The sequence below is a fragment of the Staurois parvus genome, unplaced genomic scaffold (genome assembly GCF_062004578.1).
Source record: "Staurois parvus isolate SC_StPar_1 unplaced genomic scaffold, SC_StPar_1.0 ptg000015l, whole genome shotgun sequence".
NCBI classification, from domain to species: Eukaryota; Metazoa; Chordata; class Amphibia; order Anura; family Ranidae; genus Staurois; species Staurois parvus.
In genome coordinates this window covers 2,636,955-2,925,312 of record NW_028317811.1, presented here as the reverse complement: position 1 = coordinate 2,925,312, position 288,358 = coordinate 2,636,955, and the positions used below count along the sequence as shown (strand labels likewise).

Here is a 288,358-nt window from a genome sequence, read left to right as displayed (position 1 = left end):
GGGCTTTTCGCGCCGCTCACAGGGCTAAGTCACAGGGATAAGGATTCCCCTATCTGTGGAATCCTTCTCTCCACCACTAAGCCCGATGGGCGGGATGAAACATGTCAGAGGCATGGCCTGGATAGAGTTCAGGCTGAGAATGCTCTTGCTTCCTACACAAGTATTTTTTGTGATGTGCGGCTTTCAGGACTTTCTTTCTTTCCTTAATGTTGCATTTCAAGGTCATCTTTAATTCTAAGGATGTGTGCCCAGAACTTTCCCCTTCTCTTGTACAGGGAAAAAAAAAAAAAAGTACAGCAGGCCAGTTGGATTACAGCAGTCCCAATGCGCCAATCATGGTGTATCGCACACAATGACAGTTCAATAACGTCTACTGGATGCAGCACGGTGCGAGGAGGTAGCTTGTCCCGCATTGTGCTACACTAAAAAAAAAAGATACTGCAAGCTGTACTTTTTTTTTAGCACATACCACCACAACATGGTGGTGTAAAATGCCAGGTAGGAGGCAAGGCATTTTGCCTTGCCTTGCAGTAGGACTGCGCAGGAACAGCAGACCCAACACAGTTCTACTTCACCCGATGTGACTATGTCCTAAAGGGATTCATTTATTACAGATTAATGGAGGCTGCCATTGCTTAACTCTCTTCTTGAAAACAGCTGTCATTCTAAAATTTTGATTTTAGGGCTGTTAGAGCCACTGACGCAAAACAAGTATAGAGATAAGTAGTTCTGACACTTTGTTGACACTAATTTACAACATGTTTGTCTGGGACGTACTATAGTTTAAACTCAGTCCACATTTACAGAAAGACCAACAATGGCAGCACCTATTCTTCTTTCATAATGCAGTTCACTTTAAACCCTGGATATCCACTTAAAGGTAAAGTTCACCTATGGAATGTGTTACATGTTCCACCCATTTTTAGGGTGGAACATGTAAAATGTTCCAGCTGCTCAGCGATCCGCTGCCTCTGTGTGAGAGCAGTACGGGGAGAAGTTCCCTGAACCAGCTGTGACTTTTTGAAAAAAGAACGCAGCAGTATCATTTATTCACAGAGTTCTGTGAGCAGGAAACTACAACTACCAACAGACTTTGCGGCTGTCGGCTTTAAGTTCTCAATGAACTACTACGGCGCTGTTGAGTTCATTGCTTCTTCCTGTCAGCGTGAAACTGCCTTCCCATAAGATGTACAGGCAGACAGCTTAGACTGACAGTCTGTAGGAGTCCTGCATGGCACCAGCGATCTGCTGATCGCTGGTGCTATACTTTCCAGTCTCTTAAAAAAATAAATAGTAAATGCACATTTTTATCTACGTGCAATAAAATATGTGCATTTTTTTTTTTTTTTTTTTTTTTAAAAGTAAACTTATTCTTTAAATTAAAATATAATTCTATATTATTTGACTGCTTATATTTGTCTAATATTGGGAAGAAAAGTCTCTAGACATCACAAAATTTCAGAAATGTCTGATATGGGTTAGTTCAATATGTACCTTTCTTCTTAGTTGGAGAGTCTGTTTTTAAGGAAGGCTTCATATCTGACACAATATCAGCAGTCTCCTGGGGGAGGAGGTCTTCTGGTGCAGAAGGAGAGGTCGGGGTGGTTTCATCAGTTGTTAACTGGTCTGGATCTATCTGAACACTGATGGAGTGAGGTCGTGGCTCTGGTTTAAGAACTGTGCAAACAGAGTCCTCAGTGGATGAATCCTCAGTTGTGCCCGACAAGGCCTCAGAACTGATCACCCTAAAGTGCGTGTTCTCAGAAGGAGTAATTGTGGCTGTCCGTAAGTGCTCTATTCTTTCCTTTTTGCAAGCCTTAAAAGATATACATTTTGTTAGAAATCAAAGCATTGCTGTCAAAGAAACAGGTGGCTATGAAATTACTAGATGCAACCCATGCAAGTTAAATGGTATGGATGAAATAATTTACACTGTATTGTGCTCAGGCAGCTGCTGCACCTGTGGCTGCCTGAATACATGAACAGTGACTGCATCTGACTGGAAACAGTCACGGTTCAACTAATATTTTTCCATCCAGCTCAGACAGTTTTTAATAGACTTTTGTGAGATAGGTGGTTGAGACAAGACACACATAGCTTGCATTTTGGCCGATTAGGCAGGAAATGGTCAAAATTCAGCCTGGGAACGGTTACCTTAAAGTGGTTGTAAACCTTTACATATAAGTCAGTGAAGTGACTAACCTCAGGTGATACACAAAAATGAAACAAATCCTCCTATACAAGTTTTACCTGTTTATTTGCAGCTCTCTCTCTTCTACATCCATTCAAAGTCCAGAATTTATACAGCTAATCTGAGCTTTCAAAAAAAAGTAGGAGGGGCTGCACTGCAGAGCTCACTGAGGACAGCTCTGAGAGCAGGAAGGAAGGAAGGAAGGAACAATACCCCATCCTTCACACAGGAACATAGCTGAGGCTGTCAATAATAGGCTGTGTGCTGGAGCTCCTTCCCCTGTCACCTTTTTTCTCTTGGTGTCTGGAAAACTTGTCAGAAATGACTCATGCTAATAACAGAGTAATGAAGCAGCAGACAGAAATTACACTTAGTGCTCTCGATTGAGACCAGTACACACTATAGAGGGATATGCAGCGTTCATATTTCACGTCTGGAGTGTACAACCACTTCAATTAAGGCCTCTGAATTACCTCACCATTCTTAATGAGAGTGCATGACAAAGGGCTAAATGGCCTTTATTGCAGTTTAAGAGATTGAGAGAGTAAACAAATGTTTGGCACTAAAGTAGTGTAGGCATGCAAGACGTGTAATATCTGTCCATTATTAAAGTCATACAATGTCCTTATCTACCACTATGAAGCTTGTAAAGACAACATGCTGTACCTTGGCAGACTCTGGAAAGCCTCCCCACGTCCACTCCATCTGAGGTTCTGTTCTGAGCATATTCTCTGAAGATTTAACTTCTAGCTCTGAATCACTCTTTGGACCCATAGACTGCGAAAAACCACTGAGAACAAAGTAAAGCAATGTTTCTCAATCAAGAACACTTAGCGTACGTTCACCCTAGAAAATAATTCTGCATATTCTGAATAATAGCCTGTTCTTGGTCTAATGCACGTTTCAAATTGTTCTCTTTAATAAGCTAGTAAAACGGCTTTGTGTAGAATCATTTGAATTTGCACTCTGAGTTCAGATGTATAGCTTTTGAAACATCTAATAGGTCTGGTAGTCCGTGGAGGCAAGAAACAAATGCTGATGCATTTTCCATTTTTTGGTTGACAATGGAAACAGTTTCCCAAAGTGCTTAGTGACTGATAAGCAGTTTTCCTGAACTCTACTAGTGAGTTCTACTTCAGTTAATAAATAGGAGGCAATACATTACATAAAGATTAAAAAACATTCAAATCATTATTATTAGATGTAAACAAACTACAATAATGCACTCATACAGTCTTGCAAAGTCCAGAAAAAAACATCTGAATATAACTTTCATCTGTCTGCAGCAAGCTGAAATACAATTGCTCACTCTTGGTTGCTGCACTTTGAATAGATGTGGCGCTACCTACCTAAATATACTTGTGCATGAAGAATGAATTGAATTAGGCTAGCATACAGTAAGCAGTATGGCCTTCTTTGCCATCTGATCAAAGTCCTGCTGGGAGTCTGATGGTTTGAATCTCTGAACTCTACAATCTGGTGGTTGGATGCCCCCAACATCATCAATACAGGGGATATACAACAGCCATACAATCTACAAAAGTGGTAAAGCTGCCCTCTGGGGAAAGCAAAAAACCTCCCTTGCAGAAGCGCTGTCAACCCCAATGCAAATAAATGCTCTTTTACATTTAGCTGGCTGCAAAAAGCAGTCTTACTTACCCAATCCTTTGCTCACTCAGGCTGCAAGAGTGGTCCTCACAGCCTCTTCTCCCGTGTGCTCTGGTGGTCGGATGCCCCTGCTGTCATTTAGTCCAATGTGGGGGCTCAACATCCTGCACTGGATGCGAGGACATGGAGGGACAGGGATGCGCTGTTTGCTGAGGCAGTGAAGGTTCACGTAGTTAAAGGATAAGTTCACCTTTTGTAACACGGTACACCAATATTTAGGGCATAGGAGATACCTGTGTTGTGAGTTAGTGGGGAATCTTCTACCTTCGCCAGCTGTCACAATTAAAGAAAAAAAAACAAACTACTATGGTGCTGTTGAGCACTGTGGTAGCTCATTGATTCTTCCTGTCAGTGTAAAACTGCCTGCCTGTATGATGTACAAGCAGGCAGATTACACTGACAGTCTGCAGGAGACCTGCATGGCACCAGGGATCTGCTGATTACCGGTGCAATGCTTTACAGGCACCTAAAACAACAGTAAATGCACATTTTTTTATTTCTTGTTAGATGGTGAACTTTGATCCTTTAAAACTACTTAACCCAGTCCTTTTGACGTAAATAAGCATTTAATCCTTGCAGTGGGGGGGGGGGGGGCAGCTCCACTGCAGGGGAGCATTTTTACTTTTCTCAGAGTTGCGCTTAAAGAAACAATTACTGATAAATTACAGGTACTGCCAATAAGACAGGCGAATTCCTGGGCATTTAGTTTACATGGTCATAACCAAAAAATAAGACAAGTTCACAACATTCACATCAGTGCGTACAAAGAAGACAGGTGAATTTGTAAATGCTTTAACACCATCCTTCATAAAACACTATGAGAAACATCACAAGAATGCAGAGCTGGCTGCCCAGTATACAAAGCAGTTGAAAGCTGTGGAGCTCTATACCTGTCTTGTGGAGACCAGTCTCCGTCAGACAAGGCGTAGTGATCAGATGAGTGGCAGATAAACTGTTCTCTATATTCCTCCTCTTTAGATGATCTGTTGAAAGATTGAACATACAAAAATCTATTAGTGTTACAAATACAACGATCCACACATTTAAAAATAAAACCTTCATGGACTACTGATGTATAGAAGTTCAGACTGTAGCATTCACAGTCATATAAGTCACTGAGTTGCAATACTTCATCACAAAAAGTGAATACAGCATTTATATTTACATTCTATTATCAACTATACAAGATTCTTACCAGGCTGAAACCCTTTTCTCATACTGTGAATTAGGATTTATTAAACAAAATAGTGAAAGCAAATTAGACATCTCAGGTTCAACTAACCAGTATTCACAAGAATCATTTCTTACACCGTATAAAAGGTTTATGGTTTGCTACAAGAACGCATGTTCACATATTGTAATAGAGGAGGACTTTCTTATTACCAGCATACAGAATTCAGTCAGCAACACCTTGTGTCGATTAAAGCATACTGTTAATGTTGTATTCTACTGTCAGTTTGTAAAAACATACACTTTTACATTGAATTGAAGTGACGGCCTCAGGTGATACCCAGCATTAAAACACATCCTCCTAAATACGTTGTATCTGAATCTGCAGTCTTCCCTTCTCTACATTTGTTCAAAGTTCAGAATGTATAAAGCTTGTCTGAGCTTTCAGAAAGCAGGGGGCAGAGAGCTGAAGTTACACACTGCAGAGCTCAGTTAGGAGAGCTCTGATACCTGATTGGAGGGAAGGAGACACCCCCACCCCCTCCACAGCACACAGGAAGAGCTTAGGCTGTCAATCACAGGCTGTGTGCTGGAACTCCCTCCAGTGTCAGCTTTTTTCTCTTGGTGTCAAGGAACCTTGTCAGAAGTGACAAACACTGATAGCCGAGGAATGAAGCAGCGGACAGAAATGACACTTCGTGTTCTGGATAGAGACAAGTACACACTATAGAGGGATATGATTTGTTCATATATTATGTCTGAGGGTTACAACCACTTTAAGAATGTATAGCATAGCTTTCAGCACAGCTACTCATTTGTCAGGGTACCAGGTATAATTCTGGGATTCTCCTTTTGGCCTCACATCCATCCACTGTCCAAATCTTTCCATCATCAACTCCATAATGGGCAGCACAGTGGCTAAATGGTTAGCACTTCCGCCTGGCAGTACTAGGGTCGTTGGTTCAAATCCCAGCCACGGGACCACCTGCCTGGAGTTTGAATGTTCTCCCTGTGCCTGCGTGGGTTTCCTCCGGGTACTCCGGTTTCCTCCCACACTCCAAAGACAGGTAGGTTAATTGGATCCTGTCTAAATTGGTCCTAGTATGTGTATGTATGAATGTTAGGGACTATAGATTGTACACTCCTTGAGGGTTAGGGACTGATGTGAATGTACAATATATATGTGAAGCACTGCGCAAATTGACGGCGCTATATAAGTACCTATAATAAATAAGAACTCTAAAATATGCCCCTTGTTAATCAACACCACAAAACTCCCAACTCACTCATCTGATGCCTTGACTACTGCAAGTCCCTTCTCGTTAGCCTACCTCTACATATGCTATGGACAACAATTTTTTTCAAAAGTTTTGCTTCCTGAAAAACTTTTGGTGCTTATGATAGACCCCTTCAAACTGAGGACAAATATAATTTCAAAATGACTGCATCATATAGGAATCTTGAAAAACATGAAATTAACTTTTAATGACCAAAATGTATTTAAAAGTGTAAGGTTTCTGGCATGACGCACGATCTTGAAGGTGTTCTAATGAGGATTTTTGTTTGTACTCCGTAGTGTCCGCTGCATCTCACTGCAATGTTCAACAACAGCTGGCCAGCATTGAGAAATTCCCATTGACCTGATAAGCTGTTTCCATTGTGACAATGTTCTAATAAAAACTTTCACCATGATAGTTGCTGACTGCACCTACATTTTTGGGATGAAGTCCAAGTGTTTATGCAGAAAATGAATCTTCAGTTGCACTTCATGGTCCTGCATGCTGTAAGAAGTTGGTCAGCCAGCTAAATGTTGTTTGGAGTTCTGCGGGTGCCAAGGAAATTCTCAACAACATCTTTGATTGCTTTCCAAGTGAGTTTCTCTGGCCCTACTGACAGATGGTCAAACCGCTTGTCAATGAGGATGTATCTGATCTGTTGACCAATAAACATGCCTTAACCTTGGCACCAGCTATTCTTGGAAACCTCTGTTATAAATAACAAAAACCTTCACTTTCCTTGTTCATAACTGTCACCATATTTTTCATCAGTCCAAGTTGTAAGAAAAAATATTTTTGTCAGGTAAACAAGTGGTTCAAGTGTCATGTTTTTCTGTCCTGGAACCAAATTCTTCCAGTGGTCATTTCTTTTTAATGTAATGCAACTTTCTTGCATGGCTGTCCTATTTGCACATGTAACAACAGTACTTGGCATAACCGAGCTGCATCTCAAGCAGCAGAACTACTACTTTTCGATCTCCACGGATATTCCAGCTGTACTTGGTGTACTGGATGTGCTTCAACAACAGTTCTATGTTTTTGTATGTTTTTTTCATGTGTGCAGCACAGCCAACGTGTACTGCAAATAAAAACAGAAGATTTCCACAAAACAATGCGTGATAGGTTAAATTACAGGTTATTTTCACGATTACCAGCCAAAAATCAGTAAAATATACCAAAGGTTTTCGAAAAGCAAAATATTGGTGTAGTGCAACACACTGAATTAAATTCAAAATACTAACATAATAACAAAGCCATCCACAACTCTGCCCTGAGCTACATCACCAAACATCTCAAAATATCACCCAAACCATGCTTTTCACTCCTTACACTCTTAGCTCCCTTGTGACTTCCCATCAGGCTCACCTCCAGAGCCTCTCCTACCCTCTGTAACTCTTTACCCCAATCCATCTGGTTATCTCCTACTCTCCACGCCTTTAGACAGTCCCTGAAAACTCAACTAGAGATGAGCGAAGAAATGAAAAATTCGATTCGACTGATTCGGCGAATTCGTGGACAATATTCGATTCGAGTCGAATAAATTCGCTGTGAATTTAACTTAAAAAAGGGTGTTTCTAGGCTTCAGAGAGACTTAATATTAGTGCAGAACACTGTACCTTTAATGTAAATGCCCTTGGAGTCTGCTGGGGAAGAGAAATAATACTGTCTGTCAGTATGACATGCAGATGAGTGCCGTCGATCTTAGAATCACTGCACACTTCACTCCTTTGGCCAGTCACGGGGCCAAAACCAGTGTTTGGAGCCACAGTGTGGCGGTGGAGGCAGCAGCAATGGGAGGCCATACAGCAACCTATGACAAAATGGAAACCAGCAGGAGCGTGAGGAGACCTGAAAGTGGCACATGGCAGAGTGGGAGCAATGGGAGGCGGTACAGGGACCCAGGTCACACTGTGGGCCCAGCAGCAGCGTGACCAGGCGGTACGGGGGCCCATGGCCGATATGGGGCTTGGTGGCACCTATGGAAGGCCTGTAATCTGCCAGCAACCTATGACAAAATGGACAACCGCAGGAGTGTGAGGAGATTTCAAAGTGGCACATGGCAGAGTGGAAGCAATGGGAGGCCGTACAGGGACCCAGGTCACACTGTGGGACCAGCATCAGCGTGAACAGGCGGTACGGGGGCCCATGGCCGATTTGACCTCATTCATCCCATAGTCCTGCCGACTCACGAATAGCGTGGCCTCCTCAAAGGGCCTGAGCAAGCGCAGGTGTCACACATGAGCTGACAATGGCTGACATCTAAGTTACACAGGGAGTACCTTTATCCGCTTTTAACATCAGGAAATCTGTGATGGCCTTTAGCTGTTCGTAAAGGCGGTCTAACATATGTAGGGTTGAATTACACCTTGTTGCAACGTCACAGCATGAGGAGTCGGTACGGGGGCCCATGGCAGATTACATGTCTGGCAGCAGCAATGGGAGGCCCGTAATCTGCCAGCACCCTATGTCAAAAAATTTAACACACCAGCAGTGTGAAGAGACCTGAAAGTGGCACATGGCAGAGTGTGGCGATGGAGACAGCAGCAATGGGAGGCCGTACAGGGACCCATGACAGACTCTAGACTTGGCAGCAGCATGAGGAGGCGGTATATAGGGGCCCATGGCAGATTAGGGGCCTGGCAGCAGCTATGTGAGGCCCGTAATCTGCCTGCACCCTATGTCAAAAAATTTAACACACCAGCAGTGTGAAGAGACCTGAAAGTGGCACATGGCAGCAGAGTGTGGCGATGGAGACAGCAGCAATGGGAGGCCGTACAGGGACCCATGAGAGACTCTGGACTTGGCAGCAGCATGAGGAGGCGGTATATAGGGGCCCATGGCAGATTAGGGGCCTGGCAGCAGCTATGTGAGGCCCGTAATCTGCCTGCACCCTATGTCAAAAAATTTAACACACCAGCAGTGTGAAGAGACCTGAAAGTGGCACATGGCAGCAGAGTGTGGCGATGGAGACAGCAGCAATGGGAGGCCGTACAGGGACCCATGACAGACTCTAGACTTGGCAGCAGCATGAGGAGGCGGTATATAGGGGCCCATGGCAGATTAGGGGCCTGGCAGCAGCTATGTGAGGCCCGTAATCTGCCTGCACCCTATGTCAAAAAATTTAACACACCAGCAGTGTGAAGAGACCTGAAAGTGGCACATGGCAGCAGAGTGTGGCGATGGAGACAGCAGCAATGGGAGGCCGTACAGGGACCCATGACAGACTCTAGACTTGGCAGCAGCATGAGGAGGCGGTATATAGGGGCCCATGGCAGATTAGGGGCCTGGCAGCAGCTATGTGAGGCCCGTAATCTGCCTGCACCCTATGTCAAAAAATTTAACACACCAGCAGTGTGAAGAGACCTGAAAGTGGCACATGGCAGCAGAGTGTGGCGATGGAGACAGCAGCAATGGGAGGCCGTACAGGGACCCATGACAGACTCTAGACTTGGCAGCAGCATGAGGAGGCGGTATATAGGGGCCCATGGCAGATTAGGGGCCTGGCAGCAGCTATGTGAGGCCCGTAATCTGCCTGCACCCTATGTCAAAAAATTTAACACACCAGCAGTGTGAAGAGACCTGAAAGTGGCACATGGCAGCAGAGTGTGGCGATGGAGACAGCAGCAATGGGAGGCCGTACAGGGACCCATGACAGACTCTAGACTTGGCAGCAGCATGAGGAGGCGGTATATAGGGGCCCATGGCAGATTAGGGGCCTGGCAGCAGCTATGTGAGGCCCGTAATCTGCCTGCACCCTATGTCAAAAAATTTAACACACCAGCAGTGTGAAGAGACCTGAAAGTGGCACATGGCAGCAGAGTGTGGCGATGGAGACAGCAGCAATGGGAGGCCGTACAGGGACCCATGAGAGACTCTGGACTTGGCAGCAGCATGAGGAGGCGGTATATAGGGGCCCATGGCAGATTAGGGGCCTGGCAGCAGCTATGTGAGGCCCGTAATCTGCCTGCACCCTATGTCAAAAAATTTAACACACCAGCAGTGTGAAGAGACCTGAAAGTGGCACATGGCAGCAGAGTGTGGCGATGGAGACAGCAGCAATGGGAGGCCGTACAGGGACCCATGAGAGACTCTAGACTTGGCAGCAGCATGAGGAGGCGGTATATAGGGGCCCATGGCAGATTAGGGGCCTGGCAGCAGCTATGTGAGGCCCGTAATCTGCCTGCACCCTATGTCAAAAAATTTAACACACCAGCAGTGTGAAGAGACCTGAAAGTGGCACATGGCAGCAGAGTGTGGCGATGGAGACAGCAGCAATGGGAGGCCGTACAGGGACCCATGAGAGACTCTGGACTTGGCAGCAGCATGAGGAGGCGGTATATAGGGGCCCATGGCAGATTAGGGGCCTGGCAGCAGCTATGTGAGGCCCGTAATCTGCCTGCACCCTATGTCAAAAAATTTAACACACCAGCAGTGTGAAGAGACCTGAAAGTGGCACATGGCAGAGTGTGGCGATGGAGACAGCAGCAATGGGAGGCCGTACAGGGACCCATGACAGACTCTAGACTTGGCAGCAGCATGAGGAGGCGGTATATAGGGGCCCATGGCAGATTAGGGGCCTGGCAGCAGCTATGTGAGGCCCGTAATCTGCCTGCACCCTATGTCAAAAAATTAAACACACCAGCAGTGTGAAGAGACCTGAAAGTGGCACATGGCAGAGTGTGGCGATGGAGACAGCAGCAATGGGAGGCCGTACAGGGACCCATGAGAGACTCTGGACTTGGCAGCAGCATGAGGAGGCGGTATATAGGGGCCCATGGCAGATTAGGGGCCTGGCAGCAGCTATGTGAGGCCCGTAATCTGCCTGCACCCTATGTCAAAAAATTTAACACACCAGCAGTGTGAAGAGACCTGAAAGTGGCACATGGCAGCAGAGTGTGGCGATGGAGACAGCAGCAATGGGAGGCCGTACAGGGACCCATGACAGACTCTAGACTTGGCAGCAGCATGAGGAGGCGGTATATAGGGGCCCATGGCAGATTAGGGGCCTGGCAGCAGCTATGTGAGGCCCGTAATCTGCCTGCACCCTATGTCAAAAAATTTAACACACCAGCAGTGTGAAGAGACCTGAAAGTGGCACATGGCAGCAGAGTGTGGCGATGGAGACAGCAGCAATGGGAGGCCGTACAGGGACCCATGACAGACTCTAGACTTGGCAGCAGCATGAGGAGGCGGTATATAGGGGCCCATGGCAGATTAGGGGCCTGGCAGCAGCTATGTGAGGCCCGTAATCTGCCTGCACCCTATGTCAAAAAATTTAACACACCAGCAGTGTGAAGAGACCTGAAAGTGGCACATGGCAGCAGAGTGTGGCGATGGAGACAGCAGCAATGGGAGGCCGTACAGGGACCCATGACAGACTCTAGACTTGGCAGCAGCATGAGGAGGCGGTATATAGGGGCCCATGGCAGATTAGGGGCCTGGCAGCAGCTATGTGAGGCCCGTAATCTGCCTGCACCCTATGTCAAAAAATTTAACACACCAGCAGTGTGAAGAGACCTGAAAGTGGCACATGGCAGCAGAGTGTGGCGATGGAGACAGCAGCAATGGGAGGCCGTACAGGGACCCATGAGAGACTCTGGACTTGGCAGCAGCATGAGGAGGCGGTATATAGGGGCCCATGGCAGATTAGGGGCCTGGCAGCAGCTATGTGAGGCCCGTAATCTGCCTGCACCCTATGTCAAAAAATTTAACACACCAGCAGTGTGAAGAGACCTGAAAGTGGCACATGGCAGCAGAGTGTGGCGATGGAGACAGCAGCAATGGGAGGCCGTACAGGGACCCATGAGAGACTCTAGACTTGGCAGCAGCATGAGGAGGCGGTATATAGGGGCCCATGGCAGATTAGGGGCCTGGCAGCAGCTATGTGAGGCCCGTAATCTGCCTGCACCCTATGTCAAAAAATTTAACACACCAGCAGTGTGAAGAGACCTGAAAGTGGCACATGGCAGCAGAGTGTGGCGATGGAGACAGCAGCAATGGGAGGCCGTACAGGGACCCATGAGAGACTCTGGACTTGGCAGCAGCATGAGGAGGCGGTATATAGGGGCCCATGGCAGATTAGGGGCCTGGCAGCAGCTATGTGAGGCCCGTAATCTGCCTGCACCCTATGTCAAAAAATTTAACACACCAGCAGTGTGAAGAGACCTGAAAGTGGCACATGGCAGAGTGTGGCGATGGAGACAGCAGCAATGGGAGGCCGTACAGGGACCCATGACAGACTCTAGACTTGGCAGCAGCATGAGGAGGCGGTATATAGGGGCCCATGGCAGATTAGGGGCCTGGCAGCAGCTATGTGAGGCCCGTAATCTGCCTGCACCCTATGTCAAAAAATTAAACACACCAGCAGTGTGAAGAGACCTGAAAGTGGCACATGGCAGAGTGTGGCGATGGAGACAGCAGCAATGGGAGGCCGTACAGGGACCCATGAGAGACTCTGGACTTGGCAGCAGCATGAGGAGGCGGTATATAGGGGCCCATGGCAGATTAGGGGCCTGGCAGCAGCTATGTGAGGCCCGTAATCTGCCTGCACCCTATGTCAAAAAATTTAACACACCAGCAGTGTGAAGAGACCTGAAAGTGGCACATGGCAGCAGAGTGTGGCGATGGAGACAGCAGCAATGGGAGGCCGTACAGGGACCCATGACAGACTCTAGACTTGGCAGCAGCATGAGGAGGCGGTATATAGGGGCCCATGGCAGATTAGGGGCCTGGCAGCAGCTATGTGAGGCCCGTAATCTGCCTGCACCCTATGTCAAAAAATTTAACACACCAGCAGTGTGAAGAGACCTGAAAGTGGCACATGGCAGCAGAGTGTGGCGATGGAGACAGCAGCAATGGGAGGCCGTACAGGGACCCATGACAGACTCTAGACTTGGCAGCAGCATGAGGAGGCGGTATATAGGGGCCCATGGCAGATTAGGGGCCTGGCAGCAGCTATGTGAGGCCCGTAATCTGCCTGCACCCTATGTCAAAAAATTTAACACACCAGCAGTGTGAAGAGACCTGAAAGTGGCACATGGCAGCAGAGTGTGGCGATGGAGACAGCAGCAATGGGAGGCCGTACAGGGACCCATGACAGACTCTAGACTTGGCAGCAGCATGAGGAGGCGGTATATAGGGGCCCATGGCAGATTAGGGGCCTGGCAGCAGCTATGTGAGGCCCGTAATCTGCCTGCACCCTATGTCAAAAAATTTAACACACCAGCAGTGTGAAGAGACCTGAAAGTGGCACATGGCAGCAGAGTGTGGCGATGGAGACAGCAGCAATGGGAGGCCGTACAGGGACCCATGACAGACTCTAGACTTGGCAGCAGCATGAGGAGGCGGTATATAGGGGCCCATGGCAGATTAGGGGCCTGGCAGCAGCTATGTGAGGCCCGTAATCTGCCTGCACCCTATGTCAAAAAATTTAACACACCAGCAGTGTGAAGAGACCTGAAAGTGGCACATGGCAGCAGAGTGTGGCGATGGAGACAGCAGCAATGGGAGGCCGTACAGGGACCCATGAGAGACTCTGGACTTGGCAGCAGCATGAGGAGGCGGTATATAGGGGCCCATGGCAGATTAGGGGCCTGGCAGCAGCTATGTGAGGCCCGTAATCTGCCTGCACCCTATGTCAAAAAATTTAACACACCAGCAGTGTGAAGAGACCTGAAAGTGGCACATGGCAGCAGAGTGTGGCGATGGAGACAGCAGCAATGGGAGGCCGTACAGGGACCCATGAGAGACTCTAGACTTGGCAGCAGCATGAGGAGGCGGTATATAGGGGCCCATGGCAGATTAGGGGCCTGGCAGCAGCTATGTGAGGCCCGTAATCTGCCTGCACCCTATGTCAAAAAATTTAACACACCAGCAGTGTGAAGAGACCTGAAAGTGGCACATGGCAGCAGAGTGTGGCGATGGAGACAGCAGCAATGGGAGGCCGTACAGGGACCCATGAGAGACTCTGGACTTGGCAGCAGCATGAGGAGGCGGTATATAGGGGCCCATGGCAGATTAGGGGCCTGGCAGCAGCTATGTGAGGCCCGTAATCTGCCTGCACCCTATGTCAAAAAATTTAACACACCAGCAGTGTGAAGAGACCTGAAAGTGGCACATGGCAGAGTGTGGCGATGGAGACAGCAGCAATGGGAGGCCGTACAGGGACCCATGACAGACTCTAGACTTGGCAGCAGCATGAGGAGGCGGTATATAGGGGCCCATGGCAGATTAGGGGCCTGGCAGCAGCTATGTGAGGCCCGTAATCTGCCTGCACCCTATGTCAAAAAATTAAACACACCAGCAGTGTGAAGAGACCTGAAAGTGGCACATGGCAGAGTGTGGCGATGGAGACAGCAGCAATGGGAGGCCGTACAGGGACCCATGAGAGACTCTAGACTTGGCAGCAGCATGAGGAGGCGGTATATAGGGGCCCATGGCAGATTAGGGGCCTGGCAGCAGCTATGTGAGGCCCGTAATCTGCCTGCACCCTATGTCAAAAAATTAAACACACCAGCAGTGTGAAGAGACCTGAAAGTGGCACATGGCAGCAGAGTGTGGCGATGGAGACAGCAGCAATGGGAGGCCGTACAGGGACCCATGAGAGACTCTAGACTTGGCAGCAGCATGAGGAGGCGGTATATAGGGGCCCATGGCAGATTAGGGGCCTGGCAGCAGCTATGTGAGGCCCGTAATCTGCCTGCACCCTATGTCAAAAAATTTAACACACCAGCAGTGTGAAGAGACCTGAAAGTGGCACATGGCAGCAGAGTGTGGCGATGGAGACAGCAGCAATGGGAGGCCGTACAGGGACCCATGAGAGACTCTGGACTTGGCAGCAGCATGAGGAGGCGGTATATAGGGGCCCATGGCAGATTAGGGGCCTGGCAGCAGCTATGTGAGGCCCGTAATCTGCCTGCACCCTATGTCAAAAAATTTAACACACCAGCAGTGTGAAGAGACCTGAAAGTGGCACATGGCAGCAGAGTGTGGCGATGGAGACAGCAGCAATGGGAGGCCGTACAGGGACCCATGACAGACTCTAGACTTGGCAGCAGCATGAGGAGGCGGTATATAGGGGCCCATGGCAGATTAGGGGCCTGGCAGCAGCTATGTGAGGCCCGTAATCTGCCTGCACCCTATGTCAAAAAATTTAACACACCAGCAGTGTGAAGAGACCTGAAAGTGGCACATGGCAGCAGAGTGTGGCGATGGAGACAGCAGCAATGGGAGGCCGTACAGGGACCCATGACAGACTCTAGACTTGGCAGCAGCATGAGGAGGCGGTATATAGGGGCCCATGGCAGATTAGGGGCCTGGCAGCAGCTATGTGAGGCCCGTAATCTGCCTGCACCCTATGTCAAAAAATTAAACACACCAGCAGTGTGAAGAGACCTGAAAGTGGCACATGGCAGCAGAGTGTGGCGATGGAGACAGCAGCAATGGGAGGCCGTACAGGGACCCATGAGAGACTCTGGACTTGGCAGCAGCATGAGGAGGCGGTATATAGGGGCCCATGGCAGATTAGGGGCCTGGCAGCAGCTATGTGAGGCCCGTAATCTGCCTGCACCCTATGTCAAAAAATTTAACACACCAGCAGTGTGAAGAGACCTGAAAGTGGCACATGGCAGCAGAGTGTGGCGATGGAGACAGCAGCAATGGGAGGCCGTACAGGGACCCATGAGAGACTCTAGACTTGGCAGCAGCATGAGGAGGCGGTATATAGGGGCCCATGGCAGATTAGGGGCCTGGCAGCAGCTATGTGAGGCCCATAATCTGCCTGCACCCTATGTCAAAAAATTTAACACACCAGCAGTGTGAAGAGACCTGAAAGTGGCACATGGCAGCAGAGTGTGGCGATGGAGACAGCAGCAATGGGAGGCCGTACAGGGACCCATGAGAGACTCTGGACTTGGCAGCAGCATGAGGAGGCGGTATATAGGGGCCCATGGCAGATTAGGGGCCTGGCAGCAGCTATGTGAGGCCCGTAATCTGCCTGCACCCTATGTCAAAAAATTTAACACACCAGCAGTGTGAAGAGACCTGAAAGTGGCACATGGCAGAGTGTGGCGATGGAGACAGCAGCAATGGGAGGCCGTACAGGGACCCATGACAGACTCTAGACTTGGCAGCAGCATGAGGAGGCGGTATATAGGGGCCCATGGCAGATTAGGGGCCTGGCAGCAGCTATGTGAGGCCCGTAATCTGCCTGCACCCTATGTCAAAAAATTTAACACACCAGCAGTGTGAAGAGACCTGAAAGTGGCACATGGCAGCAGAGTGTGGCGATGGAGACAGCAGCAATGGGAGGCCGTACAGGGACCCATGACAGACTCTAGACTTGGCAGCAGCATGAGGAGGCGGTATATAGGGGCCCATGGCAGATTAGGGGCCTGGCAGCAGCTATGTGAGGCCCGTAATCTGCCTGCACCCTATGTCAAAAAATTAAACACACCAGCAGTGTGAAGAGACCTGAAAGTGGCACATGGCAGCAGAGTGTGGCGATGGAGACAGCAGCAATGGGAGGCCGTACAGGGACCCATGACAGACTCTAGACTTGGCAGCAGCATGAGGAGGCGGTATATAGGGGCCCATGGCAGATTAGGGGCCTGGCAGCAGCTATGTGAGGCCCGTAATCTGCCTGCACCCTATGTCAAAAAATTTAACACACCAGCAGTGTGAAGAGACCTGAAAGTGGCACATGGCAGCAGAGTGTGGCGATGGAGACAGCAGCAATGGGAGGCCGTACAGGGACCCATGACAGACTCTAGACTTGGCAGCAGCATGAGGAGGCGGTATATAGGGGCCCATGGCAGATTAGGGGCCTGGCAGCAGCTATGTGAGGCCCGTAATCTGCCTGCACCCTATGTCAAAAAATTTAACACACCAGCAGTGTGAAGAGACCTGAAAGTGGCACATGGCAGCAGAGTGTGGCGATGGAGACAGCAGCAATGGGAGGCCGTACAGGGACCCATGACAGACTCTAGACTTGGCAGCAGCATGAGGAGGCGGTATATAGGGGCCCATGGCAGATTAGGGGCCTGGCAGCAGCTATGTGAGGCCCGTAATCTGCCTGCACCCTATGTCAAAAAATTTAACACACCAGCAGTGTGAAGAGACCTGAAAGTGGCACATGGCAGCAGAGTGTGGCGATGGAGACAGCAGCAATGGGAGGCCGTACAGGGACCCATGAGAGACTCTGGACTTGGCAGCAGCATGAGGAGGCGGTATATAGGGGCCCATGGCAGATTAGGGGCCTGGCAGCAGCTATGTGAGGCCTGTAATCTGCCTGCACCCTATGTCAAAAAATTTAACACACCAGCAGTGTGAAGAGACCTGAAAGTGGCACATGGCAGCAGAGTGTGGCGATGGAGACAGCAGCAATGGGAGGCCGTACAGGGACCCATGAGAGACTCTAGACTTGGCAGCAGCATGAGGAGGCGGTATATAGGGGCCCATGGCAGATTAGGGGCCTGGCAGCAGCTATGTGAGGCCCGTAATCTGCCTGCACCCTATGTCAAAAAATTTAACACACCAGCAGTGTGAAGAGACCTGAAAGTGGCACATGGCAGCAGAGTGTGGCGATGGAGACAGCAGCAATGGGAGGCCGTACAGGGACCCATGAGAGACTCTGGACTTGGCAGCAGCATGAGGAGGCGGTATATAGGGGCCCATGGCAGATTAGGGGCCTGGCAGCAGCTATGTGAGGCCCGTAATCTGCCTGCACCCTATGTCAAAAAATTTAACACACCAGCAGTGTGAAGAGACCTGAAAGTGGCACATGGCAGAGTGTGGCGATGGAGACAGCAGCAATGGGAGGCCGTACAGGGACCCATGACAGACTCTAGACTTGGCAGCAGCATGAGGAGGCGGTATATAGGGGCCCATGGCAGATTAGGGGCCTGGCAGCAGCTATGTGAGGCCCGTAATCTGCCTGCACCCTATGTCAAAAAATTAAACACACCAGCAGTGTGAAGAGACCTGAAAGTGGCACATGGCAGAGTGTGGCGATGGAGACAGCAGCAATGGGAGGCCGTACAGGGACCCATGAGAGACTCTAGACTTGGCAGCAGCATGAGGAGGCGGTATATAGGGGCCCATGGCAGATTAGGGGCCTGGCAGCAGCTATGTGAGGCCCGTAATCTGCCTGCACCCTATGTCAAAAAATTAAACACACCAGCAGTGTGAAGAGACCTGAAAGTGGCACATGGCAGCAGAGTGTGGCGATGGAGACAGCAGCAATGGGAGGCCGTACAGGGACCCATGAGAGACTCTGGACTTGGCAGCAGCATGAGGAGGCGGTATATAGGGGCCCATGGCAGATTAGGGGCCTGGCAGCAGCTATGTGAGGCCCGTAATCTGCCTGCACCCTATGTCAAAAAATTTAACACACCAGCAGTGTGAAGAGACCTGAAAGTGGCACATGGCAGCAGAGTGTGGCGATGGAGACAGCAGCAATGGGAGGCCGTACAGGGACCCATGAGAGACTCTAGACTTGGCAGCAGCATGAGGAGGCGGTATATAGGGGCCCATGGCAGATTAGGGGCCTGGCAGCAGCTATGTGAGGCCCGTAATCTGCCTGCACCCTATGTCAAAAAATTTAACACACCAGCAGTGTGAAGAGACCTGAAAGTGGCACATGGCAGCAGAGTGTGGCGATGGAGACAGCAGCAATGGGAGGCCGTACAGGGACCCATGAGAGACTCTGGACCTGGCAGCAGCATGAGGAAGCGGTATATAGGGGCCTATGGCAGATTAGGGGCCTGGCAGCAGCTATAGGAGGCCCATAATCTGCCAGCACCCTATGTCAAAAAATTCAACACACCAGCAGTGTGTGAGGAGACCTCAAAGTGGCACATGTTTGAGGCATGATTCATGGCGGATTTAGTCAGTTGTGTCAGGAACTGGTGGTTTGAAATCCAGACTAATCCACGCCTGATTCATTTTCACAAACGTGAGTCTCTCCACACTTTGGGTGGACAGTCGTGTCCTCCGCGGAGTTACAATACCTCCTGCCGCACTAAACACGCGCTCCGATGCCACGCTACTGGCCGGGCATGACAGCCTTTCAAGGGCAAATTCAGCTAGTTGGGGCCAAAGGTCAAGTTTCGTTGCCCAGTAGTCAAGGGGATTGTCTACCTCGGTTGGCAGGGTGCTGTCCAAGTAGGCCCAAGCCTGTTGTTTGAGCTCCTGCTCCAGGTCCACCTGATGCTGCTGCTGCTGCTGCGGCTGGTTAGTAGTTTCCTCACTGCGCTGGTGAAGAAAGCTACTCATCATCGACTGCAGACTGAGGCAGCCACTGCTGGTGGAGCTGCCACTGCTCCTACCACCCCACCCCTCCCCTGCTGCCATGCCAGCGGAACGCGAGCGCACAGGGCCCACAGTGTCTGAGGATGGACGTTGGCGCACAAAGGCAGAGACCAACTGACTACATAGGTGGTTTTTATAGTACGTAATTTTGGCCTCCCTCTCAGCAGGTGTGAAAAAGGCCACCATTTTGGACCGGTAGCGAGGGTCCAACAAGGTGGACAGCCAAAAGTCATCCCTCTGTCTGATGGTTATTATTCGGCTGTCGCTACGCAAGCAACCGAGCATGCTATGGGCCATTTGTGCCAAGGAATGCGAGGGACTCCCTGCCTCCATCTCCACAGCATACTGCCACGGTGCGTCTGGGTCCTCTGTCTCCTCCTCCTCCTCCTCTACCAGATGCTCCTGCTCCTCCACTCCTGTCCGCTGAGTGGAAAAACCACCCATTTCACTCAATAATTCCTGAGCACAAATGTCCTCCTCTACCTCCTCCTCTTCTTCCTGTCCTGCCCCCACAGGGGTCATGTGGCGTTGACATCTGTGCGCCACGTCTACCGCACCCTGACCAGCCATTGTTAACAGCATTTGTTCCAGGACGTGCAACAGAGGAATGACGTCGTTCATCCCATAGTCCTGCCGACTCACGAATAGCGTGGCCTCCTCAAAGGGCCTGAGCAAGCGGCAGGTGTCACGCATGAGCTGCCAATGGCTGACATCTAAGTTACACAGGGGAGTACCTTTATCCGCTTGTAACATCAGGAAATCGGTGATGGCCTTTCGCTGCTCGTAAAGGCGGTCTAACATGTGTAGGGTTGAATTCCACCTTGTTGCAACGTCGCAGATCAGGCGATGCTGTGGAATTCCGTTCTGCCGCTGCAGCTCAATGAGGGTGTTCTTTGCGGTGTAGGAATGGCTGAAATGCATGCACAGTTTACGTGACATTTTAAGGATGTCTTGCAGTGGGATGGTGGATTTTAGGAACCGCTTGACAACCAGATTGAACACGTGAGCCATGCATGGCGCATGGCACAACCTTCCTTGACGCAGAGCAGACACCATGTTCTTTCCGTTGTCAGTCAACATGGTTCCGATTTTTAGTTTGCGCGGAGACAGCCATCTGTCGATTTCTCTGTTCATTACACTCAGCAGTTCCTCCCCTGTGTGACTACGTTCGCCAAGGCATACCAGGTGCAGCACAGCGTGACACCGTTGCGCCCTGCACATGTGATATGCCGGTCGGGTAATGGGACTTGGCACGGGGGTGGCGGCTGAGGACACGGCGGAAAAAGAGGTGGTAGAGGCGGACATGCTTGCTGGACCAAGGACGTGCAAACGTGGAGGCAAAAGCGTCGTGACCTGTCCAAGTTGCTGGTGCGGCTGTGCCGGCACCACGTTCACCCAGTGGGCCGTAAATGACATGTACTGTCCCTGACCGTAGTTACAGCTCCACACGTCGGCGCTGCCGTGCACTTTGGCAGAGACCGACATGCTCAAAGACTGGCCCACCATCTCTTCTACATGTGAATGCAGGGCTGGCACTGCCTTTTGGGCAAAGAAATGACGGCTTGGCACTCTCCACCGCGGCGCGGCACAAGCCATCATTTCTCGGAAAGGTGCTGAGTCCACCAGTTGGAAAGGGAGGGACTGCAGCACCAGCAACTTGGACAGGAGGACGTTCAGCTTTTGCACCGTCGGGTGCGTGCTCGCAAACTGTTGTCTCTTGGATACGGATTCCAAGAAAGACTGTTGACGGAATCCGAGAAGAGGAGTAGCAGGAGAAGGAGCATCTGAACGAGCGGAAGATGCCAATGAGCGACAACTCCCCTCAGCAGAGGTGTTGGAGCCTTGACTGGCTGATAGAGGGCGATTGACGACGTCGGGTGACGGAGCAAGTAACGGAGCGGGTGATGGAGCGGGGGCTGGGGCAGGCAGAACCGCCGTATGTTTATCACGGTTTTCCCAGGCCACCGAATGGTGACGCTGCATATGCTGACGCAACGCTGTAGTCCCAACATGGGCCCCCTGGCCACGCTTGCATTTCTGGCCACATAGTCGACATACGGCTACGTTTACTTCCTCGGGCGGCTTGAGGAAAAATTGCCACACCACCGAGTAGGAAACTTTGCCCCCGCTACTCTTCACTGGCTGACTGCTACTTCCTCCGTGCGCACCGGCACCACTACTGGCCGTGGTGGTAGGCTGCAGTGGAGCTGGTGCTCTACTCCGTGGACGTTTGGCTCCACTGACACTGATGCGACCCTGCTGCTGTCTCCTGGGCAACCCACCGACTGTTTTGCTCGCTGCCAAGCTGCCACCCTCTTCTCCTGATGATGCGGAAGAAATTGCCTGATGACGACGAGGCTGCCAAGTGCGATCAACCTCCTCATCATCAAGTAGGGTCTCCGCCTCACTACTAGCCCCCTCGGCTGCGTCTGGGTCAGGAGACAGACCTGTCTCTAGACCGGCTACCGAGCCACTCTCCTCGCCAGTACTTGTTCGCTTGGCTGCTGAAAAGGCCGATGTCTCCCCCCGTTCCTGACCGCCCTCTGTTAGCTCTTCCTCACTGTACAGTGGGGCTGAGCCCACAGCATGCGATACTTCGCTTGGTGAGGGAACAGCAAAGGACAGGGGCAGGTAGAGGACACGTGATTTCAGTGGGCTTGGTCCCGGGCCATGCCAACTAACGGTTGTGTCTGACGTACCCACCGACCGTTGGCTGTAGGTGTCAGAGGTGACCTGGGAAGAGGAAGACGACCGAGCCAACCAATCAATGACGGCAGGGTTGTCGGTGGAGACACGACCGCTGGATGACACCGGGAGCACTGGCCTCTGGCTGCGAATACTGCTGCCTCGACCCCTTCCTCTGCTGCCACGTCTGCTCGCTCCTAAAACATTGCCTCCTCTGCATGTTGTCTGACATACTATTTAATTCAACGATTAGGTGTCCCTGAGTAACAATTCTCTGGCACTCAGTAACAATTCTGTCTGTCCCTGAGTAACAATTCTCTGGCACTCAGTAACAATTCTGTGTCTGTGCGAGTAACAATTCTGTGTCTGTGCAAGTAACAATTTTGTGTCTGTGCGAGTAACAATTCTCTGGCACTCAGTAACAATTCTGTCTGTCCCTGAGTAACAATTCTCTGGCACTCAGTAACAATTCTGTCTGTCCCTGAGTAACAATTCTCTGGCACTCAGTAACAATTCTGTCTGTCCCTGAGTAACAATTCTCTGGCACTCAGTAACAATTCTGTCTGTCCCTGAGTATGAATTCTGTGGCCCTGAGTAACAATTCTGTGTCTGTGCGAGTAACAATTCTGTGTCTGTGCAAGTAACAATTTTGTGTCTGTGCGAGTAACAATTCTCTGGCACTCAGTAACAATTCTGTCTGTCCCTGAGTAACAATTCTCTGGCACTCAGTAACAATTCTGTCTGTCCCTGAGTATGAATTCTGTGGCCCTGAGTAACAATTTTGTGTCTGTGCGAGTAACAATTCTCTGGCACTCAGTAACAATTCTGTGTCTGTCCCTGAGTAACAATTCTCTGGCACTCAGTAACAATTCTGTCTGTCCCTGAGTAACAATTCTCTGGCACTCAGTAACAATTCTGTCTGTCCCTGAGTAACAATTCTCTGGCACTCAGTAACAATTCTGTCTGTCCCTGAGTAACAATTCTCTGGCACTCAGTAACAATTCTGTCTGTCCCTGAGTAACAATTCTCTGGCACTCAGTAACAATTCTGTCTGTCCCTGAGTATGAATTCTGTGGCCCTGAGTAACAATTCTGTGTCTGTGCGAGTAACAATTCTGTGTCTGTGCAAGTAACAATTTTGTGTCTGTGCGAGTAACAATTCTCTGGCACTCAGTAACAATTCTGTCTGTCCCTGAGTATGAATTCTGTGGCCCTGAGTAACAATTTTGTGTCTGTGCGAGTAACAATTCTCTGGCACTCAGTAACAATTCTGTGTCTGTCCCTGAGTAACAATTCTCTGGCACTCAGTAACAATTCTGTCTGTCCCTGAGTAACAATTCTCTGGCACTCAGTAACAATTCTGTCTGTCCCTGAGTAACAATTCTCTGGCACTCAGTAACAATTCTGTCTGTCCCTGAGTATGAATTCTGTGGCCCTGAGTAACAATTCTGTGTCTGTGCGAGTAACAATTCTGTGTCTGTGCAAGTAACAATTTTGTGTCTGTGCGAGTAACAATTCTCTGGCACTCAGTAACAATTCTGTCTGTCCCTGAGTAACAATTCTCTGGCACTCAGTAACAATTCTGTCTGTCCCTGAGTAACAATTCTCTGGCACTCAGTAACAATTCTGTCTGTCCCTGAGTAACAATTCTCTGGCACTCAGTAACAATTCTGTCTGTCCCTGAGTAACAATTCTCTGGCACTCAGTAACAATTCTGTCTGTCCCTGAGTAACAATTCTCTGGCACTCAGTAACAATTCTGTGTCTGTGCGAGTAACAATTCTGTGTCTGTGCAAGTAACAATTTTGTGTCTGTGCGAGTAACAATTCTCTGGCACTCAGTAACAATTCTGTCTGTCCCTGAGTAACAATTCTCTGGCACTCAGTAACAATTCTGTCTGTCCCTGAGTAACAATTCTCTGGCACTCAGTAACAATTCTGTCTATCCCTGAGTATGAATTCTGTGGCCCTGAGTAACAATTCTGTGTCTGTGCGAGTAACAATTCTGTGTCTGTGCAAGTAACAATTTTGTGTCTGTGCGAGTAACAATTCTCTGGCACTCAGTAACAATTCTGTCTGTCCCTGAGTAACAATTCTCTGGCACTCAGTAACAATTCTGTCTGTCCCTGAGTAACAATTCTCTGGCACTCAGTAACAATTCTGTCTGTCCCTGAGTAACAATTCTCTGGCACTCAGTAACAATTCTGTCTGTCCCTGAGTAACAATTCTCTGGCACTCAGTAACAATTCTGTCTGTCCCTGAGTATGAATTCTGTGGCCCTGAGTAACAATTCTGTGTCTGTGCGAGTAACAATTCTGTGTCTGTGCAAGTAACAATTTTGTGTCTGTGCGAGTAACAATTCTCTGGCACTCAGTAACAATTCTGTCTGTCCCTGAGTAACAATTCTCTGGCACTCAGTAACAATTCTGTCTGTCCCTGAGTATGAATTCTGTGGCCCTGAGTAACAATTCTGTGTCTGTGCGAGTAACAATTCTGTGTCTGTGCAAGTAACAATTTTGTGTCTGTGCGAGTAACAATTCTCTGGCACTCAGTAACAATTCTGTCTGTCCCTGAGTAACAATTCTCTGGCACTCAGTAACAATTCTGTCTGTCCCTGAGTAACAATTCTCTGGCACTCAGTAACAATTCTGTCTGTCCCTGAGTAACAATTCTCTGGCACTCAGTAACAATTCTGTCTGTCCCTGAGTAACAATTCTCTGGCACTCAGTAACAATTCTGTCTGTCCCTGAGTAACAATTCTCTGGCACTCAGTAACAATTCTGTCTGTCCCTGAGTAACAATTCTGTCTGTCCCTGAGAATGAATTCTGTGGCCCTGAGTAAGAATTCTCTGGCACTCAGTAACAATTCTGTCTGTCCCTGAGTAACAATTCTCTGGCACTCAGTAACAATTCTGTCTGTCCCTGAGTAAAAATTCTGTGGCCCTAATAACGTTTCTGTGGCCCTAAGTAACAATTCTCTGGCACTGAGTAACAATTCTGTCTGTCCCTGAGTATGAATTCTGTGGCCCTAACTAGCGTTTCTTTGTCCCTAAATAACGATTCTGTGGCCCTCATTAACAAGTCTGTGTCCCTGAGTAATGGTTCTCTGTCCCTAAGTAACTTCTCTCTGTCCCCAATTCTCGTTTCTGTGGCCCTAACTCTGTCCCTGTCCCTAGTACAGAGCGGTCTGCCTCTGTTCAATGACTGCAGGCAAATGAAGATTTCCAAAATGGCCGCTATATATACCTCGACCATTACACAGTGCTGGCTGGCTGGCTGCTGATTGGCTGATGCGATCACATGTCGTTGAGGAATGCATTATGGGGCAGCGCGCCTTGTCTGCGCGCCTTCCCCGACATCCCCGCTCCGTCGCCGCACATGTCAGCCGCCATTTTCGGAAAAATTTCGATTCGCGCGTCCGAATTAGGCTGTTTTTCGGATTCGGCACGAATCGAAATTTTTCCGATATTCGACTCGAATTCCACTTCGGATACTTCGATTCGCTCATCTCTAAACTCAACTTTTCAGATAAGCCTAAGTATTAGAATGTAAGCTCTTTTCAGAAGAACCCTCCTTATCCTCTTGTATTGAATTGTATTGTAACTATACTGTCTCCATTTTATAAACTGCTGTACAAACTGTTGGTGCAAAATATTTAATAGAAAAAACATAATTTGTTGGAGAAATGCTGACTACACAAGACCTCTCCTATTTCACATGGTTTGGCTTTTTAACTAAGTGCTTATCGAAAACCATGGCCTAATTTACTACAATTTAAAGTAAAGTAAACCCGACTTTTCTCAGTAGTGTTCTCAAAGGTAGAACAGATTGATTATGACAATATAACATACATAACAGCAGAGATAATTCCTGTCTATTGGGGGCTCAATTGCAGTCTATGGTGAATTATAGTCAATTCTTTAAAGGAGTTTCTGAAAAATGCAACACAACACATCTCAACATATATCAAAGCCAAACAATAACATGTATACTGGTATGAGCCATGGACAATTTAAAAGTGAGGACACCAATTGGTCAAAATACAGTTTCTTTTTGTTCACACAGTTTATTAAAGAAGATTTTTTTTTGTTTAATTAGAGTAGCTTGCTATATAACCTTCTACATGACTGTTAACTCATAGGAAAATGATTACAACTCTGGGTCTTTGCATTCCCTTCAATTCAAATTCCATCTTCTTTCCTTGAATTCCCAGACTAACTAGTCTACATTAATTCAAAGTCCTACGAATGTATAATATATAACAGATCAGCTAAAATATTTCACATTCATCATGGGATTTGTATATGAAAACTTGAAAAAACAGGAACCATTTCAAAGTATTATTTTGCAATATCTAGTCTGTCATATCACTTTATTACTAGGCAATTTAATCTATTGTGAAAGAAGTTGCAAATAAAGGAGTGGAACATGCCCCGGGCAATAGAATCTGTTTATTGTTTTCAGAAATGGTATTTAACCCAAAGACAAAATGTGGTATATTTCAGATTTACAACACACTGGGGTAGATTTACTAAAGCCAAATAGACAGTTGCTGCAGAGATTAGAAATAAGGGGGACATTCGCTGACTTCCATCATCCAATCATGTGCAAGCAAAAATGCTATTTCTTCTTTTTTTTTTTTTATTTCCTTGCACGTGATTCTTTGCAAAGTCAAGCTTTACCCCATTTACTAAGCTCTGGAGCAACTTTGCAAAGTGCACAGTCTATTTGCCTTTAGTAAATCACCCCCATTTATTATCAAAACGTCACCCTGACCATATTCTATAATCATCCTATAAAGCAACAGATCTCAAATGTATATGGCTCAAGGGACACTTTAACATGTTTCTGCCCGGCCTATAGCAGATTGACGGGTGGGTGGGACACTCGCCATTGTGACTGGGCATCATATGACATCCTGTCAAAACGGACATAGCCGATGACATATCACTACACCGGCCCGTTGTCAATTTCATGTGACCTATGTCAGGGCTTGAAAACGCTGCTCGCCCGCTCGTCAAATGCGAGGAGAAATTCCTCTGTGGCGAGCAAAGATGAAGCATAGAGCGACTGCACCTGCGCTCCAAGCCTCATTATGAAGCAGAGTTCCGGTTTACAACTTCCGGTTTCCGGCTCCGCTGAGAGGAGACACCCTCTCCACCGCCGCGGGGGACTCGGAGGGACTAGGAGTAAGTACTATATACAACATGTACTATCACTATAATGGAGTACAGGGGAGCTGGGATATAGATTACTCAGTAATGTATATCCCAGCTCCCCTGTACGCCATTATAGTGATATGACATGTATACAGTAATGTATATCCCATCTCCCCTGTACTCCATTATAGTGATATGACATGTATACAGTAATGTATATCCCATCTCCCCTGTACTCCATTATAGTGATATGACATGTATACAGTAATGTATATCCCAGCTCCCCTGTACTCCATTATAGTGATGACATGTATGCAGTAATGATTACTGTATACATGTCATATCACTATAATGGAGTACAGGGAAGCTGGGATATACATTACTGTGTAAAGTTTTATATTTTGGACTCTTTATTCTAAAGAAAAATGTAATTTCATAAGCTTTAAGGGAGCGGGGTTGGGGGCGGGGTGGAGTTTGGGGCGGACCTCGGCAAGGTTTGTGGGGTAACTGGTGGAGAGTAAGTTTTGTGACCGGCTAGTAGGTCTGGACTCGAAGTGCTGAAAAATAAAATAGTAAAAAAAAAATAGAAACATTTGAAAAAAAAAGTAAATAAAATTCTACAATTATTATTTCACCAAAGAAATGTAGCAGAACACATTTTGACCTAAATTTATGAATAAATGTTATTTATTTGAAAAATTTTATAACACAAATGAAAAAAAAAAATGTGTTTTTTTTTTTTCAAACGTTTCAGGTGTTTTTTGTTTTATTTAGCAAATAATAAAAAACTCATTGGTGATTAAATACCACCAAAAAAAAGTTCTATTTGTGTAAAAAAAATGATCAAAATATCATATGGGTACAGTGTTGCATGACCGCACAATTGTCATTCAAAGTGCGACAGCCCTGAAAGGTGAAAATTGGCCTGGGCAGGAATTGGGTATAAGTGCCTGGTATTGTAATGGTTAAACAAAGTCATGGGTACCCTTGTGCAGCTATGTTCACCACCACTATGCACTCACCAGAAAGCTACTGGATAGCAGCAAAAATTGATGGTCACTGTTCACAATCCTGGGCTGGAGATCCTCCTTTTCTTAAAATGGGGTGCCTCGGGACTGTTCATAATTTTAAAGGGTGCCTCGGGACTGTCCATAATTTTAAAGGGTGCCTCGAGACTGTCCATAATTTTAAAGGGTGCCTCGAGACTGTCCATAATTTTAAAGGGTGCCTCGAGACTGTCCATAAATTTAAAGGGTGCCTCGGGACTGTCCATAATTTTAACAGGTGCCTTGATTGAAAAAGGGTTGAGAAACACTGCCTTAGCCAATAAAGGGATATCACTTTAAACTTTAATCTCTAAACTGTTGACATACATTTACAATAAAGCCTTCTTTTTGCAAATGTCTCCATCTAGTGGTTGGAAACAGCACTGTACCCATCCACAACTAACCTCTCACTAGGCCTCCAGGGTGTGCCTCTTTGGAGAGAAAAATAATGCGGAAACAATGAGCTCCGCTCACAAACACCACATGACATGACAGCGTTTTCGAATTACAGAAAAAAACTGTAGGTTTGATAAATTCTGGTGGTTTTTGAAACTTGATTAATTCTGTGTCTGGTTTCAAGGAAGCCTGTGTTGAGAGAAATCTGCAGGTTGCCATTGTGGACACCCTTCTGAAAAGAATAAGGGCCCGTTCACACTACAGCACAGCACGGGAAACCTGCAATCTGTGCGGGTTTCCCACTCAGCATTCAAAACGCACTGCCCTTGTGAGCTCCAGCGGGTGTCAGTGCACTGTTAACAACTCCCAAACACAGATCACAAGTGAAGTGCGTTTGCCCACATCGGATCGCATGATACAAAAAGTACCATGCGATCCGGTTGCAGTACATGTCCAAAAGTAGTGCATGCACTACTTTTGATGTGGTGCGATTTCAGCCTATTCAAAATGAATGGGTTGAAATCGCACCGCACAGAGTCGAGTGTAAAATCGCACCGAACATGCAGCGTGTTCCTGTGCGAATTCTTGTGTGAGTGACTGTCTATGGCCTCATATGGAGCAAATGGGCACCTGGTGCACTCGGGATAGCCCTCCATCTGTAATCTTTTCTTAGGCGAGAGTGACAAATCCCAGCTGTCCAAAGCCTCCTGGGATACTCACATCACGGATCCCAGGAAGTTTAGGTACAATCTAGAACACACTGCACATGCTCCACGATGTGTCATCAGGTGGCTGGCTGCAAGAACCTACAGGAGACAACAGCTCACAATGATGTATGGAAAGAAGATGCTGCCACCGGACCTGGAGTGCAGCGGCACCATGGCGGCTTACAGCAAGACAAGTTCCTCTTTAATTCAGAAATTACTGTAACTTTCAATGCACTTAACTTTCAGGCAACAAGTATTTTCCAAAAAAAGTTCAGCAGTGGCAGTCTCCATATTTTCTTGGTGTTAGTTTCTTTAATGTTTCTCCCTAAAGGCAGGCCACAGAAAAAGATGCAGTATATGTATATCTCCTCTCCAGTGTGGCTGCAAAGCCAAGGCCTGTTGTGATCCTCCTGACCTAGCTCACAAGGAGATCTGATGGCCTGCAGACAGTTTGTTTTCTTTTCTATACATCGATCAACATATTCTCACAAAGATTTTCCAACAAGCTAGAAATCAGTATGTGACCAGAAATGTTTTAACACAGTGTGACGGGCTTGGTGTTCCTAAACGGTCGACTCTTTCATTGACTGATGCTTACAAGAAATCTCTTTATTTGAAAGTAATATGCTAGGCAAAACCCAATCCTCAGAGTGCAATGCTTAGCAAAATAGCCACCAAATATAAATCAACTATGTAAAGACATTTTCAAGAGTACATACACGCTTTGGAACATAAAAAACACCAAAATAACACCAATGTATAACTAAAGCCAAAAGGTTTTATTTAGTATTGACTAGGGAAGAGAAGGATACAAATCCTTGTCAGGTTTTTGATATTCTTTCATTGGGGAGATTTTATTTTACTTCTTACCCCTTAGACACAACAGCAAATAAGAGGAAACCTCTCCAAAGTGAGGTAAGCTGGCCATACATGTAGCACATTTCAGCCCATTCCTGAGGAACCACCCAACAGTTGACCTGTGGGTGGCCTGGTCGGTGTCCTACTGGCCGGAATGCTTTGATATGAGAATCATGGGAGGTGGATGGAAAATTGTCAGATGTACAGTTGCTGCATCCAGTCAGATGCTTCCACTATTTGGGTATTCTGACAACCACAGGTGTTGGCTGTCAGACTACGATAGCCAGCAAGGGAGATCCTTCCACCATACAGGCTGGAGGAATCGAGTGATTTCTCTTGTTCAGCTTGCAGGGCTGAAAGAACTTTGTGGAAGGAGATGAACAGAAGTTTTTGTGCTGTGGGAGTCTATGGATACTCTTGCAACTGTAACCAAGCATTATAGAAAGCTTTGCCTTGCCCTCTTGGTACACTATCCAAATGTAGAAAATTAGGTCCTTCTTTAGTTCCCTTTGAAATGGTTCTTTATGTTATCTTCTCTTTTTATACAGCTGGTGTCAACTATTCAGCAATTTTCTTATTGACATTTCATGGGAATGAGCCCCACTGTTATTTATTGCTGTATACCCATTTATTGCTTGTCACATTTACTAGAATGTAACTCATGCAATCTCTCTCTTTCCCTGTCTTATTTTTTGTCTCTTAGTCTCTGTCTCAAAATAGCGTGGGCGTTCAGTTCATTATTCCAGGAAAAGAGAACAGAGCTCCTTATCCATACTCTTGAAAATGCAACATGCCAAATGTATCACACTTGCATAATTATTCTGAAAATTGGGCCATTCTGAAACAAAGTAGATTTTAAAAATAATTTCATGCTAAGCAAAAATAAGAGGTAAGGTGTGAAACTCTTGTATGATAAAAGATATGTCAAAGTCTTCATGAACTGTCTGATAAACTTTCTTGACAGACTAAGAAAAATATCAAAGTGGAACTCTGCCAAGCAGTAGCCCTATTAATGGCAACATAAATCATCATGCTCATTTGAGAAAGAAAAAAACATTACTGTAGATGAAATATTAAGTCTTCTCCTCAATCCCCTGTTCTTTGTATTTCATACATTGTGCGATAATACCCCATACTTGGAGTTCCTTCAAATGCACTGACTGCTACTGGAAGGACACACATCTACTAAGTCCATGGCAATAAAAGGATTAATTGTTATATTGTTCAAATATTCTTAAAGTAAGCCTGCTTTGAATGAAGCCTGGGAGCTGCCGCTGACCGCCTTGTAAAAATGTTAATTACCTGCTTCTTATACTAACCCGCTGGCTTCTGTACTGTCTAATTCACTGACTCGGAAAACGTATGCAGATCAGGAGATTCAGAGAAAAAGGAAGAAGCCTTCTTCTGCAGACTTGCTCTATTTTAGTATCTCAAAAGTACTAAAGAAGACTTGTAAGCATGACAGCAAGGCAACGAGGATTTTCAGATGTCAGCAATGGCAGGTTCCATATTTGTCTCATGGTAGGATTTCTTTAATTCGGCAACATTGTGAGAGGAATGTTTGTCACACCTTTCACAGTAATATAAAGAGTAACGAAGACTGCAGAAACTGAGCCAATTAGGAATTATTTCAATTAGCTCATCTAAACAGGTATGCTAAGGGTGCCCTCATGTGGATAAACTATTAATTGCGCAGGGCCCTCGATCCCCTCATGTTTTGCATTGTATTGGTATTGTTCTGTCACGTTCTGTCCCCCTTTGTAATGTACAGCGCTGAGCGAACTATTGGCGTTTTATAAATACTGTATAATAATAATAATAATTGCAAACAACTCAAACAGACCAATTTAAAGTGGTAAGATCAAGCCATTTCTGGCACTTTTTGCTTACATGTAACGTGTATTTTTTGCTAGAAAATGTCTTACAACCCCCAAACAATATTTTTTTTTAAAGCAGAGGCTCTAGAGAATAAATTGGTGGGTTTTGCAATTTGTTTTTAATGTCAAATGGAATTGTCTCAGCAATTTTTTAAATGCAATTTTCTGGTAAAAAAATGACATTTTTTGTAAAATATAAAAGATGTTACGTCGAGTAAACAGATACCAAACCCGTGCAACAGCAACAAATGAAGCAAATTTTATTATCCATAGGCGACGCATAAAAAACCTTTACAGGTTACCACTGTAGACTTACAGGGGAGGCCTAGTGCTAGAATTACTGTCCATGATCTGACATTCGCGGTGATTACGCATACAGTTAGGTCCATATATTTGGATACAGGCACAATTTTAGTTTTTTTTCAGGTATTTATCAAAAAGAGAGGTATAGCCTTGAAACGCGTCAGCCATTAAGAGGTCTACAGTCCCCCACAGACATCTTCCAGGGAGATTGGACCATGCTCTATTTCTAGTGACATGCTTTTGATGTTATTCTTTTGTGAGTATAATATTTTTTGCCGATTGCCTCTCGGGATCAGGAAGGAATTTTTTTTACCCTGCAGGAGAAAATTGGATCGTGCTTTGCTGGATGTTTTTTGCATTCCTCTGGATCAACTGTGGGTGTAGGATTAGAACCTTTTTTTTTTTTTTTTTTTTTTTTATGGTTGAACTGGATGGTCTTTTTTTCAGCCAGACTATATAAAAAAAAATAATTTCTATTTTAAAAAGGTAGTGCACTAGGCTCGTGCACCCTCTTTTTGTTTCTTTGTATGCAGTTCTTTTGAATTTCCCTGATCTGCTGAGGGCAGTAAGGCTCACATTCCTTAAATACTCCATGTGGGGCTACAGACATTGTCCAGCGTACGCGTTTAGGCATCCGGTTGCTTTTTTCTTCTTACATGCAAGCCCCACATCTCCATCACAGTAAGGTCCAGGTAAGACAGCACCAAGGATCAGTAGTTTCCAGAAAACTGCAAGATGAATTCTCTTGGATTCACAGAATACATAAACCCTTGAAGAAAAAATAGCTTGTTATCCTGGGGAGAAAAACATCAAATTCTCCTGGAATGCTAGCAAGAAACTAAAGCATGCATGTGAGTGGGAGGGGTTATACCTGGCTGGCTAACAGCATTTTTGTTTGCCAGTGTCGATTTCTTTTGAAGGCAGTATACCGTAGTTGTCTGGGAATTCCTTCTTTTTTTTGTAATTCCTTTATATTCATATGACAGTGACTACAGACAATGATCATTCACAAGTGGGTACTCGGGTAATACAAATATATATGAGCAAGGCAAAAACAGGCAGCAGATAAGGGGTATATCAACACCGGATTGTTAGGTATCCATATGACAGGAATATGGGATCCATATCAAGTTATGTGGGCACCTAACAGCAAACCACAACCAATGAAACCAGGACAGCATACTCTGCTTTAGCTTGTAATGTCAGTGGCTCTATGGACACAATAGAGTTAGGGCATGGCAAACAAAGTCAACATCAGGGAGTTCCCAAGAGGGAAAGGGGAAGGGGAAGGGTTGGTAGCAAGGGAGAAAAAAAGAAGGAAGAGGAAGGGAAAGGGGGGAAGTGGGAGAAGGGTAACAGAGTTGTCCCTCTCCCGCACAGGATACAGCAGAGCAGGCTTTACTGGGAACCGGACAGCTCATTGAGATACAAATCAGTGTACACAAAATAGTTCCATGGTCTCCATATTTCGATGCAGGACTCCTCCATGTTTGCTGACTGAGATCACAGCTCGCCAAAATGGCTGGATTCCCACGCACAACCAGCAAATACAGTTCATTGTTCCCCCTCTGCATCGCAGCACCAGCAAGTATCTGGGATACGTGGGAAGATACGGTGGAGTAGGGACCCTGTACCATCTGGTAAGCATTTTGTAACTAGATTCCTGAAACCTCATTGCTATAGAAGACTTTTAGCAAAATGAAGCATTTTCTTCCTCTGGCTAGGGGTGAAACTCATACCAAGATCAGATTCCCATTTTGCAAGAAAGGGAGGTATGTAATCTTCACCAAGGTGTGTTAGCGTGTCAGAGTAAGAAAGGGAATGGCGTACTGGATCCCCCGCACGACATATCGATTAGAATCCAGTTAGCGACCAAAAGATACTCGGAGAGAGAGAAAGCTGACGAAGGAAGTGGCGCAACTGAAGTCCACCCCAGAAACCCAGGGGAGGGGTCAGCCAGGCGAGTGATATCAGTGGCAATCAACCGCCCTTCTGATCGTAGAAAATCAGACAACCTTGAACTTGGGAGGCGATGAAATTACCCCTTTTGGAGTTCGGGAATAAATTCTGGGTTGCCCACGAATGGAATCATAGGTGAGAGGCGGAGAGACCGCAGTATTGTGAAATGTCACTTTTGCAACTCGGAGAGTGCTGCCGAGGGTGGGATGTGTACACAATTCCTTAGGTAGTAGGGATGCAATCCAGGGCCAACTCGTTGAGGTACTCTGGGAGTCCTCCATCTCCATAGAGACCCAAAGTTTTACATTTCCATAACAATGCCAGTTAATTATCCTGGTAATGTGCACTGCCTTGCTAGTAAGTGTGAATATCTGGAAGGGCCAACCCTCCAAAGGATATAGGCAAGGAAAGACTGTGTAGTTTCTGGTGTGATCTCTTATGGGACCAGACAAAGACCTGGAAAAAAGATTGCAAGCAAATGGGGACAGCTTTAGACAAGTAAAGAATCCGGGGAAGTATGGCCATTTTAATGGGATTGCAGTAACCGAGCGAAGTCAGCATCTAGGAGTGCAAATGCAGTAAATCTTCTTTAAGCTTAATAAGAAGAGTTTCAATATTTTCTGAGTAAAGCTTGGCTGGGTCTGGGGTGATGTTGGTCCCTAGGTACCTGATCGCATCATGCGCCCATTTGAAGGGGAAGAAAGGCTGTAAGCTGCAAACAATTTCTGGGTCTGTAGAGACGTTTAGCGCAGAAGACTTGCCCAAGTTAATTTTAAAATGTGACAGCTCCCTATATTCCTTCAGGGATCGGAGGAGGTTCGGTAAAGAAATGAGCTGATCCATAACAAAGAAAATCAAATCGTCGGCAAAAGCTGCCACCTTATGCGTCCCAGAGAACTTCTGATAACCTGCTATTGGGGTTCACACGTACTTTGCATAAGAGAGGATCCAGCGTGAGAATGAATATGAGAGGTGAGAGGGGGCACCCCTGTCTCATCCCATTCGAGATTGGGAAGAAATCGGATCTGGTCTCATTGACTTTTACAGCAGCAGAAGGTGAAGAATCTACCAAAGCATCGAGGGCCCAAAGGCCTATGTGCTTCATGGGCTCCCGAATAAAGAACCAATGGACCCTATCAAATGCTTTTTTCATGTCCATTGACAGCAATATGAGTGGGGTCTTTGAGATCCTGGCGGCGTGAATCAGATTAAGGATGCGGATCGTGTTGTCACGCGGCTCGCGTAAAGGGACAAAGCCTGATTGATCTTTGTGTATCTGACAGGGTCTCAGAATTCCTTCTGATCCTGTGTCCCTAATGATTGATAAAGAAAAGTGTCATTCTTTCAATGGTAGTGAGGTGTACATGTTCGAAAAGGTGTGAAAGAGGCCATCCACAACATTCTGGACATCCACCCCTTCGCAGGGGAAGGAAACCTTTGACACCATCTGTCATCTTCATATAATGTGGTTTTAAAATCTCTACCTGGTGAAATGACAACCGTTCACAATTTTGATCATGTAGCTTAAAAAATGAACACCTATCCCAGACTGGCCTACCTATCCTTGGCACCATGGTGATTGGATTATGTAATTGGAACTGGCCAGTCTCAAACTTTCAGACCTCCCTTCATATTTTTGAACAATCAACATTTGCATTGATACATTCCATAATGATTGGTTTAAAGTGACTGAGTTACCTTGTGTGGCTATAAACGCTGGCGTATGAAGAAGCTACTTGGATTATGATGAGCAGTAAATGTCTTCAACAGTACAAGTCCAGCTGAATGTGATCAGATACTGCCAGCTATACCATTACCTGGATAAATAAGAACCTTCACAGACACAACTGTGGTACGTTACCTTGGTGGATGAACTGGACTCTCCTCATCAGAGCTGATTTCAATTTCAAATATTTCCTCAGCTCCAGTGGTAAGGGGAACATCCTCCTTCTTGTCATGTTTAACTCTCCTTCTTTTCCTCTTCTTCTTTTTCACAGACCCTGTGCTAATGTTCTCAGGCTCTGTGGTGTGAGACAATGGAGAAGTTTCTTCATCTTCCCCTGAGTTTGGCAAATGGCTATGGACATTCATAAAAAAATGGTCATCTGTAGGTATAGGTGAGGTAGCCAGGTATGCAGGAACCTGTTCCTAAATGCAAAACAGAATAGAAAAACATGAAAAAGGTAAAACTACATACTACTAGCATTGTGGCCTTAATCTTACTTAAACTGCTGACCAATGCTTGCATAGGAATGACACAATTGCTATATGGGGTGTCTTCAGACACCATACTCTTAGCAAGATATTCTTCTATCTAATGACAGTTCACACTTTTAGACCACATTCACACCCATTCATTGTGCCAAAGCAAATATTGTAGCATCTTTCATTTTAAATGGCACTCAAAAGTACTAGAGGAGCGCATCTCTAACACCCCTACTTTTGCAGCACATCACATTACAACATGTAATGCTGCACCATGCATTGGCTGGGTTACGTCTGCTAAACTAGAGCAGGTGCATTTTCTTTTTTGCTATGGTGCATTGGCAGCCCATTCAAATAAGCAGGCAGCCCTAACACTACGCACGTTAACACAATACACCAGATAGCTCAGATGTGAATTGGGCCTTAAAAAAAAAAAAAGCCTGATTCTGAATCCCATGTAAAGCGATAAAGAAGTGATCTCCCCATTAAGTAGCCAGGGTGCCAAAGGGCATGAGACATACCCCACCTTTATTGCCAATACTTTAAATGTCCATATAACGATGGAGTGCAGAGAAAATTGCACATAAGTTGGGGTTATACAATACTTGGAAAATATTTTCAGTCTAAAAATGCAAATTTAACCCCATGAAAAAAAAAACAAAAAAAACAAAAAAAACACATCACTAGCCTAATTTTATGGTTTATAGTAACCTCTTCTTTTCTGACAAACTTTCATTTGGAAAATAGTAATATTTGCACAGCATACCATTTTAACCAGGACAGGACATGCACCACCAAGCACATACATTTCTCTTTCCCCACAAATACATTTATGAATTTAAAATTAAAGTTCCAACTCATGGTGGCAGAATTCTTATTAGAGCTGGACCCCAAAGTGTTTCATACATGAGGTGAGTTGACGCAAAATTAGATGTCCATAGTCCCACGGGGGTGTAAGAGATAAAAAGGGCACGATGGGAGGGGGAGGGAGAGAGGGAAAAGGGGGACAAGGGCCACTTGGTGGATCCAGTAGAAAGACCATAGAGGACCACAAAACGGTTAATACCTCAAAGCAGCCTCCAAGTAGAGCAGAAGCAAATCTCCAATGTCACTTGTAAAAAAGGAATAAAGAAGGTGCCACTGAGTGCAGACTGTTAATACTTTAATTGTAAACAATAGTGTAAATGAACACTCAGATTGTGAAGGATAAAATAAGACACATCTGTAGTCCAATGCAATGGAATCCAGGAGTGGTTAGCATTTTCTGCAGGTGATTGGCGTCCAGTTCCTAGGTCCAGAGGCCGGCTGTCAGAAGATGAGACCGAAAACCACTGTGTACCTGCGTTCCACATACATACATAACGTTTTTTCGGTCCCATCTCCAGACCTAAGAATTGGACGGCAATCACCTGCAGCAAATGCCAACCACTCCCGGATGCCATTGCATTGGACTACAGATGTGCCTTATTTTATCCTTCACAATGTGAGTGTTCATTTACACTATTGTTAACAATTAAAGAGTTAACAGTCTGCACTCAGTGACGCCCCTCAAAGTCTTTCACCCTCTTTGTGTATGAGCTGGTGAACAATTTCATCAAAATAGAATCTTCATGACTGGATTTTAAGGATTTAAGACTGCTAAAACCTCATACCAGCAGCATACAACCATCACAAATGAACTAATGCTTAATGAGGACCCTAAGTAAGCTGGCAGCTTTGGCCTTCCCTTATTCCTTTAATTCAACCTGACAAAGGATTGCAATAGGTACACTGAAAGCACCTAATTTGCACTGTCTGCTCTGTCCTGCCCCATCAGACACCAACTGCCTACAACTGCATGCATCCTCCCTTGTGAACTGGCGGACAAATGTACAGCTTTGACCAACTTGGCTATCATCCTGGTTTACTGCAGGAGCATTACAAGTTGTAGCCTGGCCACCTGGACATCCTTCAGATCCCTGCATAGCCTGCCTTTTGAAAGAAAAAAAAAAACCTAGCTCTGCGCTCAATCTAGCAGCATGAAATATCTCATGTTTGAATTTATAGGATTAAAGAATGATGAAAAGAGAGGTCATGTATAAAAAGAAGAAAAGGAAAAGAAAGTAAAAGGAAAGAGGGGAAGGAGGTAAGGAGAAGAAAAAAAGTGAAAAAGAGGAAAAGGGAAAAGATGAGAAACGGAAGATAGGAAGTTAGTGTAGAAGAGAGGGAGATCTTGAGATTAATAGAGGAAGGGAAGGAACTGGGAAAAATAGGGGTAGAAATTGGGTGGGTGGGTATGATTAGGACTGGGTAGGGGGATCTTGGGTGCAATGTGAAAAGAGGGATTGTTTTGTGGAATGATGTGATCATCGAATTTTGTAATATTGAAACTAATAAAAAATGTTTTAAAAAGTGCAAAAAAAAAGTGCAAAAAAAAAAAAAAAAAAAAAGACATTAGCATAAGACAATGTCAAACTACCATAGATAATTCAATAAGAAAGTGTAGTAATCGTCAATACAATCAGATAGGTATATGACACTGTACTATTAAGTCTGCCAAAGCATCTGTTGAATTTGCTCAAGAATAAAATAGTAAAATATAGTAACCAAAAAAAAAAATTAAAGTTTCCTTTTATCATATTTGCGTGAACCCCTTAGTACATACAGCAGGCTTTCACACAGTTGCAAGGGAAGAAAATTTTTCACACTTACACCTTCTTCTTCTGTTTCTTGTACAAAAAATGCTTCACCATTATCACCAAGCTTCATGTGCAAATCCACAGGTTCTCCATTGATTTCTATGTCAATCTACCATACAAAAGAAAATAGCATTCAACGTTTTGCAACCAAACAAACTGCTACAATAGGTAAATTATTTAGCTACTCAAGAAGGAGAACAAGAAAAAATTAAGCACCTCTTGACCAAAAACCTTTTTTTTCTTAATTTTGGTTAGAAAACAAGCAGTTTTTAAAAACCCGGTGACAAGATCTAGGTCTGTACCTGTGATCTCTGTGGTGTCTGGCTGTAGCTCCGTCTGATCTCTTAACCACTTGAGTTCCAGAAGGTTTTACCCCTTCATGAAAAATTATTAGGAGACCGAATAGACCCCCTAGAACAGAGGTTTAAAAAGAGAACCAACTGCGGCGTAGCAAAGTTAAACCACTTTATTGAGATCAATATAGGTAATAAGGCCAGATGGCCAACAATCCTCCATTCACCATTAAAGTAAGGTAAGATAACTTTATCTCCTTAAAACCCAAGCCCGGGCATGCTCATACACTCACAAATGCTATATGTGATCACTCAGTCTATTTAGAGCATAAATTGGTGGGTCAATAATCTCCAGAGTCACAGTCAATGGGTGGTGTCAATTAGCACTGTAGCTAGCTATAGCTGGCCACCCAATCAACAGACACACAGTGGTGATTTTAATGACTGGTATTGATACTGTTGATTATGTTAATGTTCACCCATTGGGCCTACTCTCCAGAATCCAGTCATTAAAATCGTTTACGTTTGATACATCACCTTTGTTAATGCCATTTATGTCTACTTCCAGTTCTGAACTTAATGTGACATTGAATAGATGGCTTATCTGTATTCTGTACCCAGTTTATGAACAAGGAAAGTTCTGGGAGAGACAAGAATCTGTCTGTCACCACCCCCGGCCATTACAATTGGCTGAATGGGATGAAAGTCCCTTTAAGAGGCCAGGGGTGCGTACGTCCTGACGAAGCTGACGGTCACATGGGTGAAACGTGTTGATGTAGGCAGCGTCAGCCAGTCCTGGGCCACGCCCCCACCAGCAGTGATGTTCGTACCTGCCCAACGTGGTGATGTTTGTACCTGCCCAACGTGGTGATGTTTGTACCTGCCCAACGTGGTGACGTTTGTACCTGCCCAACGTGGTGATGTTTGTACCTGCCCAACGTGGTGATGTTTGTACCTGCCCAATGTGGTGATGTTTGTACCTGCCCAATGTGGTGATGTTTGTACCTGCCCAATGTGGATGGAGGATACCCCCATGTACCTTCTATTCAATGACCATTGATCTCCGCATTAAGGTTTATCAACAAAAGGACTTTCCATCTGACTTAGCTGGTATTTGGAGCCCACGAAACTTCGGCTTGGTCCAGAAAGATACTTTGTTTCAACTCTGCTACATCCCCTGAGTGGAGGTCTGGATATTACTGAGGAGAGCAACAACAGTGTGTGGAGTGGTGAGAGCCTGTGGGCACATTTCATGTGGCGGTTACCGCCATCTGTGCTACAATTCAATATTATCTTAGACCGTATGGTCATTGGCCTCATCCACCACAAGGGCTGTACCAATCTATACCCTTTGCACAAACTTCAACTAGCTTTTTGCTGTTTCCACTACTGTGTCTGCCCCTCATGTCTGTTCACATAAATTGCAGGCATCTCTTGGATACACCTGAGCTACCTCATTAGCTCACCTACTGCACAATACACTCAGGCAGTGAGCTCCACAATCCTGCCCTTATCTCAGTTTATAATCTTACCCTCTACAGGGGTACCCCACTTTTTCAGAGGTTACTCCTCTGGACTTGGACTTCCTATATTGCCTAATGGTTCCAGCATGGTTTTATCTTTACCCAGATGTGATTTACATGCCTTAATATATGATACTGTTGATTATGTTGATGTTCACCCATTGGGCCTACTCTCCAGAATCAGTCATTAAAATCACCACTGTGTGCCTGTTGATTGGGTGGCCAGCTATAGAAAGCTACAGTGCTAATTGGCACTCATTGACTGACTCTGGAGATTATTGACCCAGCAATTTATGCTCTAAATAGACGGAGTGATCACATATAGTGTTTGTGAGTGCATGGGCGTGGCCCGGGCTTGAGTTTTAAGGAGATAACCTTATTTTAACGGTGAATGGAAGATTGTCGGCCATCTGGCCTCATTCCCTATATTGATCTCAATAAAGTGGTTTAACTTTGCTACGCCGCAGTTGGTTCTCTTTTTAAACCTCTGTTCTAGGGGGTCTATTGGGTCTCCTAATAATTTTTGGAGGACCCCACCCTACTCATTATTGGCAAGTCGGTGACCTAGCTTCGAATCTTGAGGTCTGTTTCCCCCTTTGGGGTGAGGTATTTTCCTGTATTAGTTTTTAATCAATTAATTTAACCCCTTCATGGTCAGGCCATTTTTTTGCTTTTCAGCACTGTGCTACTTTAACTGGAAAATGCGCGGTCATGTAACACTGTACCGAAATGAAATGTATATTATTTTTTTCACACAAATAGAGCATTCTTTTGATGGTATTTGATCACCAATTGTTTTTTTTTTAAATTTTTCTTATTATATGAATGAAAAAAAGACCAAGAAAAAAATATATATATTTTATGCTGTTACAAAACAAACAAGCAAACATTTCTTTATAAATTTAGGCCAAAATGTATTCTGCTATATGTCTTTGGTAAAAATAAAGTGTATATTGATTGGTTCGTGTAAAAGCATTGCATTCATTGATAAAATGCAAAGCATTCACCGAATGGTGATTGTGTGGAGCAGCAGAGGACCCAAAAGCTAGTGGAGATCACTGGAGTAGCAGTGGGCCTTAAGTTTCCATGCACACTGAGTGTTTTGATAACTTTGGTAATGTTAGCTGTGTAAAGTCACGTTAAAAACATCAGTTTTTCAGCTTTTTTTTAGCGTTTTTGCATTAGAGTTTAGCCGCGTTTGTGTTTAACAGTTTTTTACCCAAAAAATACAAAATATTTTGGTCAAAAAACATCCAAAAACGCCGGTTTACCACGTTTTGCACATTTTTCAGCGTTAGAGCGTTTTTACAGCTAAAAAATTCCTCTAGAAACCCACTAGTCCTGGGTTGTTTTCCTAGTCAAAAACCATCCCTGCCAAAAAACATTGATTACAGTCTATGTGTGCATAGACACATAGGATAACATGCTGAGGACTTTACTGGCTGTAGAAAAAACCGTCAAACGCCAAAAACAGCCGCTGTAAAAACGTCTAGTGCGCATGAGGACTAAATATGTTCTTTTTGATTTAATAACATCTTGATCTTTTTTTAGAGGCTCTTAGTAGGAACGTAGTATCAGATTGTCATATTATATAGAAACAATATGCATGTCAGTTGTGGATATTGCTGGCTCATTCAAAATGAATATGCTGCTTTAACATAAAATGCATCATTGTGCAGCAACAATGCACCAATATATGAATGGGCTCTAAAGAACCAATACAAAAAATGACAGCCAAATAGCTATCCAAAGCAACGGAATAAAAAATTATAACATGTATAAAAAATTATAACGTATTAAAAAAACAAATTAAATTATAACGTGCATGAAATAGGGGAAACAAGAAAGCAAAGTTCCAACTTCTGTGAAAAGTCTTAACTGGCAGCAGAGTTCAGAACAGACTTACCACTTTTTCCTTGGACCGAAGAACGCCTAACTTCCCAAAACGAACATGGAAAGGTGAGCACAGGAAAGTTCCATCTTGCTGCTGGACCACAATCACATCAATGCAGCCTGAAAGGGTAGCCTGGTTGATTCCTTTATACAGTTCCCTCACAGTAACCAGGACATGCCCGGCCAGTTGCCCAACATAGTTCATGGTTTGTGACTAGAAAGAAAAAGAGTTACATAAGGAAAGATGGCACATATAAAAAAAAAAAAACATGCAACTGTGAACTGTTATAATGTAAGTGACCTTTGTGAATTGGTGTAGCAAGCAAACTTAGCGATGTTAAACTCAGTTTTTTGAGCAATGGATTTAATCACTCATCAAGTATGCAGCTTCTTTATATTTTATTCCTTGCCTCTGTTCCAGTTTAAGTTGGTGCCATGGCCACTCTCCCCGGTTTCCTGTTTAAGGGTGGCTCCTTTTTCCTGCAGCATCTTATGGCGTCACACTTGCATGCAAGGACTAGAGAGTTGTCTCCCTACACTTTGTGCAATAGAAACACACAGTCCCATAGCCTAGGATGACAGGGCCCTCCCCTGCTCATCCTTCTTCAGGCTGGCTACGAAGACTTTAGATTGCACTGTCCATTGTTAACTCTTTCCTGTGAAGCTTCCTGGTGGGGTTGTTCACATGCGTTTGGACTAAGACCTGAACACACTTGAGCTCATCCCTGCAGGAGACAGCATTGTCCATTTTTAACAATTTCATGTGAATACTGTGAGTTTAGGGAAGCAGCTCTGAGAGATCATGAGCATGTAGCAATTAAAGTTGTAAACTGCAAGTGCTGAGGTAAGAATTTTAACAAAATAGTTTGCTGAGGCATGTTTATTTTTTAGTGTTCAATTGAGGCAATCTGGAGGAGCTGTGTATGGCAACCAATAAGCATCCATCTTCAGCTTAAGTAAAGCTTTGAAAATGAAAGAGAGAAGCCGATTGGTTGCATTATACAGCTGCTCCAGTTCGGATAAATTTCCCTTGACGTGTTAATAATTCCAGGTATTGGCATGTTATATATAGTTACATTGGTCCAGCTTGGACCAATGTAAATATTTACAGTATATGACATACCTAGCCAAAGTCACTGGAAGCTTAAATCCACTGAAGTAGACACTGCTACTACCTTCAGTGATCACAGGAGAACACAGGAGCTCAGTCACCTGGTCAGTTACTCAGAATGCTATACATGAATGCAAGGTGTTCTCTGATTGGATGAGGTGGAGAGATGGTGCGGCGACACCACGCTCGCTCATCCAATCAGAATACTTTGCAATAATTCAGAAAAATGCAAGGCTGTAGGAAAGTTATAGAGTCCACAAACTATAGTATATATATAAAAGTCAGTTCTGATGTACTGACGGAACGGATCTCATTTCTTGAGGCCAAAAATGTCAGGACAGTACAGATATCCCCTAAATTATCCCTTTTTTGGAAAGTAGACAGTCTGCGGTATTTCGTAAGAGGCAAGGCATTTTTTTCCCACATACGGTCACTATGCAGTACAGCATCATCATATAATTGGTGTGGCGGTGATCAGGGATACTGATTGGTGACCATGCAAAGAAAAAAAAAATTATATATAAAACTTTTGTTTCCCTTTATTTAGGATTTTTTCATAAAACACTGTGACCAGAGTAACATACCATAGTAACACTGTACTACCATAGGGAAATAATCAGTAGTTGTATTTATTTATTATTTTTTTTTTACACTTTATGATTGCCTATAGCAGTGAATTTCACTGCTATAGGCAAGCATTTAACTGAATGCACAGTGGCTAAATGGTTAGCACTTCCACCTGGCAGTATTAGGGTTGTTGGTATGTAATAAACTGCAAGAATAAGCCATGTTGCCAGTGAACAACCAATCAGCTTCACGTAGACCATGAAACAATGAAACAGGGATTCTGAAGGGATGACATAGTCAATACAAAAGCTTCTTGTTAGTACACTTTCATGCATTAGCCCCTATATGCATTATGCACAGGGCAGCACAGTGGCTAAATGGTTAGCACTTCCGCCTGGCAGTACAAGGGTTGTTGGTTTGAATCCCAACCACAGCATCACCTGCCTGGACTTTGCATGTTCTCCCTGTGCCTGCGTGGGTTTCTTTCGGGTACTACGGTTTCCTCCCACACTCTAAAGACATGCTGGTAGGTTAATTGGATCCTGTGTAAAATGGCCCTAGTATGTGTATGTATGAATATGAGTTAGGGACCTTAGATTGTATACACCTTGAGGGTTAGGGACTGATGTGAATGTACAATATATATAAAGCGCTGTGTACATTGAAGGCACTACATAAGAACCTCTAATAATATTGATAGTAATTAGTAAAGGAACTAGCGGTAACACATAGGCACTTCACACTCTCCCCGTTAGATAGGTACTAGCAGCATAACATCCATGTAATGTGGAAGTAAAGACGAAGCTCTGGTATTGTTACTCACTGCCAAGCCTACACTGATAATATTCATTGTACAAACAGGGAAGCAATTTATAGAGCTGTCCTCCATAAAGTGTCCGTATAAATAAAAATCACATAAAGAAAGGACAACATCGGATTATACAGAAGACACATCCCCCTCCTTTGCTGACAAACATAACATGCAATTGGTCAAAGCTATCACAGCAAAATATATTTAAATTGATGCTTTTTGCAGTGTCATTCATGACACAGCACAAAAAAAAAAAAACAAATAGAAGAATCAAAACACAGCAAAGCCTGTGAAAAATGAAAAATGATCCATTTCTGCTCTGAGTTAAAGACGTGGATATTTTTGTAGAGAGGATTCACATCCTGCCCTGCTCTGGATTGTGAGATAAACGCTGCAAACTGCAGACTCAGTAGCTGGTCCTACATCCTCCCAGCTATCGGACTTTTCCAGTTATTCACTCTCAGTGAGCCGACACACTTGTTTATCGGAGGATCACACGTTGCCAAGACCAAAGAGAAAGAAACAAAAACAGAGAACTGTATTTCGCCTATCAAGATGACACAACAAAATAACACATAAAATCATTGGTTTACTTCCAGGAGTGTACTCTGCTGAACTGCAGCCATCTAGGAATTACCACATGCTGCATGCTTTTGTTTATTAAACCCGTTATACCAAATCTACCTTCTAGGCCTCTTTACATTATTGGGTGAGGGGCAGTAAAAACACGTGGTTGTGGCACGTTTTTGATACTCCCTCTTAAAGAGGAGCTTTAGTCCCCACCCCCAGAAAGAAAAATTAAAAGTCAGCAAATCTAGTAGCTGCTGAATTTAAATAAAAGATATTTACCTATACAGGGATCCAAAGCCGTCCTCACCCAGGACGATTTTTTACCAGTTTTCACTTCCCTGATGCTGGCATGTTTATTATGAGAAGCCTTTCCACTGTGCACCGAGCTTGGTGAATCATCCCACAGCCATCTGTGACGCATCCCAGAAGGCTGCAGCAATGGGGTTGGGGGAACTTCCGCGTGGATCGCCTAGGCCAGGGGTAGGCAACCTGCGGCTCTCCAGCTGTTGCAGGACTACAAGTTCCATCATGCCTCTGCAAGTCATAGCTGTAACGGTCAGTTTTGTAATGTTGCAATGCCTCATGGGAAATGTAGTTCCACAACAGCTAGAGAGCTGCGGGTTGCCTACCCCTGGCCTAGGCAATCCAAGCAGAAGTGTGAGTGGGTAACTATCAAGACTAAGTACCCACTCCCCCCCACAAAAAAAAAAGTTTCCAAAAGTGGTAGAGGAGGGAGGAGGCAGAAAAGCAGAACTTCCTCTTAGGCATGAAGTTCTGCTCTAACTGTAAAGACAGTGGACAGAGGTGAACACCACGATGCGTTGAAAAAATTATCCCTCTTCCGCATTTGGCTGGCACTACTGACCATGAAACACAACCACGTAAATGCCCCACAACCATGTGCAATTCCCACAATTGGGACAACATGGTTCAGGTTTTTAGGGGGTAAAACAGCCAGTGAGGTGGTGACATAATCGCTCTGCTTTTTAAACACCCTCTGAACAGCCATCCACCATGGGTAGCTCTTCAGAGGCCACCACAAGTCTAAACAAGCCATTGGGCCTCTTACACACATACAGAATCATTTACTGATGTTTATAGGTTTAGGATAATGAGCTTGCATATACACCTGTACAAGCATGTATACAAGCATACAATTCTTCCTAATCCTTTTCTAAAGTTTCGATTTAAATGTATACACTTGTATGTACTTGCACATACACAAGTAATTTATAGCACTGAATATGCCAATTTTCAATTTTTTTTACTGCTCAGAATGCATCGTTGTATCTCTGATCCTTACACAACAACGTGCCTGTGCTCATATCTATGTATAAAAAGTGCCAAACAGCTACAAATATGCATTTTTTTTTTCGCCCGTGTGCAAGAGGTAATCATGGCCATACACTATACAATTTTCTGTCCAATTTCTGCCAAATTTTCTTTAGATTTACCTTCAACTATGTAGTGCAAGTGCCTGCAAAATTGGGTACAATTGAAAGTGTTGTTCAGGTTTCACCTCATATTATATGGTTTTTGGTAAATCTAAATCTCAAGAAAATTGTCTAGTGTATGGCCAGTCTTAGCCCTGGTTCACATTGATGCGGTATGGAATTCGCAACATCAACTGCATCAGAATTGTACCCAGTTCGTGCGAACCGCTGCGGGTGTGTATGTTAACAACACCCTGAAAGTGGTCCGCAAAATGCAATGTGCAGAATTGAATCGCATAGGTGTGAATACCCATGCGATCCAATTTTAGTGCGGACCCAAAAAAGGGTCCTGCATGTTTTTGGTGCAGGTGCGGTGCAATTAGAGCCGTACAAAATGTATAGCTCCAATCGCACCACACACAAATCGCATGTAATTTGCAGAGGAATGCAGTGCGGTTCTTGCGTGAATCACATCCGATATACCATACCGCATATACAGGTGAAACTTGAAAAATTAGAATATCGTGCAAAAGTTCATTTCTGTAATGCAACTTAAAAGGTGAAACTAATATATGAGATAGACTCATTACATGCAAAGCAAGATAGTTCAAGCCGTGATTTGTCATAATTGTGATGATTATGGCTTACAGCTCATGAAAACCCCAAATCCGCAATCTCAGAAAATTAGAATATTACATGCAATCAATAAAACAAGGATTGTACATAGAACAATATCGGACCTCTGAAAAGTATAAGCATGCATATGTACTCAGTACTTGGTTTGGGCCCCTTTTGCAGCAATTACTGCCTCAATGCGGCGTGGTATGGAAGCTATCAGCCTGTGTCACTGCTGAGGTGTTATGGAAGACCGGGATGCTTTAATAGCGGCCTTCAGCTCTTCTGCATTGTTCGGTCTCATGTCTCTCATCTTTCTCTTGGCAATACCCCATAGATTCAGGTTAGGGGAGCTTGCTGGCCAATCAAGCACAGTAATCCCACGGTCATTGAACCTGGTTTTGGTGCTTTTGGCAGTGTGGGCAGGTGCCAAGTCCTGCTGGAAAATGAAGTCAGCATCCCCATAAAGCTCGTCTGTGGAAGGAAGCATGAAGTGCTCCAAAATCTCCTGGTAGACGGCTGCGTTGACCCTGGACTTAATGAAGCACAGTGGACCAACACCAGCAGATGACATGGCTCCCCAAATCAACACAGACTGTGGAAACTTCACACTGGACCTCAAGCATCTTGCAGTGTGTGCCTCTCCATTCTTCCTCCATACTCTGGGTCCTTGGTTTCCAAATGAGATGCAAAAGTTGCTCTCATCAGAAAAGAGGACTATGGACCACTGAGCAACAGACCAGGTCTGTTTTTCTTTAGCCCAGGTAAGACGTTTCTGACGTTGTTTGTTGTTCAGGAGCGACTTGACAAGAGGAATACATTTGAAGCCCATGTCCAGGATCCGTCTGTGTGTGGTGGCTCTTGATGCACTGACTCCAGCCTCAGTCCACTCCTTGTGAAAGTCCCCAACACTATTGAATGGCCTTTTCCTGACAATCCATTCCAGACTGCGGTCATCCCTGCTGCTTGTGCACCTTTTTCTTCCACACTTTTCCCTTCCACATAACTTTCTATTAAGGTGCTTTGATACAGCACTTTGGGAACATCCAACTTCTTTGGCAATTATCTTTTGAGGCTTTCCCTCCTTATGGAGGGTGTCAATGATGGTTTTCTGCACAACTGTCAGGTCAGCAGTCTTTCCCATGATTGTGATTCCTACTGAACCAGACTGAGATACTATTTAAAGGCTCAGGAACCCTTTGCAGGTGTTATGGCTTAATTAGCTGATTAGAGTGGGACACTTTGAGCCTAGAATATTGCACCTTTTCACAATATTCTAATTTTCTGAGATTGTGGATTTGGGGTTTTCATGAGCTGTAAGCCATAATCATCACAATTATGACAAATCACAGCTTGAACTATCTTGCTTTGCATGTAATGAGTCTATCTCATATATTATTTTCACTTCTCTCAATTAACTTTTGCACAATATTCTAATTTTTCGAGTTTCACCTGTATGTGAACCCAGGCTAAAAGTATGAATCTGAATCTGCTCCTCTCAAGCAGTCTTGCTGCAGAGAGGCAATACATGGTCTGCCCGCTAAGTGACACCCACTACAGAGAGTACATACAAGGACCAGTGTCAGCTGCCTGTAGGCTGTTCTGAGCTCACATTTGACCGTTTGAGATGCTTCTGAGGTAATTCGCAATTCAATGCAAGGTGCATCTGATCAGCAGAAAACCTCCTTCTGACCTATATCTAGCTTCTTTTGTATTCCCATAGACTGGTATGGAGAGAAGCAGTTCTGACAAGAACAAAACCCATTGACCCACACCCTGAAAGTGTCACTAAACATGTCTTGTAAAGTCTCAATCCACATAACAGTAAAAAAGTGCAGCCAATACTTTAAAGCTGAAGTTTGGATAAAAAGCCCCTGTCCAGCTTTAGTTCCATCTGATCTGTAATGCAGTACTGTATGTCCCCCATTGTGCAGACAGATGGATCCTGGAGAAATCTTCACTGCAGAGATGCCAGTCTTCTCTCTGAACTTGCAGCACTGCAATGATTGACAATGAAGAAAAAATACTCCACTGATTACACTACTTGCAACACATCTGTGAATGGAGGAGAGTCCAATCAGTCACAGGATTCTCTCCTCTACTCACAGATCAGGTTACAAGCAGTGTAGTCCCCCATCAGACTATCTGTGCTGCTGTTCTACTGTTTGATGGAAATGAAAATTATTAACCTACAGAGGACTGATCTTAAAGACACACCGAAAATCAAAGCGAAAAAAATTATGCAGCAGGCTAGTCCATTTTGCTGACATTTCATAGCAGCAGCTCAAAATGGTAGTTTGTATGTCTCCCAGGTGCTTGTATGCATGCCTGACAACATCGGGGTATGCTCCTAATGAGAGAACGGATGGTGTCCTGGGGTATTTCCTCCAAGATCTGGACCAGGGCATCTCTGAGCTCCTGGCTAGTCTGAGGAGCAACCTGGCGGCGTGTGATGGACTGAAACATGATATCCCAGAGGTGTTCTATTGGATTTAGGTCAGGTGAGCATGGGGGCCATTCAATGGTATCAATTCCTTCATCCTCCAGGAACTGCCTGAATAATCTTGCCACATGAGACCGGGTATTTTCGTGCACCTGGAGGAACCCAGGACCCACTGCAACAGCGTAGGGTCTGACAATGGGTCCAAGGATTTCTTCCCGATACCTAAAAGGCAGTCAGGGTGCCATTGTCTAGCCTGTAGAGGTCTGTGCGTCCCTTCATGGATATGCCTACCCAGACCATCACTGACCCACCACCAAAATGGTCATGCTGAATGATGTTACAGGCAACATAATGTTCTGGCAATGGCACATATTGATGTGCCATCCTGGAGGAGATGGGACTGCCTGTGCAACCTGTGTAGCGTCCAGGTATTGCCTCATGCTACCAGTAGTGACACTGACCCTAACCACCTAGCCAAATGCAAAACTAGTGAAAAACAGCCAGAAACAACAAGTAGGGAAAAAATGTCAGTGGCCTCCACCTGTTTTGGGGGTTGTCTCAATGATGCCCATCTAGTGCACCTTTTGCTAATTTCATTAACACCAAAGCAGCTGAAACTGATTAACAACCTCCTCTGCTACCTAACTGACCAGATCAATATCCCTGGAGTTTAATTGACTTGATGCTATACTCTGATTAAAAAAGGGTTCCTTTATTTTATGAGCTGTGTACTTCTAATCCCCTCAAGCTTCCCCTTCTGCTTCATTCCAACAGGAGTCAAATCCAGTGTAAACTGTGCATCAGAGCACTGCACAATGGAAAGAGGTCACATACTCCCCCATATTTGGAAGTTCCATGATATGCACCAGTAAATGGGATATTCCAATCAATGTAGGGAAGTCTAAGGACTGCTAATTGATGTTGATATGAGGCACAGTTGGCTGGTTCTGTGATACCTGTTGTGCACCTGTAAAAGTTGCACAGGGGTTACAGAGAAGTTTGGAGTCAAAACTTGCAGGGTGTCATGGGATTCAACAAGTAGTCACTGCTGTTTACATGTCTCAAGTAAAACCATAAGTAGGGCACACTTGCTTGTGTTTATTATACAGAGATTTAAAAAAAAAAAAAACTAGAATGTCGCCTCCGTCCAATATTTTATGTTACGCAGATACAAAAATATATAAAAATGATCACACAAAGGCCCTGGAGCAATCAAAAGACCAATCCATCCAAAAGTGGTATTTTTGTTATAGTAGGGGGCCACTGTGGACTGAGCAGATCTCTCTCCTGTAGTTCATTTTGTTCCTCTCTAGAATCTCCTCTGAATTCTCCACAGTTTCAGTTAAAAGAATGGAACAGGAACAAGTGTGCAGACCCAGTAAAGAAAGCACAATGATCCAAACTAATAGAGGGCCCCGAAAGATATAAAAACACTGTTGGCGGTTTTACTAAAATAGCATTTACAAAAAGCGTAACCATTGGTTTTGGGTGGGCAGTATTTTAACTTATATTTTGCATTTCCATTACTCAAACTTAAAGTAGTTGTAAAGCCAAAACATTTTTTTTTTTTTTTACTATAATGCATTCTTTGCATTAAGGCAAAAAATGTTTAGGCATTAGAATCCCCCCTCACCCCCCTTGCCCCCCCCCTTTACTTTCTTGAGCCGTAATTCAATCCAGTACTGTGCCCATTTACAGCTCTTCTCTCCCTCCACTTCCATGTATAACTGGCTTTTCTGGGGAACCAAGAGCCATTGGTTCCCACTGCTGTCAATCAAAGCCAGGGATGAGGGAGTAGGGGGCAGGCTGAGTCCCGCTGTCTATGTCAATGGACACAGCAGCTGGGCTCGGTAGAGAGCACACACAAGTGCCCCCATGAGAAGCGGCTTCTGGGGGCACTGGACAGAGAGGACAAGCCAGGAGCGACAGCGGGGGACCCAAGAAGAGGAGGTTCGGGGCTGCTCTGTGCAATTCCATTGCATAGAGCAGGTAAGTATGAACATGTTTGTTAAAAAAGAAAAGTACATTTACAACCACTTTAAATTTAGAGCTAAAAGGCAAAACTTTTTTTTTTTTTTTTTATAATTTTGGATAGAGTAAGGGAGGGTTATAACCCCTGTCAGTTTACTTGCCCTCTGTGTCCCATTAGGGAGACTTCCTGTCCAATAGCAAGACCAGGAAGTGAGAGGAAATCCCTCCAAAGTAAAGGAATCCCTGGTTGTCACCAGGGTCACCAGACCTAGTGTTCCCATTGGCCGATTTCCTCTCTATTTACTTTCACTGATAATGGTAAACAGGACAAACAGAGTTAACCTCCCTAATCGTGGCACTGGCAGCACTGACAGGTGTTCTAATCCCTCTCAATTCTATCAAAAAGTTAAAAAAATAATGCTAGTTATCCTTTAATTATATAACCTTGTTATTGACTTTATGTAAAACTCTAAGGAACATTACAAAGTCCAAAAAAACACATTGTTCCAGTAAAGAAAATCATTGGGATTTTTACAATGAAAGCTTTTATCGGCAAGGAGATAACAGCTAAGCGAAAGGTAATTTCAGCACATACAAGAAAACTGCTACAGCCTTAGATGAACCTAAATGAATGTACTTGTCTATCAGCAATGCTTCACAATAACAATTCAGTTTCTTCAAACTTCTCCCTGAACACATAATTATACCTCTCTTCCATCACTCATGGTGTCCCTTTAGTTAGGCAGCAGGTAGTCTTCTCTCCATTCCTCAACAGTTGACATGCCAATTAAAGGAACACATTCTGGTGAGCTACAGGGATCAGACAGCACAAGGAGGGCATGAAAGCCCCAGAGTTCATTACAAGCAATATTAATGTTTTACATAGATTACATCAGTTCAGATGTGTAAAGCAAGGTGTATAAGGTGGGTGTTCTTAATACAATTATCAACTAACAAATGACAGCAACAGTTAACATGCATTGCAGCGTATGCTAGATTTGTCCAAGGACATGAATGTTAAGGCAGAGGGGTGCAAATTATGGGTTAGAAATCACACGATGGGCTTAACAGTGGATGGGATCTCACCAATTTATTGTCAATAGATGTTATAGAACAATATCCCATCAATTCTTGACTCTACCCCCGCAATGTTATATACTGAAGATTTTCAGGAGTGGTAGTCATTTGCTTTGTAGCAATGAATATAACAGATTACATTTGTTCATTTTCTCGAAACCAAATCTACAGCTTTTCTATTACATTTTTACAGTCTCATAAATCTAATACCAAGCAGTCACCTTCACAGAGGTCCTTGGGAGGCTTTGCTTAAAAAAAGGAAAAGCTATCTACTAGCCAAGCTTTACATGTTGCCGGCCCACTGCCTTCAGCAGATTCCACCAATGACCAGGCCATCGGCACTGGTGGGGTGACATCACTGCTCTAGGAATTCAGCGCTGTTGTCAGTCCTCAGCAAGCTGCATAGAACCCGGGGTTGCGTGGTCATATGAGTAATAAAAAAAAATTGTGTGTAAAATGGTATGCAGCATTACTAAATACAGGGGGCAAGCAACATTTAAAGTATAACTAAAGAAAACAATTTTTTTCATTTTTGGATAGAGACCCTGTCACCTTTTGTTGCCATGCATGTCCTCTTGAAGAGATTTTCCTTCACTTCCAGCCCCATAGCCAACAAAGAAGTGAGATGCTAAACCCCAAAGTGAGGGAATCCCTGGTTGTCACCAGAACTAGTGACCTCAATGGAAGTTTTCTATTCTTGCTCTGGTCACTACACAAAATTTGGGATTTTCGTTACCTATCACTCTTGGTGATAATGATAAAGAGGACAAAAAGAGGGTGAATCTTCCTAGGCAGAAATAAAAACCTAACAAGTATTCTAATCCCTCTCGACTCCATCTAAAACAAAAAACAAAAAAACGTTTTAAAGCAAAACTGCGATGGCCCTGGAGAGGCTGCCCAACCTAAACAGGGAATTTACAAACATTCCTCTGGAAAGATTGGGTAGAACGTGTGGTATTTGTGTATTCCCTTTGGATTTTTACTCAGAGTATTGGAGAGAAAACACCAGTTATTTCAAAAGATTTAAACAATGAAAACACAGTGATATGAAGAAGCGATAAAACGATTCAACTGTAACCACTCCTTTACCGCCATATGTTTAAGAATGCATAAGGTGTGGAAAGCCACTGCCCCTATTAATGGCTGTGATCTGAGGTATCATTAGATAGCTCAGATCACTGACCTGATAAAGAGAAGCAATATGAGTGGCTCAGTAGCTTGTAACTGCTGTGATGACCAATCGCAGCAATCACAACTGTAAACGCTAGCTGTTATAGAGAGGCCATCTATTGTTGGGACGCATGGAGATGAATACATTCATAAAAAGGTTCAGATGGAAGCTGCCATTCTCAGGCTCCAAGGCTACATACTAGTCATATGGGAGTGAAGCCAAACCCCAGCAAAATGCATAGAGAAAATACATTACATTGTTTTCAGCAAGGTATACATGCACATCAGTGTTTTGTGAAAAAGTCCACTATGCAGGGCCAATCTAGCCTATCTGATGTGGGGGTGCAGTAAAAAAAATATCAGGGGGGAGGGGGCAGAGAATAGGAGTTAAGCAGGGAAGTGTAGAGAGGGTCAGAAGGGCAGAGGATAGGGTCAGCAGTTTGTTGGGCAGTGTACAGGGGTCATCAGGGTCCCCAGAATCTTCATCCTCTACATCCAGGTCCCCAGAGTGGTTTCCTCCCCACAATATTGAATCAAGGTCTCAGGCGTTCCCTTACTCACTTTGTACTAGAGTCCACTCATTTCCATCAGCAGTGCTGCTGGCATCTATGTGTGAAAATGGGGAGGCAGGGCACTGGCAGCAGGTCTGAAAGTGGACGTTCTGCCCTCCTGACCTAAATGCTGGGGAGCGGAGCAAGCATGTGGATTGGCTGCTATGATACCGGGCGTTCCTAGCAACTAAGCACAGTTCTCTATTGGATTCACAAATGGATGCAGCTAGTGCCATAGCGGCAGGGAGCACGTAGTGCTTGCGTAGCGGTGGGGGTAGAACCTGCATTTCCATTACAGGATATTCCTTGGCTTTTGGAGGGAGGGGCACGCAACTGAAATCTGGAGGGGAGGGGAAGGCAAAGCCTATGTCCAGCACCTTCTTGATCTGGCCATGATGGGTGGCCGGCCTGGGGGGGGGGGGGGGGGGGCACATGTGAAATCTGGGGAGAACAGCCCACACCAGCACCCTGCTAGATCCGGCTATGCCTCTGCTGCATTTTAGGTGCCAAGGCTTACATTTGCAATTCTACTCAACTGATAAAAACACAACTACAGTAAAGTCAAAGCAAAACAACAAATCACGCTAGTGCATGTATTTAATATCAACTTTGCCTTAGGGTTCCCCATTTTACATTCATGTACAACAAGAAGTTAAATGGAGTGCAGAAAATCACAAATAGAACAAATAACTTACAACTCCAACAGTACTGAAACTTCAAAGCAAATTTTATAGAGCCCCAAAGTAATCAGATCTTTTATTATCTCAATGCATTCCTCAGTGGCAAACTTGCATCCTAGTACTTCATAGAACTCCGATATGAAGGAAAAGAGTGGAGTGATAAATTGCTGTTTCATTTGGTTATTGTGTAGGGACATTACTTCAAATAAATTGTTACATAACCAATCATTGGAGGCATGTATCAATTCTAGTGATGATTGGAGCAATGCTCAGAAAACTTCACAGGCTGGCAACCCACAAACTGAAATCTCTTCTGAACATTAGCTTGCTATAAAACATTTAAAAAGACTTCAAGGGAAAAGCCATCCTTGTGTGCAACACTGGATGATCGATGAAGACGAAGCACAGCTGAGACAGATCAAATATTTATGATATCAGAAGGTGGGGGAAAGAGCTGGAAATTGAAAAGTTGCAACTGTGAAAACATTTTGTCAAGTTGCAGCGCTTGCCAAACTGACTAAGGAATGTCTGCCTATATATTATTGTCAGTACAAGTTTCCGTTAATAGTACTAATCTATTACAAGGTCAGTAGAGACTGGAAAGGCTATAGGTTATCGTAAGCAGTGACAGAACTACCATGACCCACAAGGATTTCTGCAGAGCACCAGATTATCCAACAAGGAATAAACAGAAGGTCAAAGAAGAGAACTTGTATTTATTGCGGTTTGAATGGGTAGGATGATTTGTAAGGATATCAACACAAACAATAGATGAACTGCATTTGTCACTTTATTTAAACAGACCGCTTATGTTGGTTTCATCAAACAGGACCACTTTTAGGTGGGGTTTGCATATAATATGGGACCAAATTGCAACAAAGTAGCACAGGACCCCTTCCCATAGTCACATCACAACTGCACTATATTGATGTGAATGAAAACCCTTGTAAGCAACGTTATTTCCATTATCATACTATTCAGTGAGCCTCAAGTCGCATCTGAAATTGCATCAGTATGAAACAGACCTTAGACCAAAAACTGTACAAACCCTGCAGTACCTATAGAAAGATAACTAAGATTCCTACTAAGATTGCTAGAGGTTCACTGAGCTTTGGCAAACTGAACTCCCTCAATGGCTTCTATGTCCTAAACACACTTCAACCACAGAAAAGCAGTGAACGTCTTGGCATTCAAGCAACTTTACTTTGGAAAAAGACCAAGGTTCATAGGCGATCAGTGTATAAAAATCGGACACTGAAGATTGAAAATTGCATAACATTTTTCTAAAGTTCAGTTTTTACGGTTTGCATTTTTACTGCCTTGGGAGATATGTACTTTATGTTTACTACAGTATTGGGTTATATGATCAAACTCCGACCTACAGAGAAGGCAACGTTCACATACCCAAGTTCACATTACAAGGAAGGTGTAGGCAGCCAGTGCAGGAGAAATAAACAGTCCATCCCGACTACCAACTATAGGCTTGTATAATAAAATAGTGAGGACATTTTGCACACCAAGGTACATAGACAGGTTCTCATTAATAAAAATAATACTACATGCCAACATGAACTATCATAAAAGCGACTCCAAATACATGGTAGAAAGACAGCAGATCCAGTTAATGCATTTCGAGCCAAGTTCAGAATTTAATCATAGTTTACCCTTTGAACTAACTTCCCATTCAACAAAGTGATTTCACTTTTTGTTTCAAGCTGGCTACACACTGGCAGAGTTTTTTTTCCTAAGCGAAAGTACACAAAATTGCCAGCAATATTCCTGAATAGAAACATTCTGATGCTTTGGCAGCCATGGATTGATTATACCAATCCATCCAGCCTGGACACTTCTCTCCTGTACCTATAAACTCTCATTTGGCTAGTCACAGTAGCTCTGCTCTGTCTATAATTCTTCCCAACACTAACCCTCTATCCACGTCACCTTCCCATGGTTCTCTACTGTGCGGACACATATAGCGGATTACTTATGTGTACGCTTGACACTACTTACACTCGCATCCCCCACATATCCCACAACTAATCCTATATTTTTCTACAGTCACTCCCTTTGACAGCAACAAATGCACACTCTTGTTCTGGATCTAGTACACCCTGCAAATTAGTTTTTTTTCTATCCTTTGTGATCCAGCTTCATGATGCATTGTTTGCCTTTTGTTGTGATACTTGCTACTTCATTGTTTTATTCTCCCAACTTCTTGTAAATATTAAAATCGGTAAACTCTGGATTTAGAATTTTACCTGTAGGTTAAATGAATATCTCGTAAACGTGCACAGTTTAGGAGATATTTGCTTGGTTGGCAGCCGGTGCAGTCACCAGCGCATGCGCTCTGAAGGAATGGCATACCCATGCAGTTCATTCAGAGCTCTGTGCCGTGGTCGTGATTCCTGTATGCATGCATGGGGGTGATGTTATCACGGCTCGGCCATTCAAGTGGCCACAGCTTGCGAACCCAGAAGGAAGACCAGGCAAAGATAGAAGCCTCTGCAGTGGTGACAGATTACTACTGGAGGGCTTCATGTAAAAGGGAGGTCTTTCATAATGTGCTAGTATGCGATGCATACAAGAACATTACTCCTTTCCCTGCAGGAAGTTTTTTTACAAGTTTACTACCAATTTAATAAGGCATATAGAGCATGGCCCTGTCCACTAGCAACAGAAATCAGCGTGATGGCACCTCACATACTTCTAGGACCTGCTAGCCAATTAGCTATGCTATGACCAGCAACTGTAGACCTCTACTTTTCCTTTCCTCTTCTAAAAAAAATAAGGAGCATATTTTTATTCCACAGTAATGGAGTGCTAATTTATCATTTTTTCATAATACATACAGAAATCTATTTGACAGATGAAAGTCATATTATCAAAAAATAATTCCTAGAATGTTGTACAACTTAAAATGAAACTGAATGGCAGAGGGTTGTAGGGTGAGCACATACGATGTAGGATGGACACCACACTTGTTCTAGGGATGTTCTAGTGATGATCGCTCCATTCTCCTCAGCCAATGCACAGTTACCAGTGCCATCTTTGCAGAAGCTCCTCCAGCTAGAGTTATTCATTTTTATTCTTCATTAGGGAGGCCAGTGATAATGAATTTCCCTCAAATGTGCGAGAAGGATGCACCATCTTTGCTCTAGGATCTACTGTTCAGCATCTAATAACTTACTTACAGAGTACAGTTCTTCTTTAAGTCCTGAAGATCCCTTACAGCAGCAATGTTACATGGAAATTCCAGAACATGCAAACTGCCAGGCTCTACATGGTTATGCGCGGTTAAAAGATACAACTACAAGCCCTCTATTGCTTTCAAATAAAGTGAAAGTAAAAGCTAGACAAGGTAGCTTTGGAATGAACAACTCTAAAACAGAATACGCAAGAAAACCTGAGGAACTCAAGGAGCACATAGAAATATACACTATATTGCCAAGAGTATTAAGATACCCCACCAAATCATTGAATTCAGGTGTTCCAATCACCTCCATGGCCACAGGTGTTTAAAATCAATCACCTAGGCATGCAGACTGTGTCTACAAACATTTAAGCACTTGTCCTCCAGAGGATTTACCCCCCTTCCTGACCTGCGTTACTTTAACTGACAATTGCACGGTCATGCAATATTGCACCCAAATTAATTTTATTTCCTTTTTTTTACCCAACAAATAGAGCTTCCCTTCGGTGGGATTTGATCACCTCTGCGGTTTTTATTTTTTGCATTATAAACAAAATAAGACCGACAATTTAGAAAAAAAAATTTTTCTTTTGACTTTTTGCTTAAAAACATCCAGTAAAAAATGTTTTTAAAAAAATCAAATTTCGTCATAAATTTAGGCTGAAATGAATTCTGCTACATGTCTTTGCTAAAAAAAATCCTAATAAATGTAAATTAATTGGTTTACGTCAAAGTTATAGCATCTACAAATGGCAATATATATACTGGAATTTTTTTTTTTCATACTAGTAATGGCAACGATCAGCGACTTATAGCAGGACTGCGGTGGGCATTCTGACACTGGGTGGGAACTAACTGCCACTGACATCCCCAGTGACACTAATACAGTGATCAGTGCTAATAAAAAAGCACTGACAGTACTAATGACACTGGGCACGAAGGGGTTAACATCTGGGGCAAAGGGTTAACTGTGTGCTGTTTTACTAACTGTGTTGTGTGTGTTTTATTGTGTAAGCATACTGCTTTGTATCGCTCTGCTATGCAGAGCAATACAAAGCAGCATGCTGCTGCTGACAGGGGAGAGATCTGTATTGTCTATCAGTATACCTTGGGACCCAGTGATCGACAGCTGTAGCCGGCAATGGTAGGCGCGCACCCCCTACACAGAAATGCAAAATCACGTGTAAATATACACGTGATGTTGCGCAGCCCTGCCGCCCTGTAGCAGTAGTTCTAAAGCTAAAGACCTCCAAGCTTAGTGTGGTCTTCAGACTAGCACAACAGTGTTTAGAGAGCTTCATGAAATGGGTTTCCATGGCCGAGTAGCTGCATCCAAGCCTTACATCACCAAGTGCAATGCAAAGCGTCGGATGCAGTGGGGTAAAGCACAGCGCAACTGGACTCTAGAGCAGTAGAGACGTGTTCTCTGGAGTAACAAATCACGCTTCACTGTCTGGCAATCCAATGCATGTGTCTGGGTTTGGCGGTTACCAGGAGAACGGTACTTGCCTGACTGCATTGTGACTAGTGTAAAGTTTGGTGGAGGGGGGATTATGGTGTGGGGTTGTTTTTCAGGTGTTGGGCCTGGTTCCAGTGAAGAGAACTCTTAAGGTGGGTGTCAACATACCAAGACATTTTGGACAATTGAATGCTCCCACTTTTGTGGGAACAGTTTGGGGATGGCCGCTTCCTATTCCAACATAACTGCGCACCAGTGCACAAAGCAAGGTAAATAAAGACATGGATGAGCAGGTTTGGGGTGGAGGAACGTGACTGGCCTGCATATTCCTGACCTCAACCCGATAGAACACCTTTGAGATGAATTAGAGTGGAGACTGTGAGCCAGACCTTCTCGTCCAACATCAGTGCCTGACCTCACAAATGCGCTTCTAGAATAATGGTCAAACATTCCCATAGACACACTTCTAAACCTTATGGATAGCCTTCCCAGAAGAGTTGAAGGTGTTTTAGCTGCAAAGGGTGGGCCAACTCAATACTGAACCCTACAGTGGGATGCCATTAAAGTTAATGTGCATGTAAAGGCAGGCGTCCCAATAATTTTGGCAATCTAGTGTATATGTGAATAGCTTTCCCTGCCCAAAGATTTGAAACACCTGTCATAACAAATATATCAGACAGTTTTTGCCAATCGCGCCTTCTGGGAAATCTACATTTCCTAACAGTTATGCTGATTCTCTGGCTTCCATACCCATCAGTGGCCCAGAATAAAGATTAGAGATAATGAATTCTAACATGTCCATCTATTATTTTCTGTATGATTGTTTGTGGTCGGTGATTTTACCAAGTCAGAGAGGGGCCAGCAAAGGCAATCTTCATGCATATTTAATAACAGGTGTACTTTAGGTCATCTATGAGATTATGAAACCCCTACTATACTCTATAGCAGGGTTCTCCAAACTTTCTAAACAAAGGGCCAGTTAACTGTCCATCAAACTTTGGGGGGAGCAGACTTTGGCCAGTGGGAGTAGACAATGTTTTAGGCCTGGTGGCTGGTGGGAGAAAAAAAAAATTACAAAGTGCCTGTGGTCATTAAGAGGAGGAATAGTGCCCCATCATTGAAGTCAGTGGGAAAAATAGTGCCCCATTGTTGGTGTCAGTGGAAGGAATAGTGCCCCAAGGACCAGATGAAGGCAAGCAAATGCTCTATAGACTAGAAGACTTCTGCTCACTCAATTTCTTAGTTCAGCTTTACATGTCACCTATCTGCTCATGAATAAGGAATCAGAAATGCAGATTATTGTGGATTTCTGTGGATGTTAAGGTTCTTATTTATCCAGGTCATGACATATAAGTATTAATCAAATTCAACTAGACTTTTCTAGGCAATGTTGACAATGTTTTGTAGCTTGACAGGTCCAGTTGAATGTGCCCAACTACTACTAGATACGAAAGCAGATTCATTGTCTAATCAGCAGGCAAGTGGAGGTGAGGCCAAAATATCTACCTACCCAAATATTCATTTATACATCCTTCTGGCAAGTAAAACAGTTCACTAGAATGTTTCAACTATGTTAATTGTTTCTCTTGAGATCCTCAATAATCTGGATTAACACTTCTTGAAATAAGTAGGCAAAGAACTCATTTAAACATAAGGGAAAAACAATGTATTTATTGTTTAGCCATACTAAATCTCAGCCAGTACTACAGGGTTTGGTTGGTGACGGAACCATAGAGGCCACCATCCTGTACTAACTACATGGATGGTCTATACCAGTGTTTCTCAACTTTATTTTAGTCAAAGCACCCTTTAAAATTATGAACAGCCTCGAGGCACCCTCTAAAATTATGGACAATCTCGAGGCACCCCTTAAAAATATGGACAGCCTCAGAGCACCGTTCTAAAATGTAAAAAACTATTCTAAGTGTTTTACATAATGCATCAAGATCCACAACTGTAGGACACCCAACATGGTGGTGGAGGAGATTTATTCTTCCAAATCAAATATACTTTGGCTAATGTGACCGCAGCGCTGACAGAGAGAGGCAGGGGAGGGTCAAACAAGAATGCTGTGCAGACGACAAACATCCTCCTTACCAACTGATGACATCATTGGATGTTGGGATGCCAGCGGCTAGAAGGTCATAATGGTGCGCAATAAAAACCTGTGGCTTTGTGTAACTAAAAGGCAGGCTCCACCTCTGGCTTGTATACAATTTTTAGGCAATGTTTAGGCATTTTGCCAAGGCACCCTGATTGCAAGAGGTTGGTCTATACATTCTTGACTTGTGATATCTACACACCGGTATCAGTGCCTGATACAGACATGTTGCTCTAAACTGGACAGCTCAATACCCACAAGAGGCTCAGTGAAGTGCTTCACATCATACTGGATGTGCTAAAAGGACAAGACACCGCAATATATGTAGGGGCTAATACTGCAATCCAGTTTACATTTCTCCACCTAGGTGCCCTTTTTAATTTGCATACAAAAAGCAGAGGTGCTTCTGTATCCATCATATGTGCTAAAGCCCAACGTATTTGCTCCTTACTATACATGGTTGAGCATAGGTGAAGGAGGATTTCATTCAAAGGAAGAGGCATTAGTACAAGGGAGGGACACATCCTATGGATTGTATGTTACGTCCCTTGTGCAGACTTTTGTGTTTAATTGCCTGACTTAGGCTTTAACAAGATCATGGTATATCTGCTATGCCAAAAGGCAGTTAACCAGTACACAACCCAAAATTACTGTCAAACGGATTTAACTGCTTCCCATCCGCTGCACAAGGCCTCCTCCGTAACATAAAATTGATAACTTGTAGGGTCTTTTGAAGCACCGCCTATAGAAAATATAGGGTACTGAAGATTGTCTCTATGTCACAGGCGCACGCAAATTTAAGGTTTGATATATTGGGTGTCTAATTACTCAGCATAACCTTGTTTTTTTATATTTTACCAAAAATGTGGCCAATTTATTGTTTGTTTGCCCTAAAATTCACTTTAGTGTGCTTTTTACCTTTGCGGTAATATTGTGTGACATAAAATATTGCAACTACCACTATTTTATTCTCTAGGGCAGGGGTGGGCAAACTTTTTGACTTGAGGGCCGCAATGGGTTCATATATTGGACCCGGGGGCCGGACCAAGAGTAGATGAATGATGTGTATGTGTCATCCATAGTAAGTATAGTAATATTCCCCCATAGTAAGCATAGTAATTAATCCCCCATATAGTAATTCATCCCCGATAGTAATTCATCCCCGATAGTAATTCGTCCCCCATATAGTAATTCGTCCCCCATATAGTAATTCGTCCCCCAGCAATTCATCCCCCATATAGTAATTCATCCCCCACATAGTAATTCATCCCCCACATAGTAATTCATCCCCCACATAGTAATTCATCCCCCACATAGTAATTCATCCCCCATATAGTAATTCATCCCCATATAGTAATTCATCCTCCATAGTAATTCATCCCCCATATAGTAATTCATCCCCATAGTAATTCATCCCCCATATAGTAATTCATTCCCCATATTAATTCATCCCCCATATTAAGTCCCCAAGTCCCCCCTGTGTCAATTCACTTACCTTTGCTCCGCGCGTTCCTCTTGTTCCTGCGCCGTTCGGTGTAGCAGGAAAATCTGTCTCCTATGAGGATCTGTCCCCCTCGACGTATCTGCGCATGTGCCAGTTTCAGGCATTAGCAGCCGATCGGCGATCTCCGGCACATGCGCAGATACGTCGAGGGGGGACAGATCCTCATAGGAAACAGGGCGGACTGTGAGAGGAGCCTAGCAGAAGCCTAGCTCCGCGGGCCGGATTAAAAGGTCCGCCGGGCCGTAGTTTGCCCATTGCTGCTCTAGGGTGTCCGCTTTCAGAAAATATAGAATGTCTGGGGGTTTTGTGTAATCTTCAGGCCTAAAATGATATTTTAAATGTGTGCAAAATATGCAAAAATGGCTCTGTCAGCGAAAGGGCTAAAGAATGCCTATGAAGATTTGTAGGTACTGTAGTTTGTCATGCTTCCACAGGCATACGCAATTTTAAAGCCTGACATGTTAGGTATCGATTTACTTGGTGTAACATCATCTTTTATATTTTACAAAAAAAATTGGGTATCATATTGTGCTTCTGTGCACTAATTATTCATTAATGTGTATTTTTCCTAAAAATTTGTGTGTAATAAACCGTTGCACAAATGTTATGCGACATAAAAAATTGTAAACCATTTTATTACCCAGGGCCTCTGCAGTTTGCAAGCAAGAGATGCTGACTTTTACATACAGGTGAAACTCGAAAAATTAGAATATCGTGCAAAAGTTCATTTATTTCAGTAATGCAACTTAAAAAGGTGAAACTAATATATGAGATAGACTCATTACATGCAAAGCAAAATAGTTCAAGCCGTGATTTATCATAATTGTGATGATTATGGCTTACAGCTCATGAAAACTCCAAATCCACAAGCTCAGAAAATTAGAATATTGTGAAAAGGTGCAATATTCTAGGCTCAAAGTGTCCCACTCTAATCAGCTAATTAACCCATTATACCTGCAAAGGGTTCGTGAGCCTTTAAATGGTCTCTCAGTCTGGTTCAGTAGAAATCACAATCATGGGAAAGACTGCTGACCTGACAGTTGTGCAGAAAAACATCATTGACACCCTCCATAAGGAGAGAAAGCCTCAAAAGGTAACTGAAAAAAGAAGTTGGATGTTCCAAAAGTGTTGTATCAAAGCACATTAATAGAAACTTGTGTGGAAGGGAAAAGTGTGGAAGAAAAAGGTGCACAAGCAGCAGGGATGACCGCAGCTTGGAGAGGATTGTCAGGAAAAGGCCATTCAAAAATGTTGGGGACTTTCACAAGGAGTGGACTGAGGCTGGAGTCAGTGCATCAAGAGCCACCACACACAGACGGATCCTGGACATGGGCTTCAAATGTTGTATTCCTCTTGTCAGGCCACTCCTGAACAACAAACAACGTCAGAAGCGTCTTACCTGGGCTAAAGAAAAACAGACCTGGTCTGTTGCTCAGTGGTCCAAAGTCCTCTTTTCTGATGAGAGCAACTTTTGCATCCCATTTGGAAACCAAGGACCCAGAGTATGGAGGAAGAATGGAGAGGCACACAATGCAAGATGCTTGAAGTCAGGTGTGAAGTTTCCACAGTCTGTGTTGATTTGGGGAGCCATGTCATCTGCTGGTGTTGGTCCACTGTGCTTCATTAAGTCCAGGGTCAACGCAGCCATCTATCAGGAGATTTTGGAGCACTTCATGCTTCCTTCCGCAGACAAGCTTTATGTGGATGCTGACTACATTTTCCAGCAGGACTTGGCACCTGCCCACACTGCCAAAAGCACCAAAACCTGGTTCAATGACCGTGGGATTACTGTGCTTGATTGGCCAGCAAACTCACCTGACCCCTATAGAGAATCTATGGGGCATTGCCAAGAGAAAGATGAGAGACATGAGACCGAATAATGCAGAAGAGCTGAAGGCCGCTATTAAAGCATCCTGGTCTTCCATAACACCTCAGCAGTGCCACAGGCTGATAGCTTCCATGCCATGCCGCATTGAGGCAGTAATTGCTGCAAAAGGGGCCCAAACCAAGTACTGAGTACATATGCATGCTTACACTTTTCAGGGGTCCGATATTGTTCTATGTACAATCACTGTTTTATTGCATGTAATATTCTAATTTTCTGAGATTGTGGATTTGGGGTTTTCATGAGCTGTAAGCCATAATCATCAAAATAATGACAAATCACGGCTTGAACTATCTTGCTTTGCATGTAATGAGTCTATCTCATATATTAGTTTCACCTTTTAAGTTGCATTACTGAAATAAATGAACTTTTGCACGATATTCTAATTTTTCGAGTTTCACCTGTATATGAGAGAAATGTCAGAATTGCCCCAGACTGGAAGTGGTTAAAAGGCACAATAAATTAATGAAGAGTGAAGAAATGCCATGAAACTAAAGAAAAACTAAACTTGTATTCATGAAACAATTACACCCTTCAACAGATTTCCAACAAAATAAACTGAAAAAGATATTTAAAATAAATTGCAGTTCTTAGCTTCAGCTTTTCTAAGTTGTGAAAGTTATTGCTATACTCATTATGTAAAGCAAAGAAGTTGAAAATTAGAAAAACGGGGAATGCAAAAATTAAAATAAACAGTACCTAAATACAGTGTATACCCAGAGAGGGATGGGACTCTGCATTCAGAAATGGGGATATGTTGTAAGTTTCAAGGCAGCAGAACTTACCAGCAGACCAGAGGAGGTCTGGTCCTGATCCACTAAGTCATCAGAACCCTCAGAAACCTCGGATTCATGATCACCATCTAGCTGGAACATTGCACATTACTCCAGGAGCCCCAGTAATAACAGTGACAAGTATATGTGTTCTCTTATTGATAGAAGGAGAGAAGCACCTCCCTTTGGTCTACCATAAACTTGCTGCGTACTCTGTCACAGCTCTGTTCTCACAGTGGTTTCTAGTAAAAGGAAATGACTCTTATTAAGACACATTATTATCTGGGAGCTGAAGACCAATAATAGTATCAGCTGCAGAGCCAGCCTCCTCCATCTATGTGGAGACAATAACCTGAACACACTCTTAGGTAAAGGGCATGGCCTTGTACTCAGTCACAGGCCGTGTACTCGCACTTCTACGAAAACCAGCGTAAGTTAATGATTTTTTCATACTCCTTGGCACAGCTTCTCATTGACACAATGAATCGATAGGTCAAATATGATATCATAGCTTTATTGTCAAACATTGGCTGCAGAACCACCCTGATCACTTTGATATCAAAACCCAGAGAATGGAATTTAAAACAAAAATTGCCATAATGTGTAGGACTAATGTGTAGGACATGCCCAACCCCGGACCACCTTATACACTGCTTAAACAAATTTAAAGGAACACTTTGAAAACACACTGATCTCAATGGGGAAAAATACCATGCTGGATATCTATACTGATATGGACTGGATAATGTGTTAGGAACGTAAGGATGACCCATCGTTTCATGGAAATGAAAATCAACAATCTTAGAGGACTGAACTCAAAGACACCCTGAAAATCAAAGTGAAAAAATTATGTAGCAGGCTAGTCCATTTTGCTGAAATTTCATTGCAGCACCTCAAAATGGTACTCAGTGGTTTGTATGGACCCCACATACTTGTATGCATGCCTGACAACATCAGGGCATGCTCTTAATGAGATGATGGATGGTGTCCTGGGGTATTTGCTCCCAGATCTGGACCAGGGCATTGCTGAGCTCCTGGACAGTCTGAGGTGCAACCTTGCGGCGTCGGATGAACCGAAACATGATATCCCAGAGGTGTTCTATTGGATTTAGATCAGACGAGCGTGGGGGCCAATCAATGGTATCAATTCCTTCATCCTCCAGGAACTGCCTGCATACTTTCACCACATGAGGCCAGGCATTGTCGTGCACCAGGAGGAACCCAGGACCCACTGCACCAGCGAGCTCTATGGTGAGCACAGGGCCCACTAAAGGATGTCGGGCCCTCAGGCCACCCTCATGAAGTCTGTTTCTGATTGTTTGGTCAGAGACATTCACACCAGTGGCCTGCTGGAGATAATTTTGTAGGGCTCTGGCAGTGCTCACCCTGTTCCTCCTTGCACAAAGGAGATGATACCAATCCTGCTGATGGGATAAGGACCTTCTACGGCCCTGTCCAGCTCTCCTAGAGTAACTGCCTGTCTCCTGGAATCTCCTTCATGCTCTTTAGACTGTGCTGGAAGACACAGCAAACCTTCTCGAAATGGCACATATTGATTTCCGTACTGGTGGAGCTGGACTTCCTGTACTACATCTGTAGGGTCCAGGTATCACCTTATACTACCAGTAGTGACGCTGACTCTCGCTAAATGCAAAACTAGTGAAACAGTCAGAAAAGATGAGTAGGGAAAACAAATGTCAGTGGCCTCTATCTGTAAAACCATTCCCGTTTTGGGGGTCGTCTCATTGTTGCCCATCTAGTTTCATTAACACCAAAAGCAGCTGAGACTGATTAACAACCCCCTCTGCTATTTAACTGACCAGATCAATATCACAGGAGTTTAATTGACTTGACGCTATACTCTGCTCAAAAAAATTAAAGGAACACTTTTTAATAAGTGTACTTGCAGTCAAAGGCATAAATTCCAATTTTCTTCCCCATCCCCCAGGCTTGTCAGCACCCCACATCATGATGTCACAGGGCCATCGCTGGAGGCTTTCAGACCTGTACGAACCCTACTAATAATGGACAGCCAATTGGAAGTGTCCACATCGCCAAGCATATGCATGGACAGCTGAAGAAAGGCTCTCCCACTCTTAAATTGGTTGTAATGCATTCTATGCATGAAGGTAAAAAAACCTTTTGTGTGCAGGCCTCCCCAGACCCACTAATACTTACCTGAGCCCCAATGAGATCCAACGATCGATCGATCGATCAATCATTAGCTGAGACAGCAGCAGGAGCCACTGGCTGCTGCTGCTGGCAATCACAGCCAGTGAGCCAATTAGGAGAGATAAGGGGTGGGGCCGAACCACAGCTCTGTGTGCAAATCGTCTTGGGAGATTACCTGCTTGAGTGCCCCCATAGCAAGCTGCTTGCTCTGGGGGCACACGGCAAAAGGGAGGGGTCAGGAGCGCCGGACCAGAGAAGGATCAGTGCTGCTCTGTGCAAGTTTGTTACTTTTTTTTCCAATTGCCTTTAATATCACTTTAAAGTGAAACTCAACTGTATCTGAGCACCACAAACTGAAAATGCCATTTAAATGTATTTTTAATGTTCAAAGCAAACTCATTCATCCATCCATGTCTCCATGCTTTATTTTGTTTAAAAACATCCCCCCAGCGCATCTAGCCGAAGCCAGATGATTCATGTAGACTTTACTTCCTAGAATCCATCTGCCTTTAGCTCAGGCATGTAGGTTGGAGGGTGTGCTTAGCGGAGAAAGCCCCTCCCCCACGAGAGAGAAATAAATGCCCATAAAGACAGTCATATGCAGGACCCAGTCATGGCACTCAGAGACAGGCACAGCGCTGTAAGCTGAGGTGTGCATGTGCAGCTCAGTTTAAAGCACCAGAGAGCAAGTAGGGGCAGTTTATTGCAAAAGAGACATGTAATGTCATGTAATGTCTCTTCTGCAAGAAAAGCCTACCTGCTCACGGTTTTTATTTAAAGTGAAACTTTAACTTTAGTTTCACTTTAGGTCCATAAAACACAAACATGCAAACTGATTTAGGCACATTTTTTTAAAATTGCAGTGGCAATTAGGTAGAAGAGGGGTAATTTTTTTTTTTTTTTTTGGGGGGGGGGTGTTTATGCCCAGACTTTAGAATAATTGTACAGGTTTTATTTATTTTTTACCCCATTTAATTCAAACTTCAAACCATACTCTTCAGTTTGAGAACCACCATGGGTAAGATGTCACCATTCTGGTGTTGCTCCATTATCTACTGCGTAACCGCACAATCTACCTCCTAGCCTCTGAGTGTGCAAACCAGTGTTAAATAACACAATTACGATTTTAATATTTTTGTTTTTTAACTTATACTTACCTAGGTGGATAAAGCATTGACCCGATGCTGCATCTGTCTGCCGCCGATTCTAAGGGTGAGAACTGAACAATCAGACACCGCTGATCACTCAGTTCTCTCCCTTCACTCGGGGCAGAGAGATGGGACTGTCAGTCACCGACTCTCTGCTCTACCCCCCAGCGCTCACTGGGCTGTGGAGGGGGCGGCTGGCTCAGGCTCTCAGCGGATCGCTGAGAGGCTGAACCAGCTGCCAATCCATGGATCTGGGTGGATCCAGACTTTAAAGTCAGGATTTTTCCCAGCCTGGACCACTTCAGTGATCTCAGCCGACACCGAATGTTAGCCTGCTGCAGGCTGACAATGGGTCACAGGGGTGCACAACAAACTGCACTCCTGTGGTCCACAGAAGAAGTAAAGCCAAACAAGCTTTGGCTGCACTTCTTTAAATAAGTAGGGACAATGCACTGTTGGCCATACTTCTGTGGGTCACAGGAATGCACTTAGTTCTGCACTCCTGTGACCCAGATTCAGCCAATAGTGGGCTAAAGTCTGCTGCCAGCTGACATCACTTAGTTGGTCTAGACTCTGGAGAGATCCCAACTTTAATGTTGGAATTCATCCAGATGCTTAGACCGGCAGCTGGCTCAGCCTCTCATCAAGCTGCTGGGAGCCTAAGGCAGCTGCCTACTCCCTCCACAGCCCAACGCGCCAGTGAATACTGGAGGGGGAAGCAGAGAACCAGTGACTGACAAGTCACCATTCTCGGCTCACTGAAAACTGAGAACTGACAGGTCAGCTGTCTTTGATCTTTTGGTGTTCTCGGTCTTAGAGGCAGCAAGGGACACATGTAGATTGCGGGCCAGTGTTGCCTCCACCTAGATCAGTATGTATGTATGTTTATTTCGCCTAAATCCCATACTTCTCTTTTAACCCCTTCCAGACACCACCTCCCGGTCCTTTAAGAGGATCTAAATGCCAGGAGACAGAGGTGGGCATTGTGATCATGTGACCGCTTTGACCGGCTGTCACAGCGGTCATATGATTGGAAAGCTGTTGATCGCAAGTATGCATTGGAAACTTTCTGATACACATTTGTTATTGTGCTGGGAATGCACAGAGAGTGCTGAGTGCATAACTCATGTGCATTTTAATGTTTTTTTGTTTAATGTCTTCATTTTTCAACTGCCCCCTGGCTATGCTGCTATATTCCTGTTCCCTCTACCCCCTGTGCGACGGGAACCCATGGACTCTCTGTGATGTGAGCACTTGTGCTCTGCGCAGCCAAAGTGGCACACTCACAGCCAGTACGAGAAGAGCAGCTGTCAATCACTGGAGGAGGAGAGGCCTGGCTTTTGCTCCGTGCCCTTGTGTGTCACTTATGTTTATCTGATTTAGGAAAAAATAATGACTAATACCACTTTCAGGGTTTTATTATTTTTTTCTCAAATACACATCTGCCACAGTTACAACTAGAATGAAAAAAAAAGAAAAAGAAAAAAAAAAAAACACTACACACAGCCTACATGGTTAATACAGGACAATATGACTTAGACGAAGCAGATAAATCTAAAATTTGGAATATATAGAAATCATTCAAAAGTAAACTTGCAGAATAAGATGTAATATTTTAATTACAATTGAAGACAGTCATGATGGGTCCCCTAAGCACAGTTTTTTGTTTTGGTGCAAGAACATGGAAGATAGGAGGAGGAGGAGAAGGAGATAATGGGTTGAAACATAATGAAAGAGGTAGTGGGTGATACAGAAAGAGGAAGAACATTATGAAGAAGTGACAGTGCTCGAGACACAACACAAAAGCTGACCAATTTCAATATTTGCTACTGTCTCAGCCTAGGAAGTGTTATTGGGATGTGTAATTCCACAACATTTGTAGAACCTTTACCCAACCCCTCTTCGTTCCTGGTTGTAGAATTATATTCATGAGTCTACTTGTTCAAGGCAATTGCAAATCTATTGGGGCTCATTTACACTTGCCTCGACTAACGCACATTGAATCGTCTACCACGTCAATATGCTTTTTGGATGTTTTTATTTTATGCTTTTTTGAAGCTTTAATAAAGCTTGTCAAAAGCCCCGAGTGTGTTGATTTTTGATTTGTTGTAATGGAGCCCAGTAGTAACCCCCAATTTCTGCTGATCCCTGCTCAGTAGTAACCCCCAGCTCTGCTGATCCCCCGCTCAGTAGTAACCCCCAGCTCTGCTGATCCCCCGCTCAGTAGTAACCCCCAGCTCTGCTGATCCCCCGCTCAGTAGTAACCCCCAGCTCTGCTGATCCCCCGCTCAGTAGTAACCCCCAGCTCTGCTGATCCCCCGCTCAGTAGTAACCCCCAGCTCTGCTGATCCCCCGCTCAGTAGTAACCCCCAGCTCTGCTGATCCCCCGCTCAGTAGTAACCCCCAGCTCTGCTGATCCCCCGCTCAGTAGTAACCCCCAGCTCTGCTGATCCCCCGCTCAGTAGTAACCCCCAGCTCTGCTGATCCCCCGCTCAGTAGTAACCCCCAGCTCTGCTGATCCCCCGCTCAGTAGTAACCCCCAGCTCTGCTGATCCCCCGCTCAGTAGTAACCCCCAGCTCTGCTGATCCCCCGCTCAGTAGTAACCCCCAGCTCTGCTGATCCCCCGCTCAGTAGTAACCCCCAGCTCTGCTGATCCCCCGCTCAGTAGTAACCCCCAGCTCTGCTGATCCCCCGCTCAGTAGTAACCCCCAGCTCTGCTGATCCCCCGCTCAGTAGTAATCCCCAGCTCTGCTGACAGCCTGCTCAGTAGTAACATCCAGCTCTGCTGATCTTGTTCTCAGTAGTAACCCCCAGCTCTGCTGATCCTCTGTTTTGCTGATCCTCCGCTCTCTCTCTGGTACCTGCTCACCTCCTGCTATATCGCTCTCATGCTGCGCACCATGTGTGACAATGCTAGTTTCTCCTGCTCTGGCTCCACAGCTCTGCTTAACCTCTGCCGCTCAGTTCTCTCTCTCCGGTTCCTGCTCACCTTCTACTATAGCAGTCCCGTGTTGCATACCACGTGTGCTGTCTGCTAGTTGCTCCATGCTGCACACCAGATGTGACGTCTGCACTAGATACTTCCTAAATATATAAACATGAACCAGAAATCACTGCTGATGACATCTTTCTGGTTCACTTGTTGGTTTCTTAGTGCATCCCGGAATCTCTCATACCCACAATACTTCCAAAATAAAGGGAAGCAAAAGCTGAAGAAAAGCCTCTCAAAAGCTGCAGGTGCTGTAAACGAGCTTTTTCATAGACTTCCATGGTGTCTGTGGAGATGCTTTGAAGCACCAAGACAGTGACATGGGGTATATTTTTGAAGAGAAGCAAAGGCAACATGTAAGCAGGACTGTAAGCTTACCATTTTAATTAGTAACAGATGTTTTGATTGGCATTCAGTGTTTCCAATGCCACATTTTGAAGCAAGTGTAAGCAAGCCCTTACACTGTAATTTTTGTATTGTAAGCCCAAGTGTTCTTAAACAACTGTTTTTGGAATATATGGTTTTTGTAACACTGGATTTCAATAAAGCTTCAGCAACATAAAAAAACAGGGCTGCCTGCTCTGTCTGTGAAAAGAGGTCCAGTACCTGCAGACTCCATATCCTAAGATTTACATTTATGTTTTCTGATATTAACAGGTGGTGGGGAGGAAAGGGAATACATATTAAAGCTGGACACCGGGGAAAACATAAATCCTTCCTCGCAGTGCAAGGGTTAAATGCTCATTTTAGGTCTAAAGCTTTCTTTTTGTGGTATTTGATCACCACTGGGGATTTTATTATATAAAATTTTTCTACATTATATAAAAATATTTTCTTCTTGATTATAAAACATATCCGAAAAAATAAAATTTAGGTCAAAATGTATTCTGCTACATGTCTTTGGTAAAAACCAAACTGCGTTTTTGGGGGTACTATACTATTGGAGACACTAATATAGTTCTGATCATGATAAAGTTACTGATCTGTAAAGACACTAATACAGTGATTAGTGATAATACTGTACAATCTATTAATGACAGTGACTGGGAAGGGGTTACCATCAAAAGGGCAATGAGGGGATTAACTGTGTGCCTAACAAATGTAATGTGTGCTGATTTTACTAACAGATATGTCAGCTTTTTCTCCCTGAACTCAGAGTTGATTTCAGGCAGAAAAAACAGACGGATTGCTGTCTGTGTACAGAGTTCTGTGATTGGCCACAGCTGATCAGATTTCAGCCATAAATCATTGGCTTAAATCTGCTAACAATCTCGTGTTGTGTCCAATCACAGCGCGGATCAGCAGGGGGCATGTGCATGTGCCTCAAACCCAGAAGTTTGATGGCGTTGTATGGGTCACCAAGCCTGGCTCACAGTACTCCAGCACTGAGTGATGCTCATATGTCCTTATGTCAGCACGACTCAGTCCAGCTCCCCCCCCCGATGTCAAGAGAAAGGGCCCATTATGCTAGAGCAGTGTTTCTCAACCTTTTTTCAGTCAAGGAACCCTTTAAAATTATGGACAGTCCCGAGGCACCCTTTAAAATTACGGACAGAGTTGAGGCATCCCATTCTAAAATGGGGTGCCTCAACTGTCCATTTTAAAAGGGCACCCCATTCTAAAATGTGAAAAACTATTCTAATAGTTTTCTGTAATGCAGCAACATCCACACATGTAGGACACCCAACATTAGAGGTGATTTATTCTTCCAAAACAAATACACTTTTGCACACTGGTACCGAGTAGTAATCCAGGGTTTCTCTTCTCGGTCAGTTTTTCCTCCATCAGTGAGCTAATTTGACCCAGCACTGATGGAAAGGGCAAGTGAGGGTCAAACTAGGATGCTGTGCAGGCAACTGACATCCTCCTTATCAACTGATGTCATTGGTTGTCAGGACACGGGCGGCTAGAAGGTCGTAATGGTGCACAATGAAAACCTGTGACTTTGTGTAACTAAAAGGCAGGCTTGTTCCACCCACTGGCTTGTATAGAAGTTTTGGGCAATTTGTAGACATTTTGCCAAGGCACCCCGATGAAACCTCAAGGCACCCTGGTTGAGAAAGGCTCTGCTAGAGGACTGCAGAAAGAAAATGTATAGAAGGTTTTATATATTTAAAAAAAAAAAAAAAAGGATCTGGGGGATCCAAGAGGTGGGGTGCAGGTGCTTTCAGTTAACATAGGTGGAGCTCATGTTTAATAAAATAAACGTGGGCTAGGTTCACACTGTCCTGCACAGTAAAATGCAGTGTTTTACTGGGTGGGCAGCTGTCATCACACTTTTTAACACTTGCTTCCTTTTTTGTCTTTAATGTGAAGTGTTACCTAGTGACATTTCATTCATATCACTGCACAGCAACAGGATGCGTGATCAGTGACAGGCAATGCCATCCAGTGCGCTGTGAGAACCACAGACATGCAGAACGTGACTGCTGATGTGTAAGGACAGTTAACATGTCTAGTGGTTAGAGCGTAGACAGCGATGACAGATGTCCACAGCCAGGAAGTCTCTTACTAGAACTAAACTAACAGTGTACAGCGTTCTGCGGAAACATTTTTTAATAGCACGAAGGTATTATCATGAAGCCAGACCTGTGTTGTGACACAGCAATTACCTAAACCTCACATGACTTTACATTGTTTCCCAACTTCAAAATGTGCCTCAGAGCTTGAACATACATGGAGTGCTATGAATCAACAATAATAGGCATCCCTATTGATGGTAATTATGGGTCATTTAGGTCAGGCACCTGCTCTGGCTGAGAGCCTCTTACCTGACAAGACACTAAACTGATTATTTTCTGACTCATCAGATTACAAAGAGAAGATAACATGGACAAAGCATCTTGTTTTCATACAATGGATGAAACTAAAAGGGATAAGAGGCGCATTTGAACATATTGATCATCTTCTAGTTGGTGCTCTGCTTTAACAATCAATACCTGTGGACATGTCATCCCTCTGAAGAACAATGACAGACAGGTGCTCTAAGCTGCCTGATTATGTCAATCCAGACAGATCTGAGGCATTGAGCATCTGCCTGCCGTCGTTCCTCATTACAAGTTCCTGCTGACTGCCATCGCTTTGGTCTCCCCTTCTCTGCATTCATTTGTAAGTATTGGTAGGCTTCACGAGCAATGTAAAATCCCGGGTGTTTTCCCTCACCTGGGAGCCACATGTGCAGCATATAGCCACCGATACAAATCAGGGGTGTGGAAATTTTTGACGATCGCTGCAATACCATATATGTGTGTGTTATTTGTTGTTTGTATCTGTAGTATAGCCCAAGAACAATGGTGCGCATTTTGTTTGTTTTTTTTAACCTAAAAACACACTGACACTAGCGGACACTGATACCAATGTTAGAAAATTACAAAAAAAAAAATCCTGACCTTTGACCCAAACACTAACCCGGGCCCGCAGATGGGAAAGCAGAGCCCAGGAAACCTCATGGGGGTGGGGGTAAGAGGGCGCAGAGAGGCTGGCACTGTGTGGAAGCATTCGGCAGCAGCGCTGCCACTGAATGCGTCCACCTGACAATGAAGGAATAAAAAAAAAACAAAAAAAAAAACTACCTGCCCAGCGCCCGGGACTACATGTCCCAGGCGTAGGGCGATAGGAATCCAACATCCCTGCAAATTACTGGCTGTATGTGGTCGCACTTGTGTAACTGCAGCAGGATTTAGGTACAGCGCATTTTCCCCAGACGTACCACTTTCGCATTTGGAGAAATATTTTGTACTATTGGCAGCTGTATGCAGTTCATTCAACATTTGAAGACATACATCTGCGTACATAAGGCCCTACTATTTCAAGTAAATCTGTCGAATACCTGGGCAATTCTAACTGGGCATATGGTGAAAAAAATATAGGACTAACGTTATTTTCTGCGGTTTTGTTTCATCCTCTGTCTATAGCAATTAAAGTATGTGAGCCCTCACCTTGTAAAACAACCCATTCAATTTAACCCCTTCATGCCTAAGGGTAAAACAAATCTTAAAGCCGAAGCAAAATTTTACAACTTGTTTTAGTAAAACTGTATGTACATCCGGGTGAACTATACCTTGTTTTTTCAGGACAAACTCATTTGGTGGTAAATGGTAACGGATATCCCATGACTTTTCTTTTTCATTATCAAAAGGAAAACTGGCCCAAAATAGTAAAATAAATATATATTTTTTTAAATTTAGCTGTGCGTTTCTTATGACTAACATAACCTAGCACCAAAGAACGACCCAAAATAAATTCTCCAGCTCTTGACGATCGCTTCAATACCATATATGTGTATGTTATTTGTTGTTTGTATCTGTAGTACAGCCCAAGAATAATGGTGCGCATTTTGTTTATTTTTTTAAACCTAAAACACACTGACACTAGCTGACACTGAAACCAATGTTAGAAAATTACAAAAAAAAAAAAAAAATCCTGACCTTTGACCCAAACACTAACCTGGGCACTTAACTAGATCAAATCATAGGTATTTTTCTTTATTTTTTAATATTTATCATTTTTTTTTGCAGGGAGAGTGAGAGATACAATGTATCTCTATCCTCCATTCAGAGAGAGAAAAAAAGAAAAACAAGGGGGACGGGCTTTATAATGACTGCTCACTGTGATAGCCAATCAGAGGCTATCACAACAATCATGTGACCCAGAAACAGGCGTCCCGGGTCCTGATCTTAGAACAGCACCCGGGGCTCTCATTCACACCCCAGTCTTTGTGACAGGTGCACAAATATGCGGCCCCACGGAAAAAAGCCCACTTCTGTGTGGCCGCATATTTGTGTTACGTTGGCGCCAAGGGGTTAACATGGAAATGAAAGGCAAAACTTTGTGTGTTTATGTAATGTATATATCACACAAACATAAATACTTTTTTTTTTTTTTTTTTAAATAAGCAATCACAATCTCTGTTCTCAGCTGCATAAGGAGCTTAGATACTTGGGGTGGTGGGGGGAAGACTGCAGGGGGGGCTTATCACCAGGCAGCAGAGAAATAACAATACACTAATCTTCCCTGTGAAGAACTGTGCAGAGTGGGGAGGGTGTCAGCACAAATATTTATAATTAGAGGACAGGCAGGCTGTGCTCCCAGCACAGCCAGAAAACTGACTGGGATGGATGTGCTTCTATGTCTAGAGTGGTCAGTTTGAAATTGGAGAGCAGGAGTACTGGAAGAAACACCACATATTTCACATAGTAGAAGCAATACAAAGAGAACAGGATACTGTTTAACACAAGTGCACAGTAGAACAGACTCATATCAGGAATATGAACTATTGGGGTAACCTATTCTTTAAAATAGGGATGTACCGATACCTCGGTGGCCAAAATGTATCGGCCAAAAATAGCGTTATCTGCATTGTGCCAAAAGGAAAAAAAAGCTGCAGATAATGGCCAACAATAAATGCTCAATTTTACCACATTAGGGTGCATTTTTCATAGGTCAGGTGACTCAAAAAAGCATTTTAAAAATGCAACATGTAACATGAATGCATGTTTGCTGTGTTTTCAATGCATTTGAGGCCCGGTTCACACCAATGCTGCTTGCGTTTTGTCCATTTTGCAGTGTACTTTTGCACCTGTGGTTTTGATGTATTTTTTGATGCGTTTTGCATTTAAAAACTTTTGGCCAACTTGTTGCTGGGCAGATTAAATGCGAAACGCATCAAAAACAAGTCAAAACTGCACTGCATGCATTTTATGCATCTCAATTTAAGTCTATTGAACCAAAAACACAACATTTTGCGTTTAAAAAAGTCCCTGACCCTTTCCAAAAATGCAGCAAAAAAAGCATAGATGTCAATGTGTCCCATAGGAAACCATGTTAAATGGCCTGTAGTGTGTTTCTGCAAAAAGCACAAAAAAACTGATACGTGTGAACTAGGCCTCTATGTGGAGGTGTGTTTTTTTTTTTTTTTAACTGACCAAATATGCACAAACAAAATGTGGCAAGCAGGGATTTTAACACTGCAAGGTAAGCGCAACAGACCAGTGTAAAGACATACATTGAGTTTAAAAGGGAAGAATTTTTCTTCAGCTTTTCATGTGTTTTTTTAACACAATAACGGCCTAGTGTGAAAGTAGCCTATCGGCCAAAAAGATGCTGAAAATACATTCCTATTTATTTAAATTCATGATGTTATTAAAAAGTCGACTAGTATATAATTATATATAAAATTATATATATGTTTATTTTTTTTTTTCTTTTTAAGTTGTCCATTTCAGTTTAAATTTTTGACGAAATGCATCCTGAATTTTCAGTTTCAGTTCAGAATTTTCATTTCAGTGCACCACTATTTTAAAAACTACACAATTTAAAATGCATTTTTTAATGCATTTTTATATAACAATAGTGGCAGCCTCTTGCATTAATTCCATAGACATGACAAGGTAATGAGGGAACCTAAAGTCATTCTAAATGTTCAGTTTAGATTTCATATTTACCTGTTCTGTGCAGTGGTTTTGCACAGAGCAGCCCTGATACCTATTCTTTAGTCCCCCACCTGCACTCCTGGCTCTACTCCCCACCAAGTGCCCTCCATAGCAAGCTGCTTGCTATGGGGCCACTCGTGCGGGCTCTCTCTCAAGTCACCTCTGCGTGCCTAATGGCTCCCACTGCTGTCTCTGAGCCAATGAAGAGGGAAAGAGCCAAGAGAGCCTGTGCTCTTGTGCACATTGTTGGATCAAGATCAGGCTCACTAAGATTGCACTAAGGTTTTTTACCTTCATCCTTAGAATGCACGTAGGTGTAAAAGAAAAAAAAAAAAAGAAACCTTCTGACGATACAACCACTTCAACAAATAGGCACTCTTCTAAACTAAGAAAGCGGATCAGATCCTGCCTGTAATAACAGAGGGGACACAAGACCATTGGTTATTTAGGAATGTTCTGCTTCATTTTACTATGCATAGAGAGCTGGAGCTGCTTGTTCTGGCTTCCTGCCTGGAAACACCATCCCTCACCTAGCTCTCCGTATCTATATGCAGGCTCTGCCCGTGTACTGTGGTAACTGGCAGATAGTTCCCATGCTGTATGCTGGGTCAAATCTGACGGGATCTGTGGCAGTTTTCTATAATGAACACTGCAGCAATCACTTTGTTAATTAGTTTCTAGAACCTGGCACAGGTGATACAGATAGCCCAGAAACAGGTCCATCTGCTTTGTGAAAGTGGCAAATGCCACTCACAGGAAGCTTTGGTATGTTGGGACCTGTGGCACAGTTTTTTTTAAGTCACATTCATTTCTGTCTGCTTTTGCTGCTAAAGAATTCCCCAGTTCTGATCTCTTACGTATCACTGTAATAAACTATACCCAACCCAAGATATTCACTGACTCAGTAGCACCAACGCCACCTACCTTACCTGTGGCCCAGCCTCTGAAAAGTAAAAAAGATGGGCTATCCAATTCTGTCCAAGAGGCTAGTCAGAACCAGTAAAAGGTATGTGACTATGAATTTAGGCTCCACTAGTACAGTGGAGCCATGGTAATAAATCCCAGAGGCAGGTATCTATAGATTCCTGCTGCAGGGTTTGACAGCTGCAAGTGGATAGATGTGGTCACCAAGCTCGTACACTGCAATGACTTTGGGTGCGTCCATCAGCATTCACCGAAGGCAACTGTTGGCTGTGCAAACAGACATGAATAGCTGCGGCAGTCGAATGCCTGTCAGCTTGCAGCTGTCAAACTGCACAGCAGGAACCAGATTCTTACCACTGGGATTCTCACCATGACTAAGCATCCATCAATGGAGCCTTACCGTTGCCTGGTGGACATTATCTCTTCATTGGAGGGCATTGGGAACTACAGAAAGCTAAATCAAACATTAAGGTGGAACTACAGGCAAAATAACATACTGTATATGATGTAGTCTATCAATCACATTGACTGAGCAGATTTTGACTTTCAGGGTCCCTCCCAAAATGGTTTAGTTATATCCATAAGGGTCAGTAGCATGTGGGACCGACAGACAGATAGGGGAAAATCACCAATCTCAGAGGAGATTATTCTGCACACAATATTGATGCTATGAATTGATAACATTAGAATGTGTAGGTACCCATCAGTGACCTTTCCAGATGTCTGACTATAGTCGTAAAGCCCCTTGGCCTTTTGGATCTGGAGCATTCAGCTTCTCCAATCCACCACCAAAGCACTGAACTATAGATTCTTATGCTGTATTCTAGTTCCAGATATTGAATTTTGCAGTAAAGCTGCAATTGATGTTGCTGCTGAGATTAGCAGGCATAAATCTAAAAATAATTTCCATGTAAACCTTCCAGGACTGCTATGCTGTGTTGTAGAATTGCCCCTTTAACCTTGTAACATGAAACTCAACCTCTTTCCTGTAATAGATGTCCTCACCGTCACACTTATAGGAAAGCAAAACTGAAAATAACATGTCTAAGATCAAAACATGAATGCAAAGTTACTACAGAAGCAATCCATGCAAGCCCAGTACACTTTCAGTAGCTGAGGAGTACGTTTCCCGTAAACGACTATAATAGTTCTTGGATCTGTTTCACAGATAAGACAAAAGAATAACTAGAAGAGAAAAAGCATGGAAATTGCAGGCTCTAACTTTCTACAGAATACAAGAACATTTTTCATGTGCTAAACAATGGTTAATAGGGAACATAAAAGGATGGGAAGAGCTATGCCTGCATTGTGTTTTATTACATCTATACTCTATACCAGGGGTCTCCAAACTTTCTAAACAAATTGTTCTCCATCATTGGGAGTAAACAATGTATCTTTGGCATTAGGAGGAAGAATATATTCTTGGTGTAAGTTCGTGAAATAGTGCCCCATCGTTGGTGTCAGAAGGAAGTATGGTGCCTCGTGGTTTGTTTCAGCGAGAGGAACAGTGCCCCATCGTAGGTGTCATTGGGAGGAACAGTGCCCCATCGTAGGTGTCATTGGGAGGAACAGTGCCCCATCGTAGGTGTCATTGGGAGGAACAGTGCCCCATCGTAGGTGTCATTGGGAGGAACAGTGCCCCATCGTAGGTGTCATTGGGAGGAACAGTGCCCCATCGTAGGTGTCATTGGGAGGAACAGTGCCCCATCGTAGGTGTCATTGGGAGGAACAGTGCCCCATCGTAGGTGTCATTGGGAGGAACAGTGCCCCATCGTAGGTGTCATTGGGAGGAACAGTGCCCCATCGTAGGTGTCATTGGGAGGAACAGTGCCCCATCGTAGGTGTCATTGGGAGGAACAGTGCCCCATCGTAGGTGTCATTGGGAGGAACAGTGCCCCATCGTAGGTGTCATGGGGAGGAATAGTGTCCCATCGTAGGTGTTATTGGGAGGATTAGTGTCCCATGGTAGGTATCATTGGAAAGAATTGTGCCCCAGCGTAGGTGTCATTGGGAGGAATAGTGCCTGTTGCTGATGTCAGTAGCAGGGATTATGCCCCCTTGTTGGTGTCAGTGAGAGGAATAGTATCTTGTGTCAGTGGGAGCAAGTGCCCCAAGGGCCAAATAAAGGCAAGCAAGTTTTTTGCCCTCTACAACTGAATAAAGACACCGGTCCATTTTCCATATCCCTGTTCCTTTACGCTCACTAAGAAATCTGTGAAAGGGAGATCCTTACCACTCTAACAATAGAGATCCACTTGCGCAGTTTAAGACTGAACCGCTTCTGGCCCAATTTCATCATGTGGCCTCCTTACAGATCTTAGGTCAAAGTTTTACTAAACCCATGACCCTGCTTTCACTATATCCGGTCTTCCAAAGTACATGGAAATTCAATAACTTTAGTAAACATAAATTGGTAAATACTTTTTCTCATCAGCAGTATATAGCAGTCTTTTGACTTCTGTCAGTATCCAGCCGAGCATTGGTTAAACTTGGAGTTTTCATTCTTCTCTGAAAGTCCTATGAGACTGCATGACCCCTGACCCTCTGTGGACAACGCTGATTGGCCCTGTGTTGATCACATGCACCCTCCTCTACAACGTCTCTTCTTCAGGACAAATACGTTTAAATGTTAGTAGTTGTTCAGGGTTACGCAAATCATATTGCCCGACGCCCGGGACTTACAGTTCCAGGCTGGTGGTTTTCAATTTACATTTAGCACTACCGCAGGCAAGCAGCCTCTTTACATGTGCTTAAATCGCAATGCTTCTCCATAAATACCATTCCAGTTTCTGTGTGATTTCGGTAGAGGTGTCATTTTGCCAGCTCTCTCCACAACTGCCTGGCATTGATTTCACTGCAAAAATCGCCTCCCATCGACTTCACTGCAAAAACTCAAACTGTCAATAGCAATCCTATGTAAACACTTATCTCCACATGCTACTGTATCACTTGTAACACAGCTACAAGCTCACGCAGGCACTCAAAATGCAACGCGTGTGGATCACATCTGTGTGAACCACCTCAATAGGAATACATAATATCTAGCCTGTCATGGGAATCTGAGTTTGAAAATGCATCCAGAATTTCATATGTGTGAACCAGGGCATTTAGGGATCACAGTAGAATCGCTGTGATTATGCCCGTGATCGCAAAATGCAGGTTCAGGTACCATTTATGTTGTAAAGTGCTGCGTAAACTGTTGGCACTATATAAATCCTGTATAATAATAATAATTATTAATTTTCAAAAAGGCAGCTAAAACGTGGTGCAGTATTGTCGTGCGGCAAATTGCATCACGTGAAGCATGTCGCCCAGATTTCTACACCCCTGTTCCACTCAACTTGGTTTCTTCAGCTCCCTTATTAGCTGGGCTGCCCTTCTCTGGACTTTATCCAGAGCATGAACATCCTTCCTGAGGATTGGTGGTCAGAACGGGACCACATAGGCAAGATGTGTCCGAATCACCCATTTAAGAACAACTTAGTTCTTATTTAACACTTGCTGCAGCAAACATACACAATTATTCTATTGTATGCAGCCTCACTGGATTACAATAATAAGCCTCGGGGGGCGGGGAGCCATAATTGGGAAAATGTCTCTTACATTGGTAGTCAGGGCAAAGAATACCCCCTTACAATAATAGTCAGAATGCCACCTTTTCGGACAGCTAAAAACATTCTTGGTGTCATGCTGCTGGCTCTGCCAAGTAGTGTTGGACTTGGAACTATGCAAGCACCAATGGATGGGAGGTCAATTTGCCATAGCTCAAAGAACCCCCCTAGCAACCTCTTGAATGGTGTACAGGGAGTTCATTTGTAGATTTCATCATGAAAGACAGAAGTTGTCAAACAAATCTAATTTCTTTTTATGAGGAGGTGAGCAAAACCTTGGACAGAGGGGTGGCGGTGGACGTAATATACTTGGATTTTGCAAAAGCGTTTGACATAGTTCCCCACCAATAGCTAATGTGTGAGATAAAGTCTACAGGCTTGGAAAAATCTGTATGTAATGGGTTGGGACCCTTACTTTTTAATATATTTATAAACGATATAGGGTCTAGAACTAACAATCCCATTTCAGTATTTGCAGATGACACCAAGCTGTGCAGTGGAATAACGTCCTTACAGGATGTCTCCAATTTACAAGCCGACCTCAATGCACTGTTTAATTGGGCAACTATGTGGCAAATGAGGTTTAATGTTGATAAATGTAAGGTTATACGCTTGGGGGCTAAGAATATGCATACATCATACATACTGGGGGGAGGGACAACTGGGGGAATCAATGGTGGAGAAGGATCTGGGAGTTCTGGTAGATCACAAGCTTAATATTGGCATGCAATGCCAAGCTGCAGTTTCTAAAGCAAGCAAAATCCTCTCTTGTATTAAAAGAGGTATAGACTCCAGAGAGAGAGATATCATATTACCCCTGTACAAATCATTAGTAAGACCTCATCTGGAATATGCAGTTCAGTTTTGGCCACCAATTCACAAAAAGAACATTGGGGAACTGGAGAAAGTACAGAGAAGGGCAACCAAACTGATAAGAGGTCAGCTCAGCTATGAGGAAAGATTAGAGGAACTGAATGTATTCTCTCTTGAGAAGAGGAGATTAAGGGGGGATATGATCAACATGTATAAATACATCAGTGGTTCATATAGTGAACTCGGTGTAGAGCTATTCACCCTGAGGTCATCACAGAGGACAAGGGGGCACTCTTTACGTCTGGAGGAAAAGAAATTTAATCTCCAAACATGGAAAGGTTTCTTTACAGTAAGAGCTGTGAAAATGTGGAATAGACTCCCTCAAGAGTTGGTTCTGGCCAGCTCAGTGGATTGCTTTAAAAAAAAGGCCTGGATTCTTTCTTGGATACACAGAATATAACTGGATACTAATATTTATAGGTAAAGTTGATCCAGGGAATATCCGATTGCCTCTCAGGGGATCAGGAAGGAATTTTTTCCCCTTCAGGAGCAAATTGGATCATGCTTTGCTGGGGGTTTTTTTGCCTTCCTCTGGATCAACTGTGGGTGTAGGATTATAACTTTTTTTTTTTTTTTCAGTGGTTGAACTGGATGGACGTTTGTCTTTTTTCAGCCAAACTAACTAACTAGTTGGGACTTGGGCACATTTTATCAGGTACAAACCATTTTACTACAATGTGAGCAAATATATTTATATATTAGTGCAAATAAATGTAAATGTGAAGTTCTTTAAAGCAACCCTGTCGCTGCTGCAAAAAAGATTTATATCACAACTACCCTGTAAAATAAAATTAGTAATACTTGTGGGGTGGGTGGCAGATTCATCTGCTGTGTGCTGTAGTGACAGTGGCTGACAGAACCACAGTGACTATCGCTGAACAAACTGATACACTGATACATGCCAAATTCTGGCAAAAATAAACATATACCATAGCACAACCATGATATAAATACCGTATGTGCAAATTTATTGCGTTTGCAGAGATCTGCCCAGTTCTCAATATGCAAATCCATTCCCCAACAAACCAACAACCTGAACAGCCAATAGTCAACGTATGGCTTCCCTCTGGGAAGATATAGGAAGGAAGTTCCATGATTTATAGTATCCCAATAAGGTGTTTTATCCCCATTAGTGCTGCAATCATATACTTTTTTTATCTACAGCACCTCTTAGTGGCAAAGGAAAGAGCATTCACCTTTGTCAGTAAACAATAGATACCATTCTTCTATTAAAACATTGTGGACCCCAAAAACAATACATTTGTACACAAAGAAGGATGCTAGTTCTCCAAAACTGAAATAAGATCATGTCACTTTAGCTATAGCTACTAGTTCCTGGAGGTCAACTTTGACATATAGTTACCACTTTTGTCTGTCAAGTACGTTTCCCCAGAAATGGCAATGGCTCCTACTGCTAGAGGGGTCAAAGATCTCCACACCTTGTATTCTCAGGAAGAGGTTTGCCAGTCTCTGGCCACCATTTTACAGTACTGGTTAAAATATTTTGCATATACAAAACCATAAACCGTATTTGTTTCATGTTTTCTACTAGAAAATGTTTAGGCCAACTTCCATGAACCATTGTGGCATTTAACAAGGACAAATGAAGTGAATTTCCGCACAGACACTACGTCATTGTGGTGGGAGCTCTCAGTTTACATTGCTAACAGCTGCTGAACACTGGAAAGTACACATTGGTTGTACAGAAGAAAACAAGCAGCCCTTTGTTAGCAGTGTAAGAAAGCTCTACAGAAGAGGGTCTCCACACTGGCAAAAGGTCAATTCTCACAACCAGAAAAGGAGTTCTAACTCACGGGTCTACGCACAGATGTAGCATTGCCAGAACACAAGAATTAACATTCACTACAAGGGATCTGTGATCTCATACTTGATTATTTTATTTTCTGGAAGATCCAAATAAAACTAGCCATAGTCAAAGTTGATGGTCCAAACTGGATTTTCCAGATGAGTGTAAAGGTTTCCACAAGGTGAGGCTGGTGCCAGAGGTTGTCTGCTCAGCATAAACAGGTACGTTCCGCCAAACCAATTGTGCTTGTATATGTAAAGATCTTTCAGTGCGCAGAAGTCACAGGTAGTGTGTACGGCCTGCTAGCAGCAGCCTGTAAAAAAATCAAAAACAGGCAGAAATACGCAGCTACAACTAAGCAATACTCGCCTACAGGGACGTATGCCCCAAATGCAGACTTTGCATAAGCCCTTAGTAAGAATGATCTTGCAGCAGCTTATGGTGTAAGCCAGTCTCTCTCAACCTTTTTATCCCAGAGGAACCCCTAAATGAATTTGCAAATCTCTGGGAACCCCCTACTAAATTCATTTAATAGGGGGGGTCAGTGGGGAAAATGCCACTTTCATTGTTGTCGGGGGGAGTATGCAATCCTTACAGTGTTGATCAGTCCGCTTAAAAGATCACTGGTGTCATGCTCTGCTTAGCGGCATTGGCCCCGGAACTAAGCAGGCCTCAAATACGAGGTCAACTGGCTACAGCTCAAGGAACCCCTAGCAACCTCTGAAGGAAGGCTAGGGTTCAATGGAACTCTGGTTGAGAAAGCCAGGTCTAAGCCAAAATAGTTGCTTCTTTAAAAAATATATTTATATTTTAAAAATTAAACTATGTTCTGAAGACTACTGTTCCATTTCTACCACTTTAGGTCCGTGGTGGACAAAATTCACGCAAACCATCCTCCATGAATAAAAAAAAAAAAAAATATATATATATATATATATATATATATATATATATATCACTCTTTCTTGCTAAACTCCCTGTCCATCGGATCTCATGGTCATTTTCTCGCAGACCCAATCAACAAAATTACTACAGCAAGAAAAAGATGTACCAACAGATTACAAATCTACTGTATGCCTATGATAATAAGCATTTCTGATGTTTGGAAATAGCTGTTTTCACTATCTACATAGTAGCAAACACAACGATTTTTTTATGTGAGTGTACAACCAGCTTAGAATACATATACACTGTGGCAACTGCTGTCACTTCCATCTGGAATGCTGCATTCACAACTTGTAATCCAAAGAATGAACTATTACCAGCACACCATCTGCACAAATACAAACTGGACATTTATACATCACCCACAGAGAGTGACGTTTCAAGGCTGCTGGGGACCTCTCTCAGACAACAGTGGTTGTTACTTTGTTCATAGAAGAGGTCCTCGGTGTCCTCGAAACGTCACTTTCTGTGGATGATAAATAAATGTACAGTCTGTATTTGTGAATATAGTGTGCTGGCGATATTAAATTCTTTGGACATCTACTATGACAGCACCATCCGCCTTGTTACCACTGCACCCACTGTAAGGTTTTGTAAGTAGTGTGCTGGATCATTTGTACTTCTGTATTACGTAATAACATTGATGCCCACTTTGACTAAAGCCTGCATTTGCAGCCCATTAGTGACAAAATCTCACTCCAAATCTACAGAGTCCAGTAGTCAGAGGCAACAGTGACTTAGATCTCCCACTGCAGATACTGTATACAGCTCTAAAGCTGTCGGCAGACTGGCTAGGTACATTTACATAGCAGAACCTGGACTGATAGTTTTTCCAGGTACATTTTTCAGGGCACAGCTAAGGCACAATTAACATCTCTAAATGTAATGCAATTAAAAGAAAGCCCTTCTTTTTTCTATTTTGTTTATTGAACTTCCCACTGCAGCCCCCCCCACCTAGGTGAGAATGATGTGGACCCATTGCTAGTGCCCTCTGGGATATTCCAGGAGCCCTCTGCTTCAACAGAGTGCCTGGAGGACGGTGGATCCAAGGCTTGAGGACGACAGACTTTGCAGCGTGTCATTAGGAGACTGGCTGCCCGAACCATCAAGGGACAGCCAGTGCCTGATGACATCAGAGAAGAAGATGGCACCTCATTACCTGACATGTAGCCTCAGATCAGCAGATCACAGCAGATCAACTATGGGTTCGTTGATGCGAGTAGGTTTGTTGTTGACCCCAAAAAAACGTAAAAAAAGGAGATTTAAAAAAAACCACCACATGGAGCAGAAAGTCCCTCTTTTAAATCTAACTGGTGCAGGAATGTGCAATTCCTATAGCCCAATGCCCAGGACATGCAGTTCTGGGCACCGGGCAAGAGGTATTTCTTTACATTTAGCCCTGGTGTGGACAAACAGCAGGGTTTAGAGCTGACAGTTGGCTCTCTTGTAAAAGAAATTCAAGTGGCTAACTAGCCATTGGATTGCTTTGCAAGCAGCGGGTTGGGACATCTCCCCTTCCGTGGGCTGTCTCATCGCACCAGGACACCTGATCAACCATCTGGCGTTTCCGCCGGGTGATCATAAAGGCAGACAAAGACTAAAACTGCTCTGTTCGCCTCTATGATATAGAAAACAGGAAGTGATGAGCATACGTAATTTATGGTTTCTCCTATGTAAATGGCGCCATTTTTAAAAATGGAATGCTTTTGATCACAATGATTTAAGGGCAAAGGAGCGATCTGAGGTCTTATTGACTCCAGATCACTTGATAAAGAGCACCTGTCACTGCTTATTGCTGTCACAAGGGATGTTTACATTCTTTGTGACAGCAAAAAAAGTGATCAAAAAAGAAAAAAAATGAAAGCAACAGTGTTAAAATAATAAAAAGTTTAATTATTTTTTAAAAGCACCCCCTTCCCCACTCTTAAAGGCCAACACATGCGTCGGTCCTGCTTACACACAAACACCAATCTACCCACACATGATGTATCACTGAGAACGTCAGATCATGGCCAATAATCTTAGCACCAGACCTTCTCTGTAAAGGCTGTGTAAAAGTCACCTGTGGATAGTAAAATTTAGTTTAGTATTGTGTTTTTTTGCATTAAATTCAAAAGTGTATTTTTTAAAAAAATTCCGTTTGAAAAAATGCTGTGCAAACACTGCGTTACATAAAAAAAAAAAATTGCAAAACCCACCAATTTAATATGTTTGGGAGTTCTAAGAAATTTTCTATCAGTTTAAGTTGGCATAAATCCCCTTTTGTTTTTAAAAGCACCTCAGCCTAAAAACATCAAACCTGATATCCTGGCAATTGTTTTTTTTTTAATATCAGGACAAGTAGATTGTCATGAGGGACAAGTAGACTGGACCGCCAGTTTAGTCCCTTGGACAAGTAGTTTTTTTAAAAAAAAGTCACACCCCTGTGGTGTAAACAATGCAAAGTGATTGTATAAATGTCACATAGGCAATCTCTTATTATGTACTTGTATTTTCAGTTTTTTTTCCCACTGTGGTCGAAATGCAGAATTCTCTGCAATCAGTTACCTTTTTTTCCTCTCATTTTGGACCCCAATAAATGTGTTTTATCAACAGACCCTTAATGAAAATAACCCCTCAGCTAAAAGCTCAGCGCCTAAGACGTCTAGCAATCACAGGGCTCATGTACACTGAAGCTGCTAAACTGACATTCAGGAGCTGTTCTGCGTTTTTTTCAGCAGCTCCTGAACTCTCCCTAATGTTTTTCTATGTGTCCATGTACACTATGTCATTTACAGGCAGTTGAGTTTACAGTCGTTATTTTGAATGCACCAAACTTGCATTCAGGAGTAGATTTTACTGGTGTTTCAAACACCAAACGCTTGTAAATGCGGTTAACCGCGTTTAGAAGCATTTTTTTAACTGTTCCATATTCAGATGTTGTCCAGAGCCTTTTTTCACCATCAGAAATTTATGCAAAGCATTTTCCATGTATTCAAATGGACCTAGTACACCAGCATAGTCAATTGCAGGTATCGCGTGAAGCAAAAAATGGTAGAACGTGCCGCATTATGCTCATGATGGGGTCCAAAGTGAATACAAGCAGAAAAGATAGGTAATTTCAACACATACTGCCCTCTCTGCTTCTGCTCTCTTTATTCCTCTCAAAATATCTGAAATAGTTATTTATTTACTGTTTTTCAGTGCATTCTGGGCATTTGGGAGGGTCTCCTGAGGTTATCTTTTAAAAACGCTTCTGAACGCAGACGTGGCTAAACGCGCATAAACGTGGTATGCAAACGCGGCTAAAATGACGTTTTTAACCTACGTTTTCCAGCAGTTTCCATCGTTCAGAAGAGTTTTCCAAGTGCCCCGTGTACATGAGCCCTAAGAGAGGAGGATATTTCACTTTTCAAAATAGTAAACTCTAAATTTTTTATTAATATGTCTCCTGCAGGTTGGTGCCATTAAGTGTTTATCCGCGCCACATAATAGCACATTATGGCAAACTTACCTTTCAAACGAAGATCTCCAGCGCTGAGCTGTCACTGCTCCTGACTCTTATCTTCGTTTGGTTTTCCTTCAGGGTTCATGCTCTCTGGCTATTTGTATGGCCGCGATGACATCACTCCACCCATGCACACAGCAATCAGTATGGTGGCACAGTGCTCTTTGCACTGAATGCCCTGAATGTAGAGCGTATTGCGCATGCACCAGTGACATCCTCAGCTGGAGATCATGTGAATACCTACTAAACAGCTTACGTTTAGGAGATATTCATGGTACTTACAGGTAAGACTTATTATAAGCTTACCTCTAGGGACACGTTTAAACTACCACTTTAATGTGGGCCTCAATCTGCAACAGACTCTTATAGAAGTGTAGAAGGGAATGTGGCTTCCAAAGTATGACAAAGGTGTCTGAATGAGGAAGCCTGTCATTGTCCTTCATGTAAATCACATTCAAACTACTGCAGGTTTGAGTCAGAGAGACAGCTGTAAAAGCACACCGTACACAGCTACATAGATTTGAATACAATATTCTGGTTTTCCTATGTGGTCACTATGTTATGGACACTTAAAGTGGAACTACACTGCATCTGAGCACCACAAAGTGAAAATGCTATTAAATTAATTTAACATTCAGTGCAAACTCCCTCATCCATCCATGTCTCCATGCTTTATTTTTCTGATAAATAACTTTGAAAAACACTCCCTAGCATTTCCGTCTGTGGCCATCTTGAGTAAGAGCAGATGATTCATGTAGTATTTACTTCCTGGAATCCATCTGCGCTTAGCTCAGGCATGCAGGCAGGCGATGTGCTTGTTGAGGAACCCCTCCTTCCTACTCCCCCTTCTGAATACTCCTGGGATGTATGACATCATTTGCCTAGGTATGAAAACCTTGAAGTAACTTAAGAAATGTAAAAAAAAAAAAAAAAAAGTTTAAAGCACAAGTAAATACCATATACTTTCCTATTTACTAATGTTAACAGCATAAGGATTAAAAATAGTTAATGTTGACAGAGAGCGAAGTTTCACTTTAAAAGGTTCTGAAGTTTTGCTGCCTTGCTTTGTCTGATAGCCTTACTTTACTACACAAAGTATTTTCAGAAGGCCAACAATGGCAGCCCCTATATTCCTCTCATGACGTACTTTAAACTGAAAAAAAATTGCCATATGCTAGATCCAACTGTTTGCTGGGGATACTAAAAATCTTATTTGTATACAAACTTTGATCTTCTGGCTCGGCCGATCATACACTGAAAGGAAAGGGGGTCGCTTGCTCTTCAACTCCTCCATTCATAACAGAAAGTCTTTCTCTGAATAGACTAGGTGCAGACCCAGACAGTTATCTTCTCTTCCCCTCACCTTATCCATTCACAGAAAGCCTTGTGTTCTGTGAAAAGAATACAAGACCATTTCTGAATAAAGGAGCTAAAGAGCATCACTGTATGATTGGCAGCAGAGCCAGCAGATCAAAGCCAACAGTGGTATTACATCTGCATTGCAGCACACATTATGAGCATTGCCATTTATTTTGAATGGTACCCCAATGCACCTCCACAATGTGCTTGGGTTACAGGGCACTGTAACACGCTGACATGCTTTGTACTAGGGTCTACTATGGTAAAACTGTGTCAAGTCTGTTTGACACAAAATTACATATGCAAGAAAAGCAATACAGATACAAATGATCTTTGCTGCAAATCTGCTGCAGCTGTGCATGGTAGTCAATCAGCTTCTAGCTTCAGCTAGTTTAATTAAAGGATAAGTTCACCTTTTTACAGAAAATAATGCACTTTTTTTGCAGGTAGAACAAAATGTGCATTTATTATTGTTTGTTTCTGGAGCCTGGAAAACATTGCACCAGCGATTAGCAGATCGTTGGTGCCATGCAAGTCTCCCGCAGACCTGTCAGTATATCTGTTTGCCTGAATGTGATGTACAAGCAAGCAGATATACGGACAGGAAAAATTTGTGGTAATTCATTGAGAACTACAAGCCGACAGCCGTAAAGGCTGTCAGGACTTGTAGTTAATTCATTCCCCGAACACTGTGAATGAATGATGCGGCACAGCGGATGAACTACAAGCCGAAAAACGCAAAGGCTGTCAGGACTTGTAGTTCATTCAGTCACAGAACACCATGAATGATGCGGCAGGGCAGGTGGAGAACTTCTAGCTGACAGCCACAAAAGCTGTCAGGACTTGTAGTTCATTCATTCACAGAACACCATGAATGAATGATGTGGCAGGGCAGGTGGAGAACTACAAGCCGACAGCCGCAAAGGCTGTCAGGACTTGTAGTTCATTCATAGAACACCATGAATGAATGACACAGCGGGTGAACTACAAGCCGAAAAACACAAAGGCTGTCGGGACTTGTAGTTCATTCATTCACAGAACACCATGAATGATGCGGCAGGGCAGGTGGAGAACTTCTAGCTGACAGCCACAAAAGCTGTCAGGACTTGTAGTTCATTCATTCACAGAACATTGTGAATGAATGACGCAGCAGGGTGGGTGGAGAACTACAAGTCGACAGCCGCAAAGGCTGTCAGGAGTTGTAGTTCATTCACAGAACACCATGAATGAATGACACAGCAGGGCGGGTGGAGCCCACATGGTTGTGTTTTTTTTTAAACTGTGACAGCTAGTGGGGAGGAGAAGATCCCCCCCAGCTGTCATAACAATGAACAGGGGTCGGTCCATTTGTAACATGTTACCCTGAACATGGGTGTAGCATGTTCTGAAAGGTGAACTTATCCTTTAAGCTATGACAAAAAAAAAAACCTGTGAACTGATTGGTTTCACCAGATTTTGCATTCTCCAATTTTAGTAAATCAACCCCAAAGTGTCTTTTCTCTGGCACACTCAAACACTGGCTTCCCAATCCAGCTCACAATCAGACACACTGCTCCAACCAATCTGAATAAAAGAAGAATGTAAAGAGTTACCAGCAGAAAACTATTAGCATGTATTAATCCTTCTTCTAAGAAGCTCATGAATTAGCCAAGATTGCTACAAGAATGCAACCCCATTCCCAGGCGAAATCCGAAACAACAGTATGTGGTCAAGAGGTTGGCCGCTACTGTGGAAGTTGGCAGAGAAATTCTAACGGCAGTAACATGAAATCTGACCCGAAGAGTATTTGAAATTTCAGCGGTTGTGTAGCGAGCCTCTGATGGAAAGGAGCCGTTCTGTATCTGCTCAGAGAGAATAATCGCATATGTGCCAACAATACTATACTTATCCCAAACAACCAGTACAGCTAGTTCAAAAATCTGGCAGTCACTAGACGAAATGCACAGCCGCACATTAGTCACATGCACAAATTGCTCCAAAACAATGACGAGCACCGGGACAGCAACCGGGAAGCCTGATGATGGATGAAAAGTCCGATGTTACAACAAAATAACATGCCAATGGAAGGTTGTCAGATCTGTAATTACCTTGTCACAGCACACGCTGCACCTCAATGGAGAGGGTGGCTGTACAGAATCACAAGGGAGGAGCAGGACTTTGTCCTTTATTCTAAGAATTCCCCACTCACTGCCTGCCAACGTGATTGTTTTTCAGGGACACTTTGTTCCTGGGTCAGCTGTCACATGACGCCTACGATACTGACAGCTGTCATAGGTGACATGTGTCTCCACAGCTGCTGTAGGACTACAAGTCCCAGAACATTCTATCACCTGGTGGCAGCTCATCTTTATACCCTTTAAGCTGGGAGAGTGTAGTAGCAAAGTCTTCAATACAATGGGATGCCTGCCAATCCTTGGAATCGGGTATTATCATTCTGTTAGTATTCAAATAAGGAGACAAACACACAAGAATCACACACTTTACAGACAAATCCTGTACAATTATAATGGCCACACTCATTATGTAATGAGAATATCGCTGACAGAGGTCACAGCATTGTACAATTACTAACAGTATATCTAAAGCCAACATTGGTTTTCCGTGTTTACAATAGCACAGTGAGGGGTTAAATCCCTATTCTATTAAAGTGGTTGTATACATCAGACTGGAAATATGAACAAAGCATATCCCTCTAGTGTGTAATTCTCCTAATCCAAAACACTAATTGTCATTTCTGTCCACTGCCTCCTTTCTCTGCTATCAGCAAGAGTCATTTTGGATGGGTTTTCCTGACACCAAGAGAAAAATGGTGACAGAGGAGGGCACCGCTTGTAATTGACAGCTTCAACTCTGCTTCTGTGTGTTGTGTGAAGGGAGAGGGTGTCCCTTCCCTCCAATCAGCTCTCAGAGCTGTCCTCACTGATGTAACTTCAAATCTCTGCCCCCTGATTTTCAGAGCAGAGAGATTCGGTGTAAATTCTGCACTTTGAATGGATGTAGGGGAGAGAAAACTATAGATAAACAGGTACAACTTATGTTGGAGGATTTGTTTCAGCTCTGTGTATCACCTGAGGCCAGTCACTTCACCGGGTACATGTAAAGGTTTACAACTACTTTAAGGGTTCATTCAGACAGGTGAATAGGCTGTTGAGTTAGATGAGGCCAAGGTTTGGTTCACACCAGATGGCAGTGCGGGAAACCAACAATTTGTGCGCATTTCCTGCACCACGTTCATAACACACTGTAGCTGCGATCTGTAGTGGGTATCAATGTTAACTGGAACAATAACCACCTCGGCTCCAGGGATGCCGTGTCCCGGATCTCCACGCCTGGCCAACTACGAGGTCTGGATCACCATGGGAGTTCAGTCAAAATTCAGCATTGACAAATTTGTACAGTGAGCTGCGCACACAGACACAGAGATTTCCATGTACTTCCTGTTTTCTCTAGAGGGCAGGAAGTGAAGGGAAATCTCCCTAATGAGACACATGGCAAAAAAACCTGATTGGGGTATTAACTCTTCCACACTCAATGGAAAGTGCAAGTGAAAGCCTTGCCTTTAGGTACACTTTAATGTTGTCTATAAAAATTAGACATCAGTAGGGACAAATACTTTCAAGCAGTAAATAAATATGTTAGTAACTTTCGCTACTCTATGTACGCAAAGACAAGTACCAGCCTTTATTTACAAACATATTACCCAGATATAGAGACTATAGCACCCACCGATCAGCTACTAAAACCTACAGCACAGCTACTACAACCTCAGCTACTACCACCCACGGCACCCAAAGATCAGCTGCCACCACCCATAGCAATCATAGATCAGCTGCAACAACCAGTAACAACCATAGATCCGCTACTAGAACCCACAGCACCTATAGATCAGCACCCACAAATCAGCTACTAGAACCCATAGATCAGCTACCGGAACCCACAGCACCCATAGATCGGCTACCCGAACCCGCGGGCCCCCGTAGATCGGCTACCCGAACCCGCGGGCCCCCGTAGATCGGCTACCCGAACCCGCGGGCCCCCGTAGATCGGCTACCCGAACCCGCGGGCCCCCGTAGATCGGCTACCCGAACCCGCGGGCCCCCGTGGGCTCCCGTAGATCGGCTACCAGACCCCGCGGGCTCCCGTAGATCGGCTACCAGACCCCGCGGGCTCCCGTAGATCGGCTTCCAGACCCCGCGGGCCCCCGTAGATCGGCTACCAGACCCCGCGGGCCCCCGTAGATCGGCTACCAGACCCCGCGGGCCCCCGTAGATCGGCTACCAGACCCCGCGGGCCCCCGTAGATCGGCTACCAGACCCCGCGGGCCCCCGTAGATCAGCTACCAGAACCAGCAGGCACCCGTAGATCAGCTACCAGAACCAGCAGGCACCCGTAGATCAGCTACCAGAACCAGCAGGCACCCGTAGATCAGCTACCAGAACCAGCAGGCACCCGTAGATCAGCTACCAGACCCCGCGGGCCCCCGTAGATCAGCTACCAGACCCTGCAGATCAGCTACCAGACCCCGCAGGCCCCCGTAGATCAGCTACCAGACCCCGCAGATCAGCTACCAGACCCCGCAGGCCCCCGCAGATCAGCTACCAGACCCCGCAGATCAGCTACCAGACCCCGCAGATCAGCTACCAGACCCCGCAGGCCCCCGTAGATCAGCTACCAGAACCCGGCACCCATAGATCAGCTACAAGAACCCGCAGCTTCCTTAGATCAGCTACCAGAACCCTCAGCCCCCATAGATCAGTTATTAGCTCCTGCAGCACCCATAGATCAGCTACCAGAACCCGCAGAACAGCTGCAAGAACCCGCAGCTCCCATAGATCAGATACGAGAACCCACAGCCCCCATAGATCAGCTACGAGAACCCACAGCCCCCATAGATCAGCTACGAGAACCCACAGCCCCCATAGATCAGCTACGAGAACCCACAGCCCCCATAGATCAGCTACGAGAACCCACAGCCCCCATAGATCAGCTACGAGAACCCACAGCCCCCACAGATCAGCTACTACAACCCATAACACCCACAGATCAGCTCTGAGCCCCCACAGATCAGCTACTACAACCCACAGCACCCACAGATCAGCTACTACAACCCACAGCACCCACAGATCAGCTACTACAACCCACAGCACCCACAGATCAGCTACTACAACCCACAGCACCCACAGATCAGCTACTACAACACACAACACCCACAGATCAGCTACTACAACACACAACACCCACAGATCAGCTACTACAACCCACAACACCCACAGATCAGCTACTACAACCCACAGATCAGCTCTGAGCACCCACAGCCCCCATAGATCAGCTACTACAACCCATAGCACCCACAGATCAGCTACTACAACCCACAGATCAGCTACTACAACCCACAGATCAGCTACTACAACCCACAGATCAGCTACTACAACCCAAAGATCAGCTGCTACAACCCATAGCACCCACAGATCAGCTCAGAGCACCCATGTATGAAGCTGCTGCCACTGCTGGAAGGTGTCCCTGCTCCCAGTGACTCGATCTTCTCCCATTAGAACCTGTGAACATTATGTGCAGTTCAGGCAGAAGCTGAGAATGACGCTCTAAGCAGGCGCTGTCACCTCCCCCACCAACCCATGCTCCCCCAATCCTGTACACGGGCACAGGAGCTGCCATAGCGGAGACACGCCGGTGCCCAGACGTGAACACACAGTCCGGAGGGAGCCGGTGACCTCTCACCTTCTATCCAGCAGACGAGGATGTAGATGAAGGCGGTTGTGGAGGTGAGAGTACCGGGCGGCCTGGGAATGAATGAAAGGTGTTGCAGGCTCTCCTCTTCCTCCTCCACCACCTCCAGCGCCTCACTGCCAGCAGCCGACTCGCCACTGGAAGAGCCGAGAGCCGTGTTCCAGGGCTAGAGGAGGCGGGCCCCACAGCCTGCTGGCGTCACCGTCCCCGCCCACTAGTGCTGACTACACACCCCGCCCCTTCTCTCCTTCACCCGCATCGCTGCAGAGCGGACCGGGAGGGAAGGTGACGGGTGACGTCACTTAGCAGGTGTCACAGCCAGTTCACCGTTCTGAGGGGTCACCAGTGTGGACTTGGAGTCACGCGGTATTGTCTGCATATCATTCATTAGACGGAGAGTTCTTCATTTATACCTATGGCCATGAGCTCTACCTACTGCCCACAGGGTTCAATGAGCTGTATGTGACACGTGGGTGGAAATTCCAGCGCATGCTTCCAGATCTTTCTTCAGCTGTGTGACCTTTGGCAGCCCATTTCCAGAACATGTACCATCCAATGCCGGTCACACCAATCTGACACCGCTATAAACGTGTTAGCAGGTGCCGTTCACTCGCTTGCCCCTAGATGGCTCTGTAGCCACTGTGGTCTGGTGTAGGGAAAGTGGTAAGTGGGTGTTAGGCTCCTTTTAGAAAAACAAAAGTCCACTAGTGATGTCATTGTAGTGCTCACCCCCATAGGAGCCGCTTGCTATTGGGTCCTCCTTTTCCCTGGATTGGTTCTATGCAGAGTCAGTAACCAATCCATGGGCTTGTTTTTGTTGTTTTATTTAGGGGAAACAGCTTGGATAGGGTCTAGGGGTATATGGGATGCCCAACTTGACATGAAATGAAAACTCTGAGAGAGGGTCGTCCCTAGGGTTGGTGTCACCCGGTGCGATAACACTTGCTGACACTACCTCCGGCGCAGAATTAATCGGATCTGCGGATTGAGCATAATGGATAGGACTCTGATCCATTATGATCCCCATATCCGATCAATCCTGCGTGGATAGTCGTCATGCAACCTATACGGGGTGACACCGGACCCGCTCCATGAAAAGGTAAGTTGTAAAGAAAGCTGACGATCCCCGCAGGATCGATCCGATCGGATTGTCGGCTTGCTTTACAACTTTCCTTTTTGTAGAGCGAGACCAGTGTCACCCCATGCGGTAGGTGTCACCTGGTGCGGCGTGCACCCCCCGCACCTGCCTCGGGACGCCACTGCTCTGAGGACAGATGTAAGGGAATTCCTGTATGGAGACTGGTGCATAGAAATGTGCATGCATGCAACATCACGCATAGAAACGAGCACGGGCACATTGCTAATAAAAATGAGCGTAGGCTTGTGCATGCGCGCAAGAATGGGTGCACGCACGCGGGAGCGTGCCCACAGTTTCTGGTGCCAGACGGACTATTTAAAGGAGGCTTTTACTCTTTGCCAGTGCTGACTGGTCTTCAGCTTATTCCCTGTTTCCTGCTGTATCTTATCTGTATCCGTTACTGACCCGGCTTGCCATCGACCTGCTCTTGGATTCTGTATATGCTTCTGCTCATCGGTTTCTGATCCTGGCTTCCTCCTGACCTCGTCCCTGTCTGATGTTCTGGTACCTCATCACCTGCTCGTTGCTGACTCTGGCTATTACTCTGACTACGCTTCCGGCTCCAGTTTGGCTCTACAGTCCTGCCAAGTGCTTGTCCTGGCTATCTAATATATCAGCTCCAGTTGTCACGGTGTGTTCCGGCCTCACGCTTATCAGAAGTTCAAGCCCAGATCTTGCAGTTCCAGTGGAGTGCTTCCTTAACCTTAGCTGGCCGTTCTGGCATCTCTGTTCCTGACTGGATGCTCTGGTTGATATACCGAGGTTACACCTCTGGCCGTAAGTTCTGCAGTCAATATCCTCAGGCAAATGTGCTTCTCCTGTCCCTTGGCACAATCTGTTCCACCTTCAGCGGGGCCTGGGTTGGAAATACAAGAGAGGCTGACCTCCTCAATTCAGACTTCCTAAATTCTGTACAAAAATGTGGGATCCTGGACTTTCTACTCCCTCCGGAGTGGCATCAGTCTCTTGACCTGGCTGTCTTTGAAGAGTAGCCCGAAGCAAGGGATTCCGGAACAGACTTGCAGCATTGTCCCAGTGAGAACTAGTTAAGTAGAACACCTAGCAGCCCCCTCTTTTGTAGGCCCCGGGGGTGTAGAGGTGTTCGCACTGTCCATTCACTGATCTAGTTTCTTTCCCAGCTTGCAGGCTGTCCTTCCTTAGTGGACTGCAGGGCAGTGGAGCTCCCTCTGTCAAACTCCTTCTCCCATTCTTCCAACCTCCATCCTGGAGGTAGAACCCCCCCCCCTTCTTTGGGGTCTCCTCCCAGGCTACTGAAGCACACTTCAGCACTCCATCTTCCACCCGACTTTAGACCCCCGTACTGGCTGGCACTTTCATATTTATAGGCCTGTCTTCTCACACTGCCACACCTCCTGCCGGGGATTGGTCAGACTTCCATGAATATGCAGATCTGAGCCTCTGCCCAATAGTGTCCAGAACAGCCTTTCTCAACCTTTTCAACACAGAAGAACCCTTGAAATAACTTTCCCATCTCAGGGAACCCCTGCTAAAAATTACTATAACTACATTATACATGATACATTAATGTGATAGTGAGAAGAATGTTCCTTACACTTGTGGTCTTTGGGAAGAATTACCCCCTTATAGACAGATAAAAAGATTAATGGTGTCAGTGGGGAATTATCAGAGAGGCCGAAATTGCTCATTGCTCAAAGAACCCCTTACAACCTCTGGAGGAACCCTGGTTGAGAAACCCTGGTCTGTACTTACCTGCTCTGTGAAGTGATGATCCTCTTTTTGGGTCCCTGCTGGCACTCCTGGCTCCTCCCACAGGGAAAGCCACTTGCCGTAGGGGCACCGCTATTTCTCATCCCTGAGCTACTTCCCTATGCATTCATAGACACATACGGCTCAGCCCTGCCCCCCGCTCTCTCCTCATTGGCTAACTGGCTGTGATTGACAGCAGTGGGAGCCAATGGGTTCCCTCAACCGTCTTAGCCAATGAGGAGCAAGAGTCCCGAGACAGCAGAGGCTGTTGAGAACATCGCTGGATTGGAGGGAGCTTAGGTAAGGATGGGGTAGGAGCTGCATACAGAAGGTTTTTTACCTTCATGCATAGAATACATGAACTTAAAAATTCTTGTCAAAAATCAGTCCTTGAGCTTTTGTTTTGTTGTTTATTGAGGGGATTTAGAACTGGGATAGGGTAAGGGGGGTATACGATGCCCAAGGTAACTGAGGACAAACTTCCTTGAACTATTCACAACGGGTGGACTGACAACTCATGGGGCCCCTGGGAAATAGGAAATCATAGGGCCCCTGTGTCCTCACCCACACTCAAACCAACCCTAAAAAAGCCTATGAAAGGGGCATCTCATGGGGCCCCCTACTGACCCCGGGCCCTCAGGCAGTGCTTGAGTGCCTAAATGGTCAGTCCGCCCCTAATTCACAAGCTTCTCTGCAGCACAGTCTCTATTGGAGAGCTAGCCAGTGTCTCCAGAATGTACCACCCCACAACCTAGATGAAATTCTCCTCTTCTCCCAGCAAGCTGGAGGTTTTCCTGAACAGGGGATCTGGCTCCTGTCCCTTTAACTAGGTGAGTAGTCACTAGTAAGAGGTTAATCTGGTTTTCCACCACAGTGCTCCATCTGCCCAAGGGGTGCAGGTGCACTCATTCGGATCCTCTCCAGTCTGCTCGTGTGTTGGCTGCTGCTATCAGGTCTATCAGCTGGGCTGCTCCTTCCCTGCCATATAGATGGTCCTCTTTCAGGGGGCCAGTGAGTTCCAAGCTTTCCTCCTTTCCAGCTTCGTAGCCAGGCCCCGTCACACTAGGCCTCCTGGCAGCCTCCTTCCTTTTAGCCCCACATCTTCCTCCCCACTCTCCAGTCCACACTCCCTGATACTGAACAGGCTTCAACACTTTTAAGGGAGTCTCAGCCCCTGACCAAGCCTTCTTTTGGGGATTGGCTGAGGTCCCTCAAGAGTGCAGTCAGCCACTCCTCAGATCTACCCGCTGCCTCCAAAGCCTTTCTGCAAAAGTCTCAGGGGGAAATTCCAGAGGGGAAGTCCTGCAGAGCCACTCAGCCCTGACCACAAGTTGACCCCTCTGGCTATTCACCTGAGCTGTGTAACCATTAGGGTCTAGCTCTCCTAGCTAATCTAGGATGCTACAATTAGAAGAGGCCTATTTGTAAAGTGGCGTAATTGTCCTCTATAATTCTGCTTCACTGCTTGCTGCCCTATAGCAGAAGTACTGCTACAGGGCAGCAGGGCTGCACAAAATCACGTATATATACGTGATTTGCATTTCTGGGTAGGGGGCATGCACGCACCGCCACTATTTGTAACTAAGGATATCAAACATCGGGTCCCAGCTGGCGATCACTGTGTAAAGCTTACAGGGGAGAGTCCTGTGTATAAACAACACAGGTCTCTCCCTTGTCAGCATGGACATGCTGGTTTGTATCTCTCTGCATAGCAGAGATACAAAACAGCATGCCTCCCTAGTAAAACAGCACACTTAGTAAAACACACACAGCACACAGTTAACCCTTTGATCACCCAATAGTTAACCCCTTCCTGTCATTAGTACAGTGTCGGTGCTTTTTATTAGCACTAATCACTGTATTGGTGTCACTGGGGATGTCAGTGACACCAAGTCAGTTTCCTCCCAGTGTCAGAATGCCCACCGCAGTCCCACTATAAGTCGCTGATCGCCGCCATTACTAGTATAAATAAAAATCCCAGTATATATACCACCATTTGTAGATGTTATAACTTTCATGTAAACCAATTAATGTACATGTATTGGATTTCTTTTTAGCAAAGACATGTAGCAGAATACATTTTGGCCTAAATTTATGACGAAATTTGATTCTTTACATTTTTTTACTGGATATGTTTTATAGCAAAAAATAAAAAATATAGTTTTTTATTTTCAAAATTGTCGGTCTTTTTTTGTTTCTAGGGCAAAAAATAAACGCAGAGGCGATCAAATACCCCCACCAAGAAAGCTCTATTTGTGGGAACAAAAGGACATAAATTAATTTATGTACAACATTGCATGACCGCACAATTGTCAGTTAAAGTGACGCAAATAGGCCCTTACTGTTTGTTATAGTGATAGTCACTATTGTTTTTGAATTGACTCCCGTACATTATACCAGAGGAACATGTTAGCAAAAAAAAACACTCCACATAGTCACCTTTGGTGCAGCACATTCTTTTCAGCAGTTTATACAATGCAGAAAAACACTTTGTGTCATGAGTTGATGGTTGTTTTTCTTCAGCAGGAAAAGGGTGAAATGTCACATGAAATGCCTGTTTGTTCAGTAAGTTTATTTACTTTATAGGACAGCCATCTGTGACATTCCTGATCTTTTGAATTTATTGGCCATATATTGAGGTTGGAAAAGAAATGATAAAAACTCAGCGCTCCATAAAAAAATAATGTTCTACCCAAAACTAAGAAACGTAAAATGACTGTACTGATTTAATGAAACCCAAATATTCTGGGCAAAACACTCCTATCAGACCTCTTGCACATTGGGCCGTTAAAGCGGAGTTCCAGCCCCCCTAAGACAATTTTTTTAAAAGCAGATCCACGATGACATTACAAATATCATTAACAATTGGAATAATTAAATATTAAAATCCTTGTAATATTAATATTTACCAGGATCTGTGAAGCAGGCTGGCGCCATGATGGCTGTGGGCATCTGAAGCCCGCAGGTCTTTATTTCCTGGATTCGTGCCGCTGGCTATCCCAGCATGCAACACTCGTTCTCGCACATGCGCAGTACAGACACTGCTCGGCGCGACGTGCAGTACAGGTTACCATAGCAATGGTGGAGACGGATGAAGTTCCCGCCCCCGTCAGGCAACCTGTACAGCACTGTACTTCGAGCAAGGCAATATATATCTCTTTAAATTGTTACTCTCTCTAAATATATTTATATTATTTGTACGCACAAAATTTTCAATATATATATGTACTCAAGCATAGAGCACAGCAGGATACTGAAGACACTTCCTCCTATAAGCATGGACTCCGGTAAAATGGCGCAACACACCGCCCATTTGCGTAATTTCCGGTTTCCAAGTCCCACATGCACAGGAAACCAAAGGACTCCTGGGATACAGGAAACTACATCCCAGGAGACCTTGCAAATCGCCTTTCTACGTCATCGCCTAGGCAGTGGGGACTGGAACTGCAGGCTTACAGAGGATAAAAATGTATGTATTAAAAGAAAAAAATTCCAACTTGTGCTTCTTTTCACAGGGACTATCTAATAAGGTAAATTACTAAAAATGGGTGGAACTCCGCTTTAAGTAGCAATGGGTCCCTTTCAGAGCTTTAGTGTGTAATTTTAGTGTGTAATTTTTCTCCTTCACCGATGTGTGTTGATGAGGCTGCACTGATAGACAGCACTGATGAGGTGGTACTGATAGGTGGCACTGATGAGCTGGCACTAATATGCAGCACTGATGGGCACTGATAGGCAGCACTGATGGGCACTGATAGGCTTCACTGATGGGTGGCACCGCTCGGTAGTGACTGGAGGCACTGCTGGGCAGCGCTGATGGGCACTGGTGGGTGGCACTGCTGGGCACAGGTAGGTGTCACTGATGGGCACAGGTGGGTGGCACTGCTGGGCACAGATGGGCGGCACTGCTGGGCACAGATGGGTGGCACTGGTGGGTGGCACTGCTGGGCACTGATCATCATATGACGTCCTCCCAGAACTGGCCGGCCGCAGTGTAGCCGTCATTCGGTTATCTGCGGTCAGCAAGAGGTTAAAAACACTCAGAAAGCACGATGAAAACACCTATGCTTTTTTGCTGTGTTTTTGTGCCGGATCAGTGTGAAAGTAGCCTTAGATATAATGTAACAATTAAGAAAACAGTAAAAGACACCACGCGCCACCAAAAAAAAAAATATAGCATTCCAACTAAAACTATTAATTGTAAAATCAGAACCTAAATACACTGTGCAATACCCTCATATTAATGGTGTTTGAACAGGGCTGTATAACCGAAAAAAAATTCATAAAAACACATTAGACAAAAAAAAATGATGCGTGATACTCTGTGAATAAATGCAAATCAGACTTGTAGCCTCCCTAGCGGTCTGATTATGTCCATATTTCTGTGCTCAAAGCGGTACATTTTTACATGGAAATACGTATTTTTTTTATTGTAGGCCTGTAATTTTTAGGAATAACGCACTGAAATCTGTCCGAACAAGAGTCTAGTAAACATCCCGGGTATGTTAAAATTTGAAACACAAAATCATAAATTATAATTGAAAAAATAATCAAAAAAAATAATATAATAATAAATTTAATTCAATATTATAATCAAACCAATAACACTGAAATTTGAAATATAGCGCCAATTTTGCACATCACTGAGCAAAGTCGCAAAATCGTTTTCAGTGTCTGATGACGAATTTCCTCACGAATCATTATCACTCAATTCTGCAAGTAGTTCTAATTTACTATCGCTGTTCTCTAGCTGATCTAAAACCGCTTTTGACCTAAAGGGACGCTTTTTGGACGCCATGGACATTTCTCAGTTTACAGGCAGAAAGAACAGTAAAAATGTAGGCAGGGCACAGGACAAAGCACTCAGGACAAAATGTATGTGAAATGCTTTGATACAGTAATGTTTTACTATGTGATTTTAGTGAATTCAGTGAATGTCACTTTTAAAATGTTCAAATTTCCCACCAGTTCCTTCCCCGTACGTCCTGACATCGCAGGGAACAGAACCCGGAAGACAGATGCCGACATCGGCTGGAGGACATTGCTGGGGACGCTGCAGGAGGGACATCCTGATTCCAGGTCACATGATCGCTGTGATAGCCTCTGATTGGCTATCACGGTGATCAGTCACTGTAAAGCCCGGCCCCTTGCTTTTTCTCTCTATGAATGGAGAAGAGAGATACATGGTATCTCTCTAACTTCTGGCATAGAGAGAAAAAAAAAATGTTGGTAAAAAAAAAAAGATAAATATTAAAAAAATAAAAGAAAAAAATAAAGAAAAATACCTAGATCAAGGTTTGATCTAGTTCAGTGCCAGGGTTAGTGTTTGGGTCAGGGTCAAAGGTCAAAGGTCAGGATTTAAAAAAAATTGGTATCAGTGTCAGTTAATGTTAATGTCAGTGTCAGTGTGTTTTAGGTAAAAAAAAAAAAGACAAAAAGAAAATGCGCACTATTGTTTCTGGGCTGTACTATAGGTACAAACAACAAATAACATACACATATATGGTATCGCTACGATCGTCAAGAGCTGGAGAATGTATTTTGGGTTGTTCTTTGGTGGTAGGTTATGGTTGTAACAAGAAACACACAGCTAAATAAAAAAAAATATTTTTTTTTTACTATTTTGGGCCAGTTTTCCTTTGATAATAAAAATAAAAATCAGGAGCTATCCATTACCATTTACCACCAAATGAAAGCCCAATTTGTCCTGAAAAAAATCAAGGTATAATCCACCTGGATGTACAAAGTAGTTGTGATGATATATACGGTTTTACTATCACATGTCAACGTTGCAGAATTGTACTTAGGCATTTAGATTTGTTTTACCCTTAGGCGTGAAGGGGTTAATTAAAAAAAACCACTCACCAGATACAGTGAAGGAAATAAGTATTTGATCCCCTGCTGATTTTGAATGTTTACCCGCTCACAAAGAAATGATCAGTCTAAAAATCAAATGGTAGGTGTATTGTAACACAGAGATAGAATAGCAAAAAAAAATAAAAAGAAATGCATGTCTAACAAGCTATGCACTGATTTGCATGTTCATGAGGGAAATAAGTATTTGATCCCCTTCACAAAACATGACTTAGTACTTGATGGCAAGTCCCTTGTTGCCAATCACAGAGGTCAGACATAGTTGGTCACCAGGTTTGCACACATCTCAGGAGGAATTTTGCCCCACTCCTCTTGGCACATCCTCTCCAAGTCATTAAGCTTTGGTGGCTGACATTTGGCAACTCTAACTTTTAGCTCCCTCCACAGATTTTCAATTGGATTAAGGTCTGGAGACTGGCTAGACCACTCCAAGGACCTTACTGTGCTTCTTCTTGAGCCACTCCTTTGTTGCCTTGGTTGTGTGTTTTGGGTCATTGTCATGCTGGAACACCCATCCGCGACCCATTTTCAATGCCCTGGCTGAGGGAAGAGGGTTCTCACCCAAAATTTGACGGTACTTTGCCCCTTCCATCGTCCCTTTGATGCGGCGCAGTTGTCCTGTCCCCTTAGCAGAAAAACACCCCCAAAGCAGAATGTTTCCACTGCCATGTTTGACAGTTGGGATGGTGCTCTTGGGGTCATAGGCAGCATTCCTCCTCTATTTTGGTCTCATCTGACCACAACACTTTCAACCAGTCCTCCTCTGCATCATTCAGATGTTCAGTGGCAAACTTCAGACAGGCCTGGACATGTGCTTTCTTGAGCAGAGGGACCTTGCGGGCACTGCAGGATTTCTATCCTTGTCGGCGTAGTGTGGTACCAATTGTTTTCTTGGTGACTGTGGTCCCAGCTGCCTGGAGATCATTGACAAGATCCTCACGTGTAGTTCTGGGATGATTCCTCACTGTTCTCATGATCATTGACACTCCACGAGGTGAGATCTTGAATGGTGCACCAGACCTAGGGAGACTAACAGTTGTTTTGTGTTTCTTCCATTTGCGAATGATTGCACCAACTGTTGTCACCTTCTCACCAAGCTGCTTGGCGATGGTTTTGTAGCCCAGTCCAGCCTTCTGTAGGTCTACGATCTTGTCCCTGACATCCTTGGACAGCTCTTTGGTCTTTTCCATGGTGGAGAGTTTGGAATCTGATTGTTTGATTGCTCCTGTGGACAGGTGTCTTTTATACAGGTAACAACATGAGATTAGCAGCACTCCCTTTAAAAGACTGCTTCTAATCTCAGCTTGTTACCTGTATGAAAGATACCAGGTAGCCAGAAATCCTGCTGAAATCCTGCTAAGTGTTACAATACACCTACCATTCAATTTTTAGACTGATCATTTCTTTGTGAGTGGGCAAACATTTAAAATCAGCAGGGGATCAAATACCTATTTCCTTCACTGTATAATTGACCTCCTTTGCTCTGGTAGATCAAGAACACAATGAAACGATGCAGCTACATGCACACCAGCTTTTTTTTTTTTTTTAAACTCAAAAAACGGATAGAAAACGCTGGTAATAGCTTTTTTTAGTAGCGCTTAGATGCATTTGCATTTTATTTGTGTTTTTACCATAAATGCATTCACTATATCTAGTCTCCCACAGTACACAGTACATGGAAATGCAATTATTTTAGTAAATATAAACTGCTAAATACCTTTTCTCATCAGCAGTATATAGCAGCCTTGTGACTTCTATCAGTGTCCAGCAGAGCACTGGTTAAAGCTTGTAGGAGGAGTTTTCATTCTGCTCTAGGAGGATGCAGAACCCCTGACCTCTGTCTGGACAGCGCTGATTGGCCTTGTGCTGATCACATGCATTCTCCCAAGAGAGAATAAAACCTCTCTAGCAGTACACACTAAACTGAGCATGTGCAGAAGGGCTATGGGTTCAATCTGTCTTATCAGCATGGACACTTGAACAAGAGGAGGGATAGAGAAGTCTGGATCAAACAACCTTTTTACATAATGCAGAGGATAAACCCCTTAGGTTCCACAGTGAGTATAACAAGCATGCTTTACTGCATATACAGACTGATTTCACTGTTGTGGGTTTAGTAACACTTTAACATCAGTGCAACACACATAACTTAAGTACATTTGACCAAGGCCCCTTTCACACATGCGGCCTGTTCCTTTCATAAGTCACGTTTATCAAAGATCTAGATTGTAAGCTCGAAAGAGCAGGGCCCTCGAACCCCTCGTGTATTGTTACTGTATTGTCTCATGTTCTGTCCCCCACTATAATGTACAGCGCTGAGCAAACCTTTTGACACTACACAAATACTGTATTATTATAATAATAATGTTAGTTTTTACATCCACTACCAATGCAAAAATGGATGGTTTGTCCATTTACATCCATTTTTCTGTCCGTTCCGTTTTTGCAACAGAACAAAAAGAGGGCTTTCAAAAAACATATGTTGATGGATGCAGATGTTTACATCTGGTTTTTTCATAGAGTTGCTTTGATGTCCATTTTCATTGGTCAACAAATAGATGGAAAATGGACAAATGGTCCACCTGTGTGAAAGGGGCCATACTATCTTTATTTTTAGGAACCATTAACGATCTATACGTTGCAGCGACTCCTGTGCTGCCGCAGCATGCACCTTACATGTGTTGACACTTTGGGTTGCCATTTACTTTGAATAGCACCTCAACACGCCATAGCAACATACATGCGCTGCAGCACATGGCAATACTCCAGTGCGTTGTTGTGCATTGCGGCAAAAATTGTGTAACATGCCCGATTTTTTTTTTCTTTATCAACTGTGACCCTTCATTTCCTGTCCCTCTGCCAAAACAGTAAAATGGAAGAAAATCGCTCCAAAGTGAGGAAATACTTTGTTGTCACCAGAACGAATGGCCCCATTGAAAGATTTCCCCTCTATTCCTGTTCTGGTGACAACCCAAAATTCTGTATTTTCTTTCACTTTCAATAATAACAATAATAATAATAATTAACAGGGCTAATAGAGAGGGTGAATCTATCTAACTGGGAAACGGTGTATCAATGGCCTTGTTTGTGGATATATCTTAAACTGGCCATACATTATACAATTTTCCTTTAGATTTACCAAAAAACATATAATATGAGGTCAAACCTAAACAATGCTTTCAATTCATATCAAAGCAGGTAAGCTTTTGCACTACATAGCTGAAGGTAAACCTAAAGGAGATTGTACAGAAATTGTACAAGAAAATTATATATTGTATGGGCAGCCCATGATAAAAATAGAAGAAATTTAGTCAAGTAGTTGACTTTTAATCCTTATGCACACTGGACGTTTTGATAACGCTGGTAACGTAAACTGTTTCAATGCACTTTAAAAACGTGAGTTTTTCAGCTTTTTTTAGCGTTTTTGCATTAGCGTTTAGCTGTGTTTTGCTGCATTTAGTAGCGTTTTCCTACGTTTGTGTTTTTTGTGTTTTTTTACCAAAAACTCTTTTTTTTTTTAAACGGCCACAAACACCGGTTTGTTGGGTTTTGCCGCATTTTTCAGCAGTTATCAGGTTTTTTTTTACAGCTAAAAAACTTCTCTAGAAACCCACTAGTCCTGGGTTTTTTCTCCAGCCAAAAAACGTCCCAGCCAAAAAACATTGATTACAGTCTATGTGTGCACAGACACATAGGATAACATGCTGGGGGGTTTTACTAGATGTAGAAAAAAACGTCAAAAACCAAAAAACGTTGATTACAGTCTATGTGTGCATACCGTAACATGCAGAGGGGTTTACTAGCTGTAGAAAGTTTACTAGTTGTAGAAAAAACCGTCAAAAGCCAAAAACAGCAGCTGTAAAAACTTCAAGTGTACATGAGGATTTAAAAGAGAAGTATGGGATCCAAAAAAAAGAAAAAACATTTATACTCACCTAGATGGCTGCAGTGCAGCATCGATCTGAGCTGCAGCTGTCCCCTGCTGGCTCTACACCGAGAACTGAGTGATCAAAGACTGTAGTTTCAGCTGCATCCAATCCGCATGACATGTGAAATGCATTGCTTCCTATGGTGCCTGTTCACATATATCTGGTGCACTGGCAGTGCGGATTGAAAAAGAGACCTGTCCAATTTCTGAGCAGTGTGATCCCGTTCAGGTGCAGATTACAGGCTCATTGACTTCTATGGGAACTGCTTCTGAATTGCAGATGTCATGAGTTTGTGAACACAATTTCAGGCTGGTTTTCTCTATTCAAATCCTGACCTGAATCGCTGAACAACTGCTTTTCAATTAGCACTGAAATCGGAGTTGTCAAGCCACACCACACATACGTGAATCGACACTAATAGTATTGTTCTAATGTGTATCTAAAAGCCATATAAACTATAGAAAAATCTATTCCCTTCAGTGATATTGCAAGTTGACAGCTTTACAGCAACAAAAATCTTCATCATACATTACTTAGATCGGACATTTTGTAATAATTAAATACTGTATAATAGTAACACTTTCAAGATGCACATTTATGCAGTGCAGGCCAGGTAAGCCTGTCTCTGATTCATGCATGATCATCTGTTAATTATTTTTTATTGGTCCTGTAAAAGTAATTGTATTTCCTGGCTGATGTGTGCTAAAGAAGGGTTGGGACACTGATTCAGCTAAGTTGGCCATGTCTATAATGCAGGAGCTCTTCCAGAAGTTACCAACAGAAATATACTGTATGTCTATTCTTCATAAAGCAGCTCATACTAGAACCAAATGTATCTCATTCATTCCATTGTATAGATTTCCTTGCTAGCTGTACTAGACAGGGCTGGATTTAGCCCCTCACACAAGCATAAGAATGTGATTGATCAGTCTAAACATTACTCCATGAAAAGAAGACACTTAGGTGAAGATTTACTAAAACTGGAGCACTCAAATTCTGGTGCAGCGGTGCATTGTAGCCAATTAGCTAGTAATGCAAGCCATGCATAGGTTGAATACCGAACGATTTTTTGTCCGAAAAATCGAAAACGGCGTTCGCTCGGTAATCCGAAAATCGGCCGACCAAGTCATAAAGTTCGCCCCATATAACAGGCGAAACCTCTGTTCCTTCCAGGTCACGGCTCATGCGCATATTCTTTTCAGAAAAATGATCGTATGATTTGACCATCATTGAGTTGAAAATCAGTTGTTTTTCATGAATTTTCCAACATGCCCGATCACCGAAAAGGGGAGGAACCATGAAAATCGACCAGTGATATTGACCCACTAACAGAGAGAAAATCGAACGATTATTCTTAGCTCCGATTTTCAGACGAAAAATCGGTCGAATTTCGACCTATGTGTGGCCAGCATTACTTCAGCTTGTTCAATTAAGCTTTGCCAACAAAACCTGGAAGCTGATTGATTTCAATGCAGAACTGCAGCAGATTTTGCACCCTTCAGTTTTAATAAATAAACCCCTTTGTTATGTAAATGTTAAACTGGATCCCTCTGCCTTCGTACAGCAGCTGTTACTCAATGCTGTCCAAGGCTTACTGGTTAAGATATCTCTGATTATAAATGTAAAGGTGTCGATTTTTTCCAAAAAATTATTTCATCCATACAGTTCATTCCTGTTCACAATTTGAGTGTATGATGCACAAGACGAATTGCGTTATAGCACCTTTCACACCTATATAAATACTATGTAAAATACTTCAGCCAACTTCAAAAAAGGTGCAGGCCCTTGTTTGGTGCAACATCTTGGGCCCCAGATTTCAATGAGAGTGCATTTAGGAACGTTTAGCATTTTTTATTGTCAGAAAACTGTTTTGAAAAATGCAAAACAGAAGGTTTTTTTCTGTTTATAAACACTGAGCTTAATATATGTCTCTATACGACCTATTGTGCATGGACACGTAGGATAACAGTTGCTTCTACAGGCAAAATGCTGAACTCCTCTAGGACCAGTGTGGGCCAGTGGGCATGGACCCTAAAACAACAAAAACATAAAAATGCAGACATGGTTGAACATAGCCCAGGGCCAATAAGGGAGGGTGGGGTTAAATAGCACTGCAACTGAGTGCCAGTGCAAGGGGAGGTTAACAGCACAGCCACTAACACCAATGAAGGGAGTTATTATTGAGGTCACTGTCACCAATACCGGGGGTTGTTATTGCAGTTACTGGGACCAAGGTGGGGATGTTTGTGGGTAGGTGCAGCATGGTGCTGTGGCAGTAAACATACTGAGTCCAGTTGCAATTAACAAAACTTGTATTGAAGGAATGGACAAAAAATACTAACAGCCCAGCGGGAAGGTCCCCCGGCTGGGAACAATCACAGTTCTGTGCAAACTTGTAGATTGGCGCAGGTACTGATGCACTGACAATGTCTGACTCCAAGGGCGGAATGTGGCCTGGCCAGTCTGAGCCCAATGGGGTAGATACTGATGCAGAATGGCATGTCCCTAGCCTGTCCCTACTAATCCAGAACCTTTCCCTACCACTATTCATTCTCCCTAACAGATGGGTGTATAACACACGCCACAGCCAACGACCATGTCCTGGCCTGAGACCACCCCCTGTTGTACACCTTGCATTATGCAGAGCAGCAGTTTGGTGTTTTGCTCTGAAATACTCTCCGCATTTCAGCACTTGGCACTGAAATATACAGTACTGTCAGGTGGAGTAATCTCTGGCAGTACAGCAAATTTAGTCCCCACCTTGATAAATAAATGTAACATACATTGCACTGACCACCAATGCAGGGGGTTCAATTTTATTGCCACTGCACTGACCTCCAATGCAGGGAGGAGTATTAAAATTTCAGCGCCATTACACTGACCACCAATAAGGATGATGGTGGGGGGGAATAAATAGCGCTGCTACTAAGCACAAGTGCATGGAGGGGGGGCACAAGTATCATGACCAACACTGGCCCACGGTCTGGGGTGCTGCAGGAGCCTGTTATATGTGTAGAAGAAACTGAGTATGTGTTTAATGCTGGTGAAGTGGTAGAAAGTCCGGAGATGCCCAAAATCTGACCAATCACAAAAGTAGGAAATGACACCATCTATGTACAGAACACCACCAGGGTGCCTTATTGCATTGCATTTTACAGAAAATTACAAAGCTACAGATTGAAAAGGAAAGGCTCTGAGGAAGAGGGGACCCCCTCCCAAAATGTGTCAGAAATTCTTTGAGTGTCTTCTTGCATGTGGGACTCGAGCAGCACTCCAGACCTTGGGCCAGTGTTGGTCATGATATGCTTGTGTTAATTTGGCATTTTCTGTTATATTTTATCAATAAAACATTTTTATCGAGGTAATGCACAAGGCTTGTGCGCCCCTTTCTTTTTCTTATTTTGTAATGTTATAATAGCGTTCCCTGACACCAATGCTGGGGGTTATTCTTGTGGTCTCTGACACCAATGCTGAGGGTTATTTTTGCAGCCACTGACACCAATGTGGGAGATTGTTATTGTGGTCCTTGAAACCAATGCTGTTGTTTTTTTTGTTTTTTTTGCAGTTACTGACACCAATGCTGGGGGTTAGTTTTACAACCACAGAAACCAATGTTGGGAGCTATTTTTACTGTTATTGACATTAATCCTCAGGGTTATAATTGCGGTCACTGGCACCAATGTTGGGGTTTTTTTTTGTGCTCACTGACACAAATGCTGGGGGGTTTTATTGGGGTCATTGACACAAATGCTGGGGGTTGTTATTGCCATTACTGGCACCAAGGTAAGGGATGTTATAATAGCATCCCCTGACTCCAATGTTGGGGGTTATTCTTGTGGTCACTGACACCAATGCTGGGGTTATTTTTGCAGTCTCTGACAACAATGAAGGAGGCTAGTATTGCTGTATCACATTTTATAGCATTGCTGTATCTCACAAAAAATACAGCAGGACCAAGATTTTTTGGGTGTTGAGGTACATTGCAATGGGCTGCCTTTCTTGAAAACTAGCTGCTAGTCTGGCTTTTTGGAAGTGTCAGGGGCTGCACTTGAGGCTCTCCAATATTTTCAAGTTGGCCATCTCTGGTTTAAGTAGTCTCTAGGAGATGTCTCTTCCGAACATGGACCCCAAATATACTAGAAGTGTTTTGGATCTGCAGTGTCTGGAACTTGTTTTAGATAACAAATGGGGACGTGCTGTATTCCAATGTTAGAATATAATGATTCCTACCAGAGTAACAGGAAGAAGAATGTTTAATAGCATCCAAGTTGCATGCTTGTTGTTTTAGCCTCAGGAGTTCAGGAATGCGTCTTACTGCTTATAGCTGATGTATGTGTCACGCAAGTGCTGATGTGCCCTACGAATGCAGCCTTAAGGTACATAAACAGAAACCGCTTTCTGCTCTAGGAAACAATATTTAATCCTTGTTTCTGCATGTACATGTACAGTATATACAGTGGGTATAGAAAAAAATCACCCCCCCCCCCTTTAAACTAATCACATTTTGTTGCTTTGCAGCCTGAAATGAAGACAGACACATTTTTTGTTTGATCCAGTTGTATTTAATCAGTGCAACTTTTAACACCCAAGTGAAAGAGGTAACATCTACATGTCAGAAAAAATAAAATCAAAAATTCAAAAACAGAATCACTGAGTTGGAAAAACAATCACCCCCCTCCTACAAATGACTTGTAAACTCAATCAGGTGTAGCTAATCACCTTCTCAATGGGACACAAAGCCATTCGGCTTTCAACTGTGATCAGCTGTGTTCATTTTGATTAGCACAGCATGAAGAGCTTTCCTGGAGCATTTCAGTCCCTGATAGTGCAACTGAAGCAAACAATCAACTATGGGTGACAAGGCACTGACAAAGATCTCCTGGATAAAGTTGTGGACAGACACAAGTCAGGAGATGGATACTAATATATTTCAAAGGCTTTATCAATGCCTAAAAGCACAGTGATGTTCTATTATTATGAATTAGAAGGTATTTGGTGCAACATAGACCCTCCATGGATCAGGACTTCCTCCAAACTGGATGAAAGAGACAGGAGGAAACTGGTTGGAGAGGCTACCAAGAGACCTACAGCAAATCTGAAGCAGTTGCAGGAATTTATGACAAAAAGTGGCCGTGTGCATGTGACAACAATATCAGAAATTATCTCCAAATGTGGCTTGTATGGGAGGATTGCAAGAAAAAATGCAATTCCTCAAGAAAGGCCACATGCAGTCACGACTGAGCTTTGCCAATATGCACCTTGAAGATTTTGAGGTCACATGGAAAAAGGTGTTATGGTCAGATGAGACTAAAATTGGTGACAATACTACATGTTTGGCCTCAATACTAAATTATATGTCTGGCAGAAATCCAACACAGCTCACCATCCAAATAACACCATTCCTACAGTAAAGAATGGAGGTGGTAATATCCTGTTATGGGGGTGTTTCTCTACATCATGGACTGGAGCACTTGTTTATGTTTTGAGAAGGAAGGGTTTATGTTTTGAGAAGAAGCATGCTAATAGGAGGAGAAAGCGGGGTGACATGGAGCTGAGCTCATCCCTTTGCCACCTCTCCTTTTACTATCTTACTGTGCTGTCATGGGCTAGGATGGGTCCAAGTCGACTTTGGCTCAAAGTAAGTGGGTTGAATGGCGCTGCCCATTGGACTGAGGACTTCTAGTGGCAGGAAAAAAAAAAGACTGCAGGTGAAGGAATCTATGGATTGCAGGTGAATATTGTAGCAAAATCTGGTTTGGTTATTTTTTTCTTTTAATAGTGTAATCATTTTTATCTTGTTATTTTTTTTCTGCAGAGTTCTGCTTTAAGGGCTTTCTTGTTAGCTTTTTGAAATAAGCAAATTAAATTGTTTTTTTTTTTTTTGCAAGGATAGGGGTAAAGAAAAAGCAGAGTCGTGGGTAAAAACATGCTGGCCTGAACGTTGAGTACAAAATGTTAACTGTTGTGTCACAAACATAACATCCATTATTTGCAGTTCAATACTGAGCTGTATTTTGTGCCTAAAACTGGACTGTAAAGAGCATACAATAGGATTACAGAAACAATTTATTACAAATCCTCTTTCTGATTGAGCATTACAGACAACACATCAGAGTGTTTTCAGATAAAATTTATTGAGGAGTGTTTTAAAAGATCATTTTTATTACTTATGATTCACATAGGGTTTAAATCCATTACCACTGAACCCATTTAATCTTTCTAGATATAACCAAACAGCTAAATACAGGGTTAAAAAAGTCCATTTTTCTGATCAACCTCTTCCGAAAGCAGGTGCTTCTAAGAGTTTGAGGCGCATTCACACTTGAGCATTTTGTAGCCTTTAGAACACTCGCAAAGCAAAAACCTATTGTTTCCAACAGCCTTTGTTCACATCTGAGCATCCTGTCGCTTGTAGCAAAGGACCTGTCACTAAAAAAAGGACATGAGCTACATTTCAGGCAGAATTGAACATTTTTGTCCCCATAGACTTCAATGGAAACACCTGAAAAGTGCAACATGACCTTTTTCAAATGATTTTCCAAGCGTTTTGTAACACGTTTTCTGCTAAAATGACAAATCGTGGAAACTACGTGTTCAGGTGGCATTCAGTTTAATGGTTCTTCTGCAATTGTCGTCAGATAAATCACACTGCAATTGCGGCAAACCACATCACGTGATGCGTATCGCCCAAAAGAACCCTAGCGTGAATGGGGCCTGAAAGTTTTTATGCTGTGCTGACGATGCTCTGAAGTTATCTGGGTCAGCTGTGTTTTTGTACAGACCAAATGTTGCAATGTTACTTTCTGCCACATTTGCCCTTGGTTGACCTGCTGAGCTGGTTGTAACTAAGTAGGAAAGGTTGACATTTCCTCCACACTTTTCAGCAATGTTACCACTCCTGCAGGTCATACCATATAAATAGGGGCTTTTCACTGCCCCTGGAGTCTTCTGCTGGAACCACCACCAAGATGTAGGGCATTACTCTGCCTGACTGTGCCCTCGTTGTGGGGCCCAGTTGGGGTTCCCTATGGGGTCGGGGAACCTGAGGTCTTTCATGGACTCTCAGTTACCAGCTATGGACTTATTGCCTTTGTGAAGTACTGCCAAATCTGGGACTTTAGGGGTTACTTGCCACCTTTGTGGATTTATTGCCTAAATGGACTCTTGTCTCAAATGGATTGCTTTTATGAACTTGCCATCTGCCTATGGTACAGTCACTTTATTTATGGGGCATTTAGACAAGTAATTTGACCAATAGTTAAAGGTTCAATCGTATCTTATCAATTACATCTCTGTAATAATCTCTCATAATCTGATCAATCAAAATATGATCGAATTCATGACCAAAACAACTCGGTACTGCCATTCAGTGCAACACAATCATTACATTTCCACAATGGCCAAGCGACTTGTGTGGTTGAATCCAATCTAAATTAGGTCTAAAGAAGGGAAGTGATGTCTATTCTATTGTTTGATCATTCGGTCACTTGATCTAATCGCACACTGATCTAATAATAACATTGAATTGCAAATGGCCACCATGAGTCCACTATTTACCTGCCAAAATATTTATAATTCAGTTCAGCCACTCTAGTGATTCACAGTCTCCCACCTCCACACTGCATTGCTACAGAGTTAAGGAAGTCAAACACAGCTAATTTTCTCCTATTCAGTCCATAGGCTGAATGAAACAAAATCACCCCAACCAAGCTAATAATGCAGATGAAGGACTCTCCACTGTCAGTTATTATATTCAGGCCGTTTAAATAGGTCTGTGCCAGATTCACAAATCCTTGGCACCTGTTTCCATAGATTTATTGACATGAGGAGCAGATTCAAGTAGTTCTTAATAGCTGCACTTTCTCAGAGTGGTGCTATTTCTTCATCAAATTAAAAAAGAATTACCTCCAGTTCATAGATAACAAAACCTAAGTTAATTAAGACCAAATGTACATTGGTATACACAGAAAGGCCAGAGTACTTGTGCAGCAGGTGGCACATATATATATATATATATATATATTTTTTTTTAACAGAAGTTTTTAATCATCATCATAAAAAATATATACAGCAAGGTGACATTGAGTTTAAAGCAGGGGCGGACTGACAACTCATGGGGCCCCTGGGCAATAGGGGATCATGGGGCCCCTGTGTCCTTGCCCAAACTCAAAAAAGCCTATGAAAAAGGTACCAGGGGCATCTCATGGGGCCCCCTACTGACCCTGGGCCCTCGGGCAGTGCCTGAGTTTCCAAATGGTCAGTCCAGCCCTGGTTTAAAGGCACAAAGAAGAACAAGCTAAGGCACTGATTGAACATCATGTGGAAATCATGGGCATCACCATACTCATCACTCTGTTTCCAGTGAAATAATAAAAACCCAGTAAATGACATCAGATGAAACTGTTGAAATCACACATAGATGAACAGGGCTATATTAGTCTTATCCCAGGGAAGGAAGTGGGGGGGAGGATGGATTGGGAGGGGGGTAGGTGGGGGAGGGGAATCAGGGGTAAGGGACAAGTGAAGAGCCTCATTGTCAGAATACCACAAACATAAAACAGTAGCACTATCAAAGGATCCTACCCAGAAAACCTAGGGCCTCCACCTAATAGAGATAGCGATCTGGCCTTCACCCAAGCAGCCCAGATTTTATCAGAGTCAATGATGGATCTCCAATGGAATATTGTAGGAGGGTCTGATTGTGTCCTCTTCAAGAGAATCGCTTTTCTGGCATAGAAGGCCGTGTAGAACACAAATAGCTGTTTGTAGGTGGTAGAAGTCACAGTGTCACAGCTCCCAAACAGAATCACCCAAGAACCGTCAGCCCCCCCACCGAATTAATGTCTGCCACAACCTCTCTCCAAAAACCCTGGGTAAGTGAACAGGACCATACAATATGTTTGAACAAACCAGTTTCAGCTTGACACTTAGGACCAGCAGGTGGCATATTTGCTGCCGCTACCCTCTCCTCTCCCCACCTGTCAATGAGTGTTAAAGTGGAGTTCCACTCACTCTGTAAAAAAATAAAAGTCAACAGCTACAAAAACTGTAGCTGCTGACTTTTAAAAAACACACACCTGTCCCACGATCCCATGTTGCCCCCGCCACAGCCCGTTTCACCGGCCGTCCTGTATTCCAGGTGCCGGCATCTTCAGTGTGGGCACCTGGCTGTGACAGCTTGCGGCTTCACAGCGGTGTGCCCACTGCACATGCGCAAGTAGCACTGCGCTTCTGGAATGGCCCCGTCATCTGGGACCTGTCACGTGTCTCACAAGACTTCGGGGATGGAGCCTAAGCGATCGCAGTGGAAGTGGGAGTGGGTACCTGTCAAATTCGGGTACCCGTTCCCCCCCTGCTCCCCAAAGGTGCCAATCCTTAATGTGGAGCGGGGGACCAATCTTTAAAGCTGAACTTCCCCTTTTGGGTGGAACTCTGCTTTAGGAACACTTTTGGTTTCACAGTCAACAGCCTGCTAGCAGCCAGTGATGCTTGCAGTGGATGTAGCCTAATGGGGAAGCTGAGACACTTGTTACCCATTAGGTCTGCCTCTCCTTGTGATTAACCATGTTAAACTCTGCTCTCATTGCAAAGAAAATGTCATCCATGTATACATGATCAAAACTTCAACTGGTGAGGAGCACTCAAAATATCCAAATACAAGATAATATATAACTATTGATAGAAAATGATGTCCTGCCCTTGTCATATAATATAGAGCACTATAGTGACAATCCTAATAAACATCAATAAAGTAAATTGCAGAGAAAAAAATAATGCCATGGTTTTAATAAATATATGGTTTTATTGGATTACGCTAAGTGGAGTATTTTCTTCCTCCTTATGGTTCATGCTGCATATTACTATTGAAGTGGTTATTGGTCCCTGGTGGATCACTGTGGAGGTGGCTCAACAGTCTTTTCTGTGGTGACTTATGAGTACTATATGCGTTTATGACTTCGGTATACATGGGGGCGTTCAAGCCTAATATTCCATAGGTGGTGGATCACTGGAGGTCTTTATCACACACAGAATTTGTATTTGATGTGGACTTTTTATTTATATTTATATATGATCTTATGTGCTATTTTTTTCACTACAATTTACTTTATTGGTTTTTATGAGGATTGCACTATAATGCTCCATATGATATGATTTATGTGACAGACTCAAATAGGACAGGGTCTTTTGAAGAAGACTGCAGGCTAGCCTCTTGACTATGGGTCCTGGCGTTTGAGGTGGCTCTTTCCTTTGGGAGGTGTGCGCCTGGAGAACCTTTTGGAGTAGTTTTACTTTGGATTGAAGTCAATGTCTTTCCAAAACACGCAAACTCTGAGAACTGGAGGACCAAGATACAGATTTGGGGTGCCCAAACCAGCATTGACTGCTTCAACCTCCCCTCCTAGACTCCTAGAGCAGATGTTAATATAATCAGCCCAAAACAACCTGATCCTGAGGTCTCTTGCTGTGATTGATTTGTTAAGGTGTTATGTGTTTACTGTTGTGTATTTGTTCAATTGTTAATTGAGTTAATTGAGTCACCTATTGTTTCTGTATATTGGCTAGTCCTCCTGGAGGTTCCTACATGATGGGATTAGTCTGGTGTCAGCTTTACCTCGTTATGTAGTCAGGGTGGGATGTTTAACCCAATGTGTAATATTTGTTTTTATTGTTGATGTGGGGACTGTCCCTGTTTCTGAAGTGTATAAAAACCTGTATTTCTGTTAAAAAAGAGTTCCAGTTGCACCTAAGCTAGTGTCGTCTAGTCCTTGGGTGCAATGCCAAGCTATAGTACCTTGGTCCTGTGTCCCAGTGGCGAGGAAGCAGTTCTCTGATGGAAGCACCCAGGCAGGGTGGCAGGCGGTCCATCACAATTTATATTTTGATATTTTATTTGCACATTTATAAAGGTATAGTACAACATTTTAGCATTAATTATATATCTCCTTGTGATTGACAGCAGGCAGTGGGTGGATTCTATAGCCAATAGCACAATCCTTTCACTGTTTGCTGTCAATCACAGGGGGAGTACTAGGGTTTCAACTTTACCATTTGGCTTCCCCCATCCAGCCATATACTGTAACCTTTTGGTTCTGTACTCTGGGACAGCTACAGCAGTGGGAGGGAGCTTTGGTGCACTGAGGATGGTATGTCAATAAGGACATCCTAGTCTCAGTGCTTCTGTGCACTGGGTGCTTGCCCCAAATTTGTACCTGTTTACAACAGGTCCACAAATCTTTTGATCACACAAACATTTGTAGTGCAAAGGCACAGTGGAATTCTAAAAAGTGTTGTAGAAACTGGATTTCCCTGATTGTGTATAACTTACCAATCATTGCTTGATTTCTGCTATGCAGTGTATTGTGGGAAGGTAATATGAATATCATTTCATGTCAAGATTATTGATAATAAAGATGCCTTAGAATAATGTGGAACTTGGCTTTTTTTGTGATATAGTAATTGCAGCCAACAATAAAGTAAAGCCAGGCACAATGCCCTCAGCATGATACATTTAAGCATAGCCATTACACAATGATCAGTGGATCCAGACTGATCAGAAACAATAGCAGGCAAACATCGCTCCATATAAGTTGATGAAGACTGCAGCGTGCACCGCGGGGTTTTACAGTTTAACTCTGATGACGATTAAGTACTATGGACCTTAGCTTACTTGACATTACAGTATTTATGCCTGGATGGCAGCGAAAGTTCAGATTGTGAAGTGTGGGGTGGACTTACATACTAGGCTGATTGTTACCTTTTTATCTCCTAAATGAGCTGAACGTCAGGCACAAAACATTTATTCAAATATACTGTAAAAACCTACAGAGGGTGTGTAGAGACAAGACCTGACACCCTGCATAAGACCCTGTGTTACAAACAGGATAAGTTTCTATCACCAGAGCCTTCATACATCAGAAACAGTGTAATAACCCAAGCTTTAATTCAAATATAGCTGCATGCAAAAAGATACTATACACATCTAAATTTAACTATAAAATTTGAATAGTGGTGCTTTTTAACCGCTTAGTGACTGAGGGTAAAACAAATGTTGATGCCTGAACACAGTTTTGCAACTTTGATATGTGTAAAACTGTACGTACCATCACAACAACTGTACTTTTAGGTGTATTATACCTTTCCTTTTTTCAGGATTATACCTTTCCTTTTTTCAGGATTATACCTTGCTTTTTTTCAGGACAAATTGGACTTTTTTTTGGCGGTATATGGTAACAGATATCTCTTGATTGTTTTCTATTATCAAAGGAGAACTGGCCCAAAACATTTTTTTTAATGTAGCAGTATATTTTTTGCTACTACCATAACCTACCACCAAAGAACAACCCAAAATAAATTCTCCTACTGCTGACGATAGTACATATGTGTATGTTATGTACCCGTAGTAGGGCCCTTACATGACTTAAACACTAACCTTGGCCCTGACCTAGATCAAATTTTGATCTAGCCATTTTTCTTTAATTTTCCTTTTCTTTTTTTATTTATTTTTTACACACTTTTTTATTTACATTTGTTTATTTACACAGTGACTGATCACTATGATAGCCAATCAGAGGCTATCACAGCAATCAGTGACCCAGGACTCCCAGTGAGAGCCCAGTCTCTGTGCTGCGAACACTCCCAGCACAAAGACAGATACGCATATATACATCCCCACAGATAAATGCCCACTTCAGTGAGGCTCACATATGCATACTGTCGGCGGGTAGGGGTTAAAATAGATTTAATAATTTTACACAATCCAAAACCACACAACACCATATTCCACAGTTATGCCAGATCTCACTCTCATCCTATCGCTGCAGTCATCCAGCACCAGCAGTAGAAGAGGACTCTGTTTATAATTCGCCATCTTCCACCACCCAAAAATGGGGTATGCAGATATTCTACATGCCGTACCTTATGTGCTGTTTAACCTCCAGTTACCTCTCTGTATTAAAGAGGTAAACTTACAATTTGTGCAAGTGGATATACTCTTTTTTTTCATGAAGTAAATCCTATTAGATTTCACAGTGATGTTTTGTGTGTTTTGCTTGTGTGTCCTTCATCATTTGTTACCCTAAAGCAGCCCATAGATGATTCTGTTTCTATTGTCCAACCGGCGGGTTGAATGACAAAACTGGCCCCATGTGTGAATGGGCTAATCAGTTCCACTGAGTTATTGTATTCTCACAGCAGGGGACTTCCCCGCAATCAGAATATACTGATCAGCATTGCCGGCAGCTCTGATCAAATGGCATTTATCCTACATGGTGGTTGTACAGAAGTTGATTGGTATAGAAGTTGACTTCTGTACAACCACTGTCCCCACTCATGGGTTAAAATTAGGTCAGTTCCTGCTGAACCAGCTCAATTTCAATCCATTTATGGCCAACTTTAGGCTAGGCACACGCTTAGACCTTTTTTCCTAACAATTGATTGCTTTCGTTAAGCAAAATTGATATATACTGTATATATATATATAGTTGTGTTCAAAATAAGCAGTCAGACATCACTAACCTGATCAATCACTGTTTTTGGTAGAAATGATATTTCTACATGGCAAATAATTTACTAGCAGGTGTAGTAGAGTAATAGAAATCCAACAGACCCAACAGTCATAACATGCATGCATGCTGCTGATTCTGTGTAATTGAATCACTAATTGAAAGGGGTATGTTCAAAATAATAGCAGTGTGGAGTTCTATTAGTGAGGTCATTCATTCTTTGAAAAACAGGTGGCAATTATTGCCCTTATTTAAGGAAGGAAGGCAGCAAATGTTGTACATGCTTTTACAGTGCATTTCTCTCTGAAATTCTGAGGAAAATGGTTCGTTCCTGACATTGTTCAGAAGAACAGCGTACCTTGATTATAAAGTTGATTGGAGAGGAGAAAACATATAAAAAAGTGCAGACAATGATAGGCTGCTCAGCTAAAATTATCGCAAATGCTTTAAAATGGCAACCAAAACCTGAAAGACGTGGAAGAAAGCGAAAAACTACCATTGGAATGGATAGAAGAATAGCCAAAATGGCAAGGACTCAGCCAACAATCAGCTCCAGGAAGATCAAAGAAGGTCTGAAGTTACCTGTGAGTACTGTTACAATTAGAAGACGCCTATGTGAAGCCAAGCTATCTGCAAGAAGCCCCCGCAAAGTCCCACTGTTGAAAAAAAGACATGTGCTGAAGAGGTTACAATTTGCCAAAGAGCACATTGACTGGCCTAAAGAGAAATGGCGCAACATTTTGTGGACTGATGAAAGTAAGATTGTTCTTTTTGGGTCTAGTGGCCAGAGACAGTATGTCAGACAACCCCCAAACACTGAATTCAAGCCACAGTACACTGTGAAGACAGTGAAGCATGGTTGCGCAAGCATCATGATATGGGGATGGTTCTCATACTACGGCGTTGGACCTATTTATCGCATACCAGGGATCATGGATCAGTTTGAATACATCAGAATACTTGAAGAGGTCATGCTGCCTTATGCTGAAGAGGAAATGCCCTTGAAATTGGTGTTCCAACAAGACAACGACCCCAAACACACCAGTAAATGTGCAACATCTTGGTTCCAGACCAACAAGATTGAAGTTATGGAGTGGCCAGCCATAGAAAACTTGTGGGGTGACATCAAAAATGCAGTTTCTGAGGCAAAACCAAGAAATAGAGAAGAACTGTGGAATGTAATCCAATCATCCTGGGCTGGAATACCTGTTCACAGGTGCCAGAAGTTGGTTGACTCCATGCAACACAGATGTACAGCAGTTCTCAGAAACAGTGCTTATACAACTAAATATTCATTAAGTGATTCAAAGGAAAGCAAAATCTTCAAACATTTTTCAGTTTATATAGTGAATGTTTGAGTTTGTAAAGAAGAATACAAACACTGCTATTTTTTGAACAGTCTAATATTCACTTTCTTCAATTTTTTTTAGAGGAACAACACAAATTTGATATATTTTTCTTCATATTTTGATTTGGAATAGAATGTGTAGTGTTCCTAAGGCATTTGTGTGTATGGAAATAAAAGCTATTAGAAGGATTTTGAGCTTTATTCACTTTTTTCAACACACTGCTATTATTTTGAACACAACTGTATATATATATAATTGGTGTTTTGACATCACTTTATTTTTTTTTATTTTATTGACCTACCCCCTCCTCAATTTCTCCATTTTCCTAAATAAAGAAAGGAATGATGATGAGGTGTTTATTTAGGTGGTACCTGTGAAGAGTGGTTTTATTGCATGGTCTCCTTGTGTAGCTCGGAGACAGCAAGATGGTTATATACTAGTAGAATTTTGTTTGCAATTTTTCATTTGAAGAGTGTTTGTTTGATTTTCGAATCATTAGTGGGGAGAAATCGACATTAGTGTTAGTCCACAGTGATGAGAAAATTTGAAGAAGCATGAAAAATTTTACTTTCTAACTGTGTACTGTATATGGTTTTAGTTTTGAAAATTACATTCATTCCAAAAGTTAAAGGCAAACCAAATTGGAGTAGTTTCGAATGGTAATTGTCAAGTCATTGAATGTACAAAGAATTTTTATGAGAATGTTTGTATAAATATTTGTATGATCATTTATTTGAAAAATTTGCTAGTGTGCTAGTGTGTTGTCAGTTTAAGAATATACAGTAAGATAAATAGACTCTGTACAAATGTATAAATACATGTAGCAAGTCTACTTAGTAATGTCAGATTACTTTCAACATTGGGATATAGCACTTAAGCTGACAAAATGGACAACTCTGCTGTAATATAAATTGATTCATTTCTGAATTTTAAAACATGTTTATTAATTACAAAAAAAATCCAACACTGCAATTTAGAAACATGGTTAAACAGGGAAGTGGCTATTCAAAAATGAGTGAAATAAGGTGTAAGAAATAAACAAAGTACATTATCACTATTCAGAAAACTCTAATGGAAAGGAAACATGAAATCTGTGTACAGAATAATCCTCCACTGTAGTGCTTTAATACAGAATAGATAAAATTTGATAATGCAGACTAGACGATAAGACCTGGCCTTCAGTCATTGTTCCTTCCATGATCTGCAAGCAATAAAAGTTACATTTTTAGTTTTATTATCCCTTTCATACATTCATTTTTAGTGGAACTGTAAACAAAACATTGATTTAGGCCTGGTTCACACTAGTGCAACTTCTGGTGTCGCACAGAATCACATGATAAGGGAAATTGTTTTCAATGGTGCCTGTTCTAATCAATGCGACTTAATGGGGTGATTTTGGAAATATTCTTGCACTGATTTGGTGCAATTGACAGTGCGACTTGGCTCCATAGAATATTCAAAGTTGCATCAAAGTCATACCACATAATTGCACTGTAAATCATATCAAAGTCACATTGCAGTAGTGTGAACCAAGCCTGAGCTGTAGTTGGTTGTAGTTAGTATTAGATATTAGGTTCTTTATGGGGTCTTTATAGAGGTCCTTAAAGCCTAACTCCAGCTTTAATTTCACATGAAATAGATTGTTTAGGCCAATTAATGCAGCTGCATCAGCTACATAGAGTATACAGCGCTGTGGTAAGGGAACTTTCATCTGCTGACAGAGTAAAATCCAGTTGGGGTGAGCGCTGCTCAGCCATTCACAGGAAGCCTTGTATTTGTATCAATGACTACAAGGCTTCCTCTTATTGGCTTAGATCAGGGGTGTCAAACTGGCAGCCCTCCAGTTGTTGCGAAACTACCCATCATGCCTCTACCTTTCGGAGCCATGCTTATAACTGTCAATCTTGCAATGCCTCATGGCACTTGTAGTTTGGCAACAGCTGGAGGGCCGCCAGTTTGACACCTGTGGCTTAGATGATGAAGTGGGCAGATGACATCACGATCTCTACTTCAGCCAATCAAAGGAAGCCTTGTATTCATTTATAAAAATATAAGGCCTTCTGTGAACATCAGAGCAGTGCTCAGGCAGGCTCAATTTTGTTTGGGGAACTGGGTTGTGTACCGCTGCTAAAACACAGCACTATATACTGTATGTAGCTGATGCTTCATTAGCATTACAGTGCTGACAACTGTTGCATTGCTTTGTAAAGCAAATTGTCTCAAACAAACATTTCAAGTGAAAGTAAATATGAAGTAAAGCTTTAAACCTGCAGGGTAATATTGTACAGCAGACCTGGATCTAGGAGGATGCTGGGGTGAGCCATTGCCACCCAGATTTTAGTTGTGCCCACCCAGATCTCTGAGAGTGCATCCAACTGATCCATGAGACTTGATGGAGGCAATTGATATAGGTGGGGGGGACAGTTGATATAAGGGGGTACTCTGATTGGGGCACTCTGAAGGGCACAATTGATAATGAGGGTCACTAAAAGTTGATAATTATCTATCTAGAGTATCTCCACCACCAGCCCTGCCATGAATTTAATTTAACTGATACTATTATGAAATGTATTGCCCTACGATATAAGACTTTTACTGATGCTGGATCCTTGACAAAACAATATGAATGTATAGTTTGTCAGGTTCTCAGCAGAGAGACTCCCGCAACTCCCTAAAGCAAATATTCTGTATGTGGTTTTCTAAACATTCCTAAAATACATACAATCTTTTGCAGCATATCCTATATTGTAGGAAAAGTATAGGATACATAGTTACCACCAGGCGCATCCCAAAGCAGGTGGGCACAAAAGCAGGCGCGCCACACACCGGGTGACACCTTTTGCACGGGGTGACACTGGACCCACTCCACCAGGGGTGGACTGACCGAGGGTCCGGGGTCACTACAGGGCCCCATGAGAGGTTCAGTCCGTCCCTGTATGTGCCGCTGCTGAAATATGCAAGCACTCAGGGGACGGACAGTGGTGCAGGCACTTCGGACACCTCTCCTCATCAGAGTTTCAGCAGAGCGGCGGGTCCATGTCCCTGCCACGGGTGCTGAAGTCAGAGAGCTGGAGGGGCGGGCAGAGTATGCAGTAGGTCAGTGTGTAATCCCTGGACCCTGGTGACAGCACTGCAGCTTCATGTAGTAGGTAGGGAGAGAGAGAGAGGGGAGAGAGGGGGGGGAAGAGGCCAGAGAGAGAGGGCAGAGAGAGCGGGGGTGTCACAAAGTGTTCTGGCACCTGGTGACACCAACCCTAGGGGATGCCCCTGGTTACCACCCTTGTTTTTTTCCTAAATGTTCTTGTATTTTACAAATATTCAAGAAGGATAGCATTGCTAAAGGGAATCTGACATAAGAGAAACATGGATGCTGTCATTTGACCTCTCCTTCAAAAAATGCTGGATGCCTAATTGCCTCTGGCATCAATACTAGCCCAGAACATAGTATGCAGATTTGCTTCAGCTTCCCTGATCTGAATGCTTACTCCAGGTCAGTAACTGAGAAAATACAGAAGTAGTGGGTTTGTGTAACTAACATTTTAGGAGGGAGATCTACAATGACAGCCATATATTTGTCTCATGACTGGCCTGCCTCTTGTACCATTTAGCCCAGCCTCTAGCTACCCATTGTTCCATTTTTAAATTATAATTATGTTTTTTTAGTAAAAAATATGAACTGCAGCACTTAATTGTAAGTGCATTTGCACTTACAGTTTACCCTTAGTCCCCCTGCAAAGTCCCATAAATACCTGTTGAGCCAAAGAATGAAGTCCACCTAATGCAGCTTCCTGTGATGGTGTGACAACAATGCTGCACTGCTCCTGAATATGGAACAGAGTTGCCACTCATGTAGACTATTCCAGTTTGCAATACAATGGGGTGAAAACTGCAAAAAATGTTAATGAAGGTGTGGCTATCAGCTTGTCACTGCAGATTCCCAAGCCTGTAGCTTGCCAATAGCACTTGGCCACACCTAATCTGCCCACTGCTTTTCTGGATGGACAGTATTACCTTTCTAGTGTGAGCTGCAGTGTCTGGGAGGGGAGTATGTGAGACACAAATGAACGAAGATTTGGCTTTTCAGGGAAGGTAATGGAGGTTTTTTGTTTACTTTATGAGGTTTGATCATCACATAGTAACTGGATGTGGTACTTATCATGGAAGAGCCTTTAGTTGTATTTAATTTTACATGGTCACTAAGAAAAATGTTTATTGACCTCTTCTCGCAGGCTGTACGCATATATGCTGTCTCCCGGTTGGTGGATTGTGAATACTGTGCTGAGAGCGTGCTCCCTACGCACTCCCAGCACAGTAACGACCATGTACCAAAAAGCTCCCAATGCATATTTGCAATCGGGAGCTTTCAGATCATGTGACAGCCAAATACAGTGGTCACATGATCGGAATGCCCACTTCTGCCTCACAGCATTTAGAACCTCTTAAAAGGTGGAAGTGGTGGCGGAAAGGGGTTAAAGATGGCTTGCAAAGAATTTCAAACAGATCCTTAGCCACCTGAAAACTACCACCATCAAAAAGATTCCCTCTGTGGCTGGTCAGAATAAAGCACGTGTTTGCCCATTGTAAAACACTCATTTCCATCAATAGATATACAGTATATGCAAATAATCATGAACAGGTCAAATTTGCTGAAATGCTTGAACATTTCCAGGAGTTTCTGCTATTTTAATGAAAGTGGTCAATAAAATGGTCAATAAAAGGTTGAAGGTATAAATGTACAGGTTTTAGTCACTTTACCACTTTACCAGTCACATGTACAATAATGCAAAGTGCAAACCATTATGTGCTATCAGAAAAATGCAAACATGTACATTATATACACACATCATATCCTAAATTTGTTGCCCTGTTTTTGCTGGTTCCAGAATTTGCTCTATGTCATCATCTGGTTCCTCCACAATAGGGATTTCGTCAGGACCAGGAGTTTCCTCTACTGCCACAATCTCTTCCACACGAGGCTTCACAAGGTCTGTTGTCAACAAAAGTTGATTTGTTAGTGGAAAGTTAAATTTATACAATGATCAAGTTCAAAATGAAATTCAAAATTTAGAATGTGACAGCTGTGACATTGTTTATGCAGGGAGATATAATAACCGGATTTCTAAACATAAACATGACCTGTTTTGTATATCATGCTTTTATAGGCTCCAGATGACCCTTTTATACCCAAGCATGCCTTGTATAACTTTCAATTGACATCCAGATAAAAAGATCCTACAGAATGCTAAATATATCATATAGAAAGTCCACACACACAACATACAGGATATGATGCAATAATAGAATATAGTAAGGAAGTTTTACAATGGATAAAGGTCATATAGCATAAATACATAAACAGTATAGCTTTCATATAATAGTGTAATTCCCCCCCCCCCAAAGAAAAACTACAGTATACATATATGTTTCAAGATATGGAAACCACTTCCCAAGGAGATCCTCCTTGGGAAAGGGGTTTCTATACCCCAAAACATCATTTGCTGGACCTCTGACTCTCTTGGCCACTATCCTACTATCTTTAACAATTGTAAGTTATATTGTGTATATATACTATGTATATGGATTGGATGCATTGTACACTGTCATATACTAGGTGGTATCAAAAAGTTTTGTAACATGCCAACAGATGGCAGCACATGGCTGCACACACAGTCACAGGGAGCACCGACCTTCCTAAGTCAGTGTGCCAAAAGACATTATCCTGTGTACATCGGGAGCTGTGCAACTGGTGCTATTCTAACCACGTGCGTCACCACGTCTGCCATTTCATCATGGACAGCAAGTTAGAACAAAGAGCAAACATGAAATTCTGTGTGAAACTGGGCAAATCCTTGGAACTCCGCAATGTTGTCCTTTGAGGACCTTTGAGCTGAATCTTCATCTTTGGGAAGAGGGGATTTTCAGCGGTTGAGCTCGTTGAAGGGCTTCTTGATCTCTCGTCATCTTCCAGTGATGGTCTTCCACTATTGAAGCGCACTTGCCACTCAAAACGCCTTGAATGACTCATTGCATCATCGCCACAAACTTACAGAATCATGTCAAACGTCTCTGTGGCAGATTTGCCCAGTTTCACGCAGAATTTCACATTTGCAGTTTGTTCTCACTTGCTGTCCATGTTCAAACAGCAGAAGTGGTAATGCACATGATCAGAATAGCACCAATTGCTCAGCTCCCGATGTACACAGGACAATGTTTTTTGGCACATTGACTTATAAAGGTTGGTGCTCTCTGTGACTGTGTGTACAGCCTTGTGCTGCCATCTGTTGGCGTGTTACAAAACTAGTATCAAAACTTTTTTTTTATACCACCTCGTATACGCTATATGGTGTATATATGCAATATGTTCTATATTTATTGCAAAACCTTCTATTTTTGTATCATATATGTTGTGGGAGTGCTGACTTTATATACCATATTTAACTATAAGGAGAGGCCTTCTAAGTTATGTTAATCATAATTATTTTCTGTATGTTCCTTTGGAAAGGTGTGCAAGATCCTGTTTCTAATGTCCTATATCACACAGAATACTATAAACAGACTACATACTGTATGATACTACTGCATAGGATCTGATCAACTATCATGTGAATCCTACTTCGCCTGACATGGACAACCATTCTTCCTGTCGGGCAACATCCCCATTACTGCTTCTGGAGCAATAAAGACCCTATTTAGCAGTCTTTAATGTATAAACAAATGTCACAAGAAACAGTGTGATCATGTTTTGGACTGCACTGCACTACCTCTGCACTACCGACTGCACTACCTCCTAATGTAACAGTCAATTGCCTACGCACATTGAGATTGTCGCTCTCTTCTCATGTATGGCCAGTTGACATGTGCGATTCTTTTCATTACGAATCAAAATTCAGCCGAAATTTTCATTATTCAGAGATTTGGATGTATCCGAATTTCCGAATTACAATAGTAATGAATTTGAACCAATCCAAAATAAATTATAACAAATTCAAAAATGAATTTGAATTTGAAATGGAAACATATTGCAATAAATACAGTAAGGTATAAAAGTGAAATAAGATGATGATTTCTACATAGGGTGCTGAATAGAATACCAAAGAATAGAATAGAATAAAGCAGAATAGAATAGAAAATAAAAGAATAGAATAGAAAAGAATGAAGTAGAAAATAAAAGAATAGAATAGAGAAGAATAGAATAAAACAATAGAATAGAATATAAAAGAATAAAACAGAATAGAACATAAAAGAATAGAAAATAAAATAATAATAGAATAGAATACAGTAGAATAAAATAGAAAAAAAATAAAATAGAGAATAATAGAATAGACTAGACGAGACTAAAATTCTAATTTTGAATTAGAATGTTGAATATATTTTAAAATAATGTTTATATAACTAATTCCAAAAATGAATCAATCTAACATAATGCATATGACGAAACAAAAATGATAAACTTAAATGAAACAAATTTTTCCATCGTGCACATCTCCAATAGCCAGCCTAAGCTGTATAAGTATACTGTAAGAGTAATAAAAATAACTCACCTTAAAGAATGAATAAAATAACTTTCCTGCACTAACTGTAGCCCAAAATAGCCCTAAGTGTCACCTCAATGGATGAAGTCATTTGTATTGTAGCCTCACTGATGATAACCAGAAGAAAAAAAGTAAAATGATTGTTATAGGCTATATGCACATCATACCTTCATCCTCTTCTTTTCTTGGTTGTTTGCCTGGAAAGTATAAGTAAATTACATGTAGACATACAGTACTATAACTACTATCCTAAATGCAGCAACATAATCTTAGTTTTTGGTTTGTGATGGAGGCAATGTCACATACTGTAAATACTTTCTGTTAAAGAAAAACAAATCTGTACCATGCTCTCTATAGAGATTAAAGCAATATTAAACAATCATTAGATGTGGTGGCTGCATTAGTTTTATTTTTTAGGCTTTTTCTCCTGTTTTCACCTGTGATATAGCCACTAACACACCTCCTGTATTATGGTACCCCCACTCTGGATGAAGGAACACAGGGGGACACATTTTCAACAGCAGCATTGTCAGTCTAGGTGTACTAGCACATTTAGATACACTAACAAATTGACGCCAAACTCCAGAAAACACTTCATAAGCAATTACAGCAAACCATTTTTTTTTCCTTTTGGGATAAAGTTTTTCATAAAAAATAAAAGCTAATCATTGTAAGCACCACTGCTAGTTTTAAATGGTTTGTCTCATCTCTGTAATTAATACATTCTGCTGGACAGCTTCTACTTGAACACCAGTAAAACTAAAACAGCTTAAAGAGACCTTCAGGAGGAATTACTGTCATTGTTGGAAAATTAAAAGTCAACAGCTACAAATACTGCAGTTAGGAAACACATTTACCAGCCTAGGAGTCTAGTGCTGTCTTTCCTTGCGGCTTTTTTTTCTGCTGGTCTTCAGATCCCTAGTGCCACCATCTTGACTGTGGGAAGCCAGTGGTGACTTCCTGCTCTTTCACAGCTAGTTCCCCCCTGTGTATACCTGAGATGCCCTGCACTTTCACACTAGTCCTGCAACTTCCTGGGACATGTGAGGTGTCTCAGGAGGTTGAGGGCAGGCGAGGGGTGGGCCAAGCTTACACAATTCTAGCCTAGGCAAGAAATGTGAAAGGGGGAGTGGATATCTGTCAGAAAAAAAAACTTCCAATATTGGTAGAGGAGGGAGAGAGGAGGAGGAGGAGCAGAACTTTCACTTTAAGAGAACATCTGCTTTAAGGCCTCATTCACACAATGTGCAATGTCCTGCTTTGTTCTGCACCTGATCAATGCAGGTCATCGCAAGCACTCACAGAATACAACACTGCCTTCAGGTGGGTTGCAGTGTGCTGTGTAAAAATGCAGTAAATTAATGCAGCAGCTCAGTTCTTCTCTATAAGTGATATTGAAGTACCATGCAACGCGTGACTGTCATTTTCAATAAATAAATGTAGCACTACCACCTTAGGAGATACTAACTTTTTGGGTCCCACTATAGTCCTGCACAGCCAGGCAACATGCATTTTCCATTCAGACTTTTACCAGGAGACAGAAACCAGTCCTTGAGCTTTGTTTTGAAGTTTTATTAGGGGTTTAGAACTTGGATAGGGTAAGGGGTGTATGGGATGCCCAATGGGAATGGCAACTGAGGACAAACTTCCTGAACTATATTACAAGTCTTTGCAAGGAAATCCTCTTCTGGACAGCTAGCCAGCATCTCCCAATGTGCCTATCCAACTCCAGATGCTCCTCAATCCGGCTGTATAGAGGAATCCCTGGAAAGGGGATCCAGTAGTAACTACTAGAAGGGTAATAGTCCCAGCTGCAGAGCGAGCTAGCTTTCCCACCCAAATGCTCTCTCCCCTTTCTGGCCCAGGGGGTGTAGGTGTACTCACTGAGTCCTTCTCTTGTGCTGCTGTTGGATCGGTGGCTGCTACCAGGCCTATAAGTTGAGCCACTCCTTCCCTGCTGCCAGGTGGTCCTCTCTGAGGGGACCAGTGAAGTCCACAGCTTCCCTCCTTTCAAGCATCATTACTTGAAGCGAGCCCTTTCCAGCCCGGGCTCCCCCCCCCCAGGCACCTGCACCTCAACCTCTCTCTTTCACCTCCTCCCTCCTCCTTCTCCTGCTTCTGAGCAGGCTCCCTTAAGGGTTGTCCTGGCCCCTTGCCAAGCCTTCTGTTAGTTATTGGCCAGGATCCCTCAGGAGTACAAGCCAGCCACTCCTCAGATCCACCCACTGCCTCTAGATCTTCCTCCAAGCTCTAGAGCAGGGGGAAATTCCAGCGGGGCTAACCTGCAGAGCTTCACAGCCCTGACCCATATTTAACCTCCTGACTATCACACCCAGGCTGCTACTCAGCCCTCCTCTCTGACTATCAGGATTCTAGCTCCCCCTAGCTTACTGCAAGGGTGCTACATAAATATTTTTGTGATGTAAAAATAAACCTAGCTTAGAATCAGAATCTCTCATAAATGTAGTCACATATCTAAGTGTTTTAGCGTTTGTTCATTAATGCTTTGTTGTTTACTTTTTAATATATTTATAAACAATATAGGGTCTGGGATCAAAAATCCCATTTCAGTCTTTGCAGATGACACCAAGCTGTCCAGTGGAATAATGTCCTTACAGGATGTCTCCAACTTACAAGACGACCTCAATGCACTGTTTAATTGGGCAACTATGTGGCAAATGAGGTTTAATGTTGATAAATGTAAGGTTATGCACTTGGGGGCTAAGAATATGCATGCATCATACATACTAGGGGGAGTACAACTGGGGGAATCAATGGTGGAGAAGGATCTGGGAGTTCTGGTAGATCACAAGCTTAATAATGGCATGCAATGCCAAGCTGCAGTTTCTAAAGCGAGCAAAATCCTCTCTTGTATTAAAAGAGGTATAGACTCCAGAGAGAGAGAGAGATATCATTTTCCCCCTGTACAAATCATTAGTTAGACCTCATCTGGAATATGCAGTTCAGTTTTGGGCACCAATTCGCAAAAAGAGCATTGGGGAACTGGAGAAAGTACAGAGAAGGCAACCAAACTGATAAGAGGCATGGAGGAGCTCAGCTATGAGGAAAGATTAGAGGAACTGAATTTATTCTCTCTTGAGAAGAGGAGATTAAGGGGGGATATGATCAACATGTATAAATACATCAGTGGTTCATATAGTGAACTTGGTGTAGAGCTATTCACCCTGAGGTCATCACAGAGGACAAGGGGGCACGCTTTACGTCTGGAGGAAAATAAATCCAAACACGGAAAGGTTTCTTCACATTGAGAGCTGTGAAAATGTGGAATAGACTTCCTCAAGAGTTGGTTCTGGCCAGCTCAGTGGATTGCTTTAAAAAAGGCTTGGATTGTTTCTTGGATACACAGAATATAACTGGATACTAACATTTATAGGTAAAGTTGATCCAGGGAATTACCGATTGCCTCTCGGGGGATCAGGAAGGAAGTTTTTTCCCTGCAGGAGCAAATTGGATCATGCTTTGCTGTTTTTTTTGCCTTCCTCAGGATCAACTGTGGGCAGGGGTGGACTGACCATTTGGAAACTCGGGCATTGCCCAAGGGCCCGGGGTCATTAGGGGGCCCCATGAGATGCCCTTGGTACCTTTTTCATGGGCTTTTTTGAGTTTGGACAAGGACACAGGGGCCCCATGATCCCCTATTGCCCGGGGGCCCCATGAGTTGTCAGTCAGCCCCTGACTGTGGGTATAGGATTATAACTTTTGTTTTTTTAATGGTTGAACTGGATGAACTTTTGCCTTTTTTCAGCCAGACTAACTATGTAAGTATGTTTAATATGAGCGATAGGGGTTGATTTACTAAAACTGAAGAGTGCAAAATCTGGTACACCTCTGCATAGAAACCAATCAGCTTCCAGTTTTTTTGTCAAAGCTTAATTGAACAAGCTGAACTTAGAAGCTGGTGATATCCACGGTGCTTTCAAGAAAGGTGAAAGATTCCAGAGCCTTAATGCCTTAAATAGTAGCAATGCGCACTCACCAGAAACGCATGGATTATGCGCATGTAGGAATAATCATCCTAGATGTTGGATCTGTCAAAGGCCAAGTGGTGGGCATCCATCCATTATTTACGTTTACATTGATATTTTAAAGGTACTGTGGTTGCCTTAAGTGTTCTAGCTGCTATACTTATACAAGAGCGCTCACTACAATTTGCTTCTTACTTGAACTTAGAAGCTGATTGACTACCATGCACAGCTTCACCAGATTTTGCACTCTCCAGTTTTAGTAAATCAACCCCCATAATGTTTAAAGACCATTTATATTGAGCAGCTTACCTTGTAACCCCCCTTTTGACTTAAACTTTGGTGCAGGTTCCTCTTTCTTCTTTCCTGGTGTCACTGTTTCAATGACCTGTCCTGTTGCATCAGCAACATACATTGCCATTCCAAGCTCGCCCATCACATGTGTCACTATCAGCTGTAGCAGCAAAGGAAGAATATTAGTGCTATACATGCCACTGCAGGCCTTTTATGGCAGGATGAAAAAGCTGGCATTGCAAAGTCTACAGTGTAAATGCAATTAATAAAAATCACGGCATTATCACAGGCAGGTGAAATCTAGAGATGGAATAGGATCAAGCATTCTAAGTAAAACCAACATTTCTGAATCAGCCTCCATGCAGGAAGCTTCCATTGGCCAGTGAATGCAAATGTCTGTTCATTGATATAAAACCATATATTTAAAGATACTTTATTTGCATATATCCATGTTACACATTGGCTTAATTTGTATAAAGACATTTTAGGAAGGCAATTGACTACTTGGAAATTAACATTTTACTGCATGACAGGAATAGAAAGACTGTGGCTTTGGAAATTTCTGGTAACACAACTCAGGGTTTACATCTCATCAGCAGCTGAGAAACTGAAGATTGCCCATGTCTCCTTTTATAAAGCTGGTTAGGGATAACGCAAGGGCAACAGGTAGGGCATAAGCAACTTTATTTATGCTAACCCTAAAACAAGAAAGCTTGTTGAAAAACTATGATTCATGAAAAGTCACTGTGATTTCAGCCCCACTTCTACTGCCATCTGCTGCAAAAATTAGGTATCTATTTAAAAAAAATGTTTTCTGATATTTAAGTTTTCTTTCTCAGGCAAATGTAACATACCCTAAGAACATTCAATCCTAAGAGAAAATAAACTAAAACAATAGCCTAAGAAAGGTCAACTAAAATAGCCTAAAACAGTAGCCTAAGAACACTCAACCAGAAAAGAAAATAGCCTAAAACAGTAGTCAATGAACATTTGACCAGAGGTGAAAATAGCTTAAAATGAAAGCCTAACAACATTTACCCAAAAGAGAAAATAGCCTAAACAATAGTTTATCAAAATTCAACCAAAATAGCCTAAAACAATAACCCAAGGACAGACCAGAAGAGAGAATATCCTAAAACTAAAGCCTAAGGCCGGCCTTAGACAGTTCTAATCTTGGCTGGTTCAGCAGGAACCGTCCAAGATTTGAACCGTGTGTGGGCAGGCTGATTGTACCAAGTTGATCGATTGATCAGCTTGGGTACAAACAACCTGCCAGACTCACTTGCGATTATCGCAGCTGCTATCAATAATCACTCTCTTCTCCCGGCAGGGACAGCTTCCCCCACCTTCCCCCCCCCCCCCCGCCGTAACATTGTGTACATGTTTACTGATGCTTGCAGAGTTGGAAATATCCCCTATTCTGAGCATAGCCATGGCAAGCTAATGGTGTGCTCTTTTTTGGACAAACCGTAAGACCAGAACCTAAAAATGAATTCTATGGTCACAGCATACACTTTCATTTTATAACATCAGCATTGTAATAGCGATACAAACAATAGCTATATTTGACAATCCAACAGGGCTGCTGATGAGACACCTGCACCAGGCCCAGGCCCAGGCCCATCAGCTCAACAGGGGGGGTCTGGGCAGCTTTGTTGTTTATTTCTACTTAAACTAATAAATGTATTTTACTAGACCACTGCCACTACTTTCTTGCTAAGGCTTAAATTATATTGGTGATAGCAGAGGAGAGACATTTTTTTTAATTTTTGGGGAGCAAGTGGATAAAGCCTGCACCACATATCCGGCTGCACAAGTTATAGTTCTGGCCAGCAGCGCCCTTTGCCTTTCCCTGGCAGAGTGATTCTTTATGCCCCACTACCACCCATAATTGCTGTGCTGTGGATTGAGGGAGAGACTGGAGGCTGCAAGGCACAATGAATGTGTAGGAGCACAGCTCTGAGATCCCAGCGGCGCATGGTGGTGCACAGGCGAGCAGCACACATGGACAGGCTGACAGTACATTGACTTGCTACTCTGGAAGGTACAGTCCCCAGACTCCCCAGGAAGGTACAGTCCCCAGACTCCTCAGGAAGGTACAGTCCCCAGACTCCCCCGGAAGGTACAGTCCCCAGACTACCCAGGAAGGTACAGTCCCCCGACTCCCCAGGAAGGTACAGTCCCCAGACTCCCCAGTAAGGTACAGTCCCCAGCCTCCCCAGGAAGGTACAGTCCCCAGACTCCTCAGGAAGGTACAGTCCCCAGACTCCCCAGGAAGGTACAATCCCCAGACTCCTCAGGAAGGTACAGTCCCCAGACTCCCCAGGAAGGTACAGTCCCCAGACTCCCCAGTAAGGTACAGTCCCCAGACTCCCCAGGAAGGTACAGTCCCCAGACTCCCCAGTAAGGTACAGTCCCCAGCCTCCCCAGGAAGGTACAGTCCCCAGACTCCTCAGGAAGGTACAGTCCCCAGACTCCCCAGGAAGGTACAGTCCCCAGACTCCCCAGTAAGGTACAGTCCCCAGACTCCCCAGGAAGGTACAGTCCCCAGACTCCCCAGGAAGGTACAGTCCCCAGACTCCCCAGGAAGGTACAGTCCCCAGACTCCTCAGGAAGGTACAGTCCCCAGACTCCGCAGGAAGGTACAGTCCCCAGACTCCCCAGGAAGGTACAGTCCCCAGACTCCCCAGGAAGGTACAGTCCCCAGACTCCTCATGAAGGTACAGTCCCCAGACTCCTCATGAAGGTACAGTCCCCAGACTCCCCAGGAAGGTACAGTCCCCAGACTCCCCAGGAAGGTACAGTCCCCAGACTCCCCACTGTAACACACACAGTACTGGCTGTACATAGCCATTAAGTCAGCACTCAACAGCCATGTGACACTGTGACACAGCCATTATAGAACACCTGCTGAACTGCGATCACTATAATGATCATAGGCACAGTGCGATGCTTATTTACCCTTTGTTTGGGAGGGGGGAGGGGGAGCAGTAAAAATGCAAAGTTGAGTCACATTTTGACCACCCCCCAACCATACCCCTTGAGGGCCCTTTCACCCAAGCTTTCCAATTAGGTATGCCTGTCTTTTTTTCATGCGGACCTAAGAAAAAGCTCCATGTAGATCTATGAGTGGCTGGATGTAAATGGACTGTTTACACTTGCCAACCTCTGTCCAGGTGTGGAAAAAAACAGAAAATGACTGCATCCTTTTCCATTTTTCCAAACCTAAGTGTTGGATCAGAGGTAGACTGATGTAAATTGGCACAAGTGCGTGGGCAAGGTTGGGAACTGGAGGGGGGGTTGCGTGTAGGCGGGATTGGGGACCGGGAAGGCCCCATCTGGAAGGCTGTATGGGAACCCATGATTTCTAACAATGGCCCTGCGATCCATTATAAGCTTACTTGTAAAATCTCCTTTCATGTTGTGAGCTCTTCCTTGTCTGCTGGCCATCTTTTCCTGGATTCCCTGCATGCTTTGCAGCTTCTCTGCTGTTTACTTTCTACATATCCCATGGTACCTTGCTGTCTACAAGCAGTGTTCCTGTACTGACTCCGACCCCTGAAACTCCTCCTCTCAGCTCCTCTGTAGTTCAGAAGGCAGGCACTGTGAAATGTGTGACCCAGCAGTGCTACTCACAGGACATACTGAATATGTGTCACAGAATTCAGAGAAATAAATGTGTACAGATCTTCACGAAGTAAGTTTACAAACATCAAGATCATTCAGATTAATAGTTGTAGGCTGGAAATAAATGAATACTGTGTGGAAATTACCATATAATTTTCATTTTGACCATAGATACACTTTAAATTTGAAAACAAGATACTTTGCACTTTTCTATAGTAACAATACTGTAGGTAAAAATTGTTTCTATATATTGTATATATTAATTAATAACATTACCATAAAATATATGTTAAAAATAAGGGTTAATATGTTAAATATTGTATGTTTTTGATATGTGTTAAATACAGATAATTCAAACCTACTTATATTCAGAATACAAAAAAAATGGATTTGGTTTTGTTTCACCATTTTTTCATAATAAATTGGCGGGCAGAAGTTATTCTATGGTATTTCTTGCCATTGTGCAGAACCAGCAGAAAAATAGCTACGGCTTCATCCTTGATATAATGTCATGCAGAATAATTATTAAATTGTTTTATGTTATGACTTTCTATTTATCGAAAAAGAATTTATATTCATAAAAGAAAATACATATTATTTAAGTAGAAGTTTCGATTTAGGGTGATACCTTTTATTGGCATACTAATTAGATTGTAGTGCAAGGTTTCAAGACATGCTGGCCTCTTCCTTGGGCAATATCTGTCTGTAACATACCTTGAAAGCTTGTACTAAAATCTATTTAGTTACCCCATAAATGGTATTGCCCTAATTCAAAACTTCTACTTTGTCAATGGCTAACGCAGTGCTTCAGTGTGCTGCACTTACTATTTGAAAAATACAGACAGATTAAATAAAGGTGTCTCAATTATAAATATGTATTTGCTCTTATTCTTATTATTAATTAAAGCTTTTACATGTGTTAGAGGACCATCTCCTGATATGGTTGTATAATGAATATGTTAAGCGACCTTGATAAACCATTGGCTTCTTTGGAATTGCTGAAAAATGTGGCTTACTCCGGGCTTTATTGCTACATCTATTTCCTGAGTTCAAGCTCACAGAGTATAAAGTAGGACCCTGCATTATAAATCACCTTGACATGGCAATATGGCTTCTTATATACAGTGTTTAAAAATGAATCCATCAAAGGCCAATGTTTTGAACCATAATTTCTTGATCATTCAGTACAGAACACATGCTTCTTAAAATCTTTATTGGGTTATATGCAGCTACCTTCAGGTGATTGGGCACTGGCAAAAAAGCTGCTGGGGCATCCCCATATAACCATTTTTACTCCCTGCCAACCTTATTTTTTGCTTTTGTCCTTGGGTGATAGACCTCTTCCCTCTGAGAGAAGCTTACCATCTTTTATGGAGTTTTTTCCCTTCTGGATCTTTTCAATGGTGATTCTTCTATCAAGACTTACCTGCACCATAACCACTGTGACTCTTCTGCAGCTTCCAGAGTAGTTGACTCCTTGGCAGAGCCTTTGGGGATCCATCTGGCAGGGTTTAACAGATACTGTATGTGCCATTGTCCTGCACAGAAATTATTTATTACTGGAGGATGCCGGTAGTGGTGCTGTTGCACCTGTTCGCTTTTGGTGTAAGGCACTCTAGTGTGACTGGGTGCTACTGCATTTCCTGAGGCATGGGCATCCCTTGTGCCTGCACATCCCTTCCCTGTCTCTTTGTACTTTGAACGCCGACCAGTGTGCATCTAATTTTAGGCACAGTAATCAGTAATATTTTTTACTGCTGCATTTGTGGCCTGCAGGTGCTAGTACTTCCTTCTATTATGAAGGATTGTGACTACTTCTTTGGGGATAACAAAATATATATCCGGGACAAGGATTTCAAAAGCCTCATTAGATCAGGCTCAGCTGTTAGCAGCTCAGGGAGTTTTAGTACAGTGGTTCACAGCCTGGGTACCCTATGCACTAATGACTGTCCCCATTCTGACTCCCTACCTTCCTCAAGCTATTCCGCTGACCGTTGACTGTACCAGCCTCTTTTTTCTCCAGGGAGGAGTTTTCTGTCACAATGTTGGAGTTCATGGGCAGAATGGGTCACAACTGTGCCCCTCCAGCCTCACCGCCTAACTCAGTAATTGACTTCACCTATGGGTTTGACATAGTTCTTGAGAAAGAGAAGTATATTAAAGAAAATTATTCCATGCCCTTGGAGGCATAAGATCAGGAGAAGACTCCTAGTATTGAAATTTCTCCCAAGTTTAAGAAAACTATACCTTTTTTCATAGACACTGTACACTCTTGTCTAGCATGGGAGTAGCCTGAATCTGCTTACCACAGGGTGTCCAGTACGGGATCTTTAAAATTCCCAAAGTGCAGTAGGACCTTCCTAGTATTGCCACTTGCAGAGCCTATCCTCTTTGGGAGTGGACTCTCTCCTCCCAAAGGTTTGTCCAATAGTACCCTATTGAGGAAAACTTTCTGTGTAAGTGGGCACTTCCTGTGGTAGATTCTTCCATTGTCTGCCTTAAGACCCTCACAACTTCTGTGGAAGATAATCCCATGTTCAAAGGCCAAGTAGATTTAAGGCACCCTTTAAGGCCATCTTCTCCATAGTAGGTCCCCCCATGCAACCTACAGTTGTGTTCATCACTTCCCAGACCATTGCAGTCTGGATTAAATGTATAAACCATGACCCTGGTACTATTATTATGAATGCTTTCGTTCAAAGTCAACTTAAACCGTTGTCTATAGCCTTCTGCTGCTGTGTGAATATCTTGGCTGATACCCTTCACCAAATTTCTAGGATGCGTCTTTTCACGATCCACATGCACATGTTCCTCTGGTATAAAAACAATGATTGGCTGAATTGATGTGCAAGAAACACCTTGCAAGGCTGCCTATTGAAGGCAAACACTTGTTTATTCCTTCCCTGGACAAATACATCAAGGCGATCACAGCAGGTAAGAGTACTCTATTTCCCAGAAAAAAAGGCATGTGCCTCTACCAGTAGGCTTTCCACCATTGATGCTAAGAAGGGTCTCTTTCATTCCTCTCAGTCTGTCATCTCTAAGTCTAAGACAGGAGCATTCTTTAGAAACAGACATGGCTCTTTAAGCCAGCCAGGTCTGGTGCCAAGATCTCTTCTCAATGATGGGATGAACTCACTTTTCAGAGTGGAGGTACACCTGTCAGCCTCTGCTGGTTTTTGGAGGATTTTCTGTCACATCAAGGATGCCTGCCTGTACATTCCCATTTTTCCTTAACACCAGCTCTACCCACACTTTTGGTGGGCAACCAGCACTACCAGTTTTTAGTCCTTCCATTTAGTCTATGGCCCCTCAGGTTTTCACCAAGGTGCTTGCTCCAGTGTTGACTCTGCTCCACTGTAGAGGGATTCATCTTGTAGGGAACCTGGATGATCTTCTGCTGAAGGACTTGTCCTCTCTGTTCTTATTTAACAACTTTCGCCAAATCATACAAACTTTGTCTAGTTTAGGGTTGATCCTAAGGGCGGCCATACATGGGTTGAAATTCGGCCGGTTCAGCAGGGACCGGTCAAATTGTGATCTATGTATGGGCAGCCTGGTTGTACAGAAGTTGATCTACTGACCGACTTATATGCAACCAGTCTATTGGGTTTTTCCTGAAAGATCAGTGCCGCCGGCTATAATCGGCAGCAGTAATCAGTGTATTCTGACAGTGGGGAAGGCTTCCTGCCATCAGAACACATAAGCACAGTGGGATCTTGAATATGTGGATGTGCGAATTGGGTAATTTTTTTTCATTCAAATCGCTGCTTAAATGAAAAAAAAATGATTAATGTACGGCCAGCTTAATTCTGAGGTCTTCATAGGTTAAAATAAAATAAGCCTCTTTAGACACCGCCTTGTCCAGGATTTTTCTGCTCTATGACAAAAAAATTTTCTTATGCTCTCTTGCCCAGACCCTCCTGGCTCAGGAGAATCCTTTGGTGCATACTTGCATAAGGGTTAGAGGTCTCATGGTTGCTCCCTGCAAGGCTGTTCTGTAGAGCCAATTTCACTTTAGACTGTTGCAACTCAACGTTCTGGCAGCATGGGACAAACAGACTCTGTCATTGGATAGTCCAAAACATCTGACCCCCAGGGCCTGACTCATCCTAGCAGGGTGAGTTTACAACCCAGTGCTGGAGTTAGGGTAACCCTTTCCTTCACAAGTTTAGCAAGTTCTCATGATGGATGCCAGTCTGTCAGGATGGGGTTCAGTCCTGAACACTCTCTGGGTGCAATAGATGTGATCTTTGAAGGAAGCTAATCTCCCCATCAAAATTCTGGAACGCAGGATAATTAGATTGTCCCTTTAATGCTGGACTCCTCTCCTACAAGAACACCCAACAAGAATTCAGTCTGACAATGCACCAGCTGTAGCCCACATCAATAATAAAAGAGACACCTGAAGCCACACTGCTCAAAAAGAAGTAGACTTAATCCTCTCTTAACTTTAGGTCACAACTTTACATTCTGGCCCTGTCCACTGTTCACATTCTAAGTGTGGAAAATTGGCAGGTGGTATTTCCAAGTCTTCAGCACCTGGATTCAGGGAAATGTGGCCTCCCTCTGGAGTTCTTTGAAGTCCTTTGCTACAGGTGGTGGACATTGGCTTTAGATATCCTGGTGTCCAGATTTAACAACAAACTGGACAGATTTTTTGCCAGGTTCAGAGACCTTCAAGTATTCGCAGTGGATGTTCTGCAGACTCAGTTTAACCTGACCTATGCCTTTCCACCTCTCCTTTTGGGCGTTCCAGTGGTGAGGATTTAGAAGAAGCCTATGTCTTGTACTGTACAATCAAGAAATTAGGATTTTTGACTTACCGGTAAAATCCATTTCCAGGAGTATAGATGCAGGACACAGGACCATCCTCTCTGCTCTTAAGATCTCCTTATTGCTTGCTACAAAACTGAGGCTAGATGGGAGTGGGGAGGGTTATATGGGTTATGTCCCAGTAGCTCTTTTTGTCAGTATTCAATCACCTATAGGCAGCTGCATATAACCCAGTAGTAAAGGTTTAAACAAGCCTGTGTCCTGTAAGATGTTACTGATAAGTAAAAAATCCCACTATTTGAAATACTTTATAGTTAGGTTCTCTCAGTTGGGGAATTTTTGGATTGTTCTTCTCACAGCTGTGGTATCAATGGACATCAAAGGGACCCTCTTCATGGGCATACATGTCTACATTTCGTTGAGAAAGTTGGTGTGTTTTGACACCATAATGTAAGTGTAGGTTGATGTCATCACAAGGGAGGGAGTTTTTGTGCCAAGAGTTTTAGTAACCCCCTTAAAGAAAAATTAGGGTTTTAAGGCCACTCATTCCTTTAATTGCTGATAAATATGAATTATTTATGTGGCAGATTAAATGCAGGTTAAATCAATGACTGAATCTAACTACATATGGCACCTGTATGTTAGATAGTTGAGCAATCAACTGGTCAGCAACTGCACTTAGCGTTAGGTGGTGAAGTTAGAGGTTAAGCAGGATTTATCATGAAGCTTAGCAGCTCCTCCACTGTATAGATTAGTCATATTGGGTACATCAGATTACAGGAGTTGAGGAGTTTTGGAGGTAGGCAAATGCCGTATCAGGATATATTAGAATAGAAAGTGATCATTTTACCACCAGGTTAAGACACTGTCAGATTCACTATGTTATAAAGTTATCACTGAAAATGTGGCATTAAAACAGATAACAAAGTTAAATTGTTTTCTTCTACTTTAGAATTCTGGCGCTTGTCAATCCACAGTTCAACGGGGACAAAATAATTACTACATTCTATATTGCTGCATGAAAAACAAATGTTTATCTATCTGTGACAATGTTTTACGATTATTCCTAGTAAATGATTATGTCATGGCTAAGCAATTTCAGAGGTAATAAAGGACATCCATGAACTGTAATAGACGACATCTATGAAGTGCTTTCACTGTTAACACTTATCAGAGTCAAAGAGATCAGGGTAGTTCTTGAGGGTGTGGCAACTTGATCAGGAACAGAATGGTGTCTCAACACTCATTTGAGACAGTTGCCCAGCTATGGTGAGTGGAACACACCACAATGTAGTCTGTACATTAGCTAGAGATGTGTAAACCAATCTCCTCAAACTACAGTTTGTAACAGGTCACTTAAGAAAGATGGCCACAGATTTATGTGAATGTCCTCATTTGGCTGCCATATGTTAATGTGTTTGCTGTGACATTGGAATTTTACTATCTGCTGCTAGTTTTGCCATTCTCCAAAATTCCAAAAAAATGAATAATTTTGTTTCATTGCTTTTTCATCTAAATGATGGTGCTCAGATGAAAACAGTACTTAGCCACTATAGTTCCCCAAATTATAAATATAAATGTATAAAAATAGTACCCCCCCCAACACACATACATTTTAGTCAATATCTTTGTTCTTTTCTTGGCACATTTCTGAGTCCAGAAAGGGGGCAAAATGCTGAAAATCACAAAGTAGCCCTAGACTGCAACCTCCCCCTCTCTTCAAAAAGATATTCCTTAAAACCATACAAATGTAATTTTGGTCACATACAATACTGTGCAAAAGTTTTAGGCAAGTGTGAAAAAATACTGTAAATTAAAAATGCTTTTGGTAATAGAAGTGTTAAAAGATTATTTTTATCAGTTAGCAAAATGGAATGTGAACAGAAGGGAAATCCAAATTAAATCAATATTTGATGTTGCCATCAATTGCCTTCCAAGCAGCATCAATTCTTCTAGGTATACTTGCGCACGTTTTTTTAAGGAACTGGGCTGGTAGTTTGTTCCAAACATCTTGGAGAACTAAGAACTGGGAGATCATCCAATTTGGAGATCCTTCATGTAATCCCAGACAGACTCAATGATGTTGAGATCAAGGGAGCCCAACCATCACTTTCAGGACTCCTTGTTTTTCTTTTTTCTGAAGATAGTTCTTAATGACATTGGCTGTATGTTTAGGGTTGCTGTCCTACTGCAGAATAAATATGGGGCCAATCACACGCCTCCCTGATGATATGGCATGATGAATAAGCACCTACCTGTATTTCTCAGCATTGAGGACACTATTAATCCTGACCAAAACTCTGACTCCATTGCCCCAAACTTGCAAAAAACCTTCACCATGCTTTACTGTAGGCTGCAGATGCTCATTATTGTAACCCTCTCCAGCTCTTCAGCAGACATTCTGTCTTCTGCTACACCCAAATATTTGAAATTTTTACATCAGTCCAGAGCACTTGCTGCCATTTTTCTGCACCCAAGTTCCTATCTTTTCATGCATAGTTGAGTTTTCAAGTTGGAGGTATGGAGGTATGGATTTTTGGTGGCAATTATTTCAAGAACACTGCTTCTGGACAGACTCTCTGGACTGTGGATGGGTGTACCGGCGTTCCACTGGTTTCCATTAGTTCTGTGCTGATGGCACTGCTGGACATCTTTCAACGTCAAAGGACAGTAAGCATGATGTGCTTTCTTCTGCTGCATTAAGTTTCCTTGGCCAACCACTGTGTCTATTGCCCTTAACATTGTCTGTTTCTTTGTGCTTCTTCAAAAGAGCTTGAACAGCACATCTTGAAACCCCTGTCTGCTTTGAAATTTTTGCATGGGGGAGACCTTGCAGAAGCAGTATAACTACCTTGTGCCTTGTTGCTGTGCTCACTCACAACTACCTTGTGTCTTGCCATGGTGTATGACCTGTGTCATAAAACTGTCTTCCACAACCTCTCCTTAGTGGCAGAGTTTGGCTGTTCCTTACCCAGTTTTAAGCCTCCTACACAGCTGTTTCTGTTTCAGTTAATGACTGTGTTTCAGCCTACACAAAATTGGTATGTATGGTTAATCATACACCTGGTCCTAATCCTACAAAATCCATGACTTTGTGTAGAAGTGTAGGAAGTGTAGGAAGTGTGCAAGTGTAAGAACTGATGCTGGTTTGAAGCCAAAGGGTAGTCACGCCAAATATTGATTTGAGACAGATTTTTCTTCTGTTTGCTCACTTTGCAGTTTGTAAATTAATAAAAATAAACAATTAAAATATATATTTTTGAAAGCATTCTTACTTTACGTCATTTATTCACACCTGCCTAAAACCTTTGCACAGTACTGTATTTGCCAGCAAGTCAAATTTGAATCTAATCCACTTGAAAACCTGAATGAATTTTGATTAATTTACTGTCTAAAGTTAATGTCTAACGCTTTCTACTGTTAAACTGTATCTCCAGTCAAAACTATTACTTGAGACCTTACATCCAAATTTTGGTCAAAATGTAAAATCAGATATCCTGTTCTACATCATACTTCAATTATTTTTAGCCTACTTTTAATATTCTAATCAATCTTGAAGTCTGTACATTTTCTCTGTGAAGATCCCCACATTTCATTCCCTAAATTCTGTGACACGTATTACTATGTCCTGCTGTGTCATACATTTCACAAAGCCTGCCTTCTAAACTACAGAGGTGATGAGATGAGGAGTTTTAGGGGGTGGAGTCACTACAGGAATCACTTCCTGTAGGCAGCAACATACTATGGGATATGTAGTTCTTAGGAACTGAACATAAACAGCAGAGGAGAAGCTGCAAAGCATGCAGGGAATCCTAGAAGTTGTGGAAAGAGATGACCATCAGGCAGGTGGTACTCACCACACAAAAGTAGATTTTCTAAGTAAGCTTATATTGGATTGTCAAATATAACTATTGTTTGTATTACTATTACAATGATGATGTGCTGTGACCATAGATTTTCTTTAAAGACTGACGGTCATGGCCTGCTATGCCAAACAATGCAGTCATTCTGTGCATTGCAAGGACTGATATCTGTGTGATAATAAGTATATGTATTAGATATCACATTAGGTCATGCCCAACATAAAGAAAAGGGTTCAGTATGTTGAAATCACTACTTAAGCAAAATCCATCAAGCTAACATTGATAATACAATGTAAAGTTTTCAACAGGAGCAAGTTAATTTAAGTTTTATCATAAAAACAAAAAAAAATTAAAATAAAGGATATTGTCCATATTGTTTACAGCAGCCAGCTATTGTGCTAGTTAGAAAATGAAAGGTGGCCCCTTGTTTTTTTGGAAAACACTTATTTAATCTAAGTCAATGGAAATCAGATATATTAAAAAAACGATACGTTGCAAAAACTCTATCCCAAGCTTCAGTATCTAAACCTCTACAGTTGAGAAACAGTATTTCTCAACTTTTTAGTTGTGGCACCCTTTAAAAGTATGCAAAATCTCAAGGCACCCAAGTTAAAAATGTAAAAAATGTAAATGTTAGTTAACAGTGGAAAACCTGAACCTGGGACAATGCACACAACCGTCTTGAAGAAATCAACTCCATCAAAAAGTCAGAGGCACCCCATCACATCAGAGTCCAAAACATGAGAGCACCCCTTCATATCAGAGTACCCGCATGACAGAGTCCACCACATAACAGTCTCCCCTGGAGTCCTCTCATCCCTCTCCAGGGCAAACAGAGTCTCCTGCTCGTAGCATCCTGGGGCAACCTATATTGCACCCCAATGTAATGTGGTACCCTGGTTGACAAACACTGCTTTAGGATGATACCATCCATTGCCTTGTGTCTTAACCATGAATCACTGTAGACAGGTATTTCAATGGAGAGCAATAATCTTTTACAGAGTTGAAGTGGATGTCAGTTTAGCTGCTATGGACATGGAGGAAGCTATCCCCTTTCTTCCTTCTTTTTCAAATACATTTATCTTATATCATGATCTGAAAGTCTATCTAAAGCTGAAACTTTTTGTTTTTAGTTTTGGATAGAATAGAGAAGGGCCCTATATAGCACTAAAAACCTAACAGGGGTGTAACCCTTCCCCACTCTATCCAAAACTAAATAAAATAGTTTGATAGTTTGGGCTATAGATAAACTTTAAAGATCTATTGTTGTTCATGATATTTCATAATGTATTGTAATGTAAACTGTATCTAAAGTGTTATTTAAAAAACAGGTGGAGTAAAGGATGAGACAATACTTTGGGGGACTAAGATTAGTTAATAAACATTATATTTCAGTCATATTTGTTTCTATTTGTGTCTTGTACTCCATACTGGTATTATGTTGATGAATGTTAGATACTTCATGTGAATCTGATATGCATTATAGAAGCTGAAAGTCTTGTTAAAACCACCCAGTGTTATTTAGGAATACCTGTGAATGTGATTAGTGAATTCAGAAAAGGGGAGGAGGTCTGAAAACTGAAATACGGATTATATAGATAGGCAAATAAAACATGCTTTCACCTGCATTTTGCTTGCATATCAGATAAGTGAGTTCCTTTACAGGTGCTTCTGACCTGCAGCAAACCTCCTAAGTTGCATCCAGCTACTTCAAGCTGTTTTACATTGACTTAAAGGATAAGTTCACCTTTATTCACCTTTTTTTTCTAAATTCCAGCTCCCCTGTGTACCAATATAGCATTAATGTACTACTTTTGCAGAAATTCAAAAGCTTTCCATTTTTTATACCCACCTTTATATCAGTGTCCAGATGGCTGTACAAAAAAAGCTTTTCCATTACTTCTGCCTTATTTCCTGCAAAGACTTTAGGTCATGACACAGGAAGGAGTTGACCAACTGACCTCATTAGCATACATGTGATAGGGGGCAACCCTGACGAGTGCCCCGCTTCAGGGAAAAATCAGACACCAGATTACCCATGATGTCTATGTATTTAGTGAGAACAGTGATCTATGAGTGATTGCTTTTCATTTGTGTATGTTGAATTGGGTGGTAGGTAGGAGGGTAGATGATGCAGGGTGTATGCTAATGAGGTCAGTTGGTCAACTCCTTCCTGTGTCATGACCTAAAGTCTTTGCAGGAAATAAGGCAGAAGTAATGAAAAAGCTTTTATGTACAACCATCTGGACACTGATATAAAGGTGGGTAGAAAAAATGGAAAGCTTTTGAATTTCTGCAAAAGAAGAACATTAATGCTATATTGGTACATAGGGGAGCTGGAATCTAGAAAAAAAAAGGTGAACTTATCATTTAAATAGAAAAAAAGCAATTCAGGCAGGAACAAAGGTGCATTTTGTCCAAAACCATACTTTCTGTTAAGCCTGAAAGAAACCTTAAGAAATATGTGTAAGACTATTTAACAATTTTGTTTTATAGCAAGGTAGTAAAATGTAGGTATTTCCTTTAAAACAGACATTTAAAAAAAAATCAACATTTTCATTCATTAAATGTCCAAAATAAACCAAACACCTTTATAAAACTAATATAGCCGTAAAACTATCACCATTCATTCACTATATTACCTACGTTTCTTGTAGATTTTCAGCTCATCACTGAACATTCACAGTCCTTAGTTAATTGCTGCACCTTACTAGTGAACCAGTCATTTCATCAGGTAATCAAAATTAGCATGGGGAGAAAATGTGCTTTTTAAAGAATAAATGCATTTTTATGGGTCTGGAATAGCTACACTTTGCCTTCTTATCTGTACAGTGCAGGCTAACAGTATAGGCATCTGTGGTTTATGTACAAGCCATAGTTGCTTATAACACTATCCATGGCCTTCACAGTCCCCAAGATAAAGGCAGATGGGTACCGTTTCGATAATAGTAGGGCCTGATACAGAGGCCACCTCCCTGAACTGTGTTGGAGACTGTACTCCTTGGTTGCTGATATAACATCACACATGCCTGCCCCAAACACTTACTGGGACTCACATGAATCACCAACGTTGATGCTATTATAATGCAATAAAGGTAAAGAAATACAAGAACAGATATGGTGGTAACAGTTTAAAGTGCTTAAAAGCAAAACTTTTCTTGGAGTTTTTAGAGTGGGAAAGGGTTCGACACCTGCCAAATTTTACTGCTGTTGGTGTTGCCCCTTGAAAGACTGACCTCTATATTAGTTCTGGTAGTCATTGTCACTGAGTCCAATGAACAGAGGTATACCGCTCAGGCAAACAATCCAGATAAATCCACAACAGGTACAGGCTCTGGCTCGCCACCACACACGATTCAACAGGGTCAGCCGCACACCAAGGGATTGATGAATATAGTGTATATTATTGATGCATAGGACACATAAAACACCAGGACATGAATACAGGACCTGTTAACGCGTTTCACATGATTATTATGATTAAGCACGAGATCACATGAAATGCATTAACAGGTCCTGTATTCATATCCTGGTGTTTTGTGTGCCCTATGGATCAATAATATACACTATATTCATCAATCCTCCGGTATGCGGCTGACCCTTCTTTCTGTTGCAGTCCTTGTCACTGAGACAGGGCTAATCCAAACTTTGTATTTATAAGGGTAAAAAGCAAGAGGAAATCTTCCAATGGGGACAAAAGTCTAAGATAAGAAGTCACCCTATTTTGGGGAGATTTCCTCTCATCTCCAATTGCATCTCCAAGACAAGGGTAAAGAGAAATCTCCCAAGCAAGACACAGGCAGCAAAACATAACCTGATAGGGGTTGTAACCCTTCCCTTCTCTATTAAAAAAAAAACACAGTTTGGCTTTAGCCACTCTTACCTGTTTCTGCCCCAGTTAAGTAAAAAAAAGTTTGTCTCTCCACTTTAAGCGTTGTTACAGTGACCATTTTATAGCAGTGAAGCTGTTATAAGTTAAATGTGGTGTTTGATATTAGAAAGTGAAATGGTGAATTGAAAATAGAATTATGAAAATATGACTGAAGTGCTACAAACTTGCCAGGATGCTTTGTTTTAACTTACCGTGACAATACTTGTGGATATAAATGAAGATGTGAGGATTATATTGTCATTTTAGTGTAAAAGTGGAGTTGAGCAGGATGGAGACTCTAATAGCTGTTAAACCAGAGAAATGCGTGAGGATTTGTGAATAAAAGAAGAACACACAGTGAAACGAAGGTGGAGGTAGAGATGAAAATATGTGCTCTGTTTATTAGTGAACAGTAAGCAGACACATACAGTTTGTATTCCCTACAGCCAACAGAAATGAACATTAACAGTAATGGACAACATATAGCAGTGGTGGTATTACAGTACAGTATGGTTTTACACAGCCGAGTAATTCTACATGTATGAATTCTCTACCCATAGAAGTCTTCCCAGTTGTGCACTGCCAGAGTAAAACATAGACACTAGCTTTTACCCCACTCCAGTTCTTTCACCCACCTCATCTTCATGTCTGTTTAGGTGTATTATAAGGGGCATGACAAAGACATATCAGCCCATGTTGCTGAATGATAACATTGTTATGCTACCAACAGATTTTGCTATGTAGTTAGAGTCTAAGAGGACATCTACAGCCCTTATTGATACCATCTCAAATGTATGGAAGCATGGCTCTAGTAACTGGTGTCCTCAGAAACCATAGCTTCATTGTGTGTGTGTGTGTGTGTAAAAATTAATATTGTTAAAAATGGAAGGGTAGTAGCATTGGGGCCCGGATATTTTAATTTTATGGAGCCCAGTAGAGCTTTATTACTCCTCTTGGTGGGATTTGGATACAGTTGAAGAACCAACCTACCCCTTCTACAACAAACTTTTTTTTTTCTCCTTTGTCTTTTTTTACCACCACGCTAGAGTGAATCTATTCCACTACGATAAATCATCAAAACCATTTCAATTATAAATATATTTGAACACCTATATACATCCATGGCTCTAAAACAAGTTGGAAGAAAACGGGAAATGGTATAGCATAATTAAATAAGACTTGTATTCCCTTTAGGTTATACGTGAAGGAAGCCTGTGGAAAGATGGAGAGTTTACTACTATGAATGGTTTATCAATAGGGGGGGGGAATCTATTTGTAGAACTAATTGTGTCTGATATTAAAGAATGAAAACAGCAGTAGAACCTCAAATTTATTAGATGCTCACTAACACATGAAGCGATAGACTCGTTAATAATAAACTATTTTTTGGTGTGTACATGTTTTTTAGTCACAGTTTATTTCACATAGCCATTTTGCCTATCCATTTTCTGGACAACAGCAGCTTACTAAAGGATTTTGCAAGCACTATTGATGTCATGAGTTTGTGCAAATTGATTGGATTGTCATAAAATATTGGCTAAAGGCACAAAATGGCTCGTCTCACTCTATATGCGAAAAAAAAACTTAAGCTGCTCGGATTATGTTTCAATGTAGAAGTGAGGTAGGTTAAAGGAGTGGAGTCAATCACATACATTATCTTTTCTCAAATCAGTCCTCTGTTCTAATCAGTAGGTTTAGTTTTCAGGATCTTCATTCACAGCAGAATGTAATGTATTAAGTATGGTGGGCTATTTTAAGGTGGTGTTGTAGATTACTGTGAGAACTTGTAGGACCAAAGAACTGATTTGAGAAAAGGTGGCTCTTGCACATGATTATAGCACTTAACATCATTCTACCATCCCTAATTTCTCCATCTTTAAAGTCGATCTAGTTACTTTTTCTTAGTATCAGACTGAGCCTCTTCCTCTGTTTCTTCAGCCTCTGGATTAAACACACTTACAGTAAAATCATTTGTTTCAGTGCCATATTTGTTCTTTGCCCGAATGCAGTATTTGCCAGAGTCGGATGTGGCGACGGTGGTGATGGTGAAGCTGGCATACTTTCCAGACTCAAATTTAAGGATGCAGTGGTCATCTCCAGGTAGTTCTCTCTCATTCTTCAGCCATGAGACCTCTGGCACTGGGTCTCCCCAAATATTGCATGTAAGGTTAAGTGCCTAGGAAATGGCAAGAATAATACAAATGAGTCACTTATCCTCTGTCAAGCAAATATGTCTCACTCAAAAGTCATGAAACTATAAATTATAGACATTTTATGGAATCTAAAGAATTGTAGCTGTTGCATCCACTCAGATTTTTTATTTCTTTGGCAGCAGGTGTACATTTATTCTCTTTTTGCTTTGCTCCCACTTTCATAAAACTTCATCTTTCTAGGGCCAAGACAATCACATTTGAGGGTTTGTTATTGGCACGGCCAAATCCAAAAAGAAGCAACAGAAATTTTTCTGTCCTTGGTAATATTTCAGATCTCTGGATGACTTCATAGTGGATCTTGTCACTATTCACCAGGGTAAAGCAGCTGAAGAGCTAGGCTACAACATTTATTATTTTTGATTGGGAATTAGATCAAAGGTTTTCACTATTAACTGCTCTCACCCCATTCTCTGACCTCCCATTTGATCAGCTGCACATACAACATGAGTAAAGAAGGAATTTTTTACCCTTCTATACATAGGAAAAGACACACAGAAAATGTTTTGTTGACAGTGAGGAGCAAGATGGCTTGAAAGCATGGAAGCCAACCACTGCAATACATCTAAATTACATTCATAATTATATGATATTGGTGAGGTCAATAAACAAAAATAAAACATTTTATTCAATACGTTTGCAAAAATGTATGTCATTATTAATTAATCCACAATCTTTTATATCGCCCTACTGTGATTTCACTGTGATGCTAAAAATATAGGTTGTGTTAATCTATTTGTCATTCTCACACTTTAAAGTGTCATTAAATCCTCGGTTTTTAAGCACTTTCAGCATTTTATTTACTCACTTAATGAGTATGCAGCTTCTTTAACTTTAAACTTTTGCCTATGCTCCAGTTCATTTATTAGTTTATTCCAGTTCATTTTTACCCCTCTCTTTTTCTTCAATTTAAATAGGGACATATGCAATGTTTTATGCGTATTGGTGTGTTCCCGAGTGTTTTTGATGCGTTTTACTGCATTCTAGTACAGTTCTGTGCAGAAAAAATGCAGCCTCTTCTACTTTTTTTTCTGTAACCGGAATGCACTGGAACTGCAAGCACTGATGTGAACTATGACATTGACAACCATATCACCTACTTTCTGTGCATTTTTGATGCAGAAAAAAAGCAACTGAAATGCATGTAATATGAACTGGCCCTTAGGGTAGATTCTTACTCTTGGAGCCACCCTTGCATGCAGGGACTAGAATTGCATGTTCCTACTTTGAGGTTGATTTACTAAAACTGAAGAGTGCAAAATCTGGTGCAGCTTTGAGTTTTTTTTGTCAAAGCTGAATTGAACAAGCTGAAGTTAGGAGCTAATTCGCTACCATGCACAGCGTCACCAGATTTTGCACTCTCCAGTTTTAGTAAATCACCCTAATGTCTGTATCAAAAGGAATCACAAAGCCCGTAGCCTAGGATGGTAAGGCACTTCCCTGCTCCTCCCTTCTCCTTTCTCCTTTTCCCTCCCTTCTCCAAGTTAACAGACTGGCTAAAGACAGCACTGTCCATTGGTCCCTTTTTATTGTGAAGATCAGGATAGCAGGAGCCAACAGAGAATTTTGACAAATAGCTTATGAAGAATGTTTATTTTTTGGTACTGTGTGTTAAACTAAAAAATGCTGAAAGATCTCTCAATAATAAAAAGCCATTTCATTGCTGATCTGAATTATTGAGGGTGATTCATAGTATTGGTAGGCAAACCCATCCCTGTATTATTGTTTAGTGTCATCCAAATAAAACACAACAAACCCTTTATATGTAGACTGCATTGTACATTCTTAATGATTAATTGGTGGTTTACAAATTGGGGAAAAACAGAGAGGGACTATTATCAGCCTCTGTTTCCTCTTGTACCAAATTATATTGTAACTGTAACGTCTACCTTCATTTTGTAAAGTGCTGCGCAAATTGTTGGCGCTATATAAATAATAATAATAATAATCTAATTAGCAACACTATGCAATGCAAATCAGGCTGACACTCATTTAGTGTGCCTCAGTTTTATACAATAGTTTTTTCATTGTATTTAAAAAAAATATACCAAGAGAATATAATATGCTTGGCTTGAGATGAAGGTTTGATTTTGAGCCATAATTTGCAATGATCTGCTATAACACTGGTTCAGTTTCAGAGTTATACACATACACGAAAACCCACAAGTCATTATCACATTCAGTGGTATGTCATATGTCTCTTACCTTTCCTTCCTGTATAGTTACAACATCAGGCAAACCTCCTACTACTCTTGCACGATCTAAAATAAAAGAAAACAGAAAACAAATTAGTTATGGAAATGCATATACACTCTGAAAAAGTCAGAATGAATAAAATATATCTGGTGCAGGACATGCACGATGGACCAACTGGAATGCACACAATGGGGTAGATTAACTAAAAGCATATATGTTGCCCATCTTGCAAGGAAAACTTAACTCTGCATGGGAATTTTCCTTTAAAACGGTATTAAACCCAAAACCGAAAAATGTTTCTACATTGCAGCTTACCAATTCTTAGATGTGATGTCTGCATTAGTTTTCTATTTTGTAGGCTTTCTTTCTCTCTTTTCACCTGGTGATCCAGCCAGTAACACACTAACTGTATTAGGGTGCCTACACTCTGGATGAAGGAGCAAAAAGAGACATCTTTGGACTGCAGGGTTGTAAATTTGGGGAAGGGAAGTATTAGAGGTACTAGCAGATTGAGGCACACTACAAAAATTGAAGCCAAGCTCCAGTTAACACTTTATAAGCAGTTATAACAAACAGTTTTTTTTCCTTTTGGGATAAAGGTTTTACATTAATATGTAAAAGCTGATCATTGTAAGCACTCCTGTCAGTGGTCAATGGTTTGCCTCAACTCTCGAACTGCTCTGCAGGACAGATTGGTCTGTAGCAGTGCTTTTTATTAGCACTGATCACTGTATTGGTGTCACTAGGGATGTCAGTCATGGACATGTTTAATAGCAAAAAGTAAAAAATATAGTCTTTTTTTCAAAATTGTCGGTCTCTTTTTGTTTATAGCTCAAAAAAGAAAAATCGCAGATGCCATCAAATACCACTGAAATAAATCTCTATTTGTGGGGGAAAAAGGATGTAAATTTAATTTGGGTGCAGCATTGCATCACCGCGCAATTGTCAAAAAATGGCCAGTAAGGGGGGTAAATCCTCTGGATGGCAAGTGGTTAAAGTTCTTCAAGTTTTATTCTTCAACTTTTACGTGTTCTAATTATGCTACCCAAACATACAAAGCAGTTACTCACTTCTTTCTGCTATTGCAGCTTGCCTGTTATTGGCGAGAAAGAAAACACAAAGATTAACATTTCTTCCATTGATCCCATGTTAATAAAGAAACTGGGTCACTATGTCCCAAGTTTATAAAGCTCTTTTCTGACACGTGTTTTGGGATTTAGCCAAGTAAGTACCAGCAACCAAATTCTGATATACCTTCAACACACTAAACTTTTAAATATTCTACAACAAAAGTGAGGAATGACAGATACAAATAAATGGTTACATATTTATTAGCACTATTAACACAATGCTGGCATAAAACTAAGATCCTGAACACGCAGGCCAGACACTATCCAAAATCAGTCAGTACAGAAGAAACTGGCCGACATGTGGCCCATGTGTACAGGTCCTTGTTTGATAGAAGCCGATCTCACAACCAGCCTATGTTGAACGAGCATGCTGGAAAACCAGCACCCCATCGACATCCGATCAGCGCTTGCAGCCAATGGCTGCGAGCGCTGACCACTTTGTTCTGATGGGGGGATCCGCCTTCCTTTCAGCAGGGAGAATGCTTTACCAACATTGAATAGTTAGTACAGAATCCTCCTTTTTTTTTTTCCGTCTAGCCCGCTGGGTTGAACGAAAAAAACTTACTGTGTGCACTAGGCATAAGGCTGACACTGATCCATATATGAATATCATAAAAGAATTTAGACAGTAACTAAACGCTTCACTACAGTGCCTGTCACTGCTTTCTCATACAAGAAATAAACATACAGACAGCACTGAGACAGAAAGATCTGCAAAGCTGGTTGAACTCCCTCTAACTGTGAAAAAGGAAGAATTGTATCAATATCTGGACTCAGCTAATGACGGCTCCTGCCAACTGTCTGTCATACAGATCAGTAAGAAAAGAATGTATTTATTTCCCCTTAGCTATACAGTCATCCTTGCTGGCATGACACATCATCTCTGTTTCAAGCTGTTGCATATCTGTGTCACTGATATAGTCATAACATACTCATAATAGTATGTCATCTTTATTTTTATACAGTAAATACATGTACTTCACAAATGAGTATGTAGTGTAATTACTACTTAGGTGCCAGTTGGAGTAACATACTGTATATTTTAAACAAGAACTCCACTAATCAGATTTGGCTGTAGGGGGACTGCTAAGTAGAAAACATGTGAAAATCAAAATTATTTTTGACAGCAAAAAATAAATATAGAATGAGCTGTCATGGCAGATTTTTTTTTAGTACAGTATTCTAAATACATTAACCTGATAACTACGTGTCTTGTGTAAACAGGACAAAATACTTACTTTAACCTCTGGAATTCAGCATAGGCCTCATCAAAAGCTAAAAAAGAAATAGACAATATACTAAATACGACTGATAAAGCTTTGGCCTATGCACTTTTTAAAAATTATATTATAAGGGTTAGTATGCATCTTACAATTGTACTATATAACACTGGATAATTGGAAACAGAATATGCATAAAATAGTCCTTACCTTGTCCAGACAAGTCAACGTCCCTAGTATGTGTTGCTTTGCCATCGAACATTTCCAGAACATACTTGCCCTTGTCATTTGGTGTGGGTTCATTTATCTGTAGCCACATCATCTCTCCAGTGACTCCACTCTTAACTCTGTCTGTGTACTTAATCTTGCCATCACTAAGAAACGAAAAAAATGACCATGAGATTAATGAAAGGAATGAGGCAGACCTGGCGTTGTTAATATTTTAAGACATCGCACATATAGATTTACTCATTACACATTTCTAAAATAATTTAGGTCAACCGTAGCCATTAGGCAGCAACTGGTTTATCCATATCTATGCCCACAGGATTATCTTCAGGAAATTTAAATCTGATTATCTATGTGCACCTTCATTCATTTGTGGTTATACTTGTTGTACTATAGTAGTTGATGATCCGATGACTTACTTGTGAACCCAGCTGAGTTTGAGATCATCCACAAAGTAGTTTACAAATGAATATAGTCTTATGCCTTCCTCGTTGCTCTGGATCTTGACTTGCGTGGCAGAGTCGGCTGGAAAAAGTAATCAAACTGCATTATATAATATATTGATGGTTTATGCCACGCATTGGTGGAATGTGCAAGAACACTAGGACAGTTTAAGAGTCCACTGTAACATAGGAAAACATAATTGTATTCACTGTGTTTGGATTTAAGTGATTACATATGAGGGACAGGTATAAGTTCTTCGATTTGTGACCTGCACTACAATATACTGTATACTCACTAGCCACTTTATTAGGTACACCTGTTCAGTTGCTTGGTAATAAAAATTGCTAATCAGCCAATCACATGGCAGCAACTCACTGTATCTAGACGTGGTGTAGACGACATGCTGAAGTTCAAACTGAGCATCAGAATGGGGAAGAAAGGGGATTTAAGTGACTTTAAACATGGCATGGTTGTTGATTCCAAACGGGCTGGTCTGAGTATTTCAAAAACGGCTGATCTACTGGGATTTTCATGCACAACCATCTCTAGGGTTTACATAGAATAGTCCAAAAAAAGAGAAAATATCCAGTCAGTGACAGTTGTGTGGATGAAAATGCCTTGTTGATGTCAGAGGAGAATGAGCAGACTGGTTTGCTGCAACATTGAGATGGTAGGGTTTGAATTTGGTGTAAACAACATGAAAGCATGGATCCATCCTGCCTTGTATCAACGATCCAAGCTAGTGGTGGTGGTGTAATGGTGTGGGGGATAATTTCTTGGCACTAGCAAGGTGTACCTAATAAAGTGGCCGGTGATTGTACTGATTAGCTACATTAAATTATGTTTTATTTGTTATTATTTTCAACTATGGCACCAAAAATGCTTTCAAATGACTATATAACTAATCGGAACTATTTAGCAGGCTGAAAGATGACTGTCAATGTACAAAAGACTTACCTATCTGTTTGCAAACTGCACTCATGAGATCATCAAATGCTGTAAAAATAGAAATGTAAATAGTTAAACCATGAACAATCACAGCATAGAATGACATAGTATAGCTGAAAAGAGTAGTGGAAAGGGATTGAAATAACTAATGTAGTGATCAAGACTGAAGGTTCTGGACTGTTTAAAGAGAAATGCAGCAGTGGATTAGTCCCATGATGTAAAATAGTACTACAGCGACAAAGAAGAGTGGCATATGAGTGTGATATTGGAGAATAGTCCCTAGTGTCTAGAAAACAGGGACATACATGTGCAGGAGTTGATAAGTCAAAGCTGTCATTACGGTACATTGAAATATGAAGGTGGATGAGAGAAGAGAGTACTAGTAGATAGAGAGAAAACTGCATTAATGGAGAAATATGACCATGGGTAGCAGTAAAGTAATCCAAATGTATAAAAGTAGACTGTGAAAGCATTACTGTACTACATAAATGTGTATTAGTGTAGAAGCATATTTGAAAAGATTTATATTAAGAAAGAATTCAGCAGTGCTTATCGCCAACGTAAAGTAATAAAACGATGTGCTAAAAAACAACACTTCTGCAGTAGCTACATGTGTGAAAGTGGAGAATATGGGAGAGAAATGGCACTGCTATTTAGAGGAGTTCTAAAAAGTTTTACAGTTGAAGTTGGCACAGTAATGCCAGATTAACACCATGTGCATAGCATTTAGAACACATTGACACGCATTATTTGCAAATGAGTTGGCATGCATTAACGTGCATTCTGTTGATGTGCTTTTTTTTTACACAGCAGAAGCCAAAACAATTTATTGTGTTTTTTGGGAGTCCTGTGAACTGAGACTATTGGATTTTAGCTTGAACATTACAACCAGATGGGTGTGGTTTTAATGGGCCCTTAAGAGTAGGATGAAATGAAGGATAAAATCAGAGAGAAGGATAGTTGCAGAGAGTCTGTAGAAGAGAGAAGTAAAAGGATAAGGAAACAGGGTGAAGAGGACGGCTGCAATAGAAAGGTCCACTAAAATAGAAAAGAGTATAATGATGAATCAGTAGAAGAGGAGTAGAATAGACTCACATACACATTAGAATATGATTGCACAATATCCTTTATGTAGGTGTAGGTATGTACTGCAAAGGCCTGCCTGTTTGAATACAAATTGATCGGATGGTTTAACTAGGCCATAATATTACAAAGTTTTGGTAAATCTAAAGTTGATTGTATGGTGAGGTTGTGAAGTGTATTGCGATTCTTACATTGCTGAGAACAGGAGCACAGAGATGAAATGGATAGAGGAATATATCATACAGAAGAAACATACAGAAGCATACAGAGGTGAAAGGGTATCGGTAAAGAAGGGGGCAGCAGAAAAAAAAAACACTGGCAAGAAATGTATAAAATCACACATACAAGGATAGGTGCTTCAACCTTCATAGCATGTTTTCCACAAGGAATATATATCTCACCATGCGAAACCAGTAAATCAGATCATATAGGATCAGCAACAAGGTGAACATGAATTGTAGAAAGTTTTATTCAGATGCAGAGTAAATATAGTTCCAGAATGCAAGCAAGACTAACACATTTCAGTCAAACAAGACCTTACTCATAATATCTATCAGTAAGGTCTTGTTTGACTGAAACGCGTAAGTGTTGCTTGCATTCTGGAACTATTTTTACTCCGCATCTGAATAAAACTTTCTACAATTCATCTTCACCTTGTTGCTGATCCTATATGATTTAAAGAAATTTATAAGGATGTAGGAATATGGGTGAAGTAATAAAAAAGGAAAAGCAAGGAGTAAATTTAGCTAATATACTTACATTAATCCCGTATTCCACCCACAGTGCCTAGGTGATGTCACAATTTTTCCAGTGAGATCCTGGGATCAAAGAGGATCCCAAATGTAGTAAGATGACACTCTTCCACTAGGCAAGAGTGTCTTATGAGATTTGGGGTACATGTCATTTCCCAGGAATCCTACAGGAAGAATGGTGACATCATTCCGTGTAGCGTGGAAGCATTCACACATGCATGCATACGCCCGGCATTAGCATTGGCACTAAATGGCCTATTTAAAGAGGAAGGCAATAACAGAGAGTATCACAGGAGACGTGAGGGGTGAATAGGGGTATGAATATGAGTGTAGGTATAGAGGTAGGCAGTAACTGTAGAAGAGAAAAGTATGAGGTGAAAGAGTATATTGGTATATGGGTAAATGTTTATGGGTAGAGGGGACCACTGTAGAAGAGTTGAATATATACATAAAGAAGCAGGGGTAAAGAGGAAGACAGCAGTAGGAAGCATTTCTGCAGATGAAAGATGTATGGGGGAAGAAAGAGGTGGAAGTGTCGGTAAACCTGAGAAAAATAATAGCCAGTAACACTGTAGAAGAATTAAATTCAGTCTCTGTAATGCTGGCCTTGACCCCCACACTGGCACCACCATCTTTGACATGTGCGCAAATGTGCTGAAGGGCCCTGTCCAGCCATGGGGACTTGGCAAAGACCTATGACACATCTGAGCACATTCCAAGTGCAGAGAAACAGAGATTTTGAACCTCCATAACTGTTCCATCTGATTGGTCCCAAAGGCCGGAAAGTACCCTTCAGCACATCTGTGCATGCATGGAATTGGGTGCAACAACGCTCACAAAAAAATCAAGAACACTAAAAAAAAAAAAGTGCATCTAATTGTGGGAGAGGGCGGGGTTGGAGCCAGGTGCAAATAATTTGGTTTTTGGGGTGAAGGTCTGCTTTAAGGTGAAGTAGCATCGAGGAAGGAAATAGCAGAGAGAAGTAAAATTACAAAAAAGGAAACAGAAAAAGGCCTCAAATGCTTTAACTTTTTGTAAAGAAAAAACATACCTTTTCCTTGTGCACGTGATTAATTTTTACCACTTGCCGTCCACCCTATAGCAGAAATACTTCTACAGGGTGGCACAGGTGCGCAAAATCACGTAAATTTATGTGATTTTCAGTTCTGGGTAGGTGGCCAATCATGCCCTTGGCTGTCAATCACCAAGTCCTGGCTGGTGATTACTCGCCGGCACCCAGTGATCACCAAGTAATACCGACAGGGGTAGAGAGCTGTATGTAAACTTTGGTTACATAGTCACATAGTCTGGCTGAAAAAAGGCAAATGTCCATCCAATTCAACCATTAAAAAAAAAAAAAAAAAAAAGTTATAATCCTATGCCCACAGTTGATCCAGAGAAAGGCAAAAAAAACCCCAGCAAAGCATGATCCAATTTGCTCCTGCAGGCAGAGGCCGAGAGGCAATCGGATATTCCCTGGATCAACTTTACCTATAAATGTTAGTATCCAGTTATATTCTGTGTATCCAAGAAAGAATCCAGGCCTTTTTTTATAGCAATCCACTGAGCTGGCCAGAACCAACTCTTGAGGAAGTCTATTCCACATTTTCACAGCTCTTACTGTGAAGAAACCTTTCTGTGTTTGGAGATTAAATTTCTTCTCCTCCAGACATAAAGAATGTCCCCTTGTCCTCTGTGATGACCTCAGGGTGAATAGCTCTACACCAAGTTCACTATATGAACCACTGATTTATACATGTTGATCATATCGTCCCTTAATCTCCTCTTCTCAAGAGAGAATTCAGTTCCTCTAACCTTTCCTCATGGCTGATCTCCTCCATGCCTCTTATCAGTTTGGTTGTCCTTCTCTGTACTTTCTCCAGTTCCCCAATGTTCTTTTTGTGAATTGGTGCCCAAAACTGAACTGCATATTCCAGATGAGGTCTTACTAATGATTTGTACAGGGGGAAAATGATATCTCTCTGGAGTCTATACCTCTTTTAATACAAGAGAGGATTTTGCTCACTTTAGAAACCGCAGCTTGGCATTGCATGCCATTATTAAGCTTGTGATCTACCAGATCCTTCTCCACCATTGATTCCCCCAGTCGTACCCCCCCAGTATGTATGATGCATGCATATTCTTAGCCCCCAAGTGCATAACCTTACATTTATCAACATTAAACCTCATTTGCCACATAGTTGCCCAATTAAACAGTGCATTGAGGTCAGCTTGTAAATTGAAGACATCCTGTAAGGACATTATTCCACTGCATAGCTTGGTGTCATCTGCAAAGACTGAAATGGGATTTTTAATCCCAGAACCTATATTGTTTATAAATATATTAAAAAGTAAGGGTCCCAACACTGAACCTTGGGGTACAACACTGGCAACCCTAGGCCATTCAGAGTATGAATCATTAACCATTACTCTTTGAATACGATCTTTTAGCCAGTTTTCTATCTGTTTACATATGGATTTTTCCAAGCCCATAGCCCGTAAACTATACAGCTCTCTCCCCTGTCAGCTCCTGTACACTGCTTTGTATGGCTCTGCATAGCAAAGCCATACAAAACAGTGTGCTTACAGTGAAGCACACACACACACACACACAGCACCTAATGTGAAAGAGCACACAGCACATAGTTAACCCTTTGATTACCCCACATGTTAACCCCTTCCTACCCAGTGCCATTAGTACAGTTTTAGTGCTTTTTATTAGCACTGATCACTGTATTGGTGTCACTGGGGATGTCAGTGAAACCAAGTCAGTTCCTCCCAGTGTCAGAATGCCCATCGCAGTCCCGCTATAAGTCGCTGTTCGCCGCCATTACTAGTAAAAACAAAATCTAGTATATACCGCCATTTGTAAACGCTATAACTTTCATGTAAACCAATTAATTTACAGAATACATTTTGGCCTAAAATCATGACGAAAAAACATCGATCTTTTTTTGTTTATAGCGCAAAAAATAAAAACCGCACAGGCGATCAAATACCACGAAAAGAAAGCTCTATGTGTGGGGAAAAAAAGGAAGCAAATTTAATTTGGGTGCAGCGTTGCATGACTGCGCAATTGTAAGTTAAATTAACGCAATGCTGTATCGCAGAAAATGGCCTAGTCAGGAAGGGGGGTAAATCCTCTGACCCTAAGTGGTTAAAATAGTTACAAAATTAAGAGAAAATACTTAACCACACAGAATAATAGATACCCAGAGGCGTACTATTCCATATAAACAAATTAAGAAAACAAATGTATCAAACTATTCAGTACTGACAGACAAGTATTAGAAGCAGGCAGGTGTGCAGAAACTTGTCCAGCGAGTCTTACCTGAATCTATCAGCTTGAGTATACTCTTGTCCTTCCCTCTGTCATCTTTCAGTATTAACTCATATATACCGGCATCCTTCCTTGTTATCTGGCAATATAAATATGAATATATAGGTTGATCCTCGTTGCAGATTAATGATGTCACCATGAACACGTTCATATTATTACAAGCACTCTCCTAGTGATGGGCCTCATCTTAGGGGCAATAAAATTCCTGTATATCATAGTTATAGTTAGAGATATATTCAGGGGGACTTACCTCAGTAATGAGCAACGTACATACGCCATCCTTAAAGTCATGTTTCTCATCTTCCATTATCTCCATGCCATCTTTGTACCACGTAATTGTGGTTTCTTTCTTCATATTAGCCACCTAGAGTGATGTTTAAAACATCAAAATACAGCCGGTCATTATGTAAATTACACCATTTTCCTGGAATATTAGAAAAACGTTCCAAGATATACTACAGACCAGTGTGTGATTCTATTTAGAATGGAGTCTTACATGTCCGTGTAAAATTTGAGACCCACAACTGTCAGCTTGTGGTTGAACTGGGACCCTAAAATTTTCAGTTCCCATCAGAACCCTGAAGAATGACTATATGATAAACCAGTGTAATACATATGAAATGTGTTGGCCTTGGACCCTTTGTTTCTTGGGTAATTTTTACAATGAAGCATTGTTGCCCAAGTGCCAGGGGCAGGAGAGGTGACTGATGTATCATTTCTTTAGGTCAAAGGAACAAAGTCACAAGATATTCTGCTGAGAGTGACATCTAATAACCTCACAGTAGGAGATAAAAACCTGATTAAAGTAGAAATCCTTAAGTCTGGGGGAGATGAAAAGAGGTTTTGGGGTAGATAAGAAGCAAAAGTGTGACTTTTCAGATAACGAATATGGTGGTTGAATGTGACGCTGTTATCCTTGTGGAACCCTTCTGCTAGCTCCTCCTGTGGTGGGTGTGGAGCTGCCCACTATTGGACCGCTTCCAGTAAAATGGGTTTTTAATGCGGAGGTCCGGGCAAGACCAGTAGAAGACCCCCCCCTTAGTGGTCAGAGGATGATCTGACGCTGGGATTTTTGCCAAGGTTATATGGGTTCATTGACTGGTCGCACCTACGGCTTCTCCGTGACCCCCTGGGCAGTTTGGTTCCAATGGGATTTGTTCCTTCCAGCTTCTAACATAGCTTTGGTAATGTATTAATTCTATGCTGTGATGCTATCAAATGATGTGTCTGTTTCATGCTGTAATGCTCACATTATTATTGGTGTGTGTTATTATGCAGATTGTGATGACTATAAGATATATCCTCCTGTGTGTTGTGTGATAATAAAAGTGGAGGTTTTGACAGTGCAAGAATATTGCAGTTGGATTCTGTTATTTCTTGGAGTGCTGGTTGAATGCTATGATGTGCCGGGGCAGGTATTCATTTGGTTTCACATGCATAGACTATGTAATGGTTTAAATGCTGAATAAAAGGTACCTGCATGACTATATGTTGATTGTGTGCGTGTATATGACTTGTTTTCCGAGGGGGAGAACAGTTAGTAAACAAAACAGTTCTCCTCCCTGTCAGCTCGTGCACACTGTTTTGCATGGCTGTGCACAGCACAGCCATACAAAGCAGTGTGCTTACAGTGAAGCACACAGACACAGCCTCATAGTAAAACCCACCCAGCACACAGTTAACCCTTTGATCTCCCCAGATTTAACCCCTTCCTGCCCAGTGCCATTAGTGCAGTGTTAATGCTTTTTATTAGCACTGATCACTGTATTGGTGTCACTGGGGATGTTAGTGACACCAAGTCAGTTCCCCCTCAGTGTCAGAATGCCACCGCAGTCCCACAGTCCCGCTATAAGTTGCTGATCGCTGCCATTACTAGTAAAAATAAAAAAAAATAAAAATCTCAGTATATATACTGCCATTTGTAAACGCTATACCTTTCATGTAAACCAATTAATTTACACGTGTTGGGATTTTGTTTAGCAAAAGCATGTAGCAAAATACATTTTGCCCTAAATTTATGGCAAAATTAAATTTTTTTAATTTTTGGCTGGTCAAGTTTATTGGCAAAAAGTAAAAAATATTGTTTTTTTATCAAAATTGTCGTTTTTTTCATAGTGCAAAAAATAAAAAACGATCAAATACCACCAAAAAAAAGCTAAATTCATTTGGAAAAAAAGGACGTAAATTTCATTTGGGTGCAGCGTTGCATGACCCCGCAATTGTCAGTTAAAATAACACGGCACCATAATGCAAAAAATGGCCTGGTCAGGAAGGGGGGTAAATCCTCAGGAGGGAAAATTATCTTGCAGCCCATAGATCCAGCACAGGTCCACCACAGTCTGCAGGCAAAATGCAGACAAAAAACAGAACAGGCTCAGATGACACAAAACTTACATCCATCCCATTCAGCAAGGGAACTGCTCATTGATCCCCCGATTGTACGAAGCAATGTGCTCCCATTTAAAGGACCTTAAGTGCTTTGAATGAAATTAGTTGATGGCAAGAAAGAATGTTTGACAAGTGATTTTTCTACAAATGTTTGAATGGAAACTAACCACATATTGCCAGCTTTATACTATGACAATATCAATGCATTTATGGGTAAAGAAACAAGGTGGGCATAAACTAGACAAGATGGGGGCTGCATAGTGGCTAAATGGTTAGCACTTCCTCCTCGCAGTACTAGGGTCGTTGGCTCAAATCCCAACCACAGCAAAACCTGCCTGGAGCTTGCACGCTCTCCCTGTGCAGGTTTCCTCCTGGTACCCCAGTTTCCTCCCACACCCCAAAGACATACCATTAGGTTAACTGGATCCTGTCAAAATTGGCCCTAGTATGTATATGTATGAATGTGAGTTAGGGACCGTAGACTGTAAACCCCTTGAGGGTTAGGGACTGATGTGCATGTACAGTATATATGTAAAGCGCTGTGTAAATTGATGGCACCATGTAAGTATCTGTAATAAATAAATAATATAAACAGATGAGTGGAACTCACATTATCCATTTAACTCTTCCTTACCTTACTTTTCAGAAGAACATTGCACTCAGGAGTAACTTCCCATGCAAGGTACTCCACAAAATGAGGACCTTTTCAAGAAAGGAGGGGAAATATTCATTGTCAGCATCAGAATAACAATAATAATAATTCAAAACAAATTGTTCCTCTAAGCCTAGATTCACACTTGTGCAGGTGGCTGCTGCTGCGGCACTGCACATGTTCCTGCAGATGCAACCACCTGCACGTAAAACATGCTGCTGCTCAGGAGATGTATGGGGGTACCATTAGTTCTAATGGCACCCACCAGTGTTGCCAACTGTCAGTATTTATACAGGCAGCCAGTAAAAAACAAGCTCTTTTCTCTTGCTAGTATATAAAAGTGACAAGAAAAGGTTGCCAGTTAAAAATATGGCTATGGCACTCGGCTCAGAAGTGCGCATGCACAGTTCTGGTCTGGAGCCTGCCGAAACCATCTGAGTATCTGCTACAGTGTTTTTGGGTGGCGCCAGCAGAGGGTGGGTCTGGCAGAGGCAGTGCCTGAGCATGTTGTGTGATGTCATGGTGCAAGGGAGCTGAGTGGAGTGACCGGAGCTTCTTGTGTGTCTGTCAGTGCTGTATGGACTGGAGTAGACTGAAAGGACCACCTGGCATGGAGAGAGATTGTCCCTGTTACCAGGGGCGTCCTTAGGGTTGGTGTCACCAAGTGTTACCTTGGTGACACCCCCTCCGACGATCTCCGCAGGATGGATCGGATCTGTGGATTGAGCACAATGGATCGGAGTCCGATCCATTATCCTCCCCAATCCGCAGATCCGATCCATCCTGCGGGGATCGTCGGCTTGCAGCCTATACGGGGTTAACTAATCTCTCCACGAAAAGGTAAGTTTGAAAGCAAGCCGATGATCCCCGCAAGATGGATCGGATCTGCGGATTGGGGAGCATAATGGATCGGACTCTGATCCATTATGCTCAATCCGTAGATCTGATCCATCCTGCGGGGATCGTTGGCTTGCTTTAAAATTTGCCTTTCCGTGGAGTGGGTTCGGTGTCACCCCATGCGATAGGTGTCACCCAGTGCAGCGCGCTCCCCCTGCACCTGCCTAGGGACGCCGCTGCCTGTGATTCAGGAGGGGACGTGTCAAGTCATGTCGGTGAAGTGTCATCATCAACTGTGCTGCTGCACACTGCTGTCAGTGTCACTATGAGAATCAATTTCATATGTGTGTGCCTGCCCATTCTAATTTCTTGCCCTCCAGAGTCCTATCCCTGAGCTACTTACCTACTTTATCAAAAAATAAAATAAGAAATATGTTATTGTCCTCATATCGACCTCAAATCACATTGCTAAGTGCATATTGTACTTGTTTGTAGCCTAAATACTGAAATTTGCACTTAAAACTGTAACTTTTTAACTTTTGGAAAATTTCAATCTGGTAGGATGACATCACTGGCACCCCCACACACTGGAAACCACAGAACAGTTTCCCACACTGAACTGTGCGGTCTCCCTGTGGGTGCATTTTTTGAAAAGGTGCATGGACCTTTTTCCTGCATTTTCAGTGGATACAGCAGCCTATTCAAGTGGATGGGCTGCTGTGCACGAGCAATGCAGCCTTGGAAAACTGTATGTATGTGAACCAGGGCTCAACGTGTGTTATTGAGGGCACAATGGAAGCAGCTATAGCAGCAATGGGCAAACTACGGCCCGCGGGCCGTATACGGCCCGGCGGACCTTTTAATCCGGCCCGCGGAGCTAGGCTCCCGCTAGGCTCCTCTCACAGTCCGCCCTGAAGACCGGTGCAGCAAGAAAATCTGTCTCCTGTGAGGATCTGTCCCCCTTGACGTATCTGCGCATGTGCCAGAGATCGCCGATTGGCTGCTAATGCCTGAAACTGGCACATGCGCAGATATGTCGAGGGGGACAGATCCTCATAGGAGACAGATTTTCATGCTACACCGGAACGAGCCGGGAACACGGCGAGAGGAACGCGCGGAGCAAAGGTAAGTGAATTGACACAGGGGGGACTTGGGGACTTAATATGGGGGATGAATTAATATGGGGAATGAATTACTATATGGGGGATGAATTACTATAGGGGGGATGAATTACTATGGGGGATGAATTACTATAGGGGGGATGAATTACTATATGGGGGATGAATTACTATATGGGGGATGAATTAATATATGGGGGATGAATTACTATATGGGGGATGAATTACTATAGGGGGGATGAATTACTATGGGGGATGAATTACTATATGGGGGATGAATTACTATAGTAGGGATGAATTACTATATGGGGGATGAATTACTATATGGGGGATGAATTACTATATGGGGGATGAATTACTATAGGGGGGATGAATTACTATAGGGGGGATGAATTACTATATGGGGGATGAATTACTATATGGGGGATGAATTACTATGGGGGATGAATTACTATATGGGGGATGAATTACTATATGAGGGATGAATTACTATATGGGGGATGAATTACTATATGGGGGATGAATTACTATGGGGGATGAATTACTATATGGGGGGTGAATTACTATATGGGAGATGAATTACTATGGGGGATGAATTACTATATGGGGGATGAATTACTATAGGGGGAATGAATTACTATAGGGGGGATGAATTACTATATGGGGGATGAATTACTATAGGGGGGATGAATTACTATATGGGGGATGAATTACTATGGGGGATGAATTACTATATGGGGGATGAATTACTATATGAGGGATGAATTACTATATGGGGGATGAATTACTATGGGGGATGAATTACTATAGGGGGGATGAATTACTATATGGGGGATGAATTACTATGGGGGATGAATTACTATATGGGGGATGAATTACTATGGGGGATGAATTACTATGGGGGATGAATTATTATGGGGGATGAATTACTATATGGGGGACGAATTACTATATGGGGGATGAATTACTATAGGGGGGATGAATTACTATGGGGGATGAATTACTATAGGGGGGATGAATTACTATAGGGGGAATGAATTACTATATGGGGGATGAATTACTATATGGGGGATGAATTACTATGGGGGATGAATTACTATGGGGGATGAATTACTATATGGGGGATGAATTACTATAGGGGGGATGAATTACTATGGGGGATGAATTACTATAGGGGGGATGAATTACTATATGGGGGATGAATTACTATATGGGGGATGAATTAATATATGGGGGATGAATTACTATATGGGGGATGAATTACTATAGGTGGGATGAATTACTATGGGGGATGAATTACTATATGGGGGATGAATTACTATATGGGGGATGAATTACTATGGGGGATGAATTACTATAGGGGGGATGAATTACTATGGGGGATGAATTACTATATGGGGGATGAATTACTATATGAGGGATGAATTACTATATGGGGGATGAATTACTATATGGGGGATGAATTACTATATGGGGGATGAATTACTATATGGGGGATGAATTACTATGGGGGATGAATTACTATATGGGGGATGAATTACTATAGGGGGAATGAATTACTATAGGGGGGATGAATTACTATATGGGGGATGAATTACTATTGGGGGGATGAATTACTATAGGGGGGATGAATTACTATATGGGGGATGAATTACTATATGGGGGATGAATTACTATATGAGGGATGAATTACTATGGGGGATGAATTACTATAGGGGGGATGAACTACTATATGGGGGATGAATTACTATATAAGGGATGAATTACTATGGGGGATGAATTACTATATGGGGGATGAATTACTATGGGGGATGAATTACTTTATGGGGGATGAATTACTATATGGGGGATGAATTACTATGGGGGATAAATTATTATGGGGGATGAATTACTATATGGGGGACGAATTACTATATGGGGGATGAATTACTATATGGGGGATGAATTACTATAGGGGGGATTAATTACTATGGGGGATGAATTACTATAGGGGGGATGAATTACTATATGGGGGATGAATTACTATATGGGGGATGAATTACTATAGGGGGGATGAATTACTATGGGGGATGAATTACTATATGGGGGATGAATTACTATAGGGGGGATGAATTACTATATGGGGGATGAATTACTATATGGGGGATGAATTACTACGGGGGATGAATTACTATATAGGGGATGAATTACTATATGAGGGATGAATTACTATATGGGGGATGAATTAATATATGGGGGATGAATTACTATGGGGGATGAATTACTATATGGGGGATGAATTACTATGGGGGATGAATTACTATAGGGGGAATGAATTACTATAGGGGGGATGAATTACTATATGGGGGATGAATTACTATATGGAGGATGAATTACTATAGGGGGGATGAATTACTATATGGGGGATGAATTACTATATGGGGGATGCATTACTATATGGGGGATGAATTACTATATGGGGGATGCATTACTATATGGGGGATGAATTACTATATGAGGGATGAATTACTATATGGGGGATGAATTACTATGGGGGATGAATTACTATAGGGGGGATGAATTACTATATGGGGGATGAATTACTATATGGGGGATGAATTACTATGGGGGATGAATTACTATATGGGGGATGAATTACTATGGGGGATGAATTACTATGGGGGATGAATTACTATGGGGGATGAATTACTATATGGGGGACGAATTACTATATGGGGGATGAATTACTATGGGGGGTGAATTACTATATGGGGGATTAATTACTATAGGGGGGATGAATTACTATAGGGGGGATGAATTACTATGGGGGATTAATTACTATGCTTACTATGGGGGAATATTACTATACTTACTATGGATGACACATACACATCATTCATCTACTCTTGGTCCGGCCCCCGGGTCCAATATATGAACCCATTGCGGCCCTCAAGTCAAAAGGTTTGCCCACCCCTGAGCTATAGTCTTTGGGAAAAATTCACCCTCTATTGGCCAGAGCAGTATTTACATTTCTGCCAAAACCTTTTCATTACATAAGATAACAAATTAATGTGTTTAAGCAAAAAAAAAAAATGTCGTTTTAATGCAGTCTATAGACAAATAATGTGACAAAAAAAAATCTTTGTTTTACTTTGATCGGTGTTGGTTACAGGGGATAAAAAGTATACATTTTATTTTATAATTGGTCCTGTGAAAATGACACTAAATTATGATTCTAGTGCAGTGTTACGTTATTTACAAATTAAATAAAGGCACTTTTTTTTTTGTTTTATATGCAACACTAAAAAATAAGTAACAAAACAAAAAATTTAAATGTTTTAAAGTTTGGCCTGAAAATGTAAATGTTAGTACAAATAAAAAAAAGTATCACAAACATTCCTCAGTTGTCTTTGCACATTCAGAAATGTTGAGTGTCTGCCCTCTAGTGGTTGGTGCATGCATGCAACAGGCATAAGTTATACATGTAAAGTAGAAGGTTTGCATGATGAGTTACATAGGTACATTTCTGTATGTAGCAAAAATGCACCTGAATTTATTTAGAACATGAAATTATGCACACTGACATTTAAAGTATAGTATGCTTCACAGCCGAAAACTGGAACCAGCAAGCTTTTATTTTGTTCAAAATATCAACAAAAAGACAGTGGTCATCTAATATTTGTGTTGACGCATTTCACACCTAGGGCCCTATGAGTAAGCATTGTTGTTATGACTAAGAACTGTTGTGTGAAGTGCGTCAATGCACTTATTAGATAACCCCTGTGTCTTTGCTGATGTTTAGAACAAAATAAAAGCTTGCTGATTCCAGGATTCACCTGTGAAATGGACTATTCTTTAAATGTCAGTGCAGTATTGCAGCAGACAAAGGCTGGGATCCCTGGCTGTTGCTGGAACGTAGGTGTTTTGAGTTTCCTTATGTAGTAACAGCTTCCTGTTGAATTTTTCCCAAAATGCAAAAACAGGAATGGATTTACAGGTGGAGGCCACTGATAATTGTTTCCCTACTCATCTTTTCTGACTGTTTTTCATTAGTTTTGCATTTGTCTAGGGTCAGTGTCACTACTGGTAACATGAGGTGATACCTGGACCCTACAGAGGTTGCACAGGCAGCCCAACTCCTCCAGGATGGAACATCAATACGTGTCATTGCTAGAAAGTTTGCTGTGTCTTCCAGCACAGTCTCAAGAGCATGGAGGAGATTCCAGGAGACAGGCAGTTACTCTAGGAGAGCTGGACATGGCTGTAGAAGGTCCTTAACCCATCAGCAGAACCAGTATCTGCTCCTTTGTGCAAGGAGGAATAGGATGAGCACTGCAAGAGTCCTACAAAATGACCTCCAGCAGGCCACTGGTGTGAATGTCTCTGACCAAACAATCAGAAAGAGACTTCACGAGGGTGGCCTGAGGGCCCGACATCCTCTAGTGGACCCTGTGCTCACTGTCCAGCACCATAGAGCTTGATTGACATTTGCCATTGAACACCAGAATTAGCAGGCCCGCCACTGGCGCCCTGTGCTTTTCACAGATGAGAGCAGGTTCACCCTGAGCTCATGTGACAGATGTGAAAGGGTCTGGAGAAGCCGTGGAGAACATTATGCTGCCTGCATCATCGTTCAGCATGACTGTTTTGGTGGTGGGTCAATGATGGTCAGTGATGATCTGGGGAGGCATGGAGGGATGCACAGACCTCCACAGGCTAGACAATGGTACCCTAACTGCCATTCGGTATCCGAATGAAATCCATGGACCCATTGTCAGACCCTACACTGGTACAGTGGGTCCTGGATTCCTCCTGGTGCACGACAATGCTCGGCCTCATGTAGTAAGAGTATGCAGGCAGTTCCTGGAGGATGAAGGAATTGATACCATTGAATGGCCCCCACGCTCACCTGACCTAAATCCAATAGATTTCATGGGATTTCATGTTTCAGTCCATCCGATGCTGCCAGGTTGCACATCAGACTGTCCAGGAGCTCAGTGATGCCAAGGTCCAGATCTGGGAGGAAATACCCCCCGACACAATCCGTCATCTCATTAGGAGCATACCCCGACGTTGTCAGGCATGCATACAAGCACGTGGAGGCCATACAAATTACTGAGTGCTATTTTGAGTTGATGGAATTACATTTCAGCAAAATGGACTAGCCTGCTGCATCATTTTTGCAATTTTGATTTTCGGGGTGTCTTTGAATTCAGTCCTCTGTAGGTTAATAATTTTCATTTCCATCAAACAATGGGCATCCTTACATTTCTAACACATTACCCAGTTCATATCAGTAGAGATATCCAGCATGATATTTTTCCCCATTGAGATCTCATGTGTTTTCAAAGTGTTCCTTTAATTGTTTTGAGCAGTGTGTGTGTGTGTGTGTATATATATATATATATATATATATATATATATATATATATATTAGTTTGCCTAAGACTGGATTAGTGAAAGTATTACAGGTCCAAACACTTGTACTCCTTTTTAACATATATATATATATATATATATATATATATTATACTGTATACACCTCTCTCTCTCTCTCTCTCTCTCTCTCTCCCTCTATATATATATATATACAGTCATGGCCGAAATTGTTGGCACCCTTGATATTTTTCCTGAAAATCAAGTATTTCACACAAAAAAGGTATTGCATTAACACATGTTTTGCTATACACATGTTTATTCCCTTTGTATGTATTGGAACAAATATAAAACAGAGGCAGAAAAGCAAATATGACATAATGTCACACAAAACCCCAAAAATGGGCTGGACAAAAGTATTGGCACCCTTAACTTAATATTTGGTTGCACACCCTTTGGAAAACATAACTGAAATCAGTCGCTTCCTATAACCATCAATAAGCTTCTGACACCTCTCACCCGGAATTTTGGACCACTCTTCCTTTGCAAACAGCTCCAGGTCTCTCTTATTGGAAGGACACCTTTTCCCAACAGCAATTTTAAGATCTCTCCACAGGTGTTCAATGGGATTTAGATCTGGGCTCATTGCTGGCCACTTCAGAACTCTCCAGCGCTTCTTTGCCATCCATTTCTGAGTGCTTTTTGACGTATGTTTGGGGTCATTGTCCTGCTGGAAGACCCAGGATCTTGGACGCAAACCCAGCTTTCTGACACTGGGCCCTACAGTGCGACCCAAAATCCTTTGGTAATCCTCAGATTTCATGATGCCTTGCACACAGTCAAGGCACCCAGTGCCAGAGGCAGCAAAACAACCCCAAAACATCATTGAACCTCCACCATATTTTACCGTAGGTACTGTGTTTTGTTCTTTGTAGGCCTCATTCCGTTTTCGGTAAACAGTAGAATGATGTGCTTTACCGAAAAGCTCTATCTTGGTCTCATCTGTCCACAAGACGTTTTCCCAGAAGGCTTTTGGCTTACTCAAGTACATTTTGGCAAACTGTAGTCTTGCTTTTTTATGTCTCTGTGTCAGCAGTGGGGTCCTCCTGGGTCTCCTGCCATAGCGTTTCATTTCATTTAAATGTCGACGGATAGTTCGCGCTGACACTGATGCTCCCTGAGCCTGCAGGACAGCTTGAATGTCTTTGGAACATGTTTGGGGCTGCTTATCCACCATCCGGACTATTCTGCGTTGCAATCTTTCATCAATTTTCCTCATCCGTCCACGACCAGGGAGATTAGCTACAGTGCCATGGGTTGCAAACTTCTTGATAATGTTGCGCACTGTGGACAAAGGCAAATCTAGTTCTCTGGAGATGGACTTGTAACCTTGAGATTGTTGATATTTTGCCACAATTTTGGTTCTCAGGTCCTCAGACAGTTCTCGTCTCCTCTTTCTGTTGTCCATGCTTAGTGTGGCACAGACAGACACACAATGCAAAGGTTAAGTGAACGTCTCTCCTTTTTATCTGCTTTCAGGTGTGATTTCTATATTGCCCACACCTGTTACTTGCCCCAGGTGAGTTTACAGGAGCATCACATGCTTGTAACATTCTTATTTATCCGCAGTTGTGAAAGGGTGCCAATACTTTTGTCCAGCCCATTTTTGGAGGTTTGTGTGACATTATGTCGAATTTGCTTTCTTTCCTCCCTTTTTTTGTTTTGTCCCAATACACACAAAGGGAATAAACATGTGTATAGCAAAACATGTGTTAATGCAATACGTTTCGTGAGAAATACATGATTTCCTGGAGAAATATCAAGGGTGCCAACAATTTCGGCCATGACTATATATATATATATATATATATTTAACTCATATGCCATATGGGTTAAGAACATGAATTATTGAAATGTTCTGATTCCCTTTACCTTGTTTCCGTATCCATTCATGTCTCTGGAATCTAGCTTCTCTTTGTAGTTTCTCAAACACTGTGGAAAATAAATGCATTTTTTTATAATTTTGAAAATAAAATATAAATGCTCATCTAGTAACAATCTAGGCCTGTATTTATTACTACCTTTTTTAAAAAAGTTTTTTCTACCTTATTCTTTTACTAAAATCTATATGTATATTTAAGAATTCATAGAAGCAGTTTGTTCTTATAAATCTTGATCAGGATTAGGGAGCTTAAGAGTAAGTTTTCCATAGACCTCCCAAAAGTGTAAAACCTTTGAAAGTGGCCATGACGTAGCCTAAAAAGTTCCTTAGCAAACAATACTACTAAAGAGCAAGCATATGTACTGTATTAGTATCCAGATCAGTCCCTAGGAACAGGCTGTATACAGTGACTCTACTTCTCTCCAAATCAAGATAGACCTGCTACCCTGGTACCAAGCCCTGTCCCCTGGGGGGGGCCTCCAGGAGCCTAGATATATTGTGTTATTGTTGACACTGAAAAAAAGTCCTAACAGCCTAATTACATACCCTCTCCAATAAGAACCAGACTGGACTGGTTTGTTGCTCTTCCATCCTGTAGCTGGAAGGTAAATGTTCCTTCATCCTCATCCTCCAGTGTGTCCATGATCATCTCAACAATGCCAGTCTTACTGTCCAAATTCATCTTGTATTTCTTGAAACAAAGCAATGTCAATGTTTAAAGAGTAGAATATTTTCTATATAAAGCAAGAGTTCATATTCAGTATATATTGCAATGGCTAATTGTATGATATTCTGTATGCTATTTATAAAATGAAAACCTTTAATTCTGAAAGCCAAAGTAAGCAAATGTTTTGTATTCATACTTGAATCTTAGTGTGCTTTGTGTAATTCCTCCAGATATAAAAACTGGACACTGCTGCTCTCTATTTTTGTGCAGGGTGACTGGTCTTGTATTCGCCCTTCCCTGTAGTTTTCTGCAGGCAGCCTGTAGTGGGTGGACTTGCCAGATCTCTCCCATAGCTCAGCTTTCTGCACAGACTATGTACAGACCAGTGATTATGTCACTGCTACTTTTATAAGGCATATCAATAAGCTTGGAAACGTAAAAGGCAGTTGGTTTATATCCTTTTAGGCTATTGAGGAACATATTCAAATGAAAGAATTTGTGCCCAGGGGTCGGCTTTAATCTCTTCCTTACCATCATAAGTTTAAAAGCAATAGATAGGTGGACATGTATTTCTGCAGTGCTGTTCTAAAGTGTACAGCAGAAAAAAAGGCACAGGCAGCCAATGCGCCTGTTAATGGCTGTGATCTGTGTTGTCATTGGACAGCTTAGATCACAGACGAAAGGTACAGAGGCAATCTGAGCTGCCTTGTACCTTGTGAACATTGTGATGACCAGTGATGACAAATGTACATATGTAGGAAGGATAGGAAGAGACTATTTATTAATGAAGATTTGTGAATAAAGGAAACAGATGCTACAATGAATTCATGGTAAGGGGGTTGCACTTTTTTTTAACCCTTTAATCCCCTCCTCCCCTGTACATTTCATCTTCATCAGGGCTGGATGCAGAGTGAGGTGGGCTATCCCCCCCTAGATTATAGTAGCGCCCCCTTTCCCCCTTCTCAGGAGCATACCTGTGAGTGTGCTGGAGATACTGCTGTGGAAGTAAGAATGACAGCTGCAGTGATTGAAATGCATATGATTCCACATATCAGAGAATGTAATTATTAATTCATTGAAATGTGTAATCAATCACAAATTGTAATACTGTGGCCAATTGGGATTTCCTGACACTGTCATGTGACAGCATCAGATCTCTCCTGATTGGCTGCAGTTTCAAAAATGTTTTTAGCTACTGTACACACACTACACTTTGTTTTAAAAAAAAGACCCATGGCTGCTATAAGGAAGGCAAAGAAGAGGGGTGATGTTGTAAGTTGTGCAAGAACAGATGAACCTTGGACAAGGTGGTAGGGTAGGGGGATCCAGAGGTGACAACTGTGGATGGAAGAAGGAAGATGCAGAGGTGACAACAATGCATAGAGGAGGGGGATGAAGAGTTGACAACTGTGAATGGAGGGATCTGATACAGAGGTGACAGCTGTGGATGGAGGAAGGGGGATTCAGAGATAACAACTGAGCATATCTGTGTGACAAGTGTGGCTGGAGCAAGGGGGAAATGCAGAGGTAGCAACTATGAATGGAGGAAAGGGGTGCAGAGGTGACAGCTGTAGATGTAGGAAGGGGGATGCAGAAGTGACAACTGACTAAATCTGGCCATGATCTCCATGGTGTCTTTGTGTCAACTGTTGATGAAGGAAGGGGTATTCAGAGGTGACAGCTGTGGACAGAGGAAGGGAGATGCAAATGTGATGGCTGTTTATGAAGAAAGGGACATGCCGAGGTGACAAATGTGGAGAGAGGAAGGAGGATGCAAAGGTGACAACTGTGGATGGAGGAAGAGAGATGCAGATGGTACAACTGGCTAGATAAAGCCCTGGTCCCATGATCTTTCTCTTTTCTATACTAACTCCTTCACCTCTCATATCCTGCTCACTAACCCCCCTCATATCCATCCTCCCAATGACCTGTGAATTAACTGCTTCACCTTCTTCTTCATCTTAATACAGGTACGTGTCTTTATTTCCAAACACTGGAAAAATTAGAACACCTTGGGATATGTACACTACAGAAAGTGGTCATTTTGGGTGGTTTTGTGCTGTCCTGGCATTTTTATTTGATATGTTTTGTAACAGAAAGTAAGGGAAACTGTTTTTTTATTATAAAAAATGTTTGGTCTTTCATTTAATAATTAAAAAAAACAGTAGTTATTAAACACCACCAGAAGAAAGTTCTTTCTGTATAAAAAATTATATAAAATGAATTTGGGTAAAATTTGTATGGCTAGGTAATTGTGAGTCAAGCTATTACACCTATCACAGCACTGAAAACTGAAATATGGCCTGATGATGGAAGAGTATTACAGGTACTCAAGTGATTAAACTAATAGTCTTTATAGAATTAATTTGTTTTCAGGTTTTTTGCTAAATCTAGACATCAACATGTTAAACTGTATTTGATATTATACAAAAATCACTCACATCCCCATGGTGGACCTCTTTATCATTGAAGACATAGTTGCACTTAGCACTAGCAGAAAGTTTCTCAGCCTGCATCCAAAAGCGAATCTGACCTTTTTCAAGAATCTCTACAGCCAAGCCAGATTTCAGAGGAATAACTGCAAAAGGGAGAGAAATATGAATGTAGGAGATTTTGCCTCTCCAATTCTAGCACATGCAAAGATTTAGAGACTATTTTCTCAATAAAACGACATTTATTAAAGCTGTGGAAGTGAAAAGATCACTATCAGAGTATGGCTTCACAGTGAGAATAAAACATTGACTTTTAATAAAAAGAATGCTGATTCACTTGATGCGTTAGCTCAATGGTGGGCATCTTTCTTTCTATAAGGAGTTTGAAGTGCAGCCCCTGACATTACTAAAGGGCTGCATAATAATCAGTAAATGTAATTCTACAGAAAGCTGTTAGAGACTGCAGACATGCAACAGGAGATGGTCACAGATGGTGAACATCCTTAGAAACTGGGGACATACTACAGATGAGACTGATAAAAATTACTACTATTACAGGGCAATAGGGAAACACAAGCTACTGTCTGCAGCTGCGCAAAAGACCTACATGCAGTCCATGGACCAAGGTTGATCCAGAAAAAAATTAAATAAAAATAACTGTTTAATATTATGTTATCATGTTGTAGATGTGCTATTTATCTCTTTGGTTTGTGGTAGCTTACTTGGGAATTTGTGGTCATGGCTTAGTTGCAACAGGCGCTTAAGCTCTGCAGAGAAAGATAAAATTATATTTTGTATGAAACATGTTATATATTATGCATAGGCAGATATACTTTATAATCATTGATCCATGCATTACTTATTTAGAAAAAAAGATAAATAGAAAAAATATCAGTCTTTATTACAATTCAAGCAGTTTAATATTCTATCTAGTTTACCATCTTCATCTAATGTATAGCTGGAAGAAATGCCATCGGTTTCAGTAACAACACAGGAGTAAATGCCAAGGTCTTCTTCTGAAGGATCTTTGAACGAGACCTTTGTCCTATAAAAATGTGAACATGTATAATATATTAAAAATCCAGCTTATAAATCTCTTTGAATGTTTTTATTTATCCAGGTGGTCATTAGGTATGAATACAGTGTAGTTGTAAACATATGTTCACACCTCCTATCTTGGTCTTAGACAATGATTATCTGCCTTGACACATTCCATGGTGATTGAAATAAGGTAATACTGTAGTTATCAACAATCCTTTATTCCCCACAGGTCTGGATCAGCCCCAGGCATTCTTCTGGTGAACACACGTGTGTGACACTTTCTGTCCACCTGGTCTTCTCCGACATGGGCCACCCTCTGAGAAACTCATGAAGGCCCGCAGTTGGAGTTTTTCTGCTACCTTCAGCTCCAGTGCTGGATCCTACTTCTCCACCCTACTTTTACTTATCCTTTTCAGAAAAAAACTTTTGGAACATGTCTGCCAACATTTTCTGGGTCATCGGGCATCCTTTAACTGTCAAGCATCCCCTACTTCTTTCTCTTATGTGACTCAGTGGGAGCAAGACTTGGAATCTGAGATAGACCTGGCGGACTGGAGCAAGACTTGGTCTTCTGTAGCAAAATGCTTCTTTAACACCTTAACAGCTACTCTGGAGGCAGCATACAAACTGTTTTGGTATTGGGTCTCAGCCCAAATTGCCCATGGCAATCCTAGTTCTAGTGATCCCTGTTTTTGGGGTTGTGTCTGTGGTGGGGATGTTCTACAGACTTGGTGGATATACCAGCGATTGATCGGCTTTTGGTCTTTGGCCACACTCTGTTCAATTTAACTATTCAAAAGGATACCATATTTACTTTATTGCATTGCCCATCCCAGGCCTATATGCCCATCAGCAGAATGTGGCATTCTACCTATTTCTGTTGGCTAAAAAAAACCTGCTCATGCCTGGAAAAAAACCATGGGTCATTTAGAGGGTGTGAGAGACCGCATGACTGCTTTGATGCTTGATGAACAAATGTCCAGTATCCTCAAGGACTTTCATGGCAAGTTTCTTAAAATGTGGGAACCTTGGCTTACGCATGCTTCCCACTTTCCCCAGATAGCACTGGGCGCCTGCGACTGACACCCTCTGATGATCCTGAGTCCATGTCCCCCCTTGCCCCCCTTCCCCTCTCTTCGTTCTTCCTTGTCTTCCTTTCCTCTTGCTCTCCTTTTTCCTGCAGGGTTCCTGTCCCCCTTTCCCTTTTTTATGTGCATGTCATACTGCACTATTGAATTCATTTATTCACCTCTACTATGTTTAGTCGTTGTTGTTTCTTTTTTCTTTGACACCATATAAGGCTTTGTGATTGCCTATACTGTCAGTTTAAGCCCCTTGATCTGGTGCTCCTGTTGTTATTATTTTTAACTGAATAAAAATTATTGAACCAGAAATAAGGTGATAGATTGACCAATTTGGCTATAAAATGTTGCAGTATGTTCTGGACTCTCATTAAAACACAGTAAGCCACTTGGATGAGTAGAAAAACTTCTTTAACATTACAGAACAAGTCCAGTTGAATGTCTCTAATTACTATTAAGCAGGTCTATACACTGCTTTAGCCCCAATTTACAGCCCAAAAATGTAATAGTGTTTGAAAGTTATAAACAGTACGTTTAGCACTATTGTACAGTCAACAAAGTCTACTCACTTGCCACCTTTGGTCTCAATAGTTACTCTTGATGAATCATCTTCTATTGGTTCATAATTCTTGGACCACACAAACTTTGAGTCTGGAGTTAGCTGATCACATTCAAAGTTCAATGAAATCACTCCAAAGTCATCCACCTCCGCCACTACCTCTTTGGTACCTACAATACCAGTAAAAGTATACAGTATTGACAAGGACACCATTAACAGATTTAAATATATTTGAATTCAAAATTAACCCTAAATATATACATTTATAAATACCTATATAACAATATATTGTATTAAAGATAACTGAATTAATAATACAGTCTTAAAAAAGACAGACCACCTATTCATTACACCTTTTCTCTTGGTGTCATTAGAAATGTATTTTTATTAGTTACTGCATGTGATTTTTTTTTTTTTAACCAATCAAAAACTAATTACTTACTGAAGCTGCTCAGCACATTTAATTCTGTTTGAACCTGGGATGGTCTTTATCTCTTTCATAACTACAAATATGCATTAAACTGTATTGGAGGATGAGGCTGAATGGAGCTATGGAATAGATCAGTGGCAAAGCTGATCAGTTACTTGTAGTTCAAAAAAATAATTTTTACTGCCTTGCTGCTGCAAAGGTCTGGGAGATAGGCATCACCAGATCACACCTGTGCTTTGGTATGGCAGTCCCCATTCAGTCTGTCAATCAACCTTACTATTTAGCTGGGCTCAAGCCAACACTTGTTGCCTGAGGTTCAGTTCCTAGGCCCTGGCCCCACTTCCTGAGCTCCTGTGCCCCTGAGTTCTTGTTTGTCTGGTCATTGACTTCTGCCTTGTATCTGACTATACTTTGTTTGCTACCCATCCTGAGCTTTGCCTTGTCCCCATTTCTGAGATTGTTCGTTGACTTTGTATTACACTGTGGTCAGCTGCCATCTGCACAAGTATGGTCAAGGGCTGCAACTGTGGCAAAGTCCATTGCTTCTTGCATGGTGTGCTGGTGAATACCAGGCATATCTTTAAACTTTGTGCCTTAAACCTTTTTATGGCTCACACCCTCACCAAGCATTCAGAAGGTCCGCAATCACATTTGTCAAAGATAAGCTGTAATATACTCTTGCCATAAACTAGTACCAGTGAGAACAACTTCCACACCATAACTTCATACACTCTTTTATAAAGTGGGGAATAGAAAACCGCTTTAGTAGACAACTTTTTTGTTTTTATCTGGCAAAGTTGTTAGTAGATGTTAGGTACTCTTTTAAAAGCATAACTGATTAAAATATTAACATGAAGATGATAATGACCTGGTTTGGTCTGTGCAAGGACTGGATCTGTCACATCAGATGTCTTGCCAACACCAGCCTGATTCTCTGCCCTTACTCTCAACACATAACGAGTGCCATCATTCAAGTTTTGGACCTGGAATAGGAGATATGTTACCACCAGTCTATATAACATTGAAAACAGAAAACAGCCAAAACTCAAACTTTGTAAATTATATGTATATAAGCAAATTAAAATGTAAGAAGAAAAATTACACATCTGTGATCTGTTTGTTATTGTTACATTGAAGCCACTCTCCCCTATCTGGAAGATGTTTCACAGCTATAAATCACTCATGAGCAGCAGACATGTAGTGCTGGTGTGAGAGATAACCTTCAGATCAGTAAGGCATTTTGAACTGCCAAATTCTCAAGAATAAACACACAATCAGCACTGCTTTGCTTGAATGGTCAATGCACCAAGGTGTAGGAAAACACAAAACTGGCTCAGTTACAGTGTTATATGCAGTCAATGTTATAGCGCAATAGCATGGAAACCTGATTTCCTGATCTTTAATTCTCAGGAGGTTGAAGAGGGAATTGGATAAATCTATAGATAAAGTGGAAAATCTATTAAAGTAACTTAAATAATGATTAAAGTAGCTTTAAAAAAATAAGTATGTTTTATGAATATGCATAAGATAAAAACAAATAGGCAATGTAAATAAACTAATCTATAACTCCACTTTTGTGGAGAAAAAATAATCCTTCCTTGGTCAATTACATTCATTGCAGTGTTTTAGCAAACTTCATTGCACATTCCTAGCTGTTGTCATTTGTATTGAAATCAACTTGTGAATCCCTTTCAATAACTACTTCTTGCAATCACTTCCTGAGAGCAGAACAAATAATATGATTATAATATGATTGTAATATGATAAAAATCACTTGGAACAGCAGTGAGTAAATTCTATGAGCAGGAAGTTGGGAAGGGTTAGATCCCCTTTCAAGTTTTTAATGATGTATGTGGCCTGTTGGAGAACCACAACCATGAACTATTATTTGTCTTTAGGTTGTGGCATGGTCCTATTGACTTCAATGGGTGACTTTGACAGGCTGTGCTGAATCCACGTTCATGATCAGTTTTCTTTGCCTATGAGTGTCTGAATCAAAATAGCTTTACTGAGCTAAGTGAATATTTACTTCTTGTGTTTCTAGTACTGAACTGAAAAATCTTTTCATTATTATAGCAATACAGGTCAGTCTAAGAAAAATGTTATAAAAAATATTATTTGTTGTGGGTGAGTTGTGAGATTAAAGCGTATATCCAGCCAAAATTTTTTTTTTTCTACTTTTGGATAGAGTGGGTAAGAACTGGAACTCCTGTTGGGTTTTACTGCTATCCAGGGTTGCAATAACCAGATTTGCCCTCAATGACAACTGTTAATCAGACAGAAAGTGACAGAAGCTCCAGACAGCAGTAAAAACTTGACAGGGATTCTAACCCATACCCACTCTGTCTAAAACTAACAAAAAGTTTTGGTTGGACATTAAGTGTAAATTATGTTTTCAAACAAAACCTGAATGTTACAGTGAAAACATAGCTGTGCGATACCTTGATGTAGGTATTTGGAATTGGTTTCTCATTCACACTTCTCCAGTTCTCTTCTGGTGCATCTGCTTCTTTAACGTCCACATAAAAACCAGTAACTGGGGTACGGCCTGTGTAGACTGGGGTCTTCCATAACAAAACCAGGGAGCTGCTTCTGACCTCAGTAAGAGTAAGTTCATGAGGAGGTCCTGATGGGCACAAGTTAATAAAGAACCTTAGATTCAGAGATGTATTACCGTTTAATGCTCACACTAGTTTCAATGCCTTGCTCAGTGCAGTTGCAGTGCAGTTGAATTTACATTTTAGTAGACATCTTTATTCACTAAATAAATGGACAAAGAAGTGAAACGTGAAGCATTTTTTAATTTTCATGCTGTCAACATTTTCACCAAATAAAGTATAAAAAAAAAAACCAATGAACAGTGAGGGTTCTATTTATTCTTAAAGTAAACCCATGGCCAGACACAAATTATGAAACAACTCTTCATATTGAATAGTAGGAAGTAGAAATCTGCGGTCATCATTTCTAGCCCACCCCTCCTGACAATATTTGTCCATCACTGGTATTTACAGCCACAAATTACCAATATTGATACATGAGAAGCAAGAGAAGGAGCGCTATAGCTTGTGACCACATGTATATTTTGTTGTGCCACAATCTGCTCCCTAAATCAACCAACAAGGGCTAGCAATGCACATACAGTAAAATATTGCTTGCTTTAATTCTTATAAATGGTGAGAATTGAGCATGCTCACAAAATTTTAACAAGGTACAAAAAAATCTGTGTAATAAACATTATCACCGCCTAATCCTACATGGCCTGATTCTTTCCTAAATATCATAAGCAATGCTTTAAGAAAGCACACTTCTAGAACTATAGCCTCAGTAGCACTTATATTAACAGACCGGGAGAATGTAGGATCTGGTATCAGTACAAACTTATGGGTGTATAAATTGGACCATATATGGCCACTAACTCTAGCTCTAAACTTATTTCTACCTCTGACCCTACTTTAAAACTAACCCTAAACCTATCTCTAGAGAAATCCCTTGATCTAATTTAGGTCCTAACTCAAAATCCTTAATTTACCTCAGCCTATACCTTCCTAACCCCAGCATTTACTCATCCCACAAATTAGGAAAATAAAGCAATAGCTGTTTTTTTATAGTAGCAAGAGCCATCAGACTGATATCTGCATACTCCCCTGTTATCAAGGCTGTCTGGAGAAAGCCATAACATCTCCATAACATCTCCTACTCCATCAGCGTAGTGAATAGGACCATTGTGTGAAACAGAATCAATGTTACACTCCAGAATATCTATTTGTATATTTTCAGAGAAAATACAGTTAAAGCCCAGTTTAAATCTAATATTAAATGTTAATTAATTACCTGGCACAGCAATGGTCCACTCTTCACATTTGAATGGTTTACTTGGCTGTGATGGTGTTCCAACTCCAGCCAAATTGCAAGCAGCAACCTGATATTGGTACAGTACGTTTTCTTTCAGATTCAATATCTGTAAAACATTAAATAATAGAATAGTAAAATGGGCTTTATCTCATTTGATTAAATATCATTTAACATTGCTAAAACATTTAATCATTTAACGTTTGTAGAGAAAATACTATTTTTTTAAAAAATCGAATGTAATGAACTGAACTTAGTCTAGAATTCCATTGTACTGACTGCAATATATAGATAAGTGAGCATGTTAGGCTTTGGGAATTCTACAGCAATTAGCCCTAACTAGTTTTAAGTTCTATATCCACTTTTTCCTTTAGATTTTTCTTTCTTTTTTTGTTGTTCGTATGCAAACTTCTTGCAGTTTCACTGCCTCCAGCAGTTATATGGACAATGTATTGCATTTGTGTCTATGTTTTTGAGTTATTAGGTTATTGTTATGCTGCCACCCTGAACCCCAAACCCCCCCCATGTATGAATTACAAATCCTTCCCTTTGCATGATGCAATTTCCTCCCTTCTCATTGTCAGTTCCTGCTATTACTTCTGCAATACACAAACCTAAGTGAAGAAGGTGATATTTCTTTTGACCTTTACCATCATCCACTGCCATTTGTGGTGAGTTCAGCTATTTGATGAAGATTGTCTACAGTAACTGTCTTGGCTTGAATCCATCCAGGCATAGAAATCTTAGGAAAGCATAATGCTAGGTACACACAAGAAGTTCTTTTTCGTTCAGCTCAGTGGGCTGAACAAAAAAAAACAGACAGGTCGCTGTACTAACTAAGCGATATTAGTGCGGTGATCTGCCCGCTGAGCTATTGTGTTCTGAAAAGGGGACTGCCCTTCCCCGCACCTGCCAAAACACTAATCGGCGCTCACAGCCATTGGTTGCCAGCACTGATTAGATGCTGGTTTTCCAGCATGCTTATTCAACAGAAGCCGATCGTCGAATGTTCAACCGGCCAAAAAACAGATGATATTTGGCTCGTGTGTACCAGCCTTTAGTCACTATTATAACAATTTGAGTCAGAATACCTGTTAATTTTTTTTTTGCACCAAAATGCTTTATAGAAGTTTTTTATTTTACCTTTAAATTTATTTATTTCAAATACTTATATAGTGCTGTCAATTTTACACAGTGCTTTACATATTTATTGTACATTCACATCACTCCCTAACCCTCAAGGGGCGTACAATCAAAGGTCCCTAACTTACATTCATACATACTAGGGCCAATTTGGACAGGAATCAATTCACCTACCAGCATGTCTTTGGAGTGTGGGAGGAAACTGGAGTACCCAGAGGAAACCCACGCAGGCACAGGAGAACATGCAAACTCCAGGCAGGTGGTGCCGTGGTTGGGGTTTGAACCAACGACCCTAGTACTCCCAGGCGGAAGTGCAAACCATTTAGCCACTGTGCTGCCTGAAATTTATAGTTAACCTGAAATTAGTTTTTATTCACTTCCTTATACCCTTCGCTTTTTTTTTTTTAATGTACTTTTTCACATTTTTTGCTTATTCCTTTTTGTAGTGCTGAATTAAAAAGCTCAGGAAGAGGAGGTAGGGATGCACTTTAACACATATAGGACACATAGGACATATTTTCTTTCAGGACAAATGTAAGTAATTGGGGAGTTATTTTCTAAGTTGTCCTGCAGGTAGCTTTCAAAATTCATATATTCTGCAATTCAGCTGTATGTTTCAACACTTCATCTTCTAGAATGATGAATGGTAGTTCAGTCAAAGTGACCTATAGTGTATATGACTTTTGTATGTTTTACAGAATGTGCCTCACCCAAAGTACCCTCTCATTGGAAAATATAATTACTAATATAATGTTATAAAAACATGCATCAAATGCATAAATAAATAAAATATAACTGCACATTTTTAAATGGGGACTTTATAAAGTGGTTGTAAAGGCTCAAGGTTTTTTTACCTTCCTGCATTCTATGCAAGAAGGTAAAAAACCATCTGTGTGCAGCAGCCCACCCCCCCTCCCAATACTTACCTGAGCCCCATCGCGATCCAGTGATGTGCACAAGATCCTAGGCTCTCCGGGGACTATTCCTCCCTATTGGATGAGACAGCAACAGGAGCCATTGGCTCCCACTGGTTTCAATCACAGTAAGCAAGCCAATGAGGGGAGAGAGGGGGTGGGGTCGAGCCACAATCTGTGTCTGAAAGGACACACAGAGCAGTGGCTCAGGAGTGAGCTTGCTTGGGTACCTACATAGCAAGCTGATTGCTCTGGGGGCACTTGGCAGGAAGGAGGGGTCAGGAGCACTGGCGGGAACCCAAGAAGAGGAGGATCGGGGCTGCTACAAGTAAAACCACTGCACAGAGCAGGTAAGTATAGCATGTCATTATTTAATTAAAAAAATGCCTTTAATATCACTTTAGGGTGTATTTTAAAGTTTAATGCTTAGATTCCTCTGTGACATGGAATACCAATCCATTTCTTCAGATAACATATAAAAAAAAAGGATTAGAAAGGCTACTAAATTACAATTTTTTTTTATCAGACCCCCTGGCAGGGAGGTTTGGTAAAAAAGTGGACTTTAACAATTGGTTGGCATCTCAAATTGTAGATCAAGTATTTTATACAGGTATATTTATCAGAGGTCTTTTTATAAAACCAGCAAAACATAAGCATATGTAGGGAACTAAAACATTTCTACATTTCATTAATTATTGAATTCAATAGGTTATAAACACACAGTCTTAGAATTATAATTGACTCTTTATTCTTACCCTGTAGGCTCTGTCGCTGATGGCCTTAACATTGGCTTCATGCCACTGTCCTGGAACACCATCCACAACCTCTCTGAAATTCACGTAGTAGCCTTTAATGTCCACGCCACCACTAATCTTGGGCTGCTTCCATCCGATAACCATGGAGTCACGAACACTCTCCAAAACAGTGATGTCGTAAGGTGCGGAGGGGGGTGCTGTTTTTTACATGAACATTAGTCAAGCAGTATTGGTTTATTTTCTGGAGAAGTAGTATCACATAAATAATGCACATTACCATTAGAAACAAGTGTAAAATATATTAATGTGAAATGAAGCAGTGTCAGGGAATTCCATGTGCAGTCTGTGATATTGCAAGTGAGGGAACAAGAATTGTGTAAGCAGAGGTCTATCAGTGCAAATGCTAAGGAGCAATGATTTTAATGGTTTACATTCCAGTGCTGACTAATCAGTATATTTATTGCATATAGCTAGAAATTCTATTTGCTGACTGATATTTAGCCAACTTCTATGTTTTTTTCTTAAATGGGTGCAAGCTCCCCTTTGACAGTTGTCCCTAGGGTGCAGATGATAGAAATCCTATTCCATTTTACTATTTTTGATTAGCGATAATGCCTAAATTGTACATGAGCAAACAGTAGGCTTTTTTTAGTTTTTCAAGTTAAGAATATTGCATGCATGCAAACTTGCAAATCATTGGTAGCCTAATGTATATGTTATGTTATCAATATATAATCTTGAAGAATCTAATCCAAGTAAATATATAACTCACAGGAAAGTCTTTCTAGGAACTACTCTCATACTTCTTCAGGAGCTAGGCATGTTGTGACTTTGCCACCCAGCTTCTCTACCTTGGCCAATAAGAGAACGCCTTGCATTGCAATTGTTCTGTGAATGGCAGCAGTGATGACTGAATGACCCACTGTGGTTACTATGCAGAAGTTAGCTGCTAAGCACTGGACCTGGAAGACTGCTGCTATCAATGAAGTAGCAGCAACTGCTAATACAGTGATTTGTAGCTTCCATAGGGATTGGTCGGGTATGATATATGCATGCTTACATTGGTCCAAGGTGGACCAATGTAATTATGCAATTAAATTCATACCTAAACTGGTTACACAGTTTTGTAGGTATGCATGCATGCATGACCTATTTTTAACTTGCAACTTCAGAGAGTTTTTAAAAGAGAGTTTTCAATAAAAAAAGAAAGAAAATTCAGTTCTGGTTTCAGATGACGTTTTTCTCTGAATTGTAAATAAGCAGTGTTGTTCTACCAAAGAACATTTTTGGGAAATATAAAACATGCTCTTTAAATAAAAATGTGAAAGGCACCATTCAAATAAGGCTGGCCATAGAGTATGCAATTTTTTTCCTTCAACCACAGGTTTTATAAAAAGAAAATTGCTGGATTCCTGCATCAACACAGTCACTGCTGATGGGGAAATCCCTCCTGCAGAACTATTTCATTCTGACAGCAGGAATTTCCCCACTGTCAGAATACAATGATCACTACTGGCGGCTATAGCCACCAGCAGTGATACATAAAAAACATGACAGGTGGGTTGTACTAAAGTTGATCAACAGATCGACATCAGTACAACTAGCCTGCCCATAGATGGATCAAAATGCAGTCGGTTGCTGAACCAGCCAAATTTTGTTTCGTCTTGTATATAGATATTTTGCAGTTAGTTTCAGTAGAGAGTAATATTAGCATAATACAGGGGTGTATTAGCCCTTCGCAGCTGGGAGTATTGCCAGCTACACAATAAAGGTATAAAAGTTTTATATTGTAGAAGAAAGACTATTTTATACCCTGTCCACCTACCCTAACTGACTGGGGTTGATCTACTAAAGGCGAATAGGCTGCAAGAGAATTTGCCCCATTTCACCTTTGTGAAAATGGTGAAGTTTCGCTTGCAAAGAATACCCTCTCACATTCAAGGAAAATTTTTAAAACACAGCATTTTTGCTTGCATGTGATTGGATGATGGAGGCCAGCAGAACTTCACTTCATTCACTATGTTCTGCAGCAAACTTGCAAAGTGAACAGCCTTTTTGCCTTCAGTAAACCAACCCCATTGAGTCTTAAATGATTAAACGAAGCTAAAATTTCACCAGACCCGAATTGTTCTTTATTATAAATTAAAAAAAACAAAACATCTTTTAGATGATTTTGCTACTAATGTGTATTTTGTTATTGGTATAAATAGTCAAACTAATAAAAATAAAAATAATTAAGTAATCTTTTAACATTAGTTGAACTGTTCTCTGATGAAGGTCTGGGCCTGTCTATAGACATTAATAAATCATATACAGTTGTGTCCAAAATTATTCAACCCCCAATGCTGTAAAGGGGTTTAGGGACTATAGTGTACATTTGGAATTGTATTCAGAATCAAATCCTACAAGGACGTTGTAACTACCCAAATGCAACTAAAATGACATCAATTGTTTATGTAATACAGTAGTAAATGGTTCTTATGTGGTTTCTTCATTGCCACAATTATTCAACCCCTTAAAGACTACCACTCTGAAGAACAGAGGTTCATACAGGTGCTTTCCATCAGGTATTGAAAACACCTGTGGATGTCACCGAGCAGCAATCAAGCATAATAAGCACCAATTAGGCAGCTTTAAAATGACTGTGATACTCAGCTCCTTCTAGACATTTACTGGTGTGGTTACAAACATGGTGAAGGCAAGAGAATGGTCCAGGAAGACAAGAGAAGAGGTGATTTCTCTTCACAGGAAGGGCAATGGCTATAAGAAGATTGCAAAGATGTTAAACATACCAAGAGACACCTTAGGAAGCATCATTCGCAAATTCAAGGCAAAGGGCACTGTTGAAACGCTACCTGGTCGTGGCAGAAAGAAGATGCTGACTTCGACTGCTGTGCGCTACCTGAAGCGTAGAGTGGAGAGAAGTCCCCGTGTGACTGCTGAGGAACTGAGAAAAGATTTGTCAGATGTGGGTACAGAAGTTTCAGCCCAGACAATAAGACGCACACTGCGTAATGAAGGCCTCCGTGCCAGAACTCCCAGGCGTACCCCCTTGCTGTCTCCAAAGAATAAGAAGAGTCGACTGCAGTATGCCAAAAGCCATGTGGACAAACCACAAAAGTTGTGGGATAGTGTTCTGTGGACTGATGAAACAAAATTAGAACTGTTTGGGCCCATGGATCAACGCTATGTTTGGAGGAGGAAGAACAAGGCCTATGATGAAAAGAACACCTTGCCTACTGTGAAGCATGGTGGAGGGTCAATCATGCTTTGGGGCTGTTTTGCTTCTGCAGGTACAGGGAAGCTTCAGCGTGTGCAAGGTACCATGAATTCTCTTCAGTACCAGGAGATATTGGATGGAAACGTGATGCAGTCCGTCACACACCTGAGGCTTGGGAGACGTTGGACCTTTCAACAGGACAATGATCCCAAGCATACCTCCAAGTCCACTAGAGCATGGTTGCAGAGGAAAGGCTGGAACATTTTGGAGTGGCCATCGCAGTCACCAGACTTAAATCCGATTGAGAACCTCTGGTGGGACTTAAAGAAAGCAGTTGCAGTGCGCAAGCCTAAGAATGTGACTGAACTGGAGGCCTTTGCCCATGAAGAATGGGCGAAGATACCCGTAGATCGCTGCAAGACACTTGTGTCAAGCTATGCTTCACGTTTAAAAGCTGTTATAACTGTAAAAGGATGCTGTACTAAGTACTAAGATTGAATGTCACTTGGGGGTTGAATAAAACTGATAATGCTGTGAGCACAGAAAAGACATTTGTGGTTATTTCATTATAACTGTTATGTTATATTTGTCTGACCTACAAGTGCCTCTTTAATGTAAATGTAAGCAAGATGACTGAATGATCAAAAGCAATGTCAAACTGGCCAAAACACTCAATTTCAGTGGGGGTTGAATAATTTTGGACACAACTGTATCATACATGAGTGCATATTGATCTTGTTAATTTTAGCAAAATGTATTTGTCCATTATCAATGGTGTTTCCATGAGAAGAGCAATGTGTTCTATTAAGTTAAACTGTGACCAGTTTATATTTACATTTACCAGCTGAGATTTCAATTGGGCTCTTTAAATACTATTCATTGTACCATAGTTTACCCACATTCAGGCTCCCCTGTTCTAGTCATGGGTGGTGCGGAATACATTTATTGTGTTCTGTTGTGTTCATAGGAGATTGTAGTGTGCTTGCTACACTAAAATTCTTTGCATTGGAATTTGTGGGATTGTAATATGCCCATCTTTTACTCATTGCACCAGAGGTTAATCCTGTGAGAAATAACTGACTACTTACCTGATCCAAAGAGATGTCTGGTTATTCATTATCTGTCATAATGTGACTTGTTATACAGTATATGATAAAACAGCAAGCACATGTGTGGTGACTGATAATGTGGCAATTTCATATCAGGCAATGCTGTAATCTGGTATATTTGGTATTTATATAGTGTGACAGCATGATTTGGATTCAGAAGACAGTACAGTAAGTTAACACTATGGTAAGGCTGAAGGGTTGTTATGTTTTGTAAATATGTATAGGTAGAGATGCTTTCTGGTTATTAGAATGAATATAAAAGCATGAATGTATTCTAAAGTGTTTTATAACAGTGTAATGAATAACCAGTGTAAGTCTGGCTGCACTTTCTCTGAACAGTGCTTTTTACTTACCAGATCCTTGCAATGAAGAACATGCAAAGAGTGAGTGCCAATCAGGTAAGCAGTACCCAGGAGACCCATCAAAGACTTCCCTACTTACCTTTACCTCCCTCCCACTTCCCACATCATTTGTCAGAGTGCAGTATCTTGTAAATAATTTCTTCTAGCTATACATGGAAAGACCTATCATTCAGTGTGCCATACAATTTGATACATCCCCATTCTGAAACAAACACATTGCACCTCACAGCAGCTGTAATTATTTCCTTTGTATGTCAATCATTTAAATAAATTAATACATTTAAAAAAAAAGTTTTTGTTTTTTTAATTTTTTTTGAATGCTAAACACAGATGGTTGCTTTGTATTTAATTATTGCAAGCATTAACAATAGAATTGTTTTAGCATATTGGAAGCCTAGAGAATAACGACATTGAAACTGGAACCTTCTCTTGGGGTATCTTGTGCCTTTTTTACATAAAAAATGAAATTGACAAATTAGATGCAGAGTCAGGTCAAGAATGAGGTATATGCATAGATTTTCCAATGGTCCAAATTTTTAAAATTCCCCTTGTTTTTTTTAATCTATATATACTACTGACTGTTCCTTAATTTTCTCATGCATTATACTATATGTGTTCACCATGAGATATGCTCAAATTTACAGCACACTGGGTAAAAGATGAATCCATGTACAGTGATTTGAGATTAATCAGGTACCAGTCATTCAGTCTGTGGGTATCAAAACCCCTGCTGATCCCAGAATGGCTAGGTTAGGATTATTTGGCTGATTGTTCCTTAACCCAATATAAGGCCTCCATTGGGGATGTCTGGTCTCTCTGTGCACTCTCTCCTCCATAGACATTAACATGCTTGGCTGATGTGTGCTGTGGCATTTAGACAACTGAAAACTTGAAAAGTTTCTAAATAAGTATTTTAAGTTTGAAACAGTGTGGTACCAACAACTGTGTTTTTCAACCTTTATTTTATTTGTCATTAGTTAAGTACAAAGTTAACACATTGTGCTTTACACTTCAATACAAAGTTAAGAAATGCATGCATACTTGCAAACCATATTTTTTGGAAATTTTCATTCACAATGTTTAACATCACACATGTGCTCTAAAACTTCAAACAGGCACAAAGTGAAACATAATATACTAGTTAGTATAAAGTCATCTCATTATAAAATATAGGTTTGACATGCAACAATATTTAATTCATGAAGATGTAATATAAGATTTCATATTTTTATCCAATGATCTGTTAAATGTGTAGGTTTTTAGGAACCCATACGTTTATGTATAATTTATTCCTTTATTATGAGACAAGGCTTCATATAAACGCAATGCTATGCTTAGGGATGCTTGGGGGTATACATGGCAGATTTATTGAGACGTCAAACAGGCCTGTTTTTGAGGTTCCTAAATCACAAAGGGGCTGTTTTGAATTTCCGGAGACTGTTTCCTACTTCTACATCTGAAATTTATGTGAAGTATGTTAAAATTATCTTTGGAGGATGTGGTTTTCCTTTGTAAGTCAGAGAGCAATGTGCTGAAATGCAGTAGTCTATAACAGCCATAGATGATTTTCAATGCTTTAAACTGAAAATGACTTCTGACTTGTGGAATCTAACCTACAGGTATATGCTATAGGTAGATGAACAGTCTTGATATTTTCTATGTATTAAACGTGAACCACTGTACTGTGACCTTGCAGCACCGAGGACAACAATTCAAGACTTTCTAGATTCTCACGTTCACTAGTTAATTAGCTTCTGCCTACAATGGTTCATAGATTGTAACGTTAGGGTAGGGTCATAGATTGTAATATCCACTGGAGACAGAGAATTATATCAATGGTAAAAATATACTCTGTAAAGCAGCATGCAGTGCATTGGTTGAAAATAAACAAATTTGCTCTCAATTCTCTCTTAATACTGTACTGTATGCCTACTTTTCTGAGCTGTTCCTGGATGGATTACATCTTACTAAGAGCAAGATAATGGAAATGCCACAATCTTGTCTCCAGCTCTGCTAAAATCTGGATGCAAGGTAAACATTTTTTTCAGCTTCTGGTCACACTGTAACCTTCAAGTGAGCCCTTCCATGGTCCACAATGCTGCATAAAATGCTCACATCTTCCTCTCATTGCTTACAACTATCAGGATTTGGATGATAAGGTTAGAGGATATATTTTTTAAAATACTGTATATTAGCAGCACTGTCCTCCACTGGAACAAAGCACCATGCCAGGAAGCAGAATTGGGGAATATTCTACTGTAGCAGGAGTGTAGTATTGAGAAGTTCAGTCTTATAGCCCATATCTTATAAAATAAAAAGAATTTATGTTCCAGTTGTTTAAACCTTAGTTTTCTTTCCAGGGCTACTGCCATTTTCTTCAGTCAAAAAAAGCAAAGCAAATAAGTTATACATTTAAGAAAAGGTACAACATGCAGGTCCAGCACCCATGTAAATTTACTAGAAGGTAGAAGGAGGCCTAAAAAAGGATTTATGATTCCCAAAATGTTACTTATAATTACCTTTGGTAGAGACATTTAATAAAATGGCCCCATAAAACCAAGGACAGGATAAAGAGCTGAGACCACTGTCCAAGTAAGAGAACAAAAGTTGAAATTGTTGAACTTGAAATTACAAAATGTACTTTTCAGACGTTCAAGACAATGCACAAGCGTGAATAAGCTAAAAAAAATCTGAACTAGCCCACTATTTTACATTCCCATGCTGAAGCAATTCCATTGCCAGTTCCATCTATTAAGGTGACTTCTGGCATTCACGTTTTCTGTATTTATTTATATATATACTGGCAGACTCTGCTGTGCTTTACAGAATGCATACAACCATATCCATGAGTTCCTGCCCTAGAGAATTAACATATCTATTGCTGTCATTCAGAGATACACATTAGTACAACTTTAAGTGGAAGCTATCCACAAAAACATACTGGAGAACATTATGCCAGTGTCCCTTTTAGGATATCAACCTAGGACCTTAGCATAGGAAGGCATCTATAGCAATGATTTCTGATGTACAAAATATCCACATTTCTGTATAAGGTAAGGTATAGGGAAACTAAGCAATTAAAAAAAACACATTTAATTGTGACGCCATTGGAATACCAGTAAAGGCCCAGTGTACAGGTCAACTCTGTTCTAACCTTCAGTGTTCATGCTGCAAAAGCTATCTTTTGTTAGTGACATCCCATACTAGTGTTGTTAGCCTTGTTGGTTCGGACTAGCATAAAACCCTATTATTAAAACTAAGGGTTACGTCTCAAAAGTGTTAATACATTTTTGCTGAATAATTATTGCTCAGATTGCTGTTTATGATTACATTTATTTCCATTATTTTTTACATTTTTGTTACATCCTTCATGAATTTATTTCATGCTTAGATGGTGCCAGTAGACTCGTGAGTTTATTTCTGTTACAATTAGAGTGATGGATGACATCAGATGGAGGAAGAATGATAAGCAGTTGTTTCCTGCACTGCTAATGACTGGCTGCTCATGGTACACGCAGTCAGTTTTCATAAGTTCTTGTTGTCACACTTACTTTGCTGCTCTGGTTCTCCATTTTGTGATGATTGTGTGGGAGCCAAGGACTCACTACTGGCACTTATATTACTTACTCCTGAAGGTCCAGGTATATCACATGTACTGGCTGAGGTGTTTTGGGGTTTAGCGCTACAATCTGGCAATGCAGCTGTGGTGGGGGAATGCTGTGTGGACTCATGCCTGACTACCCGGCATGCAGGGGAGTCTGTTAGTCCATCAGCAATAGCACTCAGATCAGGGCACGCACCATGTGGCAATCCTCCCCCTACAGCATCCAGAAGATAACAAAGAAATTGTTAATTTTATTGTACTTTCAATTGTTCATAATAGAGACAGTGAGCAATGGAGGCATGAGTAATTGTGTTAAAAGTTCCTCCATTTGCGCAGTGTCTAGAACAAACCAATAAACAACACAATTAAACATGCACATATTTCGCTGACAGCAAAGAAGAGAAATATGTTGAAGTTATGGAAGGATCACATGAATGCAGGCATTATTAGAAGAACGTTCTTATCAGAATAGCACAGGCTGAAAATTAATTTACTAGCACTATGAGTGATCATTATGGCCTTGTATTCGTGCTGCATTAAATTTGCATACACCTTTCTATCACCAGTTATTAAACTGTAAAGTACATGTACAAATTCCAAAAAATATTGAATATATTTAGGGCAATTATGCTATTTACCCAAGCTATATCTGCATTACATTCACTATATCTCCCAGCCTACCTAGTAAATACTAACTATCCCTATCCCTGCATGGACACATAAGGGACAAAATTAGCACATGTGGCAATAAAGAGATAAGAGATGGTAGGATTTCACTTAAAGACTGTATTACACATGATCAATCTAAGCATGCTCTACATGCTTGTCATTACTACTGTGGAATCTGCACTGCTATAAGGCATTTGGCCAGGGTTCAGTGACAAAGCTAGTTATATGGAGGTTGGCTCCAGTGAAAATATTAGACAGGGTTCCCATGTAGTGGCCCTAATCCCACGTTTCTGACTACCCCTAAGCATTAATTAGCACATCATGGCAAGCACATTTTAGCAGGCAAATGGTCTTACAGAGCTACACAGGAAAGTTACCTAGCTTGGTTTAGAATACAGGAAGAGATCACAGAACACATGACCAAGTGTAGGGGACAAACATCTCTACATTTTGTACCTGCACAGGCAACTATCCTTTGACTGGCAACTTTGCCCCCCTGGAACAGCTACAACTGCTGCAACTGTTACTCTAATCAAATGCTGAAAGCATGAAAAACCATCCTATGTGAGCTACAAGTCACTCACATTGCAGCTTACACAGGGTTATGGATTCTTCCTATGTAACATTGCTGGCTCTTGGTGATTAGCTGAGATTTATCACACAGAGTGAGCCACAAGATTATCCATGGCAGGAAGTATCAGGTATTTTCTTTGCTCCCAGAAGCTGAATGGAGCAAACAGGAATGAAGGAAAGGAGATTGTGTGCGTGGACAATGCAAAGGATTGTTTTAAAGTGAACCTTTCCAACATTTTAAAGTTATGTTCAAGAGTAGGTAGCATAGGGTGCTATTGACTATGATGGTCAAAAAGCCTAATGTTTGTGTGCCCCTGATCCTGGTCTACATTGTTACTGAAGGCTCAACTTCCCTGATTTTGGAAGAAAGCCCAGTCTACCTACCCTCCCCCCCCTCCATTTCATTATCCAATGACAAAGAACCTATTAGCTTCTAAGACATTCTAATTTGACATGGACAATGGAGAAAGTGTGTAGCCTTTAGTAATAAAGCCAATGAAGACCTGGGGAAGAAAATAGCATCCAAGAGGTGATGGGACTTTAATATGTGTTCATACAAAGTAGTGAGAGGACAAAAACATTCAAGGAGCTCACTGACTTAGGCTAGGCTGCTCATAACAGACAGGGCTGCCCTCCTTTTGGTGAACAGCATGTTACCAGAAAAAAAAATGCACCAATGGAAGAAGCGTCAAACCAAGAGATAAATGAGTCCAAAATTAATTTATTGGTTTACATTAAAAAAACAGCCAACATGCTTTAGGGGCCATAAAAACTTCCCCTTCATCAGGGCTACAACAAAACATAATATAATATAAATGTAAATGTGATTGATATTGTGATTCATATTGATACCTGATCCTGACATAACACTGGTGAGTTGATAACTTTCTGGGCCCTCTGCCTCCGCTGACTGTTAGCAACTACTTCTATACCCAGTTCTCTCTATAGATTACAGAATACCTCCTGCTATGTTATGGAGAAGAGAAGGTGGGGGTGCTATCAGAATACAATAATTTTTAACCTATTAAAATAGGCATTTAATAATTGGAAAAAGTTATAAATGTGCGTTCACTGAAGATACAGTGTACCGTATGTTCTTTTTATATACGTTTTCAATGCAGCACATAATACAAAAGAAATAAATGAACATGATAACAAACATGTTCATATGGATCTGTCTCATGCACTATAGTAAGAAATGTTAAGAGCATGCAACTACGTCCTTCTGCTTACAGAGAAGATTATGGATAAGTAGAAATACAAGATGGTTAGCAGTGTAAAAACGGAACCATAAGCCTGGATTACCATCAACATGGATACCATAAGATGAAGAGATGGTGTCCTGCCATTGTGGGTAATGTAGAATACAAGGAAAGGTGGTGGAATGTGTACAGAGGTAACATCAAAGATTAACAATGACTGGATTGTGATGGAGGATTATAAAATAACAGGTGGGAAATCAGTATCTGAAATGGTGATGTTGGTAATACTGCAAAGCAATAGCAGTGTAGCAATGATTCATTAAAAAAATAATTATTGTAATGAGAAAAGTAAATAGAAACTTAAGAGATGAAAAACACTTTAGGAAATAATTGTCATGAAGTGACTTACCAATGGCAGCTTTGACTTCTATTGCCTCAGAATCAGAGGAGTAGTCACTGAGTCCTGCTGCATTCACAGCCCGGACACGTAAAATGTAATTTTCACCAGTGAGAAGGCCATGGCAAATAAATCTGTGCATAATAACAAATAACATGCTCATTTTAATCATACAATTATATATAGCATTACAGGGAATTTGTTGTGTTGTTAATGTAAAAACTAAAAATTTTAATTATTATTATTATACAGTGTTTATATAGCGCCAAAAAGTTTGCTCAGCGCTGTACAATATAGTGAGGGACAGTACATGAGACAATACAGTAACAAAACAATATACGAGAGGTTTGAGGGCCCTGCTTTTTCGAGCTTACAATCTAGGAGGGAGGGGATAGTGGTACAGGAGGAAGTGGCTGTGGGGGATGGAGTGGTAGGAGGAGTGGAGGAGATCGGCTGTTAGGTGAGGGCGGGGTAGGCTTCCCTGAAGAGATGGGTTTTCAGGGTGCGCTTAAAGGTGAGGAGGGTAGGTGACAGTCTGATGGATTGGGGTAGTGAGTTTCAGAGGATGGGGGAAGCCGTGGAGAAGTCCTGCAGTCGGGCGTGGGAGGAGGAGACCAGGGAGCTAGAAAGTAGGAGATCTTGTAAGGAGCGAAGAGTAGGGGTTGGGTGGTATTTGAGTACCAGGTCAGTGAGGTAGTTTGGGGCAGCATTATGAATGGCTTTGTACGTCAATGTTAGTAGTTTGAATTTAATGCGTTGGGCAATCGGAAGCCAATGGAGGAAATGACAGAGGGGGGTGGCAGATGCGGAGCGGTTGGTAAGGTGGATGAGTCTGGCCGCTGAGTTCAGGATATACTGAAGCGGGGAGAGTCTGTGATGAGGTAAACCGGTGAGGGGGGAGTTGCAGTAGTCGAGTCGTGAGATAATAAGGGAGTGAATGAGTTGTTTAGTAGTGTCTGGGGTTAGGAACGTACGTATTTTGGAGATGTTGCGGAAGTGGAGCCTGCATGAGTTTGCCAGCGATTGGACATGGGGTTGGAAGAACAGATTGGAGTCTAGAGTGACACCTAGGACTTTGGCTTGCGGGGTGGGACTGATGGTGGCGTTGTTGGTTGTGATGGAGAGGGTGGGGGGCGCGGGCTGGGGGGAAAATAAATGTTTTTGTATTTCTTTTTAATTACACACATATTAAAGTGATTATGTCAGGTTATAAAAAATTAAAGATACAAGTGTCCAGCAATATAACGGTTTGTTATTCACATCTCTGCATGTCCTACCTTTCCTCCATTTCAGTGCTGCAGTCTCCATCAGTGTCCTCAGCATTCAACACTTCCAGTAGTGTTGGGTGCCTATGTCCCCCTGCTGTGCCCTGTAGTTTCTTCCTCTGCCCCCTATGTCACTGCTGAGTCCTGTAATGATGTAGGAGATGTAGGACAGAACCCACAGTGTGGGGAACACAGGCGTCCAACAATCCCGAAAGTGGTGACTGCTAAATAAACTGACAAAGGCTGCAGTGCTGGAGTGATCCTAAGGTAGGAGAAATGGGCCATTGAAGGGGGCAGAATAATACTTCTTATATTACAGGACTAGAATGCGGGAGTAAAGATCCCAGGTGACTCACAATTGTTCTCCAGCTATAGCGTATAATTAAAGAAACTGTATCCATCTGTATGAGATCGTGCATGCATTAGAGAGAGGGCTGTAATGGGGAGCCCACAATTCCAATACCATGGTGACATTTGCCATATAAGCTGGTGTTTCTTTAATTATACACTATAGTTGGAGAACGATTGTGAGTCACTTACCCCTCAGGATTTTTACCCCTGCATTCTAGGTGATCGCTTTGCATTCCACAGTGGAACACATCATGTGATGGTGGAACTAGGTTCCTAACCCTCTTTGTGTTTTTCTTATAAAATTTTTCAATAAATAATATTTCATCATAAATCTTCGCCAAAATTTATTCCGTTATCTTTTTAGTAAAAAAAAACAACCCAAATTAGTTTATAACCAAAAATTAGAATTTTTAAATATTTATTTTTACATTTTTGTTTTGTTATTATTATTTATGGGTTTTTTTTTTTACATACTGTCACCTTAGCAGTGCAGTGTCACCATGGTGACACTGTACTACTTGTGGGTTTTTTTTTTTACACCCATAAAGGCTGTAAAAGCAATCATTTCTCCTTCTCTCTGGCTGCATTCTTGCAGCCATTGAGAACTACTGTGTGAGCTGTGATTGGTCACATGGTACAAGGCTGTTGTGAATAGCCTTGTACCATGTGACCTCTGTGATCATTCACAGATTTCACACGTAGTAAGCAATGATGTCAGAAGTGACATCTTGCTTACTACTCTGCATGTGATCACTGATTGGCCAATTAGTGATCACATGATCGGGACCTTGCAGAGAGGATCGGTGTTCCACTATGTCCGGAGGACACAGAAGGCACCGGATCACTGTGCTGCGCGCTCCCAGGGAGCGCGCACAACCAGGGGGCAGGGAGGCCGTTTATAAACGGCCACCCGACCCTGCACTGCCACAGTCTGGCCGTTTATATACAACAGCCGGACAGGAGGTGGTTAGGTAAACACAGTGCCCTCATGTCACAAAATAGTGCAAGTGAACAATAAGGTGTGAAAGCTGATTACAAATTATTCTGATTATTGTCTTTCATTATTTGAGAGAGTACAGCATATTAAGCATTTGCACTGCTTAAAAAAATAAAGGAACACTTTGAAAACACATCATATCTCAATGGGGAAAAATATCATGCTGGATATCTACTGTATACTGATATGCACTACATAATGTGTTAGGAATGTAAGGATGCCCCATCGTTTGATGGAAATGAAAATTATCAACCTACAGAGGACTGAATTCAAAGACACCCCCTGAAAATCAAAGTGAAAAAATGATGCAGCAGGCTAGTCCATTTTGCTGAAATGTCATTGCAGCAACTCAAAATGGTACTCAGTAGTTTGTATGGCCCCCACATGCTTGTATGCATGCCTGACAACATTCGAGCATGCTCCTAATGAGACGACGGATGGTGTCCTGCGGTATTTCCTCCCAGATCTTGACCAGGGCATCACTAAGCTCCTGGGCAGTCTGAGGTGCAAATTGGCAATGTCAGATGGACCGAAACATGATATCCCAGAGGTGTTCTATTGTATTTAAGTCAGGTGAGCGTGGGGGCCATTCAATGGTATAAATTCCTTCATCCTCCAGGAACTACCTGCGTACTCTCGCCAAGTGAGGCTGGGCATTTTCGTGCACCAGGAGGAACCCAGGACCCACTGCACCTACGCAGGGTCTGACAATGGGTCCAAGGATTTAATCCCGATACCTAATGGCAGTCAGGGTGCCATAGTCTAACCTGTAGAGGTCTGTGTGTCCCTCCATGGATATGCCTCCCCAGACCATCACTGACCCACCATCAAAACGGTCATGCTGAACGATGTTACAGGCAGCATAACCTTCTCCACGGCTTCTCCAGACCCTTTCACATCTGTCGCATGTGCTCAGGGTGAACCTGCTCTCATCTGTGAAAATCACAGGGTGCCAATGGCGGACCTGCCAATTCTGGTGTTCAATACCAATCAAGCTCTATGGTGCCGGGCAGTGAGCACAAGGCCCACTATAGGACGTCGGGCCCTCAGGCCACCCTCATGAAGTCTGTTTCTGATTGTTTCGTGAGAGACATTCGCACCAGTGGCCTGATGGAGGTAATTTTTAGGGCTCTGGCAGTGCTCATCCTGTTCCTCTTGCACAAAGGAGCAGATACTGGTCCTGCTGATGGGTTAAGGACCTTCTACAGCCCTGTCCAGCTCTCCTAGAGTAACTGCCTGTCTCCTGGAATCTCCTCCATGCTCTTGAGACTGTGCTGGGAGACACAGCAAACCTTCTGGCAATGGCACATATTGATGTGCCATCCTGGAGGAGTTGGACTGCCTGTGCAAAGTCTGTAGGGTCCAGGTATCCCTTCAAGCTACGAGTAGTGACACTGACTCTAGCCAAATGCAAAACTACTGAAAAACAGTCAGAAAAGGTGAGTAGGGAAAAAAACATCAGTGGCCTCCACCTGTAAAACTATTGTTGCCCATCTAGTGCACCTGTTGTTAATTTCTTTAACACCTAAGCAGTTGAAACTGAATAACAACCCCCGCTGCTACTTAACTGACCAGATCAATATCCCAGGAGGTTAACTTAATGTTATACTTTGATTAAAAAGTGTTCCTTTAATTTTTTGAGTAGTGTATTTCTATGCTATGTACACCACTAACCATTGCCCTATGAAATACTGTATTGGATATTGACCCAACTGATCCAGTAAACTATATCCAGTATATCCAATCCTTGTTTTAAAAATAAACATTTAATGACAAAGAAATCCCAAAGCACTAAGGGTTCTCTAGAAAAAAAATCACAACAGTAGTTATTTCCTTTCAGGGTGACCCCATCTGATCGAGCCATCTCATAAAGGATGGGACATGGCTCACTTGTGTATTTAAATTTGAACTTGTAATTTGTAATCTGAGCTCTGTAAGCAAGATTTTTGCAACACAGAAGGTGAAAGGCAAAAATGTGAAAGGAAGCTGAGAGCTATACCTGCTTGCCTAAACCGAGAATACAATATTTACCTGTCTAAAACAATGAGGTACAGGTACAGTGAAATCATTGTGTGCCATTACTATAGGAAGGGGTGTACTTGAACAGTGCCCCCCTCCCCCTTTAAGCTTGAAATTACATGTACTGCATGCCATACACTGTTTGAATTGTGTTTTCAATCCTTGGAGTAGCGGTATGACCTGCAAATATGACCAGTCAAAGTCTAGCAGTAACAATATTGTATTATCTTACCTAGTGCCTTTCACTGGGTTGTTGTTGCATGGTTCCCAAATGCCTGATCCTGTGATACTGGCCTCAATGTAGTATCCCACCAACTCTCTGGAATCCTTAGATTCTGTCCATGTAACAACCACAGAAGTGTCTGTATTTCTTGTGGGTACAATATTGCTGGGAGCCTTAGGAATATCTAGAAAATGAATACATCAGTGAAAGATCCAAAAGACATATACAAAAATATTGGCACCCCTGCATTTCTGTTAGATAATGCAGCACGTTGTCTAGAAAATTGTTGCAATTACAAATGTTTAGGCATTCTCATGTTTATCTCTTTTGTTTGTGTTGGTATGACACAAAAAGTGGAGAAACAAAAAGCCAAATCTAACACATTCCACGCAAAACTGCAAAAATGGACTCAACAAAATTATTTCCATCCTCAATTTAATATTTAGTAGCACACCCCTTGGAAAAAATAACTGAAATCAATCCCTCCCTTTATCCATCAATGAGTTTCTTACACCTCCCTACTGGAATTTTGGACCACTCTTCTTTCGTCATCTGCTCCAGGTCTCTCAGATTGGAAGGATTCATTTTCCCAACTGCTTTGAGATCTCTCCACAGGTGCTCTATGGGACTGAGATCTGGACTCATTACTGGCCAGTACAGTACTCTCCAGCATTTTGTCTTAAACCATTTCTGGGTGCTTTAGCTTACTATCCTGCTGTAAGACCCATGACCTCTGACGGAGACCCAACTTTCTGACACTGGGCCCTACATTGCACCCCAGAATTCTTTGGTAGTCTTCAGATATCAGAATGCCATGTACACGGTCACAAAACATCCAGTGCCTAAAGCAGCAAAGCAACCCCAAAACATCAGTGAACCTCCACCACTGTAGGGACTGTATTATTTTCTTCATTCCTTTTGTTGCAAGACTCCTGCTTCTTAGGTGGAAGCAGTAGGGCAGCTGTGCTGCCGCCCAATTGCTTCCACAGCCCCCGATAATGCACCCGCCCCCGCACATGCAATACTCCATGTATTCCGGGCTCTGTTTGCCCATCTGTGAGCCAGGGGCAGAAATGGCAAGTGCACACGTCTGCTCTCCTCCTTTCTTGCTGTGAGCCAGAAAACAACATATATGACGTCGCTTCCGGGTCACCGCTGTCACTTTCCCAGGCTAGAATAGCCAAGAAGAGATGTATTGCAATGCGATCTGCATAGCAATACATCAGGGTGAGCACAGAGAACCTGTCACCTAAAAATCATCTTTTGGGTCTCCTATGGGATGAAAAAAAAAAGTTAAGTAAAAAAAAATGTTTTTTTGCAAAAAAATAATGTTACACCCAAGCACATACCATCCTCCCCCTCAGCCTTTTCAGCTGTTCGTGTTGTTTGGTTAGCCCCACCCACTGTCCCATTTTTTATTGGTTCCTTGGCCTGGTGCACGGCCTATAAATTCTCATTCTTCCCCTTGGGCGGACCAGCTTGATAAAGGAGGCGGAGCCTCTGAAACACATTGCGGCCTGCCCATCTGTCACTCATTGGTGCCTGTCATACCTGTGTCTGTTGGCGGTAGTATTGGGTAGACATGCTGCTGGCATCCATCCATGAGCGGATCCCCGTCTGTGCCTCACAGCCGATCACAGTCCACACCCAGGAGTGGACTCCTGTCTGAGGTCTCACAGTGGGTGTCCATCCATCCTCACAGGAGAGAGCTGTATTTGCACGCCATCTCGATCTATTGAGCTGTTCACAGGTTGCTCCGGTGTAAGTGTGCTACATTAAAGTATTGTTGTTTTTATCACACATTCATCTGCTCTTTTCTTTTGCATATCAACATGGACGCTGGAGTGAGAGCAATAATTCTAGCAAAAAGCCTCCTCCATAACTAAATTGATGACCTGTAGGGGCTTTTGAAGTGTAGCCTATAGAAAATATAGGGTACTGAAGTTTTTTGCCATTTCACAGGTGCACGCAAATTTAAGGCTTGACATGTTGGGTATCTATTTACTTGGCACAACCTCGTCTTTTATAGTTTACCAAACATTAGGATAATTTATTGCATTTGTTTGCTCTAAAATTCACTAGTGTGTTTCTTACTGAAATTTTGCGTTGTCTAGACCTTTGCTGTAATATCGTGTGACATAAAAAATTGGAACTACCACTATTTTATTCTCTTGGGTATCTGCTTTCAGAAAATATATCATGTTTGGGGGTTTTGTGCAATCTTCAGGCCTAAAATCATTTTTTAAACGTGTGCCAAGAAATGCAAAAACGGCTCTGGCAGCGAAAGGGTTAAAGAACTAATTTCTATTTCTGAAAACAGTAGCATGATGGGCTTTACCAAAAAGCTGTAAATATGTTTCATCTGTCCACACCACATTCTCCCAAAACAATTTTGGCTTTCTCAGGTAGGTTTCAACAAACACCAGACTGGCTTTTTTCTCTTTCTGTGTCAGCAGTGGGGTCCTCCTGGGTCTCCTACCATAGCGTCTCTTTTCATGCAGATGGTGGTGTATACTGTGAGCTGACACAGCTATACCCTGTGCCTGAAGGTCAGCTTGAATTTGTCTTGAAATTGATTTTTAGCCATCATTCAAACAATCCTTCATTGCATTCTTTATCATTTTTTCTCTTTCATCCAAGTCCAGGGAGATTAGCTACAGTGCTAAGGGCTCTAAACCTCTTGACAATGTTGTGCACAGTGGACGCATGACCACTAAGACCTCTGGAGATGGACTTGTAACCTTGAGATTGTCCATGATGTTCCACAATCTTTGTTCTCAAATCCTCAGACAATTCTTTGCTGCTCTTTCTCTTCTCCATGCTCCATGTGGCACACAGAGACACACAACAAAAAGGTTGAGTCAATTTTCACTACTTAAACTAGTTGCCAGTGTGATTTCTATAATTTGATACAGGTGAGTTTAATTACAAATTACAGGAGCATTACAGCAGTTTTGCATGCAATGTGTCAGATTTGGCTTTTTGTGTCATACCAACACCAACAGAAAAAATAAACATGAGAATGCCTAAACATTTGTAATTGCAACAATTTTCTGGGCGAAGTGGTCCATTATCTGACAGAAATACAGGGTTGCCAATATTTTTGGCCATGACTGTAGGTCAAGTGTTTACTTATTCTTTCTTGCTAATACAAGGCAAGAATGACAAATTGTCATTGTAAAATAATGCTCTTGCACAAAATAATTCCATATTCAAACCTAGTGATAAAAACACTTACCAAGTTTGTCGCCTACAACAGTAGCCTCAGTAGCCTCTGAGGGTTCTCCAACTCCGGCAGAGTTGCAAGATCGCACTCTGAAGCTGTAAGACTTTCCCTCAGCCAGATCAAACAGAGCAAACCTTGGAGACTTGACTGGGATCTCGGTATTGACTCTCTGCCAATTCTCTGTGCCAGCCACACTCTGCAAAGCAATTAATAATTAAAATGGCTGTAATTTATTGAAAGCGTTTAACTTATTACTGTGTAAACGTATCTCTGTATAACATAGAAACAGGATTTTTTTAGAAAATGAGGGAAAGGGGCATTATGTTTTCTTTTTTAATAGTAAACTGGAAAGAAGCATTGTTTCATAAACTGTAGTTACAAGGAGGTACTGTTTATGTGAGAAGGTATAATTTGTCTAAACCCCAATTCAAAAATGATTAAAAAAGGAAAATTAGGTGAACAGAAACATGTTAGCACATTTTAAGGACAGAAGAGAGGAAAACATTTATAAACAATGGATCAAATGAAAAGGAATTCTTCCTTCAACTGCAACCCAATTTCCTTAAAGTCCACTTTTTACAAAAAATATTCAATGCACATTTATTTGCAGGAAAACAAAATTGTGCATTTATTACTTTTTTTGCAAATCAGCCTGCAAAGCACTGCAAGCGTGATCAGTGGTTCGCGGGCTCCTGCAGACTCTGGACTTTCAGTTAGACTATGTCAGTGGACTATGAATGTGGTGATCACCGCTCTCATGTTTCATTGAAAACTACAAGTCTGTCTGCTGTGGTGGCAGATTGGACTGGTAGTTCATTCATTGATCTCTATGAGTGAATGAAGCCTGAACAGCCATGCAAATGCCAACAGTGACTGTGCCCGAAGGAGAAAAGAAGCAGGTGTAACATATAACAGAGTCCAAAAGGTGGTGTTAACCTTATTTTCTTATCTTTGCAAAGAATGACAACATTTTATAATGTGCTGCTTGAAACAGCTCCAATGTACAATGTACACTGCTCAAAAAAATTAAAGGATCGCTTTTTAATCAGAGTATAGCATCAAGTCAGTTAACCTCCTGGGATATTGATCTGGTCAGTTAAGTAGCAGAGGTGGTTGTTAATCAGTTTCAGCTGCTTTGGTGTTAATGAAAATAACAACAGGTGCACTAGATGGGCAACAATGAGACGACCCCTAAAACAGGAATGGTTTTACAGGTGGAGGCAACTGACATTTTTTTCCCTTCTCATCTTTTCTGACTTTTTTTTCACTAGTTTTGCATTTGGCTAGGGTCAGTGTCACTACTGGTAGCATGAGGCAACACCTGAACCCAACAGAGGTTGCACAGGCAGTCCAACTCCTCAAGGATGGAACATCAATACGTGCCATTGCCAGAAAGTTTGCTGTGTCTCCCAGCATGATTACAATAGCATGGAGGAGATTTCAGGAGACAAGCACTTACTCTAGGAGAGCTGGACAGGGCTGTAGAAGGTCCTTAACCCATCAGCAGGACCAGTATATGCTCCTTTGTGCAAAGAGGAACAGGATGAGTACTGCCAGAGCAAGACCGTTTTGGTGGTGGGTCAGTGATGGTCTGGGGAGGCATATCCCTGGAGGGATGCACAGACCTCTACAGGCTTGACAATAGCACCCTGACTGCCATTAGGTATCGGGATGAAATCCTTGGACCCATTGTCAGACCTGCCCGAAATCCAATAGAACACCTCTGGGATATCATGTTTCGGTCCATCCAATGTCGCCAGGCTGCACCTTAGACTGTGCAGGAGCTTAGTGATGCCCTGGTCAAGATCTGGGAGGAAATACCCCAGGAGACCATCCATCGTCTCATTAGGAGCATGCCCCGACATTGTCAGGCATGCATACAAGCACGTGGGGGCCATACAAACTACTGAGTACCATTTTGGGTTGCTGCAATGAAATGTCAGCAAAATGGACTAGCCTACTGCATCATTTTTTCACTTTGGTTTTCAGGGTGTCTTTGATATCAGTCTGTAGGTTGATAATTTTCATTTTCATCAAACGATGGGGCATCTTTACATTCCTAACACATTACCCAGTCCATATCAGTATCGATATCTAGCATGATATTTTTTCCCATTGAGATCTGATGTGTTTTCAAAGTGTTCCTTTAATTTTTTTGAGCAGTTGATTTTTCTACATTTTTATTAAACTGCAACATGTTAAACAAACAAACTCTAGATTGTAATACTATTTGTACCAATGGGATATCACCTTTTCCACATAATACATAACACCTTCATGACCGCGTAGACCAGGTGGCTTCCAGCTGAGCACCACATAGTTTTTAGTGGCCTCTGTCACAGTGAGATCAGATGGTTGTCCAGGAATAACCCCCTCTGCAGATGACAGACACAGAGCAGTCACTCATAAATGAATGAAAAATTAGTAACTATGTTGATAGCACTCTTTCCTACCAGTGCTGAATTCTTGGGTTCTATTTCTAGCAGTGATGCTAGCTGCATGAAGCTACATTGTTCCTTTACTAAAGGAAATAAAACAATGTAAATATAATACAAAGCAAGAGGAAATGATTCATAGATTGGTGTCCAAATGTGTAATGCTTGACAGCTTTTATCCACTTTTATGACTTTTTAAAGGAAATGTCTAATGGTTTTGTTCATGTATTCTTTTATTTATTATGGTCAGGTATGTAAACTAAAATACTGCAAAGCCTTTCAGCCATTCAGTGGATCTTCAATCTCCTTTTCATATATTTTCCCATTTCTCCCTACCTCTAGTTGCAAAAAAAAAAAGAATTCCAGCTGTTTACAGAGCTCAATAGCACATAATGAAATTTACACATACTACTTAATGGGTCAGTGACTCAGTCAGATGGCTCTTTCTGAAGTTTCATTGAGACAAGATCTGAAGGCAGGAAGCTTTTTCCGTGCTGTCTCTTTATGAAATAGGTTGTATGTATGTGACTAGCTTACATGCAAATAGTGGTTAGGTCTAGTATTTCCTGGATATCAAGTATCGAACAAGTAATTAAACATCATTGAACTTTGTTTTTTTGCAAGAACATAAATTGCAGGCTGCTAGAAAGAATTTCATTGGTTCTAAAGTCTCACCTATATTTACCTTAATGTGTTCCCTGCATTATGGTAAGAAACATTAATGTCAACCTAGGCAAATCCACTTACATGAGATACATTGCTACCACTGACTAGAACAGCATCTGTGTGTGCAGTGTTAGCAGACCACATTTGTGAGCTGCCTCCAAGGTAGCGAATGCCCCTCTGGAATATCACTTCCAGTTGTCAGCATTATATGAAAATCAAAATTCTCACCTGTAGGTTCTTCCTCAGTCACAATGATCTGTCCGGTCCATGGAGCAGAAGGACGACCTAGGATATAAGCGTAATTTTATCTAGTGAAACAAGGTTAACTGAAGATTGACCCTAGCCAATATAAAACAAACCTTTCTAAGACCTAACCATACTGTATGTGCATGATGTCTTCAGGCAGCAGAAGATTTCATTGGATATACTATACTTGATTGTGGTGTTATTTCAGTTGGATGAATACTATCAGAGAGAGGAACGTAAGCTTGCAAAGCCAGGTAATAGAACAGTTGTGGTTCATGCATTGCCACCAAGGGAATAATGCAATGCAAATGAAGCTCACAACACAAGTTACAATTTGGCTTTAAAATCTACTTTAACCACTTCCTTACCATGCTATAGCCAAATGAAAGCTACAGCATGGTCATCCAGTTCTTAGAGGGTGTCATATCACGTCCTCCCAGAACGGGCTTCCAGCTCGCTCCCAGCGGCGCACACCCGGCGCTGTCTGTGATCATTGTGTTCTTTGGACATAGCTGATCACATGAAATGGTGAAGGGCCAATCACAGCGGCCTTTTACCATGTGATCAACTGTTTCCAATCACAGCTGAGCACCATGTAAATGTACTTGCTGGTTATCAGCAGTACTTTCCTCACACTTTCACAGCGTGAGGAAAGTACTGCCGATAACCGGCAACTGTCAAAGGAACCATCTGTACTGATAATTTAAATCAGGGCACTGATTATCAGTGCCCTGCTTATCAGTGAAGCCCCAAAAGTGCCCAACAGTGCTGCACAGCAGTGTTAGCCATCAGTGTCCAACACTGCTGCACATCACTTCACAACAGGGCTGCCCAGCAGTGCTGCCAATCTGTGCCCATCAGTCAGTGTCTCCAATTAGTGGCACTAGTCAGAGCTGCCAGTTATTGTCCATCAGTGCTTCCTATCAGTGCCCATCATTGCTGATTATCAGTGCCCATCATTGCTGCTTATCAGTGCCACATATCAGTGCAGCATCATCAGTGCCTCCTCATCAATGCCCACCAGTTCTGCCTCATCAGTGCAACCTATTAGTGCCAATCAGTGCTACCTATCAGTGCCCATCAGTGCTGAATATCAGTGCTGCCTCATCAATGTACACCAGTGAAGGAGAAAAATTACCTGTTTGCAAAATTTTATAATAGAAACAAAGAAACCATTCTTTTTCAAAATTTTCACTCTTTTTTAATTTATAGTGCAAAAAATTAAAAACACAGTGGTGACTAAATACCACCAAAAGAAATCTCTATCTGTGTAAAAAAAAATACTAAAAAATTTCATATGGGTACGGTGTTGCATGACCGTGCAATTGTCATTCAAAGTGCAAGAGCACTGAAAGCTGAAAATTGGCCTGGGCAGGAAGGGGGTAAAAGTGCTGGTAGTTAAATATACCAACAACTATGTAGTGCAAGACCCTGCCTAATTGAATACACACTGATTGGAAAATTTTGGTAAATTTAAAGGAGATTGCTTTAGAAAGACTTGGGTGATCCATGTAATTAGTGTGTAATAGTTTTCTTCTGATCATAAATACAAATCATCCATTAAAAATATTGTCATTGTTAGTTAATATAGTACAAAATAAATAATTATAACATAGCCTGAGCACAGGGACACTTTAAATACATGTTACATCCCCATACTGAATATAGACTAAATCGCCAAAAGCATTGGGACGCCTGCCTTTACATGTGCATGAACTTTAATGGCATCCCAGTCTTAGTCCGTAGGGTTCAATGTTGAGTTGGCCCACCCTTTGCAGCTATAGCAGCTTCAACTCTTCTGGGAAGACTGTCCAGAAGGTTTAGGGGTATGTCTATGGGAATGTTTGACCATTCTTCCAGAAGTGCATTTGTGAGGTCAGGCACTGATGTTGGATGAGAAGGCCTGGCTCGCAGTCTCCGCTCTAATTCATACCAAAGATTTTCTGTTGGGTTGTGCAGGCCAGTCAAGTTCCTCCATCCCGAACTCACTCATCCAGGTCTTTATGGACCTTGCTTTGTGCACTGGTACACAGTCATGTTGGAACAGGAAGGGGCCATCCCCAAACTGTTCCCACAAAGTTGGGAGCATGAAATTGTCCAAAAGGTCTTGGTATGCTGACAACTTAAGAGTTCCTTTCACTGGAACTAAGGGGCCAAGCCTAACCCCTGAAAAACAAAACCACACCATAATACCCCCGCCACCAGACCTTAGACTTTGCACAATGCAGTCAGATAAGTACCATTCTCCTGCCAATCGCCAAACCCAGACATGTCCATCGGATTGCCAGACAAAGAAGCATGATCCGTCACTCCAGAGAACACGTCTCCACTGTTCTAGAGTCCAGTGGTGGCATGCTTTACACCACTGCATCGGATGCTTCGCATTGCACTTGATGGTGTAAGGCTTGGATGCAGCTGCTCGGAAATTAAAATCCATTCCATGAAGCTCTCAACGCACTGTTGTGCTAATCTGAAGGCCACACAAAGTTTGGAGGTCTTTAGCTATTGACTCTGCAGACAGTTGGTGACTTCTACGCACTGCGCACTTCAGCATGAGCTGACGTCGCTCTGTTATTTTACGTGGCCTAACACTTCATAGCTGAGTTTCTATTGTTCCCAGCTGCTTCCACTTTGTTATAATACCACTAATAATTGACCGTGGAATATTTAGTAGCAAGGAGGAAATTTCATGGATGGACTTTTTGCACAGGTGGCAACCTATCACGGTACCACGCTTGAATTCACTGAGCTCCTGAGAGCAACCCATTCTTTCACAAATGTTTGTAGAAGCAGTCTGCATGCCTAGGTGTTTGATTTTATACACCTGTGGCTATGGAGGTGATTGGAACACCTGAATCCAATAATTTGGAGGGGTGTCCCAATACTTTTGGCAATATAGTGTATATGCATACTACTAGACTAGTGATTGGCTCATCAATCTATCATCTCCCTTCTTCATTCAGTTTAAGACTCTTTTCTTCTCAGTCCGTCCTCAGACTTCCCTTTTCCTTCAGTTAGCCTCTTTTTTTCAGTTACTGCTCTCACTGTCTTCCCTGTACCTCCCATTTATCATACTGATCCTTCATGGACCATCCCATTTGTTCCATTGTCTTGTCTTATTCATCTCACCTTTTACATATGCCTAATCGTTTATGCAAACTTATTTACCATCTTATATTTCCTTTTATCTTGAGAGATTTGTTCAGTGTCCACATCCTATAATTTAAAAATTTCATCACAAGGTTTTCCATTCCCTTTCACCCTTAGATTGACTCACCTGCATCTGCCTCTTCCTTGGTCTAATATCTTTTGGAATATTTGATGATGATTTTGGACTTCATGTCCTTAGGTTGAGTTCTTTCTGTCTGTCAAGCTATATATAATCCAATGCATGCTTGATATTCCTAACACACTATTTTCATATCATCACACATTTTTATTAGGCTTAGCTTATCCTTGTTTAAGTGTTTCCTCTTGACTGCTGGGCCAAATCTTTAACATGTTATATTGGTGCACCACACATGATTTTTCACTTTCAGTATTTGCACAGTAGACTGAGTAAGTTATTATTAGCCAGGCATACGTCTTACTTCTGATTCTGGCTCGGTCGGCAGGATCCAGAGCTGCTGCTGGCTCTGACACTCGGGAAGGTCTGCTGATTCCAGTCTTATTTACAGCTCTCACACGGAATATGTAAGATCGTCCTTCAATTAATCCTGTCACTGGGAAGCGGGCAAACTTTACGGGTGTGTCATTACACTGGGTCCAGTGGCTTGTGCCAACCTCACACCTTGGAGAAGGGTGAAAAAATAAAATGTTACACTGTAATAATCATAATAATAAACATTTGATGTTTCATTATATTTTTATATAAATTGTAATTTTATGCCAATAAGATTTGTTTTTTTGCAGGTTCATAGTTATAAGGGGCTATTATATAGTAGTTATTAGAATAATATGAGATGGTCATCTGCTAGTTCATCTGTATAAGTAGGCAAAATGTCATATTAAATCTCCGCTACTGCAAAATTTTACTTGTGTATAAATATAGGTAATATTAACCTGTCAATGAAATATCCCAGTATTGAACTTCCACCATCTACTGCCGGCTGTTTCCAAGAGATTATCACATAGTCCTTGTTAGCATCAAGGCATTCCACATCCAGTGGTGCAGCTGGAGCTCCAGATACTTCTGCCTCAACATCTAGTGTAGAATAGAAATAAATAAGAGAACAATACTGAACTGGTTTGATAACAGGTCCAACATATTTTCTGTATAATCAAAAAAGACAAGAGATAGGCTGGTTACCAAATTAATGACAATATAAAAAAAAAATGTCATACTAATTTTATCAGACTTTCCTTCTATGTGATACCAAACACCAGATTCCTCTTGTGCAGTAAGAACTCACTGGATCTCTGGGACCCTAATAAGTGGGTCAAATACTCTTGAATTTGGCCCCATTTACACTATGGTGTTTTGAATCTCGCATAGAATTACTGTGATTTTGCCCGCAATTTCAAAACACTTTGCTAAAATAACAAATAGCACGACAGCTTGTTCAGGTGCCATTCATTTTTTTTTAAAAATGCAGTGCAGTTCTGGAGCAATTGTCATGTGATAATTCGTGCTGAAATCGTGGCAAAGTGCATAGCATGAAGCGTGTCACCCAAAAGAAGCTCCTGAGCTTCTTTTGGGCGACACGCTTTGTGTGATGTGGTTTGCCACAATTTATCGTGTGTCAATTGCTACAGAGCAGCACTGTGTTTTTAGGTGCCATTAAAATGAATGGCACCTGAACATGATGTTGTGCGATTTGTTATTTTAGCAAAGCTTTTTGAAATTGTGGGAAGAAGCTCAGCGATTCTGCCTGCGATTCAAAATGCCATAGTGTAAATGGGGCCTCATACAGAAAGAAAAGGAAACATTTACAGAAAGAAAAGGAAACATCCTCTATGAATAAAATTACTTTATTTACCAGGTTAGCCCAGCACTCACTTTGTAAGTATACAGGTACATTATATATATCTGTCATAAAAGAGCACAAATATAAAAGATCAGTTCTTCAATTAGCATACAATGCAATATTCATGTATAAACATGTACGTTTTTACATTTGTTGATTAGCCGGATATCATTAGACGTACAGTAAATTCCATACTACCTATATCTGATAAAACCTGAATTTTCATACACATCCTCAACAAACCTTCATATGCATGTAATGCCCTCTAGTGTAGATAGTTTTTTTTTTTTTTTTTAAAGTTAGAGGCTTTCTAGAAGCCTGGGTATGAGTCAGCCTGGGAGTGAGTCAGCAGGGTTACTTCAGGTTAATGCTGGAGGGCTCTACGGGTCAGTTTTCTGATACCTCCCCCTGCTATAGAGACTTGGAGACGTTTCTAGAAGCAATTAGGCAGGGGTGAGGATGGGCTGATCTGCATAATTAGGGGAGGCAGGCAGGAGGCTTGGCAAGGTGGCTAGATTAGCCTTTAAATATGAGAGAGCCTGGTGAGCAGGGCAGTTGGGTGGAAGATGGAGTGAGGAAGAGCTGCTGGTGTGGAGTCTGGGAGGAGGCCTCAAAGATGGGGGATCTGCGTACAGGCTGGAAGCTGGAAAGAGGGATCTTCACTGTCCTGCAGTCTACTGGGGAAAGATAGCCTGTCAGCAGGAAAAGAAGCCAGCCCAGCATAAGCCCTGAAAGCAGCTTCAACCTTTCAAAGCTACAGTAACAGGATAGTGTGAGTACTTCTACACACCCTGAGCCTAAGAAGAGAGAGGGCAGTCAGGGGCAATATCCAACTAGCTCTCCCTGGAACTGAATTATTTTTGTGTTTTGGAATCCCTTGCTCTGGGATACTCTCAAGACAGCAAGGTGAAAGGAGATTTTTATCTGGGGTCTGAGGAGGTTCATTTAAGGGGACCAAGTGCTCCTTGCAAAGACTGAATGTTTATCTTTCAGAAGAGAAGAGCCACTCCTAAAGGAGTAGAGACCCTCAGATTTGTTCTTTTGTGCTTTTGCTGGATTAAGTTGTCCTCTAAGTTGTTTCAGTTCCATTGAGCATCCCATACAGTATATACCCCTAGACCCCATCCAAGTTATTAACCCCTAATAAAACAACAAAAAAAAGTTCATTGACTGTTTACTGACTGTGGATGAAAGTGTGAAAAATGTGTGTTGCCTGGCTGTGCAGAGCTTAGGGGGACCCAAAAACTCAGCGGTCCTCATTAGGGTAGTGTTACATGCATATTATTATTATTATACAAGATTTATATAGCGCCAACAGTTTGCTCAGCACTTTAAAATATAAAGGGAGACAATAGAGCAACAATACAGTTCAATACAAGAGGGTTAGGAGGGCCCTGCTCCTTGGAGCATACAATCTAAGAGGGAGGGGCTGGTGGTACAAAAGGTAATAACTGTGGGGGATGAACTGATAGAAGGAATAGAATATTCCGTTATTTGCTGAAGGCGGGATAGGCTTCCCTGAAGAGATAGGCGATCTCTGAAAACCTAAAAGTGGGCAGAGTAGGCGAAAGTTGGATAGCTTGGGGTAGAGAGTTCCAGAGGATAGGAGAGGCTCTGGAGAAGTCCTGCAGATGAGCATGGGAGGAGGAGACAAGGGAGCTAGAGAGCAGGAGGTCATGTGAGGAGCGGAGAGGACAGTTTGGATGATATTTGGAGACAAGATTGGTGATGTAATTTGGGGCAGAGTTACAAATGGCCTTATATGTTATTGTTAATGTTTTGAATTTTATCCGTTGGGCAATGGGAAGCCAGTGGAGGGATTGGCAGAGAGGGATGGCAGATATGGAATGGTTAGTAAGGTGGATGAGTCTGGCAACAGCATGCATGATAGACTGAAGAGGGAATAGCCTGCGATTAGATAGGCCAATGAGGAGGGAGTTACAATAGTCAAGATGAGATATAACAAGGGAGTGAATAAGTTGCTTAGTGGTTTCCAAGGTTAGGAACGGGTGTATCTTGGAGATGTTGCGGAGATGAAGTCTACAAGATTTAGACAGTGATTGGATTTGGGGGTGAAAGGACAGATGGGAGTCTAGGATTACACCTAGTACCCTGGCATGAGGGGAGGGACTGATGGTTGTATTATTGATCTTGATGGAGAAGTTAGGGGAGGGGGCACGGGCTGGAGGGAATATAAGCAAATCACCATGTAAGCAAAGCACCATTGTTTATGAGATTATTAACCGCATTATCAGTCTCATGATCTGACCTTTTGGGATATCTGAAATCCATCTAGGGTGATGGCAGATAGAGGTCTCTATGAAACTATTATCATCTGTTTCTTAAAAAAAAACTGTATATGTTTTTCCCTTCTTTCTAAAAATTACCAGATCCAGAAAAATACCACTGTTAAAACCCCACCTTCCTTTATTATATTATTAATACTTTAAGGGTCACAGAGATCCATTGTGGTCTTACTATGCAAGGGGAATCTGATGTTTGAGCTCACATTGAACAAAGAATACAGATACTGTTGTATATGCACTTTATTACAAATGGATACAAATTTGTATTGGTTTTTGCACATAAGGCTACTGCCAGGTTTGGGAAATGCACAAGTCACTTTACTAAGATTTTTTGCAGAGAAAAATCAGATAATGTTTTGGACAGTGATGTTTAGCACATGTATTGGTAAGAATTACTGTTTTTTAAATGAATTTATTATATGTATTTGCCATTTGTTATTCATATTTAGTTTATGGAGAAAGTAATAGTTATAAAAATAGCACTTTATTTACTCAGGCCTCATTCACATGGGTACTGATGCCCATACACCGTAATAAGGTTGTTTGTATATGTATCCCTAGGTGGCAGGTGCTGCTTGCAGGCAGCCCATTCAAGTCTTTGAGGATACCCACATGCCAGCCACATTAGGATGAGCGTCTGTGTTCTAATACCACAAGGGGACACTACCCTTTATTTCACAATGATCTGGAGAATATGATGTTGCTACGTTCATTAATATAATGACAAAGATTATTTGAAAGTGTATCTATTTGTGTCTCTGTAGTCACGGTTGCTTTTTTATATGTACTGCTGAACTTAGCATAGGTGTCTTTTTGGAACCTTCACTTATAGCCAAGAATGACAAGCACTCTAACACTGTTGGTTTGCCAGACCATCAGCTGCTCCCTGTAACAGCTGACACAGAGATTAAATCTGTCCCCACACTGCTTGAAATGTGATCCCACCAGCTCTACTGAAGAAGAAGAAACACTTTATTAAATTATAAAACTAGACAACGAATTTGCCAAATATTTTCCTGTTACCTTTAACAATAGATATTATACAACCATGCATCTCAATTGCATAGTTTTCCAGAATCAAAATATTTTTAAAGGTCATAGACCTATGGGCACCATCCTGAGCTGTTGACAGTATCATGTGTGCTAGCTTCTAGCTAACAGATTGACGACACATAAAGTTATGTTAACATTTTAGCATTACGAGCTTGGGCTTCTGTCTGATAGATGAAAGCAGTATGGCATTGCGGAGAGGTATTGCTGCATTCTTTGGCTTGTTTTTGGCTTAGACTTAAAGTGGTGTTCCACTCATGCTGTCAAAAAATAAGTCAGCAGCTACAAAAACTGTAGCTATTGACTTTTAAAAAACAGCCAATTACCTGTCCCTCGGTCCCACGTTGTGTCCCCTGCAGCCCGTTTCACTAGCCGTCCTGTATTCCAGGAGGCCGGCATCTTCAGTGTGGGCACCCAGCTGTAATAGCTTGCGGCTTCACAGCTGGGTACCCACTGCGCATGCGCGAGTAGCTCTTCGCTTCATGAATGGTCCTGTAGTCTTCTGGGACCTGTAACGTGTCCCAAAAGACTACAGGGAGGGAGGGAGGACACCTTCAGCTCCGGAAGTGGGAGCGGGTACCTGTGAAATTCGGGTACCAGTTCCCCCCGTTCCCCAAAGGTGCCAATCTTTAACCTCTCTAGTGGTCTGATTATGTCCATATTTCTGTGCTCAAAGCAGTACATTTTTTTTGCATGGAAATATGTTGTTTTTTTATTGTAGGCCTGTCATTTTTAGGAATAACTCATTGAAACCTGTCCGAACATCCTGGGTATGTTAAAATTTGAAACACGAAATCATAAATTATAATTTAATAAATAATCATAAAAAATAATATAATAATAATAAATGTAATTCAATAATATAATCAAACCAAAAACACTGAAATTTGAAATATAGTGCCAAGTTCGCACATCACTGAGCAAAGTCGCAAAATCGTTTTCAGTGTCTGATGACGAATTTCCCCACGAATCATTATCACTCAATTCTGCAAGTGGTTCTGATTTACTATCACTGTTCTCTAGCTGGTCTAAAACCTAAAGGGACGCTTTTTGGACGCCATGGACAATTCTCAGTTTCCAGGCAGAAAGAACAGTAAAAATGCAGGCAGGGCACAGGACAAAGCACTCAGGACAAAATGTATGTGAAATGCTTTGATACAGTAATGTTTTACTATGAGATTTTAGTGTATTAATGAATGTCACTTTTTGTCATTTTCAAATTTCCCGCCGCTCCGTCCCTGTACGTCCTGACGTCACGGGGAACGGAACCCAGAAGACAGATGCTGGCATCTGCCGGAGGACATTGCCGGGGACACTGCAGGAGGGACATCGCGGGAGTGCAGGACAAGGTAAGAGAACAGATCCCGGAGCAGCGCTGCATGGTACGCCCGAGTGTAGCTCGGGGTTACCGCTTTTGGTACTGAAACTTTACCCCAAGCTACACTCGGGAATACCGCCAGGGAGGTTACTGGGGAGTGGGGGAGCAGGCCTTTAAGCGGAACTTCCCCTTTTGGGTGGAGCTCCACTTTAATACTGCCAAACACGTTCACATAATCATACAGAGTAGTTTGGGATAAAAAATATCTACTATAAAAAAGGAACAAAAAGTTAAACTGGTATCTTTACTTATCTATTTTGTGCTCATTTTTTCTTTATATCAGATACTTTTTATTGAGAGGCTTAAATTTTATCAACACATACTGTAAAGATAAACAAAAGCAGAAACAGAAAGAGAACTAGAGGTAGTTCAAATGTGTCTACAGCTTGAATGGACAGATTAGGGCTGATTTACTAAAAGCAAATAGACTCCTTACTTTGCAAGGGAAGTTGCATTTTGCAAGGGAACTTGCTAATTCCCTTCACTTTAGAGGGATTTACTATGTATAACCGCTTCCTGTGTATCCAAGACAAGAAGACAAGAAGTGATGGGAAATTTGCCAAGTGGGACATACACAGCAACAAATAACCTGATAGAGGTTTAAAACCTTCCATGCTTTATTTGAATCTTAAAAAAGAAAATTTGGAACGTACAGGTCATACTCATAAGTTTGCAAATTTCTGGCAGAATTTGTAAAATGTGAGCTGCACCAAGCAACAAATTGTCCCATGTACAATACACCAAACAACCCCTAGAGAAGCCTCAAGCCTGGAACAAAATCATTTGAAATGATGAGCCCAAAACGTAAACTTTATTGTCACAATCATAAATGCTATGTTTGGTGAAGAGTCAACAAGGTCTATAAGAAAAAGCACTCCAACCCCACTAGGAAGAATGGAGGTGGATTTCTGCTGTTTTGGAGTGTGTAAGCTATAGTGTGTAAGCCTTAAAAAATGGCCTACATCTTAAAAATTCCCCGGGTGTTTGTAATCTTGTTCACAAAAAAATGTATGAACATTTTAAAGCACTCCAAAAAGAAAGAATGGGCTAAAATCAAAAACAGAAGATTTAACCCTTACCTAATTTATCCAAAACAAAACAAAATGGTATATGCACACTTTAAAATGGACCTAACATTAAAAATGGATGCTGCCTAAGCTTCACACAGAACTTGCCCCCACCACAGCCACACTTGGGGTTAGAAGGGAATCAATAGGCCATCCGAACCCAAACTAAGACCACTTCTGCTAGCCGATACATGCATAAAGACTTTTATTAGTTTTATCAATTAATAGGCAGCATGGGACAGTTAACCTAAAGACTTCTAGACTTTAGATTATCTGTTGCATGTACAACAATATCACAGTATTGTAGAAGAGATTATAAATTGTAGGAACCACTTTCACTGTTCTAATTTCATGATGTCATTCTTGAGTAATCAATAATAGAAAAAGTGGTCAAAGGTAGCTTGTGAAGGAATCCAATGGACGTTTACAAATTTACTTTTCTCTTTTACATTCCTTTATGAGTAAGTAATCTGATCCACATAAATCCACATCTGCTCATTTGATCCTGAATTCATATTCTAACTTTAACAGAACATTTAAAGACTTGCTTAGCTCTAGAAATGATTTTGGTAAGAAAAGAAAAATGTTCAAAAAGGTTAAAAACACCGTAATCACTTGCAGAAAACAATTATTCAGTCACTGATTTAATGGATAATTACACAACTGCAGTATTGTGTAATATTCTTGTTTTTGGAATGATATACTGTCTCTTACCCCTGACAAACACATACGCGCTGTATTGCTCATAGTATTCTCCCATCACCACTCGCAGTGTGTACAGTCCTTCATCTTCCTTATTCAGATGTCTGAGAGTCAGGGTGGCATGTCCTCCACTCCAGTGTGTGCTGACCCACTTGTTAGGGGAGACCAGAACTCCTAAACACAACAGAGGTAAAAATATATGGCTGTACAAATATGAATATTATCAATAATTTAGGCACAAAAAGCAATCCTTAACCTTGTGATGAAACCTTAACATTGTCAAAAGGCAAAAATGAAATGCAACGTGCAATTATACACTGGGAACCTTTAAGTTAAAATTGAAATGAGCGAACCCATTCTAGGGAAGATCTGACTCCAATCAGCTTACAAAAAAGTAATGAATAAAATTAATACATGAAAATTGTATAAATATAGCACTAAATAAAAATGAAATCAGAAATGTGTGCAAGTTGTTTTGTAGTTTTGTACTTGTTGAATGTTTTATATGTAATGTATCCTTATTGAAAGTACCAAGAAGTATTTCTATAGGAAAATGTGATATTTTTGCTATTGTTGGGTTGGACAAAGTCAGTTTTTGTAGAAGAGTTACTACATTTTCCCCCATATTTGCAGAGGAGACAGAAAGGAGATGGAAGAGGTTTATTGACATCATTAGTTAGTTGTTGTAGATGTTAGGCATGCCTAGACCAGGGTTGGGAGGAGATTCATATTTTACTATATTAAGCTATACAGGAAAGGTTCATAGCATAAAACCTAAGAGAAGAAAGAGCAGGAGAAATAATTCTTTGAGGGGTATAAAGCATTGTTTAAGCAATGTAACAGTCCTACAATTGAAAATTGTTTCCTACCATTTCGGTACCATTGAATTTCTGGCTGGAATCGTTTTATTTGAGGGTGAACAACGACTGTGGAACCCAAACTTAATGTATCACCTTCTTTCCCAAAGGAAACTCCAAATGGGTCAATAAAATGAATATCAAACTTTGAAGCAAATCCATATGGAGTGACGGCAACTAAAAAAAAGATCCAAAGAACCAGTAATTAGTTAACCTAATATATACATTTGGCAAAGTCATACACATGCTACATCCCTAGCTCACATAAAATAGGATTTTTTACTTACTAGTAAAACATGTCAAAAATCCTTTTTTCTTAATTGTATAGGAAAGGACACAGGATCCTCAGCCTTTAGCAATGGGAAATCCATAGCCAGTCCAACATGGAAACAAACACAAACAAGCCCACATACCGGACAGGTCAAGAAGGGTCTTGAAAAATATGAGTAGCTTGTAGCACTGTATGCCCAAAAGGAGGTCTGAATATTTGTTTGGTAGAACCTAACAAACGTGGGAACCGAAGGCCAGGCAGCAGCCTTGCAACTCTAAGAAACAAAGCACTAATAGATCTGATAGAATGTGCCTTAACAGAGAAGGAAGGAATCCTATTCTTTAGACAATAGACTCAAATGTCTGATCAACCAAGCAATAGTGCAGTGACAAGCATGGAGATGGAATCTCTGAGAAAACCTTTGCGAAATGCAAAGAGTGAATCCTTTTTCCCAAAAAGAGACTGTGGCCAAGAATAAGTTTATCGCAGCACTTCCCATGTCAAGACAGTGGAGAAAAATTTATTTGGGTTGTTTCAAAGCAAGACATAAGGAAGGAACAATAATGGCCTTTTTGGGTGAACAGAGGAAATTACCTTAGAGAGAAAAGAGGCTTTACGCTTCAGAAAAACCTTGAAAGACTAGGAAAGACTCTTTATAAAGTAGATGGTTATGTACCTGATAGAGGCTGAGCTGATAAGAAGGCTTCCCTTACACCTCCTGTCCAATACTCTCCCGGAATTGGTGACAGAGTGTAGCAGGATAAGGAATGGTACATGTGCCTGCAGTAGGTCCTGGCATAGTTGATGATCAGACTATAGACTGGATGTTGCCGAAATGCTGCAGATGATTATACTGGAGCTTATGCACAATGGTGGCACACACAGGAACATGTAGGAGTCACCACAACTGATTAGCAGAGGTACCAAATCAGTAGACAGTATCAGGGTCAGAAATCTGGCTGAGATCAATATAGGACTAGCAGCAGAACTACTAAAACAGCAGGCAGAAGCCAAGGTCAGCAATAGGAGATCAGGATAAAACAGGGTCAAGGAACAAGCCAGGTCAAATATATGATAGTAGGATGCATGGCTGGGCATAAGTCACAGGAGTAGATGACCACTCAGCAATTCAGTTGTGCCAAATTTTAAATAGAAAACAAATAATATTAGGGTGCACTCACATTAACCTGGAATTATCCAGTGTTATAATGAATATGTGTACAATGCACTGAAAGGATCCTATTTCCCCTTTAGATATCTATAAAAAGATCACTAAAAAGATCAAATCAAAAAGCAATAATAAAGATAACTTGAAAAGCTACAATTTCTGGGGAAATTGTGTGAAGTGTTCTTGCCTCCACCAGTAGTCTACAACTGGAGTGGGCGGAGTAACTGGGTAGAGTGGCTTGAGTAACCGTTGTGTGGTTGGAGTGGCTGGAGTAACTGTGAAAAGGACTTCACTGGTGTCTTGAAATGGTTGTAGTTTTAAAAACTATAAATCCTACAGCGAAGAGCTTTATATTGTGAGAATCACAAGACCCAGACCTACATTTTGATGCTTAGTATGTCTCTGAAATATTAAAAATGAAGGCACAGTCGCAGTTTAGAAATTGCCCTTCAAATTTGAGGTGGCTAGAGTGCAGTTTCAATGAATGTCAATGGGCGGCGTGAGTTGCAAACAAATGGTCATATTGTGAAAACTATCAGGACTATGGCTTAGCAGTGGACATTTTTAGTGGCAGCAGGGATAGCTGAACGTTTTGATATAAGATTTGTGTAGGTGGGCTTGAAAATGAGGGAGTGATGGCAGTTTAGAAATCATGTCCTGATTTTTCAGCTCACACTGTAGCTTTTGTCAGCTCCCACTCTAGTTTTGAACACTCCGCCATTCATTCATATGGGACCAATTTCACCACAAAAACGCCGATATTTCATGAACCATTCTGCGAAACATTCCACAAAGTAATAGCACACCAATCGGGAACAATCCGCACGTTTCGGTATATTACTGTCTGTGTAGTGTAACAACTGTGGGAGGAGTTACGGTGGTAAATTTGGCTACAATAATAAGAATATATATGTGAGATAACAGTAAGTGGTCTTGCCATGCAAGAACACTTAATAATTGTATATACTGACAGTGAATATAGATAGCAAGAAAAATGTCCAAATCCTTTCAGTGCATTGTACACTGATTAATTTTAACACTGGAATATTCCAGGTCAATATAAGTTCATCCTAATATTACTTGTATTGTGTTTTGTGGAGAACACCTTGCGAGTGAGGTCAAACAAGGGAATATCCCTAATAGGTTTCAAACGGTAGCTTTTGCAGGGCTGAGAGAACCAGATTAAGGTCCTACATATTCACAGGGGAGTGTACTGAAATATGTGCAACACCCTGTACTAGGGGCGGACTGACCATTTGGAAACTCGGGCACTGCCCGAGGGCCCGGGGTCAGTAGGGGGCCCTATGAGATGCCCCTGGTACCTTTTTCATAGGCTTTTTTGAGTTTGGGCAAGGACACAGGGGCCCCATGATCCCCTATTGCCCAGGGGCCCCACAAGTTGTCAGTCCGCCCCTGCCCTGTACAAACACCTTAAGCAGGAGATGACAGGTCAATAGTCTTTGTAACAGAACAGCCAGTACTGAGATTTGTCCCTTGATTGTACTCAAGGACAGATGCTGATCTAAACCAAACTGTAGAAAGGGCAATATGTGCCCCATGGCGGCAGATTTACTAAAACTGGTGCACACAAAATCTGGTACAGCTGTGCATAATATGTAATCAGCTTCTAGTTTTTATTGTCAAAGTTTAACTGAAAAAACTGAAGTTAGAAGCTGATTGGCTACTAATCACAGCTATATTAGATTTTGTGTGCACAAGTTTTACTAAATCTCCCCCTATGATTACTTCCTAGGATGTAACTTCCTAGCCTTGCACCACAGAAAGGGCTTTCCAGGTGTGATGGAATACCTTCAAGGAAGTCCATTTCCTGGCCTTGAAAAGGGTAGGGATAACTGAATCTGATAAGCCCCTGTCCCTCAAGACATGGTAAGAGATGGCAGTGAACATCCATTTTTGCATGAAGCTCTACTTGATAGGATAATGCTGAGAAAATTTGTTTGGAGAGTTTTATGGTAAAACCAGTCACCATACAGGACAGGTTCTAGGCCTGAGTGGAATTGAAAGGTCTTAGCATGGCTTGGTAATTGTAAGGACACAATGTAGGAGACCTTGGGGTGAGCTGCTCTAATGGTAAACAAAATCATACAGCACCAATAAGGGTAGCAACGGTATCCTCAAGCTTGGATGAAATTTCAGCCGAAGGTGACTATTTCTAATCCAGTTCCTCAGAAGAAGAGGATGGATCTTCCTCTCAGTCAGAAACCAACTCAGAAGGGAAGACTAAGGGCTAGTTTGTGATCCCTGTCATTTAAGGCCTTTAGATAAACAAAAATTATGCATATAAAATTACATTGTAGATATTGTGACTGACTTAACCCTTTATGGTGGGCATACCCCCAAATGAGTGTTCAAGGATAGGGCTCTGCCTCCAACAGACAATGATCCTGGATCTGCATAGCACCTGCTGCTAATTTAACACAATGCACCATATGCCAAGGTGAGCACCCACAGAGGATCCGGTGCCTGAAGCAAAATTACAGGATAGCCCCCAAATTCAAGCAGGGTCCAGGTACAGTCTTCAAGGCTCAGCCAAGGTGTCAACCAATCCAGAAGCCACAGAAGGAGCTGCAGTATCTATGGTGCAGCCAGGAATATTGATGGAAGAGTCAAAAACCTCCACAGGAAAAAGTTAAGCCTCTCTCTGTAGAGTAGATGTCCATCATCTAAGGATACTAACAAAAACAGACCAGTTGGGGGGGGGGGGGGGTTAGGTTGTATAGGGGATGTCCCTTCAGATTTCTTTTTTGCCAGTGTCCAATCACCTGAAGTTAGCTGCATATTACCTATAATTAAAGATAAATATCCTGGGTCCTGTACTAAGAAAGTTTTTCTTCACAGCTGGTAGTTGCTTATTTCAGCTTCTTTAGAAAATATCTAGAACTTTCCTGATTTCATAACTTGTTACCCTACAGAAAAATAACTGATGAAAACTTACAGCTGAATGGCTCGCCTTTTGAAGTAGTTAAAGGTGTCACATCCAAGTCTCCTTTATATCCTGTAAAAAATAAATAAAAAATGTATTTGAATAGAAATCTGAGAAACAAATATCTACAAACAGAGAAAAAAGTAGAAAAAAAATTAAAACATACTCTTCACAACAAGAGAAGCAAACGCAGAATTCTCTCCTTTCACATTCATTGCTGATGCATGGTACTGAGCTGTATCCTCGAAGTCACAGCTGTAGAAATAAAAATACCATCTGTTAATCAATACAAGTGTGAACTCAAGTTAAAAACCACTTACAAAAAAAGGGATTTCAGCAAAAAGATATTGAAAAAGACTATAATCTTTTGTATATACGGTACCTACATATCACAATCAAAAATAAAAATGACGCCATGGAACCACCCATAGCCACAGATCACGTGGTGAAAATATCAGACAACCACGTAAGATAAAACCGACTCACCTAGAATTATACCAAATAAATGGTTCGAGCCGCGTAACTCACTACTATAATCCAAGACAACAGGGGCAAAAGGAAAACCCGAAAGGAAGTTACAAGGTGGACCAAGTGGCTTGCAAGTAAAAAACAGGCTTTATTATGTTCAAAAATTACAAACACTAAAAAAGGGCACAGATAACCTCACACCATATAAAATTAAAAGAGACAAAGTTGTCTGGTCAAAACGAAGGGCTGTACAGGAATATCTTCCTACGGTTAGCATACTAACACATGGTTGAGCAGCTGGACCTCAGTGATGGCGTTACCCTTACTGCTGATATTCAACAGACTTTCCCAAGCCAGTGAACTTTCACACATACTCAGGCTAAATTCTGTCATTCATTCATGTGAATGTTCACATCTGGATCCAGAACTATGGACACAGTACCCACATTTTCAGATATTTGAAATAGCACTCATGTTAGGATTTACTACCATCAAGTGATACTCATTCAATCTCTATGGATGTTAGTCCCCCTTGTTTATTACTATCATGATTATCTGACATGTGTGGATGAGTATGGTGATTGTACGGTGTGCAGGCTGTACAGCCCTTCCTTTTGACCAGACAATGTGTCTCTTTTCATTTTATATGGTGTGAGGTTAGCTGTGCTCTTTTATAGTGTTTGTAATTTTTTAACATAATAAAGCCTGTTTTTTACTTACAAGCCACTTGGTCCGCCATGTAACTTCCTTTTGGGCTTTCCTTTTGCCCATGTTGTCTTGGATACCTTCATATCAGTAACACTCAACTGTGAGCCAGGGGGCTCAATGAGGCCAGGACCTGTACTAAGTCTATAGTTGCATTGACATAATAAACAATATTCTGTTAGTTGAGTTTTCTTATCAAATACTCTTTCACTTGTTGCAGGCTCTGGAAAGGAGAGTGGAATGCTACAGAGTATGAATATGTGGTGGTCTGGATCTATTCCAGACTGTCAATGTACAGTCGGCACTGTGGGTCTTGACTGGTATTTACAAAATCCAGAGTTATCTTGGTGAATCCAAGTGTTTTTACTTAGCAGATGTCGAATTAAAGCCTCGTTTCTAATTTTAAGTTTCAACTCAGTTTTAAGTTAACATAATTATTATGTGCCCATATACCTTCTTTCTTGCTAAGGAAAATTAAATAGGCACTATAGCAAAAATGTTTTTAATATTTTAGCAGAGAGTAGAGAATGGTTTGAATCTCTGTCACATTTGTTTTGATTTTTGTGTCTCCACTGGGGAGATTTGCCTTTATTTCATGTCCCATAGAACCAACAGGAATTGAGAGGAAATCTCCCCAAAGTGAATGGAAAACCCACCTTTGACAGCTGTCACTATTACAGGTGTCCGTATTGGAAGTTTTCTCCTCACTGCTCCAGTGACAACTGTCAATGATATCTACACCACTCCTTGTCCTAATAACCAGCATAATTTGGACTGAAACTGAGGAGAAATCTCCCCATTGGGAATACAGACACCAATAAAAACCTGACAAAGAGTACCACTGCCCGCTCTGCACAAAAATGGAAACATGGTATAGATGGTGTTCCACTTTAGGCAAAATATTTTGCCTGGCACTTTATTAGAGTTTGGAGAGTTATGAGGTAGTCTGCCACTGTGCCACATTACCATGCACATAGTTTAGGAATATTACAGGTAAAACTCATGGCCATATCTCTGTGGGTCATGACCATATTACCAATTAAGGACACTTACAGAGCTGACTGTTCAGTATACTGGAATTACTTCCCAATATTGAAATATGTGATATTCTTGGTCTGATACAGATTTATATAAACAGAAATATTTGGCATCCATTTAGTAGTGACTGCAGTCACTTTCTAATTAAAGAAAAGTTGACTCATGGGTTGTGGGAAGATATGAAATTGCTACTAGCAGAAAAAACAAGCAATTTTCATATTTTATGTATTTTACTAATGTTGCACAACAGGGTCCTGTATTAACTCTTAGGAGCCATAATGCAAATTACATATATTGTATCTTTAAAAAAAAAAATGGAGTAAAAACAGTGGCAGCTGTCATCATGTATAATGGGGTTGATTTACTAAAACTGGAGAGAGCAAAATTTGGTGCAGCTCTGCATAGAAACCAATCAGCTTCCCGGTTTTATTGTCAAAGCTTAATTAAAGTTGAAGTTAGAAGCTGATTGGCTACCATGCAGAGCTGCATCACATTTTGCACTCTCCAGTTTTACTAAATCAACCCCAGTGTGTTACTGGCACTGATTTTTGGGTAGAAGCTACCTATGGATGTGCTGTTAATTTAACCCCGATAGAGTTTAAAATTAGTTGAAACAGACCTGTGTGAACTTAAAACATCCAACCATGGGAAGAAAAAACTATTTTTTTTCAAATATTCATTTTTGGATGACTGAAATGAACACAAGATCACCTCTCTTTAGTAATTAAAAAAATGAATACATGGAAAAGGTAATTACTATATTACAGTATACAACCACATATGTATGCAAGAACAGTGGTTGCATGTTTTGCTGCTGTACTTTAAAGTATAGATCCATAGATGTGACAATTTGTACATACTAAGCTAGAACAGTAACTATTTAACTTTAAATTAGTATTCATTATATTTCTTGATACCGTGGCTAGCTCCAAAAGTACCAAATGTGCTAAAGCAGGGGTCTCCAAACTTTTAAAACAAAGGACCAGTTTATTGTCCTTCAAACTTTAGGGGGGCCAGACTGTGGCCAATGAAAGTAGAAAATGCCCTGACATCGATAGGAGTAAACAATGCCACAGGCTTGGTGGTCAGTTGAAGTAAAAAATTTCCATAACTGGTGTAGGTGGGAGATATAGTGCACAGTCATTGGTGTCAGTGGGAGGAATAGTGCCCTATCATTGGTGTCAGTGGGAGGAATAGTACCCTATCATTGGTGTCAGTGGGATGAATAGTGCCCCATCATTGGTGTCAGTGGGAGGAATAGTGCCCCATCATTGGTGTCAGTGAGAAGAATATTGCCTCATCATTGGTATCAGTGGGAAGAATAGTGCCCCATCATTGGTATCAGTGGAAGGAATAGTGCCTCATCATTGGTGTCAGTGGGAGGAATAGTGCCCCATCATCGGTATCAGTGAGAAGAATATTGCCTCATCATTGGTATCAGTGGGAAGAATAGTGCCCCATCATTGGTATCAGTGGAAGGAATAGTGCCTCATCATTGGTGTCAGTGAGAATAGTTCTCCATCACTGGTATCAGTGGGAGGAATAGTGCCCTGTCATTGGTGCCAGTGGGAGCAATTGTGCTCTGTCTTTGGTGTCAGTATGAGGAATAGTGCCTCATATAAGTGGAAGGAATTGTGCCCCAAGGGCTGAATAAAGGCAAGCAAAGGGCCACATTCGGCCCACGGGGCACAGTTTGGAGACCTCTGTGCTAGAGGATAAGTGAAGCTTTAAACTAAAAACCCAAACTCTACAGCTAATTTTAGAGTGACCCATATATGCCAATTTTGACTAAGCACAGTTTAAATGTCATTGCCTGTCCTAGCCTTTCACTTACCCAATATAAGTTACATTTGTCAGATTTTCTCCAACACTGAGTACAGTCATGACACTTTGCACTTGCTAACTATACCTAGAAGTATTTTACGTGAGCATTTAATTTTCCACTTGGCATAAACAAACCTGATTATTTGGCAGAAAGGACTAAATATTATTATTTTATATAAGATAATCAACTCCCATGGCACTGTACTAAGAAGCATATTCATACAAAAAATACAAATGCATAAAATATTATTAATAACAATTACATGCTTTCGCATAGCAAGCACATACATAGCAATAACCATATACAACAGAAGCAAGCACCCTGCCTGCCTAAAATACAATATTAATATCAGTAATAAGTACCACTTACAACATGATTACTGTGCTGACTAAGATAGGTTATAAGGAACTATTTCTCTGACATTGCTCTAAAAATGTCACCCTCTTTTTTAAACGTGCATCTAAAAAAAAGAATCTTAAAAAGTATGCTAAATCGCCAATATATTACATATGTTTGTATGTAATATATATAAATCTTTGTATGTCATTTCATTATTAAATATATATGTGTGTGTCATAATTTCATCATGGAATAGAGCACACTGGATTAATACTTATTTGATGAGCCTATTTGATGGACTTTTATCTTGGTTGCACAAAGCACTTTATGTTTTACGTATTTGATTGTGATTTATGTTTAAGCTTTCACCTATTTGCATTTTTATATGGGTATGTGGATTTAAGGTACCGTGTTAATATAGAGTTATTTCATACTTTTGAGAGAAAAAAATGTATTTGCACTTAGTTTTAGGTTGTGACATTTTTATCGCAGTGCATGTTTATATATCTTTTCATCTCACTGATAATTAGTACAGCTGCATAGATTAGGACCTTTTATAGAAGCACTGAACATTTATTTTAATTTTTTTTACATTAATAGTTTGAAGGATGTCCGGCTTTAACAAGTCCAATGAGCCCGATTTACTTAAAAAGTAGAGCATGCTCACTTTCAAAATGAATCTTCATTTTGCAGAGTGAATTTTTACCATATGTTAGTGAACTAGGTGAAACAATGTAAAAATACACAAAGATGTTCAGAGAAAATAAATAAAAATAATAATAATTAAAAAAAGGATTTTTGCTCACACACGGTTGAATGATTGAGGTCAGCACAACTTCACCTCATTCATTAAGCTAAGTGAAAATGACCTTTGAAAAGAGAAAATTCATTTATGCTACTCCTTTACTATATCAACCCCATCTCATATACTAGATTCTACAGCACTGCAATGCCATTTTATACTAGAAACCTATAAACTGATCATTCTGCCTCGAACCTTGACAGATTGATTTTTTTTTTATATTTGTTCTCAATATTAGTTTTTTTAATTTTAAACATAAAACAGGCTTGACAAATCACTGCTGCATAAAGAAATGCATATAATATTCTATTTATTTACAGCACAATTCTAGAATATAATAAACATATTACAGTATATTTAAATATGCAATAAGAGTATCTTCTGGAACCAATAAGTTAGGGCTCATGTACACCAGCAGCTAATAAACTTGAATTTAGGAGCTTTTGGCATTTTTTTGCCAAAGCTCCTAAACTCAACTTCATAAAAGGCTATGTGTCCATGTACACATAGGCTTTTAGCAGAGTTTAGCAGCTGCTGCAGTTAGGTTAAACATCCCTCTCCTGAAGGCAGAAGAATCGCATTCAGGATAGGAACGTTTTGACCGCCGACCGCGGGAAAATGAAAAACGTGGCAAAACCGCTGAAAAATCACGGTACCATGATTACCGCATTTTCAAGAGTTTTTGCTGCAATTTTTCCTGCGGCCGGCAGTCAGGGTAGGCTCGTGTACATGGAGCCTTAGTCCAGGATCACTGTTGCATTTATTTGTAACATGACAGATATTACTTATCCACAAATATAATGGGAACTCCCCTTAACATCGTTAGTGGTTAATGAATGAAAGAAATCATAATGTGACAAAACAAAACAATACACAGAAAACATCTCAGAGAAACTTAAAGTAAAATGTTGAATAATATATGTATAGTAAAATGGCTACATTATTTTACAAATGGTTCAATGATAAACGAAAAATGAGACACTGTCCTGATTGGTGAAAACTGTAGGACACTTTTCGCACCCTATCTGGACTACTTGGAAGCATGGCATTTAAAATGTAACAGATGCCGTTACATTCCCAGTCTATGTAACAATTATAATGTAATCTGCTGACATGCTGACACTTTACATTGTGCATTTCAATTATAAGCTCTGTGCATAAGAAAGACAGCCATTGATCTTAATGGGACAGAACCACAAACCACTGATCATTTTCAACAGGGTATTAAGATTGTCAGACATGGTGCTATAAGTGGCCACCTGACATCTTTCTAGCCAAAGGAAATTTATCAATGTTGTAGAAGTCAAGTAACCAGGTTTGTTTTACCTTCCATTCTCAAAAATGCACTTGCAACATGAACAGAGTAATTTGATACAATGCCCTCTCACCAGTCCCACACCACAGGGACTGGTGAGAGGGCACTTCTTATTATTCACACTGCTAGGGATTGAGTTACTGGAGGCAGGACATTAAATATACTGCATCTTTACCACACCTTTACTGCATTTTTAACACACCTACAGTATATTGCATGCTGGTTTATTAAAACTATCGTTAAGTGCACCAATGCTTCTTAAAGGGCTCCAACGATAGCCGGCAGAAGAGCAAAAGGGAGTACCCCTCCAGCAAGTCCCTTTTGTTCTCTTCTCCCATTTCCTTCATTTCTATGGACAGTGCACAGCCAGTCAATCTATACCTAGCATAGTTGCCATCAGGGGCGGACTGACCATTTGGAAACTCGGGCACTGCCCGAGGGCTCGGGGTCAGTAGGGGGCCCCATGAGATGCCCCTGGTACCTTTTTCATAGGCTTTTTTGAGTTTGAGCAAGGACACAGGGGCCCCATGATCCCCTATTGACCGGGGTCCCCATGAGTTGTCAGTCCGCCACTGGTTGTCATCAATGCACTTTGGCAGTATAGCGCCTATATTTGGTAAATAAAGCTTTATTATTTATTACTTCTGCACTTTAAGTGACCATGCTACTGTTTATGCTGATCTGGACACCAAGGGGTTTATTTACTAAAGCTGGAGAGTCCAAAATCAGACTCCCTTCTGCATAGAAACCAATCAGCTTCCAGGTTTCATTGCCAAAGCTTCATTGAACAAGCTGAGGTTAGAAGCTGATTGGTTTCTATGCAGAAGGGAGTCTGATTTTGGACTCTCCAGCTTTAGTAAATAAACCCCAAGTGTCATCTTATGCCTAGGTCATATTACTAATCACTCTAAATGCTAGATTGTGTTATTACTATTGTTAATCCATTTCTATGCCTACTTCATTATCAACCATATCAGGTAAAAATACATTCAGTTTGTCTTCACCAACTGGTTCAATGCCTGTTTTCTTTGATATAGTACTACTACTTGGTATTAAGTATAATAAAAGCCACCAAAAGAATAAACATCTATTATCTTCGACATAAGGTAATTCATAGGAAAAAATGCAATATGCAAATAACATTAGTTAGAAAGGAAAAAATAAGTGAAAGTGCAATGCATATGACATATTTGAATCAGAAGCTGCATCTTGGCACAGGACTGGTATATTTCAATGGTGACATTTAAGGTTGTAGATACGGTAAGTGTCAGGCACTAGATAATGTAAGTATATGGCTGAAGGGGCTCATGTAGTGTTAGGATTAGGTTAAGTGATAGCTGGCCATACACATACAGTACAGAGTTTTCCATTCAGTCTACAGGGTTTTTTTTTACTCTTTTTTGCATTCTTACCATAAATGGCTGTATGGAAGACATAAAGGTTTATTTGCTATGAGTGACAAACAGGTGATGCGTGTAATCTGTCAGTGGAAACACCACAGTATGGAACATTCATTGCATACTTGCATTATCTAACAATAAGCAACAAACACAGATACCCACTGTATTCAGGATTTTTCCTTCTTTTTCTTTGTATGTTCATACAGTACATGTGCATCTAGTTGCAGCTTAAGCTGTGCTCATTACTTACTTGTATATCTCCAGTGAATGAAGGCCATAACCACTTTCAATCTTGTATTTATCAGGATAAGCTTGATCATTGATAGTGACATTATTCTTATACCTGTATAAAAGACATCAGGATAAGCTTGATCATTGATAGGAACATTGTTGTTATACTTGTATAAAAGGCACAGCCAGAAATGAATGGGGCACATAATAATGTATCTTATACAGTACAAAGGCATCATGTAAATATAAGTTGGAGAGAATAAAATCAGAGAATTGGAGGCTTGGTCAATTATCATAATTTCATCAATTATCTAGCAATATATGCTGCGATGCAGTGATTTACTGCAGTGGTCTCCAAACTGCAGCCCGGTGACCATATGTGGCCTTTTGCTTGCTTTTATCTGGCCCTTGGGGCACTATTCCTCCCGTTGATATGAGGCATTATTCATCCAACTGACACCAATAGTGGGGCGATATTCCACCTACTGGCACCAACAATGGGACCTAATTTCTGCCACTGACATCAACAATAGGGCACTATTCTTCCGTCTGACACCAAGGATGGGGAACTATTTCTCCCACTAACACCAACAATGGGGCACTATTCCTCCCACTGGCACAAACAATGGGGTACTATTCCTACCCCTTATACCAAAGATGCACTGCTTACTGCCACTTACACCAAAACAATTTCCAATCCCAATGGCCACAGTCTGGCTCCCTAAAGTCTGAAGGACAGCAAACTGGCCCTGTGTTTAGAAAGTATGGAGACTCCTGTTCTACTGTATATGCAGTAGGTGCATTTTAATTCAGAACAGTTTGTGTGTATGTGAACTTCTTATAGAGAGATGCAAACCAGTCCACCACAATAAGACACAATTAAAAATACTTAATTATAGTTTTGTTTTTAAGTAATATCTACCTTTCCTGATTCCATCGATGTCCCAAAATGTTCCACAGCATTCGATCCAGTGCTTGTAGGTCAGAGGATGAAGGAACATAGTCCTCCATCCTCACTGCTCAAACTCCTTATTGAGTACTATCTGTTTTCCCACACTTGGGACAATATTATGTGCCCGGGGAACACTAAGGATGGAGTTCCCTGTGATGTCATTGGACTAACTCTGCTTTAAAGAGAAAAACACAGAATAGAATGTTTGTGGATTGACTTTCAAGTCAAGGCACCACAAAACAATTATTGAAATAATGTGCATACAGTAAATTCAGCTCATCTGCACTGAGACACTTCTAGTGAATAAAAATCTTTAATCAACTACGCATAAGGATAACAAGCAAATAAGCCATGGTGATGACAATGCAGCATACATTATGCTTTTGTGAATTAGGATCAATGCCAATTTAAACAACATTTTAGCATGAACACCTGATCATATGGTAGAGTAAGCTGTAGCTAGGCCTTCAGACATAACTGATAAGAATCAGGACACCCATTAAAGAGCGCATACCATGTGACTCGTGGCTCTGGCCATCCACTCACTGTGCAATGAAACTTTACAGTCTGTGTCTCCCAGATGGTGTGAGAACGAGGCTTAATGATGAAGACAGGAGCATGTAGCAGTGTGTCCTCATTTATCTTTTTGTGAAACTCTTCAGTGTCTTCTAGCTGGAAAAAAACAGCAAGTTACATTTGAAGGCAACAGTATACAGCAATAATGCTATGGGTTATATGGATATATACCTACAGTATGTCTAGAGAATAACAAATGAAAATGCACAAAATCAGTGTGACAATGGGGACAATTCACTAAAGGTTAAGGGATGCATTACAGTGCCTTGAAAAAGTATTCATACCCCTTGAAATTTTCCATATTTTGTCATGTTACAACCAAAAACGTAAATGTATTTTATTGGCATTTTATGTGATAGACCAACACAAAGTGGCACATAATTGTGAAGTGGAAGGAAAACGATAAATGATTTTCAAATTTTTTACAAATAAATATCTGAAAAGTGTGGCGTACATTTGTATTCAGCCCCCCTGAGTCAATACTTTGTAGAATCACCTTTCACTGCAATTACAGCTGCAAGTCTTTTTGGGGATGTCTCTACCAGCTTTGCACATCTACAGCATGAAATTTTTGCCCATTCTTCTTTGCACAATTGCTCAAGCTCTGTCAGACTGGATGGAGAGTGTCTGTGTACAGAAATTTTCAAGTCTTGCCACAGATTCTCAATTGGATTTAGGTCCAGACTTTGACTGGGCCATTCTTACACATGAATATTCTTTGATCTAAACCATTCCATTGTAGCTCTGGCTGTATATTTAGGTTTGTTGTCCTGCTGGAAGGTGAACCTCTGCCCCAGTCTCAAGTCTTTTGCAGACTCTAACAGGTTTTCTTCTAAGATTGCCCTGTATTTGGCTCCATCCTTCTTCCCATCAACTCTGACCAGCTTCCCTGTCCCTGAAGAAAAGCATCCCCACAACATGAATCTGCCACCACCATGTTTCTCGGTGGGGATGGTGTGTTCAGAGTGATGTGCACTGTTAGTTTTCCACCACACATAGTGTATTGCTTCTAAGCCAAAAATTTAAATTTTGGTCTCATCTGCCCAGAGCACCTTCTTCCACATGTTTGCTGTGTCCCCCCACATGGCTTCTCGCAAACTGCAAACGGGACTTCTTATGGCTTTCTTTTAACAATGGCTTTCTTCTTGCCACTCTTCCATAAAGGCCAGACTTGTGGAGTGTACGACTAAGAGTTGTCCTGTGAATAGATCCTCCCACCTGCGCTGTGTATCTCTGCAGCTCCTCCAGAGTTATCATGGGCATCTTGGCTGCTTCTTTGATTAATGCTCTCCTTGCCCAGCCTGTATGTTTAGGTGGACGGCCATGTCTTTGTAGGTTTGCAGTTGTGCCATACTGTTTCCATTTTCAGATGATGGATTAAACAGTGCTCCGTGAAATGTTCAAAGCTTGGGATATTTTTTTATAACCTAACCCTGCTTTAAACTTCTCCACAGATTTATCCCTGACCTGTCTGGTGTGTTACTTGGCATTCATGATGCTGTTTGTTCACTAATATTCTCTAACAAACCTCTGAGGGCTTCATAGAACAGCTGTATTTATACTGAGATTAAATTACACACAGGTGGACTCTATTTACTAATTAGGTGACTTCTGAAGGAAATTAGTTCCACTAGATTTTAGTCAGGGGTATCAGGGTAAAGGGGTCTGAATACAAATTTTCCTTCCACTTCAGAATTATGTGCCACTTTGTGTTGATCTATCATATAAAATCCTGATAAAATACATTTACATTTTTGTTGTAACATGACAAAATGTGGAAAATTTCAAGTCAAGGGGTATGAATATTTTTCAAGGCACTGTATGTTGGTCATGTGACCACATATCGCATGTAATAATGAAAATGTCAATTCACTATTGCTTGTATGCAGTATTTACCACAAAAAGCAAAAACGCTTAGTAAATACTGCATATAAAGGTGTTAAAGTCAATTCACAGAAGGAAATAAATAAATGTGGTAATTAAGTAGTGGTCCAGGCTTGCGATAAGTATGGCAATTGTCAGACCTGGTTTAGGAGGTCAGGGATTGGTTTAAAAATTAGGCAGGAAAGTGCAATCTGGATCAGGTGGCAGCTAGATTCCACTCAAGAGTTGCCTCTGGAGACTGATAGACTGCATAGCACAGAAGATGGAGTCCTTTGAATGCAATCTTCTGGAATTTAGAGTAATGCAGAAGAAGAGAAGATCGAAAGTGGTCCTTCCTTGGTCCTAAGGAAAGAAGCCTTAGGGAGAGCACATTGCTGGATAATGACAAGGATGCTGATACCCTCCAGAAGTTCCAGTTATTCAAGGCACTAATTAAGGAGCTCATAGGGTAACTTAAGCCCTTAACCCAGCAAAGTCATATCATACCAGCCATGACTAAATTGTTGGCTGAATTACATTTTTGGGCAAAACACCCTATCAGATCGTAGCTGGCGCGTTAGTGGGTATTTCGCAGGCATGTCTCCTCACCAATATATTGCTCAGTTTCAATGTAATAGCATCCAAATATATTAACTTTCTAAAATCTTGTGAGGAGTGTGATCAAATTAAAAATGATTTTTATCGGATTGCTGGAATCCCAAATGTGCTTTTGGTGCAATTGACGTTTATGCGATATGCATACGAGAACTTACGGCACTGTTTCAGGTAATTATCACATGAATCGGAAATATAATGCATGCAATATATTAAGTAGGGTTTCTTAGTGATTTACACAGTTTTTTTTCATTGTGCGTTATTTTACAACATACTCGGGGACATATCCCTTAGTGAATTGTCCCCATTGGTCATAATAGCAACTAAGAACTGATAACTTTTATGTTGGATATAGGGACTTTGTTCTAAATGAAGATTTGACAAATCTCTCAGCACCAATCTCAGGCAAGTCATGACTTTGTACTGCTAAGCACACAGGTATCAAACTGTCAGCCCTCCAGCTGTTGCCAAACTACAAGTTCCATGAGGCATTGCAAGATTGACAGTTACAAGCATGACTACTAAAGGTAGAGGCATGATGGGACTTGTAGTTTTGCAACAGCTGGAGGACCACTAGTTTGACACCCCTGGGCGGACAATAAGCCTTCTGATTAAGGATCAGCTAAACTGAAAGTTGTTATTTCACCATTTTGGCAAAATGCATTGGTGAAAATGAAGATGAAGACTAAATTCAGGCTTTTTATTCTTTGGGGGAGTGGGGGCTTTAAATGACTCCCAAAATTTACAGAAGTGCTTTTTAAATCTCCTGGACATGTTTTGTTTGCCAAAATGATGCATATGTTATTGTATATCATTATTTAACTTTTTTCACAGAAAGAAAAAACTGTGAAAAAGTATAATAAAAATTTAAAACAAGTACAATCAATAACAAACAAACAACACGAATAAGAACAAAAAGAAAAAAACTGAAATACAAACAGCATTAAATTGAAAAAATGAATCTACCCCCCCCAAAAAATAAAAACGTATGAAAGAAGGAAATATATTCATAGATCATTTTTTTCAAGCAAATTTTTGCTTAAGCAGCTCAATAAGTGAAACTGAGAGTTTCTGCTTTGGAGGAATTTTTTTAAAAACCTTCAGCCTTTAGAACCACTTTAAAGTCGGCCATAGATGAATCGAATCTCAGCAGGGACTGGCCGAGATTTGATCCATCTATGGGCAGGCCGTTTGTACTGAAGTCAATCCATAGATTGACTTCAGTACAACCAGCCTGTCTGATTTTTTGCATGCAATTACTGCTATATATAATTACTGTTATGCTTTTTTCCTATAGCCGCCAGTAATAATCATTGTGTTCTGCTGGCAGGGAAGGTTCCCCACCGGCAGAACCCAATAGTGCTTCAGGGAATCGAGTGATTTTCAAGGAAATCGCATCATCTATGGCTTGCTAAGGACCACTTGTCTTTGCAAGTGACGCTGCATATTTTTAAAAAAAGTTTTATTAAAGGGTACTTTTACACTACTTTTACACTATGTAAGCTTCTCTTTACCTTTGCATATAGTATATACTCTAAGGTTGATGATATATCTATATGCTACAATGCGCTGTTCCATTAAATACAAATAAACTAGTGCCAAGTATTCCAATAAATCAACAACTGATCAATATAACGTGCAATAAATAATCAATAATGACTTGTAAATTCATATACATAAATATATAAAAAATAAATATATAAAAAGTCCCAATTAAATGGTCAAGAAAGTGCTTTGTGCTGCAAAACGTCAGTTAAAGTGCTTCTGTGCTCAGGTGCTCTTCAAAAGAAACAAGCAAGCCCCTTACTGGATAGACATGATCTCAAATTATAGAGATCCAATGAGCATATATGTATCATGACCCCAGGCTGGCGCTCGCACAGTCAGACCATCACCGGAAAAGAAACTGGCTGCATCCACTACACTGATATGCGGTTCCACCGAAAATTCAATAAGGTATCAAATGCCACTCATCATAATAACATGGACGGACTGAACAAGAGAAACCGCATGGTGTAGTATATTAAAACTAACTGTTTTATTATAAAGTATTGCACTTACAAACTGGTGAGTAAGATAGGCAGCAGACAATTCAATGCATTAACCCCGCCGCAGTCTTAGAACGCACGCCAGTGTGTGATGACGTCACACAAGAACTCCGCCCAATGCGTTTCCCCAAAAATGGCCTCCTCTGGGATTGGAGATCACTTGTGCGACATCAGAAGCATCAATTTAAAGGGAAAAAGACCCGGAAGTACATCGATGCATACAGTCACAAGAGGTACCATAAACCGACCTTCTATAGTCTCGAGGGAGGAGGAGCCTAATCATGGCGGTGTGAGAGAGGGCGATGTGAGCGCTCTCCGCAGGATAACCGCCCTCCTTCCCTTGATGTTCCCCATGGAAGCTGCTAAGGTCCCCGGCTAAGAACTTACGGATGAGGGGGGGTCCCGAGAGTGAAGCGGAGGAGACGGAACTGCGGGAGTCCTGGACGGCGAGACGGCTGGGAACCTCTCGCTTGTGATTGCTGGGAGTGCGGGTGACGGGAGGCAGTCACGTGACCCGCCGAAGGGCAGTACTGGGAGACAGAGAAGCCGGCTGGCTTCCTGAATCAGGGGGAGACGCCGGCTCTCCGACTCAGCAGGAGAGGAAGGAGAGAAAAACGGCTGGCTTTCTTTGAAATCGAAGCCGCTGTGGTAGAGTGGTCCACATGATTGTCGGTATCCAGGAGTGAAACGGAGAGAGAGAGAAGAAAAGGGACTCGGAGAAGCCCCCCCCACCTCCCCCTCCTCTTCTACCCCCTCCCCCCCCCTCCCCCCCCCTCAGTCGAAGGGAAAAGGAGCAGAGCCACACCAGAATGCTGACAGCCTCACTGGAGAGAAGCAGCTGGAAGGAGGGTGAGTGAGAGTATCTGGACTATGTATTAAGCTTGTTCATGGATAGCTTCTTGGCGTGGCAGAAGAAATATATATAGAGAAAAAGGGGGAACCACCAAATAGGTTGAAGAAATTAGAACTCACCTAAAGGACTTATTCTCAGCATATATCTTAAAGCTTAAAAGAAGAGAACCTGGATACATTTAAAAATATGAAGAGCAAAAATAGTAAAGGGAATGCCCCCAAACACGCCCAATCAGGAACAATTAGAAAATTTACATCTCAAGGTAATGTGACCCCAGAAAGAACTCAGGGGGCAAGTGAAAAAAGTATAACGGAGAACAGTATGGATAAAAGCGCCAGATCTCCAGTGGAAATGGATAATAACCAACAAATATCAGGGGAAATAGAGTTAAAAGAAAATGAAGGAGAACTACAAATCCCAAATAAAAAGGAGATGGCAGAAATGTTTAGAAATCTGGAAAAATCAATTAAACAGGAAATGGGAATTATTCGGAAAGATCTGGGACATCTCTTGACTAGAGTAGAAGAAACAGAAGAAAAAATCAATAAACATGCTCAAATTCTTTCTGAACTGAAAAATCAGATAATGGAGAATAGGCAAGAACAGAAAAAACTGGGATATAAATTGGAGATACAAGGTAACATGCACAGGAAAAATAATCTCAGGATAAAAGGAATTCCGGAGCTTACACAAGATAAAGATTTAAGAGAGACGATACAAAAAATCTTAAACTCCATTATGGGTAGATCTAGAACAGAGATATTCCTATTAGATAATATATATAGATCAGGAAAGGCCCAACGAGATCGGGCGGAAGAGAGACTGAGAGATGTAGTGGTTCAATTTAATAAAATTGGAGAGAGAGAAGAAATATGGAAGAAGATAAAAGGAAGATATAATATTGAGTATGAAGGAAAAAATATACAAATCTTTGCAGACTTGACACCCGAGACATTATGGAGAAAGAGATCATTGAGACCTTTAATAGAACAGATGAAAAAACAAAATATACAGTATAGATGGAGCGGCTCAATGTGTCTAATCGGATGGAAGAATGGAGTTACTGCATACCTGAGATTTCCTGAGGATTTGAGAGACTTTTGTGACAAACTTAACATTCAAAGAGTAGGGGTTCCAGGTTGGGTGCTAGAGGGAGGGGAAAACGCCGAGGGAAAAGAGCAATGGCAGCAAGTTAGAAGAAAGAATAAAGAAGGGATGGAAAGGGGAACATTGAGGGAAATGGAGGGACGGTGAACCGTACAAGGTTAGAGTTCTACCTCAGGGCTAAGATCCAAATGTGACAGTAAGCTCACAAAGGATTAGATGGCAAAAAATAGGCCTGTTGGGGGGGGGAGGGGAGGGATAAGAGGGTTGTCGAGGGGGGAGGGGGGAGGGGGATGCTGGGGAGGGGGGAGGAGAGGAGGGAGGGTTGTGGTGGGGGAGGGGGTGAAAGATGGTATAGGGGGAAGGTTTTAAAAATACTCTGCATAGGGATGAGATGTATTCAAGAATTATGGAAGATATAAAATTTATAACATATAATGTAAAAGGGGTGAATAGTCCTGGGAAGAGATTTAAGCTATTTAAGGAGTTGCAACATAGAGAAGCCTCGGTAGTTTTTTTACAGGAGACGCATTTTGAGATTAAGTCAAATATCAAATTAAATACTAGAAATTATCCAACATGGTTCTATGCAGATTCCCCAATTAAGAGAGCTAAAGGGGTGGCAATTGGGTTCGCTAAAAATGTAAGGTGGGAGGTGGAGGAGAGAGAGACAGATCCTGAGGGGAGATTCTTGTTTTTGAAAGGTAGATTGCAGGAAATAGAGTGTACAATAGCGAATATTTATTGCCCAAATAAGAGACCAGAGGTATACCTGAAAGGGATATTAAGAAAATTGAGGGACTTTAAAAAAGGAAGACTGATAATGGCGGGAGACTTGAATTTATGTCTGGATCCACAGATGGATACAACTTCTCGTGTGCAACGAGAGGGAGGAAGGTCTATGAGGATCTTGAAGAAGGAGATATATGAGGGTCAACTAGTGGATATATGGAGGATAATGCATGGAAAGGAAAAATACTATACCTTCTTCTCTAATGCACACGAGATTTATTCAAGATTGGACTATATAATGGTAGAACATCAACTTATTGAGAGGGTGGCTAAAGTAGAAATAGAGACAATGACTCTCTCAGACCATGCCCCAGTTATAATGAAAGTAAGATGGGGGAGACAACTGACAGGAGGGGTAGGATGGAGGTTAAACGAGGCCCTTCTATTAGATCAAGAGACTGATCAGCAGATCAGACGGGAAATGGAAAGATATTTTCAGGAGAACGAAACAGGAGATGTCTCAATGGCCACTGTCTGGGAGTCCCATAAGGTATATATTAGGGGTATATTGCATGCGTTAGGGGCAAAAAAGAAAAGAGAAAGTAGTAAGAAAATGACAGGGCTCTTAAAAGATATAAATGACCTGGAACAGATCCATAAAAATAGAATAACATGTGAGATAAGACAGAAGATAATAGGAAAGAAGAAAGAATTGGAGATATTAATGGAAGAAGAGAGGAGGAGAGTACTCAATAAAGTTGCAGCGGAGAGGTATAGATGGGGAGATCGTCCAGGAAAATATTTAATGAAAGCCCTGAGAAAAAAGAAAAATAGAAATTACATAGAAAAAATAAGAAACCCCAAGGGAGAAATGGCTCACTCTACTAAAGAGATTGGGAAGGTATTTAAGGACTATTACAATAAGCTGTATAATATTAAGTCTCAAAACTTAGTAAATAATAGTGAAAATGAGAACAGAGAAAAAAGAAAGGCATATTTAAAAAATGCAGGACTACCAAAGATAGATGAAGATCTATTGAAATCCCTGGAATTAGAAATCACACAGGAGGAAATAAAAATAGCACTAAAAGATACTAAGGTGGGGAAAAGTCCTGGCCCAGACGGATACACCGTGAGGTATTATAAAAAATATAGCGAACTATTAATACCAAAGTTGAAGGAATATATGAATGCCCTGGGGGGAGAAATGGAGATTAGACAGGAATCCCTACAAGCCCATGTAACACTTATACACAAGGAAGGGAAGGATGCTACTCAATGTTCAAGTTATAGACCAATTGCACTCCTAAATGTAGATACAAAGTTATATGCAAAGGTCTTAGCAAATAGGATCAAAGACTTAATGCCAGAATGGATCCAGGGAGATCAGGTTGGTTTTGTATCAGGGAGGGAGGGTAGAGATAACGGAATTAGAACTCTGTTGTTGATCCAGAAAGCTAAGAAAGGGAAAACCCCGGCAGTGGTTCTCTCGATCGATGCTGAAAAAGCTTTTGATAGAGTAAACTGGAGCTTTATGATGGACACCCTAGAGATCATGGGGGTAGGTAGTAGAATGAGGGAATGGATAGGAAAATTGTACAAAACGCCATCCGCGGTTATTTTGGTCAATGGTGAAAAATCTGCACCTATAAGGATGTCAAATGGGACTAGACAGGGATGCCCACTGTCCCCATTATTGTATGTGTTAACATTGGAACCTTTACTAGAAACAATTAGGAAGAACGTAGATATAAAGGGAATACAAATAGGGGAAACGGAACATAAGGTGGCAGCTTTTGCAGACGATCTGTTGTTTTATGTGGGTAATCCTAGGATAACACTCCCGAACTTAATAAAAAGCTTAAAAGAATATGGAGAAATATCAAATTTAAAAATCAACCCGACAAAAACCGAGATCTTGAATATAAATCTCCCGAATAGTGAGAAAGAAAAGATAAAAAAAAGAATTCCCTTTTACATGGAGAGATAGAGAGATAAAATATTTAGGAGTTAAACTTACTGCTTCATATTCAAAATTGTATAAATTAAATTATATTTCCCTTTTAAACGAGATTAAGGAGGAATTGAAGAAATTGGGAGGAGGAATCCCGTCCTGGTTAGGACGAATAAATCTGATAAAAATGATAATTGTACCCAAAGTTTTGTATAAATATCAAATGATCCCAATAAAACTCCCAGAAGCATTTTTTAACCTCTTGCCGTCCGCCTGCTGTTTATAAACGGCAGGGCGGTGGCAGTCCAAGGTCGGGTTGCCGTTCCTAAACGGCACCCGCCTTTTCTAGCTGTGCGCGCTCCCTAGGAGCGCGCACCACCGCGATCCGGTGTCCGCTGTGTCCTCCGGACACAGTGAAACACCGATCGTCGGACGGGACCTCTGTACGAGGTCCCGGTCATGTGATCACTGATTGGCGAATCAGTGATCACATGCAAAGTAGTAAGCAAGATGTCACTTGTGACATCATTGCTTACTACGTGTGAAATCTGTGCATGATCACAGAGGTCACATGGTACAAGGCTATTCACAACAGCCTTGTACCATGTGACAAGCTGTGACCAATCACAGCTCACTCAGAATTTCTCAATGACTGCAAGAATGCAGACAGAGAGAAAGAGAAATGATTGCTTTTACATCCTATATGGGTGTAAAAGCAATCAGTGTAAAAAAAAAAAAAAAAATCTTCATCACCCCCCACAAGTAGTACAATGTCACCATGGTGACACTGTACTGCTAGGGTGACAGTATGTAAAAATAAAAAATAAAAATAAAAAATAATATAAAAAAAAATAAAATAAAAATGTAAAAAAAAATGTTTAAAAATTATAATGTTTGGTTATAAACTAATTTGGATTTTTTTTTTTACTAAAAAAATAACGGAATAAATTTTGGTCAAGATTTAGGATGAAATATTATTTATTTGCAAAATTTTATTAAAAAAAACACTTTTTTTCAAAATTTTTGGACTTTTTCATTTACATAGTAAAAAAAATAAAAATCCCAGCGGTGAATAAATACCACCAAAATAAAGCTTTATCTGTCTCAAAAAAATGGTAAAAAATTCATATGGGTACAGTATTGCATGACCGCGCAATTGTCATTCAAAGTGTGATAGCGCTGAAAGCTGAAAATTGCCCTGGACAGGAAGGGGGTAAAAGTGTCCGGACAGGAAGTGGTTAAAGAAATTAAAAAGATGATAACAAAATTTATATGGAAAAATAAAAAATCTAGAATATCGTATGATTTGATGAGTAGAGGTAAAGAGAGAGGGGGACTGGGAGTGCCAGATTTTAGGAGATACTATAATGCTGTAATTTTAACAAGAATTTATGATTGGACACACAATATAAGGGGGAAAAGATGGGTGAAGATAGAGAATGATCTGAGTGGAGTTGACCTGAGTAGAAATATATGGGCACCAGCACAATGTAGAGGCTTAAAAGAAACCACGAGTGTGTTTACATTGAATGTCTTAAAGGTTTGGGATAATTTACACAAGTATATGCATTGGGATTTTAATTCACAATTAATGTCACTAAGGAATATGGAGTATTTTCCACCAGGTATTGAGGGGAGTATGGGAAAATGGATCAAAAAGGAAGACATTCAACTAAGGGATATTATGGACGGAAAGAAATTGAAAACATTGAAAGATTTAAAAAAAGGTGGAAGGGAACTTTTTATTAAGATTGATGAGTGGAAATATCACCAATTAAATCACTTTGTTGAGGGTCTTCCGAAACCCATAAGAGGGAGAAAGGAGTGGAACTTGTTTGAGAGGTTGTTGGAATCACGGGGAGATGGAAAACGGGGCACGGCAAAAATGTATAAAATTCTCACCGAGTTAGTCACGGAACTAAAACCAAGCTATATAGAAAAATGGGAAAGGGATTTGGGAGTGGAGATAGATGAGGATAAACAGAGGAAGATATATAGACTCACACACGAGAACATTAGCATGAGAGAGGTGGAGGTAAACTATAAGAGTTTAGTAAGATGGCACATTACACCAATTGTGGAACACAAAATGGGTATAGAGAAAAAAAAAAAAAAAAGAGGTACCATAAACCAATATAAACTTGCTCAATCCTTCCGTATTATTACGATGAGTGGCATTTGATACCTTTTTGAATTTTTAGTGGGACCGCATATCAGTGTGGTGGATGCAGTCAGTTTCTTTTCTAACGATGGTTTGACTGTGAGAGCGCCAGCCCCGCGTCATGATACATATGCTCATTGGAGCTCTATAATTTGAGATCATGTCTATCTGGTAAGAGGCTTGCTTGTCTCTTTTGAAGAGCACCTGAGCACTGAAGCACTTCATCTGACGTTTTGCAGCACCAAGCACTTTCTTCAGCATTTAATTGGAACTTTTCATTTATTTATTTTTTAGATATATATATGTATATGAATTTACATGTATTTATTGATTATTTATTGCACGTTGTATTGATCAGTTGTTGATTTATTGGAATACTTGGCACTAGTTTATTTGTAATTAAAGGAATAGCGCACTATATATATTTAGAATTTTATTAATCGAATTTTCAGATTAATTAGTTGCAGCAGTACACTTTTCACATCAGATTTGAGTAAAGGTTGAGTAAAGTGCAAAATTTCTTTTGTCATCCCAAGAATGCTATAATACAATGATTGGATCTGGCTTTATGTACCTGAATAAGGGGAGTGGTGAAAGCAGTGATATGATTATTACATTAGTTGGAACCGGTGTGTGTTCACATCATTCCCTGGACTTTTTTATGTGTATGGCTTGATTTGGCACCTTTTGACTTTTTCAGATTGAGTGTGTTCACATGTTTTTGAAATAAAGGTGGATATGTATTGAACACTATTTTTATGAGTGTAATATTTATGCACTAATGTCATTTTCAGGAAGTGCTGCATTCATTTTTTTAAAAGAGTAAGCATTAAAACCAGAAAAGTGTTACTAAACCTACAACAGTAAAATCAGTCTGTATATGCAGTAAAGCATGCTGGTTATTCTCACCGTGGAACCTAAGGAGTTAATTCTCTGCATTGTGTAAAAAGACTGTTTGATCCTTTCTTCTTTGCCCCTCCTCTTATTGAAATGACCACTTGATACAGACTCAACCCGTGGTCACATGCACATGCTCAGTTTAGTGTGTATTGCAAGAGAGTTTTTTTTTTTCTTCTTGGAAAGTTGCATGTGATCAGCACAGGGCCGATCAGCACTGTCTAGACAGAATATCAGGGGTTTCACATCCTCCTAGAGAAGAAAGAAAACTCCTGCTGCAAACTTTAACCAGTGCTCTGCTGACGTCACAAGACTGCTCAAACCGCTGATGAACAAAGGTATTTAGCAGTTTATATTTACTAAAATAATTGCATTTCCATGTTCTGTGTATACCAGGTATAGTGAATGCAGGGTCCTGGGTTTAGTATCACTTTAAGTAATAGAGCAGACAATCAGTCACATGGATTTTTAGGAACCCAATGGAGTAGTTTCACATATATCCACACTACAGGTCAAAAACAGAAGTCCATCATTAGCACACTATCTCTTCTTGGCTGAAACAGGGGTGGTTACTGTTGTGTAGTTTAGTGCATTAATCCCTATGAGATAATTAAAGTATTCTGAATCTGAATTTATCTGCAAGACAATTGCATTAACCACAGCTGTTTGGCTTCTCTTTACAGATTTATTAATCACTCGCATAAATGTCTAAGAGGAAACATACTTGGAGACCGTAGCCTGGAACAGCCCAACAGCTGTGCTATGTAACACTGTAATGTTTCCAAAGATAGCTTGCAGATAACAGAATTTCACACAAGAAGTAAATGAAGTAACACTTTCAAACCAGCATTGCAGTTTATTACTATCTGCTGTCTTTGCAGTATTTACAGCAACACTTCCTGTATCTACATATATACTTTTATCATTTTCATACTTCATTTAAATGGTGCCTAAGAGAACTCTGCTCCTCATTTTTAGCTGGCTTAGCACTCTCATATTTCACAGAGGTCTGTCTGATTTACTTGAGCAAGTGTGAAATGCTCACTGAGGTGTAAGATATAGGTCATATCCTGGCAAATTCCCTTAGTTTGAAAAGAAACAAGAGCAAAGAGGGCGCACTGGCTTAGTGCATTTTCCCAAGGGAGTTTATTACAAATGAAATAAAAAAATATATACTCACAAACCAAAGTTAGGATTCAGCAATATGAAAATTGATTGTCCAAAATTACAATGGTGGGTAGGACCTGGATGGATGTGTACACCAAGTAGACACTGTCCGGGAATCCACGCTGGCTTATGCGTCTCAAGAGCAAGCCCTCTTCCTCAGAGTCAAAGGGATAGGATGGATTTGATTGATCTTAAATATGCTACTGACCATGTCATGAGAACCATAGACTCCTCCTTGCCTCAGGGGTTGGGCAAATGCAGCCGAATCACATGTGATTCCCTTATGTGATTTTACTGCGGTTGTCCACCACCTGGGACGAGGAGGAGTCTATGGTTCTCATGACATTAGGATGGTTCTCATGGTTCTCAATATGGTTCTCATGACAGTGGGATATTTAACATGCATCAAATGGATCCTATCCTTTTGACTCTGAGGATAAGGACTTGCCCTTGAAACATGTAAGCCAGCATGGATTCCCAAAAGGCGTCTACATGGCGTACACATCCATCAGGGTCCTAACCACCATTATGATTGTGGACAATCAATTTTCATATCGCTGAATCCTAACTTTGGTTTGTAAGTATATATGTTTTTATTTCATTTGAAATAAACACCTTTGGGATAATGCACTAGGCCAGTGCACCCTCTTTTCACTTGTTTCTTTGCAGTTGCTTTTTGGAATTCTCCAGCCAGTTGAGGGCAGCAAGGCCGCATAGATCGCTCTGTTATGCACATGCACAAGTACTGGCACGAGGCCTCCACCCTCATGCGCAAAAAATTTTGGAATTGAATATAGACAATTAGCACACTCATCTCTGCCTCCTCCTATTTGTGAAAAGTAAAAATCTATTTTATGGGACCTCTAGTAGAAATAAAGAGGATTGCAGCATCCACAGCACAGGACCCAATGGGGGAGATTTGCTAAAACTGGTGCACTCAGAATCTGGTGCAGCTGTGCATAGTAGCCAATCAGCTTCTAGTTTCTTGTTCAATTAGGCTTTGACAGTAAAACCTGGAAGCTGATTGGCTTTAATGCACTGCATCAGATTTTGCATGCTTCAGTTCTAGTAAATCTCCCCCAAAGTGCAGAGCTGTTAGCAGTGGTTTGACATGTTGGTACCATTGCTTGAACTGTTATAAGACCTACAGTATTTATGTTGACAACATATAATTAAAAGTACCAACGTTCACAAACATACATTTTTTTTTCAGTATGATGATGACAAAATTAAGTTTGGATCAGGGGCGGACTGACAACTCATGAGGCCCCAGGGCAATAAGGGATCATGGGGCCCCTGTGTCCTTGCCCAAACTCAAAAAAGCCTATGAAAAAGGTACCAGGGGCATCTCATGGGGCCCCCTACTGACCCCGGACCCTCGGGCGGTGCCCGAGTTTCCAAATGGTCAGTCCGCCCCTGGTATGGATTTTGCTATTTAGAATTATGTCCTTTTTTGGCCAGGTCTCTGAAAGTGTTATTTTTAATTCCAGCATTTTACATAAAAGTTTGACCTGCCCATCAATTTAGCAAATCTTGAGACATACTGATATGTTTATGTCTAGTTTTCTACCCACCCATAACACAGCCCAACAAAAAAAATCTTTCTTTTTTTTGGTGCTTTGCATTTTAGACCTGTTCTTGGGGTTGTTTGGGGTGCTGATTCAGAAAATTGCATTGGCTATATTGTATCAGCTCTAGTTTCTTGGATATGGTCAAATTATATAATTGTTTAGTCAGTTTTTGAAAAGGTCTTGCTGAACTACTCAGCTTGTTCTTCTTTTACCTAGTTTGTGTTTTTGGGTACAAGTTAGCAGATATATTGAGAGTGTTTGTGTACTGTCATTTTACATCTGAAACACTGGATAAAGTGTAAGTTATTACCTGTACTACAGGTATGATTGTATAGGATTTAAGTGCATATTGCTACTCATATCGTTTCATTTTGCAGACTGAACACCATAGAGGTTATGGCTGCTTTTTTACGTGTTTTTTTTTCATGCTACAAGGAGATTAAATAAAACACTACATTAAAATATCCTGATTTTTAACAGGTGACCAGAGTGAAGAGTGGTATATGGAATTTGCAGTATGCTGTGTCTCAAAAACTAGAGCTGATAGGGAAAATATGGTGCCATTTTCTTGAATCATCGGGTCAAATATTCCCAGGGACAGGTTTAACAATCGAAACACCAAAATGTGTGTTGGCCTCTGCAATCCATAAAACCTAAGCTATACATATCTGATGTCTTAAATATGGAAGAATGAACACAATGCTGAAAATAGTTATTGAGAAGCTTTACGGCCATGCCACTCAACCAAACCTGATGCTGGTGGCAGCTCAATAGTGGGAGGATAGCTAAAAGAGTAGTAAGAACGCTCTCCTGCTGCTATGGAGACGCTCCTTAGTGAACCAGCAAGGCATCTGATTTTCCCGGCTTAGTCACTGATGAGCAAAGTTCTGAAGCAATTTGGCCAGTGTGAGAGTAACGCCATAGGATCATGTGAGTAGTTTCTTTACTGACCCCTCCTGTTGGTAATTTGCTGGTAGTAATAAGAACAATAGTGTGTCACAGCCCTAATGCTATGTCAGGGGAAATGGAATAAATTTCATCTGATATGCCAATAAAATCCAAATGGAAATCATGTTTCAGCTTCATGTAAGCATTTTGATTGTTTATGCATAAAATATAAAAAGTCTGGCCATGTTTTAACATTTCTAGGTGAATGCTGTGGTTCCTGCTCAAAGATGTAACCTAATAAGTAAGGTAGCAACATCTAAGCATTACTGACAAAACTAGTCCCACTCCAGCCAAAACAATGTATTTCCTTTTGGGTAGAGCAAGGAAGGGTTAGAGCCTCTTGTCAGTTTTTATTGTTGTCTATGTCACTGTTGGGGGGATTCTCCTTCCTGCTAGAACAGGAATGATGGGAAATCTCTCCAACAGGGACACAAATGAAAAAAAAAGATACTCTATTTTATGTCAAAGCCTTCCTATCCTGATGACAATTACAGTCCCTTGGAGTGACAGGGACAGGAAATGAAAAGACATCTTTACAATGGGGTCACAGACATAAGAAACTGAAATACTGTATATTTCCCTACTCTAAAAGTAAATAGCAAAAGTGGTTGCAGTTAAGCTTTCACATTAATCAAAACATGTTATAAAAAGCCCCAGTCCAAATTTTTTTGGGGGTAGGAGTAAGGATGGAAACTCTATCAGTCTGTGATCTTTTGGAGACATTTCCCCCCAGGCTCCATGCACACTGGGCATTTTAATAACACTGGAAACATTAGCTGTGTAAAGTCATGTTAAAAACGTGAGTTTTTAAGCATTTTTTTCGTTTTTGTATTAGCGTTTTGCTGCGTTTTTTTCACGTTTGAGTTTTTTCACTTTTTTTAGTGTTTTTTTTACCAAAGTCCAAAAAAACCACTGGTTTGCCGTGATTTACCGCGTTTTTCAGCATTAGAATATTTTACAGCAAAAATAGTCCATTAGATACCCACTAGTTCTGGGTTTTTTTCCAGCCAAAAAACGCCCCTGCCAAAAAACGTTGATTACAGTCTATGTGTGCATGGACACATCACATAGGATAACATGCTGGGGAGTTTACTGGCTGTAGAAAAAAACATCAAAAGTCAAAAACAGCAGCTGTAAAACCATCCAGTGTGCATGAGGAATAAATGCCCATGACAGGAAGTGATAAGAAATCTCTCCAATTGGAGCACAGCTTGCAAAAAAACTCCTTTATGAGTACATCAGGGAAAGAACAGAAATTCTATGAGGTTCTAATGACTATGTGAATCCAGCCTTGGTAACAAATATGTCTCTCATTTCTTGTCCTATTGTCACAGGCTGCCAGAGGGAGAGGAAGTGAGATTAAAACTCCCTAACAGCATGAAGAACAGCAATAACAACGTGACAGAAGTATTTGCGCTTCCAAAGGGTTACCAAATCTATAATAAAGTCTGGGCTAAGGTTGGTTTTAATCAGTGTTATATGGATGTAACTCTCTCCAAGTATGTTAAATAGTTTTTTTTGTTAGGTACAGACTGAGTAGCAGCCTGGGATGAGTCAGTCTGTGAGTGAGACAGGAGTTCACCTCAGGACAAACGAGAAGGCTCTATCAGATCAGGACTTCTGGAACCTTTCCACCTTTCCAGAAACCTGAGAGCTTTCTGGAGTAGAGGTGGAAGAGGGGAGGAGGCCCAGATCTGCATGTTTGAGGAACAATGGCCAATTCCCTGGCCAGGTCTCTGAAAGTGTTATTTTTAATTCCAGCATTTTACATAAAAGTTTGACCTGCCCATCAATTTAGCAAATCTTGAGACATACTGATATGTTTATGTCTAGTTTTCTACCCACCCATAACACAGCCCAACAAAAAAAATCTTTCTTTTTTTTGGTGCTTTGCATTTTAGACCTGTTCTTGGGGTTGTTTGGGGTGCTGATTCAGAAAATTGCATTGGCTATATTGTATCAGCTCTAGTTTCTTGGATATGGTCAAATTATATAATTGTTTAGTCAGTTTTTGAAAAGGTCTTGCTGAACTACTCAGCTTGTTCTTCTTTTACCTAGTTTGTGTTTTTGGGTACAAGTTAGCAGATATATTGAGAGTGTTTGTGTACTGTCATTTTACATCTGAAACACTGGATAAAGTGTAAGTTATTACCTGTACTACAGGTATGATTGTATAGGATTTAAGTGCATATTGCTACTCATATCGTTTCATTTTGCAGACTGAACACCATAGAGGTTATGGCTGCTTTTTTACGTGTTTTTTTTTCATGCTACAAGGAGATTAAATAAAACACTACATTAAAATATCCTGATTTTTAACAGGTGACCAGAGTGAAGAGTGGTATATGGAATTTGCAGTATGCTGTGTCTCAAAAACTAGAGCTGATAGGGAAAATATGGTGCCATTTTCTTGAATCATCGGGTCAAATATTCCCAGGGACAGGTTTAACAATCGAAACACCAAAATGTGTGTTGGCCTCTGCAATCCATAAAACCTAAGCTATACATATCTGATGTCTTAAATATGGAAGAATGAACACAATGCTGAAAATAGTTATTGAGAAGCTTTACGGCCATGCCACTCAACCAAACCTGATGCTGGTGGCAGCTCAATAGTGGGAGGATAGCTAAAAGAGTAGTAAGAACGCTCTCCTGCTGCTATGGAGACGCTCCTTAGTGAACCAGCAAGGCATCTGATTTTCCCGGCTTAGTCACTGATGAGCAAAGTTCTGAAGCAATTTGGCCAGTGTGAGAGTAACGCCATAGGATCATGTGAGTAGTTTCTTTACTGACCCCTCCTGTTGGTAATTTGCTGGTAGTAATAAGAACAATAGTGTGTCACAGCCCTAATGCTATGTCAGGGGAAATGGAATAAATTTCATCTGATATGCCAATAAAATCCAAATGGAAATCATGTTTCAGCTTCATGTAAGCATTTTGATTGTTTATGCATAAAATATAAAAAGTCTGGCCATGTTTTAACATTTCTAGGTGAATGCTGTGGTTCCTGCTCAAAGATGTAACCTAATAAGTAAGGTAGCAACATCTAAGCATTACTGACAAAACTAGTCCCACTCCAGCCAAAACAATGTATTTCCTTTTGGGTAGAGCAAGGAAGGGTTAGAGCCTCTTGTCAGTTTTTATTGTTGTCTATGTCACTGTTGGGGGGATTCTCCTTCCTGCTAGAACAGGAATGATGGGAAATCTCTCCAACAGGGACACAAATGAAAAAAAAAGATACTCTATTTTATGTCAAAGCCTTCCTATCCTGATGACAATTACAGTCCCTTGGAGTGACAGGGACAGGAAATGAAAAGACATCTTTACAATGGGGTCACAGACATAAGAAACTGAAATACTGTATATTTCCCTACTCTAAAAGTAAATAGCAAAAGTGGTTGCAGTTAAGCTTTCACATTAATCAAAACATGTTATAAAAAGCCCCAGTCCAAATTTTTTTGGGGGTAGGAGTAAGGATGGAAACTCTATCAGTCTGTGATCTTTTGGAGACATTTCCCCCCAGGCTCCATGCACACTGGGCATTTTAATAACACTGGAAACATTAGCTGTGTAAAGTCATGTTAAAAACGTGAGTTTTTAAGCATTTTTTTCGTTTTTGTATTAGCGTTTTGCTGCGTTTTTTTCACGTTTGAGTTTTTTCACTTTTTTTAGTGTTTTTTTTACCAAAGTCCAAAAAAACCACTGGTTTGCCGTGATTTACCGCGTTTTTCAGCATTAGAATATTTTACAGCAAAAATAGTCCATTAGATACCCACTAGTTCTGGGTTTTTTTCCAGCCAAAAAACGCCCCTGCCAAAAAACGTTGATTACAGTCTATGTGTGCATGGACACATCACATAGGATAACATGCTGGGGAGTTTACTGGCTGTAGAAAAAAACATCAAAAGTCAAAAACAGCAGCTGTAAAACCATCCAGTGTGCATGAGGAATAAATGCCCATGACAGGAAGTGATAAGAAATCTCTCCAATTGGAGCACAGCTTGCAAAAAAACTCCTTTATGAGTACATCAGGGAAAGAACAGAAATTCTATGAGGTTCTAATGACTATGTGAATCCAGCCTTGGTAACAAATATGTCTCTCATTTCTTGTCCTATTGTCACAGGCTGCCAGAGGGAGAGGAAGTGAGATTAAAACTCCCTAACAGCATGAAGAACAGCAATAACAACGTGACAGAAGTATTTGCGCTTCCAAAGGGTTACCAAATCTATAATAAAGTCTGGGCTAAGGTTGGTTTTAATCAGTGTTATATGGATGTAACTCTCTCCAAGTATGTTAAATAGTTTTTTTTGTTAGGTACAGACTGAGTAGCAGCCTGGGATGAGTCAGTCTGTGAGTGAGACAGGAGTTCACCTCAGGACAAACGAGAAGGCTCTATCAGATCAGGACTTCTGGAACCTTTCCACCTTTCCAGAAACCTGAGAGCTTTCTGGAGTAGAGGTGGAAGAGGGGAGGAGGCCCAGATCTGCATGTTTGAGGAACAATGGCCAATTCCCTGGCAGGAGGTAACCCTCAAATGTAGCAGACCCTGGGGAGGGGGCCCCAGGGGGGTGAGCCCACCTACAGGCAGGTCGCTGGAAAAGAAGATCTCCACTGCCACAAAGTCTCCCAGGGAAGGAGCCGGACCAGCTTAAGGCCTGAAGGCAGCCACCAACTCACCAAGCTAACAGGAGAGGACAGTGTAAGTACTCTTACACCCCCTGGGCCAAATAAGGGGAGAGGGCTGCAAGACCCAGCTAGCTTTTCATCTGGGACTGTTTCTAATTTAACAGCTCTTGGGCCCCCTTTCCCAGGGATACCCTCAGGTAGCTGAGTGAAGAGGAGGAATCATCCGGGGTTTGTGGAGGTACACCAGAGGGCCTTTAGTGCTCAATTTCTAAGAGGAGACTGTTGCTAACCGCATTTTGTACATACCCCTAGACCCCTAGCTCAAGCACTGTTCCTTCACTCCAGTGTGAAATGTGTGAACATACTGTACGTGTTGCCTGGCCATTCAGAGCAAAGTGGGACCCAAATCAAACTCAGTGGCCCCTAAGGGGGTAGTGCTACATGTATTAAGATACAAAAAAGGTCTGGTGCACACATATACTAAAAAATGCTATGTATCAATAACACAAACAAATATTATAATCAATAAATGAAAGTCCCTACCATATATTGTGCGAACAAGTCCTCCTAGTGCTTCACAAAAATCTTCATGCAATTTCTCTATGTGCTCCATCACCTTGTGCTACTACTAATGCACTCACTGACCATCCATGACCCTTTAATTAAAAGAAGGTAAAAAGTGCTTGAATGCCCAGGGCTTTAAATCCCGGTGGGTTTCTCCTCTGTATTTCCAGATATCATCCCAATATGACCATATCCCTCAGCAGCGAATCATCATATACCAAAGGAGATAAATCTCATAGTGTATTAGTTTTATTAAAATAAAGCAATGTGAAAACAAGTATGCACTCACATGATCCAGTGCCCAATATCTGAGCACTAATACACTCAGCTGTAATGTGTCGCCGCTGCTCTGCACTATAGAGCCAGAGTGTGTTCCAATCGCCGGGGTGATTTTCTGAAGCACCAGGAGGACTTGTTTGCACACTATATGGTGTGGGACTTTCATTTATTGATTATAATATTTGTTTGTGTTATTGATAGAAAACACTTCTTGGTATATGTGTGTACTGGACCTTTTTGTATCTTATAGCATTTTGGAGTGTATCTACACTTTAAGGGGGCAGCTAACACGTATTATGACAATGTTTCATAATTTTGGGATTAGGTTAAGGTTTCATTTAATTTCTATTGAAGGCCTGTTAAGGCAAGGCACTTGGTTTTATTTTTCTTACAGTGCTACATGTATACTTATTATTTTTACCGTTTTCTTGAGTGAGAGGAGTTCTGCTTTTTCACGTATAGAGACATTTCTGGATTTCTTATGGTAGGCCTCAGAATGTGCAGATGATAATAATGAAGAAGAAGAAGAGGAAGATTTTTTGGACACACTAATTCCTTCTTCAGCAGCAAAAAGGTTCCTTCGAGCGACATATCCAGCTGTCTCTTTGATTCTTTCTTCCTCTGTGTCTGTAATTCCACTTACATGCTCGTGTCTGTATTAAATACAAACATTGTATGGTATTATTTTTTGGCAATTCTTTTTTACTATTGGCTTGTTAATACACTTAGTTCTTGTTATCTTACACAATATTTGTCCTATATTGATAACATGTTTGCTGTATACTTTAAAGCATTGAATAAAATGTGGCTCCATATAATGGGAATAATGATGATAAAAGCAAAAAAAAAGAACGAAAAATCATAAAAACAGTTTCTTGCAGGGTTTCTGTCATTGTTTTGACAATGTAACATTATGCAGTTTGGAGGACCAAGCTATGCACAGCTATGAACTGCACTCCGAATGGTCCTCACGCTGTTATGAATGCTATCATGTTTAAAGGCATAGTTCACCCTTACCAAAAAAACTGCCTATGCAGGTAAGGGACAAGCTGTGCAGATAAGTTATGTACCTCATGAAGTCTGACTGAAAAACTAGAACGTTGCTAAGGACATTGAGCTCTTTCTCTGATTCAATCCCTTCATATACGCTTTCTCCTGATGCAGTAGCTCAGAGCTTAGTATTTGAGAGCTTGCTCCTGAGATGGTGAAGGTGAACAATAAAAGTCAGGCTTCTCTTAGCAATGTCATAGGAGTTTTCAAGTCAGGCTTCAGGAGGTACAGTACATAAATGGCCTACACCTATAGCAACGGCATTATTCAACTATGGTCACAGCTGCACAGTTTGTTTTTATCTACAGACACCCATTATCTGCATAGGCAGTTTTTGGTAAAGGTGAACTAACCCTTTGATTATCTTCAGCTTAAATTTTAGGAATTAAAAAAAATTCCTAACAGTATGAATCACTGCTCATGTCCATTGTGGATTCACACTCTGCCTACTACCCATTTTCTCTTTCTTTGTTCCTTCACTCCAATCTTCTTGTCTCTAAGGCACCTTTCACACAGACATTCTGATCGGGTCCGCCTGCCTGTTTTTTAGGCGGACCCGATCGGAACCTCTATTCTCCTCTATGGAGAGGTGGGTGTAAACCGACATGTATCCGTTTACACCCGCCAGCATTCAATCCAATCCAGCAAAAAGAGCCGGATGGGGATCCATTTCCCTTCCATCCAGTGGATCGGATCGGATGACAGTCAGGTGGAAAGGGACAGGCGGTCTGTTTCTATCTGACCGCCCATAGAGAACAGAGAGCTATGTCTGTGTCCACTGAGCAAGCGGATCCACTGATGGATCCGCCCCATGTGGCCTAAAAGACCCCACATCTGGGGAGGTTACTGATGAGCTACATCTGCTGCAGCCCAAAGCTTAGGGATGAAATTAAACCCAACTCAGACAACCACTCATATTTTCTTTGATTAGAAAACATAAAAGCACTTCAATTGTGAAGTGTCTTAGGTAGATGTATCCACTAGACAGAGCCACCTTTATAGGTCATGCTGACCCATGCACACCTGAGCCATGACACCCCTATAGACAAGTTCTACCCCTTGTACCAAGTGATTATTTTACTAAAAGCTATTGCTAAAATTCACAAAAGGGGGCAGCTTCCTCTCTGCTCTATATACAGGGCTTTAAAATAACTGTACTAACCAACATTCAATATAAATGAGAGATGGGTTCATGTTTCCTGAATTATACTTTACCTTCTGACTCTTCTTAACACCCCCTGTGCACACTTACCCCTACAGTTTTCTTGCTGAATTTAGTCACTAATGCTCACAGGTTACCAGTGTAAAGAGACAAAATAAGAAATGACCTGGGCATTGGCTCAGTAGTGATATATTTCAAATATAGTCCAACGTCTAGGTTCCCAAATGAAGATCCACAGACAACTTGTGAAGACCTGCTGTACATCTTCTCATTATGATCCTATTCCTCCCTACTCTTGTGTTAATTAGTTATTTTCTCTTACCCCTTTACAGCTATCTCTTAATTTAGTTATAAAAAATGTCACTACTCTTTATAGATTCTAAAAAACAAAATAGAAATAACTTTTTTGATATAATCAGAAACCAGAAAATCAGCAATTTATTCATTATAAAGTATTATAGTGTCATGTAGGTATCCATGCCTCCTGAAGCTACTGGAAAAAGACATGCCCTGTAACATAACCTCATTTCAGTTGGACAATAAGAGAATGTAGAATTTCTCTTTGCTGACATTGTACGTGTCATAGGGTGACAGTCAAAGGAAACTTTCCAGAACAGGTGTGATGTAAAAGTCATTGGGATTGAATAACTGAACACAAGAATAACCATAAAGCATACACACCGTCCTCTGAACACAGGAACCATGTAGTCTGTAACTTCATTCTCTCTATCTGGTGCATAGAGCTTAGATCGCTTTGCTCTAGGACTCATCTTAAGTGACTTATCTTCTGTAGTCTTGTATGATGATTGGATTCTGCAGAAAATGCAACATAATGTTGTTACACAACATAGAATGGGAAGATTTACAAGAACAGCAGATAACTCCTGTTAATAAAAGGCAGTCAAAGCATATGCAAAGTCCAGCAGCCTTTAGCACTCAGTCTGGTGTAATGAAAACAGTAGCAGATTTCATTTCAGCAAACTATCAGATCTCAGTCAGACCTCAGTTTAGTTTAATGCAACAAATGACAGATACTGTACCTATGGGTTAATGCACAGTATGTCATTATTGCTCTTGCACCACTTTTTTGAGCAAACCTAATGAACTATCATGGCAAGCTCCTGACAATTGTCTATTGAAAAGAGACAGCACTTTCTATACTGCTCCCAAATGTCATCCAAAATCCATATGTTATGTACTCATGCTATCAAAGCCACACCTACCCCAAAAATGTTTCCCATGTTCAAATGTTTAGTAAAGAAACTGTAGTTGGTCCAAAGCAGGAATAATGCCCTGTGCTGTGTTCTCATTTGACACTTTGAATTTTATATTTATGTATCCCCTTCTTTCCTCTGTCCACCTGGCTTCATCCTCCCCTCCACCTGACTGCATCTTCTTCTTTCCTCTGTCTACCTTGCTCCGTCCTCCCCTCCACATGGCTGCATCCCCTTCTCTCCTCTGTCCACCTGGCTCCATCCTCCCCTCCACCTAGCTGCATCCCCTTCTCTCCTCTGTCCCCCTGGCTCCGTAATTCCCTCCACCTGGCTGCATCCCCTTCTCTCCTCTGTCCACCTGGCTCTGTCCTCCCCTCCACCTGGCTGCATCCCCTTCTCTCCTCTGTCCACCTGGCTCTGTCCTCCCCTCCACCTGGCTGCATCCTCTTCTCTCCTCTGTCCACCTGGCTCTGTCCTCCCCTCCACCTGGCTGCATCCACTTTCTCCTCTGACTACTTGGCTCCGCCCACCCCTCCACATGGCTGCATCCACTCTCTCCTCTTTCCACCTGGCTCCGTCCTCCCCTCCACCTGGCTGCATCCTTTCCTCTGTCCACCTGGCTACCTAGATATTCTCTATAACATAGCAAATCTTATTTTTTGCTTTTTTTTTACATGAATGAAAAATTTAATTTAATATTCGCACAACTTTAGTAAATCAGTCCAAATGTGTGCAGTTTGGTAAGCACTCTGCAAATTTGTCATCAGTATAGGGTAAATTAGATGGAGCTACCAGCATATGAATACATTTATCTTCTAATCATACTAGATGCCCTCTGTTAGAACATATGGCATATAGGCTAAATGACTGTATCTAATCTAATATTATTTTACAACTATAGGGTAACTCAAAGTACAAAAACCCACAGCAACCAATCATAATTCACTTTACCAACCTCACATGAGCACACTATTGTATTTCACTTATCTGTTCTAGAGTGGCAAATCATGCATCTAATCATGCAAATCATGTTCTGCTTAAAACACCTTGTGTAGCCTGGTAGAAATAGTATTATGTAACATAAAAACTGAAATAGATTTAAAGCCAAACATCATCTTTCTGTTGTTGTAAGGTAGGACGGGAACACAGTCATGGTTTTAAACAAAGTTTTGTATCCATTTTGCTCCATTATGTTTGCACAACTTTTTTTTATTTATGTTGATAATGTTGTTTCTAATTAGCATATGGAATAGATAGATAGACAGATAGATAGATAGATAGATAGATAGATAGATAGATAGATAGATAGCAATGCAGTACATAATTGTGAACATTTGTGTTAAATAGACTTTACATTCCATCTGAAAATGCTAGTTGTCTTGCTATTAAGATGTCCCAATAGCTTTACTTAGGGCCATGCAAGAATGACACACAAGGCAGCCCTTGACATTAAGGTATCTAGCATTGGCAGAATGACAAGTCAGCCTTCATGTTATTCTCAGGACAAAAACTAAATAGTCAAAATTCTGTTTAACATTAACTGTGCAAGACCAATAGTAAATACTGCTGATAAAGCTGATTTTCTCAGCTTATTTTACAGAGCATAGAGATGCGCACCTAGCTCCCAGGCAACAAAGAGAGATAGAAGCCCATCTTTGAACTACTTTGACCTGCTGAAGTCTCACCTGATGTGACAAATGCATAAAAATGGTCATCGGACCCCTCCATTGTGTCCACACAAGAGGGAGAATCAAACACTGCACAAAGGGAACTTTTCCAGCTAATTGGAAAATTTCCCTGGGCAATAACAAGAACTTAGGTGTTCCAAATGGCCCAGTCGCTACAAGTGATATTCAAACTTGGAAGCTTTACTTCTCAAAGGTAAGCCAATTACAATTACCCTTACACAAACAAAATGAAAGAAAGGTTGAGTTACATCATGAAGAATAAAGTAAAACAGATGAAAAGAACAGTTATTAGAGTGATAGGAGAACATGGTTAATATAGATGTTGAGAAAATTATTATTTGAGTCAAAATGCAAATAAAAAAACACTGACAAAAAGACTTTCATGATACTGTAAAAGAACAAATACCAGATGTAGAAAAGTGATGGGGAAAAGAATTGCATAATATATTAGACCACACAATAGAGTTTGAAATTCATATGGTAAGTTTATTGAGGTGGATTAGTAAACAGATACAATGGAAATGATTAGCAGATTCAACCTGCAAAGATGGTCATATCATTACCCAAGATGGCTGCTGTGGGCAGCAGAGTGGTGCTTCTCTTCATGCTGGTACTGGCTTAAGGTGCCCTTTAATTCGGTGCTGCGGTAACCACGGTCATAATGCTGATGGCGTTTTTGGTAGAAGGGCAAAGACATCCTGCCACCTCTGATCACTGTTTTCACTGGGTTCAAAAATATATCTGTTTATTTCATTATTTGTGGTTACAGTTGGTTTAATTGGCTTGTTTAATACAAGTTAGTCCAGCTTTCAGTACTGTGACACAGCACTTAAATAAAGTGATTGTTATGAGTAATTAGTACCTCAAAGGCCACTAAAACTAAAACATATGATAGCTTATATCAAAAGATTTAAAAATACAGATATATGTTAGGAATGGACAGAAATAGAAACAGTTACACAGTAAATGGTAATTAGTTTCAAATAGATTAAGGTCAATTAAATTTGGAAAACTATTTTATTTCTATGTTTGTTTTAGACGTAGTGGCCATTTAAGTGAGAAAAATCTTTTAATGTAGAACTATAAGCAAAACTTTTTTCATTTTGGATAGAGTAAGGGAGGACTATAACCCCTGTAAGGTTTATTTTTTGCCATCTGTGTCCCATTTGGGAGCTTTCCCTTTGCTTCTCGTTGCATAGCCAAACAGGACGTGAGAGGAGATCCCTGCAAATTAATCTCTTGGGGACACCAGAACTAGTGTCCCAATTAGAAGATTTTGCCTCTATTACTTTTCTGGGGACAACCTAAAATTTGGGATTGTCTTTTACTTTCACTTTCAATGATAATGGTAAACAGGACAAAATTAGAGAGAATCTGTCTAACGGGGACACAGACAGCAATAAAAACTGACAGGTGTTCTTGTCCCTCTCCACTCTATCCAAAACTTAAAAAAAAGTTTTACCTTTACTTATACTTTAACTACTTCATTTTTGTATTGATCTCCACATTGTTATTAGAGCTAATGCTCTTAAAGTAGAACTATGACCGTTCATCCAAAAAATATGAAATGTAACAGTTAATTGCAAATGCATCTGTACTTATTGTTTTCCCTATATCCCCCTGCAAAGTATACTTGTTGATCCTGTTAGCAAATGCAGTTTCCTGTAATAGGGAGGGACAACGCTGCTGCACTGCTACTGAATTCAAAGCAGCATCATCCTGCTATGGCTGCTTGCCCCAAAGTGGAAGGTGAAGATGTTGGGGAGGCAGAAGGCATAACTATTAGCATAGTCACTGCTGATTCCCAAGCTTGTAACTTGTCATTGAGCAGTTGGCCACAACTAGTCCTGCTCACTACTTTCTGAACTGGTAGAACTGACTTTAACACTGCCCCCTCACCCACTGTGAACTTTAGGGTCTGAGAGGGGGAGAGTGTGAGACACAAATAAATAAGGATTTAACTGACTCAAAGTAAGGTAAAGTAAGTTAAATTACAGGCCTCTTGCATTACATGGTACCTGGGGCCTGTTAAAAGAAGTAGTAAAGAGCAAAAAAAAATCTTCTCCATACAAGTTAAGAGCCACAGCACGGCTCTTTCAAAGGATGGCATGGCGTCCATCGAGAGCGCAGTGCAGTGACGTCACCGACTCTTCAACAGTAAATATCTCCTAAATAGTGCACCTTTAAGAGATATTTACAGTACCTACAGGTAAGCCTTTTTACCTATATTACCTATAGGTAATAGATACAAAATTTGGTTTACTTCCACTTTAAGAATACTACACATGAGCCTTTAGATATACACTAAATGTGCATTACTTTAAGGCAGGGTTTCTCAACCATGGCTCCATGGAACCCTAGGGTTCCTCCAGACCTTGCTAGGGGTTCCTTGAGCAATCAGCAATGTCTACCTCTGAGATCAGTTGTGTTCCCACTGACACCATTGATATTTTCAGCTATCAGTAAGGGGGTAATTCTTCCCAACAATCACAAGTATAAGCACCATTTTGCCCACTGCTCATCACACTAATATATCATGAGTTGTAGATATAGTACTTTTTAGCAGGGGTTGCCAGAGTCCAGAAAGTTATTTCAAGGGTTCCTCTGTGTTGAAAAAGTAGAGAAAGGCTGCTTTAAGGATATATAAATCAGACCTTAATCACTCATAATTGTTAACAATCCATTAACACTTTTGCTTATAATGTCTTTCAATTACTTTTCAAATATACTTGAATACTTATCAGTCAACAATTCTGTACAATCAACAATAATTGTAGAAACAGGAATTAAAACGGAACTCCATGAAAATGGCTAAATGCACAGTTGAAATACGTAAAAATAAATCTCTTCAAAGGAAGGGGAATCCCCTTGACAGCAGTCTCAGAAACAAGTGTCCCCATTGAAAAACTTCCCTTGTTTCTGTCATGTCAATAATTCAAAAATATCCATTATCTGAACATTTGTTTGATTTTCTAATGGTTAGTGGAATCGAATTGTCATTTGTTTTCTTCTGTAGTGACGACAAATTTTGAGGGGTGGTTGTATAAAATTCTACTAGTGTATGGCCAGCTTAAATCTCCTGGTGAGGATGGATACCAGGACAAAAAGAGAGCGTGAATCTCCCTAGTGAAGACACAGACAGCAAACAATGCCTAAGTTCTAAACCTTCACCAGAATTTAAACCTTTTTAATAAATAGATATCTGTGGTAATTTCTGTTCTTAATATCTACCAGAAGAGAGAACCATAAACATTAATGTTCATTACAGACATTCTCTGTTATTAATCACTTTGTTGTTCCACTGAGTCCTGTCCATTAGTTAATGGCTCATATGTTATGTGGGTAAGAAAGGAAAATGACATGGTTTGAGCTTCATCAGTGAATAAATGTGGCTTTAAAAACTGTATCATAGCCCTGTAATATATTGTTAGATTTTACATTATCCCACCATGAAGCTGCTCAACAAAGCTGCTACAACAAAAGCTTTAAACAATATTATTCCTTAAAATCAGGTATCCTAAGTCAGTGTTTCTCTACCTGTCTTCAGTCAAGGCACCCGTTAAAATTCTGCACAATCTCGAGGCACTCATTAAAATTCTACACAATCTTGAGGCACCCATTGCAAAATATGAAAAACTAAATCTTTTTACAGAACACAGCAACATCTGCACATGTGGGATGCCCAATGTCAGAAGTGATTTATTCTTTCAAAGTAAATACACCTTTGCAAACTGGTACAGACTAGTATTCCTGTGTTTCTCTTCTCCCTCAGTTTCTCACCATCACTCAGCTAATGTGACCCCAGGGATGAAGAGAGGGGCAGGGGAGGGGCAAGTAAGGATGCTTTGCAGGTGCCCAATATCCTCCTTATCAACTCATGACGTCATGTCACTGGCGGCTAGAAAGTTGTAATGGTGAACAATGAAAACCTGTGGCTTTGTGTAATTAAAAGGCACACTTGATCCACCTGCTGGCTTGTATACAATTTTTGGGCATTTTGCCAAGGCACCCCTGAAGAAACCTACAGGCACCCCAGAGTGCCTGGATACCCTGGTTGAAAAGGCTGTCCTAAGTAACCTGCACATACCTTTAAAACAAACCCAAAATAAAAAATATATATATATTGCAGCCTAGTAGTTCTTAGATGTGTTGGCTGCATTAGTCTCATTTTATTGAAGCTTTTCCCCCTGTTTATTTCATCCTGTGAAAAAAGCACTCCTGTCCTATGGTGGCTATGCTCACTTCTTCATTGTATCTATGGATCTATTAAGGGAGCTGTGGTTGTCACCCAGGTTGCTCTCACAATTTTACCTACAAACATATCAAATTTCCTACACATCTCCCTTCTCCCCCCAATATTTTCACCTTGTGAAAAATACACTTCCTGTCCTAGCATGGCTACGCTCACTTCTTCATTGTATCTATGGATCCAAGAAGGGATCCCTGGTTGTCACCCAGATTTCTCTTACAATTTTAACTGCAATCACATCTCCCTTCTTGCATGGGGAAGGAGGTGGGGGTTGTAGTTTATGAAAGAAACCATGCTTAAAAGGAAGATAATGGTGTTAGAGCAATTGACAGCCCCTGCATGGCCGTGTCTTGTTGCTCACGTTTTCTTGAAATGTTTATAAATTAATAAAAACCATTGAAATACAAAAGGAAGATAAGATTGTTTGCAATTGCAGTTCAATTCACAGGAAGTGACAGGGGCACTGCATTTCTGGCATGGTCAAAGGGTATTTTCTGTACTTGGGTGAAAATGTTCTTAGCCTCAAAAACTGAACTACTGCAGCCAACACATTTAAAAACTAGCAAGCTGCAATGTATTACATTTTTGTTCTTCAGTTTAGATATCTTTTAAGTACAAGAAAAAGATACACGTTGTTCATTGTGCTGATTTTAAGGGGCACCTTGGCTGCATAGATGGACCTTTTCTTATGACTTTTACTCTAAAGTTGAATTCTTTCTTTGAATAGAAAGCACCTGTGAAAGCTACGTTACCCTCATTTTGCAATCTTTAGAAGCCACAACCAGGTTTTTGGCAGATTATAACAAGTTAGAGAAAAGATGGTTTCATGGTGTTCACCAAATGAACATAGTAACACAATGGAAACAGGCATGGAAATAAAAAAAATACCTAGTTATACAAATCATGTTCACGTTACAAGTAAATTGCACAAAATCACATTATACTGGCAGTTATAAAATTGCATTCTTTGTAATGTAATGCAAAACATATGTTTGATCAGCAATATTTTCAAACAAATGTGCTAATACAGAATTCACTTAGCAATAGTTGCTGAAAGAGCGTAAAAATTACCAACACATTTTCTGAACACAAAGATGTGTACAAACCAAATACATCCCATTATCACAAACATAGTTAGACAATAAACTAAATACATTTTCTGCCTGTACAATCAATTGGGAGAGGTTTATTTCAAAAGCAGAAATGATGATTTTATGAGACAGGTTTACAATAAGACAATAGGCTGATCTAGCAATGAATGCCTCTGTTGCTTAAAAGAAGCACTATTCCAATATAAAACAAGAATTGTATTCATTTGGTGCAATCCAGCCATTCAAGCCATATGGTTCGATTGGTATTCAGATCACTTACCTCACCAGTTATTCTAGTAATAATGTCCTTCATATATAGAGTTTCTAGAACGTACTACTCTCACAATCTTTCCTCATCCCTTATTACCTCATTCTCATTCTTCACATACTGTATCTCAACTCAGCAGTCAGTGATATATGAATCTTCCAAACGCTTCATCTTCGGCTACTCAACAAACACAATGGATCGCTCCAACTTGTAAAACTAAAGAAAGTTCTGTCTGATCCAGACAGCTATTACTTAAATCACAATCATTCTAGTCATGTGCTAACTTCAAACTCTCTATTCAATGGGAGTTGGCATTGATGACTTGCTGTAAAAAGTGAATATTTAAGAACCTACATTCTTCTTTCTTCACTTTTAGTGAAGCATTAACCCATAACACACATGTGCATATCAGATATACTGACATGTCTGTTCTGCATCTGTAGCTCCTCAATTAGTAAAGCCAGGATCAAAACAGCAGCTCTGAAAATGTACAGTAATTGTTCCAGCTCTGTGATTTGGAAAGAATTGATGGCAAAACTTCAGAATGAGAGCAAAAACACTAGCATTCTCAAAAAGAGAGTTCGGCAGTGGTATCCTCCATGATTCTCACATGACAAAGTACCTTTAAAACTATTCCTGAAAGGCCACCCTTTTAAAAGAAATATTTTTTCCCTATAACACTATCATACTATGGTGTCCGTTTATGAACCAGCGGTAAATGATCGCTGCTCAGTTCTCTGGAATTCTCGGAGAACACAGTTCTCCTGTGAATGCAGTTTATGAAGCAGTGTAGATCAGTTCTCTGAACGAAGGGAGAATGGTCTACAAACGTTGGAAAACGACTGCTTTTACTATAATCTCATGAGATTACAGTAAAAGATCAGTTTACTAACCAGAGGTAAATTATCGCTGCTTAGTTTGCGGTTCCTCCGATTCTCCAGCTCTGGGCTGCAGAATCTGGAGGGAGAACACAGATCTCCAGCGAAGAGCTGAACAGTTCTCCGCTGATCTCCTGAGTGTCATAAACTGTGAATGACCAGAGAATAGCTGTGATCCTCTGAATCGCAGCTATTCTCTGTGTCATAAACGGACACCTATATTAGCAAACAGTGTTTCTCATCATTTGCAGCAGAGATTACTTCCATTCTCTCACAATATAATTGTGCTTACCAAACTTAGGTCAATAATTACCATCATCATTATTATTATCATTATCATCAGTAGAATAAATAAACATACTCATGATACAGATGAGGTCTGCAAAGTTGCAATTACATCTATTGGGAAAAAAGATAAAATCAGCAGGTATGGAATAGATTAATCATCAAGCCGAATAAATGTCTAAATAAATAGCTGGGTGCCTCTGCTTTTTATGGCAGCCAAATGTAAGGCCTTGCTATGTTTGTTATCTCTCATTACTCTAGTGTGTAAGTGAGATGTGCCCCTTATTTTATGATTGTGGGTTTTCTAACCAACAGCTGATAATCCTAATGACTTTTACACTCACCCTATCTAGTCACCATCACTTATGGCATTTTGCAGATTTCAGCAGATACTGCAAGTGAGATTTACTGTTTGTTACCTGCAATTAATTTAGGGTCTAGAGATGTTCTTGATCATACAACAAAATGTCTAAGAAATCATTACAAATTATGAGTTCCTAAGCACTAAATATGGAATATGGAACTAAGTTGTAAATATGAAGAGATATGACTGTAGTTACAATAAATAATGAAATATACAGTATATAGCAACTAATAAGAATTTATTCAACTGCAATCAGACCAGAGAAAAATTGTTTCTGATTTGTCACTATGGGTTAGCTAACCTAAGAACTTAATTATAGAAGGTCAAATATCACAACCTTACTATTAATAGAAAATGGCAAGAAGTGGTAAGGTAAGCAATACAAAGCTTTAAAAGAATTTTCTACAGATGAGAAGAGAACTACAATCTTCTGTGGTGTCTTCCAAAAGGCATTCATCCTACAGGAGATATCTATGATACTCCTAAATGCAGACTAACACTGATGCCATTGGCTTCCATACAATCCATATTAACCTCCACTCACTGTCACAGTCCTCCTCTCCCACACATACCTCCATTGCTCATAGCCCCACTCTCATGATCCACAGTTCCTCCTCTCTTCATCCACATTGTATGTTCACTTCATACAAGGTTCCTACTCACCTCACTATTTCAAAACCAAGACAGAATTCCACCAGTCATGCATTCCAGATCACCTGTCACAGGTTAAGGACATTTTGTGTACCTTGTACTAAGGCCACCATTCTTCCTACTGAATGGCCCTCATTTCCAACAAAGTCCCAGTTTCCCTATATTCAGCCAACCTGCAGCAACTCTATATAAAGCCAGTTCTCGGATATATGCTACTGGAGACCACCATGAACTACAGAATCACTGTAGGATAGGAAGTAACAAAGCCCAGGCATAGCTAATGGTAGTTGGCATAATATGACAAAGGCAGGTGTTATGCTGACCCAGCTATTAAGACGAACACAGACCTGTCCTGGTTGTATGGGAAGAACAGAATGCGCTCTCCCTAAATTAATAAATACAAACATTAGAAGAAAAAACAAAAGGAAAGGCATACCTCATATTCACAGGACAATATTGTGTATAGTATGTCAGCTTTAGGGGTGGGAAGATTGCAGTAGGATTCAAATGTCATATATTTTATTTACAACTATTATTTGTTACTCTGTTTTATTAGAAAAAAATGTTCTGCTCTGTGTTATATATTGGCTGACAAATTCGCAAAAATTGAAAAAAAAGTGAAAAGCTAACTTCTTTCTATTTGTTAATGTATTAATAATGCTCAATAATTCAGCATTATCTCATGGTTACTTATGATAAAGCGTATAGTGCTACTACCCGTCCAATACATAGAACCATATTAAAAGAGCCTAAGGGTGCCCAAACTTCAGTCGCACAGCTGTAGAGAATTATCCATGAAAGCAGTCTGCACCACTGTTGCTGCTCTTAAAAATCTCAATTTATTGAGAAATCCACAGTGTACAAATCACAATACAGAAAAATTGATACGTTTCAGCCTACACGGCTTTAGGCATAACTGAGCAGCAATGGTGGTGACTGCTTTCATGGATATATCTCATGGTTCCACATTTACTGTAGATGGCATCACCTGCAGGCTGTAGGCTATCCTTTTTATCAATGACGTTTCTAGCCCATATGTGATCACTATGTTAATGTTGGGAACCACTCTGCTTGATTTCTGACCATTACTGGGGATTATAAGTCAGCAGCTGCGCAAAAGGTTGGCTGCTGGCTCTTAAAAGGAAGGGCATTTGTTAATGTAACAGGGCATGATGCTAACCAAACACCAGCAATTTTGTGGAAATTTCAGACTCTTCCAACCAGATTTTGAATGCCAAAATGATTACATCAAAGCATTCTACCACCAATGGTTTTGAAAAATCTTAGAATGATTATGACATAAACATGAATGTTCCTATCAGCATTATTTTAGAGGAACAATAGCAATTAGTTGGGATAATCCTTCCTGAACAACTTTTTTCAACCCCCAGATTGGCTGACCGGGGGTGTGTGCAGAATTCATTGATTGTACAAAGAAGTAATGATCATCACCTAGTCCTATTACAGTTGACTGGATCATCCCATGCCTATGTTTTGGTTAGCTAAGCACTGACATTTTCTCAAAATAGTTTCTATAATATGGCACAAAATAGTGTCAGCAATATGGTACAACACTTTCAAATCCAATAAAACACTTAAGTGTCAGGCTTTCAAACAGAAAACTTTCAAGCACTTTCTGTGTACATGGAAGCCATTTTTATCAAGCAAATAGACTACTCCAAATTGAATTTTAGAAGTTTGGTTTCTTTGTTGAAACCTGCAGAATGCAGGTGCTTAGGCAAAGGCCCAGGGGGTTTTGAGTATGCAAGCAAGACATGGCTCAGGACAGCAAATCTATCAAACGTTGTAGGGCACTCCAAAAATGACAAGATTGGCTCTGCCAGTGAATATCCATACCATCATAGCCCTGAGACTAGTATATAATCTGGTTGCATTGGGTGGATCAGGTGACTCAGGTCATTTTGGGTTTGTGGACTGCGTTTAGGCTCAGTAATAATGTTTCCAAATCACCAATCCTGCATACATTTTACCATTTGTTATTGCCATTATCAAGATACCACATTTCATTCATTCATTAATCTTTCCAGATCATTATTTTTACATATTCATTTTTTAACAGAACATAACTAATCAAGCACATATGTTATACAGATACAGTTTTGGATTTTTGTGTTCTTGTTTTCCCAGAACTAGCAACAGTGTTATGTAGAGTCCAAACACAATGGCTTCGGAACAGAGAACCATCAGGTAGAAACTTTAGGTCACCCGTCTTCTGCTCTGGTCATTTCTGTTTAAGTTCAAAATCCATAGTCACAGAACCGTAAGCTTGACCAACATTAAATCAATGGCCAGGACAAATGTAAAATGACCAAGAAACCTTTTCAGATGATAAAGGAGATTAGAAATAAGAATGTTTCTGTTATGTGCTTTAACACAGGCCTTGATTGGCCTAACTGCTTAAAGCTGGGCTCACACAAGAATGCATGTGTTGCTACATGTTGCATTACGTATTTCATTTAATTGGCTTGAATAGCAAATCATACAAAAAACACACAAAAAATGCAGCATAGTGGATCTTTTCCTTTGGGATTGATTTACTACAGGCAAAAAACCTGTTCACTTTTCAAGGGAATTTGCCCCAGAGCGTAATAAATGCAGTGTCATTTCACTTTGCAAAGAATACTGTGGTCAAGAATAAAAAAGCATTTTTGCTTGCACTACGTATCTGTCCGTAATGGGAACTCTGGACATCCAACAGGCTGACGCGTTTCGAGGACTAGCCTCTTCTTATAAGAGAGGGACAGACATTTGGTCAGTTGGCTAGAGGAAGGGGCTAGTCCTCAAAAAGTGTCAGCCTGTTGGATGTCCAGAGTTCCCATTACGGACAGATACGTAGTGCGAATTGGACAGAGCTGTTCCTTCATGATGTACCTTTGACTTTATTGACTATTTGTGAGTACAGTATCTACTTTTAACATTTAATAAACATATTTTTAAGGTAATGCACTAGGCCGGTGTGCCCTCTGTTTGTTTTTCTCTAGTCAGTATAAAGGACAGCAAGGCGTGCATATTACAAGAATTTGTGGTCCTAATGACATTGAGTCCATCCCTAAGTGCAGGAGTATATGGGTTTTCCACTTTTACATTGGATAATGGAAGTCAGCACAGCTTCACCTCATTGACTAAGCTCTGGGGTAAATTCCCTTTGAAAGTGCAACTTCCCTTGCAATGTGAACAGCCTAGTTCCCTTTAGTATATCAACACCATTCTTTTTAACTTGTCTATTTAAAAATGCAGCACAATGCATGTCAATGTCTCCAGAATGAAACAGACACCAATGATTTGGACACTGATTATGATCCCTTTATGTCACAGTACAGAGGTATTACCTCTCTTGTATCTGAGAATAAAAAAAATCATATTTTACCTGAAATGCAGTCTTCAATTAAAATGTTATGAAAAAGTCTGCCTAATAGTTTCCTTGATGTACTGGTTATAACTTTACATTTCAGAGAATGCCAGGGTTATTTGACACAGCAGTTCAATCTTCAATTAAATTACAGTATGGAAAGTCCACTTAATATTTTCCTAGATTTACTGGTTATAACTTGAAATTACAGTGATTTTCAGAACTATATGAGGCAAAGTGGAAGTGCAGTAACCCTTAGCAACCATTCACAATTATCTTTACTAAACTCTGCCCAGTAGCCCAGTGAAGAATAATTTCTAATTGGTTGCAGCAGGTACAGCACTTTGTACTGAACATTGTGGGCTATTTTAGCAAAAGAAATATGTAAATATATATATATATATATATATACACTTTATATATATATATAGTGCATTCGGAAAGTATTCAGACCCCCTTCATTTTTTCAATGCTATGTTTCAGCCTGACACTACCTTTGTTTAAATTCATGTTTTTTCTCTTTTATTTACACTCAGTACCCCATTAAGACAAAGCAAAAACAGAATTTACAAATGTTTGCAAACTTATGAAAAAAGAAAAACTGAAACATCACATTGGCTTAAGTATTCAGACCCTTTGCAACAACATTTGAAATTTAGCTTAGGTGCCTCCCTTTTTTCTTGATTGTTGCTGAAATGTTTCTACACCTTGATTGGAGTCCACCTGTGGTAAATTAAATTCAGTGGACATGATTTGGAAAGGCACACACCTCTCTATTAAAGGCCTCACAGCTAACAATGCATATAGTATCAGAGCAAAAGCCATGAGGTTAAAAGGAACTTCCTCCAGAGCTCGGAGATAGGATTATTGCAAGGCACAGATTTGGGGAAGGCTACAAAAAATTCTGCTGCGCTGAAGGTTCCCAAGAGCCCAGTGGCCTCCATTATTCTCAAGTGGAAGAAGTTTGGCACAACCAAGAGACAATGTTCCAGAAGGACAACCATCATTACAGCCCTCCACTGGCCTTTATGGCAGAGTGGCTACACAGAAGCCTCTCCTCAGTGCAAAACACATGAAAGCCCACTTGGAGTTTCTGGAACTTTGTCCCATCTCCACACAGGATCTCTGGAGCTCAGTAAGAGTGACCATTGGGTTCTTGGTTACCTCTCTTACTGAGGCCCTTTTCCCCCAATTGTTCAGTTTGGCTGGGCGGCCAGCTCTTGGAAGAGTCCTGGTTGTGCCAAATGTCTTCTATTTGAGCTCTCTGAGTGTCTCTGAGCTCTGCAGGAAGTTCCTTTGACCTCGTGGCTTTTGTTCTGATACAGTATGCATTGTCAGCTGTGAGGCTTTTTATAGATAGGTGTGTGCCTTTCCAAATCATGTCCAATCAATTTAATTTACCACAAGTGGTAAGATGTAGAAACATCTCCATAACGATCAAGAGAAATGGGAGGCACCTGAGCTAAATTTCAAGTGTTGTTGCAAAGGGTCTGAATACTTATGCCAATGTGATATTTCAGTTTTGTTATTTTTAATAAAATCACAGGCAATTCTAAAATTCTGTTTTCGCCTTGTCATTATGGGGTACTGAGTGTAGATTAATTAGAAAAAAAATGAATTTAAACTATAGTATCAGTCTGCAACATAACAGAATTGAAAAAAAAGTGAAGGGGGAGGGGTCTGAATAGTTTCTGAATGCAATAAACCACATTGTAGTTCAATTAACAAAAGTGAGTAGTAAGTGAGAGTAAACAGTTTGCAATAGTGTAATATATTCAGGCCAGATTATTCTGAGTGACTGATGTAGATTATAGCACACTGACAACTAAAAAGCTCATTCATCAAACTGAAAAAAGGAACTGGCCACAAAAATGGAGTTGTTGCTTTTAGTGATCAAAGATCTTTTTTCCTATGAAATGTGAAAAACTGATCGGCAGCTATAAGCAACAATTCTGGTTTTGCAGTTTTTTTCAGTTTTAATATTAGCACCTAAAATAAAAGGGTACAAAAGGTTATACATGTACATTTTAAAACCATTATTACTCAGATGTTTTTGTTTTTTACTTCCATTACCTACTGTCAAAACCATTTAGTTAAAGCATCTTCTAGGGACATATTACTAATGCCACCAGACCTAAGTTTACATTACAAAGTGGAGATGAGCAAAATAGAGAGCTTTGTGGAAAGCAATTAATGTGTTAGTCTAAATGCATTTATTTCCAATTTACTAACATTTTTTAGTAAAGGTTAGTTATGGCCATAATAGATTTTGTAATTCCAATGAATGTCAGCTTTTCTTGTTAATGTTTGCCACAAAATGGTTCACATCATCAACTGGGACTAGTCAGTGTGTTAATATTAGATCCCCCAGCCATCAGGGTTTTTAATCCAGGCATGTAACACAAGGGGGGTCAAATTTTAAAGAACACACTTACCTCAGTGCAGCAAATTAGTCAGGGGTGTTAAAACCGTTCAGAAAAATGGAAAAATCCAGAATCCAGCAAAGAGTTTGAAGAGACCAGTACTAGGAACTGGACATAGGAGTCCAGTGCAAAAATGATGCCTGGTGTCACTGGAATGTCAGAGCCCCAGTCCAAGCCATTTATGGACACATGTCATGATAAATATAGCAGCACAGGGAGGGAGAGAGACAGACACAGGCTGCTATCTCCCCAGAGCCACTTATACACTCATACAAGCAGTGACAATATAGACTGACTATGAAAGTTCAGAGAAACTAAGAAAGTACTTCTCTCTGGTAGCAGAGAAATAGAAGGGCAGTTCTGCTACCAATAGATTTTCTAGTTCATTCTGGATTTTGCGGTCGTGTCATAAGCCCCATCTGTTGATGACACAATAGTGAAAGTGGTAACCTGGTAGAACATGCCTTGAAATTTTGACACTTAACATGAGGATACCCTCCTGTAATACCCAGAAAGCTTTGGGAACTGGCATGTGGACCACACAGAGCAGCCCAAAATAGAGACCTTGCGTAAGCAAAGATCTTCTTAGAGGTTTACAAACTTTTTTTGAAGGTCACTTGTATTTTGCTGCATGAAACATCATTCATACATATCACAAAGGCATTTAAAAGAAGACTAATAAATAGATAGAATAAACTGGCATAGGCTTGGTCAATTCAAATTTAGTGTAGGATAACAAAATGCAAAAGATGATTTTATTGATACTGCATATATAACCATAATTTCATCCAAAGACACTGGCAACTAAATTAACTAGCAAATATTTTTAATCCTCCAAAGCTTGAGCTTGGATCCACTCTCCACTCAAGCTTCTTTAAACAAACTCAACCATTACAAAAGTCATAAATTGCATATACATTTTAAAAAAATACTTTTTCTAGATACTTTCATGATTTTGACAATCTCTTTCATGAAAGTACCCACTGCATTTTTTTTAATTACAGACTTTTCCTCTAGCGAGGAAGAAAATAAACAATTTATTTTTTTCCTCTTCAAAGGGGACTCGCTACATTTTTATAGCAAATAATTACCTCCTACATCTGTAAAAGGTTTATTTTATATACAGCTAACTACTTTATCAGACATGAAAAACCAGAAACATTCTGTACTCAAGAAGCACATTGCAGAATATTGTGGTCTATCTGAATATATGATTTTCAAATATCTGTTTGTATTAGGACATATGGGTCCTAAAACAGTATAACAACAAGGAACCACCATATAAAAACAAAATGAAAATATGCTGTGCAGTAGTTTTTAAATACAGTGTTTTACTCCCACACATGAATGCCTAATAAAAATCTATCCCTCCTCTATCCCAATCCATCTTCAGCCAGTCAGAAATATCATGAAGGAGTGATAGTGGTATAAAGACTCAGTTCTGTCTACTCACATATACCTATGTTAATAGGACAGAAGTGAGTGACTGAAGTGGTACACCATCCCTGTTGGTTGGTGCATAGTCTCAAACAAAATATCAGCACACAGGAGGAGCCAATATCATATACAATCTCCAACAGCTAGCAGCACAATGCCTCATGGGCTGATTAAACATATACAGTAATTTGAAAAAAACATCACTTAGGTAAAAGTCCCAATATCCAATCAAAGTCACTCAATTGAATATAAAATAAAATGTTTTCTCATGGGATCCTCACCAGATTGATAGACTCTTCCTGAATGCAGGTCTAATAAAGCTTGCAATATGAAACGTGGCAATCTGTCTCGTTTTGGTTTCATCCACTTTCTCTCTTCTATCTTCTTTGTATTCTCACCAAGAGCGCTGATTTGTGGTACACTTTATTCACATTAATGTGAGCTGGAGTGGAGGTATTGTCATTCATACTATCTGAACTATAAGTTTTTGTTTTTTGTTTTTATTTTTTGTTTTATGTTTATGACACATGGCACCTGAATGTTTTGAAAATACAAAGAAGAGAGAAAGCGGATGAAACCAAAACAAGACACATTGCCAAATTTGATATTGCAAGCTTTATTGGACCTGCGTTCATGCAGGGTCTATCCATCTGGTAAGGATCCCAATATTTTATATTCATAGCTACATAGCTGGCAAGGTTGAATAAACACACCAGTCCATCCAATCCAACCTGTGTAGGTGTGTGTGTGTGTTCATGTCAAAATCATTGCTCGTATTCCTGTATACTGTGTTCATCAAGATACCCATCCAAGAGTTTTTTTTAAAACTATCAATGCTTCCTGCTGACCCCACCAATTGTGAAAATGATTTTCACATCCTTACCACCCTGACAATGAAAACCCAGCTACAGATTTTAAGATTAAACTGTTTCTCCTTCAATTTCATCGAGTGGCCACATGTCCTCTTATACTCCCTGAGACTGAATAGTTTATTCCCTATGCTAGGATCAGCATTAAGATATTTGTGTATTGCTATCATATTCCCTCTCAAGCGTCTCTTCTCCAGGGAGAATAAGTTTAATTTTTGTAGTCGTTCCTCATAAGTGAGGTCCTCCAGTCCCCTTATTAACCACTTATAGACGAATGACAGCTACAGCACGGTTGTCCAGTTCTGGGAGGGCGTCATATGATGTCCTCCCAGAATGCGCCATCCTGCGCGCCCCCAGTGGCGCACTCCCGGCAATCTCCATGATCGCTGTGTCCTACGGACACAGCTGACCACATGATTTGATAAAAGGCCAATCACAGCGACCTTTTACCACATGATCAGCTGTGCAGATCAGCGGGTAAATGAAGTTGCCAGTTATTGGCTGCACTTTCCTCACACTGTCACAGCGTTAGGAAAGTACTGCCGATAAACGGTAATTGTCAGAAAACAGATCAGCACTGATGATCAGTGCCCTGATGATCACTGCCCAGCAGTGCCACCCACCTGTGCCCAGCAGTGCCAATTGTCATTCAAAGTGCGACAGCACTGAAAGCTGAAAATTGGCCTGGGCAGGAAGAGGGTATAAATGCCCAGTAGGCAAGTGGTCAAAGTGATACTAAAGGTTAATTTTTTGTTTTGTAAAATAACAAACATGTTATACTTACCTGCTGTGTGTAGTGGTTTTGCACAGAGCAACCTGGATCCTCCTCTTCTCGGATCCCCCGCAGGCTCTCCTGGCTCCTCCTTTTTGTTAGGCGCACCCACTGCTCCGTGTGTCCATTCACACACAAAGAATGCATAAAGCCTTTACAACCACTTTATCTTTGTTGCCCTTCTCTGGACTCTCTCCAGTGCCTGCACCTCCCTCCTGGTAGAATTAAACAATCCGTGTATTTGCTCAGATTCTGAATCACAAGATTTTAAGCTGGCCAGACACCTGGCAAAAAAAAAACAATTGTGAACCACAGATTCACCAGATTTAATCACCACTGTTTGTGTTATTAGATTTGTCCAAATGTACCTTTTACCTTTTATAGAATAGGGCAGGGGTGAACTGACCATTTGGAAACTCGGGCACTGCCCGAGGGCCCGGGGTCAGTAGGGGGCCCCATGAGATGCCCCTGGTACCTTTTTCATAGGCTTTTTTGAGTTTGGGCAAGGACACAGGGGCCCCATGATCCCCTATTGCCCAGGGGCCCCATGAGTTGTCAGTCCACCCCTGGAGTAGGGTATATATTTTAGAAAACCCAGCAAAGAATAACATTTTCTAAAAATAATAATTTATTTTTGTTAATATAATGTTCATTAGTGAGTTTATAATCCCTACGGTACCAAAAATCAACTACATATTAATAACAGAAGGGCATCAGTCAGCACAAAAATCATCAACACACCTACATCATATCAGTTTAAAGTGCATGTAAACTATAAAAATGAATATCTCTAATTTGCTCACTTTAAGTTTGTTATATACAGAATCAAAAGCCTTTTGTTTTACTTGCTTGATAAATGCAAAAACATTCCTGATGATTCTCCCAGAATTTTTGTTAACTGTTTATTTCCTGCGCACTCTACCTCTGCTGACTGTTATCAGTTAGCATTGTTTCGAGTTCTCTCTGTGGACTACAAAACACTCCCTCCATGTTGTTGAAACAGAGGTGTTCTATAGTCCTGTCCTAGGGTGTTAACATTACTTCTCCATAGTATAGTACAGTGAGTGAACATTGTAGCCCTAGGACATGAAGTGTGGGAACATAGGAAAAACGTGTATAAAGTATACAAGCTGTTTTTTTGTTTTAAATTATCTGTATAACATCTTTAAACCTGTTGGGCAGGGTTTTTGTGTGACTCTGATAATAAAGTCCAGCACTACCTTCAGTGCTTGATAGCAGTGCAACTTGGTCAGAATAGCATTTAAGTGAGATAGCATGATGCAACATGAAAGTTTCAGGCTGTGGCTGCTTACTGGAGCCTAAGGAGCCCTGGCTCCCTACAAACCTCAAATGAGTCTTTGATCTTAATTTCAATCACTCAGCCAAGACCCTCGTAACAGACTTAAAATGTTGGGACTAAGAGGAATTTACTTGGTTCAGACTTAATAGCATAATCAAGATAAATGACCTTTCATGTTTATTATACCTACTTCAAACCCCACCAACCAAGTTCCCTTTAGGATTCCTCAAAGACTTGAGCACCCATTTTTTAAAATATACTTGAACAGGGAAAAAGGCCAGACTCAACAGACTCGTCTTGACTCTTCCAAAATGCAGGGGTGGAATCCAGTTCCCAGACCCCAGCAATGTGTGGGTAAACCTGATCAGGCCTTTCTTAAAACACAATTGTTGTGCCTTTCTTGGTTGTTGTGCATGTCAAACCCTCAATTCCGTACTTTGTTAGTTCACATCTTTCTCCATATTTGACTGATGAATAGCTCTGAATTCACAACCAACTACACTCCCAATCTCCATTTCATGAGACACTGCTTAGCTCCCTACCTGACAAACACAAAACAACTCGCCCAAGCACCATTTTTGAAATCCTACACTTAGGCCTGTTCACACCTATGCAGGTTGTGGTTGATGCGTTTTTCTGGTGTGTTTTGTATTTTTTTCACACACGTTTTTGTCTGTTGTCTTGCAGGAGAAACCAACAAAAATGCAGCAGAAACACATCAAAAACCAAGCACTGCATTTTCAATGCTATTCTGCTGTTTCCATTCAAGTCTATGGAAACAAAAAGCAACCTGCTGCAGGACAAACATCTGACCCTTTCCAAAAAACATACTGGTGGAAAACGCACAGATGTGAATGTAACCCATAGGAAACCATGTTAAATGGACTGTAGTGCATGAACCAGGCTTTAGATCAAACCCAGCTCTATCTCTACTCTACTCAACGCACATTGTTTTTGGGTATTAGCAAGATCCTTCATTATTGTTAAAATTAGAAGAATAAATACATTTTTTCGCAGCAAAGGTGTTCATATGTACCATGTGGAAGCAAATGGAACCACCCAGCAAAACACAGTGGTATGCAAGAATAAATTAGATCCAACAAATGGAAGATTTCATCCTGTCAATGTAAAATCAGGGAAGTATTTGTAAACATGGACTTCATGGCTACTCTGTACCCTTTACCCCAAGCCCCAGTGGGGAGTCAGAGCACTTCTGACCTATAAATCACTCATGCATCCACTGGGTAGAAGATGCCATATGCCATATCCACCCCTTCCCCTTTCCTTCTTTTTTTGCTTTTCTCCTTTCTCCTTTCTCCTTTTTCCCTTGCCATAGAAGTCTGGAATGTGGCCCCTCAGAAAGATGATACAACCCAAGATGAAGAAAATGTATTACAGTTATGATGGGGTGGAGCTTCGAGCACTGAAGTCATTATGCCACATACATGCATCCAAGTGGTGGCTTCTTGTTTACATTTGTGTAGTACTGTAATGTTTTAATCTGGAGGTAGTGATTGAAAACATTAGTAAAAGCATTCAAGATTATCTATACCATTTGAGCATTTTTATTTGTTTTCTTCGAACATCTGAGGTTTTCGCTGGTGCATCATTGGAAGTACAGTTTTGGCTGTTCTCAGTTCCATGGTTCCAGATAATCTTTTATGGGAATTGCACTAGACATAGGCACCTACTGATTTCTGGCATTTCAGGTGCATTTTTCCTGTAAGGCTTTTACCCTCAGTTTGAGGTGTTGGTCAAAATTGGAACATTAAGGGACGTCTCACTTATACTGTACTCTTGAACCTTATGTGGATTCAATGACCTCTGAAATATAGGTATCTTGCTTTCTGGTTAGTTGCTATTTTTTTTTTTTTAATTTAAATATTTATTAAATTTTTCATATTAATAAAAAAACCAAAAAGGGAAATAATTCTCATACAAGTAAACAATCATATAACATTTCTACCTTTCCCTTACTAAAAACTCTTTTCCTTCCCGTCCCTATAACCCCCCCCTTCCACCCCTCCTCCCCCTCTGCAGACTCTAACCCTTTCAATCTCTTGAGGCTTATTAATTTTCTTTTTTTTTTTTTTTTTCCAACATCCTAGTTCATATCTTCCTATATTTCTCTTTCTATTTCAATGGTCTTTATTAAATTTTTTAAACAGTATAAACAGAGGCAATAAAACACGCCCACGCAGG

General features: G+C 41.4%; 3 protein-coding genes and 1 long non-coding RNA gene across 5 annotated transcripts in view; 1 reads left to right on the top strand and 3 right to left on the bottom strand.

Annotated features, from left to right (window-relative positions):
* LPIN2 (lipin 2) overlaps positions 1 to 98,786 on the bottom strand; it is a 157,934-nt gene extending 59,148 nt beyond the window's left edge. Inside the window, exons 1-7 of the mRNA XM_089678201.1 lie at positions 98,588 to 98,786; positions 43,207 to 43,407; positions 39,498 to 39,593; positions 36,463 to 36,749; positions 4,750 to 4,842; positions 2,858 to 2,981; positions 1,495 to 1,816 (exon numbers count right to left, since the gene is read on the bottom strand). Of these exons, the coding sequence (XP_089534327.1) occupies positions 1,495 to 1,816; positions 2,858 to 2,981; positions 4,750 to 4,842; positions 36,463 to 36,749; positions 39,498 to 39,593; positions 43,207 to 43,398 (1,114 nt within the window). The 5' untranslated portion in view covers positions 43,399 to 43,407; positions 98,588 to 98,786. The remainder of the gene's footprint in view (positions 1 to 1,494; positions 1,817 to 2,857; positions 2,982 to 4,749; positions 4,843 to 36,462; positions 36,750 to 39,497; positions 39,594 to 43,206; positions 43,408 to 98,587) is intronic.
* A 28,249-nt stretch (positions 98,787 to 127,035) lies between these two features.
* Positions 127,036 to 138,393, bottom strand: LOC149473434 (uncharacterized). The gene is made up of 4 exons (XM_089678180.1): positions 137,944 to 138,393; positions 133,816 to 133,845; positions 130,959 to 131,103; positions 127,036 to 127,317 (listed from the first exon to the last, which is right to left on the bottom strand). Exons 1-3 carry the CDS (start codon positions 138,119 to 138,121, stop codon positions 130,967 to 130,969), a joined length of 345 nt encoding a protein of 114 aa, XP_089534306.1. The 5' UTR covers positions 138,122 to 138,393; the 3' UTR covers positions 127,036 to 127,317; positions 130,959 to 130,966.
* A 16,038-nt stretch (positions 138,394 to 154,431) lies between these two features.
* Positions 154,432 to 281,994, bottom strand: MYOM1 (myomesin 1). 2 transcript variants are annotated; one of them, XM_089678160.1, is made up of 37 exons: positions 281,791 to 281,994; positions 268,763 to 268,922; positions 265,979 to 266,110; positions 263,507 to 263,738; positions 241,641 to 241,798; positions 240,194 to 240,286; positions 232,218 to 232,306; positions 232,064 to 232,123; positions 227,681 to 227,845; positions 226,824 to 226,985; positions 219,404 to 219,545; positions 218,932 to 219,131; positions 215,324 to 215,380; positions 214,245 to 214,369; positions 212,007 to 212,190; positions 208,778 to 208,952; positions 203,926 to 204,047; positions 192,778 to 192,974; positions 189,948 to 190,074; positions 188,558 to 188,742; positions 186,985 to 187,099; positions 185,697 to 185,856; positions 183,943 to 184,049; positions 183,727 to 183,771; positions 183,014 to 183,150; positions 180,452 to 180,596; positions 179,896 to 179,955; positions 170,636 to 170,703; positions 167,864 to 167,977; positions 167,605 to 167,692; positions 162,448 to 162,486; positions 161,466 to 161,571; positions 161,029 to 161,192; positions 160,837 to 160,873; positions 159,539 to 159,561; positions 158,478 to 158,533; positions 154,432 to 156,238 (listed from the first exon to the last, which is right to left on the bottom strand). In XM_089678160.1, exons 2-37 carry the CDS (start codon positions 268,894 to 268,896, stop codon positions 155,954 to 155,956), a joined length of 4,488 nt encoding a protein of 1,495 aa, XP_089534286.1. In that variant the 5' UTR covers positions 268,897 to 268,922; positions 281,791 to 281,994; the 3' UTR covers positions 154,432 to 155,953. The 2 variants fall into 2 exon arrangements, with proteins under 2 accessions (XP_089534286.1, XP_089534294.1); XM_089678168.1 differs by lacking the exon at positions 268,763 to 268,922 and having other exon boundaries at positions 281,791 to 281,987.
* Positions 278,772 to 287,701, top strand: LOC149473432 (uncharacterized). The gene is made up of 2 exons (XR_016312835.1): positions 278,772 to 278,898; positions 286,844 to 287,701. It is a non-coding gene; the product is annotated as an uncharacterized LOC149473432 (long non-coding RNA).
* Positions 287,702 to 288,358: the final 657 nt, after the last annotated feature.

What these genes read in the sequence shown, in the direction of transcription:
- LOC149473434 (XM_089678180.1), bottom strand. Translation starts at nt 138,121, where the DNA reads ATGTATAGCACTAATATTCTTCCTTTGCTGCTACAGCTGATAGTGACA. An exon ending in GTCAAAAGGGGGGTTACAAG is followed by an intron (nt 133,846 to 137,943) that starts GTAAGCTGCTCA and finishes TATACTTTCCAG; the next exon opens with GCAAACAACCAAGAAAAGAA. An exon ending in AAGAAAAGAAGAGGATGAAG is followed by an intron (nt 131,104 to 133,815) that starts GTATGATGTGCA and finishes TGTTGACAACAG; the next exon opens with ACCTTGTGAAGCCTCGTGTG.
- MYOM1 (XM_089678160.1), bottom strand. Translation starts at nt 268,896, where the DNA reads ATGTCTTTGCCCTTCTACCAAAAACGCCATCAGCATTATGACCGTGGT. An exon ending in ATTGAGACCAAAGGTGGCAA is followed by an intron (nt 184,050 to 185,696) that starts GTGAGTAGACTT and finishes ACATTTTTATAG; the next exon opens with GACAAAGGTCTCGTTCAAAG. An exon ending in AAACTCAGCTGGGTTCACAA is followed by an intron (nt 161,193 to 161,465) that starts GTAAGTCATCGG and finishes TTCGTTTCTTAG; the next exon opens with TGATGGCAAGATTAAGTACA.